We start from the raw sequence: 288,358 nt of genomic DNA, 5'->3' as shown, positions 1-288,358 counted from the left end.
CTGATTACTAACTTCTTTCCTTCTGCCCAATTCTCTTTAACCACCCACTCTCCCAAATGTTTTTCACTGTTTTCAGCAGGTGGGGGACTTCGCTATTGATTCCATGTTCTGGAAAATTTCCTCTCAAGATAGAAAATGTCTAATAAAATAGTCCCATTGCTGGGTTTATGAGGCTTAGGAATACTCTTCTTCCCTCTCCCTAATATTCCTACATAGGCAGTTCTGCCTAAATTCTGAAGGGGAAACTTGACCTTTCATGAGAAGGATTAGGGTACCTTTGCACATACTCTTTAAGTCCTTTCATCTTATGTCCTGGAGAGCATAGGATATGTTCACATCTAGGGTCTCACCAAAGGAGCAAGTAGAGAGGTGCCCACTGAATAATAAGAATTGGGTATTGGATGGACATTTCTTTTTTTCCTACATAGAAAGAAATGCTATCTGACACAAAAGTGTCACAAAGCTTGCACTGACAAGTTTTAAGCAAAATAAACAAGTGGCAGTATTAGATTCCGTCATACTCGGCAAGGTACTGATATTTAAAACCATCTAAATAGAAAGTAGTTTGCAGATTTGCAAATTAAGCATTTAATATTTTACCTTGCCTCTATTCCATCTCCTTCAAAGTTACAGTCTGTCAGCAAGTCAGGCTGGCTGTTGAGTTCTTTCACCTATTCTTTTGGATAAAGAAAATCTGGCTGCTGGTCAGCTCTTTCCAATGGACCCAACACCAATCAAGCTCACAAGGTTACCTCTTAAGACTAGACATATCTAAATCAAGAACTATGCTTGGACAGCTACTCAGGAAACAAAACACCAAATGGAAAAGTTAGTCCAGTGTATAGGTATGAGCTGTACTACTTAAATCCACATTCCACATGGAAGAGGATGGGAGAAAGAGTGCCACCTATTCTCCCATCCCCACAAGTGAATTCTATTGGCAGAACACTATTTGCTTTTTCTTTCCTTGTTTTAAATATCAAAATCATACATTTTTTAAAATCACAAGACAAGTTTGGAAGGATCCCTCATTTTCATGTTTTTGCAAAGAGTTTATGTAACATTTGAATGAACTATTCTTTAAATATTTGATAAAATTCACTAATAAATCTACTAGTCCTGTGTTGTTTTTTTTTCCTTTGGCAATTAATTTATTGCTTATTCAATATCTTTTTTATGGTATTGGGCTATTTAAATATTCTATTTCTTATTCTAGTAATATGGGTATTTGATACTTATCATTTTAACTATTTTTAGCCCCAAAATCAGTCATGAATTTTATTTATCATAGAAATGGAGTTTTTGCTTTCAATTTTAATCTCTTCTTTTTTTGGAATTTTTAATTGGATACTTATTTTTTATTTGATGCTTTACTATTTTAGTTGCATGTTCAATCCATTAACATCTTTTCGTTTTTGTTGATGAAAAATAATAATAGTATTTACAAAGCACTTTACAAGATGTTATATGTAAATCATAATTATTTTTTATTTTTATAGAAACTGTGAGATAGATGCTATTATCTCACTTTTAGCTTAAGTATTTGGATGCTCTCCCATTTAGGCCACAAAATATTGATATTGATTCATTATCTATGATGCCTTTAATCATAATGTAGTTTCTCCATTTGTCTCTTTTTAATCATGACCATTTTTATTGTCATCTTGTTTGATATGGCAACTACTTTGCCTTTTTGCCTTTTTTTGTTAGTTTCCCAAAAATATGATAGATTTTGCTTCAGTCTCCATTTAAAAAAGTAAAGTATTCTTGTTACCAAGATATGGTCAAAATGGGCATATAATTTAAGTATAGAATGATATTGTAAGTAAATTAGAGGAAAGTGTAATAGTTTACTTGTCACATTTGTGAAGAAAGGAAGAATTTTTGATCAAGAGAGAGAGAACATTGCAAGATGTAAAATGAATAATTTTGATTCTATTAAAAAATATTTTGTACAAACAAAACCAATGTAACCAAGATTAGAAGGGAAGCAACAAACTGGGAAAAAATGTTTATAACACATTTCTCTGATAAAGGTCTCATTTCTCAAATATATAAAGAACTAAGTCAAATTTATGACTCCAAGTAATTCCCCAATTGATAAATTGTCAATAGACAGAAATCAAAGCTCTAAATAAGAGTATGAAAAAATGTTCTAAATCTCTTTTGATTAGAGAAATGCAAATTAAAACATCTCTGAGGCATCACCTCACACCTATCAGATTGACCAATATGACAGTAAAGGAAAATGATATATGTTGGAAAGATTGTGGCAAAATTGGGACACTAATGGATTGCTTGTGGAGTTGTGAATTGATTCAACCATTCTTGAGGACAATTTGGAATTATATCCAAAGGGCTTTAAAAGAATGCATAATTTTTGATCCAGCAATACCACTACGAGGTCTGTATCCCAAAGAGATAAAAAAAATGGGAAAGAACCTGTTTGTACAAAAATATTTATAGCGGTACTTTTTGTGGTGGCAAAGAAACTAAAGGGATGTCCTTGAATTGGAGAATGGCTGAACAAAATGTGATATGTGATAGTGATGGAATACTATTGTGCTATAAGGAATGATGAACTGGATGATTTCAGAAAGAGTTGGAAAGACATGAACTGATGAAGAGTGAAATAAGCAGAACCAGGAGAACATTGTACACAGTAACACTAGTATTGTGGAATGATCAAATGTGATAGACTTTTCTACTAACAGTAATACAATGGTCCAGAACAATTCTGAGGGATTTATGAAAAAGAATGCTATCCTCCTCTAGAGAAAGAACCATTGGAGAATAAATGCAGATGAAAACATGATTTATCACTTCTTTATTTGGGTATATGATTTGGGGTTTTGGTTTTATAAAATTATTCATTTACAAAAAAGAATAATATGGAAATAAGTTTTGCATGATAATACATGTACAACCCAGACTGAATTGCTTGATAACTCTGGAAGGGGAGAGGGAAGAAGGGAGACTACATGAATCATACAACTTTGGAAAACATGTGGAAATTTGTTATTAAAATTAAATAAAGATTATATTGTTACAGAAATAATTCTTAGAATTATTAAATTGTTTTTGGAATAAAATGTTAATCTATCCTTCTGTCCTCTTCTGTTTTATAAGTAATTTCTTCTCATTCATGTTCATGGTTATAATGATTAATTTACATATTTTCATCCATCCTATCCTATTATACTTTTTCCTTTCTTTGTTCTCTCTCCCCCTTACAAAGAAGACATTTGGTAACCTCTGATTTAGCGTATTTTTCTCCAGACAAAGACACATTCAACCCAGAGCAGAAAGATTCTATCTGATTTTTCAACATCCTTTAAGAAGAGGAGATTGCACAATCTTTCTCAGTAACCCATTCTAATGTTTAGTAAATCTCCCTGTAATGAAATGTTTTCTTATGGTTAAATTGCATTTTTTTCTGCTGTCAACATGGAATCTAGGAACCCTAAACTTGTAGCCTAGTAAGATCTGATGAACCCCAAGTTTTAGGACTAGCTTGTAAATTGGAGACCCCAAAGCTTGTACTTGTTCCCTTTTCCCATGAGAATCCACCCTGAAGGGGATCCCAAGCCTAACAGTTTCAGACTGAGTGGGGGACCCTCAGGGGAATGACAGTCCTAGTTGGGTGAGACTAAGCATATACTAAGGACCCTTTTTATCTTAGTTAGTCTCCCCTATTGGATCAGAACTTTCCCCAAGAAGATCCACACCTGGGCAGGAACCATCCTTTAGTATCCATTGGAAGCAGTCCCTTCCCTTACACCCTAACCTCTAGCTATGATTCTTTTCCAAGCTTGATTGTGTCCTGTCAATGTAGTTTGAACACTCCCATTTTCTTTGTAGCTATAGTGATGTCAATCATCTTTCCCAGCCCCTGTTTGTTCCCCCAAATGGTATATAGGTTCCCCCAATTCTTTTGTTCCCTGGAGTCATCATCTAGCAGGGGTCAGTGACCAGAGCGGCCAGAGTTCAATCCTTGGACTCTGTGTCGAGGCATACTAGCGCGGAACCCCTTTTGCCCTTGATTAAAGAGTGATTTTGACTAATAGTTCTGTGTTTTTTTCCCAGTCAACACTGCTTAAGCTGGTTTCTTTTTTATTATCTACAGTGGAAAGAAAGAACTACTAGTCAGTCTTCTAGACAAGGAAAACAATATAGCAGAAAGAGGTTTGGATTAAGAGTCAGAAGATCTGGGTGTGAACAAGGGCAAATAATATATCCTCTCCAAGTTTCATCTCATGATAAAAATGGGCTAACAAATCTTGCCTTGGTTATTTAACAAAGTTGTTATGAGGATTAAATGAAAGAAAGTGTGTGAATGTGCTGTGTAAATTGTATACCACCCTAAAAATGCAAGGAATATAATAAGTAACTCCATATACAAATTAGGTTATATTATAAATACTAAAATGAAAGTAGCAATATGAAGACTGACATACATTACTGGTAAAGTGATTCAGAAAATTATTTGAAAATTGTTTTATCTAAGTTTGTTTGAGGCAATGATAGAAGGAAATTAATAATAACAATATATTTACTTGTTACTTATATAAAATTTAAGGTTTAGAAAGCACATTTTTTTTGGAGGCAGGAAAATAGAAATTGTATTACTACCATTTTATACTTGAGGCAACTGAGGCCCATGCATGTGAATTGGCCTGCGCATTGTAAAAAAGGAATTCTTCATTCCTTTTTTAATTTAATGTAGGACCTGGAGGTCCTCTTACCAGAGATGTGTAGGGATTAACCAGCCCACAATGATGGGAAGTAGAAACCATAGAGACAGGAAGTGAGGTAGGAAAAGGGTATAAAAGGAGTTGTGTCAGTTGGTCAGGAAGTCAATCACTGACAGGTGCTGGCAATTGTGTGGAAGTTGGCTGCTGGGAGTGTGTTGGGTTGGTGGTTAGCATTTAGTTGCTGGAATAGAGAAGTTGAGCCTGAGCTTACTGATAGGGCTTTTTGGCTTTAACCTTTAGAAGTCTTTTGTCTTTAAAGGGTTTTTTGGTTTGGGGATTTTTGGCTTTTGGTTTGGGCTGTTAACTGGAAAAAACTCAGAACTATTATATAGTCAAAATCACTCTTTAATCAAGGGCAAAAGGGGTTCAGCACTAGTAGGCCACAACAACAGAGCTGCTCACCACACACACACACACACACACACACACACACACAGTCAGAGGATTGGACTCTGGCCGCTCTGGTCACTGACCCCTGGGAGTGCCACCGCTCAAGATGGACTACAGGGAACAAAAGAATTTGGGGATCCTATATACTATTTGGGGGAAAACCAGGGGCTGGGAAAGATGATTGACATCATTATAGCTACAAAGAAAAGGGAGTGTTCAAACTACACTGACAGGATACAATCAAGCTTGGGAAAGGAATCATAGTTAGAGTCTAGGGTGTAAGAGAGGGGGCTACTAACAATGGATACTAAAGGATGATTCCCAAGAGACTACCTAAAACAAAGAGGATCCTTAGCATATGCTTAGTCTCACCCAACTAGGATTGTCATTCCCCTGAGCTGCTAGTTTGGGATTTCCTTCAGGGTAGATTGCCTTGGGAAAGGGGAACAAGGACAAGCTTTGGGGTCTCCAATCTACAAGCTAGTCCTGAAAATTGGGGTTCGTCAGATCTCACTAGGTAACAAGTTTGGGGTTCCTAGATTCCATGTTGACCCCTCCCCCCATTTTGGTCAAGACCGAATGTTGCTCACCAAACAAATGGACAAATGGGTAATGCTATATGGGATTGGACTCCATCCCTAATGGTGGGAAAGCCGAGGGATACAGGTTCGGGCAGTTGGCATTTGGGGGCATTCCCCAATGCCTCCGGTGCATTGATATTTGAGCCAGAAAGGCAGGCAGTCTGCCTTTGGCAAAAACTAACAATCAAAACACTACCCAATTTTCCCAAAGTCTTAAGTCTTTCAAATCTGGTGGGTCCTGACAATGCCTTCAACCTCCTCTCTTGCCGACTTCTGTCTTCTGTCTTCCTGCAGACTCCTCCTTTTGCAAAGACTGCTTCTTTCTCTTACCCTGTCTCTCCCTCTTACCCTCTTACCCTGGAGCTGATAGCAGTCTCTTTTCAAATGCCATCCTGGTGGCAAAAGTGACATCTCCCGACTCTTTGCCTCCAGCCTGCATTCTCCGAATTGGAATGTCCAGCAAAATAGGGTTCAGTCGATCCTTTCTCCTTCTGCTTCCAGTGTTGTAACTGAAAATTCATGATTTGATTGTTTTTTTTGGTCACCTCTTTTGCTGCCTTTTCTTTCTCCTCAGCTAGTGGTTTGTTGGAGTTTACTGGCTAAATAGACTAGGTTGGAAGTAGGCATTAAATTCCAGTCTACTTTCCCTCTCTTGAGATTAGCAAGGGCCTTATTTAACCCCTCAACTGTAGAGGGTGTTAAAAGTGATTAAGGCATCTGGACTGTCGGGGGAAAGCCCAGAATTCATCCTGAAGGTAATTAAAAATCAAATACAGACTCTCCTACCTTCCACTCCTACCAGAGTGCAAATCTGGATTTTTCCTAATTTACAGATTTTGGAAGAGCCTTGGGGATTGCTTCTAGCAAAGATTCTCCGATCTTCTTTGCCCCCTGGAGGTGAATTTCAGGTCCTTCCTTTCTGGCCATTAACTCATTAAGATATTCTAAACAGTTCTTCCAACTAGCAGTTTTAAACCAGTGATTGGCGTCTCCCGGACCTATTAATAAGTGAGCTAGCTGGTAAAGGTCTGATAGGCCAGGCTAATAAGTAGAAAGAGTCACTCAAATTCCTTGGCAAATTCTATGGGGGTTTTCCCTAGCCTTAGGGAATTCCTTGGCCGTGGCTCTGAGCTCTGTTTTTGTCCAAGGAGATGCCTGCATTGTTTTGGTTCCTTCCCTTAATTTTAAAGGGGAATTGAGGGATGAGTGCCTCAGGTGATCCTAGGGTCTCAGATATGCTGTCTAAAGAGGTTGCTGGATTACTAGAGCTTTACAGAAGTTTCTTAAGGCTCTCTACCTCCTTCTGTAAATTGGCTATTTGCTTTTTAGTGGTCTCCCTGCTCTGTTCCTCAGACTGTTCTCCTGGTTCGCCTTGATTCTCCTCCTCCCTTACCTTTCTCTTCTTACGGGTTTATGGACCGTTCTGACCTGGTTTTTCTTCGGGTGCATTCCTCGAGCCATTGGTTGAAGACTTCTCTTTCTTCTTCTTCAATCTCTCGACCTGCTTCCCTTAAAACAGACTGTAGAAACAATATCTTTTCCTCATTAAATGAACCCCACCTTGGCCAGCTTACTTTAGGATTGGACTTTGCCACTCACTAAGTAACAAGTTTGGGATTTCTAGATTCCATGTTGATAGAGCTGTTAGGTTTTTTTCTTTCTTGAACTTTTTTGGGAGGTGGTTAGTCTTCGTTGTCAGACCTAATTGGAGTTGGATTAAACACTGATAGGGTTGGTTTTGCCTGGGGTGGATTGGGTTGGAACTTTGTGGGGTGGTTATTAAGAGCGGTGGTTATAGGCAGTTATAGGTAGATATAGGTGGTTTTAGGTAGTAATGATAGGTAGTTATAGGATAACTAGTATAGACATTAGGAAATTTTCTTTCTCTACCTCTTTCCTATATTTCCCTTCTTTACTATATTCTTTTACTATCTCTATTTTAATAAAACTAAATTGTTAATTATTAAAAGCTGCCCTTTTATTTTTGTCAAACCCCTTTTTTAACCCTTAAACCATATAACACTTTAGCTAATTTAAAAGAGAGAGTGGGTTCGAATTTGATCCCAGTCTCCCAAAGATTGAGATTCTTTACACTCTTGTTATCCTTGACTATAATAGCTGACAATTATTACTTTATGGTGTTGTCAACATGGAAATCTAGAGACCCTCAATTTATTTAGTTTGAGGGTGGAAACCCCAGGTTTGTCACAGCAGAGATTTCCCCCTGAGGGAAGGTCCCTCTTCACCAGACAATGGATTTCCTGGTAGTTTGGGTGGGAACAGCTAATCCTACCCAATATTAAGCATCCCTTTTGTCCCACTAGTTTCTCCCTCTAGGCTAAGGTCCATTACCTAGGTGACCCAGCCCTGGGTTTGGTCTTTCCCTTTTGTGTCCATTGTAGGGCATCTGCACCTCACTGTTATTCCTGTCTGGAACTCCTCATTTTCCTTTCTTACCATTGTAAAGTCTTTCAACTGTCCCTTTCACTCCAAGCACCCAGGTCATCTAGAGTGGTATATAGGTTCCCCAAATTCTTTTGTTCCTTGGAGTTGTCATCTAGCGTTGTGGTGCTCCCTAGGAATAACATCCCCAGAGTCCAGGGTTTGCACCCTGAAAAAGTTGTGGCGCCTACTGAGTAAAGGGTCAAATTGGACTTATCCCTATCCTGATTAAAGACTTGGTTTTTCTGACTATTTAATAGTTCTGTGTTATTTCCAAGTTAACAGTGTACAAAGTACTTTACATGAATGACAAATTTTTTTATCTCAGAAACTTTGTCTTCCTCTTTCGACTTTTTCAAGCTTCATTTCTAAAGAGAGGAGTAACACACTTACCAGATACAGGCCAATCAAATTTAAATCTTTTCCTGAGTCATTGATTTTCAGATGAACCAGCTCTCTCCTGCAATCCCTTTGCATTTTAGCCAAGTCATCTTGGATATGACTAGCCTGGGTAAATTTAGACTTGAGTAGAGATTAGTTTAAAAAGAGAGGACTTGGGGGATGGGATATGTCAGTAGTGCTGTCCAAAGGAAGAGCAATTAAACTTGAGAGGTAGTGGATTCCCTTTTACTTGTGGTCTTTCAGGAAAGGAAGGAGGAGCCTTTATAATGTATGGTTTTTTTTTTGGGGGGGGGGGGTTCTTGTCCAAATATTGTTTAGATTTGATGACCTCTGAGGTTCCAACTCTGATTCTGTTTCCACTGAATCAGCATGAATAAACAAATCCTTTGGATAGGACTTGTCAAAAGAAAGAAGAAGTTAGTTGGGGAAGCTCTTAAGAAACAGGGAGATAAAAAATACTTGAGTAAACAATTTAGCTGGATTGTCCTTGTCATTGTGCCTGGGTTTTTGATGACAGTGATAATGATTTATGATAACCAACATTTATGAAATGCTTTAAAGTTCAAAAACACTTTTAATACATTAACTCATTTGAGAAAAAACAAATGAAATCACATTATACCTCCATATAATCCCATTATTTGGGAAAGCAGTAAGTAGGATATTCCACTTGTAGGAGATAGGATGGTATTAATGGCTTACTTTACTCACTAGTTAGCAAAATATCTATTGATAAATTAGTTCTTCAAAGGGGCAGATGAATTTTAAAGTTATCTTCTGTAGATTATAGCATCACATTTCTGGTGACCAGAATTCTAGAAGATGATTTCTTCCTATTTTAGCAAAACTTAGCAGATAATTTTTGAAAGTTTTCCTTTAAAATATACATTACTTTTACCAGCTTTAAGAAACTTCTATCCTGACCAAATGCATGAAAAGGGCAATAATCTTCCAGGGTCCTGGCTGAGATTTCATTTGGCACTGAAGGCAAACCTATGGCATGGATGCCAAAGATGGCATGCAGAGCACTCTCTGTAGGCACTTACCCCCCCCCCCCAGTTTGTTACTAGAAAGGCAAAGGGACTCAGATGGAAATGCTCCCCTCCCCCTCTCCCCTGTGCCTGGTGACATTTTTTCACATTACCCACTCCTCTGCCCAGCAGCCCAATGGGAGCTCACAGGGGGTAAAGTGGGGGGCTCACAGGTGTCAGAGCCGTGGGGGAGCTGAGTGCTCAAGCCATTCCCTGCCCCCTCTCTACACTTGATGAGGACATTCCTCACTTCACTATCCCCTCCACCCAGTAGCTGAATGGAAGTGCTTTCTCCCTCCCCTGGGTAGGGTAAGTAGGAGAGGGGCACACCCAGAATGTGGTGGTGGGGTGGGTCAGGCACTCTTTGGTCTGGGGGGGTGGGGTGGTGGAGCCCAGCACTCTGTCTCTAAAAGGTTCATCATCCCTGCCATAGGGCAAAGTACTGTAGATGGAGAATTGTTGACTGGTAATAAGTCAAGGCAGGACCATGGGCTAGAACACATCTAGGGAAAATTAGTTAGCAGTGGTCAAAAGCAACAATCAACCCAGTTTGAAAGAGACAAATGCAAGGAAGCAATCAGAACCATGATATTAGAAAAGAGTCCAAAAAAGAGAAGAAAGGCATGTCTGTAGGATGAAGTAGTTAGTGGGTATCAAGGAGCCGTTTGCTAAGGATCTAAGGTTAGGGATAGAATCAGAATCAAAGACCAAAACAAGAGTCTGCAAAAGAGTCTCTAAAATTAGGTACAAGGATGGTCAAAGAAGGGGTACAAAGAAGGATTTTATAAGCATTGATTTTACAAAATTTTGTTTCTCTTTTAATCCAAGACATTCAGGTCTAGTCCCACCTACTTAGTTAGTGGAAGGCTGCTAAGGGAGTTTAAGTTTCATTTCAATATTTTCTTCTTAGGACTGATGGCATACAGTAGCTTGAGAAATGAAAGAATACTTTTAAAATTGGCATTTAAAAAGTCTAATATCCCTCCCCTTTATGTTTTTCTGTTTATTCTACATACCTTGTGAATAAATTCTTCAATGATCCCACAATTGGTTCACATTTAGAAGTGTAGATATTCTCTATCCACATTTGTTCAAATACATCTGCTTTTACCATCATTATCTTTAGTGCTTCTACCTCCTTGATAATGCTATCTGGGCCCATGATGGTGGAAAGGGTTTGTCATAAAAATCTTAGCAAAGCTTTTTGATTTTTCATCTTTACATCTTCATTCCACTAGTGGGAGGGAGCGAAAGATAATGGCCAATAATATATCTTAATTGGTTAGGACTAATTTTTTAAAAGATTGAATACCATATACTTTCTCATTTTTATTCTTTTTTTCTTATAGCTTTGTACTAAATTTGCTCTTTGCTCTAATAAGTCAGAGCTCTGACTATATCTACAAAAATGATACAGAAATGACTTTAGTAACAATTTTTTTATCTGGTATACATAATTTATTTCAATTTTTGTAATATTTTATATCCTCCATGCTTAACATCTTTTGATTTGTTTCTTGAAGAAAACATTCAAATATCAAAGTATATGTTTATCTATGGGGCAACTAGGTGGCCCAGTGGATAGAGATCAAAGTATATGTTTATGTATGGGGCAACTAGGTGGCCCAGTGGATAGAGATCTAGGCCTAGAGGTCCTGGGTTTGCATTTGATCTCAGATACTTCTTAGTTGTGTTATCCTGGTCAAGTCATTTAACACCAATTGCCTAGATTTTACTGTTCTTTTGTCTTGGAAATGACACAATATCAATTCTAAGATGGAAGGGAAGAGTTTAAAAAAATGTTGATTTAATTTGGAGAGAATTAATTTTCTTCGTAGAATTTCTCCACCTTTTCATCCTTTAATATATAACATGTAATGTAGCATACATAAAAGTTGCAATTATTTTCATGGTGGTCTTTTTGTAACTACTTATTAATATTGCAATATAGAAAACCCAAAAGTTCAGTGAAATGCTATCTCTTATTGCCTTTGAGTACCATTAACTCCTTTATTTGCCTTTGTAAAAAGAAAGGAAGCAATCAGAACCATGAAGGACAAATCTGTGAGCCTCTTTTATGTTTTGAGTCAACTTCTTGCTGGCATTTTTCTTATCTCAATTTTTGTCATCACTTATAAACATACCTTTATTAAATACAGTATTTAATCCCATTTTCTAGTCCAAATAGCCATTGTTAGAAATAAAATTATGTTCGTATCAAATGCTATCATTTGTGTAATTTGCACATGAATAACAACATGGCTTAGTAATGAATTAGAATCATCTAGGTCCCAAAGTCTGGTTTTAACAGATTCTGGCTGTGTGGCTTTAAGCAAATCACTTATTCTCTTTGACATTCAATGTCCCTATCTATAAAGTTGGATGGAGATGCTAATCCTACAGTACTTCTATCACAGATTTGTTGTGACTCTCATATGAGACTGTGTGTATAAAGAATTTTACAAAGCTTAAAGCTCATATAAATACCAGTTGTTATGATATTCAAACCTTGTAGTTTTATATAAATGTCAGTTATCATGATCTTGATATTCCTGAATCATGATCATTAGCATCATTATTTCTTTCTCATCTTATGTTCTATGGATCTCAGGCAAAAACATCTTGGGGCTAGTTGCTTTTTTATTATCCTATTTATTAATCTTTAGCCTTTGGTGTATTATTGGGAAGTGGGTTCTTCTTCACTGAAAATATTTTCAATACTACTCCAATAGCAGACAGGATTGAATAATATAAACTTATTCCCACAGGGTTTTAATATCTTCCAGTAAGGCTCTATATTTTGAAAGCCTTTCTTCCACAGAGTTTAGAGTTTTTGAATGTTCATCATGACAGAATCTATTGAAATATTATTCCCAATTTTTTTCAGGAAAATTTTATATGTGCCAGTCAGTCAGTAAACATTAAGTACCTATTATTTGTCAGGCACTGTGCTAAGAACAGGAATTCTAAAGAAAAGCAAAAGGCAGTCTTTGGTCTCAAGTAGCTAATAGGAGAGACAACTTACAAACAACTATGTACAAGCTATATACAGGATAAGTTGGAGATAATCAGTCAAAGGAAGGAAAGAGAATTAAGAGGGATCGGGAAAAGATCTTCTAAAGAAGGTGGGATTTAATGATGATTATGACTGACACTATGTGAAAATAACTATGTGAATATGTCACTATGTGAATATAATAATAATAGCTAGCTAGCATTTATATAGTATGTTAAAATTTGCAAAGTGCTATGTATAAAATATATCACTTGATTCTCACCACAACCCTGGGAGGTAGTTGTTTTTATTATACCCATTTTACAGATGGGGAAACTGAAAGACAAAGGTAAGTAGCTTGCCCAGGTCATACAACTAGTAGGAATCTAGGGTAGATTTGATGTCAGGTCTTGCCTGACTCGAAACAGAACCCTTAACTATTGTGTTACCTATATGCCAAAGTAGTCTTAACTCCACTAAGTAAAGTCTTACTGGAGTCAATATTCTAAAAACAAAGGAAAAAATATAAAGGTAACTCTAAATTGTGTCAATTCTGGAACTATTTTAAAAGATTCAGATACCTATAATTCAAAGAAATCTTGAGAATTGACAGAATGTAAGTAGCATCTGAATTCATCAGTTTGCCAATTATTACATATATAATTTGCCAGAAATAGCATAAGTACCTTCTTCTTTTTTTTTTCTTATTATTTTTTTTAATATATTTTATTTGATCATTTCCAAGCATTATTCGTTAAAGACATAGATCATTTTCTTTTCCTCCCCCCCACCCCCCATAGCCGACGCGTAAGTCCACTGGGCATTAGATGTTTTCTTGATTTGAACCCATTGCTTTGTTGATAGTATTTGCATTAGAGTGTTCATTTAAAGTCTATCCTCTGTCATGTCCCCTCAACCTCTGTATTCAGGCAGTTGCTTTTTCTCGGTGTTTCCACTCCCATAGTTTATCCTTTGCTTATGAATGGTGTTTTTTTTCTCCTGGATCCCTGAAAGTTGTTCAGGGACATTACACCGCCCCTAATGGAGAAGTCCATTACGTTCGATTATACCACAGTGTATTAGTCTCTGTGTACAATGTTCTCCTGGTTCTGCTCCTCTCGCTCTGCATCACTTCCTGGAGGTTGTTCCAGTCTCCATGGAACTTCTCCACTTTATTATTCCTTTGAGCACAATAGTATTCCATCACCAACATATACCACAGTTTGTTCAGCCATTCCCCAATTGATGGGCATCCCCTCGTTTTCCAGTTTTTGGCCACCACAAAGAGCGCAGCTATAAATATTTTTGTACAAGTCTTTGTGTCCATTATCTCTTTGGGGTACAGACCCAGCAGTGCTATGGCTGGGTCAAAGGGTAGATATTCTTTTGTCGCCCTTTGGGCATAGTTCCAAATTGCCCTCCAGAATGGTTGGATCAGTTCACAACTCCACCAGCAATGAATTAATGTCTCTACTTTGCCACATCCCCTCCAGCATTCATTACTTTCCTTTGCTGTTATGTTAGCCAATCTGCTAGGTGTGAGGTGATACCTCAGAGTTGTTTTGATTTGCATCTCTCTGATTATAAGAGATGTAGAACACTTCTTCATGTGCTTGTTAATAGTTTTGATTTCTTTATCTGAGAACTGCCTATCCATTTCCCTTGCCCATTTATCAATTGGAGAATGGCTTGATTTTTTGTACAATTGATTTAGCTCATTATAAATATGAGTAATTAAACCTTTGTCAGAGGTTTCTATGAAGATTTTTTCCCAATTTGTTGTTTCCCTTCTGATTTTAGTTATATTGGTTTTGTTTGTACAAAAGCTTTTTAGTTTGATGTAGTCAAAATTATTTATTTTACATTTTGTGATTCTTTCTATATCTTGCTTGGTTTTAAAGCCTTTCCCCTCCCAAAGGTCTGACATGTATACTATTCTGTGTTTACCCACATAAGTACCTTCTTGACCAGAAGAAATACCTCATTTCCCCAGCTTTGTAGGATAAATAGGCTGAACCACAAATAGGAATATTTCAGATAACACCAACTTACTTCTTAAGTATACTGAATTTTGAAAAACCCATAGTTGGTGTGTGTGTGTATGTAAATGGAAAACCTTCTGAAAGGTAACTTATGAACTCTTTTGCCTTCTTAAGTTGGGTATCTCAGTGCTTCAAAAGAACTGTGATTTCTTAGGGGTACATCATTATCTACTGATGAAAAATGAAACCTTTCCATATCTGAGGAGATCATAGGATCAAAGGTCTAGAGCTAGGCTTTTGCTGGCATCTAGTCTAACAGCTTCATTTTACAGATGAGGAAATTGAGGCCCAAGGAGGGTAAGTGACTTTCTCACTTCTCATTTCACATAGATAATAGAAGCACTAGAGGCAAGATTTAACCTACTTTTTCTGATTCCAGATCCAGTGCTCTCTGCACTGTACCACACCAGACTGTCTCTAAAAAGACAGGCTTCATGAGTTGATGTGGACAGCAACGTCTATTGAAGTGTATGTGTCAAAACATTAAAAGGTCTTTTTCTGACTTTTCCCCATTTTTGCCTTTTAAAAAATGTTTCCTCCCTTGATTTTTAAGTTGACAGCAGTTATGAGTGGCTCCTTCCAATTTCTTCCTTTCTGAATTACCAACCTCCACTTTTACTGCTTCTAATATGTTGTGGTCTGGGGAAACAAGGTCTCCAAAACATATCAGAAATGTGCCAAAAGAGGAATCAATTGGCCTTGAATAAATGGCCTCCAAGACTTCCCTGTGATCCAAGTAGTGGCTGAACTCAACCTCCAGTGGACTAGTGTACTTTGGTTGCTCTAACACTTTTTCCCCCTTTCTGTGTTTTATTTACATGCCTACCTTCTCTAATTATTGATCAGTGCCACAGAAATATGACAAAGCAAAGAACATGGTAGGGAGTCATTTCCTTAGAAACAATGTTATAAAGATGGCCCTGAATAGTACAACAAAATAGGACTTTAAAAAAATTTGAACCTGTAAGTTTTCTTATAGTGTTGTTCAGTTGTATCTGACTCTTCATGATCCCATTTGGGATCTTCTTTGCAAAGATACTGGAATGGTTTGCCATTTCCTTCTCCAGCTCATTTTAACAAGAGATGAATTTAGGCAAATAAGATGAGGAAGTGAGGAAAATAGAATTAAATTATTTGCCCAGGGCCATACAGCTACTAAGTGTCTGAGGCCAGATTTGAACTCATGGAGATGAGTCTTCCTGATTCCAGGTCTGGTACACTATCCACTGTGCCACATAGTTGCCTCTTTCTTATGGTAATAAGTATTTAATACAAACAATATAGTTTATATGTTTAATATAAATAATATGGTGTAAGTAATATATATGTCTTCTTTCACATGATGAACATGGAAATATTTATTATATGATAATATGACATGTTATGTTATATATGATTGATTTTAGAATTGATACAATGGAGATATTTGGAATCAATCTCCACCCTCATTGTATTAATTCTAAAATCAATCATGACTCAAAGAAATTCCTGTTCTATGCTTAAGCATAGGTCAAAGTCCTTTCCATTGTTCAGCAAAAGGTTTCTGTCCTAAAGTAATCTTAAGAAGGGAGGAGGAGGAACCTCCCATGCCAATGGGCTTCACATTCCAATAGCCAAGACCCACTATCAATAGGAAATTTTTCAAGTATGAAATTTCCCAATGGTGAAATTTCCAACATTTATAAGTCTAAGAAATTTTAAGGTTTACAGAGAGAAAACATAATATAGTGAATAGAATGGTGTTCACAGAATCTAGAAAACCTGGTTCAAATCCCACTTCATTGGGACAGTATCTGTGACCTTGCCCAAGGTTCTAAACTGCTCTGGGCTTCTAACTTTTATTCACTGAAAGGACTGGACTCCAAGACCTGTAAAATATCTCCCACATCTAAATTTACCATCTCATTTAGTGTATGTAAGCATGATCCTTGCAACTTATCAACGATAAGCAAAGGATGCAAGACTCATGCGTTAACATTGATTTTAACCAACTATACAAGATGCAGATAAGATAATCTTATAAGACTGGATTTTGAGATATTGTAATGGGATTTGGTTATAATAATAGCTAATATTTTATATGGTGCCTTAAGGTACCCAAAGTGCTTTATAAATGTTATTATATTTGATCCTAAAAATTAAAGGTAGGCACTGTAAGTATTACCCAAATTTTACAGAGAAAGAAGTTGATGTTTAGAGATAAGGGACATTCTCATGGGCACTAATCTATTAAGTGTTGGTCATAAAACTTGAATATGGATCTGTCTGTGCTCCAAGTGCAACATTCTTTCCATTATATTCCATTTCCTCTTTTGTATGGTAATGATATTCCACAATTATTTTGGCATGGGAGCAAAATAATGTAGGAAGGAAAGGCATACCTGTTCTTCCAGGTTCTTAATTGTGTGCCATATAGTTGAGGTTTCCAGATAAGTGAGATGTTATCATATAGAAATGCAAGTCACCAGTTTGAGGTGCTTTGGTTACTGTCCTAATCAGAAGGGCTAGTTCCTCAAGTGAAGGGGAAATTACCTGATCCTGAGAAGTAGAGACATGACTATAACTTGTATAAAAATAGCTCTTCCAGATGGCCAAGGGGCAATATGACCACTCAGCATTTCATTAAAGCTGAGTACTCAGATTTTAAGAGTAGGAGCAAAGCTCTGTGAATAGTAGCCAGTCTGGGCTAAAGTCCAGTCATAAGTAGAACAGTCTAAGCGGGGGAGATCATTTAACATGCCAAATCACTTGAAGAGATTTACTGTTTTTCCAAGTTTTCAACACCTCTTCACATCCCCTTATTTAGCCTCACCTATAGATTTAGAAATCAAGCCCCAGGGAAAGATAAGCAATGATATAAGTTTTGAAAAAAAAAATAGAACTTTAGAGCCAAGAGCAACTATAAAAGATTTTCTGATCCAAATACCTTATTTTAGAGATGAGGAAATTGAGGCCCAAAACGACTTTCCCCAAAATAGTAAAACTAGGACTAGAATCAGGATATCTTTTTCTACGTTCTTCTCTCTCTCTCTCCATAATACAGCACATTCTCTGTGCAAGAACATGTTTATTCATGTGGGTACTCTTTGTTAAAGACTCCATGTTTTCCAAAGGTTCCGTCCTGGTTTAGTAAAATTAGGTTTTTCTTTTTTCCTAAGCATATCAAATATTTGGAATGTCAAAGGCTATCTAAACTCACATTTGAAAAATAACAAAGAAAAATAAAGTTGAAACCTTTTTGTGGGTGAAAACTGGACTTTTGCCCCAAAGGATCAACATGGAGTCAGAAAGCAACATGGAGAAAGAATATGCTTTCTTTCAGAAGAATTTGGCATGTAGTGCTTAATAAATGCTTTTTAATTCATCCATGTTTGTATAGGTATAGGGGTGTGTGTGTGTATACCATCCCCACACCCATACTCACACCACATGTATTTTTCTACTGGTCTTTTGCAACCTGACATAACCACCTCTCTCTTCTAATCCTGAGAATTCCACCATCATCATGCTCTTGTTTTTGGACCTGTCTTCCTTCACCACCATACCGGTGTGATTGCATCTGTTTAGGATGGACTGCCCAAGTTTCACTGTTAGGCCTCAGGTGTTTATGCAATATGTGACACCTGGCATCAGCGATGGAATCGATAGTGATGGCAGCAACAGCAGCCAACAGCAGCACATGCTATTCTCCCCAGTAGCACCATCTATGTTTCTGTTTCTTCCTATCCTCGACCTTTACCCTTGCCCTGAAGTGAATTTGCTCTAGGAATTAGAATTACTAGATACAACTTTAGTAAAAGAAAATTAAAAAACAAACATTTAAGACAATTATGTTCTCCTCTCTGGAGGATACTAGATTTCTATTAAATATTTATTTTAATACATTAAGTATTAATGGTTTTATTAGTATAACGTGCTCTTTCCTGATATAACTCCTTCCTTTCCATAAAAGAAAGCCTTTATGAGTTCCTGAAATTAAGAAATTTATTACTTGGTACATAATGAATTTTTTCAAATGAGGCTAACATTCCTTAGATGACAGCAAAAATTCAGAATCAATGTATTACTGTTTATAATTCCAAGATTCTGTGATGATGCCTCAACATGCTCTTGGTTTCTCAAAAGCTATATCAACAGAAAGCAGATTCTATAATGTCCTCACAAACTGGGAAGATTTTGAGTATATATCCAGTGAGAATAAATCTAAGTAACTCAGAGAGCCATACCACTAGACTTCCCTCTGAGTAATGTATGTTGGCCATCAAAACTTCTGAAGGCCATCTACTGAATTATTAAGGGATTGTCATGAGTGTTTGGTGAATGGAATATTCACATTAAGGAAATAACAAGGACTTGAAATATTTAAAAATTGTCAAGGTCTTTCCTCACAATGATCCTAGGATATAGGTATTAAGAGGTATAATATCCCCATTTTTCTGATTCAGTATAGTCAGAGATTGGGTATCTTGGTATCCTGCTTGAATTCTCTATTATTGACCACCTCCTGAACATCTATCCTAAGGTTTATTGTCTTGGTAGGACTTACCGTACAGATAGGGGACTACATAGTTTGTATTTCCCTGGTATGACTTTTGAGAACTCAATGGTAAATCCAAGCCATGATGATGGATTGAAACAAAACTTTTTGGAGTGTCTATCTGAGATGAAGCCATTTTTTACTTCTTTAAATTTCTTGTTACTTCACTAGATCCATTGATCTCATCAATATGGCTATTTCTCCATTCGTGGTGCTGATTGCAAACTATCTTTGCCTTCTTATCCTGTATGACTCTTATCTCTGTCTTATAGATACTCTGCAATGAATTCACCTGAGCTAGGGGTCTCTAGACCACTTATTATATGGATCAATGGAACACATGGCTTGCCCTTCTGTTATCCCTCACAGTTACTAAATGACCAAATTATTTCCTTTTCCAGTCATACATATTTCCAATGATATCGTCTATAGTTCTTCTATGAAAATCTTTTTTTTTAATTTGGATATTTTATTTTCCCAATTACATGTAATTATAATTTTTAACACACATTTTCTGAAATTATAAGATCCAAATTGTCCACCTCCTTCTCTTCCCTCCCCTTTTTTGAAGACGGTAAGGAATTTGATCTGAATTATACATGTTTTATCCTGAAAAACACACTTCTATATTGGTCATTGTTGTTGTAAGAGATTACTCATATAAAACCAAAATCTCAACCTAAAACTGTAAATAAACTAATGTGAAAGAGAGTATGCTTTGATCTGCATCTGACTCCAACAGCACTTTCATGGGAGATGGAAAGTATCCTTTGTCATAAGTCTTTCAGAATTGTCTCTGATAGTTGTATTGCTGAGAGTTTTCTGTGCAAATCTTGATTAGTAATATGGTATAGATATCTCACTGTTGCATTGCTCTGTGGTTGATCTGTAATTAAGTTTTCAATGACATTGGAAGAGCAATTCCATGACTCTCAGTCAAACAATATCACCAGAAGAATATATTAGTATTAAAAAGAGGGGCTTTTGTTTCAGGGAGAATCTGGACACAATAAAAGACATTGTAAAAATCCCAAATGAAATTTAGCTCACTCTATATTAAATTGAACCTAATTCATGGTCTCTCTGGGGTCTGTTTGGGTATATGTGTGTGTTTACATGTAATTGCATCTTGCTCTTCCATAGCCATCACTTCCTTATATTTATTATTTCTCCCATTAAAATGTAAGTGTAGCATACCAGGTATATTAGCATTGTGGAAGTATTATTGATGTATTGATATTGTATCTTATGTGTTCATATGCCACACTCATGATCATGTTACTTATTGATTATCGTATTTCCTAATATTCAGTCCAAAGGTCAAAAGAGTTCCTGAGTGGACATTGTTCGCCACAGGATCCTGGCTTACACATTGTTAGACTACATTCCTTACCAAGTCACAAGCTTGATTAGCCTCCTCCTCTTTGATTGTCAATTCAACCAATGTTAAAACCTATGCCATGTCGAATGTTCATTAGTTACCTCCCATTCCACATTTCTAAACTCTCCAATAAAAGTTTGAGAGCATGTGTAGAACTCTCTCTCAATACCATCGGAGGGGCATGGCAAGATGTAGCCCATATTTTTTAACTCCTTGTCTCTGAGTCTTTATTCCTTTGTCTCTCTCTTTCTCTTCTCTATCCATTTTCCCTCAGTTTCCAATCTCCTTCTCAAGTGTCCACCCATGAGAATTTTAAGATGTAACTATAGGAGGTTACATACAGTAAGCTTCTTGAGAAAGGTACTATCTTTGACTTCATATTTTATCCCCATTGCTTAGCACATAGTAAACAATAAATGCCTTTTAATTTTTGTATTAATATATGTATATATTAATGGACTAGCTCTCTGAACTGTCCATCCACTGCATATCATTGTGTTAACAATAAACATTCCTCATCCACTTGATCTTTCTGTGTGTGAATAGTCAGGCCTTTTGAGCCACTGTAGATATCATTTAGGAAGTTTTGCAATATTCTAAGACTTAAAAATCATCACATTATCAAAAAAAGTAAATAACAACTCTTACATAGCAAATCAGAGCAATTCTTGCTTTTGTCACTGCCAAGAAGGACAAGAGAATGAGAGATCAGTAGGTTATCGCTTTTGTATATGAACTAAGTTCTTTTCAGCACCTCCTGAGTCACTGACTGACTCTTCTTGCTCTACCCTTTCATCACTCATGGCTGGAAACCAGCTTCCTAAAGTTCTACATATTGTATTGTATGAAGAGTAAATCAAACTTTCTATCTATCAATCAGCAATTTTTAAATTAATCAGTCAAAAACTTAAAAAGGTCTACTTAACACTAGGTAAGAGATTTGCAAGTCTCTTACTAAAGTGGGTGACAATTCCAGAGGCCACTGCCCTACCCCTGGGCAGTGTTGGGCAAATTAAAAGATTGCAATTGGTATCCCACAAAGTGGAGGAAGGGTCAGGAAGTGATATAGGAAAAGGACTATAAAAAGTCCTGAACTTCCTGTCAAGGGAACCTTCAACCTTAGACTTTGGCTCTTGGATTGCTTCTTAGAGGACTACTCTTGGATCTTCTCCTTTGGACTTTGGTGTTGGAGGACTTCGCCTTGGTATTTAGCCTTTGGTCTTTTTTGGAGTTCATCTTGGGTGGATGAATAACTGACCTTCCTTTCCTGGCTTCTGAAGAGATTGGTTCCAGAGATTCCCGCCTTGGCTTTGGAGGAGGCTGTGTTGGTGGAACTCTAGCTGAAGACACCACCAGACGTGGGGAAGCCCCTATGGGGCTGAGGCTTACTTCACCAGAGAAGGACTAGTAGGCTTGTTAAAACCTAGCTCTTTAGCTACCTTTTCCATTTTTACTCTTTCTACCTCTTTGTAAATAAAGCTACTAAGTCATTTTTGACTTATCTTTAAATCTTTAAATTGGCCACAATATTACTTTAGAATTCTCAAATTTAACATAAAACCTAAATTTAATTTCTTACAATTAGAATCAGGCAAATGATGTCTGCACATTCTCAGTATAACCCACCAGGAAGGGCAATAACCCTCATTTTAAGGACTGAACCCTCATTGACCAGTCCTACTCCCATTATACTACTTTGAAGGAGTCTTACATAATTTTTAATATATGTCTAAGTCATAACTTGAAGATGAGCCTGTAGGGTAGCATTTTGCTTTATCCAACCAATGTTTTTATGCTCAGTAAACCCAGTGGGATCTTGTATTGTCTACATCTTTTAATTACTTGTATGAATGATATGGATCATTTTACAATATAATTTGTAAAAACCTATCTTTTCTCATATGATGTCATAAACCATCCTCTCCAAATGGAAATTCTTATAAATATTTTGTGCCTCATCAACATGACCCTGAAGAATTGAATATGCTTTGGATTCTATTTTTAATATGCTCTAGAATTCTTGTCATGCTTATTGAATCTATTAGAAGACTGACTGTTGGATAGACAAAGTCATATGTGAGTTGTCATTTATTGGCAACATATCCTGATTGCAATCAAAATAGCCAAAGAGAAGAAAAGTATTAATAATTTTTTGAATATTACTTGGCCTGTAATGTCCAATTTATAATAACTCAAGTGATACAACCTTATTTTCTCTGCCATTGCAGGCTTAATGGATAGTCAAAAACAATCAGTTAAAACTCCTTCTTACCTGCCAAGAGTGTCCTTCAAGGGATGTTTTTATTTTTAGAAAATCTAAAAGACATGACAAAATAGACAATGTTATCAAAATAATAAATACAAAAATAGACAAAATAGAAATGTTATCATGTATCTTGTGCTTTTAACTAAGTGAACATTTTGTACATTAGAGTTTTGAATGACTCCTATTTGTGAGACACCATACTAAAAGCATGTAAAGATTAAAATTAATATCTAATACTCCAAGTATTATGTTTAATACTATTTATTAAAATCAACTTAGAGCAAAGGGAAAGTAAAATCCAGAGAAACCAAACCAGCCACTCCCTACCTCCACATGAGTCCAGCCAGTGAGAGCTAGCTCAGGTGAGAGAGCCAACTGGCCAAAACTGAAACTCAATATGAAATTAACCAATGACATGTACATGGAAAAAGATAAGGAAATTGTGGGAAATGTAGTTTAGGGCACACATTCTAAATAATACAAGCATATGGGTAAGATACTATGCTATAGGCCCTATAGCATAGGGCAGCATTGGCACTCATGCACTCCTACAGAGCTGGCAATTGGGAGCTGTTCCACTCCCCCTCTGCCCAGTGCCCCAAGACATTTTTTGCATGCCCCACCCTTATGTCCAGCACTAAAGCAAGCACTTTCTCCCTTAACTCTCTCCCATAATCGTGGGGGTGGGGGTGGGGGAGCCCACAGACAGTTTGAATTTACCCTCTGGGCACTTGAACTCCAAGGGTTCACCAAAGAGGGTAGGGGATGTAGATTGGGATTAAGCACTTAATTCTTTAAAGTTATAGGATAGAATTTAAGCTTCTTGAAGGTAGGGAGTAATCCATTTTTCTATTTTTATCCCTTTTGCCCAATATATCTAGTACATACTAAGTGCTTAATAAATGGTTAATGAATGAATGAACAAATAAATGAATGATTCCTGTCTTTTTTAGTTCTTTCTGTGAGATATGCCTACAAAACTTTGAGCTCATCAGGATTGAAATCAAGGTCAGGGATAGCCTTAAGAGGTTGATTGAATTTTTTCTCCACTCAGAGTTTGATCAGGGAACTCTGATCATATCTTATATATCTCACATGATGCTGCTTTGCATACTTTTCAACCCAGCCAAACTAGCCTATTTGTGTTCCACAAATGAGAACTTCCATTTTCCACATCCATGATTTCACTGGTTTTTCCCCCAAGCCCAGAATGTTCTTCCTCTTGGAATAAAGCTTGGGCTGCCTTAGCCGGCCAGCACAAGTACTACCTTCTTAGAGAGGTATTTCCTGAGCCATCAAATTTCTTCCATTATCTTGATGAAGTTTCATTGTATTTATATTGTCTCTAGTTTGTATTTGTCTTTGTACATATTCCACTCCAGAAGAGTATAAGGAATTGTTTTGTTTCAGTCTTTATGTTTCAGATACTTAGCACAGTGTCTGTGATAAATGCTTGTTGAATTTAATTGAATTATAGCTAGGTTTCTGTGAATGTGTCTAATAATGCCATCAGCTTCTATGGAAGCATTCAAGGCAATAAATGCATAGTGGGTGCAGAACAGACTTTATTTCACCCCACAGAAAATGAGTATACTCATAGGAACCTATAAAACAAATGCAGAAAACACACAGAAGACTCACAATTATTTAAAAGCAATCAATGTAAATCTTTCTCCTTGTGGGTCCCACCTTTCCACAGGATCCTAAAGTCATTCAAACTTCTCACTATTCCCTAACTCCCCTCAGAAGAGAACTGAAGTTGTCCATTGGGCATCCCCCTCAAATGCCCATGATTCTATCCCAAAGGATCCTACAGAGTCTCCTTTGGTTCAACTTGAAGCCACCTTGTGGTGTGGATTCTTCCTCTTCTCCCCCACCCCCTTAATAACCATCTTTTGAAGCTTCGCTTTCTGGTTGGACCTTAATCTATCAGAATAACTTCCTGTAATAGGAACAAAGCCAAGGTTTTCTGTTGACCTGTGTTGTGGATTTAGGTCCTTATTATCTATTGATTATGAGCTCTAGAGGCCATGTGGATGAGTCTCTTCTAAGGAGTTGTGAGGTACTGACCAGTGAGGGGATGACTATATGTTCACTTTCACTGAGCAGGTAGGAGGCAGGGCAGTAGGTAGGCTCTGGAAGATGTGGTCCAGAGAGCTTTTATTTAGCAGTTGGAATGATAATTGGCTTTTTAGGTCTAGATTATATGCCCCCTGAAGCGTAAGTGAATGGATTGGAGCTAAGGCAACTAGTGGCACAGTCATATCTGCCTTACCAAAAGGGTCATTATCCAAATCAAGAGAGCAAATAAGAGTATACTTTCCAATTCCTTTATTAGAAAGATCAAAAGTTGATTACAATTCCATATATAGTTTTACAAAGTTCACATGAGGGAGGAATGTAGTGATGCTATTAATATGCAGGTCTCAACCACAGAGGCAATATAACCAGGACTTCTTAAGGGGCAATATGACAAAATTCAGGTAAACTGGCTTGCAAAAAGCAGAGTTTTGACAATCTCTTAATCCCCACACAGAAGTAGTTGGATTAGATTTTAGTTACTTATAGGAGCCTAGTTATAGAACTAGGCTCTCTCTGAGGTTCCTTCCATTTTGGCCATCTCATTTTACATCTGAGAAAAAAAAAAGGAAAAATGCTATCTATCTGCAAGCCCACTTCCACAAAGCCAAGATACAAATAAGGGACTCTGCCTAGCAAACCACTTTAGTTATTGCTTGTTGTAGTTCATACCTTTCCAAAGAGCCTGCTTTGAAAAATCCCTCCAGAGTCTAAAGCAGCAAGGGGTACATGTTACCAAATTCCACATGGTGAATAAGGTCCAAACACAATTTACAACACTGAATAGAAAGGAAGAAGTCATTCAACTTGGAAACAAGAAACACAACAGTCCACAGAACCACTTAAATACACAACATCTAACTTGCATTTCTGCTTGGCGATCGCCAGAGGCAGTCAATGGTATGACCAAGTACCTTGGGGGCAAGTACATAGATGCAAAATAGAGAAAGGTGTTGTTTTGTCAGGGATGTTGCCTCACGATCTGCAACAAGAGGGGAAGGGGCTTGCATCAGGGGAGGATTATACCTCCAAAAAGTTTGAGACTCATGTGTTACCAGTATCCAATGAGAGAGAGCAGCAGTCAAAGTAGGCCTTAATTAAGGCTTGTGCTGGTTGTGGGTTCAATTTTGTTAAGGTAGATTTCTGAAGAGATTGTCCAGCAATATCAGGCTTATGTTCACAAGAAAGATTCCTTGTTCACCCACATCAAGCTGCGCGTCTCATTGGGCTTGCACTCATACTCAATGACAGAGAAGGGGCTTCCCCACTGGCAATGATCCCGTTTGTGGTAATTGTAAAACTTGACTTGCCACACGGTCTCAAAGGTCCCAATATCATTGAACTGGAGAAAGAGAAAACAGTCAATAAGAAACATATTTTACTGCTACCGGCAAACAGACCAGGAATTTTGTCTTAGAACAACAAGGTTCTGAACCGTAAGACTTATCTTTTGCTCTGCTACTTGTCATCTATTCTGTTTACATCATGTTTGTAAATATTTACATGTTGTTTCTCTCACTAAAGTATGAATTCAGAGCAAAGACAGTACTTTTACGTCCTTTTTAATATCCCCAGTGCTTAGCAAAGTGCCTGGAACATAAGTACTTTATAAAGTACATAAAAAGTACTTAATGAAATTGACTATGTATTTCATACGTACTAGGTCATCATTTTGTGTAAAGATAGGTTTCTGATACATGGTGTCATAAATGCAGAAATGAAAGGGACCCTAGAGAGTCCAAACTCCTTCTTTTATGATTGAGGAAACCAAGCCCAGAATGCAGAAGTGATTTGCTCAAGACTTCATGGGTAGTTCTCTAACTCTCTAACTCTAGCACTTTTCCCATTGTACCTTTCTGATTCCTTATAAATCAAAGTTGTGTAAAATGAAATTATTTTTATTATTCCAACCTAATTATTCTTTCAAAGGATCACATTCAATTCCATTAAAAAGCTAACAATCACCTCTGAATACAATAATTTTTAAGAATTATAAAATTAGTAACAAAAATAATTATGTCAACACATAAAAGAGAAGGGAAAATCTTGCTCCAAATATTTTGCTTTTTAACCAATGGAATTAAACAAGTTAACAAACAAGTGGAAAAGTGTATTTCAAAAGTCATGGCAGTATGTCTTATTTATTTTAATGTCTTATTTTATCTATCTAAATATTATCAATTTTAAAATTCTAAATTAGAATTTTAGAAGTAGAATTGCACATTTAAGACCATTGATTGATTGACTCTTGACTGGAGGAGACAATAAAAATATTACTAAGGAGGAATTAGAGATCCTATTTTAAATTTTGGGCATCTCTGAAATTTTGTAATCTAGGAAGTATATTAGAGTTTTCAAAAATAATGAGATTCATGAAAGTTATACAAACTTATATATAAGTTTCTTGGGAGAAGTTGTAATGGTGGATAACCACATAGAGCAAAATATATTATGCTAAGGTGGTTCTACAGTGTGTATACAGCCGGCGAATATGAAGAACCATTAACATTAGTCAAAATTGTTATTTGTCTGTGGTGTCAAAGACCAAAGACAGGAGTATGGGAGTACCTATCAACTGGGAGTGATAGAGCAAATGATGTTATAAGACTGCAAAGGCATACTATTTTGCTAAGAGAAGTGATGAAAAGAGCCAGGTGTGGTGGTGCATGCCTGTGATTCTTGCTCCTGTGGAGGCTAAGGGTGATGGAGTGCTTGAGCTTGGGAGTGATAAGCTGCAGTAGGCTCAAACTAATTAGATATCTCTACTGTGTGGTATCCTTTGGTTGCCCAAGGTGGGGCTAACTGGTCCAAGTTGGAAATGAAATCTAAGTTTCCATGATGATCAATAGTGGAATTGAGCTTGTGAGTAGCTACTGCTTAGAAAAGATAATGATATCTAGTGTCAAACAAACACAATGAAGGCATTATTCCTAGACAAATTTCTGATAGCAAGTAATCTAAGTGAAGGATTGGTGGATTTTTTAAATTAATAATTTTATATTCTGAACTTAAAAAAACCCCAAAATACACATTATCCTTCTTTTTAAAAAACCCTTATCTTCTGTCTTAGACTTATATAAGTGTTGGTTCCAAAGCAGAAGAAAGGTAATGGCTAGGCAACTGGGCTTAAGTGATTTGCCCAAGGTCACTCAGCTAGGAAGTGTCTGAGGCCAAACTTGAACCCAGGACCCTCCATATCTAGGACTGACTCTATCCCCTGAGCCACCTAGCTGCCCTCAAGTACATAATTTTCATGTATAAAGAACAAAAAAGGATATCATATGTAAAACCATGAATCTGTTTTATAAACTCATTTTAATATATGTATATATAATGCATATATATACAATATAGCATTTTAGTTTCAAAATTGTTACATTTATCTATGTTCTCTTTCTGCATCTCTTTTGGTTGTCTGTTACAGTGGTGGCTAAGGGTGGTGGAGTGCTTGAGCTTGAGACTGATAAGCTGCAGTAGGCTCAAGTCAGTTGGATATCTCTTCTAGGTGTGGCTGCCTAAGGTGGGGCTCTCTGTTCCAAGTTAGAAATGAACTTCTCATGTGATGATCAGTAGTAGGACTGGGCTTCTGAGTAGCTACTGTTTTCTTGATGCTTTTTCTCCAATCCTTTCCTCCATCACTATCACTATGTCCTTCCCTTCTCCAATTCTCCACTGTTCTAATTTTGTGAGATGCAGAATAAAATTATTCTTAAAATATAGCCATACTTTAAAAATTAGCCTTATAGGGGGCAGCTGGGTAGTTCAGTGGATTGAGGGCCAGGCTTAGAGATGGGGGATCCTAGGCTCAAGTCTGGCCTCAGACACTTCCCAGCTGTGTGACCCTGGGCAAGTCACTTAACCCCCATTGCCATGCCCTTACCACTCTTCTGCCTTGGAGCCAATACACAGTATTGATTCCAAGATGGAAGGTAAGGGTTTAAAAGAAAATTAGCCTTTATGTTTTTTGACACACTAATGATTTTAAGCTTTCAGGTGACTTCCAGAACAAAGGAAAGACACAGTGTGGTTATTGGCTAAGAGTATACTGTTAGTAATGGCTTGGTTGTAAGAAGTTGGAGAAGAGATGCATCAAGAATGTATATTACTAGAAAAAGAGCTAAGCTAGCCACATATGGCCTTGGGACTTATATAGGAAAGGAAGGTTCAATAGACTAATTGCCTAACTGTTACATTCATACCCACAAAATTTAAAACTTAAAGAAGAATCTCAGAATTAAAGAATCTCAGAAGAAGGTACATTTGGTGTCTCCTCTCCCTTTATTCCTTTCCTAGCTCTGTTTTTGATTTTCCAAATTTCTCCATACCCAGAAGAATTTTTATGCTGGAAAATGCCATGATGAGGTCCTCTATAAACATCTATTTTGAGGAGGTGCCCAGGCCAGTCCCTTGCTTATTCTTTGGCTCCTCTCTCAGGTCCTGTCTGGACTTCCCCATGCTGATACCACCCCTCTCCCCTTTTCAGCTCCATTTTATGTACTCTCTCTTCCTCTGCTAGAAATGTAACCTTTCTTGAGGCCAGACTTTTTATTTTCTAGCACTTGAAACAGTATCTGACACATGGTGAGCACTTAATAAATATTTGTTTTCTCTGTCAAAGACATAGGCAAAAATCATAGGATTAGAAGGCATAAAGAGACTTTTGTCATAAAGGATGGGGAGTATCCACAGGAAGGAGATCATATATCTACTTAAGTATTTAGGAAAAGTTATTAAAGAGCCTCCTAAAAAATATTCTAAATTAAATAAAATTATTCAATTGAAATCTGGGGAAAAAAAAAGAGCCTCCTAATTTATATAGGCTACTGCAAGGTTTATTTTGCTGAAGATTTGTTAACATGGTCCCACAAGAGCAACCAAGATGAAAAACGTTGTACTATACAATTCACCAAATATTTGAGTGCTTAATGTGTATTCCCTACTGTGCTGAATACAAAACGAACACTAAGATACCATACATGACTCAAGAAGTAAATATCCCTCCATAAAGCAAACCATGAAAACTTCCTAGGCAAGCAGGCAAAGTTGTCCTATGAGGGAGATCCATTGGAGCTCTTTCAGGAGATTAGAAGAGTAGGGAATATCCCACCGTCCACTCAGCAGATGCTCGAGTGCCCGCTGGGTTAGACTGACCCAGATGCAGCCCTCCTTGTGCTATTTCAAGACTTTGACATAAAGCACCAAGATCCCTGTCCTTATTTTATCCTCGACCCTCTCCCAAGGTGGGGGTGGGGAGTAGTAGCTTGGCATCATCCCTAGACTTGTCACCAGCCAAGAGAAAGGCGTGTGGTCAAAGCTCTAAGACTCTGCTGCTGCTGCTGCTAAAGAAGAAGGGAGGTCAGAAGTTCTCCAAACATTTCCCCAGGGTGTCCTAAAACAATATCCTCTACCATAACCCCCACCCTAGTTCTAGCCCTTCTGATCCACTTAGGGATCAAATATTTTTTTTCTTTGTGAAATTTACCTTCCTTATGATTCCTATATTTGATTAGAAACAGTGACTGGAATCTCTTAAGTTCACAAAACCCTAACCATGGGTATGTAAACAGAGCTTTCTTCCCATTATAGTGTCATGTGGAAAAACACTTAATATAGGAATCTTGGAGTTGAGGATGGGAGGGAATGAACACATCTCACCACACTTACGATCTATGTCTGTTCACATACGGAATAATTTACTCCTAAGCAACATTGTTTTTGTTGTAAATTCTGTCTGGACACTTTGCTTTTAGGTCAAAGAAGGGACCCCTTAAATAGATTACTGACTTATGTCTCCAGGGGAGGTATATAGTTAAATTTCATTGGACTAGAGATCAAAATTCTAGTTCTGGTTCTACCTATAACTAGATGAGTTTCTCTAAGCAAATTATTTAACCCCTGAGTCTTAGCTTCCTCATTTGCAAAATGAGTATAATACTTGTCTTATCGATAACCTCACAGGATGGTTGAGAAGATGAAATGAAAAAAAGCAATGTAAAAAGTTCTTGACAAGCAAAAAGGGTATATAATCATGAGGAAGTATTATTTTGTGTGACCCTTTTTTCACTCAGTTAAGGTGCTGCTTGGGAGGTATTTGTCTCCACATTATTCATAGTTTAATCCATTAGAAGGTTTTTTGTTTATTTGCTTGTTTTGGACTGTACATGTGATAACTCCAGGTAAAGAGTTGCCTTGGGCATTCAAAAGGTTGCATGGCCAATATGTCAGACAAGGAACTCATTGTCAGGGCTTGCCGATTCTGAAATCCATTCTCTATCCACTACCTCTCTTAGAGGGACTGTAATACAGGTACCACAGGGCTCAGAATTAAATGGAAGCTTCGAATTTCAGAAAAAGAGCTACAGTTGTTCTCAAGCAATATTTAGTTTTATATCATGTTATTTTCTGATTATGTTCCCCCAACCATGTTTCTCTAATTTATATTCAACTTTTTAATAGTGCAATAGTATCCCATGATATTAATAACCACAGTTTGTTTAGTTGTTCCCCAAAAGACAAGAACCTTTGTGTCCAGTTTTTCTACCACAGAAAATGTTGCTACAAATATTTTGGGGTATACAGTATCTTTCTGTCTTAACCTCTCTGGGTTATATTTTTGTCTGGCCAATCTCTGAGTCAAAGGGTATGGACATTTTAGACATTTAAAAAATCATAATGCCAAATGGCTTTTCAGAATGGTCCTTGTTCCACCCTAAGAATAAATATTTGAATATGACTTAGAATTTATGAACACTTTAGGAGACTTTATATACTTGGCACAAAAAAGGGATCAACACAAAAACCCAAAGCTGCCAAAATGTTGGTGGTAAAATCAACAAGCTATTAACCCACAGTAATTATTGGAGGTTCATGTGATTTTTAGGAGGAAGGGTCTAGGATTTGTATTTTAAAGATTCCAAATTCTGCTTCATATAATACATTTAATTCAAGGTCAGAGTGTCAAGTAGCACTTCCTGCTTAGGGATAAAGTATGTGTATCACACACATGTGATAAGTATATAAATAGATATATATCACACACATATTGATGGGGGAAGGGAAAAGAACTTAATCTATATTATATTATACCAATTAATCTCCTTTAATGATGGATATTGCTCATTATCTACAGCCACTTAACAGACCAGCCTAACATTCTACCCAAGAAAAACAAAGTGGATGAAGAATTCCAGTTTCCTTGGCTATGACCTGTATTTATATGGAAGTCCACTAAGATAGTCTATGAGCATTCTATATTAGAAAAGCACAGAATCTGGATAAAAAATTTGGCCCATAATTGAATAAGAAGAAAAGAGAAGGTTGAATTTTATTTGGGAAACTGCAGAGTAATTACATTTTCCATAAGCTTCTATTTACTTGATTCTGAACTTAACAGAAACCAAATAAAATGGGCATTTTCATGTACTTAGAACAGGAAAAAAGATTTCACATGAAACATATCTTTGATATGTACAGTTTGGCTCTCTTTTAAAGTGTAATAAATTTAATACATAGCTTTTAAAGCTGTCTTGCTCATCTGTTTCTGCCTTTCCATTTATTCTGTTTTGAAAAAGATCTCAATGACCCATTTCCCTCCCCCCATATATGTCCATCCATCCATCTATCTATCTATCTATCTATCTATCTATCTATCTATCTATCTATCTATCCTCACCTCCAAATTGTAGAACACTATTATTTTTGACAAATCAAGACTGTGGGTGACCAAAAGGCAATGAAGACTATTTTGGGGAAGCCTGGAGCTGTGATTTCATTGTTATAGTTAATTCTTAATGAGTTTTACCAATGTAGGTACTTCTACAATTTGTAATCTTAGAGAACTGTTAAAAGGCACTCAGAAATTATGTGAGTCATGAAGGATCACACAGCCAATATTTGAAAGAGGTAGAATTTGATTCCAAACCATTCTATCTCAGAGGCAGCCTCTATCTTCACTGTGACGCTGTTCTTGAGAGATATACACATTGAGTATAATAATTCTTAGGATATTAGCAATGATGTCTTGTGCAAGGAGCTTAATAGTGATATTCGTAATGGTGAATAGTGATTCAGCAATGTGTAAGACTGGGAAAGGAGGGCTATTTTTGAGGTGTCTGCAAAGGATAACAGTTGCTGCAATGACACGAACAAAATATTATGAGGTAGCCATATGATTAGGTCCTTTACAAACTAAGTGGCTTTAAGTGTAAAGCCAGAAAAATCTCAGTTCAAATTTGAACACATTTGGCAGTTCATCTTACCTTGTCTTAGAATTGACAGTAAGTACGGGTTCAAGGTAGAAGCATGGTAAAGGCTAGGCAACTGAAGTAAAGTGACTTGCCAGGGTCACATAGCTAGGAAGTGTCTGAGGCCAAATTTGAACCCAGAACCTCCTTTCTCCAAGCTTGGCTATCTATACACTGAGCCTCCTAATTCCCATTTAAATTACCACATGATGCCCAGAAATTCCTTAGACCTCCTGAAATTCTACTAAAAATTTCAAATATTTCTGTAACAATCAACAGGACATTTTTTGCTTGTAACAAGCACATATCTTATTGGATTTTATGATTCATTTTCTCTATGCAGCAGATGGACTGTTTTTAGTTGTTTTTCTTGGACATTAAAATGAGTACTTTGTAGACTAGTTTGCCTAGAACCACTCTAAGTGGTTGGGAGAAAGAATCCTAAAATATTGCAGAGCTGATTGTAAGTGTTGTTATGAAGATTATTATGGCCACACAGCATTGATTCATCCATTGCCAATCACTTATGTCAATTGTGTACAAAGAAAGATATTCAGCCCTAAGAGTTATAGATGTAATTTAGATAAGAGTCCCTTTCATAGAATTTTAAATCTAGTGGGAGAAGGGACATAACACACACAAACATTATAATACTATGTAATAAATGTAAAACTGCTCTGACTATGAATATTGGAAAGGTTCAAGGTGCTATATGACTAGTGATGTTGAAAAGTGGTGAAAACTAGTGAGGTTGAAAAAGAATCAGGGAGGGCTTCCTGAAAGAGATGTCATTTGACTTTGGCTCTATTAGATTTCAAAAGTTAGGCAGGGGGAGGAGATTATAGACAAAGGGAATAACATAAGTAAAGGCACTCAAGTCAGGAAGTTCCAGACGAATAATGAAGTGGTAGCAAGTTGTTTATCTGGAGCACAACATGTGTTGAAAGGGATTGTATATCAGGTTGGAAAAAATGGGTGGCATCTAGTTATTGAGGGCCTTGAACACTAGGCATTCAAATTTAGAGTTTTGTTTCATAGGGAATAAGGAGCAATTTATTATTAAATTAAATATTACCTATTTTGTAGATAAAAAGAATTTTGAGCAGAAGGGTAACATGACCTGAACTGTGCAAAGGGAAAATGAATCTGGAAACAGTGGAAAAGAGAGGGAAAGAGAATGGAAGGAGAGGAAGCCAGTCAAAAGCTGTTGCCTTAGACTAGGCAGCTAGTAAATAAGGGTCTGTACAAATAAGGGAATGCTGATGATAATAGAAAAGATTTCTGAAAACAAAGTTTACCAAAAAAATAACTTTAAAGCATTGACATTAGGTCAAATTTTGACTTCTCACCAAGCAACTAAATCTAAGAATTATCACGATGACATAAGTGACTAAAATAGAAAGCTGATGACAGTAACACCAACACTTAGAGCTGCAAGATCTAAGAGGTTTTAGGTGTTTCTATTTAAAATTTGGCTCTATTTTACTGAGGCTAGGCTAGATTGAATGTCACTTTGAGAGAGATGATCCCCTTTTTGGAGATTCTTTGCTCCTTATTTTTTTGGTTTTTATTTTCCATTGATCTTCTTCTCTAGTCATTCTTTTGTGGTTTTAATTCCAGGTCTTCTCTAGTCACTAAGAAATCTTATAAATTATATTTTTCTTTCCTAACTCAGTGTTTCCTTTTTTCCAGCCAAATTTAACTTATGAAGAACAGATGGTACCCTAAGAAGCTGCCATTCTTCTCCAAGGAAGCCTGAATATCTTTCATTGCTTCTATCCTGTATATCACATTCTTCAAGCCTATTTATCCTCTCAAAGGGAGTAACCCAGGAATGTGAGGTTTGCTCATCACACACATGTCGTGTAATAGAACGAACATGTGGTCTGGAGTCAGATGACATATTTAAATCTGGGATCTGATATTTACTAGTTCTGTGTGTCTGGGTAAATCACTTAACCTCTGTGGACCTCAGTTTCCTAATTTATAAAATGGACTGAGTGGGCAGTTTTTTACTTCTAGATCTTATTTCAGAATTCTAGGAAAATTTGATGTAAAAAAAACAACTTTTCCCTCTAAAATTATATGTTGTTTCATTTTAGGATCTTTTTTCCTGAATCTCCCATTCATCAAGGTTTCCTGAGTGTGAAGAAGTTTAACATACCTTATATCAAAATGTGAAAGAGAAGGAAGATTAGTTTTTTAGTAATTAGACAAATTATGCCTAACATTAAATGGCTACTGCTAAGTTTCTCATTATAAGTATCTAGACAAATTTTTGTTGTTACTCAGCCATTCAATGATATCTGACTCTTCGTGCCCCCCTCTGGGGTTTTCTTGACAAATATACTGGAGTGGTTTGTCATTTCCTTCTCTAGTGGTTTAAGGCAAATAGAGGTTAAGTGACTTATTCAGGGTCATATAGATAGTAAATGCCCAAGTCTAGATTTGAACTTAGTCCTTCTTGACTCCAGATCCAGCAACTCTATCCACTGAGCTACCTATCAGTAAATGATTACTCCTCAGTACCCACTAACATTAGGAATCAGAAGACCTGAATTCTGATTAGGGTTACAATGGTAACAATAATCAATTAAGCATATAGAATTTCTAGATATTGCACTGACGCTATGTCAATGTTTTTAGACTTTGTGATTTTATCAGTGTTCACAACCTCACTAAGACTTAAGAAAAACGGTTGTTAGTAGTTGCCTGGGCTGAACAATTTTGTCCAGTGCCAATCTGGTGATCAATCTCTCAGGCACTGAGGATACTCTGAAGAGAACCATAGGACAATTTTTTCTGGGTGGAAGAAATAAAGCAAGTATGCAAGTGAATAAAACAAATTAGAACACAGATCAAAGAAATAAATATGAAATAAAAGAAGGCAAGAAGTTGGGAGGGAATTAGTTCTGAGCTGTCACACTGGAAAAATCAGAGAAGGAAACTGAGCTGGGTCTTTAAAAAAAAGGAATCTATTTCAGCCAGTAGAGGTATACAGAGAGTTCATTTCAAGCAAGAAGGGCTGTAAGTATAAATTCAATCTATAGAGTGGAAAAGAGCAAGAGAAAACTGAAGAATGGAAATGTAATGTAATCTTTTGCATGATGGGGAATAATGCAAATTTAAGGCAGAATGACAAGCTGAAACTGAACTTTGGCAGGCTTTGAATTCCAAGCCAAGGAATTTGTACTCATACATTTCTGAGTAGGTAACAGAAAGCCATTGAAGGTTTTTGAGCAGAGGAGTAATACAATTAGACCCATATTAGAAAGCTCACCTAGGAGGGGTATGTATGGGTACATGATAGGCTCGGACTCACACTTTTAAAAAATTACATTGACAGCTAGATGGAGGATGAATCAGAGAGAGGAAAGACTTGAGGCAAAGAAATCAGTAAGAAGGCAATTGCATTACTCCAGTCAAGAGGCAAAAAGAACTTGAACTAGTATTGTGGATATGTAAGTGGAGACAAAGGGTTGCATATGAGAGATGTTGTGAAGTCAGAAACAACAGGATTGTCAACAGATTAGATGTATAATATGAGAATAAGGAGCAGAGGATGACATTTTGGGCAATGAGGTAGGACTCAAGGTTGTTTTAACTGCAGTAAAAAGATCAATTGCTGGCCTGTTCCTGAGGAAGTGAAGGAGAACAGATGGAGCAAAAATAATGAGGATGAATTATAAAGAGGGACTATAAAAATGTGTTCATGTTTTATGCCTAAAATTGATTTAATATCAATAGATACTGAACAAGCATGAATATCAATACGAATGAGGTCACTATGAAATCAGCTTAGCTTAGGGCATAGGGTCCTGGCCATAGAATCAAGAAGACTTGGGTTCAAATCCTGAATTAGTATGCAAGAATGTGACCCTGGGCAAGTCATCTCATCTTTTTAGGCCTTAGTTTCCTCAGCTGTAAAATAAGGAGAATGGATTCAATGGGTTCTTTCCAGTTCTAAATCTTGGATTTTACATTTTCTAATACATACTTAAAGATAGACTTTTTTTGACCAGCTATCAGGGTTAGTCTTGACATGGATGAGTCAAAGCAAGTGAAAAGCAATGTATTTCACTTGTCCCAATGGAGAGAGATACCTTTTGGTTTTACTTTTTATTGTTTCCTTTGGCATCTACAAGGTTCAGGTTTGTACAAGACCAAGTTATCGTTCAGATTTACTCTCCTGCTCAAGTAATGGGGAAGGTAAAGTCCTTAATTCTCTACCTCCCTTCTCTTCCATGACAGTCATTCTCAGAGCATTTGGACTCCATGTTGGCTTCCCAGGAGAAACGTACTAGTGATTTTTTCATTTTCTCTCTTCTCCTTCCCTTTTTCCATATCTTTATTCCCTTTCCATCCCCCACATTCCAGAAAAAAAGCAAACAAGCCATACATACAACTCTACTAGACTTACAGGCATGGTGATCTGGATGGGTTGTCGTTCCCCACTTTTGGTTGGGGTCACGCCTTCAGTGTCATATATCCCTGTGTAAACAATTCGGTCCCCATCAGGCTCTTTGGATTTCAGCTCTAATGGGACAAGTACACCACCAATGGTCATGTCCCTGCAAAAGACAAGATACCGTAACCACATGCAGCAGAATGAAGGCTCAGAATGGGTAATAAAAGAAGATAGTAAAGAAAAAGGAGCGCTGGCCCAGATGCCATGATATCTGGATTCTAGTACAAGATTTACCATTATCACAAGCTGACTCAAGACAATTTACTTATTCTTGACTTAATCTTCCCATCTATAAAATGAAGAGATTGTTTCAGATTAAAATTTTTTTAACTGGGGGCCCATGAGCTGGTTTTAAAATAGTCAATATAATTTGTTCCCTTTGTAATTTTATGCATTTAATTTTATGCAAACAAAATCATTATTCTAAGGGGGCCACAGGATTCACCAGACTGCCTAAGGCAGCAGTTCTCAACCTCCCAATTTGTAGCAATGAGAATACATAATGCATATCAGGTATTTACATTCTGAATCATAACTGTAGCAAAATTACAGTTTTGAAGTAGCTACCAAAATAATTTTTTGGTTTGGGGTCACTGCAACATGAGGAACTGTATTGTGGGGTCACGGCATTAGAAAGGTTGAGAACCACTGGCCTAAGGGATACATACCACACACAGGCATTAAGAACTTTTGGACTAGAGGATCGCTAAAGTGACTTCCAGCTCTTATGGCTTATAATTCATTGATACCAACCGTCCTACTTACCCTCAATTTCTTTTCTTCAGGCCTGTCACAGTAGTAGAAACTCTTAGGAATTGGAGATTTTTATAAAAATAGAAGTTATAAAAACAGTTGGCCAAAAGTGGCCAAAAAAAAAAAGAGAGAGTACATGACAATATAACTCTTCTTCTTTGAGGAGGTGGGACACTAGGTATTAAAAACTGCATAACATATTGGAGGCAGCTAGGTGACTCAGTGGATTAATAACCAGGCCTAGAGATGAGAGGTCCTGGGTTCAAACCTGACCTCAGACACTGTGACCCTGGGCAAGTCACTGAACCCTGCCACTGCCTAGCCCTTACTGCTCTTCTGTCTTGAAACCAATACAGAGTTATTGATTCTAAGATGAAAGATAGGGTTTTTTAAAAAAACAACTACATATGATGCTCAATTTGGTTGACATAGTTAATTTTGTTGAACTATTCCCTTTATTATAAGGAAAGGCTCTCTTAGAAGAAAGGTAGATTGATAAATGTAGATGATGTAAAAAAAATATTTTTAATGAAAGTCTCGACCAGTAGAGCAATATATCATTACTATAGCACCATAAAGGGTCACAAAGCACTTAAAGAATTTAGATTTCAAGACACCTTAGATATCTAGTCTAACTTTATTTTCTAAAGCAGCTAAGTGATATAGTGGATAGAGTACAGGACCCAGAGTTAGGAAGACTTGAGTTCAAATATGGTTTCTGATAATTATTAAGCTGTGTGATCCTGGGAAAATCATTTAACCTATCTACCTCAATTTCCTCAACTTTAAAATGCTTCCTTAACTGTAAAATCTACCTCACAGGAATCAAGTTCCAAGAATCAAATGAGATTAAAGAGCTTTGTAAACCTTAAAGAGCTTTATAAATAAAACTATTATTATTACTGAGGTTTAGAGAAGTGAAAGAGAAGACAATTATAATGGGAGAGGAAGAGGCAGAAGGGAAAAAGAAAGGTCAACAGCAGACTTGCCCAGGGCATTAGATGTTTACAACCATAAGGGTCTGCTGATGATAGAATCAGGGCAACAGAAGCAGCTGCATCAGACAAGCTAGCTCTTTGGTCAGTTCTACAAAAAAATCCTGCCAAAGAAAGGTCCTGGAACCTTTTCCTTATTACTCTACAGCCCAGTTCTTTCCCAGCTGCTTGTACAAAAAACTCTTACCTTCTGCCTTGGAACCAATACCATGTATTGGTTCCAAGGCAGAAGACCAGTAAGGACTAGAAAGTGGGGATTGAGACTTCACCCTTCCTCACCCTTGTGATGCTCCAGGACTCCCTCCTAGGGACAGGGGAACACCACACCTCTCTGCCCAACAGGGTCATCCCAACCAGAAGCCTGTGAAAAGGATTATCATGCAGCTGTGGAGAAAGGATTATGGAGAAACAGGAACACAGGCACAAAACCCATTTCCTCCTGCTGCCAGGCGCCTGGATTGAAGTTGAGTCTTATCAGGATGGCTTTGAGTTTAAGTGATGGATATTACCAGGATGAAAACAAGAACTCAGAAAATAAAGGAGGAAAATGAAGCAAAACAGTAGGTTGAGGCCTAAGCTAGAGGCTGAATTGGAGGAGGGCCCCTTTGGCCTGTTTCCTATCTCCCAGAGTGAGAGCTGCTTCTCAGCTTTAGTCACCATCTTCCTCCATTTCATCCCCACAATGGGGCATGAGATGGCATCCTTCAGGATAAACTGTGGAACCTCAAGTCCACCTCCCAATCTTTCCTTTTAGGCTTGCCTAACCTCATCGGGCATGATAGGACCAGGGGAATTGCTACAGACATCCTTCCCTCAGGTTACCCAGGCAGTGAATTCTCCATCCCGATAATTACTCCTTAGCGTCTCACAATAGCAGAGACACACAGAGACAGAGAAAAGGGTGGTGGGGCTCGTGGGAAAGCAATTTCCTTTTCAGGGTTGCTGCAGATTTAGAGAAACCTGTTTTAGCTACAGCGACAATGGAGAGGGCAGAGTTACTAAAGAAAAGGCAATTAAAGAGCTAAAAAGCAGAGAGGGGGCGCTTAGTCAGCTAATTTCGAGAAAGGGGCAGAGGATAGCTAAGTGGATTCTGGAAAGATATTAGCTGCACTTGGAGTAGCAGCGACCTGAATCATACCCACCCCATTCGCCCAGCTAGTCTTGGGCTTCACTGCCATTGCCCTCCCTTAGGTTTCTGGCCAGCGATATGACTCACTTCACTTGGAGAGTGGTGGGCTTGATCTTCACCTCCACCTTGTAAGAGGAACCAGTGAGCAGTTTGATGGTCCGATTCTGCCCGAAGCGTTGCCCGTCCACTTTGAAGAAGACGGGGCCATCGTTAGGCTGGATCCGGAGGGCGATGGAGAAGCGCACGAGACTCGGGAGGTCCCCCATGGCTGAGCACCAAGGCCTGGGGATGCTGGCGTTGGGGTGGGAGGGGGAGAGAGAGGTGGCTGCGGGCCCAACTGCAAGACCGCGGTGGGCGGAGAGGAAGCGGAGGGAGGGGAAGGAGAAAAGACTGCAAATAGCTAGCTAGGAACCAGCGTTGGTCCCGGCTTTGAAAATTCCCCTCGCCCACAGCAAGGAGGCCAATGCAAGAGACCACTCCCGTGCCAGATGTTTCTCCTCCATTCCCCCAAGCCCCTCAACAGCTGCCGTCAGCGGACTGCAGAGCGGGTCAAATGGCAGCCAGGGCGGAGAGAGTTAAGCCTGATTACCACACCATAATCCCCTTCCTAGGGGGAGGGAGAAAAGGAAAGGCAAACTCCTCCCTCTGCCAAATAGCCTCCCGGGCTTGAGGAGATGGAGCTTTCTTCCTCCCTTTCCTCTTTCCCCTCCCCCTTCTCCCCATCCTCTCCATTCCCCTAAGGAAAGGGAAAGAGATGCTAAGCCTAAAAATGCCTCTAAGGATTGGCACGAATGGGCCCTGGAGAAACCGAAGTCCTTGCTCAGGCACCACGTTCAATACCCAAGATTTGTTTACAGAGAGCCCGCATCCCAATCTGGCACGATTGTCCTCATGAGAAAATATAGAATGGTTCCAAGTGGAGTACTGTTTGTTCCTGTGTGTAGACAGTGAGACAGGAAACAGGAAGGAAACCTCTAGACCCTGATTTTGCTTGAGGAAAGATAAATGACTTCCTAAAGTTTAAGAATGATGGCTGAAGGATGGATCAAGCTGTGAGGCCTTCAACTAACAAAGACTACAACCTAGATGACATTGAGAATTGGACCTGTGCACCCAGAATGCTTAGTTTAGCACATTAACCTAGCATCTGCAAAACCTCAAACACTCATTTGTATGAATTTATGAATTTCATCAAAAGGGGTTTGGGAATTTATTTTTTAATCTAGGTACACATTGACATGGAAGATTTTGGTAAAATCAGTATATATCTGGTGATTACCTCATTTTTTATGTAAATTTAAATGCAAAAGAGAAGTAAATACTATATCTCTATTACCTTTTTTTTTAAACCCTTACCTTCTTGATCAATGACACATGTAAAACCCAGTGGAATTGCAAGGGGAGGGGAAGGACATGAATCTTTTAACCACGGAAAAATATTGTAAATCAACTAATAAAATAAGATAAAATAAATTTAAAAATTTAAATAAAAATTTTAAATTAAACCCTTATCTTCCGTTTTAGAATCAATGCTAGGTATTAGTTCCAAGGCAGAAGAGTGGTAAGGGCTAGGTAATGGGGGTTAAGTGACTTGCCCAGGGTCACACAACCAGGAAGCGTCTAGGTCAGATTTGAACCTAGGACTTCCTGTCTGTAGGCCTGGTTCTCAATCCACTGAGCCACCTAGCTGTCCCCCCATATCTCTATTATTTTAATGCTTTCTTATGTTACAATATCCTGTGACTTGTTGCTGACATTTTAGTTGAAGGTGTGATACATCCAAGAAAGTTCTCAATATTTGCCAAAAAAAAAATATCAAGTAACACTAATTCATGTGTTTTTCCCTTTGATATATATTTACTCTAAGTGACCCCAAAATAATATAACCCCCCATTTTGAGGGTTATCTGCAAACTCTTAAGAAAGTTCTCTAACTTATGCTTGTATCATGTAAAGAAAAAAGGGGTGTGTGTAAAAGATATCACTTGTAGTATCAATTATATGGTGATAATAAAAAGTTTTGCTATAAAATGGATTATTGTTTCTTATCGGTGCATGCCAGTTGAAGACTGACTATTCCAGAAGAAAAAGAAAGTTAATAGTGTTAAGCTACTATTTGGTAATGACTTCAGATGACTAAAAAATAGATACCTGATTCAGCACCACTTAGGTGGACAGTTACTGGAATATGTTATTGCACCTGTGAAATAACATCATTAGTTTAGATATGGAAGTGACAGTAGAGACTAACAAACTCAATTTCCTTATTTCACAGATGAAAACCCCCCCAACAAAAACGAAGCCTGGACTTGTTAAATGACTTGTCCAAGATCATACACACACACACACACACACACACACACACACACACACACACACACACACACACAAATAAACTGGGATTCCCTAAACTGACAGCCAATATTCATTTTCACTCCACCATGGATTTCAGAAAGCTGGTTCTGAGAGTACATGTTGATCATTTTTGTTTAGGTGAATTGCTGCTTGTGGTAGGAACAATGGGTTTACTCTTTCTTACCTCTGTACAAATTAGGATAATTGTTTCCTTAAAAGTTATTGAGACCATTCTTAAAACTTGTGCAGGACTAAAGGTTCAGGCTGTTGCCATAACTACTTGACCACCTGAGTACAAGACAGTCATGAGGATTTCCAGGCACAGGCTTTGTCTGATGCTTCAATGGTGGATCACACTGGACAAGCCAGGCAACTGAGCTTTGTTTAGTTGAACCAAATCAAGGTATCTTTAAACTTCATCCTTGCTGAATATCCTTCTTCTATAGTTAGATAATTTTCCTTTTGTTAATTGTTGAATGCCCTATGAGTGTTTCATTTAGTTCTTGTATTGAGCTTAAATCACGAAGGGACTAGCTTCATCTGGGTTCCACCCCTAACACTGTTGTTTCTTTATTTAGACCCAGGGAAATCTCTATCTCCCTTACATTATTCAATTGTTTGTTTAAAGAATATAATTTCATTCCACAAATAAGATTTAATAAACAAAGTTGAAAAAGGTCCACTTGACATTTATATTCAATTTATATTTAGCAAATCATACTAAAGTAGATTGACCAGTGATTAAGAAAATTTAACCTGAAATGTTCTCTCCTCACTCTACTTATTCAGCTCTTCAATTATCCAAATTGTTTAAGGCTTGTTCAAATTACAACTTCTCTATGAAGACTTGTAAGACTATTCCAGTCCCAATGATCTTTCCAGTCTTTAAATTCTCATAATACTTTCATACAATTTAAACAGCTTTATATCTTTACTTAATATTTGTGCATTACTTTGTGTCCCCAGTCATATTACAACTATCATATATCTCTCACAGAATCCAACCTTGTAGGGGCACATAACAAATATATATTCAACAAATACTTGTTGGCTTATTGATTGATTAGCCACTTTTTAGCAATCATTAACTCATAATGACAAATGGATTTATTAGCTCCCTGATCAAGAAATATATAAGATAGTACCATAAGGATCTATAAGAACAAAGGCAACATTCTAACTTACAATCAGGATATGATGAATGTATGAATAGATTTGGATTATGTATTACAAGCCTTGATTGTACCTAGGCTGCTAGGGCTCTTTGCTATGGAATCTAAAAGTCAGATGAACTTTTTCAATAACCTCTGGATTAGTACTAAGGTTTTTGAAAAGTCTAGGATCTTATGAGTAATAAGGAAAGAAAATAATCTTGCCATGGAAAATCATTATCTGAATGCTACCATTATCTTCCTCTTTCCTTGTGAGTATGCTTATGTATTCTCTCTCTACCTATGTCTCATTCACAGGTTCTTTTCTGACTAGCCAAAGATTCTTTATGGATTTTAAATATCATTTGAATTTTAAGACACAGGAAAATAATATCCCATGACTATGGCTTAACTACATGTTCTCTTAGTAATAATTTTGCATGGCATAATCAAGATTATATTCACATTTTTTTGTTTCTTAGGATTTTCAGAAAATATTACCCTGATAATCATGGGATTTTTAATATTGAAAAAAAAAAGAATGGCTAGATAAAAGACTGGAAAAGGAGAAAAAATTCGGTGCCATGCAGAGAGACAAAGCAGGATCAAATTATCTCACATGCCAAGCATGAGGACTTATAGGGAACACATACATTCCAGTGTTTTGCAAAGGGAAGATGCTTAATAAATATTTATTAAGCTGAATTTATTTAATTGAATCTAGAGAGGTAATAAAAAAGCAATCCAGGAGAATAACTGTGAGAAGAGGGAAGTATTCTTCTTCTTCTTCTTCTTCTTTTTTTTTGGCAAATCTTATACTTACTCATTAACAACAGAAACTCTGACCAATTTTTTTCCTGAAAAACAACACTTGAGGATTTTCCTCCATACTTTGCCCTTTTAATAGTTCCATATGTGAGAAAGAGACATTCTAAAGGCTACAGTGTCTTATAGTTACTGTCATATGTATAGTTTCTATTCACAGAATCATAGTATTTGAGAGGTGGAAAGCATCTGATAGTCCAATGTATATGAGAAAGGAGTTCTTACTTATATCATATACAACAAATGATTGACCAACTTTTGCTTGAAGACCTTCAAGGGAGGCAAACCCATCAACCTCTTGAGATAAGCCATTACACTTTTAGAAAGACTGAATTATTTTTTAAAATGATAAATCTACATGTTCATTAAGACAAAAACTGACAGCTTGATATGAATTTTACATGCAATAAGTTTATACCTAATCAAAAATTTTACAGATGCCTAAAAATGCTTTCAAATGGTTTCAATTATTTTTACAATGTAGTTCTAGCATAGTCCCACCATATATAATGTTGAGAACTGGTAAATGTCCTGATTCAAGGCATGAATATTTCAGATTCCAAGTAATTCTCAGGATTTTTTTTTTTAGAAAATCAATTTTAACTGTGTTTTTAAAAAAGTAAACCACTGCCCAGGGTAAAAGTTCAGTTTTTTTTTCCTGAGTGTTTATCAATCATTAAACCCTAGTGCTGATCTGATTAAATTTGCATTGTCAGTGTTGGACTGGCCACTACCAACAATTTTGGAATTTTGAAAAACAGTGGAGCTCCAAAAGTTATAGAGGTTCTCTCTTTCTCTACCCTCCATATGTCGCTGGTTGGATATATAAGCTGAGATTTAAAACCACTCAGTTGAGAGGAATGGGGTATTTCTTCTTCAAGAATTAGCACCTTTAAATCAGTTGCAATGACCTCTTGGTTTTTTCTTTCCCTCTCCTCCAATTTCAATTCCTAAAATAATGCACTTTTCAATGATCCTGGAATAATTTAAAGGAGTTAACATGAAGCTCAGTGAGGTGATACTTTGGCTTATAAGTGTATAGTAAAACCCCAAATATAAGTGAGGTCCACCTATGGTGAGGGCTGTTGTGTAGCTTGAAGGGGGACAGAATAGACATTTCTACCCTCTTCTTCTCCCACCCTTCTCCAATGGAGATTTTAATTCCTACCAGGAGGAGAAGCACAAAATGGGCGCCAGAGACCACTTTGTTCTCTTCAGAGTGACAAGATTTCAATCTAGAATTATATTTTCCTGCTCCTTCAAATATTATTAATCTAGGGGATCAGATTGTTCAATCTTGTTTCTGATCACTTTTTCTTTATTTTGGAAGGTAAGGAAGTACTCAAGTTTTATAACCATAGTTTGTCCCCTTTCTCACCAAATACTAAGTCCATGATGTGCACACATAGTCAATAGCTAAGGAAACACTTTAATTCAAATTGATAGCCAAACAGAAATCAGAGAATGTATACATAAGGGAATACATAACAGACAATAGAGAATGAAAGAGCTCTGCCATTGAGAGGGAATTAGCTCAGCTCAATCAAGAGAGTTCTAGACTTTAGCTAAGAGGAAATTCCCCTGAAGTCTTTACTGTAGTTAGCCAAGAAGAGGGACATGATGGAGATTTATTTTGAATCTTTTCCTTCAGCAATTTGAAGTGGGATTAGTCTTTTTCATTTTCCATCTCAAAGTTAAATTCCAGAAGTGCTCAAAGTGAGACTTGCTGCTTGAAAAGTTCTTGAAGAAGACTTGAAGCTTGAAGAGTCTCAAAGGGGACTAAAGAAGGCCACCAACTCAGCCCACCCCATAGGGCAAAGAGAGAACTATGTACCAATGGGCTTTTGGATAGGGGTTACATTGTTCATTTTATATACAGCTCTACTCTCTTGTAGTCTTTATGTTGACAATGAGGTTTTAAAATGTTAAGTTTCTGGATATGGAACTAGATTATATCAATTCATCTTCCCTACTCCTGCCCTCATTCCTTTTATTCCTTTTTCCACCTCTCTGAATGATACATCAGTCATATCCAAAAACTACACTCATGCTTCTCCTTTTCCTCTTTCCTCTACAGATTCCTAGTCTGAGGGATATAAAGGCCGTCATATTATAGAATGAATTTTTGTCATCTTTTTTGTGTCCATCTTTAGAAGATCAAGAACGTCACATTAGCCAGAGAGTATCAATAGCTCTGTAACCAGGATAAAAAAAATATTTCAAGTTTATGCCTGAGGAGTAGGCATGTGGTACAGTGGAAAGAAATCTAGGCTTGGAATCAGAAAACTGAGTTTCAAACCTTGGCTCTGCCACCTAATACTTGAGAGACCTTGGACAAATCTCTTAACTTCCCTGAGCCTTCATTTCCCCTTCCATAAAATGAGGAATTTGGGCCAGATGACCTCAAAACTGTCTTCCAACTTTTTTCTCTGATGTTGCATGAACCTCTGAAAGAACTGGGACTATTTAGATTGGAGAAAGAACAATGGTAGATGATATTTGGCAGCTAACAAGTGTTTGAAGGACATTAATTTGTTCTAGTTGGACCCAGAGCACAGAACCTTAGGCAATAGGTAGAAGTTTCAAAGAGTTAAATTTAGGCTTGATGGAACAAAAAAACCCTTAACAATTAAATCTTGTTTAATTGGATTGGAGATCTTTGAACAGAATCTGGATAACTACTTTTCCAAGGTATGTTGTAGAGTATATTATTTTTCAAATATGAGTTATGTCCACTGAGGTTCATTCCAGTTCTGAAATTCTGTGATCCTTTGATTCTCTGGTGGCCTAGAAGCTTGTATGGTCTATGAAGCTTATTTTCAATAAGTTGTTTATTTCTTACCCCCAGGATTGAATATCTGTTACCCTGTTGGACTTTTAAAACCCTCCATTATCTGGTCATTTTCTATCTTTCCAATCCTCTTTCTCCAGTCATTTTGGGCTCTTCTCTTTTCCTCACACAAGATATTTCATCTCCTGACTCTGGATATTTACATTTCTTGTCCTCCATGCCTGGAACTCCTGAGTCTCATCTTTACCTCCTAGTTTCCCTGCCTTTCTTCAAGTTTCAACCAAAATCTAACCTTTGGGAAACCTTTCCCAATCTCCCTTTATGCTTGTGCTGTCCCTCTGTTGATTATCTACAGTTTATCATATTTATGTATGTATCTTGTTTGCACATAGTTGTTTTTTTTTTTGATATGTTGTCTCTCCCATTAGATGGTAAGCTCCTTGACAGCAGGGACTATCTTTTACTTTTCTTTGTATCCTTAACTGTTAGCACAGTGTCCAGCACATAGTAAATACTTGGTGAAATGTTTATTAACTGACTGATTATATCCTCAATTTATGGGTTCCTGGAATTGCTCCTTTTTTACATGCTTACAACTTCTTTTCATTCTCACCCCCCAAAAAGATGGTGCTTTCCCTGCCTTGCTTGAGATGAGCTATATTTTTATAACCCAACTGAATAATAAATTATTATTTTAACTTGTTTAAAACATGAGAGGATGATTTAATTTGACTTGACTCCTCCATTAAAGAAATATGATTGCAAGGCATTCTTATGACTTTCTTTGATTTGTGATAGTAAAAGACTATTTTTTAATGCTAATAGCTGCCTTATTGAGCCCTGAAACTATTTCTAGTAGCACTAGCAGATTTTGCTAACCCACTATATCCCTTTCCCTTTGACAGAGAGTGCATGAACTGTGTATCAAAGTTAGAAGATGATTCCTTGATGATGGCAGATTCTGAACTGAGCTGTGACATTCAATACTCCATTTACTAGCCATCCACTTGAGCATTTAACTACTTTGCTAAAGATGCCTTGCTCTCATCTGAAGCAGGCACTACATTCAGGAATCTTGGGGTCAAAGGAGCCTGTGGGTTAAGTACATGTTTTCCGGTTTGGTATCTCCTTGCTAATAAACAGCCTTAATCAACCAAGTAGTGGGGATGCACTTCCTTCTTGGCTCAAACATAAATCTTGAGCAAAAATTCTCACTGGACTGATGACATAGGTGACATATTTAGCACTTTGCTGTCTCAGTAAGACTAGCACACCCTCTGGGGAAGGTTGACAACCCCCCACCTAAAGTTACTGCTGTTGGCGACTCAGAAGAATTGCAGGCTAAAATTTCCCCCCAGAGAGTAATGAGACAGGTTCTAAATATAACTCAGAGACATAAAAGACCAATACTTCATTTGTACCTGGGTTCATTTGGTCCCTAAATGAGGACATTTCTAAACAAATGACAGAGTTTAAAAATAATTCTTCTAGTGTTCACTTCTTTCTACAACCTTTTGGTCATCCTAAAAATCCAGGAGAAATGGTCTAAGGTTGAGATCATCACCAAGTGATTATTAGGATGAAGAAAGCTGTGTTGCTATTGGGTTATGTCCTCTTCCAAAAGACAGTGCCATATATCTGTTGGCAATCAAGGTCTGACACAAATGTCAAAGGACATGAACAAAGAACCTACAAAACATTGTTTCTGTCCTGGACTCCTATCTTCTAGGAAGTAGTTTGAGTTCTAGAACAAAATATATATATATATATATATATATATATATATATATACACATATATGTATATGTGTATATATATATATGTATACATATACATATATAAACTAAGGTTAAGGAAGAGGCTATTATGGGGTGGCTTTGTGACAACACATAGGAAAAGTATAGGGCATGTTTCATCTGTGCGTTACTGGGGTAAATATATATATATATATATATATATATATATATATATATTCATCATCATCACATTATAACATTTTGGGCTTGCTATGCATAAAAATATAGTAACCACAAAATTTTGAATATTGATTAGTTGGTACTGTTCCTAGTAGTATACATGGCCATTCTTATTGTATTTCAAATTAACAGGTAAATAATGAAACTTATTTATGGTTGGCCATTTATATAATTGTATACCTTAATTAGTCATAATTTTTACTTTTCTTAAAAATACTGAATTATTTAAAATGTAATGAAAGCAAGTAGGCATCAGGAAGCTTTCTATGCCAGCTTAGCCCAGCATTTTGAATTAATCTCAGCATCATAAGGATGGTGTCTACTGGGTCTATACCATCCAAAGGTCTTTTCTTGGTCCATGCCCTTCTTAATTTCTTTGAAACATTTGATTCTGTTCCCTTCTTCATCCTTCATCACAAGGTACTCACTAAGGTTTTCATGAGTCTGTTCTTTCTTGGTTTTTCTAATGGACTATTTCCCAGTCATCTTTGCAAACTCATCATCCATATTCTTTCCTTTATGCATTTCTATGCCCCAGGGCTCTGTTCTGGACCCTCTTTTCTTCTTTCTATTTTCTTTCTTAGTGGCTTGACCAGTTCTCATAGGTTCAACTATTAATCTCTATGCATTTGACTTCTAAATCTATCTATGTATCTAGTTCTCTCTATTTTCTGACCTCTAGGCTATCACTAACTGTTTACAAAACAGTTCTATCTGATTATCCTGTATATATCTCAAGCTCATCATATCAAAAAGGAACTATTAAACTGGGGAAAAAAAACACAGAACTATTAAATAGTCAGAAAAAACACTCTTTAATTAAGGAAAGGGGTTCAGTGCTTTCAAGGCCTCCACACAGAGCTGCACACTACAAACCTACACAGAGTCCCAAGACTCTGGTTGCTCTGGTCACGGAGCCCTGGCAGTGCCACCACATTAGATGACAACTCCCAAGAGTCATGAAAATTGGGAAGCTTTTATACCCTTTTAGGGGATCTGAGGACTGAGGTGGGAAAAGTATAGTTGATTTGCTTTACATGGCTACAAAGAAAATGAGGAGCCCTAGACAGGATTATCAGTGAGAGGCTCAGGCTTTACAAGGGACACAACAGGGAAAGATCTAGTCTAGGTCTGGGCTACCTAGGTAAAGGACTTTGGTCCTAAGGGGAGAAACCATTGGGACAAAAAGAGATACTGAAAACCTGATGGGATTAGCCATGTCCAACTAAACTACTTTAAGGTCTATTATTAGTCTGAGACTCAAGAAGTTGGGCTTTTTCCTCTGGTGGAAATTATGTGACAGGGTCAAACTAGAGGTCTTCACCTTCAAGCTAACTAAACTAGGGGGTTATCAGATTTCACAAGGCTATAAATTTGGGGGTTTCTAGATTCCACATTGACAGAACTCATAATCTTTTCCCTTTCACTCATCCTTCTCCCCAAATTCCCTGTTCTTATCAAGGTCCCACTATCCTTTTAATGACTCAGGTTCACAACCAAGAAATCATTCCCCTTTCCCACCTCTCTGACCAGTTGTTACAAGTTATTGATTTTTAAAGTATTCATTCAATGTTATTTTCAGTTCTAAATTCTCTCCTTCCATCCTCCCCTCTTGCACCAATTGAGAAGGCAAGGAAAGTAAAACTCATTGTAAATAGGTATATTCACATCCTACACCAAATGTCCACCAAAAAAAAAGAAAAAGAAAAGAAAAGAAAAAATTAATCCCATCTGCTACCTGAGTCCACCAGCTCTCTATCTAGAGGTGGAGAGCATGTTTCATCATAAATCCTTTGGAATTGTGTTTGGTCATTGTGTTGATCAAAGTCCCTAAAGCTTTCAAAATTGATCTTTACAATATTATTGTCATTATTTAAACTCTTCTCTTGGTTTTGTTTATCTCACTTTGCATCAATTTATACAAGTTTTCCCAGATTTGTCTCCTTATTTCTAAATCTAAACATTTCTCAGATTCAGACCCTTTTCTCTACTAACATGACATCCTTATCTTGGCCCGCATCACATCTCACCTGAAGATAACCTTCTTTTATTGGCTTTCTGGTCTCTATTATCTTTCTCCTCAGTGATTCTCTCTATTGGCTATAGAATAAACTACAGCCTCCTTTGTTTGTAATTTAAAATCTTTCCCAATCAGGCTCCAACCCATCTTTATAGGCTAAGAACAAATTACTCCTTCCTCTATGCACTACTATGTTTATACTACTCCATTCATTCTATGTTTCAGTCATTCTGGTCTAATTGCCATTCCATTTACATGATATCCCATTTCTTATTTCTTTGATTTTGTCCAGGTTATTCTTTCTCCCTAAAATGTTTTCCTCTATCATCTCTGCCTCTTGAAACCCTTAACTTTTTTTTTTTTTAATGCTTAGCTCAAGTGTCACTTCCTAAAAGAAGCCTTTATGGATTCCTTAGTTATTTTTATTCCTCTTCTTTCCTCCTTGGATTTTACCTTTCATTCATTAGTTATATATTTTGTACTTATTTCTCCTTATACATGTTATTTTCTCCAATAGAATGCAAGTTGCTTGAAGGCAGGGACTACTTCATTTTGATTTTTGTATCCCTACTGCCTAGGATCGTGCCTGAGGCATAATGGACACTTAATCAATACTTGAGTTGATTTGAAATAGGACTTTGAATTTGTGGTTTCACAGAGTCTGGTGGGGGTCAGGAGAAGTATTTAAATTCTTTCATTTTTTTTCTACTCTTTAGCATAAAATGCTTTCTAAGGGGTTGATTTTGTAGGTAAGTCAGTGGTCACACCAGAGAAATAAATAAGACGTAATGTAGGAAGTTTAGGAATCTGGTGGCAAGTTTGTTGTGGGGCATTTGAAATCACAAATTAGTAGATCATGGATAGTGAAACTGAGAATACAGCTTCTTGGGATTTCTTTGTATTTATTCAGATTGTGGGGTTTCTGAATGCTACCACCAACTGTGACCCAGACCAGTGAAGTACAATGTGCAGTTTATAAGATTGTAATAAAATGACCTCCGAGCTTTCCTTAATATTTAGGAAAAAAATCCCATCTTTGAATAGACAATTCTATCATATTTTTTTAAATGTCAAAATCTAAACTCCGTGGGCCTCAGAGGATAGAGATGAAACTTTGACTTGAGGATTCAAAGACAGTGAGATAAAGGAACCACTGGAAAATTTAATAGAACCAAGGAATAAAGAGGATCTCAAACATTTACTTGGAAAAACTTCTAGTGAGGTGGAATCTGCCAGTCTTCTTTTGGGTAAGTCTAAATATTAGGAAATCATATCTTGTCTCTGGCCTATTTAGAGAAAGTTTGGCTGAAGATATGGGTTTTCCTTTTCCTTTTCCTTCCTATATCTTTCTCTTTCTTTTTCATCTTTCTCATTCAGTTTCCTGTACTCTGATTAGGATAAGGTACCTCCTTCTTACTCTGACCACCTTCCTCCCTCTTCCTCTGCTCACTGTTCTTTGAGCCTTGCTGTTACCATAGTGATGTAGGTTAGATTAGTATGATATAGAGATTGGTTTTGGGATTTGTGAAATCTCACAATCTAAAAATAACTTCAGTGAGATTCAGACATTGTACATCCAGCATCAGAAGCATCTGCTAGACATTCAGATATACAATTCCATTTACTTAATTATCATTTTTTACTGCAACCTCTTATCCTTCCATCTTTTCCTATACTCTACCCCCTTCTAACTTTATTCTTTGTCTTCAGTGTAATCTCCAGTCATTTGGAGCATTTAAAGTTTGTCATACTTTGACTCCAATCTATCTTTGCAGACTGGTTTCATATTATAGCCTGATCAAAATACTCTACATTTCAGTCAAAATGACTTATTTTTGTTCTTTCTACAAGACAATCATCTTTTTTCAAATCAATTCTCCATGCCTGAAACACTCGCATCTCTGTCTCTGGGAATACTTTATTTCTACAAGGCTAAACTCAAGTGCTATCTACTACATGAAGACTTTCCTCATCCATATTCCTCTTTCCTTAAATGCTTGACAAAAATTACTTTGTATTTTCTCTGCTTGCATGTAGCTCCATGCTCCTCCCCCACTATGTAAGCTCCTTGAGGGCAGGCACTATTTTCTTTTTTTTCTTGTTATCCCATTATCTAATACAGTGTATAGTAAGTGCTTAATAAATGTTTGTTAAGTTATAATGAACTGTTTTTGTGAATACCTTGATATCTCTCTCTACACATATATAAATAGATGGATATTTATATATCTACATAAATTGATATCTAAAGATGGATCTATATGTTTCTATATAATCCTATAAATCTCTCCTTTTCATCTTCTATAATTGTTGATCCAAGGTAAATTTTAAGTAGTAAGATTTCTAGATTAAAAGTTTATTGACTTTTATCTCATATGATTCTAAATTGTTCTCCAGATTGCTTGAACTAATTTTGGCTTTCCAATCAGTATTTTAGTGTCTTCCTGAACACTCTCTAACACCAACTATTTTTATCTTTTATCATCTTTGCCAATTTCATGGGTGTGAAATAAAACTTCAGAGTTGTTTTGCATGTGCTTTTATAGAATGTCTTTGCTAGGTTGGTAACTCATTAGGGACCGATTTAGGGCATGAACCTTGAGTTTTGCATCACATCTTTACTTTCTATCATAAAGTTCTGGATCCCACAAATATTTGAGTAGTAGATCATATTTATCAGCTGATTCCAAGTCAGCATTCTTTCCAATATACTTCGCTGCCTCTCTTTGTGATTCCATAGGGCTGGCTATGTGTCCAACACTATGTTGTATGTAATGTTTGGATAAATAAGTCAAGATCAGTCAAAAGTAAATTTATGAAATATTTTCCCTTCACCACCCTTTCCTCATTTGAGTTGACTTTATTTCTCACATCAGTGTCTCCATGTTCTCCTTTTCTCCTCTAACAAATAAATTCTCAAGTCCTTTATTTATACTAAAGTATAAATTGTATACTTTAGACATAACACATCATACAGAAGGCATGGACTTTTGCATTAAGTTCCAACCTCATCTCTGCTACTTACTATCTGTGTTATTCTTGAAGTCATAATACTTTCCTGGACCTCAAGTTTTTTCTGAGCTGCCTGAAAATGAGAGACTTGACCCAGATGACTTCTGAGGTCCTTGCTAATCCTGAGGTCTATGGTCCTAATCTACACTATTTTAAAAATAAGAAAACAAGCCTAGTGAAAGGCATTCATTAGTTTGTCTAAGTCATGTACTATTAGCAGTAGAACTAGAATCCAGGTATCTTTGTCTCTTATTTCATCATTCTTTGTAGTCTTTGTAATAAGGGTAAGCTAATACATCTACCCAGTTATTAATTTTATAGAGTTTATTAATAGGAAAGGTAGATCAGCATAGTTTAAAATCTCTTTCTTACTATAAATACTCTGTGATCCTTTGAGAGACTAGTCTCCCCAATGGATCATTTAAACATAATAATCTTATATATCTAAAGATCTTCTAGCTAAAAGTACATACAATATTGTACTTTCTAAGAGGAAGTTATACTAGTTAGAGATGAGAGGGAAGTATGGGAAGAAGAAAACAAAAAATGATTGATAGACACATTGACAAAATGCTAATTTGGGGGGGCAGTCCCCTTGGCATAAGAGTTTACTTTCAGAATAAGTATGTTCAACCCCCTTCAGTTCAGTTACATTATATCCCAAGGTTCATTCTGGATCTTTTGCTGTAGTGTGTGACTTCTTCGGGCATCTTGACATCACCTTCTCCAGAAGGATCTTCTTTCTTGATTTGGGGTGTTGGCAAGTTTCTTTTCCTGAAATATGTCCAAAAATTTTTTAATCTTGAATTTTTGGATAATTACACAATACCCCCTGAGGAGGGTGTTGACCAACACCAGAATCACCCTGAGATACATGGCTGAGTTATGAGGTATAGGAAACATTTGTCAAAAGAAAAGCACCCCTCAAATAAAAACAAAAAATTAAATTATGTATAAAAATAATAAGTACAGAAATTATAAGAAATAAAAATCTTACATGTATAAACTTCTGAGTAAAAAAATAAGCCTGTAACAGGTTCTTGAGTCACAGCAAGGCCCAATTAAAGTGACTTATGTCCAACAAGCCTGTAAGACAATAGCAGCAATACAGCACTTTACCCATTTGCAGCCAGGACTATAGAAAATCACCAAACTATAAGAGAGAAGGGACTAGGTTTTAGCAGCAAATGGGAAAAATCATTCCCTGGTCTGATTTTACCTTAACTGTCAGGGATGGGGGAGCCAGGATGATAGCCAACCTGAGATATTTGACAGAATATTGCACAAGGAGTGTGGTACGAGGAATCCTGCATCCTAACATATGTCAAGTGTGAACCTTAAAAATTCTCAGACCCTACTTCATAAGGTTGGGTTAAGACCATTCCCCATTTTAAACAATGAAGAAACTTAGATCAGGAATGTGAGAACTCTACTTCACCATACTTAAGCATGACTTAGGGGAAGATAAAGTTGTAAACTCTTTGCTGAACAATGAAAGTACTTAAACTCATACTTATAGTAAGACAAAAAGTTCTTAAGCTGGGCCTATTTTTAGGATCAATACAAAAGTGTGCTAAGTACCTATAAAGGTCAGACAACTTGTGAACTTATAAAGAGCAAAGAGGTGAGAACTTACTCAGAGATTCTAGTCTACTCAGGTGTGAATTACTCAAAACTTTAGACTACTTAGGTGTGAACTAAGAATGGTCTGTCCTTTGAAAAATATCTACTGTGATTGGTAGATGGGAGAACTTAGGGGAGGTGACATAGGAGAAAATTCCCTTTATAAGGAGATGAAAACAGTCTCTTAGGATAGTCTCCTAAAGGAGGCTCTGGGAACAGTCTCTTGAGACAGTCTCTTGAAGACAGTCTGAGGAAGGCTGACTCTGGCTGGAATTCCCTCTGAGGAGACTCTGTCCCTCTGAATCCTTGCTTGGACAGATCTTGTGGTGAGTGATTAATGACTGACTGATCTTTCTCTTAAGGCTTAGGCCTGGGTTGGCCAGGGCTGCCCTGGGCCGGCCTATCCTTTTCTCATTATTTCCTTTTTCTCTCTTTCTCTCTTTCTTTAATTCCTCATTGTATTAATTAGTTAAAATCTCTATAAAACCCAGCTGACTTGGGTATGTTGAATAATTGGGAATTTTTCCCTGGCGACCACCTTATATTTGATTTAAAACAAGACACTGTCTTGAAAACACATTTTCTGCGGTCACAATTTACTCATCCACTCTTATATCTACTACAATTTGTGTCTTCCACTATTTTAATTATTACAGTTTATGGCCTCAACTATTTTAACTCTTACACAAGTGCTGTAACCTCGATTCTCACACTAGGTTCAAGTCCTTTCATATTGGCATAGAAGTTCAAAAATCGTCCCTGGATTGGTTTGGTCCTTTTTTTAACCTTGTGCTACTTGGCACTGTATTGTGGCTCTTTTGTTCCCTTCTCCTGGAATCAGACATAATAATTAAACACAGTCCCATGATATTTATCAATAAAGGGCAGGTTTCCATAGTCTAAAGCTTCTGGGTATGCATAGTTACTAGGACCAATAGATACTGTAAACTTAACCTATAAACTTTATCCTTCAAGTAAAAAAAACATTAATACTAATTTCATGTACTTCAAGTTTATTACCAAGAACAGGAAAAAAATAGAAAAAAATAAAATATTCTATTGTGAATATATAGGAAAAAAAATAAAATTATGATTCCTAGTTCACATTTTATGTGAGAATGTGTTAGCCAAGCAGAGGCAGAACACAAAGGTTGATCACTCAAAAATGAGATTTATATACCTCTTAACTTGGCTAGGATCTGCAGTGTGAGTGTACATATTTTTTTTCCACCAGGTAAAAGCCTTTTTAAAAACAGTAGTATAACAACTAATAGTCTAAGAAGTACCAAGATCCCTAAAGTTAAAAGACCCCATTTCTGGATAACTGCAAAGAAACCAATTATCATTAGGGTCCACATGACTTGCTATATGACATTTTAAAAAAATCTTTTAACTCATGAGTATTTGTCACAAATTCTACAGATTTAGCCAATCTTTCAACATTGGCTGAGATATTTCAACAAGGTGTATTTCAACAAAGTATTATTTCACAATGATATGTTCTTCAGTACAATCATAGAGAAGGTACAAATAAATACAATATAACAGAATATTTCAATTTTGGTAGCTTATGAAGTGGTTAAGAGTAAATTACATAAATCTTGTACATAGAATTGTGTTACAGAGACTTCTTTATTCTGGGGAACAAACGGAAACAGTTAACATTCCTAAGGCAATGAGGTCTGAAAAGGCTTAAAATTCTCCTCCAGACTCTTTGAGGTTCCTTTCCCTCCCAAGTATCATGTGAATCTTGAAATTTCTCAGACTTGTGAATGTTAAAAATTTCCCCATTGGGGAATTCTCCATTGGAACAATTCCCTAGTGGGAACATTCTCACCTGTACTTAAGACTGCTTTAGGGGAGAAAACTCCTTGCTGAACAATGAGAAATGCTTACACCCATACTTAAGCCATGCCTATTTTTAGAAAGGGGTATTAAGTACCTATAAAGGTCAGTCAACCTGTGAACTTACAAGGAACAAAGAGGTGAAAACTTACTCAGAGCTTTCCTGATGTGAATTACTCAGAAGTTTTAGTCTACCCAGAAAAGGTGACAGCAAGATGTGAATTAAGAAGGTGATAACAAAATGTGAATTAAGAATGGCCAGTCCTTTGGAAAACGTCTACTGTGATTGGTAGATGTAAGGACTTAGGGGAGGTGACATAGGAGAAATTGCCCTTTAAAAGGAGATGAAAAACTCTCTCTGAAAACAGTCAGCTGGGAAAGGCTGCCTTGAAGGGTCTCTCTCGAGATTCTCTTGGGGACATTTCAGATTCAGGATTGAGCTGGTGAAGTCAGCTGAGATGGAGCTGGCCTGATGTTACTAGAATCCTTGCTTGGATAGATCTTGTGGCGAGTGATTAAGGACTGACTGATCTTTTCTCTTAAGGCTTAGGCCTGGGTTGGCCAAGGCTGCCCTGGGCTGGCCTATCCTTTTCTCATTATTCTCTTTTTCCTCTCTTTCTCTCTTTCTTTCATTCCTCATTGTATAATTAATTAAATTCTCTATAAAACCCAGTTGACTTGGGTATATTCATAATTGGGAATATTTCCCTGGCAACCACCTTATATTTGATTTAAAACAAGACACTGTAGTGAAAACATATTTTCTGCGGTCACAATTTTCTCACCCACTCTTATATCTATCACAATTTAAATCTTCCACTATTTTACTCATCTTACAGTTTACCACACCCAACTCTTTTAATTATTACAATTTATGGCATCCACTCTTTTAAATGCCACAGTTTATGGCAGACAACTACTTTTAAATGTAACAATCATCAGTCATGTCTTAAAAAAAGAAATGAGAGGGAAGTTTTGTACCACTAGGGAAGCTTGGACTTTTGGTATGGAGAGGGGGAAAGACAGGAGAATCCTCTTCTCAAAGCAGGGTACAGGGGACATAGCTGATGTTTAGGGGTTGGCTCAGAGAGAAGAGAGGGGGTTTGAAGATTTCCCCCCTTCTGCCTTCCCTCCTTAGCTAAAGCTGCTCTCCCCAATTCTCTCTTGTCCCTCTTGTCCCCCCTCCACTACTCGAGACCAAAAGGTCTCCCCTTGATCCGTTCACTCACACTCAGCTTGGGGAACAGATAACTTTTAATGTTAAGTCAATCAGATAATACAAAAGGAATAACGGGCAGGGAAAAATGGGAAAAGGAAAGTGGGGAGAAGGGGTCCCTGTCTCTATCTAAACCCTTTTCCCTTCCTCCTTGAGTTTGGGGGAACTCAGGCCTTGGCAGCCTGAGCCCCCTGAGAGAAAGTCAGGTTGACTCACCCCTGGGCTATAGGAGCTGAGGTAAAGTCTGCTCAGGTTTCTCTTCAGAAGGTCCCTTCAATTAAGAAGTGTTGGGGGGAAGGATTTCCAGTCATTAGCAGGAAAAATGGGTAACCCTCAGGAGAAAGTCTTTTCCCACCTTCTCTCTTCGGCTTTTCAAAACCAAGAGGGCCTCACTGCTCTACCAGCCAGAGTCTTCTCTCCTCAGGATTCCACTCCTGGGGCCCTTCCCCCATGGAGGTGATCAATTTCATATATTCTTCAGTCTGGCACTTTTTCTCTAGTGCCAGCCTCTGTCACAGTCATCTAAATTTTTTGGTCTACACCTCTGGGGTCCCCCATACTGAGGGGGGTTCTCACACTGAGTACAGATGTTTTAGTGTGAGTTTTGAATTGCTTCATTTGAATAACTTCCAGCAATATCATTATTACTGAAACGTCTATTCCTATTTTCCCGTTTTCACTTCTTACAATTCAAAATTACATGATCCACTTGTCCACAAAAATAACATGTTAGTGATTGTTTTCTGGATTCTTGTAAGGGAGCTATGATCTCTCCTTGCTTTACCTTTCCAACTGTTTTGGTCAATTCCTTTATTTCCTTCCTTAATGTTTCCACTAAATCAGTGTTTTCCTTCTCTTTTTCCTTATGTCCCTCAAAAGCACAAACTGCCACTCTTTTCATTTCTTCAAGGTCCATAGTAGGCCATTTTGGACAGCTAGTCATAAAATAATTCTTAACTGCCTTACAACTGTTTTTTTTTTTTTTACAAACTGTATTCTGATTTGTCTGCCATCCCTTTCCTTATCAAGATCCAATTCTATATACCTCCCTCCTAGTTCAATAAGCCTATCCATAAACTGAGAGGGGTTTTCATTGTCTTCTTGCCTAAAATTTTTAAATTTAGTCCATGTACCAAGTCTATCAGAACAAGCTCTCATAATTTTTAGCAATGCATTTCTCACCTGGCATAGTTGCAAGTAATCTTGCTCTGAATTTGGGTCCCATTTGGGATCTTCAGTTGGCCAATGAGTTGTTCCCTCTCTCTGGGCCTGGTTAAGAAGAGAAAGAATCTTATTTCTTTCTCCTTCGGTAAGCAAGGCCTAGAGCAAATCTTCCACATCAAGCCATGTGGGATTATATGTGTGAAAAATGCCCTCAACCTTATTTATGTGCAATATAGGCTCACATTTGAAGGAAGGTAATTTTTCTTTGAATCTCTCAATGTCCTGTGGAGAGAAAGGTGTATGATGTCTAATGTTTACTAAATATCCACATCTGTTATAAGTTGGAATATCTCTAGAGGAAAAATACCTTTATTTGTATCATCTATGGTAACTGCTTCTTGGCCTGTGTTCTGGAGTTCAATGGAGTGGATTGTAATGAAGCTAGTAGGGGAAGGGGGTGGAGTGAGTGAATGGAGAGGGAGGGGATGGTCAGCGGATGGGCAGGCAGGGTGAAAAGATCAGAGCTGGGGCTGGGGGAGTGGTGGAGTGGAAGATGGATGGGGTTGGGGAAGAGAGGAGTAGGATGGGTGAGGTCCAGAAGAGTAGTCATAGTAAGGTGGGTGGGATCAATCAAGAGAAGGAGTGTAGGGAAAAGGATTGCCAAGAGAATAAGGTAAGTACAGATGGTACAGGAGGGGATAGGGAAGATGGGAGGGCACTGGGTAAGAAGGAGGGTATGAGTAGTGGTATGGTAATGGAGGGTAGAGAGATAGATTGGGAAGAAAGGTGATGGGAGGAGTAGGGGATGAGCAAGGTCTGACAGGCAGAGGAGCTGAAGGGTTCAGGTCCTCATTTGGGTCAGTATGAGAATAAACCTCCTCACAGGTTAGGTGGGATGAGCTAATCAAGGGCTAAGGAGGAGGAATTGAAGGAGTTAAACCAGAATTGTCTGGTTCCAAAGAAAGAATGGTTTCCTCAGTGAGAGAATGGTTGATTTATCAACATAATATGCCCACAAAAGTCAGTATTTATAATCTTTGGAATCTTTTGTTTTTTAATAGCTAATTTCAAGTCTTTTAAGTTCTTGAAGTCAAAAGAGCCTTATTTTGGCCATGTATACGATATGTCCATCCAGGCCTTGCAAATATCTTTAGCTTTCTTTTTCATCATCCAATTCTCCTTAGATAGATTAGGATCACCCCAACAATTAAAAAGTTTATACAGGGGTAAATCTGGAGGAATATTTCCTGATTTCCCTTGATATGTTGCAGTATTTCCCATAGTGTCAAGTCTGTCTGTCTTAATCTGCCTATTTAAGCTAGTCTGAATATTGCTAAATGGTCAGCTTAAACAATGAAAAGTTCCTAAAACATAAAAAAAAATGGAGACACAAAATTCTTCAATGTTATTGTGGAAGGCAATGAGAGTAGGTTTAAAAAAATAAGATAATATAAGGAACTAAATAATTGTTGCACAGCAATAATACTAATGATGAATGTGTATAACACGGCCATCCAATGCAGCTGAGGAAGTCTCCAGGTGTAACGACTTTTTGTGCCACTGGACCCAGGCTTCCAAAGCCGAGAGAGTGGGACTGTCTCTGTGCATTGACTTTTCCACTTAAATCTCCTTCACGCACAAGTGTCTTTGTGCAATAAACGCACAAAGACAATCGTCATCTTCGGTTACCGAGAGACTACTACTACTACTACTACTACTACTACTATTATTGTTATTAGTAATTAATTACAATATGTATTTATTATAATTATTGTTATTAATAATAGTAAACAATGATAAAGCAGTATACATTATGAAAAATTATTATTATTAACAATTAATAATAGTTGCTAATGACTAATAGTTATTGAAAATTAATAATCATTGTTATTGATAGTATTATTAATACTATTGTGTTTTAAGGGGTGTATGGAGTGCTCAGGGAGGAGTAGTATCTCTGGTATGGAGGGCTTGTCGTGCCCTCCTAGGGAAGCTCTCCAACCTCTGACCCTCACCTGACACCCAGCTCTCACTTGTGGTTCCTAGTAGCTGCTAGCATGCGGCAGTGGCCACACCCCAGACAATGGCTTCGACAGGCCAGCTAAATCTTGTGAGGGTAGCCATTGGGTTGTAGACCCCTGGTGAACTAAGGCTTTGCTCACCCAGCATGTGAAGACTGCTTTGGCCAAACAGACGGAAGAAACCAATAAGAAGTTTCAACGGCTGAGAGGGCGATGCAGCAAAGCATTGTGGAGTGCTTAGGGTGTGTTGGAGCACAAAAGACAACACGACCATCTAATGCAGCTGAGGAAGTCTCCAGGTGTAATGATTTTTTGTTCCAATGGACCCAGGCTTCCAATGTCGAGAGAGTGGGACTGTCTCTGTGCATTGACTTTTCCACTTAAATCTCCTTCACGCACAAGTGTTTTTGTGCACACTCATCTACATCACAGATGAAAGCGCACAAAGACAATTGTCATCCTCGGTTACTGAGAGACTACTACTATTCCTATTCCTATTCCTATTCCTATTCCTATTCCTATTCCTATTCCTATTCCTATTGTGGTTTAAAATTATTTATCAATATTGTGTTTAATGAATTTGAATTAATTTTGACTTTGTTCAATTTTAGAAATTTGGTTTTAATTGTAATTTAATATTATTAATATTTAACTATTAATAATCCTTTTATTTAGAAATAATCAATTTAATGCAATTATTCAGGATTACTATTAGCAGTGGCAAAGGAATTTTCTTATAATTTTCCTGAAGTTTTCATTCTTGCCACAGGGTGGCACTACAACTGTGTGAAGAGGGTAATACACTTGAGGGTTTAGGTTCTATTTCTTTTTTCACAGGGAGATAAAGAAAGAAAAGGAAAAAATATGGTGTGGCTTTTGATATGCTTAAAGGAAGCAGGCAGTCTGAAGGAGCATGCAAATGGGGAAGGGAGAAAGAAAAGGCTCAAAAAAAAGCACTTCCTTTTAGCTCAGTCTTAAGGAATGTTTTAGGTGGGGGAAGGGAGAAAGAAGGGCCTAGTCCTTCCACTCCCCCCAGAGGTAAAAGCCACTTGCTTCTTTTAAAAGTTGGAGGAGCTGGTAACTGCCAGCAACCTGCTCAATCAGTGCCATATTTTTAACCCAGGAACTCCTCTCAGGCTACTGAGCTAGCCTGTTACCCCTAAATTGAATCAGAATTTAAAAGCATGGGATTATATTCTCCAAATATTCAGTTTCTGCTCCTCACTGCCAGATTTTAAAGTTGGGGGTGGGTCTGGGTCTAACACCAATTCCTAGGGGGCCACTGCTGTGCACTGTGCCCCCCCCCCCCCCAGTCCTGCAGGGGCCATGCTGAGCTGAGCTCAGGGGGAGAAGGTAGGGCTTTGCCCCATCTTTGCAAAAGGCTTCCTCCCGTTCTCTACCATCCCAGGGAGCTCTTTACTCTAATCTGCAGTTTTCATGCACCTGGGGAAGTCAGGGGCTGGACTGAGTCCTAAAACCCCCCTGTTTCTGTGCTTGGACCCAGTACTCTACTGACCCACCCTTGGCTAAGGTAAAGGAATGGGGGGGGGAACACATGGGAGGGAATTCTCACACCAATTGATCTGATCTGGGGTGGCAGGGGTGTTAGATTAGAAAAGGAAAAAAACGGAGGCTTCTGTGTCCTGGCCAAGGTGATCAAAGCAGACAAGCAGCTGCTCTAAAAATCTGTTATCCTGACCTAAGCACTACTCAGAACTTCTCTCAGAAGAATTTAAGAATCTGAAATAAACCCATCTAGTGGTTGCCAACTATAATAAGTAAAAAATTAATATATCTACCCAATTATTAATTTTATAAAATTTATTACTAGGAAAAGTAGATCAGCATAGTTTAAAATCTCTTTCTTAGTCTGAGTACTCTGACCACATTTCCCCTATTCTCCACTAATCTTTCTCTCCCTCACCTGTCTCTCCAGCCCCGTGTATATCCAAGAAGCCCAGGTATGCCCCACCTACTTTCTTTTATTGACCTTCAGATGTTCACTGATGCAAACTCTGGGGCAACCCCAGTAGGCAAAGAATCCTGAGGGAGAGGTCAGGAACCCAGGAGGGGGAGGGGATAAGATCTCCTCAGCACACCCTCCAGGGACTGATAATCATGTATTGTATTACTCTTACCTGGGATATTTGCATTATTAACAGAGATCACCTTTATTTTTTTTTAAAGAAGCTTTATTGATATCTTTTTGAAAGTTATATTCTGTTTTTCTCCCATTGCCCACAAAATGTCAAGTAAAATGGAAAATTACATCATTCAATCCCAAAGGCCCATGGTGGCAAACCTATGGAATGTGTGCCAGAAGGGGCACTCAGAGTCCTCTCTGTGGGCATGCACACTGTCACCCAGCACAGAGTTCACCATATTTCATTACTAGAAAGCCAGAGGGAGACAGGCTGCTCCCCTCCCCCCCTCCACAGGTACCTGAGGATATCATCTGTCCCTCTAAAAGGTTCACCATCACTGCCATAGTCAATATTATGAAACCTTAGGCCAACCTGCCTCTAGCTCTGTAGAGAGAGGAGAAATGTGTTTCATCCAGTTCTCTGGATGAACCAATCTCTACAACTGGTCATTGCAACTGGTTGGAAAAAAGTGGCAGGGAAAAGAAAGATTTGAGAGTGACTCTGAGCTTATAAAATTAGTAAATGTAGGAAGTGTATGAGACCAGATTTGAACCTAGGACCTCCCATCTTTAGGCCTGGCTCTCAATTCACTGAGACACGCAGCTGCCCCCTCTCCTTCATTTTCCAGATGAGGAAACTAATGATGGTAAAGTTTTCAACAAATATAGGCACAAGGTTCTGTGAATTTAAAAACTATTCTACCCTAATCAGACCATTCTTTAGAAGATTTGATTTAGTTATTTCCTGATCAGTAACAATGGAGATACTTGGAATAACAGAATCAGGTCTTGGAAACCACATTTCTCCTCCCTTCTTAGTTTAACAAGATTTGGAAGGTCTGCATCAAACTCAAGATTTAATTATCAGAGGAAATGGCCTTCAACAGACATGTGCAGAAAAAAGGACAGATCCCTGGGCTGTCCTAAGTCAAGCTAAGCCATCATTGGTACAGATGAGACGCAGGAAAGTGATGTAAAACTGTCTATATAAGGCACATCACTTCCTCTCTCCTCCTCTGGCTGGCAGGGTGTTAGGCATTCCGACATCTTGGGAGTGGTGGCAGTTATTTTTCTGGGTTTTGGTGGTGATTCAAGTTCAGGTATCTCAGCTGAGCCCCTTTTGGAGTTCAGGTTGATTCCTTCCTCCTTCACACTACAAACCCTTACTTTCTAGATCTTCTAATCTTCCTGCCCGGTACCAGCCAGGTGGGGGGAGAAATCCATCACCCTTTCCTTCTCCCTTCTTCTTAATATTCTCCACTATATCAATTAAATCACTGTAAAATTTCCAGCTGACTTGGGTATTTTCTTATTTGGGATTTCCCCTGGCAATCAATAAAATTTAGATTTTAAGTCACAATGCTAAAATTATCCTCATAGTTTAGAAAGGTAGAGAGAGGAGAAGGGGCAATTGGAGCATAGATAATTCTTTTTTGAACATGTTTAGTTTGAAATGTATATGAGATATCCAATTTGAAATGTCTAATAGGCAGTTATCAATATGGGAATAGAATTTGAGAGAACACTTAGGTTTGTATATCTAGATTTGTATGTATATTCTGTGTATGTGCACGTATAATATTTGCATACATGAATTATAATTGTTTAGTCATTTTTCAGTCATGCCTGACTCTTTGTAACTAACCACATTTGAGGTTTTCTTGGGAGAGATACTGGAATAGTTTGCCACTTCCTTCTCCTTCATTTTCTTTTTTTTTTTAAACCCTTACCTTCCATCTTGGAGTCAATACTATGTATTGGCTCCAAGGCAGAAGAGTGGTAAGGGGTAGGCAATAGGGGTCAAGTGACTTGCTCAGGGTCATACAACTGGGAAGTGTATGAGACCAGATTTGAACCTAGGACCTCCCATCTCTAGGCCTGGCTCTCAATTCACTGAGACACGCAGCTGCCCCCTCTCCTTCATTTTCCAGATGAGGAAACTAAGACAAAATGATATTCCCAGGATCACACACCTGTTTGAACTTGGGTCTTCTTGATTCTAGGGCCAGTGCTCTATCCATTGTGCAACCTTTATATATATATATATATATATATATATATATATACATATATAACATATAAAGAATAGAGGAAGGAGGCAGTAATAATAATAATAATAATAATAATAATAATAATAATGTCAATATCAACAATAGCGATTTGGAAGGAAGTCATCTGTTGGAATTTACCATGAGAGAGGAAAGGGTTCATAGCAGAATCCTATAATATACTCACATATAAAGGGTGGATAGAATATGGATTATGATAACACAAAGAAGACTAAAAAGGAGCATCAAGATGGAAAGGAGGAGAATCAAGAGAGAGTAATACAATGCAAATCCAGGAAGGAGAGAGTGTCTAGGAGGAGGAAACTTTTAATACTGGCAAAAACTATAAAGAGAGAAGAAGGAAAGAACTACAATCAGAGTTGGTAGTTATGAAGACTTCATCTAGTAAAGGGAGATTTCTGTAGTGGGGTGAGAATAGAAACCAAATAGGAAGGAACTGAGAGTTGAGAGGTGTATAAGTGGAAACAAATAGTGCAGATAACTCCCTCTCCCCTCCCAAGAATTAGGTTTTTAATGGTAGGAGAGATACCAGGCACCAGGCTGGTCGTGAGAGCTATAGACTCACAGAGCTGTGGACGCAGAATTCTTACAGATTGAATAAACAAAGGGCTCAGTACCATAGAAACAGAGAGGATAGAAAGAATTAGGGGGACAATACCAGACTGGCTTCTCATTTCACTCAGTTAATTAGATATCAGAAGTTATTGGAGGTACAAAGATCTCTTGGCTTGGAATCCAAAGTCCTGATTCAAGTCCCAAGTGTACCACTGTGAATTTGCTGCACAGGCTTCAGTTTACTCTTGTGTCATTTTCAAAATGTTGGACTAGATAGTTTCCAAGGTTATAGAAGCAGAGATTCAGAGGTGGGAGGGAGCCTCTAGAGATCCCTTTCATAGATGATGCAATTAAAGCTAGATAAGTTAAATGTTTGCCAAAGGTCACAGATGGATGAAGTAGCAGATCCAAGTTCCTAACCTGTATCATTGAAAAAATCCAGTTCTTTTTCCATTTCACAACAATCTTCTATCTCTAATATTCTGTAATTTTATAATTAGTCAGTAGCCTTGGGGAATTCTATATTTATTCAGGACTAACAATGTCCCACCCACTCAAATCCATTCTGAGAACATAACTGCTAGCATGGAATTCCTGGGCCAAAGAGATGAAGTCATAGCTCCTGCATATCTAGACCTTCCTCTCCCCTCCCCCATACTCCAAGACTGGGGCAGACCTTTCCAGTTTTGGGTAATCTTTTCTGTTATCTGTGTTTGTATCTTCTTACCCCTCCTGTTCAAGTTGCTTCATAAAGACAGGGATTATATTCTCTTAGAGCCCAAAACAGTACTCTGCATACAATAGAGTCTTAGAAATATTTGTTGAAAGAATTAATTCTTAACTAAAATGCTCAAATATTATTTTTTTCACACTAATTTGAGGACTGAACAAAAGGTTTTTGGAGTTAACATGTTCTCTAATTAGAACGTTTTATTTTCTGGACTGATTTTTCAGTTGGCCAAAGTTCCTTAGGCGTAATGCCCTAATTCCTAGAGGTGTCACTTTGCAACCAGAAGAGGGAGATCAAGGGCTCCAAGATGGTCAGTTCCTAGAGGGCCATGATGTGGTCTTTATAACTCTTGGAGTGGAATATCTACCATTAAATGCCTTTTCTTCTATTCTTACTGTAAAGAGCAGAATGACTGGTACTAATCTCAGAGTAACAGCATTTTGCTCATGAAGGGTCAGTCTAAGTACTGTTTAAAATAGCCTACTTACAGGACCCCTTTAATGCCCTTGGCTAAGCTTATCACAACTTAGCCCAGCTGGACATGGGCAGGATATGTGAGATGGCTAAGTAACAAGGGGAATTCTAAGAAACCATATCCTAAGAAGTGAGTAGCCAGTATTGGATTAAAAAAAATTGATGTGTCCCATTTTAAGGAAAGGACTTGTTTGGACAAGTTGAAGGCTAAACATATCCATGTTGTCTAGACACAGTGACATCGATATGGATAGATGTAAGGTTAAACATTTTGGCATGTATGTTGAAGATAATTTTTAGATATAAGCAATATTAATTTCTCTTGATTTACCTAGAAAGCATAATATTTGCCAATTTTTTATAGGCATAGCTTCATATAAATTGACTTCTTAAAAATGTTTTAATTATATTTTTTGATAATTAAATTATATTATAAGTGCATTAAAAGAACTCATATAAATTCAGCAAATCCTTTAAACATTCATTTAATGCCTCCTAGAGACAAATCATTGTTTTGGCACTAATTTCTGCCCTTATGTGGCTTAGATCCTAGTAAGGATGATAAGTTAAATACAGAAATAATTATTAGACAAAATACTGAAGAATGTGATAAGTGCATAAGAAAGGTATAAATAAGGTATTGGTTGAGATCCAAGAAAAATAAGATCCCTTCCAACTTAGGTGATTGAGATTTCATGGAGGTTGAATCAAACCATGGAACAATGGGTCTTGAAGAGCAAATAGAGTTCAAACATGTAGAAATGAGGGTAGCGGGGGTGGAGGAGGAGAAGAGAGCATATATAAGGAAAATTGTGAGCAAAGGCATGGTTTGGAAAAAGTGTCGAAGTGTGTGAGATGTATTTATTAAAGTCTAGCTTGGATAGAGTATGTGATAACCATAACCTATTCTTCCAAAGCACATTCTAGCTTACAAAGTATTTCTCTTATAATATACTTTCAAGTTGCTATGATATTTATCATTCTTTTCATTTTATAGGTGAAGAAAATGGGAGTCTGAGAGATTAAATGACTTGCCCAGAGTCATGCAATTAGTCAGTGTCAGACCCTGGACTCAAGTTCTAGGTCCTTCTGATTTCAAATTCAGGATGAAAAGGTTAAGTTGGTAACTGATTTCAGAGGACCTTGTATGCAGGCTTCAGAGTTATGACTACAGTAGTCAGTAGGAAGCCTTTGGAGGAATTTGAACAGTGGGATCACATAATCAGTACATGTTTAATCATGTAGTGGTAGGAAAGATGACCAAGAATACAATTAGGCTAAAGGATCAAGGACAAGAATTCTGGAATGAATTATTTATATAAGTGAATAGAATGCTCCTCCCCCTTAAATTTTTTTTAACCCTAACCTTCCTTCTTAGAATCAGTACTGTGTATTGGTTCCAAGACAAAAGAGCAGTAAGGGCTAGACAATGGGGGTTAAGTGACTTGCCCAGGGTCACACAGCTGGGAAGTGTCTGAGATCAGATTTGAACCTAGGACCTCCCGTCTCTAGGCCTGGCTCTCAATTCACTGAGCTAATTTTAATTTTTAATTTAAAATTAATTAATTTTTAAGAGAAACACAGAATCTCAGAATCAGGAGTTACTGTCTAGTCCAATTTATGTCTGAAGGAACATCCTCTCTAACTCTGAAGCAGCACATATCAAAGTCAATTTCGAGCACCAGGCATAAGATTAAAAAACATCATTCATCATCCCTCTTTGTGGAGAAAGGCAAAGTTTTCCCCTACCCTTGAGTATTGTTCAAGGATAAGATAAATTTACTTCACTACTTCACAAGACCCATTATGGCTGTGGGTACACCCAAATACATCTTAGCCCCCAGACACAGATGATCCCCCAGATTTGAAGTATTCTATAGGTCAGCATGTACTCAAAATGATTCTTGAGCAAGTGACCATCTAGCCTATGTTTGGAGACCTACCTCCAAGGATAGTGAATTTGCGACCTTCTGAATTAACCCATTCCACTTCTGGAAAGCTTTCTTAGAAAGATTTCCTTATATCAAACCTAAATCTATCTCTTTGTAACTAATAACCTTGTTTTACCCTCTGAGGCCAAGCAAAATAAACCAGACCCTTTTTGATGTGACTGCCTTTAAAACACTTCAGAATAGGCATTATATTGCCTTACACATTCACTTTTCCAGACTAAACTTCCCTCTCTTTCTTCAACTGGCCTTCACAAGCTATGATCTTAATCAATAGGCTTAGTGCTTTGTATAGCAGATATTGTTAAAGACAAATGAATTTATATCTTTTGATTGCCCATGTCTGATGCTAATTAGAAGTCCATGGTTTCAGGCAACTCTCTGACTTAGAGTTAGAAAAGTCCTTGTAATTCCTATTTAATCCCTGATGGGGTACCTTGGCATGTAAAATGACTTCCAAGACTTTGCAGAAATAAAAGAGAGCAACAACCCATAGGAGTTATGTAGAAATTGTCTTCCTGTGTATCTATATCTATATCTATGTATCTATTTCTATCTATATCTGTCTGTCCTTCCATTCATCTGGTCTGTCCATCTGTCTATCTATCTATCTATCTATCTATCTATCTATCTATCTATCTATCTATCTATCTATCTATCTATCTTTCTTTCTATCTATCTATCTATCTATCTATCTATCTATCTATCTATCTATCTATCTATCTATCTATCTATCTATCCATCTGTCTGTCTATTTGTCTATCTATCATTCTCTAGTTGTTGTGAGGATACCAGAAAATAATATTTTTAAAGTACTATATAAATACTAGCTACTATTATTAGGACTAAATTTATTTTGGTGACCAGTCAGGAAAACAGTTTTACTTAAAAATCATCCAGTTCTTCCCTTTAGTTGTTCTTCACTACCAATTTCTCTGTTAGCACAGTAAATTAACAAGGGTCAAGTATAAGCTCTGAACGAGTCATCTGCCTCCAGAATTGTCTCACCTTCTGATAACTGTAAATGGATGACTATCTTCAGTTGCTAGTGATGCACTCAGCCAAATAGCTGTCATTCTCACAGTGTCCTCATCAGGATGTGCTCAGTGCTGCCTTTAAGGTGTTCTGGTGGGGGATTATTGCCTTTCCCAAATTGTGCAGGGGATGTGCCCTGGGGCATGTAATACAAAGCCACAGTGCCCCCATGTGTTTTGTCTGAACAGGTATGACTCAGTGAGTCTATTAAAACTAGAAGAAGCTGTAGAGATCTTCAAATCTTCCAGTACACATCATTTGACAGATGGAGAAAATGAGGCTCAGTGAGGTGAAGTGATTTCTTCTGGGTCCTGCAGGTATAGATCTGGGACCAGAACCCAGATACCCTGATTCACAAACCAGTATTCAATCTATTACAGTGATGCTGCCTTTTTCAGTGTCAGCTATTGCTGTTCAGTCGTTTCAGCTGTGTGTGACTTTGTAATTTCAATTGGGGGTCTTCTTGGCAAAGATACTGGAGTATTTTGCAGTTTCATTCTCCATTTTACCGATGAGGAAACTAAGGCAAAACAGGTGAAGTCATATAGCTCATGAGTGTCTGAAGCTTCATAAATAATTGTGGCAAAACAAAACAAAGCAAACCCCTCTCATCTTGTGGTCATCCTTCATTAATGAATCTCTTTAGTTTTATACAGATTGATTCTTGGACCGTATACTACAGAACCATAGAGTTTTTTTTTCTGATATACTAATGTTCCTGTATTCTACTAGGAATACCCCCTTGAGAACTCAGGGTCATTTGTACACCATGACAAAAGGTGTCAAAAAAGATGGGAAAACATTACACACACACACATACAAAATCACAAACTAAGGACATATATCCAAATCCTAAATATTGAAGTGGTTAGAGATGGAATAGGTTCATTAATTGAGGGGAAGCAGTCTATAATAGAGGCAGGACTGAACTTGAAATCTGAGGAGATTTTCATTCAAATTCTGCTATACACACTTATTAGATCTGTAAAAGATCTGTAAACTTGGGGCCATTCTTTTAACTTTTCTAAATCTCAGTCTTTTAGTCTATAAAATGGAGATAATACCCATAATGTCTGCTCTGCAGGAGTGAGAAACAAATGAAATAATTTAAGTAAAGGTACATATACATTTTAGTTATTGTTGTTAATTATTGAAGGCTTCTGTGGAAGAGTTGAATTTTCTGCATGCTTTGCATTCAGAGAGGCAGATGGCACAGCTGAGTAAGGAATTTAGACACAAGGTTGAATTTAGAACCTCTTGACTATCTGGTGTACCAAGGACTAGAAAATGTTATTCTTTAAGACTATCGATAGTGGCTTTATAGAAATATTTAATAAAAATGACTGGCTGATTGAATGCTTTATTTATTTGGTATAAATAAAAAGAATTTATTAACTCAGTTAAAATTAACTTAAAAATAAATAACATTTATTAATTGCTTATGACATTCTAGACATTGTGTTATGCTATGAGGATATAAAAATAAGCAAGCTAGATAGGCTCTGTCATCAAAAAGCTGGTATTCTAATAAGAAAAGACAACAATAAAAGGGATTGATTTATAGCTGAAATATAGGGGTGGAAAGGAAGCAGGTGAATAACAGAGCAACATGGCTTGGGATGTTCAGGAAGTACATAGGAAGTTGGGAACTTAGTCAGATAAGGTGAAAGCTCTTCATTTAGAGGCCAGGGCTCCAGGATTATGATTGAGATATATAATGTGACACTAATTTGGTTTTGCTCTTCTCCCTTTGTTTTATTTTGTGGTATGTCGAAGGTTCAAGGGTGCCTTTTTTAGTCAGGGATCAAGGCTTCTGATGCTTCAAAGACTTCACAGAATGCACCATAACTGATGAAAAAAAGACATAGTCAGGTCCACCCAAGAGCTACTCAGTTAATTAGGATTATATGAGCTTAATGCTGATTTTCCATTTCTAGAGAAGGATCTTAAGGTCATCAATTCAGGACATTTAGAAAACACATACTTACATTTTCCTAAACACTTTAATTCATTATACAATATTCAGAAAATTTCCTTTTTCAAAACTTGAAATTGGTGAATTCTTGGTTAAAAATTGTCATGCTCATTAAAGTGAAGAGCTTCCTTTTCTGCCCCTCACCAATTTCTAAGTTTTTTCTCAAGAACTGACATTTTTTTCTTTTCTTTTTTTTTTAAACTCTTTCCTTCTGCCTTGGAACCAATATTGGTTCCAAGGCAGAAGAGTGGTAAGGGCTAAGCAATGTGACTTCCCCAGGATCACATAGCCAGGAAGAGTCTGGGACCAAATTTGAACCTAGGACTTACTATCTCCAGGTCTAGTTCTCTATCCATTGATTCACCTAGGCTACCCCTAGAGTTGGCATTCTTATAAGGTGAAAGTACTGATGTTATTTTGTGGGTAAGCTAACTGGTAAAAAATCCTATATTTAGGTATTCATCACTTCATTCAGCATTTATTTGCTATGTAGAAAAGCCCACACTACATTGCACTTGTGACATTTTCAGTGGGGTGTGATGGTGCACATACCTGTAACCTCTGCTACTGGGAAGGCTGAGGCTGGTGGATTGCTCAAGTTCAGGAGTTCTGAGCTACAGTAGAGTTAAAGCTAATCTGGTATCTGTATATCTGGTGTCAGCATACTAAACCTCAAGAGAGGGAACCATCAGGCTACCAAGAAGAGTTGAACTGGACCAGCTCAGAGGTCAGAGCTCCCATACTGACCAGCAAGATAAGGAGAAGATGAAAGAGGAGAGGAGGATATAGAAGAAGAAGAGAAGGAGAAAGTAGGAAGAAGAGGAGGAGAAAGCAGAAGAAGGAGGAGGAGCTGATTTTCAAAAGTTTATAAGTCAACTTTTTGGGCCTAGGAATATTTTTCCTTAGAAATAGGTTTCTATGTAGTGGCAAGGAACCCAGGCTAGCCTGCGATAGCCCATTTTTAGTAGAATGAGGCTTAAAAACCATGTCTGCAGGGGAAAAGGAAATGTAGAGTGGAGAACAATATTGTTATATTATTCTTAGGAGGAATGAGTAAATAGCAGAGTTGAAGTTGTCTACTTTCAAAATACTTTGTTTAAGAATAGGAAGAAAAATGTTTTTAAAATATTTCATACTTCAGTTTTATCGAAATAATTTCATTTGTTGTTTTATTTATTGAAATAATTATTGAATTAAATAGTTATAATTATTTCAATTTTATGTTTCAGAAACTATATTCCTCTACCTCTGAAATATCTCTCCTTTCTTCCTCCTCCTCTCAAGCCTTATTCCTACCACCCTAGCAGAGGTTCTCATTACCATCTACCCAGCATATTATTGTAGTCTTCTAATAAGATAAAAAGGAGACAATGAGGGGAAATAACAAGCATTTATTAATTAAGTATGTATTATATGCTAGGCACTGTGTTAAGAACTTTATCAATATGATTTCTTTTCATTCTCACAACTATCCTTCAAGGTAGGTACGATTATCATCCTCGTTTTACATTTGAGGAAACCAAGTTGGACAGAGTTTAAGCAATTCCAGCCAATGTGTGATCTTCTTGACTCCGGGTTTGGGGCTCTATCCACAAAACCATTTAGCTGCCTAGGCAATGGGAGACGAATTCAGATTCAATTCTTTATTCCTGACACAAGGTGGTGCCATTTGGTTCAGAATAGTTTGACAGCTGTCCAGAGAAAGCATAGCAAATGCCTTGCCTTCAACAGCCCTCCATGAATGTGGAATAATCACCAGTTTTATTTTTATAGCTTGGAAAGAACCCTCACATTAAAGGTGTGTGGAGAAAATAAAAATCGTCAGCTCTGTAGCTATTTTACAAAAGGAGAGAAAATAATTTTCAAAAAATCACTTTGCCATTGGAAGAAGACTTTGGTGTTTAAACTCATTAAGATGCACTTGGCCATGTGTTAGTCTGGTCCACAGATTTGAATCCTGGTTCTCAGGATGGACAGTGTCAAATCAACTCCAAGTACAAGTCTTGGTTACTTGTTTAAACAATGACATAGTAAAACAGCTATAAACATTTTGAAAGCATTTTGGTGTGTAGGGCACAGTGGTGGCACAGGGGATGCAAAGACAAAAACAAAATGGCTCTGATGTTCTACTGGGGAAATATAAAATGTAAGAAAACTCAAAATATATTCAAAGGGAGAGAATATGAATAATTTGGGAGATCAAGAAAGACCTTATGTAGGAAGAGTCATTTGAACTATGCTTTAAAGTAAGTTAGGGATTCTTCAAGGAGAGTTAAGGAGAGATTGCATTCTGGATATAAAATTGAGGAAATTGGTTATGTAAGTTATGAAAGCAAGAAGTGGAATATCATTTGGCGACTAGCTTGTTCTTCAGTTTGGCTGAAATGAAAAGTGTATGAAAGGGAGTAGTCTGAAATAAAGAAGATAAGTAGAAAGCAGGTTGGATCGGGGGAAAGGGTTGGATTTAATGTTAGGCTAAGATTTGTATTTTCTCCTAGAGGCAACAGGGAATTATTAAAATTTTTAGCTGTGTGATGGCATTGTGAGGTATATGTTTTAGAAATAGCAATTGGGCAACTGTGTGGAGGATGGATTATAGAGCAGAAAAGACTGGATTCAGGAAGACTATGAGGCTATTGCAATAAATCAGGAGGAAGCTGATAAAGTGTCAAATTGGAGGAGAGGCTGTGTGAAAGAAGAGCCAGGGATGAATCTGAGAAAAGTTTTGGAGGCAGAATTGATAAGACTTGGCAACTGATGGGATAAGAGGAATGAGGAAGAGATGAATTGTGGATGGCTCTATGGTGGCAACTGAAAGGATGACCATCAACAGAAATGAAGAAGTATGAAGTAGGGATGGGTTTTGTGGATCCAATAAAGAATTCCATTTAAGTTATACTGAATTCAAGATTCCCTCTATCCAGAAAGAGATGTGCAACTGGCAGCTGATAATATTGAATTAGAATTCAGGAGAGAGATAAAGGCTAAGAATGTAGATTTGGGAGTCACCTGCTTATGGGTGATAATTCAAACAATGGGTGTTGATGAGATGACTAATTTTAGAGAATATATATAGAAAAAGAGAGAGTCTAGAGCAGAGCCTTGGGGTACATCTATAGGGGTCAGACAGGCAGAAAGAGAATCATGAATGAGAACTGTCACAGAAGCCAGAAAGAAGAGAATATCCAACAGGTGATTGATGGTGGCCCATCTGCTCTGTCTGGCCACATGTAGCAGCCCAAAAAGGAAACTGAAAAACAACTTTCAGGTGAAATGAGACCACTAGCTCTTAAAGCAGCAGCTAGAGAGAAGAATTAGAACCACAGGATTTTAGAGTTGGAAGGACCTCAGCAGTCATCTAGTTCAATTTATATTCCAAAGGAAAGCCTCTGATAACATACTGGTGAAGTCAGTCTCTGCTTGGGAGTGTTTCTAAGGAGGGACAAATCACCACCTCTCAAGATACTCTATTCTACTTTCTCATATCTTTAGTTACTAGGGAGTTTTTCCTGATAACAAACCCTAATTTACCCCTTTTTAGTTTCTACCCATTGCTCCTTTGTTGTGCCCTCTGTGCCCAAATAGATTGTCTACTTTCCTTAGTCCTTTAAGTACCTGAAGACAGTTCCTCTCTTCTCTTCTCTTCTCTTCTCTTCTCTTCTCTTCTCTTCTCTTCTCTTCTCTTCTCTTCTCTTCTCTTCTCTTCTCTTCTCTTCTCTTCTCTTCTCTTCTCTTCTCTTCTCTTCTCTTCTCTTCTCTTCTCTTCTCTTCTCTTCTCTTCTCTTCTCTTCTCTTCTCTTCTCTTCTCTTCTCTTCTCTTCTCTTCTCTTCTCTTCTCTTCTCTTTTCCAGGATAAGCATATCTACTTCTTTCAACCCATCCTTATCTGACATGGAATCAAGGTCTGTCACCTTTCTGCCTGCCCTCCTCTGAACAACCTGTAGAAAATGGGAGCTCCCTGAAGAGAGCCTCTTGGTAGCTAAGGGGCAGAGTGGATAGAGCACCAGCTCTAGAGTAAGGAAGATCTGAATTCAAATCCAGTATATGATAGCTATTAGCTGTATGACCCTGAGCTTAACCTAGTTGTCTCAGTTTCCTCACCTATAAAAGGAGAAGGAGAAGGAAATGGCAAACCTGGAGTTCACCAAGAAAACCCCAAATGAAGTCACAAAGAATTGGACATTATTGAAAGGGCTGAACAGAAACAACAAAAGAGAGGGAATGAAATACTAAATCCAGATCTGTGGCTTGTTCGAATAATTTAATATTAATATTAACAATAGTTAATATTGCTAAGTAAGGTCATCCTTGAAAAAGATAATCTCTAGATAATGTATACTTTCCAGAAAATATAATATTATTTCCTCTTCAATTCACACATGTGGGAAGCTTTTTTGTTTCCTGGAATTTCTATTAAAATTCTGGGTTTTCCACCAATAACTTTCAAACAGCAAAATTTCCACTAAGAGAATCCTTCCTCTTCACTTTGCCCCACTCCTGATTTTTTTTTAACTCTTGCCCCACTGTGGAAACATACCCTTCCCTTTTTCTTGTGATACACAGGCAAATATCTACCAGAAGTTTTCTGTTAATAACACTGGAGTCCTCCGAATTTGCAAAGCAAGAGGGTGGTTTGGCACCCAGTTCCCTATTCTTTTCTTTACCTCACTGAAGAGAAACCGGATGTGCTCATGTGATTGACAGGCAGAGGGGAACTTGTGAAAGTGACTTTGCCATACAAAAAGAAACCCACAGCTGTCTTGGGCTTCCAGATGAGAGGGAGTTGCAGAGACATTTGATTCTGGGAACATCTAGTGATCATGGAGCCAAAGAAAATCAGGGAAGGATACCTTGTGAAAAAGGTAAGTGCCAGTGACTGAAAGAACTTAATGATTCCAGCAGGGGACTGGTCTCCTCATCAAGCTATCTAGAGACCAAACTGGGGAGAGACCTGTGTTGGTTTTTGTATTATTATTATATTTTTTTCATTGCCCTGATCTGGAAATGCATCATTATAGGGGATCTCTTGCCATACAAATTTCCTCCATTGATGCAGATTGTCAATTTATCTATAACTCATAATCTTAGAGAGGCAATTAGGAATGATTGCTTTTAAGAATGTTTAAAGAAAATATCTAATAGTGATGGGTTAGAATATGGGAACGTCATGTAAAATATTGAAGGCAGAGTCATTATTCACATGTAAAGTTACTCAGCCTGCAAGTTCATTCTTGATAGTTAAAAACAATTTGCGGGAGGATGAGGAGATATGAAATGAAAAAGGTGGAGAATGAAATCAAAAGCCTATTTTCTTAGCACCTTCATGATGACACATTTGTATAATAACTTATAATGTTTAAATTCAATTTTTAGAAAGTTGGGTTTGAATCTCATCTCTGCTATTTCATATCTAGGAGAACTTGGGCATGTTACTTATCTCTGAGACTCACTTTTCTCATATGTAAAATAATGGGACTGGACTGATCTATGAGGTTTTTCTGAACATTAATTTGTGATTCTATTATCCTCTAATCAAAAAGATCATCTCTAGATAATATATACTTTCCAGAAATGGAAATATTTCCTCTTCAATTCACACATGTGGGAAGCTTTTGTGCTTGCTGGAATTTCAACCTCCAAAAAATGGGAGTACTCTGAAGAGAACAGAGCCTCTTCCATAACTCTGTTGGTAGCTAAGTGGAAGAATGAATAATTGATTCACCATGTCTGGAGGCTGCAAGAGTTTTATTTTGTAGGTTAGAAAACTGAATTACCGAGAGAAATGACTTTCCTAAATATATGTGAACTAAATGTGATGGAGCTTGGAAAGAGCACCTACCATTGCCCCTTTTTCCCCTTTATTCTGATGGTGGGTTTGTCCCCACAGTCATCCTGAAACTCTCTTACCAAAATGTGGAGTTCACTGGCAGAGCTGTGTTTAGTTTGCATTCTGTGAGAAATGCCTTCATAAATAGGTAGGCAAATCACATCCTTTTAAGCGAGGTCATGATTCCACTGTACTAAAAGAAAAAAAAGGAGAGTTTGTCCCATTGGTTTAATTAGTATTCTGCCTGAAGTGCTTTTGGATGCCCAACTAACCAACTGACTCCCTTTTGAGTAAGACTTTTAGATCTAAAAAGGATCATAGAGATCATTTAGGGGGCAGCTGGGTGGCTCAGTGGATTGAGAGCCAGGCCTAGAGATGGGAGGTGCTAGGTTCAAATCTGGCCTCAGACACTTCCCAGCTGTGTGACCCTGGGCAAGTCACTTAACCCCCATTGCCTAGCCCTTACCACTCTTCTGCCTTGGAGCCAATACACAGTATTGACTCCAAGACAGAAGGTAAGGGTTTAAAAAAAAATAAAAAGGATCATAGAGATCATTTAGATTAACCACTCTATTCTATCAATATGGCCATTGGAGCCTAGAAAAGCCAAGTGACTTATCAAAAGTCCCACAGTAAATTAGTAATGGAGCTAAATTGAGAATCCATCTAGCCCAAGGACAGTTTTTCCACTGCAACACAAGCTTTTTTATTTCATTTTATTTACTTATTTATTAATTTAGAATATTTTTCCATGGTTACAAGATTCATGTCTTACCCTATTCTCCTTCCAGCTTCCTCCTGTAGCCAATGCTCAGTTCCACTGGGTTTTACATGTGTCATTGATCAAGACCTATTTCCATATTATTGATATATGCACTAGGGTGATCGTTTAGAGTCTACATTCCCCAATCATATCCCCATCAACCCATATGATCAAGCAGTTGTTTTTCTTCTGTGTTTCTACTCCCACAGTTCTTTCTCTGAATGTGGATAGTGTTCTTTCTCCTAAATCCCTCAGACTTGTCCTGGATCATTGCATTGCTGCTAGTAGAGAAGTCCATTACATTCTATTATACCACAGTGTATCTGTCTCTGTGTACAATGTTCTCCTGGTTCTGCTCCTCTCACTCTGCATCATTCCAGTTCAAATGGAATTCCTCCAGTTCATTATTCCTTTCAGCACAATAGTATTCCATCACCATCAGATGCCACAATTTGGTCAGCCATTCCCAATCGATGGACCCCCCCCCCACACACAATTTTCCAATTTTTGGCCACCACAAAGAGTGCAGCTATGAATATTCTTGTACAAGTCTTTTTCTTTATTATCTCTTTGGGGGTACAGCCCCAGCAGTGCTATAGCTGGATCAAAGGGTAGACAATTTGTTGCCCTTTGGGCATAGTTCCAAATTGCCCTCCAAAATGGTTGGATCAATTCACAACCCCACCAGCAATGAATTAGTGTCCCTACTTTGCTGCATCCCCTCCAACATTCATTACTTTCCTATTCTGTCATGTTAGCCAATCTGCTAGGTGTGAGGTGTTACTTCAAAGTTGTTTTGATTTGCAATATAAGAGATTTAGAACACTTTTTCATGTGCCTATTGATAGTTTTGATTTCTTTATCTGAAAATTGCACAGGTCTTTTTAAAACATGTATTAACTTAGTTAACTCAGTAGGGTGGCACTGTCCTAGGTCCTACCTAGGTAGGAGTTACCAACCCTGGGTACTGATGAATGAATGGTACTATTGTATAAACAAGATATAACTTGGAACATTCCTAAAGAAAGCTAAATGTTCATGTGCCTTTCCAAAAGGCAGTAAGTCTTTCTAGTAGATGGTGATAATAAATGCATATCTTACTTTTTTTAAATTCTTGTATACTTAATACAAGAAGTAATGGCAGTTAGTGGACTGAAAAGGCTAGTAGACCTGGGTTCCAATCTGATCTCTGGCACCCACTAATTATATAATCTGGGACAATCTGTATGCCTCAGACATCTCCCCAAGTTGGTAGAGAGAGGAGTTCCCCATGCTGATACTGATGAAATCTTCCATTTTCATATAAACAAGCCAAACCTTTCAGAGACTGAGGCTTAGGACCTACCTTCCCACTTTTAAAACTTATTTGTAATAATAAATTATGAAATTGTTGGCATACCCCAAATGTTAGGCTATTACATTAAAAATTTTTTACCTATAGATATAAAATATATAGGATATATGAAAGTGGAAGATTATATTCTTTTAGCTATGCTGCTAGGGAATAATGGTTATAGAACTGGCCATTTAGATAATGAATTTAGAAGAAAAAAATCTGGCCTGAGAAAATTATTTTTATATGTAAGCCAGAAGAGCAGAGCACAGCAGCAGAAGTTTGTTGATTGCAGCATCATTGACATTTGTTTTTATAATTTTACTTCTATTCAAATATTTCCTCCTCATTATGAAGCTTAGGTTCCCATTCCCTTATCTTTGTTTCTTGACTGATATTTTTAAATTAGAATGAGATGGGTAAACATATCATTTTGTCACTTAGAAATTTTGTCTATGAGTAGTGTTTTTTGTACTTTCTTCTCTGTATACTGGAGTTTCATCACTTAAACTTAACCTATCTAATCTAATAAAGTGGAAGATCCAATGAAATTTTTATTAACATTGATAACTATTGCCAGACCTTGGCAAAATTTTGAAGCGGATGAAATTTATTTCTATTCCTTATTGTCTTCCATTTCTGTGTTCTTTTCCTTCATAGTTTCTTCACCTTTCTTCACTACTCACATTTCCTTGTTCTCCCTACCCCCATCTTTATTGTTGTGTCTCCTAGCAGAACTTGTTTTCAAAAGGATTTTATAGCAGTCATTTACATATTAGTTTGAACTTGCCATAGCCTTCCCTTTCCCATTTTAACATTTCAGTTGCCAATGAAGAGGAGGAATTATCTGTAGACTATGGAGTTTTCCAGGGTTACTGAACTTATACCATAAAGAGAGCCATTATTCTCACTATTCCTAAGCCTAGACCTGTTTGTAAGGAGATGAGAAATGGCAGGTAATAAATTACTGTGCAATTACAAAGTCTTGGCCCCAAACTTCTTGTTTATCGATCATTGGGGAATTGGAAGCTGTCAAGAGGAAGAAGAGTTTAAAGTAGAGAGGGAGTTAACTCTCTTTTCATTTTCTGCTACCCAACCCTGGAATTTATGCAACTGCTATGATGTGTGGTCATTTTGTAGGATAATAAAATATAGAAAATATTCTAGAGATCATTAGTGAAATCCTTTAATTTTACAGTCAAGGATACATAGAGACATGAGATTATTCATCCAAAGTGACACAGACAGTTAGTGGCAATGCCAGAACAAAATTTCAGGTCTACTTTCATGCAATACTCAGACTTTCCACTATATATAAACTATTTCATTTAGATTATAATTTACTATTCTAAAGTTATGTTTTTATATGTGATAAATTTCAGTGAAAACACTTGTAATATAAAAGATAGAGCTCAAACTTTAGCTGTATGTACATTTCAAAACACTAAGCATTCTTCTTAAAGTATAAATGGTTGGTGAATTTCAGTCATAAGCTTAGCATGTGAAAGGAGAAGCATTAAGAAAGGGGAAGTTAGAAAAGGCTCCTTATTTTGTGAAGGCATCTGTAAAGAGTTTCTAAACTGATACCTAAAACTCACACCCCAAACTAAATTTCATCTCTTTTGAGGGGCTATTTGCTCTAGTCATCTACTGAAATCTATATTTGCTCATCAATTCACTTGTTCACTCATTGATTCACAGATTCATCACTTCATTTACTAATTATCCAACAGCCATTCAATAAGTGCTTTAATTCTGGATAGCAAAACTAGACACAAGCATAAGGCCACTGGAGATATGGCCAGAAAAGAGACATTTAGCTAAAATACAGTGTTTATAAAAAGCTAGTAACTCCAAATTATCATTTCTCCCCCAAATTTATATACATATGCAAATGAATAATTCTAGCTGAGGCATGCCTGTTTTTTTAGGTTAGGATACATTTGTTTCAAATGTTAATTTGTCCATTTTTCACTTTAAAAGCAAGTGCCTGGATTTGGAAGGGGTGAAATGAAAAATATATGTGGCAGGGGAGAAGGTTATAGACTTTGGGCAAGTGGTTGATAGTTTCAATTGGCTCCCTAATTCTTGGCTTCTCATGAAAATAATTCCCATTGCTTGAAAATATGATTAGTCTCATGATAATGATTTCTCTTCCTTTGGGAAAAGTTAGCCTGACTCAGTACCTAAGACTCATAGACTCACGATGGATGTGCATATAGGATCTGTCCTGAAATAGCAGGAAAATCCCCTCCCCAATCCCTACCCCCCGGCTTCCACATAATTTCTTCAGATGATTCTGAGCTGAAAATTTGACTTAGTCATACATCAGAATGTAGATAGAACCCCAAGGAATGTAGATCTTACTGGATTCTATAAAGCTGAGGAGAAATTGTGGGGTGTTGTAAAGAGTAAATGGGCCTCAGGATCAGGAATTAATTAATCAATCAAGCATGTGTTAAGTATGTATTATTTATCAGTCTCTGGAGATACAAGAACAAAGTTAAATAGTACCTGCACTGTAGGAAGTTACACATTTAAAAATGTATATTCTAATGAAAATAATGCACATACACACATATGTTGCTGTTCAAGAGATATGAAGGTTATATGAATAATATATGCACACATATATGTTTATCTGTCTGTGTATCTATCTATCTATCTATCTATCTATCTATCTATCTATCTATCTATCTATCTGTCTGTCTGTCTGTCGGTCTATCTATCTATCTATCTATCTATCTAATCTTCTCTTTGAGTCTACAAGGTGCAAAGCTTTTGCCAATGTGCATTGGTAGAAGGCATTTTCTCAATCGAAGCTCCTGATTCCAATGAAATCACAGCTCTTCTCTCCTCTCCCTCTCTCCTCCCCACCTCAAAAAAGCTGTGGAAGTAGTTCTTGAGTAAGATTATTCTAGCACCCTAACAACTGGGAGAATCTGTAGCATTAGATATAGAATTTGAGATTTGAATGGGACCTCAGAAGTCATTCCAGAAAAAAACAATCTTATCAACTACTAAGCTTTGATCAAAGACCTTCAGGAAGGGAGAGCTCATTTCTTTCCAAGGTGGACCATTTCAATATTAGCCAGCTCTGATTGTTAGAAAGTTTTTCCTTACCATATTAAGACAGAATACCTCTTTGAAATTTCCACTAATTGCACCTAGTTTTGCCCTCAACAATCAGCAGAACAAGTTGAATCACTCTTCCATGTAACAGTCCATTAAATACTTTACTATTACTACCAGATTCTCTTCCTTCTCCCTCAAGATTTCTCTTCTCCAGACCATAAACTTTTTATGCCTGATCTTAGGGCCCTTGTCCATTATGCTGTTTGCCTTCCCCTAGATCAGGAGATCTAAGTTCGGGTCCATGAATTTGTTAAAAAAATTTAAACTGTATTTCAATAAAATTAATTTCCTTTGTAATCCTATGTTCTTTCTTAATGAATTGAAAATGTTATTCTGAGAAAAGGTCCACAGGCATTACCAGACAATCAAAGGGATCCAATGATATGAACGTCTAAGAACCTCTCTTCTATATGCTTGCATTTTATCAATTTCTTAAAATATGTCATCTAGAACTAAACATAATATACGATATGTGATTTGACTAGGGTGGAATACTATTACTTTCCTAGTCCTGAATGCTTTTTCATATAGTTGACTTGTATGAAAGATTGTAGTCTACTAAAAAGATGGAGGAAATTAGGTGGCTCAGTAGATAGAGCACTAGCCTTACTGAAGACCTGAATTCAAATCCGATCTTAGATATATACTAGCTGTGTTACCCTGAGCAAGTCACTTAACCTCTGCCTTTATCTACTGGAGAAAAAAGGGGCATACTAGTACAGTATCTTTGCCAAGAAAACCTCATGGACAGTTTGGGTATGCTACAGTCCATGGGATCATGAATAATTAGACATGATTGAATAATAACAAAACCGATAGATTGTTTCTCCCCAGCTTTCTAGTCATAACCCCCCTTTCCTCCTTCGTAATCTGGTACTTGTGAATATATTTATGAGCCTTTAATAAGAACTTGTTGAGGATGATGAAACCATGTATGTAAATATTTGCATATTTACATATTTGTACTAGGAATCTGGAAAGATTGCATAACCCAAGACCATATTAATTACAGGCAAATCTCAATTTACTTCTGATATCTTGAAGGAATTAATGCAGCTTCTAAAGGTCCCAAGTTAGGGAAGCTACTTAATTATTAGGCAAATCAGACTCCTATAGCATGAAGGAAGAAACATAGAACTGAGAATTGGGAAACATACCCATAATACTTGCTCTGCTGAAAACTAGCTATATGACCTTCAGCAACTCATTTAACCTGCTTAGGTTTTATTTCTCTTACTAGTAAAATGATAGGGTTGGGTTAGGTATTCTCTAAAATTCTCTGATTCCAGTAGCCAGTCAGAAATTAATCTAAACAAATTATTTTCTCTCACCAATCAACTAACAACAAAAATTTATTAGGGTTCTATCATGTACAGGGACTTGCCAGACACTGGGAATACAAAGACAAATGAAATAGTCCCTGTTTTCAACAAGAAAAGGTTTGATTGTATTTGTCTGTGTATGCATATATATATATTTATACACATACATATATGCATTAAATAGATACAAAATAGGTACAAGGAGATGGAGCAGGAGAATGGGGAAACTAAGAAAGGATTCATGTCAAAGGTGACACCTGCTTATTGTAAGAAATTAGGAGTTTGGAGAAGGTAAAAATGGAATATGTTCCATTCACTGGGGGCAGACAATGTAAATGAAGAGAGACAGGAAATGAAGCCATGCATATGAGGAACAATAAAAGGTCAACTTGACTGAACTGTAACTGTTCAAAGAGAAGTAAACTATAAGACTATAAGAGTAATAAGATGGAACTAGTTGTAAACGGCTTCAAAAGGTAAGCAGGTCAAATATTTCCTCTATCTGGAAGTAGGAGGATGCTCTATGTGGAGGAGACACTGGAGTTCAGAGTAAGAGTAGTGAGATGGTTAGACCTGAGCTTTAGGAAAATCATTTTTGCAGTCAAATGGAGGATGGACTGGAGTGATGAGGCAACAAGAGCAGTTAGGTATCTTAGCAATAGTCTACTGGATAGGTAATGAAAATCTGAATTGTGTTGGTAGTTGTGTGAGTGGAGAGAAAAGGGAATTAACATATGTAAAGTACTTTGCAATTCTTAAAACACTCTATGAATATTACCCATTATTGTAAAAATGACAAGACTTAGCACCTATGGCATGTGTTGGATGAGTAATAGTGAACTTACTATTACACCAGGGTAGCAAGTATAGATGACTAGAAGGATTGTGGTTAATATATCACATAATGCAGTTTCCAAGCTCACAATTAACTCCACCTTCTATCCCTCAGAACAAACAACCTTCTGGCAGTTAAATAAAACTGCATAAATGAATAATGGCAAGTGAACATGAATGTGACTTTATACTTTAATGGTTTATTTTTACTATTTATTAAAAGTTTATTTTTCTTTATTATTTATTAAAAAGTTTGTTTTTATTAAAAGAAGGGAGTAGTGTGAATTTTAACTGATGTATTTTATCATAGTTGATCTGAGCTTTGTGGCCTTTTTACAGTTGCCCACATTTATATAATTATAATTATTTTGTATGTGATTCTTTTTGCTCTATTTTATTCACCATTCATTTATGATCTCATTCGATGGTCATTCTTTATGACATAAAGGCATTTATTTAGTTGAGATTATTTTATGAGTGGATTCCAAGGCAGCTGGCAAAGTGGATTAACTTCAGAGTCAGAGGGAGCTGACTGCCCACAAGAAAGGCATTTATTCTATCAGTGTCCTAGGCAACTCTGTAAGATTATAAGTTGTAATTCTGTACCTCTGGAGGGAATTTCCATACCTGGAAGTTCCTACACTTATGAAGTCACAATAAAAAGTACATCCCTACTTTGTGATCTGATAACCATTTCTGGATACAAACACTATTATTATACACTACATATTTTCACCTGTTTCCTCATCTGTAAAATAAAAATAATGGTTCAGATGGTTTTTTATGATTCCTTTATTTTTCCATTCTAATAATTTAAGGTTCAAATTTGAACTTAACACATATCTATCATTATTTATTAAGGGCAGGGTAAAGACGTCACTGAGGGAGACAGAATATTGAAATTTAGTTAGGATCCCTGCTCTCATTGAATTTGTAATCTAGCAAGGAAATATGACAACTCTGATACAAAATAATGCATGACAGTTGTATAAGAGAGGTGTAAAATGTTATAATAGTTATATTTAATTGTTAGTAATAAACAATAAAATTGAGGGGGAGAAACATAGTTTCTAACTGGGATGAAGATGAAGGAAGACTTCCTGAAGAAGTAACACTTGATTTGGGCACAAAGGACTGATAAATATATTACAGCTGTAATATACACCTCCCTCCCCCCCCCCCCTCTGTCCCAGTGAGATGAACATGTTGGAGACTCTCAGTTTCATATGCAGTCTTATTGTTCTGTTTGCAATGGACAGGGAAATATACATGTTTCTTAATGTTTTTCAAGTTCATCATAATTAAAGTAAAATAAATCATGAATAGATAGGAATTCATAAGATAGGGAGGAGACAGAAAGGAGGCTAATCATTCATTCCTTCAATCATTCATTTAATTAATTTAGGCTGTCACGCCAAAAGAGAAAAGGGAATATTTACTGACATTTTTTCAAGTGGCGAGAAACAATGGAAAGTACTGGAACAGGGATGTCATTGTTGTAAAAAGTATTTGTCTTATTTGCATAAACAAACACCCTATTGTGGAAGTGGCAGCTTTATACTGGCATCCTCTGCTATTCCTAGATAAGTAACAGGAACTAGGAAATCATTGTTATCCAAATTTTGTATTTTCTTTGACATAAGAGAATCATGGATTAATTAATATGTAAAGGTTTCAAGTTCATTTTTTCTTTCTCTCCCCAAAACCTTCCTTAAAATGGAAATGAGAAAGAGGTACTTTCTTGCTTCTAAAATAGCCAACTTATTGCTGAAATAGCAAACAGCATTTAAACAAAAAGTCTTTTCTAGATCTTTGATCTCTACCTCAATTGTCCCTAAACTTATGATGAGGTAAAATAGGATGCTTAATGAGATGACAATTCATTTTGCTATGGTTGGCACATTAATCCATATCTCTCCCCCAATTTGGTCTCTAGATAGCTTGGTGATGGTCACTGGAAATCTTTGTGAGATAACTCACCTGGGAGAACCACTTCAATAAAGACTCCAATGTAATTTTTTTCTCTTTCTTAAAAAAAAAATACTCTTACGTTCTGTCTTAGAATTGATACTAAGTATGAGTTCCTAGGCAGAAGAGTGGTAAGGACCAGGCAACGAAAGCATCTAAGTTCAGATTTGAACTCAAGACCTTTAATCTCTAGGTCTGGCTCTCTATCGCCAAGCCACCTAGCTGCCCTTGTCTAATGTAATATCATAGCAAGTACATTGGATTAAGGATCATCAGCTCACCATTATTATTTAGGTCCATCAGACTGGCATACTGAGAGCAAATTACCAAATGTCACTAAGACTGAATTTCTCTTCTTCAATATGGTATGAACATACCCATTTCCTAAGTTACTTCAAGAGATGGAAAGAAGATGAAAAAAAAGAATTGTTAAGTCTTTGGAATAGTGGCAAGACATTATGTAGGACCTGTATGCTAGATTTTCAGATGGAAATCCTTCTCAAAGTACACAAAGTTCAGCAACCTAACCATCAGTGTGAAGATTCTAAAGTAAATAGGACCATTGTAAATGACTCCTGTGGTACAACCATTTCTGTTTGCTATTTCTGACAGTGGTACCAAGGGATAGTTTGTGGAAAGGCAGTTGAATTTTCTTTCCTTCTGTATACCTCAAAAGGTTAGGTAGGTGTACTTAACTTCCTCAGATAACCCATTCTGTACAAATCTTTAACCTATTTCAACTTGTTAGTTCTGCTGTATTTTTTACTTTTATTTTTAGTTCTTCAATTGCCTCCTGGTTCTCCTCTGCAATTTATCTTTCATGAGCCTGCCAAAATAATCTTCCTAAGTCAATAGTCTGACCATGACATTGCCCTGGTCAAAAATCTTTGGTGACTTCATTTTGCCTTAAAATAAATTACAGAGGCAGCTAGGTAGCTTAGTGAATAGAGAACCTGGGATGGAGACAGGAGGTCCTAGGTTCAAATATGACTTCAGAAACTTCCTAGCCAAGTGAACCTGGGCAAGTCACTTAACCCAAATTGCTTAGCCCTTAACTCTTTTCCCTTGGAAACAATGCTTAGTATTGATTCTAAGACAGAAAGCAGGGTTTTAAAAAGATAAAATGAAATAAAATATCAATGTAGGTCATGTCCTTTGCAATTTATAGTCTTCATTGTTTAGAGCAATGAGAAATTTAAGTAACTTGTTTAAGGTTACACAGCCACTCTATGTCAGTAGAGGGATTTGAAACAGGGTCTTCTTGGTTCCAATGCCAGTTGTTTCCACAATACTAAAAACTGAATGAAAAGGCTTCATTAACTATTAAGAACAATGAAGAACTAGTTAGAAATGGTCTCAGAAGGAAACTGTACATAGTTCCTGAAACACTATGTTTAACACTTCTCAAAAATAACTCTGTAGCAAGAGTGTTAATTATTTGGGTGGGTTCCTTGTGGTTCTTGTTAATGAAAGCACTTTTTGAGTTGAGAAAGGGGGCCCTGTTTAGGGTAAAGAAAATGGAACAATAATGCAAGTGGATAATTACTCAAGAGAGAGAAGAATTTATCACTATTTTCTATGAAGACAGGTAGCATTTGGAATTGTCCAAGAGCTGTCTTCAACAAACAACTCAACAAATTCAACAAATCAACTATTTGTTAATTAGTTACTATGTACAAGGTCTGTGCTAGTAATGCAAAGATAATTACAGAATAGGCCCTCTTTTCAAGGAATTTATAGTCTAAGGGGAAGGGCAAATATACAACTCAGTCCATCAACAAGTATTTATTAAATAACTACTATGTCCTGGTTACTTTTTTAAGCACTAGGGACACAAATATAAAAAACAAAACAGTCCCTGTCCTTAAGAAGTTTATATTCTATTTGAGGAAACATAGATTATATAAATAAATTAGAGATATATACAAAACACATACAAAGCAGATAGATTACTTTGGAGTGGAAGACATTAGCAGCTATATGGATAAAGTCTAATGAAGAAGGTGGGACCTTGAGCTGAGTCTGGAAGGAAATCAAGGGAGGGAGGGAAAAAAATGAGAGTTTTCTAGACATTGGGGAGAGGAGTATCTATAGCAAAGGAATGAAGATGGAAGATGAAATGAGGAACAACATGAAGCTAGTCTGGAATGTATAGGTTATGTTATGCAGGTTATGCAGAGCTTTAAATGCCAAGTAGAGGAGTTTATAGTTTATCTTAGAAGTGTGAACATAGGAGAGTGGGATAATTCTAAATGGGAAACCGAGGCAAAGTGTTATAAAAACTTTGAGGAATGAGAAGAAATTTTAATCTGAGGGTAGTGAAGATGGAGCGAGAGAAAGCTAGCTGGAGGAGATTAGTATCTGAATTGGGCTTTGAAGGATGGGAACGATTATAAGAGATGGAGTTGCCCACCTGAGACTTAGCAGATGGTGTGAGCAAAGACAGAGAAAGGAGAAAGACAGATGAAAATGAGAAATGGAATTGAGTTGTTTTGATCATAACATAAAATATATGAAGGGGAGTGGAATGAGATAAAATGGGATGGATGGGCTGAAGCCAGATTATAGAGAATCTTAAATGCCAGCATCAAGAGTTTTTATTTTATGCATTTATGAGTACTGATGAAATATGTTTGAGTAGAGAAGTAAACATGATTATAGTGCTGTATTAGGAATCTCATTTGGGGAATAACTTCTTTTTTTGAGTATTTTCTGAGTTTTATTTGCTTAGGTAAAACAATAGATTTCATATAGAGCTGAATAAAAATACTGCAATCATGTCAGTTCTAATTCACTATAATAAATTAAGTAGGTATTAACTTAGGAATGGATAGGGAGAATCATGGCTTTTTTGTCAATAACACTGGTAATTCTTACCCCTACTCTTGGTCAGTTAGGCTATCTTTATTCTTTTCTTCCATTAAGGCAAGACTGTTATTGAGACAATCATAGCAGAGTATTGTTGGTCCTTTCCTCCTACAAATGCATTAAAAGAATTTCCTTTTGTTTTTGTTTTTTTTATTTTCTTTTTTTAAACCCTTACCTTCTGTCTTGGGATCAATACTGTGTATTGGTTCCAAGGCAGAATAGTGGTAAGGGCTAGGCAATGGGAGGTTAAGTGACTTTCCCAGGGTCACACAGCTGGGAAATATCTGAGGCCAGATTTGAACCTAGAACCTCCCATCTCTAGGCCTGACTCTCAATCCACTGAGCTACCCAGCTGCTCCCACCATTTTTTTTGTTTTTGTTTTTTATTTCCTGAGGGACTGTTTAATTTTAATTTTTAATTAATTAATTAAGAATATTTTTCCATGGTTACATGATTCATGTTCTTTCCCTCTCCTCTTCACTTCCCCCTCCTGGAGGTCACAAGCAATTCCATTGGGTTATACATGTATCATTGTTCAAAACCCATTTCCATATTATTAATATTTGCAATAAAATGATCATTTAAAGTAAAAAATTTCAATCATATACTCATCAAACCATGTGATCAAGCAAATGTTTTTCTTCGGTGTTTCTACTCCCACAGTTTTTCCTCTGAATGTGGATAGTGTTCTTTCTTATAAGTCCCTTAGGATTGTCCTGGATCATTGCATTGCTGCTAATAGAGAAGTCCATTACGTTTGACTGTACCACAGTGTATCAGTGTCTGTCTGTGTACAATGTTCTCCTGGTTCTGCTCCTTTCACTCTGCATCACTTCCTGGAGGTTGTTTCAGTTCACATGGAATTCCTCTAGTTCATTATTCCTTTGAGCACAATAGTATTCCATCACCATCAGATGCCATAATTTGTTCAGCCATTCTCCAATCAATGGACACCCCCTCATTTTCCAATTTTTTTCCATTACAAAGAATGAGGCTGGGGGAATAACTTCTATGAAATAGCAAGTGCCTACTATACTATACGGAGTTAGACCAGAACTGAGTGTAGTAAGGGAAACAAGAGGATAGGCAGTCACAATTCCTCCCCTTGCCAAACTTGTACCTTCACTGTGGGAAACAAGATTTATGCACCTGAAGCAACCAGAAAACAATAAGATAGCATATGATTAATTGTCCAAATGTTCCATACAAACTTAATTGCTCTAGGAATGTCAGGAAGAAGAGATCAGTGTTGGTCAGAGAAGCCAGGGAAATTTTCATTTTCTGAGATTAGAAGTGAGAGTAGATTTGAGGTATTTTCAGAGCTTAGCAAAAATTTAAACAGATCCAAGTTGGAAAGTAGTGGGAAAGAACTTCATAAAATATCACCAAAATATCTAAGATCCTATTTCCCATATCAATCTTTTCTTATCCTGACTTTCTTATAGCATTTAAAGTATACTTTACACAGGTAGGTAATTTTATATCTTCTGGTATATTAGCAGCTTTTGGTACTAACTGGGTTAGCAATTTCCATATTAGTATTCCAATTTGGTGTTAAGGACATGGAAACTGGAAGAAATAAATGCTATTAGTTGAGAAAGTATAATATATATATGTATATATATATTTTAAAAAAGATGTTTTTTTTCTTTCTATGGTGTTGACACAGGGCAGTGTGTTCAATAGCTGGAAACCCATGTGGGTTGTATTACTGGAAGATGCAATTGAATTCTACAAGAAGAAAAGTGACAACAGTCCCAAGGGAATGATACCTTTAAAAGGAAGTACTCTTACCAGCCCCTGCCAAGACTTTGGTAAAAGAATGGTAAGCTAGGGTTGCTTTTTAATAATTATTATCCAATATAGACATTTATTTATTTATTTTCTCAATTTAATTAAATAAACATTTCCAAAATGTTACCAAAATGAAAGGCATTGTTTTCAAAGGTAGGAGAAAAGATAGGAGATAGGGAGTAGATTTGTGATTTTCTTGGTACTTGGTATAGAGAAGTTCTTGCCAAGGGAACTTTATCTGCCAACGTAGGTGAATGCTTCTCTTCTTGGAAAGTTAGCTATGACACTGAGAAGCTAAATGAATTGTTCAGGGTCATCTAGCCAGTGTATGTCAGAGACAGAATTTGATTCAGTCTTTGTAGCTTAGAGATCTGATCACTAACCACCATGCCCTGCTGGCTTAGGTAGGTGACCCTGGGCCAGTCATCTAATGTCTCAGAACCTTAGTTTCTTCCTCTTGCTCAGAGTAGGCACTTGATAAATGTTGGCTGAACAGAATAGCATCAGAAAGGAAGAGGGACTCAATCAGGCCTCTGGTACCATGATGACTTATGGAGCCCAAGCCTTCTTGGATAAGGGAACTCATGAGTCAGATCTTTACAGGTACTTCTGGGCTGGGCTGATAAGTTTTCCCAAATACAGCTTTATTCAATTCATATTATACAAGAAGCAGAGTTGTTGGCATTCATCCCTACTGTGGGTACCAGTCTTTGTAGATTAGTTAATTTTTAATTTTCTAATGTTCAAGATAAGGCAGCATGGAGAATGGAGATAGAAGGTGGGTCTTTAAGTCAAGAACCTGTAGGTTTAAGGCATGTCTCTGACAAATACTAGTCTTGTGACCCTTCTCAGTGCTGTCAAACAGATGCTTATCTACACTGGTAGGGGGGATTTCCTCACTGGAGTTCCCTACAACAAAACAATCAAATATTAGTCACAAAGGGCTGTAGGATGATGATGATGTTGATAATAATAATAATGCTAAATTTCACTCTTTGACAGCTCAGTCCAATAAATGATGAAATGCAAGGTGAATTCTTTCTGATTATTCCTAATGCATTTAATCATGACTTAATCAGTTCCCACACAGAACAGCAGGAGTTCAGACTTGAGTGTCAATATTGAGACAGACGAAATTTCTTCAAGTAATAAGATAGTCACCTTTCCAAATATATCTTTTATATTTATGGCAAACCAAGCCTTTTTGCCATCTAGGAATCTTCAAGTGTTGTACTCTTATCTACATATTCTGTCCCTCAGCCTACACAGATCCCTAGCCTGAAAATAGAGAGGAGGCTAAAAGCAAAAGGTTGTCATCTCTGTTAACATGACTTTATTCTGTCCCCTCTTCCCCCCATTTGAATGTTCTCTTTTATGCAAATGAAAAAGTCATGCCATAAACTGTTCATAATACTAATCTCTTAATAGCCATTATTAAACCTGAATTTTCTAAACTACAGAGGAAAGATGCTGTTGGGTAGGTTAAACTAGTAATGATATTGAGATAGCTGCTAAAGAGTATATTATTACCAACCTTATAATAATTTAAAAGCAAAAAAAGTGTTTGAGGCAATTGTAGATGGTATCTAGTTCATCCAATAATCATTTATTAAGTGCCTACTATGTTTATATCTATCTCTTTCTTGATTTCTTTTCCTCCCACTTTTGTCTTATATAATCCTAAAGTCTACCAGTAAAACCATCCCCTCCCTCCAACATCCCTCATAGGTCATTCTTATTTCAATTACATCCTATGGATAAGCAGTCCTCTTCTTGGTCTCTCTATCTGGTATCTGGGAATGTGGGAGCTAGTACAAGTAAGTCGTTTACTTAGAGCTATGCAATTAATTATTATCTGGGATGGAGAGAATAATTCCTTTGAATCCTCATAGGATCAGAGCATAGAAGTAAGAATGAGAAGACACTCTGAAGGTCATCCTGTTCAATATCCTTATTTTATAGATTAAAAAGATAGAATTTAGAAAGATGAAGTGATTTGTCCAAAGTCAAACATGTAGTAAGTGGAAGTTGGGATTTGAACCCATGTCTTTCCACCATTCCATATTGCTGCACTTCAGGGATTAAAAAAATTAAATTCTAGAAATGTCTGCTAAGTGCCCATTATTCTGAAATGAACTGGACATTTCTGTATCTAACTTGTTAAATTTAATGTATACATTTTAAAAAACTGCATAAAAGGTCATAATTTTCTATACAAGTCTTTTTATTTGTGTATTTGAATATTTAAGCTTGTTGATGATTAAGTTCATAATAAAAGAAAATGTTTATTTTTTTAAAGTGCTTACTATTTGTGAGTCATCAGGGAAACAAAGACAAAAACATGAATAGTTTCTAACCTCGAGTTTACATTCTATTAGATCTCTGAATACAGAGGCCTCTTAGCCAGGAAAAAAAAAAGGCTAGCTGATTGTCATCAATCAATTGACCAAGAAACATTTATTAAAGTCTTAGTATGTACCAACTACTGTGTTAGGTGCTGAGGATACGAAGACAAAAATGAAACATTCCCTGGCTGCAAGAAGTGCAAGAAGCATCCACACTGGAGGAAATGACATTTGTATAAATAAATATATACACAAATCATAGGAAATAAGTACATGGTAATTAATTTTTTGAGAAAGCACTAGCATCTAGGGGAATCACTAAAAGTTTCATGTAGGAAATAACATTTGAGATGAGCTTTGAAGAAAGCTATAGATGCTAAGAAGAGGTGAGGAGGAAGTGCATTCCAGGCATGGAAGATAGCCAATGCAAAGGTAGAGATAAATGGAGTGTTGGGTGTGAGGAATAGTAAGAAGGCCAATGTCTGGATTATCTGACTTTTAAATAAATGCTATCAGATTATGACTGGGCTTGGACTTCTGCTTTGTAGCAGTTGTCTCTTACTAACATATTATTTTTTTGATTATAGTTCGTGTTTAAACTTGCCACAACCAAGCAGCAAGACCACTTTTTCCAGGCTGCCTACTTGGAGGAGAGAGATGCCTGGGTACGGGATGTTAAAAAGGCAATTAAGTGCATTGAAGGAGGACAGAAATTTGCTAGGAAATCTACCAGGAGGTCTATTCGACTGCCAGAAACCATTGACTTGAGGTGATTTGTTTCCTTTAATTCTTTTTTCTTCCTGGTTTTGAGCTCAGCCAAACCTACCAGTGTTGATACTGCTCCAGGGGGCCACCTATGTTCTTCACTCTTCTAGATCATGAGGTTGTGTCTAGGCTAGTGCATTAAATGGCCCATCAGTTGTCAGAAAGACTAAATTCAGCTTCTTAAAGGGTCCCTAAACCAGCACTGGAACTAGGGCTATCCACCTTAGTGAGCTCAACCTCTCCCAGCATACATTAGATGTTTGGTTCTTTCAAGTCATTGTGGACAATGATTTGTGAATGCCAGCTTCGAAGAGAGGGTTAAACCCTTTTGACCAGAGGAAGTTCACATATTAATTAAATATATGGAACTCTCCCTTTCTACAGCTGCAGAACACTATTTTTTTAATTTGGAAATTTTTATTTAATTATTTTAGAATATTTTTCCATGGTTACAAGATTCTTGTTCTTTCTCTCCCCTCCTCTCAATTCCCTCCTATAGCCAACAAGCAATTCCACTGGGTTTTACATGTGTTATTGATCAAGACGTATTTCCATATTATTGATATTTGCACTAGTGTGATCATTTAGAGTCTACATCTCCAACCATATCCCCCTCGACCCATGTGATCAAGCAATTGTTTTTCTTCTGTGTTTCTATTCCCACAGTTCTTCCTCTGAATGTGGATAGTGTTCTTTCTCACAAGTCCCTCAGAATTGTGCAGAACACTATTTTAAAAAATGTATTTTCTACTCTCCCTCTCTTCTGGCACTAGAGAAAGCATCATTTAAGAGATATGTGTATATGTAAAACTACTTCTTGCTTGTTTCTATTTATCAGTTCTTTCTCTGCTGATAGACATGCACAAGCCATTGTTCAACTAATATTTCTATTGCTGTATACAGAACACTATTTATAGAGAAACATATCCACAAGTACAAGACAATATAGTGAGAAGATTTCAGGTCCTGGAAAAAGCATTGGACCAAGAGGAAGAAGGCATAGACACAAGTCCTGGTTGCCTCTAACTAACTTTGTAACCTTAGGCAAACCCACTAATCTCTTTGAGTTTCAGTTTCCCCATTTACAAAATGGAAATAATACTCCCTGCTCTATCTATGCTATAGGATTGTTATAAGGTTCATATCAGCATGCCCAATGGCTTCGGTGTCAGAGAAGATGCCTCCTTTGAGACTTATAACTTTTACAACTTTGAACAAGTCAGTGAACTATCTTGGGTCTTGGTTTCCGTAGTTTCTTCAACTGTAAAATGGGGATAATAATAAAACTTAACTCACAGGGCTATTGTGAAGACCAAATGAGATAGCATATGTAAAACCCTCTGAGAATTTCAAGCATTGCATAAATGATAACTGTTATTACCTAAAAAATGAATGTGCTGGGAAAGGGGATCACCAAGATCCCTTCCATATCTGGATCTACAGTAATATATTCCTTGAAAAAGTACCTTCATCTCACTGAGCCTCAGTTTCCTCATTTGTGATATGAAGATAATAATACCTGTCCTTCCTATCTTGTAAGGCTTCTGTGTGGTTTCAGATTAGAAATATATAGTAGAAGAATCACTGGCTGATTGAGAGCACATGGTCCAAATTCCATTTCTATGGAATTATGCTTCTGCAACCTCAAGCAAGTTATTTAGTTATTCAGAACCCTTAGTTTCTCCATTTGTAAAATATTTGGACTGTGGACTCTGAGTGCCTTTCTAGCTCTAGATGGATGGACCTACAGCTAGGATAATATATGTGAAAGTACTTTGTAAGTTGTAAGACACTAGAAACATCTAAATGAATATTTATAAGTCAGAGTCTCCCCTAAAAGGATAGAAGTAAATGTCAGCTTCCTTGCCTACTCCAAAGCAATTCTCTTTGTATTTTCCAGCTCCTGCCATGTCATGCTCATTAGGCTTAGTCTAATTTGGAAGATCATTGGTTGGCTATAATCCAAATATGTTCAGTTTTTGCAAAATCATATTTTTAGAAAGTCAGATGAACCAGAGGTCCATAAAGATATATAAAATATATCTTTATGTATCAACTTATATCCAGATATTTGTTGTGGTTAACTGATATTATGAGGAAAAAAGTTGGGAAAAGAATGAAATTCTTCATTCTGATTTGGAAATTCCTTGACTATTCAAAATATATGAGAGAAATTCTTAGCAAGAAAATATGAATTTGAAGTTAAAAATTATTCATATATAGAGTCCAAGGAGGGAGAAGACACTGCTACATCTCCTCTCAAGGAGTTTACCTTTTTTTTAGTTATTATTAAACAGTCAAGTTCACTGTCATAAGAGGAGTATAATTAGTAATGACCTTGCTACCTTGGAGGAAGCAGGACCAGATCAGGAAGTGGAATCAGGAATGTATAATATATATTTAGGATGGTTAGAGGTCTGGCCTCTGGAAATCAGCTAAGACAGGAAAGAAAGAGCAGGGAGGTACTGATGTATGGAGGAATGAAAAGTCTGATGGATTCCCTGAGGCTAGGGAAAATCAGTAAGAGTTACCCAAGAAGCACAATCCCTGGTTCTGGACTCTGAGGACCTGGTCTCAGTCTTCCCTCTATCACTTACTGCCTTTGTGACCTTAGGCAAGTCACAATCTCTTGGCCTTGGTTTTCTTATCTCTACAATGAAGCAACAAATGGGTATCTCCTTTCCAGCCTCTAAATCTATCACCAGCAAATTATCAAAGCCAAAGTCTAGTTCTGAATCCTGGGCCCAGCTGCTTATTCTCTGCCAAACCTACTGAGAGGTTTCCTCTAGCCTGAAGCAGCTCAGTGACTCTTACCTTGGCCTGGAGTCAAAGCAGTGATGTTTGGCTTACCCACCCAGAGGTTTTCACAGCCCTGACCACATTTACTCCATTTGTATGAATTTCACCAAAAGAAAGCCGCCTGTGTTCTTTAGTAGCCCACATTTCTCTGAAAAATACCCTTAGAAACTGGTTTTTGGTGACACTTCCTCACTCCCACACATGATGCTCCCAAGAACTAATGGAGCTGTTTAAAGGGACACACCAGGGTGGATGCTGATAACTTGCCTATCAGACTTTGTCCTACAGAAAAAAAAAAACAAAGGACTTCCTCCAAGGAGATCAAATGAACAAAAAACAGGAGGCACGTTGGGCTTTTGTGGTCCTTCGACTTCTAAAGGAGTCAGAGGGAGCCGCACTGCTGACCACAGCTGTCAGAGAGGATGCACAAAGAATGGTCTGGCAAATATCAAAGGGGGAGCAAGGCAGGAAACTCTCTCTCTTGTTGCTCAGTATTCCTGTGATAGGGCTCCCCACTTAATTTCTAAAATAACAGTAAACCTCCTCCACACTTCCCTCAAAGTCTTTATCTTTCTTCCTTCTCCTTTATTACTCTAATTTCCACTTAGAGAAAATCTAAAATAAATTCTTCATGTGTGGTTGAGAGTTATCATATCTCCCTGTAAAGGGACTAGACCAAATGCTTCCTTCACATTTTGAGTCTGAAATGCTAGATGCCAGCTAGCTACAACCTTTTCTTTTGCATGTTAGGAGTTATTTTTGTTCATCTGTTCAGTTTATTCATTCAGAAAATACTTGAGTGCCTACAATATATCATTGTGCTAGGTGTGATACAGGATATAAAGTTATGCTAGCCCAGTCTGCCCTCAGGGTGCTTCTGATTTAATCAGGAACATGAGGTATATACACAGATATTTAGTAATGGAAACTTCAACTGGTGGGTAGCATAATGGAGAAAGAGTTAAATTGGAGCCAGGAAGTCCTAGACTAAAACCCTGTGTAGAACTTACTGAAGACATGACCACATCATTTGATCTCCCTGAATCTTCATTTTCTCCTCTGCAAAGTGGGAATAACAATATTTATGGAAGCTGCCTCACGGGATTGCTGTATAGCTTAAGTGAGATAATGTATGTAAGGCACTCTTTGCAATTTAAAGGACTCTCTAAACATGAATTATTATTGTGCTTACCCTCTTCAGGGATGAAGGGCAGTTGGAGAACATCATAGATCCATCCTTCTCGTTCATTCCTTTTTTCTGTTTTTTTTTTTGCTCAGTGCCTTATATTTATCCATGAAGGATACTGACAAAGGAATCAAAGAGCTGAAGCTAGAGAAGGACAAGAAGGTGTTCAACCACTGTTTTACAGGTAAAGACCTAGATTTCCCATAACCCTAGTGTTAGGAGATGTAGTCACAACTAAAATGACAATCATTTAAAAATAAGAATGACTTTACCTATAATCCAAAAGATTCTTATTTCTCTCTTCTTTCCAACCCAGAGAAGACGCCAGATTTCTCACCCTGAGATGTTGTCAAGGAAAGCACAATTTTCCTTGGCTGATTTTATTTTTTTAAATGATGGAGGGTTCATCTTTTGGGATGACTTAAATATAGTCTTGGTGAGGAATGGAGATGGATGGTGTGATCTTCTAGGATCCTTTCCTGCCCTTTGATTCTGATTTTGAGTCACTAACTTGATCATTAATTTTTCCTTTCTTAGGAAACTGTGTGATTGACTGGCTGTTATCTAAACAATCTGTCCGGAATCGTCAGGAAGGTCTCATGATAGCATCTTCATTGCTAAATGAAGGTTTCCTACAGCCTGCTGGGGACTTGTCCAAAAATGCAATTGAAGGAACTGCTGAAAACTCCTTCCTTGATAACCCTGATGCTTTCTACTACTTTGTAAGTGGGAAGAGTTACCCATACTTTCTTATAATGGAGGTAGTCCAACCAGATCCCAGAGAAGTTCTTGACTTTTTTTTTGTGTCATGAACTCCTTTAGTAGTCTGGTGAAGCCTAGGGACCCCTTCCTAGAAGACTGTTTTTAAAAGCAGAAAATATACTGAATTACATAGAAAACCAATTATATTAAAATAGAGTTATCAATTTCTTTAAAGTTCACTGACTCCAGGTTAAGATCCTCTATTCCAAACAGATGTCAAATCATATCCATCTGTGGGCCAAAGGTCACAATTCTTCAGAAAGAACCTAGTCCATGGAAAACCCCAGAGCATGATTGAAGATTTCTCTTTCAAAATACATACCCACTTGGAGGCCATGTTATACAGACAAGAAGAGATTTTTTTTTTTCTGGGGATTTTGTCAGTTCTATTTCTTATCTGGGTTAGGGCACAGAAATTTGGTGGCTACATGCAAGAAATACCTTCCTGAAACTGAAGCAAACTTCCCAGACAGAAGGTTTCAGTTCAATTTGGGTGATGTTTCATTGTTGGTCTCATTTTCCTCAAACCATTTCTTCATTCTTCAATGAAATATAGGTCAATATTTCTCTGGGAAATTTTCTTTCTTCAAAGACTACTTTCTCCCAAGCTACTATTTTTTCACTGTTACAAAACCAACAAACATCTAGGACATTTCCCCCCCTCTACCACTTGCTGCTTTCTATATTTCATTGAAGAACCAACTTCAGGAAGGGGGAAAAGTATTTTTAAGAAACAAGGAGAGACAGAATATAAAGGAGGGATATAAGAAGTAACATTCTACGGGAGTGGCTTTAAGGTTAAGATTAGGGTAAAGGTAGCACAGAAGGGCAGAGGGAACATTAAAATGCTAGATATTAGAAAAGTAAAAAAATAATGACAAACCTGTGATATGGCAAAATCTGTGTTGGTTTCCAATTAGGCAGACAGTGGATTCTTCTGTGAAGACAATTCCAGTGATGATGATGTGGTTCTGAAGGAAGAATTCAGAGGAATAATTATTAAGCAAGGGTGTTTACTGAAGCAGGTTAGTGGCCAATATCATTCTCTTAGATCCTTCTCCTACACTGAATGCTCTTTTCTCCTACTTTTTCTTCTTTCCTCTCATTCCTGAAAGTCTATTAGTGGCTATCAGTGGGCAGGAGTCACAATGAGGAGTTCCACTGGAAGTTAGATGCCTACAGAGTGGAAGGTAAGGCAAATGACCAATGATTGACTCTAGTAATCTAAGAGGAATAATAGCAGGAAGGTAAAGTGGGGAAAAAGAGAGACAACTTGAAGTAGGGCAGAAGAAGCCATTACCTTTAAAATATGTGCAAATAGAAATTTGATATACTTGAACTACATTTACCTAGCATCCTTTTAAGTTATGTCCTCACTTTGTGTCCTGACGTTTGGGAGATACCTTTTGTTGCACAAATACTAAGAGAAAAAGAAGGCAAAAAATGAAGATATCATCCCCTTATGTGATGGAGAGGGACAGCCAATGAGATAACACCTTACATAGACTGGCCATTAAATGTTAAATTAATTTTTGGGTAGAGCTATTTAATACTAAATTTATAATTATCTTTATAATAAATAAATAACCAAGGAAGAGGAACATACAGGTGGGAAGGATTTGAAACCAAGTCAGAGAAGTGAAATATTATTTAAATGAACAATCTATTTTCACATCTGTAAGCTAGCAATGATTATTATTGTGAGAATCAAAAGAATTAAAGTGACATTTTTTGGAACATACGAATTGTGGAGAGTTAGTCAATTAATAAATATGTATTAAGGACCTATGAAGTACCAACATTGTGCTAAATGCTGAGGATACAAAGACAAAAATGAGAGAGTCCCTGTGCTCAACAAGCTAACATTTTAATAGGAGAGATTTCTTAGTATTGGAAAATAACCTTTGAAAAGTCTGTATTCATGTCACATTTGAACTGAGAGGGAACATAATGATGTGTTGGATATGAGATTAGATGACTAAAGACTGGATTAGATGATTTCTAATATCCTTTGTCATCACCATTACAACTATCTCCCGTAGAAGAGATCTCCATCAGAAATAAGAAAAGAGGGAAATGTTCATAGATGAATGGGAGAAAAGAAAGAAGGGAAAAAAAACCTGGGACTCTTTGTGGTCACCTAATGTTAGTTGAGGTTTTAGAGTCTTTCATATAATGTTTTGCATATGCAATCTTATTTGATCATAACAACTTTGTAGGGGTATGAAGTACAATTATTATTATTACTGTTTTAAAGATGAGGAAACAGGCTTAGAGAAGCCAAGTAAAATTACATAGCTAGTGAGTTACAAAGTCAGACTTTGAACCAAGATCTGACTGCAATTCTTTTTTCTTTCCACTACAACACTTCCTCAGGAGAAATTTAGTTTCTTCTTCCTTCTAAGGCAAGTACTGATCACAGTTTAAAAGGCAAACAGGAGGAGCAGCTAGGTAGCTTTGTGGATAGACAGCCAGGCCTGGAAATGGAAGGTCCTGAGTCAAATGTGGCCTCAGATATTTCCTAGCTGGGTGATCTTGGGCAAAACACTTAACCCCAATTGCCTAGATCTTACCACTCTTCTCCCTTGGAACCGATACTTAATATGAATTCTGAGACAGAAAGTAAAGGTTTAACTTTTAAAAAGCAATCAGGCTACTGCACTATTGTTGATTATAATCTATAGATGCTTAAAGGAAGTTTCATGTTTTAGTAAATCAGGTTTCTAGTAAAGTGCCATAACCCAGTGCTAGTCCAAAAGGACCAGATATTGGTATACTTGATTTCTTCATCCTTTTTATTTATGCCATTTATCTCATTGTTTTGTTCTGTAATTATTTGTTTGTTTCTCAGATTTTAAGTACTGTCAGGCAGGGGCTGTATCTAATATATATATATATGTGTGTGTGTGTGTGTGTGTGTACAAATATATATATATATATATATATATATATATATATATATATTTGTGATTCACACAAAGTCTTGCACAACCTGGGACACCCAGCTGGTGCTCAATAACACTGATTGGACTGAATGCAATTGAAGATGAATGGATGATGATATTTTAAAATTGAGCATGAATTAATTCTAGGAAATAGTCCAAAGGCCCCAGACACTCATATTACAAATTGCTGGGTCATCCATATCCTACTACCTCATACCAGAAGTGACGACTCAATTGTGTCACACTGTGAAGCAACTGAAAGTACTTAAAAGGAAACTTGGTTGGTACCCATTGCTTCCAAAACCTCCTTGTCATCTTCTTCATAATAATGATTCACCACAAACAGGAGGAATGACCAGCAGTTACACAGGAGCCCACACTAATTGTCTAGAAGGAAAGGAAGAAATGATGACTACAAAAAGTTGTCATGCAGATTCAATCAACCAATTAAACACCGTTTAATTTATTAAGTGCTTACTATATGTCAGGCACTGTACTAGGCACCAGGGATGTAAAGAAAAATTGAAGACAGTTCTTTCCCTCAAGAAGCTTATATTGGGCAAGGAGAGATAAGAAAATGTACACATCTATGGTTTAGAGAAGAGTGAGGGGAAGATACTGGCAGGAAAGTACTACTTCTTATAGACAGAGGCACTTGGGCTGAGCCTTGAATGATGCCAAAGTTTCTAAGGAGAAGTGGGGAAGGAGAACATTCCAGGAATGGAGATGGTAGATAGAGTGTTGTGTGCAAGGAATAGTAAGGAGGCCAGTGTGGATAGGTTGCCGAGTTCATAGAAAGAAGGAGGAGAAGGGGTCAGGTTTTTAAATGATTTAAACATCAGAGGAGTTTATATTTGATCCTAGAGCTAATGAGGAGCCCCTGGAGTTTATTAAGGGTTCACTACATTAAAGGCAATGGGAATAATAGGATCATAGATTTTAAGTCTTTTTGTTGTGGTGGTGGTTCAGTTATTTCAGTCCTGTCTAACTCTTTGTGACCCCATTTGGGGTTTTCTTGGCAAAGATACTAGAATGGTTTGCCATTTCCTTCTCCAGTTCATTTTACAGACGAAGAAACTGAATAAAAACAGAGTTAAGTGACTTGTCAAACACAGCTACTGTCTGAGTCCAGATTTGAACTTGGGGAAAATGAATTTACCTGACTTTAGGCTGGGTACTTTATCCACTGGGCCACCTAACTGCCCACTAGAAGAGATTTAAAGGGCGCCAAGTTAAAACCCTTAATTTGACAAGATAAGGAATCCAAGACACTGGGAAGTGATTTGAATGAAGTTTCTTGTAGGCCTTATCAACTTCCATGTATTCAAGCATCAGCTCTATACAATTGATTCCAAAACATATACATTAAATAATCTTTCTCATAAACTCTAGACATCCATTATTATATAATAATAATAATGATGACTAACATTTATATAGCATCCTGCTCTGTTCCAGACCCTGTGCTAAATGCTTTACAAATATAATCTTAATTGGTCTTCATACCAACCCTGAAAAGTTCATGCCAGTTTTATCCCCATTTTACTGATTAAGAAACCAAGGCAAACAGTTTAAGGCACTTGCCTGGAGTCACACTGTAGTAAATGTCTGAGGCTGAATTTAAACTGAGGTCCCCTTGACTTCATGTCCACTATTCTATCCACTGTACCCTTCCCCTACCCCATGTGGGGTATGCTGCCCCTTTCCTGTAAAGAGGATGTTCAGTAGACAGTTAATAACATCAAAACAACTCATTATCTTCTTCCTTAAACCCATCTCTTCCACAACTCTTGCTGGCACCCATGTTCTCAACTGGTGAGTGATCTTTGACTTCTGCTTTCTCTCACATCCATAGCCAAGCAATTGACAAGTCCATTTCCCCAGTTACCTATCTAGTTGCTGTTCAAGGTTTTGTCTTTGTCATCTCTCACTTTGAATAAATAGTCTCCAAAAGGGTGTATTTGCTTCTAGTTTCTCCCCACTCCCAACCACCTCATCCAAAAACTGCTTCTTACTCCCCTTCTGCCTCATTCCCCCAAGGGGATATAAGTTCCCTGATGACAGAGATTGCTTCCTTTTTAGTTTTTGAGTTCTGCATATGGTATCTTATAGGTGGCAGGTGTGTTCCAAGCATTTATTTGTTGATCAAATGACACCTGTTGCTAATTTCATGTCTTGATCCTGAGTTAGGACCTGGTGATATTGGGCTGAGAATCTTATTATTTCTCTTTGTGTGATGATTCTGGGTGCAGGGCCATCGGAGGAAGAACTGGAAAGTGAGGAAGTTTATTCTGAGGGAGGATCCTGCCTATTTGCACTACTATGATCCTGCTGGGGTGAGTGCCATGGTTGCTGTAAGGTGTTCAAATATCATTCTTAGGAGGTACTCTGTAGGCAGACATTTTTATTCTTCTGATTCCTCTCTACCCTCCCAAATCCTCTTACACACCTTGGAGAGTCCTTCCAACTCGACATGTATGTTCCTCTGATCTTATGGATGCCTCACCCTCATCATAACCTCACAGCTTTCTCCAGCTTCCTACTTTCCTCCAACCCTTACCTCAACCTCCGCAGGAGGAATTTTCCTCCTATTATGGAGCTGCAAGGGTCATTCTTTAAATGAACCTATTACCTGGGGGCAACCAGTTCTCAACTTAAACTTTCATTTTTTCTGAGATCAAAGTTAATTTCTCCATGTCATATGTTTCAATGAGTTCTTTTAATGCAACTTTTCTTTCACTTAAATTTAATTAGTTTTGACAATGGGGGTGGGGAAAGAAATTTAGTCTAACTTTTAGCTTTTGACTAAATTAGTTAACAAGAAATGTGCTCTAGCCAGGTTTAATTAGAGGAGAACATTTTGATTATTTAATTTAAACAGTTTTCTCTATTACTGTTAGGAGGTGTTTGGTCCAAAGTCTTAAGCCTCCCCTAAGGAGATAATTTCTCAGGCTCTGTTCTTGACTGAAGAATAGTATTCTTTGATTATATCCTGTGACCTTTTAGGTAATAGATGGGCCAAGGGGCCCAAGGACTCTGTAGGAAATGTGGTCTAGTCTTAAACTCTCCTACTTCTTCTTCTGGTTTCTCCACTAATTTGAACTTTTTTATTAGGGAAGTGCCCTCTTTTACGCAAGACTTGTTTACATCTTTCAGGACACATGCTCCACTGCCCCTCTAATCTGATCCTGAGCTGTCAGGTTTCTCTTCTGTATTTTTCTTCTGTGTGATTTTTCATTGATTGGACTGAAGTATATTGTATAGATTTTGTAGGCACAATGTTCTCCTTTTTCAGGGAGAAGAGCCACTGGGAGCAATTCACTTGAGAGGTTGTGTGGTCACAGCAGTGGAGAGCACCCCTGATGGTAAGAACAATTTCTCCCTTTAGAAGTATAGAGGGAAGGGGCACTGGATTTGGAGGGGGTAGACCTGGGTTCAGATCCAGACTTTGTTACTCCCTAGTAGTTAGGTGGCCAGGTACATAGGAGTCAGAAAGACTTGAGTTAAATTCTGACCTCAGATACTTACTAGCTCTGTGACCCTGGACAAGTCACTTAATCTCTATATGACTCAGTTTCTTCAACTGTAAAATCAGGATTATAATGGTATTTATCTCCCAGCCTGGTTGTGAAGACCAAATGAGTTAATTATTGCTGGCATATAGGAAATGATTAATAAGTGCTTGTTTCCTCTCACTGCATGTGTGACTCTGGGCCAATCCCTTACCTCTCTGAGCCTTAGTTTTCTATCAAAAAGTAGTGGGGTTGGACTGGATGATCTATGAGTTTTCTTTCTACTCTGAGTATATCATATCTATGCCAAAAGTTGATTATTAGCAAATATGTATTTATGCCTATATAAACATTGTCTCAAAGAGGTCAAAGCTTCCCAATTGTAGCCTTGCCTGTCTAGCCCCAGGAACGTTACAAAGTTTTATATTTATTTTTATATATTTATATTGGTAATTCTGAGGACCTTGCTTAAACTCATGAATGATACTGAACAAAACCTGGAGTCTATATAAGGCAGCCATATTTAGCATTGATGTTACCTAGTTTAGGTTCTTCTTATTTTAAATTCATTTTATTACATGGTCCCTTAACATTCTTCAAGGTTTTGTAAGGAAGTCTTTTGTATTTACTGACTAAGAAATCCTCTACTGGGGAGGCAGCATGATGTAATGACAGGAATATTGGACTGGGGGTAGCTTACCTGGATTCTGGTTCTGTCTCTTTCATGAAGTTGAACAAGCAACACCTCTGGGTCTTATTATCTCATCTACAAAATGAAGGAATTAGATTAGATAATCTCTGAGATCCCTTCCAATTCTAAAATTCTATTATTCTGTGAATAATATAATCATAGACATTTAAATTTAATTTACTAGGTTTACAGTGGTTCCATGGAATCAATGAGGTTCAACAAAAGACCAGTTTCCATTTCACTATCTGGTACTTAGAGACATAAAGTATCTTGATTAAAATATTTATATAAATAGACTTTTGATGTGCCCAACTCCTCTTTGCCTTTCATCACCAACCTTATTTAAATAAGACTCTATTCAGATTCTGGGATCAAATCTTTGACTGGTGAGGGAGTGACTCTGAGACTAGAATTATAGAGTTTACTGCAATATAAGTCTGCTTACTTTGCCTTAGCATTCTAGACACAAGGTAATTAAAATGAGTGCAATGGACAAATGAGTGCACACCCATGGCTCTTCTATGGAAAAAAGTTTCATTCATACAAATGAGAATGTGATTATTATTAACTGAGAAAAGCAGAGATTTCTGATTTGTTAGAAAAACTGATATTGATTAACAGTTAAAAGGATTATGTGCATGTAAGAAGTGACATATCCAAATGGACATTCTTTAACTTCCTTAGTATTTTTATAATAGGACAATCAAAATTGGAGAGTTAGAAAAATCACGTTCTTAAAAATATACTTTTACGTGTTCTTAAAAGAGAAATTGCATGAAAATAGGACAAAACACATTCTAAAATCCATCTCGGTTGTTGTTCAGATATGGGGGATTGGACCAGATGACCTCTTCAAAGGGCCTTCCAATAATTATGATATTCGTTTTCTATTCCCTTTAGCTAAGAAGAGTGGTGATGAAAACCTTTTTGAGATCATCACTGCTACTGAAATTCATTATTTCTTGCAAGCAGCCACTCCTCAGGAGCGCACAGAGTGGATCAAAGCCATTCAGGTGGTCTCCCGGACTGGAAAGTGAAAAAGAACCTTCAGCACTTGCAATTCTCATGGACTTAGTTGTTGAAGTTTCTCCCCAAACCATCCAAATAGGAGGAAAGGAAGACCTGGGCAGAGGGCGTTTGGTGAAATTTATGAATGTAATAAGCTCTCTTTTTGATGATTCCTGTGTTCTAATTCCTACCCAGGCCCTTTTTTGTTCATCTTTCTTTGAGCAGATCCAACTACTTTGTGACCATGGGAAAATATGGGGTCCCATTTCCTCATCTGCAAGAAGATAAGGGGAGCTACATAATCTCTAATGATCATAACCATGATGGCAAAGCATATATTCCTCCTCTGTTAGATGAGAGTACACAGTTCTTCCAAATGTGTTATAGATCTGATGAGAGACTGCTTCCTTTTAAAATATCCCTGAAAAATGAGTTTAAAAAATGGACTAGTCCATCAATAGTTTTTTTTTCCCCTTTGCTTATTCTTCTCTTTCCCTCTTCTTAGGGGAATTTAGGTGAATAAGAATAGGTGAATTTAGTCAGTTTGCCTTATTTACCTTGGGTAGAGGTATTTTTAGGCCTGTATTAAAAAAGGATTTCCCCTCCCAGAGAGATATTGCATAAAATAGAGATTCTTTCTTTCAAGAAAAAGGAGGGAGATAGCTAGGTAATTCAGTGGCTAGAGAGCCAGGCTTGTAGATTGGAGGTCCTTGGTTCAAATCTGGCCTCAGACACTTTCTAACTACGTAACCTTGGGAAAGTCACTTAACCACAATTGCCTGACTCTCACCACTCTTCTGCTCTGCAATTGGTACTTAATATTGATTAAAAGCAGAAAACAAAGGTTTAAAAAAAGAAGAGAAAAATAGTATGTCAGATAGTATTTCCCAAAGAAGTACATATTTTACAAGGGAATTGTACTCTGCTGACCAAGTAAGGACTTATTCTTTCATATTCTCTTCCTAAAAAGAACTGAGACTCTAAGTACCAAAGCTTTTTTTTTTTTATCTTGGTTCTTCCAAATTTATGTATAAAGCAAAGTTTGTCTTTGTTATTCCCAGAGTCTTCTTATACTCCTTCCCATATTAAATGTCAAGCATACTTTGACTTCCTATTTTTTCCTTATTATCAAAACTGAGAGGATCAGATATTAGTTATTTTCACTTTTGTGTGAATTTGAGTCAATTTATTTCTTCTCTCATGTAAATTTACCTTAAATCCTCATCTGTGGTTGTTGAATAAAGACTTTTCACCTGTTAAAGGATTTTTAGGCATTAGTGATAGGTGAGAGGAATTTGGGGCAGGTTTAGATAGTCTGAAATCACACTGAATAAGTTGGTACCTATAATATGAAGCTGGTACTGATCCTAGCTCAGGACATCCTTCTCTTTGTTACATTTAGAGATTATATCTTGGCAACCAGGTGGCTCAGTGGATTGGGAATGAGACTCAGAGACAGGAGATCCTGGGTTCAAATTTGGATTCAGGCATTTCCTAGCTATGTGACCCTGGACAAGTTACTTAACCTCCATTGTCTAGTCTTTACCATTCTTCTGCCTTAGACTCAATATACAGTATTATTTCTAAGATGTAAAGTGAAAGTTAAAAAAAAAAAAGAAAAAAAGATGATTATCTCTTCCTACCCTTCGTGTTATATTTGATTCTTAAAATGAAAGGGAAAATGACCCTAATATGTGACATTATACTTCAGTTGTTTGTTAAGATGTGCAATGGTATGAATTCCACCCACAGACAATAGCCAAGACCCTGGCCACCCTCACTGATATACAACTGTGTCCCAATGGAACATTAACTCTCTAATTGGGTCTTGGCCTATTGGGAAATGGGAAAACCAGAGTTTTAAAACTATTCACAGTGGTGGCAGTGGATGTTGTAGAGAAAATCTTCATTACACTAACTTATTGCACTTAGGTCTTGCATTTATTCTAGGCTTACAGACATCACCTAGCGCCATCTTTCTGATTAACCCTGGAAGACTCCCCATGAATCCTTCTCCCTATTCATGAGTCCAGTCAGGGAGAAGCTGCCACCAAAGCCTTTGTTTGTGGCTTTAACTTCATCCACTAATCTGTGATTCTGCTTCAGCATATCTTACAGTAAAACTGGTAGTTTCAAGGTGGCATTTTCAGAAAGAGAGGGAAGCAAGAAGTCCTCTTTCCTTGTTAACCTTTTTACTGCTCACTTCCCCTTGTCTCCTGCTCCCACTCCATGACCAATCTTATGAAATCCTTGATTCATATGGCCCATCCCATATGTAGGGAGATAAGTCTGTGGTTCACAGCATTTTTCCAGTGGTATTCTTTTCTCAAACATGCACAGTACTTTCTTTTCATTCACAAATGGCCTATTTATTGATATGTAGTCAAAACTTTGTGTTCTATAGAAGTGAAATAAACATGGATGTTTATATATCTCATTATTGGTGTTATGACTAGTTTTTATCTTCTCATTTTGGATTCCTTCCATAAATTCATGATATATTTATTAAGTAGAAAAGTTTATAGTATTTTTATGGGCATATTCCTGAATTCTTTTCTGCATTTTCATGGTGATTCAAATTTGTGAAGGTTATAATTTGAAATGACCTATCAAGTCCCATCTTATCCCCAGGGAGATAAGTTGGTGGCTTATAGCATATTTTCTGTGGTTTTCTCATCCAAAACATACAAAGTGCTTTAAAAAAATTAAAAATGGCCCATTTATTGATATATAGTCAAACTTTGTGTTGTTGATAGTGGAGGTCCATTTATCTCTCAAAAACTGTCAGCTCTGCTTTGTATCTCAGGGAAAATATTACGTAGAAAGTAGCTTGAGGACATGAGATAGAGCTATTTAGACAGTCTTCTGCACAAATTAATATTTAAAATTAGCCCTGATAACTAGTTTCCTGGAAGGAAAAGAGGCCATGAAAATGCATTAACTCTTTCAGAACCAGATAACCTATCAGACCAGAGGAAGATGGAATTTCTTCCCAAATACGGCATGTTTGTTTCCCCCCTTTAAATTGGGAGTTCTTTGGGGACAGGAACTATCTTTGTGTTATATGTAAGTGAAAACACATGAGTGCAGGCACCACATAAATACAAACTATTCTTTTATTTTAAATTAAATTAAATTAAATTAATTTAATATCAATTGATATTAAAATTGCATATAATTGTAGTTATAACACTTATGGTTAACTTGAAACTGTTTCAGTTGATTGAAATGGATTATGTCCAGGGAACATAAAGGACATATTCTTCAGGTTCCTAGCTTCCATATAGTAATAATTTCTGACACATAGTGCTTGTTCAGAGTATCTTATAGACATTATCTCATTCAATCCTCACAATAACTCTGTTGAGATAGGTGTTTTAAAATTCATTGGATGAGTGAAGAAACAGATTCAGAAAAGTTAAAGTATTTGTTACTAGGGTCACACAACTAAAAAGAGTCTTGCTGACTCCAACTTAAGTGCTCTGCCTTCTGTGCCATGTTGCTGCTGCTTCTTTTTACACGTATATACAATTTTTAATAATAATTTTCTGACATATTACCTGACATCTTGGAGTTATGGAGAGGGGTTGGAGGGAAAGAGAGAACTTAGATCACAAAATGTCAGAAAACGATTATTAAAAAGTTGTGATTATATGATTGTAATGGAATACTGTTATGCCATAAGAAATGATGAAAAAGATAATCACAAAAAATCTGGAAAGATTTATATGAAATGATGCAAAGTGAAGCAAGTAGAACCAGAATACCTTTGTATATGGTAAAAGCAATAAAATACAATGATTAACTAAGAATGATTTAACCTCTGTCAACAATGCAAGGGTCCAGGACAACCCCAACAGACTAATGTTGAAAAAGGTTATCTACCACTATAGAAGGAACTGACAGACTCTGAATGCAGATTGAAACCTACCACTGTTCACTCTATTTCCTCCATGAATTTTTCGCTAGTGTAAGCAATATGTGTCTTGTTTACATAATTAACATGGAAATGTGTATCATACAGTCACATATCACAACTTGTCTGCCATTCCCCAACTGATGGACAATCCCTCAGTTTCCAGTTCTTTGCCACTATAAAAAAAGTTGCTATAAATATTTTTGTACAAGTAGGTCCTTTCCCCCTATTTTTGATCTCTTTGGGATATAGACCTAGTAGTAGCATTGCTAGGTCAAAGAGTATGCACAATTTGATGACCCTTTGGGCATGTTTCCAAATTGCTCTACAGAATGGTTGTATCAGTTCACAGCTCTACCAACAGTGTATTAGTGTCCTGATTTTCCCACATCTCCTCCAACATTTATCATTTTCTTTTTCTTTTTTAATTAGCTAGTCTGTTAGGAATGAGGAGGTACTTCAGAGAGGTTTTAATGTGCATTTTGTAATGAATAGTGATTTGGGTCATTTTTTTTTCATATGACAAGACAGTTTTAATTTTTTTATCTGAGAATTTCTTGTTCATGTCCTTTGACCACTTGTCAATATTGAGGTCTTTGTTAGAATCACTTATATAAAATTTTACCCCCAGATTTTTTGTTTCTCTTCTAAGGAACATTTCTTGTCATTTGTAGACAGTGCCAAATCAGAGGAGGAAGAATAGTTAGTTCCTCCAGTATCTAGTTCCAATGAGACCAGGTTTCTGATAGCTAAACTAATGTGTTGCCAACTAAATGGCTGATATTGGCATTTATGGGTACCCTCACTGTCCTTACTATATATAGACCTATGGGAGCATCTAAGCAAGGTGGGATCTTAGAAGACCCTGCCTGTGATTATGATGACATGTTATCACCTTTACATGGAATAGACAAGAAGATATAATTTTTAAAAACCTAGGCTTTGGAGATTCAGGTTAGAATTGTACAAAGTAAAACTCCCTCAACTTTTTATTCTTGATCTCCACTTCCTGGCTTTAAATCTCTGTGGTCAAAAACAGAACAATTAAGTAAGACTTATTTCAAAGAAGGAAAACAAATGGCAGAATTTCAAGATAGGAAATAATTGAGAAGTTATGGGTTTAGAGTCTGCTGATGGAAAATGAGCAATGTGACTTTCTGGTGTAAAAATCTAGTACCTTATTAGAAAGTAAATATAGGAATAAAAGCATGAAGCCAGAGCCATTCTTATATGTAAGTAGAATAGACATCTTCATAGTTTTAGTGTGAAATTATGTTAATGCTATCTAATATGTATATATATACATATATACATCTCAATAGATAATACTATGGTAATAATCATGGCAAAATAGTAAATGTTATATATCTATAATTAGTATCATATTTAAACCAAACTTCTGGTGAGAAGACTAAGTGAGTCAAAATAGTGGTTTTCAAATATGTGAAAAATCTATCATGTTTCCATAGGGACAAAAATATTCTAGGAGCACTTTTTGAGATAGCAAACAATTAGAAACAAAATGTATATTCATAGATTGAGGAACAACTCAACAAATTGTAGTGTATGAACGTATTGGTATATTATGGTGCTGTAAGAAATGATGAATGTGATCAATACCGAGAAGTATGGAAAAACTACATTAATTGATGTAAAGTGAGCAGATCCATGGGAAAAATGTATACACAATGATTGCAACAAGAAAAATATTAGCATAGTATCCAGAACTTAGGAGGCACTTAATGAATGCTTGTTGACTCCAGTTAAATGAAAAGAACCACATACAAACCCCATATAAGTGAATGCTACAAAATTATAAAGAACAAGCCTGGATTAAAAGAAAAGAGAAGAGATGTCTCCATCTGACCCCTTATAGAAGTGGGAGGTCCAGAAGTATAGTATATTTCCTAAGTTTTTAGCCTTTTTAGAAAAAATCCCTTACCTTCCATCTTAGAATCAATACTATGTTCTACATACATAGTATTCCAACACTGGTTCCAAGGTAGAAGAATAGTAAGGGCTATGCAATGGGAGTTAAGTGATTTGCCCCAAGTCACATGGCTAGGAAGTGTTTGAGATCAAATTTGAACCCAAGACTTCCCACCTCTAACCTGGCTCTTAATCCACTGAGCCACCTAGCTTCTCCCTTTAGATTTTTTTGATGTATTCATCAGTTACATTGATTTCTTTCCTATTCATTTTGATTTTTTTTCTTTGAAAATGATATTCGGTATATGGATAACCCTTTGAGAGGGGAAAGAAGAATAATGGAGGAAATTTTGATAATAATGAAAACAGTCAATGAAAACATTTTTAAAAAGTCTATTCTATGAGAGACAATCCATATGGCTCACGAAATAAAACTGGATCAATGATTAAAGGAAGAAAATATGAAGCACCTATTATGTGTCAGGTGCTTTACAAAATATCCTTAACAGCTCTTTGAGGCTGCTACTATTATTTCAGATAGGTTAACTGACTTTCCCAGGGTTTTAGAGCTACTAAATAGCTGAGACTAGAAAAAAAGTCAGGACTTCCTGACTCTAGGTTTAGGGTGAAAAAATTTGTTTCTTATATCTCACCTAAATTTCTCATGGTATAGCACAAATCTGTCTCCTCACTATGCCAACTAATTGTCTAAAAACCACAAGAGATATCAAACAGTTATTCAAATCTGGAAGGGGGTGCCTTATGAACTAGGGAGACCAACTTCATTAGAGGTGGTAAAGCAATGCACAGATGATTACTTTTTATGAAAATTAAAGGGAATATTTGTACCTTAAAAATTAGTCCTTCCTACTTAGATTCTATAACAGTATTTTATGACTTTGTAGAGTACTAGATATGATAGTATGGTGGCTGAGCTGAGTCTAGAATTCAGGTTAGTTCTCTTTCTACATCACACAGCATTGTTCTAGTTTAGCAAGTAGAAGGAAGACCCTTATTAAGATACTGAGTATCAGACTGGGCCCTCCAACTACAGAAGGACATAAAGAGTGTGGAGAGGGTTCATGCAGATTCTAAAAAGAATGATTAAAGATCTGATAAAAAGAACTTATGGGGAAAGGTTAAAGGAACTATGATCATTTAGGTCTGGAGAGGAAGAAGGAAAGATTGACTTGATATAATGGTCTGCAGGCATATAAAAGAAAGAGAAAAGTGACTAGCTGCTCTGTTTCTACAGAAAAAAGAAAGAAGAGAGACATTTATGTTTATGTTGCAGCCTAAAAGATTTATATATAGATATAAGGAACAATTTTTCACCCTGTTGGCCATTAAATGTTAGCAGGTATTTGCCCCCCTACTTTGGAGATGGGTTAAAAATAAGAAAAGAAAAGAAAATTTCCTTGCTGGCATTTAAAGGTAGAGTAGAAAGTAATCTCTATGGAATTAATGTAAAGGCAGCAGGCTGGCCTTGATGATTATTAAAGGTCTCTTCTGCCCTTATGAAGACTGGAATTATTTGAGTATTTGTGAATCCCTCCTAAATAAGGAAGTTCAAAGCTGAACTGGCATTAGGAGAGATAGATAGGAGGAGGAAGGAAGTCATGGGAAAGCTGACAGCTTAGAATAGCCCAACTTTAAAAATATTGTCGGTGTCTAATTTGGCTTAATTTTAGGACAAAGGAAAGGCTGGTTAAAAATGATATCAAAAAGCAGAGGGAAGAGGGGAGAGGCAGTTTTTCAAATTTAATACATTTTCAGTTTCTTTTTATGAATAATAATAGTAAATCATATTTATGCAGTGTTTTGAGGGTTACAAAGTACTTCACGTACATTTTCTCATTCATGCCTCATAACCACCCTATGAGATAGGCCCTCTGAATACGCTGTTCCCATTTACTGATGAATAAACTGAGGTCCAGAGTGACTGTCATACTATAATCACTAATCCCGTGTAATTACAAAGGAAAAGTTCATACACCTGTGGTCTTTCTCAGTCTACTGAGATGCCTGTGGGACTCCAGATAGATTTAGTGAGAACTTATGTAATATTTTCATGCTTATAAAGCAATTAATATCATTTTATAGGAGGCAGCTAGGTGACTCGTGGCTAAAGAGCTGGGCCTTCAATCAGGAAGATTTTGATTTGGTCTCAGATACTTCCCTAGTTGTGTGACTCTGGATAATCATTTAACCTCTCATAAAGGATCCATTGGCAAACCACTCAATTAACTTGTCAAGAAAACTTTATGGATAACTATGGTCCATGGGATCACAAAGAGTCTAACATGACTAGAATGACTGAATGACCAAGTATTTTAGATACATTCTCTCATTTGGTTCTCATAGCAACCTAGGTTCTTATTCATTTGTTGTTCAATTATTTTAGTTACACCTGATTCTCTTTGTGACTCCATTTAGGATTTTCTTGGTAAAGATACTGGAATGGTTTGCCATGTTCTGCTCCACCTCATTTTACAGATGAGGAAACTGAGGCAAACAGGGTGCAGTGATTTGCCTGGGGTGTCTGAGCTAGTGTCTGAAGCTGGATTTGAACTTCTATCTTCCTGACTCTGAGTCTAATATGGCACTACTTAGCTGCCTAGGAAACAAAATAGAATCTTCACTGCTTTCATCCTCTAGTCTTTTCTCCCCCTGTAGCTCATACTTTACCATGACAATTGAAGCCTTCTACAATAATAACTGTATCCTACCTTTCCACCCACATTTCCCATTGGATCCTTCCATGAACTCTTAGCTCTGACTACTGGTTATTCTCCCAGAACAGTCCTTGCATGCATTTCTCCTCTAAGCTTTTGATGATGCCGTTTCCCTTACCCTGAAAGTCCTTTCTTCTACAAGTATCTTTCTCCTCTGATTTTCTAGGGAACATATGGTCTATAGCACTCAGCCTGTATGTTGTGCTGGTATATTGCTAATTTTTTATGAATATTTCAAATTTTCATATTGCTAATTTTTAATGTGTGTTTTATGTCCCTCACAAAGTTATAAATCTTAGAGAGCTAGGATCACGTATTATATTCCTTATATTTGTACTTCTGAGAGTACCCAAGGACTCCCTGGTCTCACGGGCGTCCCATATTGACTTGTACTCTTGGTTGCAGGGGGGAGAAGCCAGAGTGATCAGACTTGCAATTTCATTTGGTATAGGGAACTCCTGGTGAGGAAATGCCCTCTACCAAAGCAGAAGAGCAACTGTGCCTATAGCCCACAGTCTTAGCGAGTTTTCTGAGGCACCAAGAGTTAAATGACTTGCCAAGACAAGGATGACTAGCAATTGTCTGAGTCTGAGTCTGAACGAAATTCTTCCTGACTCTAAGGCAGGCTTCTTCTCCTCATGCATAGAATGTACGAAAAAAAATCATTGGTTGATTAATTTTTCTGGAGGAAAAATGGAATTTACAATCTGAGTTGGGAGAAACTGTAAAGCACATTTAGGTCAAGCTCTGAGAGACTGATATCCCCTCAACAATGCTTGTTCAGCCTTCTTTTGAAGATCTTGACAGAGGTTAAACTCACTCACTACTGTCTGAAGGCAATTCATTCTACTTTTGGTAATGCTAATATCTGAGGTTTCCTCTTGTATTGAATTTAAATCCTCCTCTATGATTTTACCTCTTGCTTTCAGTTTTGCAGTATGGAGACAAGTGAGATAAGGGGCACAGAAGACAGACACTGGACCTAGAGACAGGAAGACCTGAGTTCAAATCCAGGCTCAGACACTTGCTAGCTTTATAACCTTGGGCAAGTCGCCACTGTTTCATCTCTGTAAAATAAAACACTGTTTCATCTCAGTTTCATCTTCTGTAAAAATGGAGAGAATAAAAACATCTGCCTCCTAGGTTGGTTATAAGGATAAAATGAGATAATATTTGTAAAGGCATTTTATAAACTATAGAAATGTTAGCTGTTATTATTAATGAATCTGATCTTTCTTCTGTATGATAGCCCTTTAAGGACTTGAAGCCAGTGATCATGACTCAATTAGTCTTTATTTCATGCTTACTATTAAGACTCAGTTTCTTTATTTCTCCATGTTGGAGTTTGCCTCATTATTCTTGTTAACCTTCCTTGGAATATCCTTTCATTTGTCAATGTCCTTCTGCAAACATGGCACCCAGAACTAAACCCAGAAAAGCCAGATGTTGTCTGATCAGAGCCATCGAGAATATTAGTACCATTGGGTCATTTAGTACCAGAACATTAGAAATCATCCCTCTCACATGGCTTTGAACTTGGATTTAGTATTCGGACGCATTTATCCATTTTGTGTGACTTTAATGCTCCTCCTGGCTGGTTGGTAGCATTGGTATGTTCAATTATTTCAACTATGACTGACTTCACAGTTATCTATTTTGCCGCCGTAGAAAACCTAAGAAAATATGTGGTTGTTTTTCTGGGTGCCTCCTAGCAGGCTCATGGCTAATCAGTATCCCGCAGTACATCCTGTTACTCCTCAGTCCTGGCTGTGGTTCTCTGTTCTGGCCTATTTTGCTGAAAGGGAAGCCTGTGAGGCCAGATATCACTATATAAATAACTCTACTCTACTAATACTGGTTTTTATGGGTTATGAAAAATATCCTCCTGCTGAACAACTTCAGATGTTTTTCTGTTTCAGTAAATGTGTATATATGTTCAGGTATGCACACATCCAAAGGTAATATTTGAAAAGTAACATTATTGGCAGTATATACACATCGATGTATATAGTAACCATGTGCAAATATAAACATATACATAGTATATATTTCATTATTGTTCAGCTGTTTCACTCATGACCTATTTTACATGACTCCATTGGGGTTTTCTTGGCAAAGATATTGGAGTGGTTTGACATTTCCTTCTCTGGATCATTTTATTTTATTTTATAACTCTTACCTTCTGTCTTAGAATCAATAATAAATATTGATTCCAAGGGAGAAGAGCAGTAAGGGGTAGACAATGGGGTGTTAAATGATTTGCCCAGGGTCACACAGCTGGGAAGTATCTGAGATCAGATTTGAACCCAGAACATGCCATCTCTAGGTCTGGCTCTCAATCCACTGAACTACCCAGTTGCCCCCCAGCTCATTTTACAGATGAGGAAATGGGTTAAGTGACTTGTCCAGGGTCACATAGCTAGCAAGTGTCTGAAACTGCATCTCATACCTATTTGCCCATTTTGTGTGTATGTGTGTGTGTGTGCATGAGAATAGTATATGCCTGTAGTATATTAGTATATTGTATATATAGTCTATATGCTATATATAGTTGCTATTTTCATTGTCTGTTTTGGGGATAAGTTGAGAACACAAACAAGTGACAATTTATATAAAAATGAATCTCATTCAATAAGAGAGGGTGATAGAGAAATTATGTTTGGAATTTAGCATCAAACAGGTCATATGGGACACCAAGAAATTCTCATTTGTAGTGACTGTGTCTCTTCCAGATTTAATGCTCTCTAATTTCATGTTTTAGAGACACTAATTGTTGAAACAGAACCTAGTTCAAATAAAAGCTAGAGCTGGGAAAAAGGAATACCAAGGTTAGGCATGCCAAACACCATGAGACTAAATAACTGAAATGTAGGCTGGGGTTTGGACAAACCAACTATCCTCTCCGGGATCTTTGATCCCTTATGCTAGATTTAGAGAGCAAATCAGGACCTACATTTATGATTCATCTAGGCAAAGGGACTGAGTGGAGGAGTTTGTGTCACAGATCACGTGTACTCAGAAATGAGGCAGCATGAATAAAATGCCAACTCAAAACAATTGGTGAACTTACTCTATGTGGGATGCAACTCCATTTAAAATTAGTGCTGAAAATTACAACTTTTCCCTTAAGATTTCAAAGATGGAAGGCTTATTCTCATATGAGATTTGAACAATATGTTTTTTTTTTTAATAAAAAGGATTGCCTCTTATTCAAGAAACTTCAAATACTGAAGCTCTCAAGCATGGTTTCTTAATGTGATTGTGACATTGTTGGTCAGGCATAGGCTGTGTGCGCACTATGGAGCAACTATGGGGTTTGAAATGCAGGGATATCTAAATTAGTTGCTAGCTGTTGCATGAACCAATTTTTTTTTTCCATTGCAAATATATTTGTGGTTTCCTTTCTTCTCTCCTTTCAGAATATAGTGCTCTAAAAAATGGAAGCCTTTAAGCATTTTATGAAGGTTTAAGGATTTAAAAAAAATTTTTTTTTATATAAACCCTTACCTTCCATCTTGGAGTCAATACTGTGTATTGGCTCCAAGGCAGAAGAGTGGTAAGGGCTAGGCAATGGGGGTCAAGTGACTTGCCCAGGGTCACACAGCTAGGAAGTGTCTGAGGCCAGATTTGAACCTAGGACCTCCCATCTCTAGGCCTGGTTCTCAATCCACTGAGCTACCCAGCTGCCCCCCAAATTAAAATATCTTGAATATACCTTAAAAATAAATTCGGATTTTGTGGGCACTAGAATGGAGTTGTGGTATTATTAAAAATGGTAGTGCCACCATATTTGTATTCTTAATGTCAAAATACTCTATATGATTCCCTAGAAAGTAGAACTGTCATTGAAAAAAAAATTGAAGAGCAAATGAACTAAACTAACTATCTGTAGAGGAAGTTTGTGATGTAGGAAATACAACTTCATGGTCAATGAGGGTCCAGTTTTCAAGATATTTGAAAGAGGAATAGACCCCAAAAGCATGGGGGAAAAATCACAAACCTTATTGCTTTTCCCCTTAGGCAACTGAGAGAATGTCTATAATTACTCTTTCATATGATCATTTTCCTATCATTTCTGCCCAAATTTTATAATTTGAATATGATCTTTGATGAGTGTTTAAGAAAAGAACAGGGAGGTTTTTTATAAATGTTATTCTCCAGCACATCACATCTTTATAATAAAACAGTTTAGTTTGTTTAGGTTGTGATTTAGAAGGCCTATTGGGTCTCTCTGGGGATTTGTAAAAAAATGTGGCCAAGAGTCACAGAAGTACTAAAAAGTTACTAAATTGCCTTGGAAGTGAACACATGAGGGAGATCACAGACTGGCTGAAGTGTAGAAGCAGGCAATGAAAACACTTGGGCTCTTTAAAATTATCTTCTTTGGTAATTTGACATTAATCCACTAGATGGTACTCTGAGGTCTCCATTAAGTGAGTAAATTTGACAGTAAACATTGTTACATTTGTGCTTGCATCCCAAGGTTTTTTAAAATCTCTAGGTTTATTTTAAGCAGTTGAGGTAATGCAGATTCCAGTGTGCTGCAAATATTCTGACAAGTTTGTCTTACAGTGAGAATTCTTTAAAAACGAAGTTTTGTTTCTAAAGCACAATTTTGAATTATTAATTTTAAAATGCTTTAAATGCCAATGTATTCAAACTACCCTTTTTTTCTTATTAATTCCTTATAGGCTTTAGAGCATGGTGTAAGGTGATGGTCAGAATCTAATTTCTTTCCTGACTGCTTTCCAGTTTCCTCAGCAGTTCTTTCCAAATAGAGAATTTCATCCTAAGTAGTTTGTTTTCCATTTTATCAAACCCTGGATCATTGAGTTCTGAACCTTCTTGTTTAATCTGTTCCCTTAATTTAACTTTCTATTATCTTACCAGTGTCCAGTGGTATTGATGGCCATCATTTCATAAAAGAGTTTGAAGTCTCAGAAATTCTGTTCCTCCTTTGTCCTTCCTTCTTGTCATCATTTTCCTTGATTTTGTAGATCTTTTGTTTATTTTGCTCCTTTCTTGCTGCTGTTGTCCATACTTGTTCAGCCCTCCTTCCTTTTCTATTGTTTGTGGAGTTTGAGAAGCAAATAATTTTTTCTGTTTGGGTTTTCTTTCTAGAAAATATTTCAGACACCTCTTCATCACCAAACATCTATTTTTTTGTTCCACAGTTAAACTTACATTTCCAGGGTAGATTAGCCTGGGCTACATCTGGCTCCAATGCTCTCTGAGACACATTCTTCCATTCCTTGCTCATTTTTAGTGGGGTTGGAATAATCTTACATTATCCCAATGTCCTTTCCATTGTATTTGAAGGTCTTTCTCCTGTTAGTTTATAAGACTATTAGTGTTATTAAAAAAAGAGTCACAAAGAGGAGGGGGTACTATGTGGGACCACCTTACCCTTTTTTAAAAATCCTTATTCTCTTGAATTGTTCCTGCCTCACATTCCTTGGTGAAATGCTCTTCCTTTCCACATTTAAAGCAAGTATTAAATTCTTTTGAAAGCAGTCCCATTTTTTTTTATGTACTGCTGCTGCAAAGGCTGTACCTTGCAGGTAGGATGGCCCAATGTCAGAGCACGATTTAATATAATCATCCAGGGATGCTTTAGATTTGTGGGGTCTTGTAATATTTTGAAAAGTTTGATTGGCATTTTCACAAGAAAGGGTTTTTACCAAGATATCTCCTGCCTCAGTATCCTGAATAATCCTAGAAACTTCTTGAATCAATATAGACACAAGTCTTGATAAGGTTCTTCTGGCCTTTGTTTGATCTTAGTGAGCTCTTGTGTCTTATTTGTGGCATTTGAGAGTTTGTGCCACACTTGCAAGGCAAGGGCATTAATCTGCAGGTATGTCTGTAAATTAGAAGTCATGTGGGTGACCAGTGTTGCATGAGTCCTTTTCCTTTGAGCATATCATAGTCAATTGCAAGCTGAGCATTTCTATTACTGTCTGCCTGAGTTTGTGCCTTTTCTCTGTATTCAGATTTCCAGAATAGATAAGTCTCTGCTTGAAAGACAGGCTTTTGCTATTTCCTTCCAATCTTCCAGAGGAATCGAATCTTTAGCAATGGTTTCCACCAGAGTGAGTACAAAAGGAGTGCTGCTTTAGTTCTTTCAGAATCTTTGGTGATATAGGTGGGTATACTCCTGTAAGATTTTCTTGTTCATCTCTTTGCTCAAGCATCTGAAAAGAAAAATCTTGTAACATTTCATACTCTGTGTTCTGCATTTTCTATATAGTTTGTTATAATGGAGATTTAACTATCTCCAAGGGAGTTATTTGCAGGTGAATCAGAAAACACAGTCCTTCAATTAGTGGGTGTAAATTTTGAGTAGGAAGTGGGTTTGGAGGGAGAGTGCTTATGGCTAGGTCTGTGACTGAGGGAGAGGGCACCTAAACTGCAGTAGAAGCAGAGGCAGTATTGACTATATTAGTTTATAATCTGACACTTTCCTGAAGAATGTGTAAAGCAGTAACTAAGGGAGGAATTCTATTAAAAGGGGGTTATACTGAGAAGGCTTTGTTGACTTAAATCACCTTTCTCCGGTAGAGAGACTGTTTTGTCCAGGGCTTTTAAATCTCTGTGTAAAGGAGTCTTGTCTAAAGTTAAAGTTGGGAATAGGAAAGATGTTTTTGTTCTGGCAGCTGGTGTAGGGGTAGAAGATTCAGTCTTTAATTTTTTCTTCTACTGTATACTTTTTGTATATGTACCATGTGCTGATGAGAAAAAGGTATATTCCTTCAATTTCCTCCATTGATGTATTAAATCTAACTTTTCTAGAATTTCATTCACTTTTTTTTGGTCAGATTTATCTAGTTCTGAAAGGGAAAAGTTGAGGTCTCCCATTAGTATAGCTTTACTGTCTATTTCCTTCTTGAGCTCCCTTCATTTCTCCTTTAAAGATTTGGAGGTTATAACATTTGGTGCATATGTGTTAAGGATTACTATTACTTCCTTGTCTATAATGCCTTTTATCAAGCTGTCATTTCCTTCCTTACCTCTTTTTATTGTTTTAGTTTTGTCTAAGATCAGAAATTCTATTCCTGGCTTTTTTTTCATCTCAGTTGAAGCCCATGAGATTTTTCTCTATCTCCTTATCTTTACTCTATATGTGTCTACATGCCTCACCTGTGTTTCTTGTAAGTAACATATAGGAATCTGGTTTTTAATCCAGTCAACTATCAGTTTCCAGTTTATGGGTGAATTCATTCCATTTACATTCACAGTTGTGATTACCATCTTCGAATTCCCCTCCATCTTGTTTTCCCCTTTTAATCCTGCACTTTCTCTTTTTACTTTGTCCCTCCACACAAGTTTTTTGCTTTTAATCATCCCCTTCAATTTACCCTCATTTATATTATTCATCTCGCCAGCACCACCCTTCTTATTCACCTCCAACTTCACTATAGGGTAAGATAGGACTCTATACCCCAATGAGCCAGGTTATTATTCTCTTTCTTAGCCAGTTCTGATGAGAGTATGGTTTAAACATTGCCCACCATCACCTTCATTCTTTCTTCCACTGTATTACTTTTTTTTGTGTGCCTTTTTAAGTGATATAATGTACCACATTTTACCTCTCTCTTCCCTTTTCTCTCAATGCAATCATCTTTTTCATCCCTTGATTTTTAAAATATCATTCTAAACAGTTGCTTCCACAACCTCTGTCAATGTATACTGCTTCTAACTACTCTGATAATGATAAAAATTTTAAGAGTTACAAATATCATCTTTTCATGTAGGAATATAAATAATGTGACCTTATTGAGTCCCTTCAATTTTTTCTTTATTACTTGCTGAAGAGGTCCAGACTCTCCAAAAATCCATGCATGGATCCTAGTTACCTTAGAGGGAAGTCAAAGACTGGAAAACAATGGGGAAGGGGCTTTAGGACTAGGGAAGGAGACACATACAGAACATAACACACAAGAGACACAGAGAAATCTGCAGCATGGACTCTGTCAGGAGATAAGTCTGAAAGAGCAAGCTTGTCTTTGACTAATATATTATACTTTTTAAAATATTTGCGGTTTTTGAGGTATCCATTGAACAAAGGAAACACCAACGATTTTTACATAAAATTACAAGTCCAATTACAAAGATAATTAACAGGCAACTCAAGTCAAACCTTCTTCTTCCTGGAAATACTGGTTAAAATTTATTCAGATGTTAAGGTGGAACTATTGCAATCTCTTTCAGTCTACCTGAGCCTTTCACAACTCTAGGTGTAGCTTTTAGAATGCTAAAAGAAATTTTAAGTTTTAGGTCAAACCAATTTTTAACAAATTAGAGGGATATAGTAAAATCAATCATGTGAAAAATTAGAAATATATCCAATTAAGTCTGATCCATAAACACTTTGCTCATTGGCATCAGCTTTTGAATACATCTTTAATGCCTTTATGATTTGTCATTACTGAAATCCTTCATTTGCCTTTTTAAGCTTCTCTTGAATCTTGTATTTGGACATCAGATTTTCTATTTAGGAATGGTCTTTTCATCAGAACAGTTTGGAAATCTTCTATTTTATTAAATTACCATTTCCCCTTGGAAAGAACATAGTAAGTTTTGATGTGTAGGTGAGTTTTGTTTGTAAACCTAGTTCCTTTGCCTTTAGGAATATCATATTCCAAGCCTTCCTATACTTTAATGAAGAAGGTGCTCAATCCTGTGTAAACCTGACTATGGATCCATGATATTTGAGTTGTTTCTTTCTGACTGTTTGAAGTATTTTCTCCTTGACCTGGGAACTCTTAAATTTGGCTATAAAATTCTTGGGAGTTATCATTTGGGGATTTATTTCAGGAGATGATTGGTGGATTCTTTCCATTTCTATTTTATCTTCTTGTTCAAGAACATCAATGCAGTTTCCTTTGATAATTTTTTGTAATATAAGTTTAGGCTTTTTTTTAGATCATGACTTTCAGGTAGTCCAATAATTCTTAGATTATCTCTCCTGCATCTATTTTCCTGGTCAGTTGTTTTTACTGTGAGATACTTCACATTTTCATCTGTTTTTTCATTCTTTTAATTTTGATTGTTTCTTGATTCTAATTTTTAATGAATGATTGTCTCCTTTGACCTTTTGAATTTCCTTTTCCATTTGGTTAGTTCTATTTTCATGGAACTCTTTTCTTCATTGGATGTTTTGTGCCTCTTTTTCCATTTGGCCAATTTTGCTCTTTAAGTTGTTATTTGTTTTTTGCATTACTTCCATTTCTCTTCCCCACTTTTCTTCCACCTCTCTTATTTGATTTTTAAAAATTCCATGAGACTAGTTCCCATTTTTCTTTGAAGTTTTATATGTGGCTGTTTGATCTCATTGTCCCTTTCTCAGTCTGGGTCTTGTTCTTTGTCTTCATAATAATGTTCTCTGGTTAGGTGTTTCTTTTGCTGTTTGCTTATTTCCTAGACTTATATATATATATATATATATATGTATATATATATATATATATATTTTTTTTTTTACTTTTACCTTATAGATGGGCTCTGTTTTCAGCATGGTAGGGAACTCTTAAATTTTAGTTTTTCCCTGCTGCTATCCTCAGCTCTACTTTCACTACTTCCATGGTGGTATGCTGGTCTGTGAGCTGAGAGGTCTGGAGGCTGCTGATTTAGTCTCCTCTAGGAACTGCTAATGGCTACAGGATTCAAAGCCATATGAGCTGCTTTGCCCTGGATCTATGGGCTTCCATACAGGCTTGTGCCAGGGCTTAGAACTTCAAGGAGTGGGTCTGGGATGCTCTGCTGTTGACTCAGGCAGGGTCCCGAGGTCTCAAAGTTGGCTTGTGTCCTGGTTTGGAACCTGGTGCAGTAGGTCCAGGGTGGGTGGCCTTTACTCCTCTGTGCAGTATTACTTCCATTCCTTCTTCACCCCCTCTTCCAACCTTTCCAGTTGTTTTCTGCAGAATTACTTCACTCTGTCCTTTTTTGCTTCTGGGACTCCAATATTCATTCTGTGAGGTGCTCTTTGAAGGTTGGTTTGAAAGGATTCTCAGAGTGGTTCCAGCTTGCTGTGCTGCTGTGCTACCATCTTGGTTCTGACTGTAGTTGGGCCTTTAGAGACATCAGGGAGGTCTGTCTGCAGCCTGATCTGGGGAGAGAAAGGGCATTCTAGCCAGGAGGGATGACCAGAGAAAATTCCTGGGAACCAAGAGATCAAGGTCTCTGTTCTTGGAACATCTAGGCTAGTATTGCCAGCTTCTGGAGTATGTATCAGGGAGGAAGGTGTAAGAGGGCTGCCAGGATAGGAGGGGGATAGGCCATGAGGGGCTTTGGAGGCCAAAGAGCATTTGGTATTTGGAAGGGTAGGGATTAAAATTAGGAACTTGACAAAGATAGAAGAGAAATTTAACAAACTTTTGTTTTAATTGAGAAAAAATAGCAAAGAATGAAATATAGGAAAGAGAGATTTAACTATCTACCCTAGTATTACCTAAAACCTACCTAAATCTTCTTATAGCAACCTATAAACTACCTAAAAACTGTCCTTTGAGAGAGTCTCACTAATAATTCTTCAGCCTAGCTAACCAGGCTAAACCTATACTATAACTGTAACTATAACTATAACTATATAACTATAACTATATGTATTCCTACTAACTTACTAAACAATGGACAGCTACCCACACACACACTCTCCACAGCAGCCAACTGTCATCAGCCACTGCCAGCAGTCCCCTCCCCTCAGGAAACCTTAGAGCAAAAAGTGCCTTCTCACACTTCGTGCTTGCTTTGATCTCTCACTGTCCAACTGTCCTTCTTACATCACTTCTTCTCTGAGAGCAGTTTCTTTTTCCGTTTCCTGTGGGCTGGCCTCCATGGTAACAGAACCTCTTATCTTTGGGCCTGGCTCTCTGACCACTGAGCAAGCTAGCTCTTTCCTCAGTTAAGTTAATGCAAGGGATTAAGAATTCCCTTTTACACCCCTGAGGGTCGCCTGGCCCTTGGTAACTCAGGTGGCCTCTCACCAGCTCTGGGATGAGGGAAAATCTCTGCCCCTCTGGGTCTCTTCTCCTTCTCCAGCTTGGGGTGCAGAGGCCCAGGGCCTGGCCCAAGGAGGGATTGGGCTGATCCAGATCCTGAGCTGGGAGGGAGATCAGGTCAGCTTTTTTCTCAGGTTCAACCAAGAACAATTGGCCCTGAGAATGAGCCCAAAGGCAGTGAGGAAGATGGGCTTTTCTACACTAAGGAAAGAGGGGTGGGACTGCCCTGGGAACTCCAGGCCATCTCCTGCTGCTCAGAAGGGCAGAGAAGTCAGACATTCCCTGGGCCAAGGGAGGCCTGTCAGGAAGAGCTTTGGCTGCAGCTCTTCATTCAGGGAGTCATAAAGTGGGGGGAAGGTTGGGGTGGGGAGGTGAGGGGGCGGAGAAGGGGGCCTTTGACATAAGATGGGCTGGAAAACTCCCTCGTTCCTGCTGGGCCATTTCTGCATCCACATTCAAGGCAGGAGGAACAGTACTCTCAACTCTCTTCTCGGGGTTTACAAGTGATTACTTGGCCATTGGGCAGCTCAGACCCCAACAGCTCCCCCTAGGCACTGCCTCCCATGTTGGATTTCTCCCTCAGCACAAGTGAATGCTGAGGATGACCACTGACTCCTTTTTCTTTGCTGTCTAAGGATTGTTTGTTCTCTCTGCTTGCATGGCAATACACACACTTTCTTGAGTGAGTCTTGTCTGGCCAGGCCTGGAGCAGAGCCTGAGGGTGTCCCCTGGTCTGTGCTGTAGTCCTCAGAGAAGAGATTGTACCCCTGGTGCTGTTCACTGGCTTCTGCCTCAAAGTCCTCCAAGTCTTCCCAGGTCTCTCTGCCTCCTTCCTCTTTTCCACTTCTCAGGCCAAGCCAGGGAGTCTGTTGGAATACCCTAGTCTGTGCCAGGCACTGCTCAGCACAAAGGAAGGGAGAAACCATCAGCTGCCCTCCAGCCCCCCCCCCCCCCCACATAGTCTGATCAAGGAAACTGTCAGCAGCTATGTCCAAACAAGCTCTGTGGGGCCTTGATGGAGGGAGGTGTTCTGGGAGGGAGAGCTCTGGGGACCACAGAAATCATTGCTTCCCAAGGGGAGGATTTAGCTGGGACTCAAGGAAGCTCAGAGGCCAGAGGGAGGAGGGAGAACATTACCTGCAGGGAGACAGACAGCCCCTGGAAAGACCCAGACTCAGACCTTGGAAGGTCTTGGCCAAGGATCAGCCAGGAGCCCAGTGTCCCTGGGTCAGAGAAGGAGGAGGAGGATGAGAAGGAAGTAGTAAGGAGATAGGAAGGGGCTGGAAGGTCATTATATGCCATTGAATCCTGTTGTGGGAATGGTCAGAATTAGGCAGCTGGGGATGCACCCAGAGAGCTCCCCTATAGCTTTTGTATCCATTCTAGAGTGTGACCTACTACTGCCCTTCTGCTGCTGAGCTCCCTGACCCAGAGAAAGTCAAAGGAGTTTGGAGTAAGATCAGGAAGGGCCCTTACACAGAAATGGGACCTTTTCCTCAAATGAGGAGCTTCAAGTGTTCTTGAGCAGAGCTTTTTATACCAGAGCCAGCAGCTGGGTACATTCCTTCTCTGTTCAGCAGAACTCCATAACGGTCCAGTACTTTCCTTGTTTGGACAGGTTGAAGAGAAATGGAAGAGTTTCTGGAAGGCCTGGGGGTTTTTATTTTAAATATGGGGTAGGGAGGTCCTGAAGGAGATATTGAGTATCGAGCATGGATTTTATTCAGCCCTCTCAGATATCCCCTCACCTAGACAGAACTCATCTTGTCTATAGCTGTATCACCCTCATCCCTCAGGATCAAAACTTAGGAGCTACCCATGACTCCTTACTGTCCCTTACCTACATATCCAACATGGTGCCTTCAGTTTCACCTTTGTAACATCTCTCCAATACTCCCCTTTCTGTTCTATGTCACTGCCATCATCCTGGTAGAGGCCCACATCACCTCCCTTATGTACTATAAAGACAACCTGCTGGTGGGTCTGTCTCCCACAGGACTCTCCCCACTCTAAGACCTCCTCCATTCAACCACTAGAGTGATTTTCCTACAGCGCAGTTTTGATTGTGTCATTCCTCTACCCCACACACCCAAGAGGCTCCCTATTGCCTCCAGAATCATATGCAAAACATTCTGTTTGGTGTTCAAAGTCCTTTTTTCCAGCCTTCTGATATGTTAATCTCTAATCTGTATTCTTAGATCCAGGGACAGTGACCTCCTGTGTTCCTTTAGCTGAGACTTTTTTAAAAATCCCTTACCTTCTGTCTTAGAATTGATGCTTAGCTTCTGTTGTAAGGTAGACGATTGATTAGAGGGGATAAGTGGCTTGCTCGAGGTCACATAGGTAGGAAGAATCTGAGGTCACATTTGAATCCAGGACTTCCTGTCTCTAGCTCTAGTTCTCTGTTCACAGAGTCACCTAACTGCCCCCAAATGGAAGTTATTTTTTTAAACCCATATCTTCCACTTAGAATCAATTCTAAGATAGAAGAGGGGCAAGGGCTAGACAATCAGGGTTAAGTTAAGTTAAGATTCTCAGGATCATGCAGCTAGGAAGTGTCTGAGATCACATTTGAACTCAGATCCTCTTTACTCCAGATTTGGTATTCTATCCAGTATGGGACCTGGCTGCCTCTAACTTTAGGCATTTTTTATGGCTTTACAATATACCTGGAATATTTTTCCTCCACAGTTCAGAACATGGACCCCTTTGAACTTCCTGTAAGTCCCAACTAAAAAGATTCTAGAAGAAAACATTCCCTCATTCCTCTTAATCAGAAGGCCTGCATTCTTTTCATTTTCCCCTATTTCTCCTAGACAGAACTTGCTTTGTGTTCATATTTGTCTGTATATTGTCTCCTTCCACCATTTGATTGTAAGTTCCTTGAGGACAATGATTTTTTTTCTTTGCCTTTTGGGGAACCCTCAGAACTTAGCATAGGGCCTGGTGCAGAATAGGTGCTGAATGTAGAGGGAATGGAATTGAACATTTCTGGTCCTTGATATACCCTGGGTATATTGCTGTCTTCTCTTTATACACTTCCTCTTCTCCCCTGTTGTCCTGTAGTCCAACATAAGAACCATTTGCCTGGAGTAGATGGAACATCACCAGATTCTTCCTATGGTCCCCTCTCTCTTCATCTTCACCTCTAGTCCTAAGGGATTTCATTATTCCTTCCTTTCTTCATCTGTAGTTTTTAAAGGAAGCCTCTTTCTGCTCTCTCTGATTTTCCTCTGCTGCCACTGCTGTTTTCAGCTATTCATTTCTGTTTTCTGCTGTTTGGGGTGTTCAAGAAGCAAATGATAGCTTCCCTTCTGGTTTTCTTTCTAAAAATATTTCAGACTCCTGTTCATTAGTGGACATCTATTGTTCTGTCCAATATTGTGAAGCTCACATTTGCAGGTGATTGGGAGTGAAATTTAACCAAAGAATAAACTGAGGTAATTCTCCAAGGAAGATAAGCAGGGTATTGCTGCTTGTCAATAAAAGGGGTCAGGGGTTTGCCTCTATTAATGCACAGAACAAGGAACAGACAGGATAATCTTTATCATAGGATTGAGGGCAACATGATTGGTTATGGGACTGGGATAATCAGGGATATTATGATTGATTGTAATAATCAATAATAAGGGGCCCACAATGACCTACCCCTCCATCTGTCTTCAGATTGTGGAAAGGAAACTAGAAATAAGTTCTGAACTTTCTGTCACTATGTTGGAACAAGCAACATTGGGAATATCAAGAGAGAAGAAATTGTCAAGACTGACGGTTGATGGGGGAAGGGGCAACTGGGAATGGCAGTTGGGTCTTGTGACTAGCATTTCCTTTCTGACAGCTTTACTTCCTTCCTGGTGTTGGAGGAGGGAGGAGCTCATTCAGTCCAGTCTGGAGTGGAGTGCCTCTACTTGGTTCAGCCTGAAGATTCAGGCCTAATCAGCTCTTAAGGTTAGAACTTTCCTTGGTTGCTTGCTGTCTACTGCTAAGATTCTGAATTTGACAAAGCTAGGTCAGATATAGAGGACAGGAGTGGGAGAAACCCTCCACCAACCTGTGAGGCCTGGCCTCAGCTCCAAAGCTGAAGAAGACTCCAACCTTATTTAGGGACATCCCTCTTCCCTTTTCCCTGACACCTCTCCAATCTGAATTGGTTATTAAAATTTCTCTTATTAGAATATAGCAGTCAGATAAGTGGACTATCTTTTCTGGGGCATAGAGAGAGCTGAACATCAGTTCAGTCATTCAAAGACAAATGTTCCTTATCGGACCCCTGCTGCTGCCTCTTGGCAGGGGGCATCTCTCTCCTTTGCCTCACTGGGCAATATTCCCTCTCTCCCTTAAACTCCTCCATTCCTTGCTACAAACCTTCCTTATCCCCTGTTTTTTCCATTTCCTCAATCTTCCTCAATAAATATTACAAGATGAAGAAGTGATTCTTGTATGAGTGCAAGTGCAAGGTCAAGGCCCTGACTTTGGACAACAAATCAGGCATCTTTGAGAGATGGGTCAGGGATGTAAAAATACTAGACCTGACTCCCTGGGGCTCGCTAGAATTTTCCAAGGTCATCTAATACTTTGAAATGAGACTAAAATGGTGATTAATTGTTCAAGAGCTGGATTTTGCACTTCACCTATTACAGGTTGGCAGAATATTGAGCCAAGTCAGGAGACAGAGAACCATGACTTGGGCAGTTACCAGGTAAAAGCAGTTAATGGTAAATAGGATCCATAAGTAAATGATACAAGGTCAGCTGAGCCTTCTCAGAGAATAGGTTACCATGGACTGCATCCTGAGTTCCAATGTTCTCTGGAACATATTCTTTCATTTCATGGATTTGGAATAGTCTGGTATTTTTCCAGTATCCTTTCCATTGCTTTTGAAGGTCTTTCTTCTGAGGGCTTGTAGCACTTTTGTTTTTGACTCTAACTGTTCCATGTAATCATTTTCAATCTTGGAACTGGCAACATTGGGTTGGCTTCTTTCTGAAGGGAATCAGTAAATTCTTTCCATTGCAATTTTATTTTCTATGGTCCTGAAATTCTGGCCAATGCTCTTTTTTTTTTTATTTGATCATTTCCAAGCATTATTCATTAAAGACATAGATCATTTTCTTTTCCTCTCCCCCACCCCGCATAGCCGACGCGTAAATCCACTGGGCATTACATGTTTTCTTGATTTGAATCCATTGCTATGTTGATAATATTTGCATTAGAGTGTTCATTTAGAGTCTCTCCTCTGTCATGTCCCCTCAACCGCTGTATTCAGGCAGTTGCTTTTCCTCGGTGTTTCTACTCCCATAGTTTATCCTTTGCTTATGAATAGTGTTTTTTTCTCCTAGATCCCTGCAGATTGTTCAGGGACATTACACCGCCACTAATGGAGAAGTCCATTATGTTCGATTATACCACAGTGTATTAGTCTCTGTGTACAATGTTCTCCTGGTTCTGCTCCTCTCGCTCTGCATCACTTCCTGGAGGTTGTTCCAGTCTCCATGGAACTCCTCCACTTTATTATTCCTTTTGGCACAATAGTATTCCATTACTAACATATACCACAATTTGCTCAGCCATTCCCCAATTGATGGGCATCCCCTCGTTTTCCAGTTTTTGCTAGCCAATGCTCTTTTATTGTTATTGTCATTATTATGTTCATTTTTTTTTACCAGTTATGTTCTTCTGAGTAGCCTCTGATCTTTAGGTTGGCTGTGTTCCTCCTATCTTTAAGTTCAGGATGTTTGGCTTTGGAAGTGAAAAGATTTTGTTTTACCTTTGTTGACTTCTAGGTTGTCCTTCCCTTCTGTGAATTTCCATTCTAAATCTCTTGTTCTCTGTTTTTTTGTCTCTGGGGAGGCTTGCCACGGGTAGATTCTAGGTTTGTTCTCTTCACCCCAAGGCTGTAACAACCTAACAGAGGAAGAGAATACACAAAAGAGGGATGAAAAGGGTTTTGGGTGGAGAGAAGGTGTCCATATCAGGGGAATGGTGGAGAAATTAGTCAGAGGAGACCCAAAAAAGTAGATAAAGGTGAGAATCAAGATATTTGAGATTCACTTTCTATTTGAAAAGGAAATTTGGAGTTCAATCCCTCACTCCCTGGTCATGATGGATGGATGTGGGCGGTATGAAGAGAGATGTTTGGAATAGCATCTATTGAATATGAGTCAAGGAATCAACTAATCAGTTATCAGTCCCTAAAAGGATTGTCTTTCTTTGCTGAGAACCCACACAGTGAATACTATGCAGTGAAGAAGAATAACTCGAGATCCTAGAGGAAATAAAAGATTTATAAATTCTTGGGGATCTGAAAAAGCATAAGAGAGTCAGAAATTCCTCAATTGTTCAGAAGTCAAATCCTAGAATAAAGGAAGTGAAATGGAAAAACATCTAATTCCAGGAACATTGACCAAACACATGTTATGCATAGAGCAGGTAGGAAATATAAGTGGCCCCTCCATAGTATCAGGATATTTTCAGATCTGGCCAACCTCTCCTTTATATGGCCTGTCAGATGTAGGCCTCTTTAACTTATTATCTTGACTCTTGTTCTTTGAAGTTTCTAGAGTTCTAGGTGTATGCTTAGATCATTTTTCCCTCAATAAGATAGTGGCAACAAACCCACATTAATTATTTATTTTTATTAAACTAAGTAATTCTCCCTTCTCCATCATAGTTATTTTTATTTTTGCATAAGGAAGTATAACTAAGGAATATATGCCATATACAAATGAAAGCAATCATAAAGCAAAGGCTTTGGCTGTGACCCATCCTACCAAGGGGAACCTCAAGCCCTGAATGTCACAACAGACAAGTCTCCTTCACTTGGCTGGAAAGCATCCCAGATCACTCCTTCCAGTCCAGATTGTAATGACCATCTCTTTAGAACACTCTTCATGTTTTCATACAGATCAAACTTGATTTGAGTCATGCAGAAAACAAAGTAGATCTTTTCTTTAGCTTTGCTCTCTTTTAAGGCATCACATAGAATTCTCAGTGTATTCCAGAATACACGGCACTGGACTGATTCTCACAAACTCTTCACAGATTTTGCTTGAGAATATATCACTTCTAAGTTCTGGGAAGGAAGAACTTTCAAGAAGAACTCCTCCATAGAAACACACAGCTCCCAGCTAGCACATAGACCTTTGCCATGATTTCACAAAGAGATGCATTCCACTGTGTAATAATTAAAAATTGATCTGGAGCCTTATTACCAGATTTATAAGGATTTATTAGTAAGGACAGTTTCATAGAAGCAGAAAGAGAGACAGAGACAGAGACAAGGACAGAGAGAGATACAGAGAGAGAGAGAGAGATTGGTGTCAGCCTTTCTAGATTGCTTTCTCCATTCAACTCAAGACAAGCTGGGCTTGCAGGAGATCAAGAGATAAGGAAACCTCAGAGAAACCCCCAGCCCAAAGAGTCAGTTAGTTCCAAAGGAGAGATAAAAAAGCTCCCTCAATTTCCCTCTATTGTCTTTTATATTCCCTAGCTCCTCCCTCCGTGGCTCTGGCACATTGACACTGACTCCTCAGGGCAGGGCAGCAGGGCAGCAGACATATGACTGACACCTTTATCCCATTGCTGGGGCACTTGGGATCAAAGTTGCAATGGAGGTCCCCTATATATTTCCCTTCATACAATAGTTAAAAACTCCTTATCATTATTCCAGAACATCATAGAGTTGCTTTTCTCAAACCTTCATTGGGCTCTTAAAGACTCGGCTTCAAATGCTGACTCTGACACTGACTTTTGGGGGTCTCCCTTCTCTGTGTGTCAGTTTCTTCCTGCAATTGACCAGAGGTGGGCTCTTCATTCTAATGTGGCTTTCAGCCCTCTGTCCTCTGACTTGGGATGCTCTAGGAAGCAGTGACATTCAAGGATGTAGCTGTGGACTTCACCCTGGGGGGAGTGGGGCTTCTTGTCCTCTCCCCAGAAGGAACTGTACAAGAAGGTGATACTGGAGAATGCCCAGAACCTGCTCTTTGTGGGTAAGGAACCCTCTCTCTGCTGCTTGAGTCTGCCATCCAAGGGAATATGGCTCTCAACAGCAGGCAGGTTTGGGAGCAGTTTTTAGTCATGAGGAAGGGATGAGGCCTCCTATGCTGAGTCCCAGAGCCAGGGCCCTCTTGCTGCCTGGTTCTCCCAAACCCATCTGGGAAAACTTTTAGGGTGGGTTTCCCATCCACCCTCTTCCTCTCTAGAGTGGATCTATTCTTTGGGATATTTTTCTCTAGTTCTCTAGTTCATACCTCTTAGGTGTCCCCTGCAGTGCAGGGTTGTCCTTAGTCTTCCCTCCTATTGCCCTAAGCCTCCAGCAGAACTTGATGAGAAAGGGAGAGAAGAGAGGAAGCCTTTATAAATGACCTGCTCTTGGCCAGGGGTTCTGCCAATGGTTTTCTTTGTAATATTATAGTACTTCTTCCTCACCTTCATCTTCCAATTTGGTGACACAATTATCCTCATTTTACAGTTGAGGAAATAGAGCATCGATTAAGTGGCTTGATCTGAGGCACATATATAGAAGCTGTTTGGGGTCAGATTTAAACTGAGGCATTCCTGCCTCTCAGCTCAGGTCCCTCATCCACTCCCCTTCTAGCTCTCATATAATGGGAAAAAAACTACTGTCTGAGTTCAGCCTTCTCTACAAAAAATGCACCAGAACCAATTGTTCTGGTTCCAGACTAGTTCCCTAACCTTCTCCCTCCTCCTCTCTCCGCACTAAATGCTATGGAGACTTACCTTCAGGAGGTTGTATAAGCCTTCCACAGGCCCTGCTTGCACCCCTCTGACATTGTCAGGATGAATGTACTGGCTGAGAGACATCATTGACCTAATGAGGATTGTTGAGTTCCCCAGGAAAAGAGGCAGAGACTCCTGGAGAGAATAGTCCACGAAGCTTATAGAGGTGTTAGGGAGTGAAGAGCAGGCAGGATGACGGGACAAAAGCCAATCCCTTGAGGTCCCTGGGTCTGGGGCTTCAGACTGATACAGAACAATGACCCTTGTATCTAGTTTGGGTGTTTAGGAGTTTCTGGCAGAATAGAACAGAAAAAAGATGGTGGCAGGGGAGCTGTTGCTCTTTCCAGGTCCCTCAGCAGAGTAACAGGCACATCCTACCCTGGGCTCCTGAATTACAGACATTGAGGAGTGAGGGCAGACTCCTGTGGGAACCCCTTGGAGAGTCTCTGACTGGAGTCACTGTACTCCCCCACCTTTCCCTCAAGTTCTCAGCTCAGAAGGTTTGGGCAGGGGGTGGGAGGGAGCCATAAGGGAGAGCTGGAGAACAGAGATTCCAGATTTGGAAGTCTGCTGTGGTGGGTGGCAAAAGGAATCAAGGAGATGTCAAAGGAATGCCTTTCCATGGTGAGGACCCAGATGAGATTAGGGAGCCTAACTGTAGAGTGGAGCCAGGCAGATGGTTTCCTGATTTTCCTTCTCTCCATTGACCTACAGCACATCAGTAGGGGTGAAGACTGCCTTACTTGGACAAGGCTAAGCTTTGCAGAAATCATCAGATCCAGGCCCTGATCTCTGGGGCTCAATCTTTGTCCTGTTCAATCAGGTGACCACATCACTTCAGTTTAGGGAGGTGAGAGCCTAGAGAGAAGCTTCTGGGATCTTCAGGATTGGGTCTGCTCAGGTTCCAGGAGAGTTACTGTTGACTCCTGAGAAATCAGGACCAGAAAGAAAGAGAACAAAATGGCTGAGGCCAGACCATGCATTTTACTTCTAGGAGAGAGACCAGAATGCAAGGATCCTGGTGGAGTCTGAGTCTGACATAAGCCTTGGGCCCAGCCAGTAAACATCAATTAAATATAAAATAGGTTCTAGGAACTGTGTCAAGCCCTGAGGATACAAAGGAAGGACAACCCCAGTCTGGGCTGTCCTGTAGCTCACAATCTAGGATCCCAACAAGGAGATGGTTTAAAAAGAAACAATAGATCCTGAATCTTGCTCTGCGATGATTCAGGGCAAAAATAGTGTTGGGGAATAGAAATGCATTTAATTCAATAATTAATTAGATAATCAAAATTATAATGAATAAAAGCTACCATTTGCACATTGTAAAAATGGAGATTTGAACCCCAGACTTCAATCCCCAAAAGTCCTTGTCACTTCCCAGAATGCTCTATAATCTCACCTGAGATCCCCACCTGGGCAGAGAACAAAATTTGTATTTAAACTGACTGTACTGCCTACTTGATCTCTCTGCTTCTGCTTCTAAGCACACATGTCTCTCAAGATGTAGAGTAAGTGAAATTGAATAGGCTTATCAGCCCTAGAAATGTGGCTTATTGATTTGTATCTTTGATTTCTAATAATCTTTAATAAAACTCTAAAAAGTAATGCTTTTAGTAGAGAAACTAATTTAAATGTTACAACATGGCCCCTACTCATGCTTTAGAAATATTTTCTCATTTGATCCTCATAGGAACCCCATTAGTTAATTGATATTATCTCCATCTTTATAGTTGAGGAGACTGAGACAGAAATCCTATGAATTGCCCAGAGTTAAAAGTACTAGCAAATTTATGAGGTAGAATTAGAATGCACCTATATGGGGATTTTAAAGAAGATCATGAAATGCCAGCATCTATATGAGGTAGAAAATAGAGAATTTCTTGCTGAGAGGTGAAAATTATTTTTTTAGCTCTCTAACCAGCCAACAAAAAGAATTGCTACTTACTGGGCGAAAGATTTGTTTTTCCATTGACTTATGACAAATAGTGTATTAAATGATAAATGTACTTGGAGATTGATGGCTTATATGACTTTTTTTTTTTTAAACAAAATTTATCTGCTGTAAAAATGGACATTTGAACCCCGGACTTCAATCCCCAGAAGTCCTTGGCCACTTCCCAGAATGCTTTGTAACCAACCTCACCTGAATTCCCACCTGGGCTGAGAACAAATTATTATTTAAAGGGTCTCCGCCTACGGCTCGCTCTCTTCCTACTTCTGCTTCCAAGCAGATGCATCTCTCATGATGTAAGTGAAATTGAATGGGCCTTTCGGCCATCCTAGGCACGTGCTTTCTTATTTTTGTATTTAATTTAATTCTAAATCTTAAATAAACCTCTAAAATATATAATACTTCTAGCTAGCAGAGGAAACTAATTTTAACCGCTACACTGCAAAACCACCTTTTAAAATTAAAAAAAAAATTTTAATATTTTTTTCCAAGGTTACATGATTCACTTTTTCTTCATCCCCTCTTCCCTCCCCTCCCCCTGTCCTAGAGCTGACAAGCAATTCCACTGGGTTATACATGTGTTATCACTTGATACCTATTTCCATATTAATTCATTTTTGAAATAGAATACTCTTTTAAACCAAAACCCCAAATCATATTCCCATATAAACAAATGATAAATCATATCCTTTGTAAGGATGAAATTTCATTTATTCTACCACTGACAAATTAGCTACACTCTCGCTGAAACTACTAAATTACTAATCTGTGTTGCCAACCAATGCCTTTAAGAAGCTCCCAATCAGGGTCAAGGCCTGTGCTGGCACCGAGTCTGAGGCTACTGCTACTGGCCTCAGGGGCCAAGGCTTGGGCTTGGCGTTCATGGCAGCTACTGCCACCAAGGCTGCCACACGGAAGAATGGGGCAGCCTGCATTCCCAATATCGCTTCTACTTCAAGAAAATAGCTAGTCACTGCATCTCCCCCCCTTTCATGACATTCCTCTGAAGCCCACATCTAAAGAGGAAAATTGAATTTCTTTTTTTTTATTTTTTTTAAACCCTTACCTTCCATCTTGGAGTCAATACTGTGTATTGGCTCCAAGGCAGAAGAGTGGTAAGGGCTAGGCAATGGGGGTCAAGTGACTTGCCCAGGGTCACACAGCTAGGAAGTGTCTGAGGCCAGATTTGAACCTAGGACCTCCTGTCTCTAGGCCTGGTTCTCAATCCACTGAGCTACCTAGCTGCCCCCAGGAAAATTGAATTTCTACAAAGAAAGTTTGGACTTGTGAGCATGAGGAAGTATTTAATATGGCCATAGAAATACCTTGTTGGACAAATGTTAAAATCGAGATTGACACCAAGGAGCCATTGAATCCCACTAAACAAGATATAAAGAAAGGCAAGCTATGTTATGTGGCAAATATCTTCCCTCACAAGGATCATATATGGAATTATGGGGCCCTTCCTCAGACTTGGGGGGACCCTCATCATGTAGACTTTTGCACCACTTGCCATGGGAGTATGATCCCCTTGACGTTTGTGAAATAGGCTTCAGGGTTCATGCTCCTGGAAACATTATCCAGGTGAAGATCCTTGGGATTTTGGCCCTTATTGATGGGGATGAGACAGATTGGAAGTTAATTGCTATTAGCATGGATGACCCAGAAGCTTCCAGCTTCTATAGTATTGATGATGTGCAGAAGTGTAAATAAAATTATTTATTTTACAAAGTGCTAGATGGGAAGCCAGAAAATGTATTTGCTTTTAATGGAGGATTTAAAGACAAGGATTTCACTCATCAAGTTATTGAATCTACCCACAAATGTTGGAAAACTTTGCTTTATAAAAGAAGTTGATCAAGGAGGTATAAAATGTGTTAATGTGGAGATAAGAGATAGCCCTTTCTGTTGCAGTGAAGAGGAAGCCAGATCCATAGTGCAGAAGGTATCAGCTTCTGTGGGCAAAGATTTTGATTCCAAAGATGAAGATATCAACAAGTGGCATTTTATTAAGAAATGATGAAAGTGTATAGGGCCACAGACAAGTTCTTGCAACAGTTACTGCCTCCATTATGAAGCTTTACTTTTTAAAAATGTCTCATGATAAACCATATACAAATAAACACTGGGCTCCCAATTTCTTCTCTCCTGAGTATTTCCCCAAAATACAGACTCTTCATTGCCATTTTAAGTTCTTAGGGAAAGCTTGGAAGCAACATATTTTGAACACCAACTATTTACTATTCCTGTTCATAAAAGGAAACCCACAGATGTCCTGGCTCAATTTCTCTGCATGAATGTAGAATCCTAAATGTTAACTAGGTGCTTGTAAAGACCATTGTTCTCTTTTTTTTCAGACTGGATTAAAATGGCAGTCCCACAACAGGTGAGGACCTCATTTAGCTCCCATCTCTGTCTCACACTAAATCTGACAGCATCTGAGAACTTTGTAGGTGCCTCAAGTTGTCTACTGATACCTCACACTTATGGCACACAGAATACATACTCATCATCATGTGTTCCTCTGAACAATCTTTAAGAGATATTCTAGCACATATGTTATCGAAGTAAGCACTAAGAGATAGTCTATGAGATGGACATTAACATCATTTTAAAGGTGAGGGAACTGGCTCCATTCAAGTGATTTGCCCAAGGACACAAAGCTAGAGAATAAGAGGACCAAGGTCCAAATTCCAGGTTTTCAAACTCTTGGCTCATTTCTGTTTCGATAACATCTTCAATTCAAAAAACAAATATCAGTTGTGTTAAAAAAAAAAGTTGTTGTTCAGTCATGTCTAATTCTTCCTGACCTCATGGACTACTGCTGTCCAGGAGCTTTCTTGGCAAGGATACTAGAGTGATTTGGCATTTCCTTCTCTAGCAGATTCTTTTCTCATCCAATTGGAGGCTATGTGATTTGCCCAAGATCTAAGAGATGTCTGAGGCTTGATTTGAATTTAGGTCCTGCCTCATTATTTAAAATGGTCAAAAAATGGGGAGACATAAAAAGTTTATATAAGAGAACTCCTGTGAATTGATCCAACCATTCTGCAAGGCAATTTGGAATTATGCCCAAAGAATGCACGCCCTTTGATCCAGCAATACCACTACTAAGTTTGTACCCCAAAGAGATAAAAAAGGTTGCACAACAATATTCATAGCCACATTTTGTAGTGGCAAAAAATTGGAAAATGAGAGGGTATCCCTTGTTAAGAGATGTTAATACAGAGTAGAATGGAACATGGCAAGAGACATGATTGACAGATAGGGAGTTGGAACGTTGGAGAGGGGTCTTCTGGGAAGGGTACCAACTGATGGGGAGGGGGTTTCAGTTCTGTGCCTTGGAGGGTGAACAGCTTTTCCTGAGCTTTGGATTTTGAATCCCATCTGTTTCCCAGAAGTGTCCTCATTTGATTTCAATGCCCTTAGTGTCTATAAACATTTCTAATTCTCATCAAGATCTTAGTGGGCTGCTTATACATTTCAGCTTAGCCCAAGAGGGATTGTTTCCCAGAAGGCAGGCTGTGTGTCAGTCCTGAAGATAAAGCATCTGCCTCTGTGACAACATATCTTAAAGACTCAAGCTACTTAAACAATAGTTCAAGATAGTATAGCATAAGAGAGAAGGAAGAATTAGTTTCCAGACTGGTCCTGGCTGTTGACCAAAGCTGGGGGACTCAAATCCAGTCTGGACATTTAAAATTCTGTTTCCCTCTTTCCCCAATCATTCCCTTGCTAATTGCATATTAAACCATCTTTGAATTAATAATCAAACACAGTCAGATAATACTTATAAGGTTAAGGGGGTTTTGGGAGAAGAAGCTTTAGGAGGTAAGCCTTTCTTTAGCCCCAAGTAAAGTTATATCTTGGGGTGTCTGACACTGGTTTCCCTTGGCAGATCTGTTCAGAGGAAGAGATCATCTAGAGAAGAGCTAGGCAACCTCGAATTTCCTAGCCAACTATATATATATATATATATATATATATATATATATACACATATATAATCTGGAATCATAACAAGAATGAATACCATAAGTGTATGAAGTGCCCCACTATTGCTAAGTAACACATAGTCACTGCTAGTTGATTTACTGTATTTCAAAAAGCCTCTTCCCAGATGAAAAATGTGTTTTTAAGTCTATGCCTTTAAGAGTTTGACCCCCCCGCCCCCCAAGAGCAGAGTGTTCTTATCGGCTGTTGTTGCTGGGCAGAGTAACTCTGTCTAGAATCACTATTTCAAAATGGCTACATCTCACTGTCACACAGGCCTTTAAGTGTGGTGACTAGGTCTTAACCACAAATCGTTTGATTAACATTCTGAGATCATTCTATACACTTATAGTGTAACTATTGATTCTGACAGGATACACAAAGATTTTGCACAAGATAAATGATTTCTTCACAGGTGGCTTAATTTTCTCATTAGCCTGTGAGGAGCATGAGCTTACATACAATTAAGGAAAATCACTTGTTACCTTTAATAAAGATGGATTCTCAATTAGAAATTCTAGAAACAATCAATAATCAAGTAGAGGGATCAAAGGGATACTCATCATTTTTTAAAAATATATTTTATTTGATCATTTCCAAGCATTATTCGTTAAAGACATAGATCATTTTCTTTTCCACCCCCCCACCCCTCATAGCCGATGCGTAAGTCCACTGGGCATTACATGTTTTCTTGATTTGAACCCATTGCTTTGTTGATAATATTTGCATTAGAGTGTTCATGTAGAGTCTCTCCTCTGTCATGTCCCCTCAACCGCTGTATTCAGGCAGTTGCTTTTCCTCCGTGTTTCCACTCCCATAGTTTATCCTTTGCCTATGAATAGTGTTTTTTCTCCTAGATCCCTGCAAGTTGTTCAGGGACATTACACCGCCACTAATGGAGAAGTCCATTACGTTCGATTATACCACAGTGTATTAGTCTCTGTGTACAATGTTCTCCTGGTTCTGCTCCTCTCCCTCTGCATCACTTCCTGGAGGTTGTTCCAGTCTCCATGGAACTTCTCCACTTTATTATTCCTTTTAGCACAATAGTACTCCATCACCAACATATACCACAGTTTGTTCAGCCATTCCCCAATTGATGGGCATCCCCTCGTTTTCCAGTTTTTGGCCACCACAAAGAGCGCAGCTATGAATATTTTTGTACAAGTCTTTTTGTCCATTATCTCTTTGGGGTACAGACCCAGCAGTGTATGGCTGGATCAAAGGGTAGATATTCTTTTGTCGCCCTTTGGGCATAGTTCCAAATTGCCCTCCAGAATGGTTGGATCAGTTCACAACTCCACCAGCAATGAATTAATGTCCCTACTTTGCCACATCCCCTCCAGCATTCATTACTTTCCTTTGCTGTTATGTTAGCCAATCTGCTAGGTGTGAGGTGATACCTCAGAGTTGTTTTGATTTGCATCTCTCTGATTATAAGAGATGTAGAACACTTCTTCATGTGCTTGTTAATAGTTTTGATTTCTTTATCTGAGAACTGCCTATCCATGTCCCTTGCCCATTTATCAATTGGAGAATGGCTTGATTTTTTGTACAATTGATTTAGCTCTTTATAAATATGAGTAATCAAACCTTTGTCAGAGGTTTCTATGAAGATTTTTTCCCAATTTGTTGTTTCCCTTATGATTTTAGTTACATTGGTTTTGTTTGTACAAAAGCTTTTTAGTTTGATGTAGTCAAAATTATTTATTTTACATTTTGTGATTCTTTCTATGTCTTGCTTGGTTTTAAAGCCTTTCCCCTCCCAAAGGTCTGACATGTATACTATTCTGTGTTTACCCAATTTACTTATGGTTTCCTTCTTTATGTTTAAGTCACTCACCCATTTTGAATTTATCTTGTGTAGGGTGTGAGGTGTTGATCTATTCCTAGTCTCTCCCACACTGTCTTCCAATTTTCCCAGCAGTTTTTATCGAATAGTGGATTTTTGTCCCAAAAGCTGGGATCTTTGGGTTTATCGTATACTGTCTTGCTGAGGTCGCTTTCCCCCAGTCTATTCCACTGATCTTCCTTTCTGTTTCTTAGCCAGTAACAAATTGTTTTGATGACTGCTGCTTTGTAATATAGTTTAAGGTCAGGGACTGCAAGGCCCCCATCATATGTGTTTTTTTTTTCATTATTTCCCTGGATATCCTTGATCTTTTGTTCTTCCAAATGAACTTTGTTATGGTTTTTTTCTAAATCAGTGAAGAAGTATTTTGGTAGTTCAATGGGTATGGCACTAAATAGATAAATAAGTTTGGGTAGGATGGTCATTTTTATTATATTGGCTCGTCCTATCCATGAGCAGTTAATGTTTTTCCATTTGTTCAAGTCTAGTTTTAGTTGTGTGGCGAGTGTTTTGTAGTTGTGTTCATATAGTTCCTGTGTTTGTCTTGGGAGGTAGATTCCTAGGTATTTTATTTTGTCTAAGGTGATTTTGAATGGGATTTCTCTTTCTAGTTCTTGCTGCTGAGCTGTGTTGGAGATATATAGAAAAGCTGATGATTTATGTGGGTTTATTTTGTATCCTGCAACTTTGCTAAAGTTGTTGATTATTTCAATTAGCTTTTTGGTTGAATCTCTAGGATTCTTTAAGTAGACCATCATGTCATCCGCAAAGAGTGATAACTTAGTCTCCTCCTTGCCTATTTTGATGCCTTCAATTCCTTTATCTTCTCTAATTGCTACTGCTAGTGTTTCTAGTACAATGTCAAATAGTAGAGGTGATAATGGGCATCCTTGTTTCACTCCTGATCTTATTGGGAATGCATCTAGTTTATCCCCATTGCAGATGATATTAGCTGATGGTTTTAGATATATACTGTTTATTATTTTTAGGAATGACCCTTCTATTCCTATGCTTTCTAGTGTTTTTAATAGGAATGGGTGTTGTATTTTATCAAATGCTTTTTCTGTGTCTATTGAGATAATCATGTGGTTCTTGCTGGTTTGCTTGTTGACGTGGTCAATTATGTGGATGGTTTTCCTAATGTTGAACCAGCCCTGCATCCCTGGTATAAATCCTACTTGATCATGGTGAATGATCCTTCTGATCACTTGCTGGAGTCTTTTTGCTAGTATCCTATTTAAGATTTTTGCATCTATATTCATTAGGGAGATTGGTCTATAGTTTTCTTTCTCTGTTTTTGACCTGCTTGGTTTTGGAATCAGTACCATGTTTGTGTCGTAAAAGGAGTTTGGTAGAACTCCCTCTTTGCTTATTATGTCAAATAGTTTGTATAGTATTGGGATTAACTGTTCTCTGAATGTTTGATAGAATTCACTGGTGAATCCATCAGGCCCTGGGGATTTTTTCTTAGGAAGTTCTTTGATGGCTTGTTGGATTTCATTTTCTGATATGGGATTATTTAAGAATTCTATTTCCTCTTCTGTTAGTCTAGGCAGTTTGTATTTTTGTATATATTCATCCATTTCTCCTAAGTTGGTGTATTTATTGCCATATAATTGGGCAAAGTAATTTCTAATGATTGCCTTAATTTCTTCTTCATCGGAGGTGCTGTCCCCCTTTTCATCTTTAATGCTGTGAATTTGCTTTTCTTCCTTCCTGTTTTTAATTAGATTGACCAGTACTTTGTCTATTTTGTTTGTTTTTTCAAAGTACCAGCTTCTTGTCTTATTTATTATATCAATAGTTCTATCACTTTCGATTTTATTAATTTCTCCCTTAATTTTTAGGATTTCTAGCTTAGTTTTCTGCTGGGGGGGGGTTTAATTTGATTGTTTTCGAGTTTTTTCATTTGCATTTCCAATTGATTGATCTCTGCTCTCCCTTGTTTGTTAATATAAGCATTCAGGGATATGAATTTACCTCTGATTACCGCTTTGGCTGCATCCCAAAAGGTTTGAAAGGATGTCTCGCCATTGTCATTTTCCTCGATGAAATTATTAATTGTTTCTATGATTTCTTCTTTAACTAAACAGTTTTGGAGTATCATATTGTTTAATTTCCAATTGGTTTTAGATTTGGTTTTCCATGTACCATTACTAATCATTATTTTTATTGCCTTGTAATCTGAGAAGGCTGCATTCATTATTTCTGCTTTTCTGCATTTGTGTGCTATGTTTCTGTGACCTAATGTATGGTCAATTTTTGTGAATGTGCCATGTGGTGCTGAGAAGGTGTATTCCTTTTTATCCCTATTTATTTTTCTCCATATGTCTATTAATTCTAATTTTTCTAAGATTTCATTCACTTCTTTTACCTCTTTCTTATTTATTTTTTGATTTGGTTTATCTAAATTTGATAATGGTTGGTTTAAGTCTCCCACTGATATGGTTTTACTGTCTATTTCTTCCTTCAATTCTCCTAGTTTCTCCATTAGAAATTTGGGTGCTATATTATTTGGTGCATACATGTTGATTAATGATATTTCCTCATTGTCTAAAGTCCCTTTTAACAAAATATAATTACCTTCCCTATCCCTTTTGATCAGGTCTATTTTTGCTTTGGCTTTATCAGATATCATGATTACCACTCCTGCCTTCTTTCTATCAGTTGAGGCCCAGAAGGTCTTACTCCATCCTTTAATTCTGACCTTGTGGGTGTCAACCCGCCTCATGTGTGTTTCTTGAAGACAATATATGGTAGAGTTTTGGATTCTAATCCATTCTGCTATTCGTCTACGTTTTATGGGTGAGTTCATCCCATTCACGTTCAAAGTTATGATTGTCATTTGTGGATTCCTTGGCATTTTGATATCCTTCCCTAATTCTAACTTTTTCTTCTTTGGCTCTACCTTTTAGTCCAGTGATTTACTTTGAATCAGTCCCCCTTGTCCCCTCCCTTGATGTTTCCCTTTTTAGTCCCTCCCTTTTTGTTCCCTCCCCCTCCCCCCTCTCTTTCCCTCCCTTTTTGTTCTCCCTCTCCCCCTCCCTCCCTTGGTTTTCCCTTCTCCCTACCCTTGTTGGGTAAGATAGAATTCAAGATCCCAATGGATCTGGATGTTTTTCCCTCTCAGAGTTGATTTCCCTGAGATTAAGGTTTAAGTAAAAAACCCCCTCTCTTCCTCTCCTTCTTATAGGAGTTTTCTTCCCCTCCCCTTCCCATGTGAATCTTTGTGTGAGAAAGATTTTTCTATTTGGTCTTTCTTTACCCCCTATTTATACATTACATTTTCCCCACATATTAGTATACATAGATTGATATAAATGTAGTCCTTATAGAAGAGAGTTTGAGTAAAAGAAGAAGATAACATTTTTCCTCTTTCCTTAATATTTACCTTTTCAGGTATTCCTTGCTCTTTGATTTTCGGTATCAAACTTTCCACAGAGCTCTGGTCTTTTCTTTGCAAAAAGTTGGAAGTCTTCTATTTTGTTGAATGCCCATACTTTCCCTTGGAAGTATATAGTCAGTTTTGCTGGGTAGCTGATTCTTGGTTGAAGACCCAGCTCTCTTGCCTTTCTGAAGATCATGTTCCATGCCTTACGATCATTCAGAGTAGAACTTGCAAGGTCTTGTGTGACCCTGATTGGCATTCCTTTATATCTAAATTGTCTTTTTCTGGCTTCCTGTAGGATTTTTTCTTTTGTTTGATAGCTTTGGAATTTGGCAATTACATTCCTGGGAGTTGCCTTTTGGGGGTTTAGTGTAGAAGGTGTTCTGTGAGCTCTGTCAGTGGCTGTATTGCCCCCTTGTTCTAGAATCTCTGGGCAATTTTCTTTGATTATATCTTGTATCACCATGTCGAGTTTGGTGTTTATTTCTGGCTTTTCTGGAAGTCCAATTATTCTTAAATTATCTCTTCTCCCTCTATTTTCCAGAGATGTCACCTTGTCGGTGAGATATTTTATGTTCTCTTTTAATTTCTTGGTATTTTGGCTTTGCTTTATTAATTCTTGCTCTTTTACACGATTGTTGTCTTCCAGCTGCCTGATTCTGGCCTTTAAAGCCTGGTTTTCCTTTTCAGTTTCATCACACCGGTTTTGTAGATGCGTGAATTTCTTTTGCATTATTTCCCACTTTTCCTCCCAGAAGGCTTCCATCTTTTTGGTCATTTCTGATTCAAATTCTTCATGTGTTTGTGGAGAGTTTCCATTTCCTTTGGAAGGTTTAGGAGCATTTTCTTGTGCATTGTCTTCTATCTCCTCTGTATTTTGTATTTTGGTTCCATAGAATGTGTCCAAAGTCTACCCTTTCTTCTTATTTTTCTTGGGATTTTGGGGCTTCTGTGCTTCTGTGGAATTTGCCATCTCTGAATGTGGAGGATTAGCTTTTCTTATCTCTGTCTGGTGTTCAGAGGCTTTAGTCCTGGGCAGATTGTTGGTTCTATGAGCTTTCCCTGGGTTGCCTTAAGGCAATGACTTTCACTGGAACTGGAATGGAAGGGTTGGACCAGGGGGCCACACTCTCCCCCGGTTCTCTCTGCTTCCCTGCTGCTAAGGTGCCCGCTCGACTGGACTGGGTTGGGTTGCTTTCCGGAAGTTGCCTTCAGAATAGCTGGCCGTGAGGCTGTTTTGTCGGCCCTGAGGGTTGCTGTTGTTTCAGAGGACCCTGCTTTCTGCGGAGGAAGGAGCTGCGGCGAGGGCAGTGACTTTCACTGAGACTCCGATAGAAGGATCCAGCCCGTGAGGCTGTCTTGCCTGCCCTGAGGGTTGCTGTTGTTTTTTCAGATGACCCTGCTCTCTGCGGGGGGAGCTCCGAGGGCAGTGACTTTCACTGGGACTCGGATAGAAGGCCCTGAGGGTTGTTGTTTTTTCAGAGGACCCTGCTCTCTGAGCGGGGCGGGGCTGTGGCTTCTCAGAGCCTTGGACTCTGCACTCCTACCCCTTAGGTCCGAGTGATCTCGGGTTCTGGCTTTTGAGGGGGGCCGTACCTTTTGATCCAGGTCCAGGTCCAGGAGGAGGGTTCCCAGGGTCTGTGCTGTTGATCGTTTTGAATTTCGGCGCCTTAGGAGCTTATAGTTTGAGATCGGTCGGGAAGGGTTTTCCGGAGATCTGAACTTTAGCTTTCTCTAAGCTGCCATCTTGACTGGAAGTCTAGACCTGAGTCTTAAAAGAGAAATCAGTCAGTTATTTAACACTCACCACAAGGTCTGACTAAACAAGGATACTAGTGACACCAGGCCAGTGTCCTTCCTCAAAGAGTCTTCCAGCCAGAGATTGTTTTCAAAGGGCCTCTCTCAAGATCCTCCAGAGCTCCTACCCCAGAGGGACAGAGCCCCTCAGAGGAGCTCCTCAAGGAGCTCTCCTCCAGAATGCGAGTCAGAAATCCAGATCCTCTTTCTTGCTCTTCTCTGAGCTCTTATTTTTAAGGGCAAAATCTCCTCTGTCACCTCTCCTAAGTCCTTACATCTACCAATCACTGTAGATGTTTCTAAAGGACCGCCCATTTTTACAGCTGAGTAGTTTTAATCTCTTTAGTAAGTCAGGAAAAAATGTTGCTGTGTCGACAAATTTCATTAAGAAAAAACCTCTGAATAAGTTATCACCCTTTTAGGTTTAAGTAGTTTACAAGTTGCCCCACCTTTATAGGTACTTAGTATCCCATTGTATCAATTCTAAAACAGTCATGACTCAAAGAACTTCCTGTCCCTTCCATAAGCATGGATCAAAGTACTTTCATTGTTTAGCAAGCCATTTCTGTCCTAAAGCAGTCTTAAGTAGGATGGAGCAGGGACACTCCCATAGCTAGGAGCCCCCACACTCAAGTAGAGTTCTCACCATCTGCTAGGGAATTTTTTTAATTAGAAGATTCCCCAATGGGGGAAACCCCTAACATTCATAAGTCTGAGAAATTTTGAGGTTTACAGGGGCGGGGCTTGAAGTGGTATTATTAAAAATGGTAGTGCCACACCATATTTGTATTTTTAATGTTGAAATACTCAATATGATTCCCTAGAAAGCAGAACTGTCATTGAAAAAAATGAAAAACAAATGGACTAAACCAAGTATCTATAGAGGAAGTTTGTGATGTAGGAAATATAATTTCATGGGCAACTAAGGGGTCAGTTTTCAAGATATTTGAAAGAGGAATAGACCCCAAAAGTATGGGAAAAATCACAAACCTTATTGCTTTTACCCTGAGGCAGTTGAGAGAATGTCTATAATTACTCTTTCATATGGTAATTTTCCTATCATTTTTGCCCAAATTTTATAATAATTTGCACATGATCTTTGATGAGTGTTTGAGAAAAGAACAGGGAGATTTTTATATATGTTATTCTCCAGCACATCACAGCTTTACAATAAAACAGTTTGTTTAGGTTGTGATTTAGAAGGCCTATTGGGTCTTTCTGGGGGATTTGTAAAAAAATGTGGCCAAGAGTCACAGAAGTACTAAAAAGTCACTAAATTGCCTTGGAAGTGAACACATGAGGGAGATCACAGATTGGCTGAAGTGTAGAAGTAGGCAATGAAAACACTTCTGGGCTCTTTAAAATTACTTTCTTTGGTAATTTGACATTAATCCACTAGATGGTGCTCTGAGGTTTCCATTAAGTAAGTAAGTTTGAGTAAACATTGTTACATTTGTGCTTGTATCCCAAGGTTTTTTTTTAAATCTCCAGGTTTATTTTAAGCAGTTGAGGTAATGCAGATTCCAGTTTGCTGCAAATATTCTGACAAGTTTGTCTTACAGTGAGAATTCTTTAAAAACGAAGTTTTGTTTGTGAACCCCAAGTTTGAATTATTAATTTTAAAATGCGAATTTTTTCAAACTCCCCTTCCCCTCTATTAATTCACAGTAATGCATGATATTAAAAAAAAAAAAACAAAACCATAGCCAGATGTGGTGTGATGTGTCCTTCTAATTTCTGCTAACTGGGGAAAGCTGAGATTGTGGATCTCTATTTCTCAGGAGTTCTGAACTTCAGTAGTTCTAGAAACCATTTGATGTCGTCCACACTAATTCTGGTACAAGTATGGTGAGTATAGAGAGTGAGGGGGCATCAGGCTGCCTAATGAGGGTCAAATTAGCCCGAGTTGTTAAGACATAGGTCAGATCTCCCTTGCTGTCTGGTATTGGGCCAATGAGTGGCTACTACATTTCTAGCCTGGGTGAAAGAAAGGCCCAGCCTCCAAACAAATAAATGAGTGAATAAACAAACTAATAGACAAATAAACCAACCAATGTAACACAAACATTGAAACCATAATTCCCTTGTAGGATTTTAAAGAGCTTTATTGGAATTTTCATTCTTACAAAAAAATCTTCAAGAGTGGAATAGGGAGGAATTCAAGTGCATAGTAAAAATAAAGGTTTCCATGTCTTTAAATATTCTTTAAATTTTGTTCCTTTCAGTGTTTACAAATAGACAAATCACAACATAGCATTTCTGTCTTGAGTCAATTTGTTTTAACTTTTGAAAGTTAATATTACTGCATAGCATCAGATCCAGAACTGGAATGGACCTTTTAATTGGAGGCTATCTTATCTAACTAATTCCCTAATTTTGCAGAGAAGGAAGGACTTTTTTTGTGACTTTTTCAATTCATCTTTCAAGTTTGTTTTCTAGAATTTCTCTCTCTATTTACATATAGATAGTACTTTCCCTTGGGTTTTCTAACAGAAAAACAATTTTAAAAAATTAATCTGCTGCTGCTCATTCACTCAATATTCACTTGATTTTTCAGTAGGTTATTAGAAATTACGTAGGATGACAAAACATTTTTCAATACTTTTTTTGCAGGCTAGTCAAAAGAGATCTCATTGACTGAGGATGGAGATGGAATATAATCTTGAATGTGAAACACATATGTATGTTTGCATATATATGTACATCTGATTACATATGGTTAATTGCATCTTTTATATATATTAATTCTATATTTCATTATAAAAGAAACATTAGAATATATCAATATATAAATATCTGATAATAAATGGCAGCAGGATAACCCAACAAATAATCAGAAAGATGAGTTCAAATTCTATTGCCAACATTTACTAGTTGTATGACCCTGGACAGATCACTTAACTTCTCTCAGCCTCAATTTCCTCATCTGCAAAATGGGGACAATAATAGCACCTACTTCAAGGATTGTTGTGAAGATAAAATGATATATTGTATGTGTAAGGGAGAAAGAGTATTAATTGTAAAAGGGTTGGACTGGATTTATTTAAGAGTGTGGTTGCTAGGAATTGTAATAGTTAAAAGAGTGTCATAAACTGTTACAGATAAAAGAGTGGTTGCCTTAAACTGTGACCGCGGAAATATGGTTTCAAATCAAAAATAAAGTGGTCGCCAGGGAAAAATTCCCAAATATGAAATATACCCAAGTCAGCTGGGTTTTTATGGAGATTTTCATTAATACAAATAAGGAATTAATGAAAGAGAGAGAGAGAGGAAACAATGAGAAAAGGGCTAGGCCAGCCTAGGCCTTAAGAGAGAGATCAGTCGGTCTTTAATCCACTCACTACAAGATTTGTCCCAAGCAAGATTCTAGTGTTCAGAGAGACCCACCAGTTCAGCTCTCGAGCTCCACTTAAGGTTCCAAGGCTGAATTTCGCTTTGGCAAGCTGCCCTCCTCAGAGAGAGGTCTCAGAGAGAGAGTCCCTTTTCTCAGCTTCTGACCTCCTTTTAAAGAGAATTTTCTCCTATGTCACCTCCCCTAAGTTTTCACATCTACCAATCACAGTAGACATTTTCCAAAGGACAGACCATTCTTAATTCACACCTGAGTAGACTAACTTTTGAATAATTCACACCCGAGTAGACTAAAACCTCACCCCTCTTTTGTTAAGGCTTGTCTGTTACAAGTTTTCAAGTTGCCTGACCTTCATAGGTACTTAGTACCTTCCTAAAAATAGACTTAGCTTAAGGCTTTTGCTTCACTATAAGTATGAGTTAAGTACTTTTTCATTGTTCAGTAAAGAGTTTACAACATCTTTCTTCCCCTAAAGTATGCTTAAGTATGGGTGGAGTAGAGTTCTCACATTCCTGACTAAGTCCCTTCACTGTTTAAAATGGGGAATGGTCTTAACCAAGTGTTCTGAAGTAGGGTCTGAGAATTTTTAAGATTCACAGAATTTAATTAATTCCAAAGAGATTTTTAATTACAAATTTATTTACAAAATGTAGAAAGAGTGAAGTAAGAAATCAGAGAGAGGACAGGGTAAGAAATCTAGCCTAAGCACTAAGTAATTTATCTTCTGCCCCTCCCTCTCCCTCCACCCCCCCACTCTGGCAGGGAGAGTTAGTTTCAACCGGCCTCGGCAAAGCCGAGGACCTGGGAAGTTTCTCAAGAGGATAGTTCTTTCCTGAGGCTGGTCCCTTCATAGAAAAATCAGCAGTTAAGAGCCAGCCTTTCACTCATCATGTGTCAGTCCAGTCAGCAGATCCCTCTGCCCCTCCACTCTAAGTAGAACTGCCAGTAGAACTCCAGCAGAAGTTGAAGTCCAAGTTGAACTCCCAGAAGAACTGAACTCAGGAAGTTGTCGCTCTCTTTTAAAGACACTTTCTCTTATATCACTTCCTGTGTCTTCACCTAATTTAAGTCTACCAATCACAGTTGATGCTTTGTTTTTTATGACTGCCCAGGCGCAGTCAGTTGATTTTGATTCATCACCCACTATTTCATACATGGGTCATAGACCTCCCACTTAACGTGTGAAATAGGATGTTTACATCTTTGGTGATTAAATCTAAAAATGGGCAGATCTCTATACTTAACTTTTAAGTAGGGTATTTATACTTTTGGTGATTAAAATCTAAAACCAGGCAGGGGTTACAATTTAATCTTCACAATCACAGGAGAGTTAATTAATTTCATTGTTATAATCAGGGGAGAGTTAAATTTAATCTTCACATATGTAAAGTGCTTTGTGAATCTTAAAGTGCAATGGTAAATTCTATCATTGTTATTATAAGTACATTTGCAAGGAGAAATTTAATCAATTGTTGGTTAGATTGGAGTTTAACACTTGGATAAAAATGGCTAAAGGAGGTAGTTTCCTTCAGATCAGTAAAATAAATTTGTATATAAATGATGGTACTTTAAGATGTATTGAAAATAATAGAAAGGGAACTAGTTAGTCAGGAAATATTGAAAAGGGGATAAAGCATAAAACTCCATTTGTATATATTTCCATATATCTACATGTATGGTGATATATCTACAGATAAATGCTTTATTAGAAATTATAATAGAGTTGGGCAGCTAAGGGATGCAGTAGATAGAGTACTGGGTCTGGAATCAGGAAGACTCATCTTTTGGAGTTCAAATCTTACCTTAGACAGACCCTGAGCAGGTCATTTAATCCTCTTTGATTCAGTTTCTCATTTGTAAAATAAGCTAAAGAAGGGAATGGCAAACTATTCCAGGATCTCTGCCAAGAAAACCCCAAATGGGGTCATAAAGAATTGGATATGACTGAAATGATTAAATAATAATAGGTCAGCAATCATATGAAGCAGGCAGCTTAGTACAAGTCGTCCATCACAGTATGAGATACATTAAAATAAAATGCAAGTTCTTTGAGGACAGAGGCTATACATATCAGTCATCTTATATCTTCTAGTAATGACAGAGTGTCTTATATAGAATAGGTGCTCAAAGAACATGTACTAAATCAAATGTAAATAACTACTCAGTTTTCAGATTGATTTGTGCCTCACTCAAAATTTTTAAGGCTTATCAGATGAAAGGATATGAAAATATTTTGTGATAATAATTTACAGTACAAATAGTCTGTACTGGTTCTAATTCATGTTAATCCATTGAGTTCAGCCTCAAGATTGAGATGTTGTGGGACATACTGTAATATTTAGAATTATGAGGCTGGTTGTAGCTTAATAACTTTATTAAATCAAAAGTAGTAGAAAAGAGAGGAAAAAGTAGGAGAGAGATAGAGAGGTATTTAACCTTTATAATCTGCAGCTGCCATTAGGGGCCTCTAGCTACAACCCAGTAGGGGTCCACTCTCCTTAGCTTTTTTCTCTACTCACTAACTGTCCCATGCCACATCTCAGGAACCAACCCTAGTTTCTTTTTTTCTTTTTTAAACCCTTACTTTCCATCTTAGAGTCAACATTGGGTATTGGTTCTAAGGCAGAAGAGTGGTAAGGGCTAGGTAATGGGGATTAAGTGACTTGCCCAGGGGTGCAAAGAAGTGTCTGAGCTCAGATTTGAACCCAAGACCTCTCATTTCTGGGCCTGACTCTCAATCCACTGAGCCACCCAGCTGCTCCCTCCCCTCCCCGGTTCTTAATTTGCCTGGGCTGCCCATGGGACAGAGCCTGTGCATTGTTTCCTGTCTCATTGGTTCTTAACTTCCAGTGATCCCTTTTTCCCAATTCTGCTGATATTTGGCCTCCAGATGACATCATGTGAGTGACATGGGGAAAAGGAGAAATTCAGATAATACGAAAAAAGTTTATCTACTGGTCAGAAGGAGATTCAAGAATATAGCATTGTTTCAAGTGGACATGTCTTTCCTTTGCATCTGCATCTGTCGCTGATGGAGAGCATCCAATAAATTGAAACCAGAATGATGAAGGGCCTTTAGTTCATGTCATGTGGGGACTAGTTGAAGGAACAGTGGCTGTTTAACCTGGAGAAAACTTAGAGAAGATATAATAGATGTACTTGAGTATTCGAAGGACTGTTATGGAGAAGAACTATTAATTAATAACTTAATCCATATAGGACATTAAGGTTTATAAAGTGCTTTATGAATATTCTCATTTATCCTCACAATAACCTTAGAAAGTAGGTGCTATTATCCTCATTTTACAAATGTAGCATCCCATTTACATTATCATCTTGAAAGTATTATTGATGTATTGTTATTGTAACCTAAGTACTCATATACCAGACACATGGTCATGTTACTTATTGATCATTGTATTTCCAAATCTTCAGTCCAGAGGTCCTGGGCAGGGCAGTAGCTGCCACAGGATACTAACCACCTCCTTGTCAGACCACATTCCTTACCAAGTCACATGTTTGATTAACCTCCTCCTGTATGATTATGTGATTGTCAATTGAGACAATGTTAAATTCTATGCCATGTCACATGTTCATTAGCTACCTTCCATGATTATTCAATATAAGTTTGGAAACATGTGCAGCACCCTCTCATCAGAGGAGCAAGCATGATGGAGCCCACATATTTTAATTTCTTGTCTCTAAGTCTTTCTTCCTTTGTTGCCTTCTGCCTCTCTCTCTCCTTCTCCTCTCTCTCTCTCTCTCTCTCTCTCTCTCTCTCTCTCTCTCTCTCTCTCTCTCTCTCTCTGTCTGTCTCTCTCTCTCCCATTTTCCCTCAGTTTCCAATCTCCTTCTCAGGTGTCCAGCCATGAATATATTAATTTGTGGCTGCAGGCAGCTACCACAAATGAGGAAATAGACACAGAGAGGTTAAGGGACTTGCCCAGAGTAACATAGCTAGTAAGTTTCTAGGGTAGGATTTGGATGCAGAACTTCCTAATTTCTAGTCCAATATTCTATCCACTGCACCAACTAGGTGCTTTTTAATTCAATTGCAACAAGGAGAAAGAACTAGGAACAATGGCTGGCTGAGATTCCATTTGGTTTTGAGTTAGACTAGAAGAATGCTGGGATCCTTTTCACTTCCTGGATTCTGTGCACCTGATTCTGTAGGTGGGCACCTACAGACACTGGAAATATTTAACAAAATAAGCAAAATGATGTAACATATACATTTTACATTTAAAAATCAAGTCAACATGGAGCCTGTTGGGATTCTTCTATAGAGTTTAATACCACTGTATGAGACATCGAATAAGGGAAATATCAGATTTCAAAATCCAAGATCAAAACACTAATTAGCCACTTGATCTTGGACAAGTTTCTTCACCTTGAAAGCTTTCCCTTATCTGTAAAACACATCTATAAATCTATGGGACTCTTGTGAGGATAACATGTGAGAATGGACAGAGAGATAGGAAAATACCATAAAAATACTGCAAATATCTGAGATTGTTAAATTACTGGGCTATTATTCAATGTAGTGCATATTAAACAGTAATGAGAGTAGTTAAAACATTTTTTTATGCTATTTAACAACAACAAGAAACATTTATCTAATGCCTGCGATGTACTGGGCATTATGCTGATCACTTTACAAATATCTTATTTGATTCTTCCAAAAAGTCTGGGAGAAAGATGCTATTATTAGGCACATGTTGCAGTTAAGGAAACTGAAGCAGAGGTTAAGTGACTTATCCAGGGTCACACAGCTAGTAAATGACTCAGATTGGATTTGAATTCAGGTTTTACTGATTCCCAGACTGGGGTTCTCACCACCATCACCTCATTCATAGATAGGTCATTCATTTGTTAAACACTTAACAGGAACTACTTTAATATTTAAAAGAATTGTAGGGAATTGAAGAATAGGGGATAAGGAAGGTTTAGGGAGAGAGGGAATATGGCTGCTGGTGAGGTAAAAGGAGAGAGATACCCTTGCTGAGAGGCTATCTTTGAAAATTGGGGTTCCCAAGAAATGGGACACCTATGATAGCCTGAGGGGATGTCTTCTCTATTGATTGATGTTGAAGATAGTCCAGAGCAGGTAAGCACGGATCCCCCTGAGGGACAAGCCTCCCCCCTCCAAGGTCGTCCAGCAGGGGTCTGATAAGGACTATTTATGGTTGAATGACTGTCCTGAGGTTCAGTTTCTTCTATGTCTCCCTGAAATGATTGTCCTCTTATCTGACTGCAGTTATTTAAATAAAGATGAATTTTAATAACAAGTTTGGATTGGGAAATATCAGGGAAGAAGGAATCCAGATTTTCCTAGAATGGGTTTGAATTTCCTCCCAGCTTCTGAGCTGAGGCCAGGCCTCACCAGCTGGTGGAGGGTTTCTTTTATTCCTGTCTATGCTAATCTATGCTAGTTTTCTTAAGTTCAAAATCTTAGCAGTAGACAGCAAGAGGAAGAAAATGTTCTGACTTTCGGAGCTGGTTGAGCCTGTCTCTTCAGGCTGAGGCCCCTAAAGACTGGCCTTAAGTTCAAACCGCTCTCCTTAAATCCTTTTGTTCGATGACATGATCCCAGGAATCTAGGTAGGGCACACAGTTGGGAAAATCGGGAATAGAGGCACTTCTAACCCAAGGCAGGGTGAGAGTGCTCCTTCCTGTCCCAGGTCCAGGAAAGAGAGTCCTGAGACCAACTGTCACTCTCCAAGTTCCCTCCCCCCACCGTCATTCTTGTCAATATCTTCTAACATTCCAATTGCTGTTTGTTCCACCTGAGTGGCAGAAAGTCCAAAACTTGCTTCAGTTTTCCTTTCCACACTACTCAGGATGCTAAATGCTAGGAATACAAATACAAGAGAAAAAAAAAACAGTCATCAATCCACTGGAGTTTATGGGAGAAGAAAGTGTAGGAGGTGGGAGTGGTGGTGGAGATAAGAAGGCATAGTAGAAAAATCCAGAGAATCAAGAGGGAGCTAGAAGAGAAGAAATGTCTTTTTAAAATTATTTCCCTCCTGCCTTTCCTTTGGAATCTCAACCTTGACTTTCTTTACCTGTCAAATTAATCTTGGTCAAACCATTTCACCTCTCTGGATCTTTGTTTCCTCTTATTTGAAATAATTCAGTTTGACTAGATACAATATTGAAATAGTAGGAATGGAAAACAAAGAAACAATACAAATAATAATGGATATAATGTAAGTCAGCCAGCATATAGTGTATATGAGTAAAAAAGTACCCCCAAACAACTTCACATGTGGACACAAACACATTCAAGATACAAAAATGTGATGATGAAAATACCTTATAACTTAATAGTAGTTCTAAGTGCTTTAACACCCTTTATTTGGTCAGATCTGTTTGCTGTTGTTAACAATCTAAAATACATCTAGTTAGAGAAGGAAGTTTGCTTATATGGTTGGGGACATTTTCCCAAACACCTGATTGTTCTTTCAATCTTTTTTTTTTAATTGCTTATCATAGAACACAATTTAAGAGTACACTATTTTAAACAAAGTTTCTTCCTGAAGATATTCAACTTTTAATTTAAAACATTAAGAACCCCAATTTATTCAAATTCCACTGTTTTTCCTATTATTTCACAATAATAGTATTTTATAAAACCGGTATTACACAAATCTTGAAAGCAATCCTTTTAAAAATATCATCACTGGAATTCCATTCTTTCAATAAAAATATCAAATACATTTTTTTAGGGGAAGGTGTAAAGTGCAAAATAAAAATAAAGGTTACATTTCATATAAGATTCCTTTAAAAGTTCAAAATAAAAACAAATGAACAATAAGCAAATAACAGTACATAGTATTTGCACCATAGCAATGTTTGCTTTTGACTCTTGAAAGATGAGATCTCTCCTGGATTTTTCAGTTTATCTTTCAAGTTCTGCTTCTAGAATTTCCCCCCAGGTCTCTGCATCCATAGGGCACATGTTTTTCTCTGGTAGGCTAATGTGAGAGCAAATGTTGCTATATCTGCCACTCAGCCATTCATGCTTTACCTTACTCTTCCAATAGTTCCTCAGCAGTGTTACCTGAAAAAAGTAAGCAATTAGCTTTTAAAAACATGTTGATATTCCTACATTCAAAGAAACTGAAGTAGTCATAGCAGAGTAACCATTACTGTAAAAGGCCTCAGGTTCAAGCCATATGAAAAGTGTTAAGGGAAACATGTAGCTGTCTTCAAAGTCTATAATATGGTTTCCAATTAATTTTAAATTTGCCTTTTCCATGACCCCTTATTGCTTATAATATTTATTGCATTATGATCTCCAAAAGTTGCATTTATTATTTCTGCTTTTCTGCATTTGGTTGTGAAGTTTTTATGTCCTAATACATGGTTAATTTTTGTATATGTATAATGAACAGCTGAAAAGAAGGTAAGGGCTATCATATGGAAGAGGAATTAAACTTGTTCTGGATGGTCCCAAAAGGGTAAAAGTATCAAAGAAGGATATTCAGGGTTGATATAAAGAAAATGGAAACTCTTAATAGGTTCTTGGATCTAAATCAAAAGCACATACAGGCCATATTAAAAGTGAAATGGGATGCTTCTAAAGAAAGTAATGTGTTCTTTCCCACTAGGGTATTTTAGTAAAAGTTAGAGAATTATTTGGTTGGCTTTGCTGTGGAGGAGATTCTTTTTTTCAGGTACTAGTTGAAACTGATGGTTGCCAAGGCCTCTTCTGACTCTGAAATGTTGTTATTCTAAGAGTTACAGCCTCCCTCAAACTCTCTATATTGATTATATTGGCATATGTATGTATACATTATATATATTTATATATATGCCATTATAAGAACATTGATAAGGACATTTTATTGTAAATTAGGATGAAAAAGTCAAAGGAAGTAGTTTTGAGCTATATAATGTATTAATATATGGAATTAGGGAATTTTTAGAATGTTACTTTTTCTGTTATAGGCATTACTTATAACACATCAGTTTTTAGTGTTTAAACTTACCCTCCATGAATATCCATTTCCTCGATCGCCATCTATCTCTTTTTGACATATTGCTCTAACAGTCAAACAGTGGTGTTTCCATAAGTAGTCACAATTCTTGATTGCTTGATTCCAGCTCTTGCATATTGTTGCAGCCCGGCATAAACTCTGAATGTCAAGTTGGCTAAAGATTTTAAAAGTTACTTCTGGAGGTAATATTTCAACAAAATTGTCTTTATTTTCTTTCTTCTTCTTATCAGGACAAACAGGGTTGAGGTCTTTACCAGCAGTAGGTGAATTACTATTTCTCTTGGAGATTTTCTGCATAATTTGATGTTTTAGTAAATCTGTTTCACATATGACCTAAAACAGAGTATTTACAATACATTTATTTTCTTTCTTTAGTCCACACTATAGATGCTGCTCACATTTTATCATTTTATTCTATTCAAGAATCACTTTCTTTTCCTAAATGATAACCCTTGTTTTAAAAGTGTAGGAATAGTAAATGTGTGAACCTTAAAAATTCTCAGACCCTACTTCATAAGGTTGGATTGTGAACCTTATTGTGAACCTCAAAAATTCCCCATTGGGACCATTCCCCATTTGGGCAGTGAAAAGTAACTTAGATCAGGAATGTGAGAACTCTACTTCACCATACTTAAGCATGCCTTAGGGGAAGATAAAGTTGTAAACTCCTTTCTGAACAATGAAAAGTACTTAAACCCATAATTATAGTGGGACAAAAAGTTCTTAGGCCATGACTATTTTAGGACTAATACAAAAGGGGTGCTAAGTACCTATAAAGGTCAAGCAACTTGTGAATTTACAAGGAACAAAGAGGTGAGAAACTTACTCAGATATTTCCTGGTGTGAATTACTCAAAAATTTACAGCTTCTTAGGTGTGAACTAAGAATGGTCTGTCCTTTGAAAACCGTCTACTGTGATTGGTAGATGTAAGAATTTAGGGGAGGTGACATAGGAGAAAATTCCCTATATAAGGATATGACAGTCTCCTAAAGAATAAACAGTCTCTAAGGATGCTGTTGGGAGAGAGCTCTGAAAAGAGTCTCTAAGGAGGCTCTGAAGACAGTCTGAAGGAGGATGACTCTGGCTGGAACTCCCTCTGAGGAGACTCTGTCCCTCTGAATCCTTGCTTGGACAGATCTTATGGTGAGTGATTAAGGACTGACTGATCTCTCTCTTAAGACGCAGGTCTAGGCCATGTTGGCTTAAGGCCCTTTATACTTATTCCTTTCTTATTCTCTCTCTCTTTCTTTAATTACTCATTTTTATGAATTAAATTCTCTATAAAACCCATTTGACTTGGGTATATTCATAATTGGGAATATTTCCCTGGCGACCACCTTATATATTGATTTAAAAACAAGACACTATAGTGAAAACATATTTTCTGTGGTCACAATTTACTCATCCACTCTTTTATCTACTACAATTTATGTCTTCCACTATTTTAATCACTACAATTTATGACAGATCAACCATTTTAATTATTACTAATGTTAAGCATTTGAACCTTATGAGAATATTTCAAAGCAGTCAGTGTAAAAATATTTCTATTTTACAGATGAGGAGACTAGAGTTCATAGAAATTAAATTACTTTTGCCCAAGGTTACATAGCTAATTAGCGGCGAAGTTGGTCTTAAATCTATTGACTCAAAGTCCAGTACTTTTTCTAATATATTACAATACTTTAAAATAATGTAGAAATGTTTTTCCAAATGGCAGAATCCATATTTTAGTTCAAAATGTTTTAACCCAAGTTTGTTGCTCATGTGTTAATAAGTATGTGAAATTAAATTCCCTTAAATTATAAATTCATTTTATTAATTAAAAAATAAGTTATTTAAATTTTAAAAATTAGGATTCTTGATATCTAGCAAAATTGACAATGACCAAAAACATTGTGCAGTTAATCTCTTAGTTGTCAGTTTCTTAATAGGCTATACTGAATAGTCTTAAGCAAAAAAAAAGTTGGCAATTTCAAAAGCCTAATAGTTTTGTTTTTTAAAGAGCTGTGTAGCTTATAAAAGCATTCACAGTAGTAAAAATAACACTGGAGTCAAAGTCACTCTTCAATTTTCTCCTTTTGTGATTTGTATTATTTTATTCATAAATTCTGAACCATATTATCTCACCTGTAAAATGGAGAATTCTTATATTAATTCACAAGACTGTTTAGAGAAAAACCCAAAATGTTAGCTATCACAAAGTAGGTATTCATTTTGGCACTAAAGTAATGATAATAAAATTATAATAATAAAATTTATAAATAGCATTTATAAATGTATCAAACACTGTAAAGTACATTACAATGATCTCATTTAATCCTTACAACCACCTTGGGACATAGGTACTATTATTATCTATAATCTCCATTTTATAGATGAGGACACTGAACCTGATAAGTGACTTGCTTAAGAGTCACACAGTTTAGTAAGTGTCTGAAAATGGACTTGAAATGAGGTCTTTCCTGACTTTAGGCCCAGCACTCTATCTGCTATACTACCTTGTTGCCCCAAACCATCTGAAATTGCTAAGGGATTGAGATTAGAGTCATAAAGGTACCAAATCTAAACTGGATTATTTAGTGGATTTAGTGGTATAATTTGTGCTTTGGAAATAATCGCTGGAGCCAAACAGTCAGCACTATTAGTTGTAAAGATACAAAGAAACACTTAGATACTAAAGTCACATGACTATCTTTTCCCTCAAATAATTACTCTTGCTTTGTAAATTGAACCATTGACTTAATGATGGAATGGATTAATATTTATCTTATTAATATATTATTATGTAACATATTAATATTATTAATACACAATTACTGTGTATTAGTAATAAAACATATGTGCCTGTAATTTTCATTGTAGTATATCTATACTATGTCTGAAATCTTAGGTGCTGTGATTACTAGTGAGACAAGGTAAGAACAGGGATGGAAGATAAGGCTGTTTAAAACTGACCTCTTCTTCCTACAATCATATAAACCAATTCAATGCCTTACAGATACCAATGTGAAGTACCACCTTTTGGTAACCAATGTTTCATATATTTGGTTTTACATCTATATTACAAAAGGTTTCTCTTCATGTTCTTTTTAAAACTATATTAATTTTAGGACAAAACACAAATTGAGTATTAGATCATCTTTTAGATTTACTATTTAAATAATGAAAATTGTAACAAAAATGTAAAAAACACCCAAAAGAGACCAAAAGCTGACAAAAAACAAAGTCTTTTTGTGATTTTGTAAATGTACATGTTATAGTTTATGACAGAAGAACATCCAGTGTCCTCCTGGCACCTAATGTTAGGTGAAATTGAGAGTGGCCCCCAGCATATTTTGTGAACTCCCTATGGTGAAATTATGGAAGAACATGGAAAAGAGATGCACAGAATGAGCAGGTATGAATAATCTGTGATAGGTATCCATGGAAGGAACTCACAAATTGATGAGACGTTAGATCCATTTGAGAATCTGAGTAATAAAGATATTAAATTTTTAAATAACTTAAAACTCATCATTTTATGCATAGTCTCTTTTAAATGTTTGTGTATTTGTTACAAATTACTCTTTTCTTCCAAAATATTGTTCTTCTGAACCAGGTTTCTGTGTTAAGGTTTCCCAAACTACAGTTCCTACCATTCTGTTAATGTACTTTAATAGTTTTGATTCCTTCTTTGGAGTCTATCTCAAGCTGAGGTTATGATGCTGAAAATACAATAGAAACCTTCTTTTGATTGCATATCTGACTGTGGTCCCCTAAAAGGGCAAAGTTGTGAAGGTTTACTTTTCAGTACCAGGAACCCTCAAATATCCTGTAACTGTCTCTCCTCTATCAAAACCTCCTTTCAAAGTTCCTAAATTCGTCATTTACACCTTTATGAGTTTTAAGTCAGTTTACCATTTTAAGGGGGCCTCGGCCTTATATTTCAAAATATTTAAGCCTTTAAGTGTCTTCCACCTCTAATTATGGAAAGATTTGATCTTCAAGTGGTGGAGATATTTCAGGCATCTACTAGTAGCAGGCAGATGAGGATACCTTCACTATGGTCCTAAAACATGACCTTTAAAACCAAATGTGGTTCTTCCCACAAGACATTCCCTGACAACTGCCTCTGCCAGGACAATGCTCATCTCGGAATCCCGGCTTCTGGGAATTTCTTCAAGCCTCAATACTAAAGCCATTCTAGACCTTCTCTGAGACTAAGTCCCATTCACACTGTTTATATATCTTGCTTGTACACAGGCTGTTTGCATGCTCCCTCCCCCCTCCCGGCGCCCATTAGATTGCCTGCTCTTGGAGAGCAGGGACTATTTTTTGCACCCCCAGCGCTGTGCACATAAAAATGATAGTCGACTAATAAAAAATTATCCACAGCAATCCATGATTTCTCCATATACTTCCCCCCCCCCCCCTCCAGGATTGTAAAAGTGACGAATTTCCCTTGTCAAAGTGACCTAGGTTTGTTCTTTCCAAGCTATGGGGACACTGGACAACCCACTTTAACCTCTCTGGGCTTTATTTTAGGTCCTCATCTGTAAAATAGTTTTGATATCTGCACTACCTACCTCACAGTGTGGTGAGAAAAAGTACTTTGTAAACTTTAAAATGCCATTTAAAAAACAAAAGAAAACGAAAGAAAACAAAAGAGCAAAGTTCTTCCACCTCAGAACTTCCAGTTTGTAATCAGGGGATGACAGCTCCGTGAGGGAGAGGGCAGTCCCCAGGCACGAGCTCTGGGAAGGGTCTCACTCTCTGGGAAGGGGCCAGTCATTCGGATTGAAGAGCGGGGACCTATTTCCAGGGCCACCCTATAATTTGTAAGTTTGACAAAGACAAATAAACAACATCTGTGCCGATCATCTGTCACCGAAACCTGGGAGCCGGCGCGTCAGGCTTGCAGCTTTAGCGGGCAATGGGGGCGCGTGGGTTGCCGGGAAATCCGAGTCCCCTACCTGCTGGGGGCTCGGGCGACGGTTACGGGCCCCCTCCCTACCTTTCTAACCGCAATTTAAATTCCTCGGAATTCGAATACAGCCCCATAGTTCCAGCTGGCTCTTCGCCCCGCCCAGGTCATGACAGTCTCCTGTTTTTTTTGCGCAGGCTTACAGAGATCCGCACAGCGCCTGCTGGGAAGAGTAGTTTCTCTAGCTCAGATTCGGCGTAAAGAAGAAGGGAAGGCAGGAGGGTCAAGAACTACAAAATCCAAAGTCTCAGGGAAGCGGCGAGAAGGTGGGACACGCTGGGGGCGTTCAAACCTTTGGACTCGATTAAGAGGGGAATCCCCAATTGCGTCACTGGGGCGGGGTCGGCAAAAGTGAGTCTTCCTAGTTCTGACGTCTTGGTTTTCACCAAGTTCACGGGTACTGGGGCTAGTGGAAGCGGCTCCTCGCACGTTTCTCTGTTCTCCTGCGGGTGAGGCGCGAGGCTCGGCTTCGGCGGAAGCCCTTTTCTCTATGGCCGGGGGCTTTGAGCTCGAGCCGGCGGATGGCGGCCGCCGGGTGGCCTTGTTGCCTGGTGAGACGGTGATTGGACGCGGGCCGCTGCTGGGCGTAAGTGTGTGAATGGCTACCGGGTGCAGCCGGCCAGGAGTGGGGGTCTGCTTACCTAGTAGCCCCTAGGGCCTTTAAATAGCCCACAAACTCTTCGAAAGGTGATCCCTTTGTGAGACTGGCGCTAGCCTCAGAGAGATGCATTGCTTTTATTGTCACTTTTTTCTTCCCGAAAGCCGAGTCACTTTGTGTCCTTGGTGCCAAGATGTGCTGGTAATGCCAAAATGCAAGTTAGACTTTTAATTTTCATCTACATTAACATTTACGTGTCTAGGCAATCAATAGAACAATAAGCCAGTTCCCAGTGGAAACATTCGCCTGATTTCTGAGGTATAAATGCTCAAACCGACACATTAACTATCAGCTTTCTGCTCCAGCAGCACCTGTATTGTGACTGCTATGTTGTTCCAAAAGGTTGCTATTTGGGATGTTACATTTTGAGATTGTAAACAAACTTAACAGTACTTCAAAGTAATATCTACAAACAATCCCGTGTATGTTCTCCCCTCCCCCCACTTGATCCGTCCAACCCAGATAGCTAACCTTACTTCTGTCTTTATGGTACTTGGGTGGCGCTGTGGTGCTCAGAACTTGGGAGTCAGGAAGACCTTGCTGTGGGCAAGGCAATTAGGGTCTCATCCAAAGAACTGACTAACAGCTCAGACTGACTCCCTGGCTGCGAACAAGCTTTATTATAAGATAGTAACAGAGTAGTTTGTAAAGGTAGACGAAATTAGATTAGGTAAGGTAATTGATTAATCACAAAGGAAGAGGTCAGTTGTTTGGGTGGCTATTACGCTGTCATTTCCTAGGACTGATGTCACTTTAGGGTTCACTCTGCCCACAGAGGGGAGCAAAGCGCAGTGTACATAGGAAGCAACTTTCCCTCAATTTTTACTCTTTTCTGGGAAGACTAAGGAAGGCAGTGTGTGAAGGGAGAAATTGATGTTATTTGTAATGTAATGGTTATTAATAATCCAAAATGAATATGCCTAGGACCCCAGTAAAATTGGTCTTTCCTAGGATTGCCTCACCCCATTCAGAATCTAAGGGGTCAGTGAGGCAGAAACAATTTATGTCTTTATTATACTATACAAAGTATTTTTGGAATTGTGGAATGTGTCCTTCAAGTGAGGGAATATGCAAATTAGAACTTCCACCCAAACCCTGATGGGAGTGTTCCAACAGAATCTGTTATGTAAATTATGTATATATGTAAATCATGTAATAAGTTATGTAAATTAGAACCTTTAACTGACAAGAGAGTGTTCTGATTCCTTTGGGAGTTGTAGAGTGAGTTCCAATGGAGTATGCAGCAGGTCAAAGATGTGAGGGACTTTTCCCCAGGTTTTTCTTTCTCTCTCAATAAACAACTGCATTGTCGTTGATGGTTTTCAGGTCTCTTAAATAGTGGCTAGACACTGCACATAGCAGTGATTGTGAAAATTGAGCATCATTTGAATATAGTTCTGTGTGACTGGGAATCTGAACCATCTGTACTTGCTGTTCAGAAATTCCCCAACCAAGATCCTAGATCAGTGATAGCAAATGTTTTAGAGATGGAGTACCAGGCCCTGCCCCATCCCCCCATGTGCTGTGCCCCCTTACCACACACAGGGGAGGTAGGAAGCTCTTCCCTTGGGCTGCTGGGTAGAGGGGTGGGTGAAGTGAGGAATGTTCTCCGTAAGTAAGAAGGGGGTAGAGGAGTGGCCCAAGTGCTTGGCTCCCTTCTGGCTCTGTGAGCCACCCACCTTATTCCTTGGGTGTTCCCATTGGGCTGCTGGGTAGAGGGAGGGATAAGAAAAAAATGTCATCAGGCAGGGTAGAGAGGAGGAGGTGGGGATCAGCTTTGCCCAATTCCCTTTGCCTTTCTATTAATGACTCTGGGTGGGTGGGGGAAGGTGGCTGCTTGCCCACAGAGTGCTTTGCATGCAGTCTTTGGCACCTGTGCCATAGATTTGCCATCACTGACCTAGGTTATGAATGAAGATTCATTCATGTAGAGTTTCTCATAATTTTAAATCTAAATAGCTCATATGCTTTATCTGAAAAGTGATCCCATACAAATCAACTAGTTATTGTTTCTATGTTCTTTTAATTGTTTACAGCTATTTGGCAGGGTTTGTGGGACATTTTGGCCCACATCAACACTAATCAAATCCTGCCTCTTAGCCTTATTAGCTGTGTGACTATTGTTGAGTCATTTAAATCTGTTTGCTTCATTTTCCTCTTCTGTAAAATGAGGATAATAATAACTCACAGGGTTGTTGTGAGCATTAAATGATAACCGTATATAAAACATGTTGTGAACCTTAAAGCTTGTTGTTCAAGCCTGCAAGTCATGCTGGGATATAGAAATGAGCGAATGACACTATTTATTTTATGTTTGATTTACTAGAAATTTACCTTCTTATATATCTACATTTGTGTGGAGGTTATAGAATTTTATAGTCCAGTGCCCTTATTTTACAGATTAGAAAACTGAGATGCAGAGTTAAAGTGAGATAGTGAGTGAATAAGTGGCAAAGGCAAGTGTGAAGGCAATTAATAGTAGCCTTTATATATTGCTTTAAGTTTTGAATGGCAGCCAGGTGGCAACCTCTTCTTAGGTTCTAATCTAGCCTCAGACACTTAGTATCAACATGACCCTCTGCAAGTCTCTTAGCCCTGTTTACCTCATTTTCCTCATCTCTAAAATGAGCTAGAGAAGTAAATGGCAAACCACTCCAGTATTTTTGCTAAGAAAACACCAAATGAGGGTCACAAAGAGTTGGCCATGACTTAAAAAAACTGAACAAATCCCCAGGGCCCAGTATAGTGCCTGACACATACTAGTCACTTAATAAAATCTCATTCATTTATGGGGTATATGCAATAGAACCTCTGGTGAGGACTTTTTTTGCCCTTTTCAGGGCTTTAGTGTCCTTAAGTGTCCACCTGTTACCCAGTTCTCACCTGAGGCTCCAAGAAACTGTAGCATGCCTAACAACTACACCTAGGTAAAACAATCTTGGTAGATAGACTAAACCAGATTAAGGGTTATCTACAGGCTTCAAACTCATCAGTGAGTTAGGGGGATGGCAAGTCTTCTTCCAGTGGAATGGGCCCATGAGAACAATTTGTTCCAACACTTGAATGGGTGCCAAAGATGGCACATGGTGCTCTCTGTGGGCATACAGTCACCTTAACCCCAGAATTCATTACTAGAAAGGCAGAGGGACTAGGGTGGAACTGCTCCTCTCCCCCTCTCCACCAGGCCTGAGGACATTTTTTTCATATCACCCACCCCTCTGCCCAGCAGCCCAATGGATTCTTCCCTCCTCTGTGTGGGGTAAAGGGAGGGGGGCAGGACATGCCTGGCACTCATATGGGGGGAAGGGTTATGACACTTGGTCAGGGATGGAGTGGGGCCTAGCACTCCATCTCTAAAAGGTTTACTGTCACTGACCTAGAACTTGGTCAGACATGAAAAATGACAAGGTCATTCACTGCATTCCAGGCCATTGCCTTGACTTTTGTCTTGACACTGAATTTTGATGACAGAGTGTGAGGCTGAAGACTTTGTACCTCACTTAAATCCAATTCAACACAAGTTAGGACATCACCCTGTGATGGCATTGGCCACTGGTCATATTCGAAAACAAAGGATGAACAACAACAAATCAAAGTAATTAGGAATCAGAAAAGATAAAAGATTTCACATAGGTAGACAAATGAGCTATTCCTTTTCTCCCCATGTCATTAATCTATGTTGATAAATCTGCTTCCAAATCCTAGGTGAGATGTATACATACATATAATAATTAAAAACACTGAATGTTTTAAAATGGGAATTCATTATAATCCTTTGAAATAGAATCATTCTCAATTTTTTAACATGAAATTATTGTTTCAGTATGACTTTGATTTCTTTATCTTATTTAAGCAAAGTGTTTATCCTAAATTTTGTTGATATTGCCCATAGTATAATTTAATAACTATGACCATTTTGCATTTATGTTTTATTAGAGTTGCATCACTTCCAAATAATATTTTATTACCCACAATTCTCTTCTTTATAAAGAACAACAATAAAAATAAAACTTCTAAACAAAACTGTTCAATACAGTAATTATAAAAGACACTTTGAAACATTGTACACCAGTAGTCTGCATCTCTTAGCGAAGAGGAAGAATGCTAGTTCCAATATCAGTCATCTAGAATTGGCATTGGGAATTGTATTTAATCTGAGTTTTCTCATTTTTTAATATTGTCTTATAATGATGACAGTTCTTAAAAGTTACTTTCTTGGGATCTATCAAGGAGATTCTTAGTTCTTGTTTTCCTTTTGGTGGTATTTTCTAGTTATATTGTATACAATAAAATCTTTTCTTTATTAGAACTTCACTTCTGAATTTTTCTGCCATTCTGCCTACTGAAAATCACCATCATACTAACATCTATATAAAGGCCCTCATGCTTTAATAAAAAAAAAAATTGAAGCCTTTTTGTGTTATTACTAGTGATACTGACTCCCCTCTGTTGCTTCTATTTTTAATAGTTTACTTCTGATACATTATGCTTTGATATAAGAAATATTTCCTAGCCAGCCCCACCTTCCCTGCCCCACCCTACCACATTAGCTTCTTTACCAAATTATATTGCCTGGAAACATTGAGCAAAACTGCTTAATATTGACTGATACTTTGTGCCATTTCCTATTTTGTAGTGTATTGATTGGAAACAGGAGCACTAACTGTAGGGTATTAAATTAGCACTTTTCTATATAGTTCCATAGATTTGTTTTTAAGTGGAAAGTGCTAATCAGTCTCTCCTATCTCACATTTGACAGCAAATAGCTCTCTAAGTGATTTTGTGTTAAATCATAGTTCATATTAGGAAAGGAAAAGGAGAGAGACTATGTATAAAAATTGTGTCTGAATGAGATTTGTGGGAGAGTATCTGTTATAGCCTTCTGAGGCCTCTTGAGAGCTTAGAAACATGAAAATTTCTTGAGGTGGGCTTTCATTAGTTATCTTGATGATCTGTGTATCAGTTAAGCTTGTGAGAGAGCAGTAGTGAAAATGTCTTACTAGATTTTTTTTTTTTATAAAATAAGAAAGGTCTCATCCTGACATATTAGTGATTCTCATTTCCCAAGGGGTTCAGGGCAGTGAATGATGGAGATTACAGGTGTTAACTGTTACCTCGGTTCTTTTTTATATCTTTAAAGATTTATGATTTATTAAGAATGTGAAAGAAGAGAAAAGAGAGTTTGATTGGCCCCATGGAAAATTTTTCTCTATCCTAGGGCACCTGACATGAGTTTATAAAGGAGCCACATGACAAAGCAAAGAACAAAAGTGCTAGAATTTGTGATCTGAATATCTAATTTATCTCAACTCTCTGAGTTGTTCTCCAGAACTCTGTGTGTGTGAACACACATATATTAATTGGCCACTATGATTCAGAAACTGTGCTGGATGTTGGGGATACAAAGAAAGGTAAAAACAGCCTTTCTTCTTCTCAATGAGTTTAGTCTAATGGGGGGAAAGAAACATGCCACCACCTGTGCATACTCAAAATATATATTAGGTAAATTGGAGCTAATCTCAGAAGGCACTAAGATTAGGTGAGATGAAGAAAAGCAAAAGGTTGGATTTTAGCTGAGACCAGTGGGATAGACAGAGGGGGCTTTAAAATGCTAGGAACAGGAAACCAGCTGCTGGAGGGGACTGATTACTGTGTAGCCACTTTCTCCTTCTAAGGCTAGACAACCTTAATAGAGTCTGGACCTGACCAAAAGTGTGTCAACCCCTCCCAACTTTCTTCTTTGACTTTGAAATCCTTCCTCCTAATACAAAACTTAGAGACAGTCTTCTGTATACTAAATGGCTAATTTATTTTTTGGGAAAGAAAGATAGGGAGAGAGAGGGGTAGAGAGAAGAGATGAGAGGTCCCTTAATGTCTTTTCCCTATTAACTGTTGAAGGCTTTTGTCACAAAGTCTCTTCAGAGAAATGGTTTGACTTTCCCCAAGAGAAAGTGAGTTTAAATCAGAAGAGGTCTTCAGTGGGCAAGAACTTCTTCTGCTCAGCCTGGTAGAAAGCATATTGGAAAAGCAACTCTCCTCCTTAGCTCTTGTCAGAGTCTCTGGTGAGAGACTTGAGTGAGTGAGTGACCAGACTCAGCTCTGTCCAACAGTTTTCTCTTCCTTTGAATTCCGTGGAATTCCTTTTCCCTGCTGGCTCATTAATGTTCCATCTGTCTCTTCTGGGTCCATCTTCATTAAATCTCATATTTTCCTCTGCTTTTGACCATTTCTCTCGACTACAGTGGAAGCCTGGGAAGTTAGGTGGAGATGAGGAAGGGAGTGTGTACCAGGTATGGGTAGAGAGAGTGATGATGAAAATATTTGTTAGGTAGCATTTTAGGAACATTGAGAACAGTCTTACTGGATGGCAGAGTAGTGTAATATTTATTGGGAAAGGAAATAGGATTGGAAAAATGGGGATAATATGGGAGGTTTGTTGCAGGGTATGGAGAAGAGAGGGGAGAGAGGGAATACTGCTTGATGAGGCAAGGGAGGGAGATGCCCCCTGCTGAGAGGACACAGCAGGGGTCTGATAAGGACTATTTGCCCTGGAATGACTGAATTGAAGATCAGCTCCTCTATGACCAGAAAAGATAGTCCACTTATCTGACTACAAATTCAAATAATATAAAGTTTAATAATTAGTTGGGATTAGAGTTTTTTTTTAACTTCAGACCTGAGGCCAGGCCCCACAGTAGTGACAGGAAAGGTATAAGAGGTAAGAAATATGGAAATGTAGAAAGGGGCCAAGTTATAGAAGGCTTTATAAGTCAAACTGAAGATTTTATATTTGATCCTGGAAGCTATAGGAAGCACTGTATCTGATTTGAATTGGGGATTTGGGAGACTTGTGATGGACACACTTGCACAGTGTCAAAGCTACAAAGACATCTAGATGGGTTAAGGATTGAGAAAATCCATTAATGATGCTGTCAGAAACCAGATAGTAGTTCTCATTGTATATGGTCTTTTCAAGGAGTTTAGCTAGGAAAGGGAGGAGGAATATAGGATGTTAAATATCTTGGATATGAGGATATCCACCTCCCCCCAGCACCTTATCCCACACAGGGGAGGAAGGAAATGCTCCCATTAGCTGTTGGGCAGAGAGGTGGGTCATGTGAGAAATGTCCTCAGACATGTGTGAAGAGGGAGAGGGGAGCAACTCCACCTCTAGTAAGGAATTCTGGAGGGTGACTGTAGCCATACCCACAGAGAAGGCTCTGTGTACTCTTTTTGGCACATGTGCCATAGGTTCACCATCACTTCCCTAGGATATAGAACAATGAGCCTTTTAGAGATTGAGAGCCCAAACTGCACTTCAAACTGTCTATGAGCCCCCCACCCCCAGTCTCCATTACCCCAGACAGTGGAGGGAGAAAGTGCTCAAACTGATCTGCTGGACAGAGGGGCAGGGCATGCAAAAAATGTCTTCAGGTGGAGAGGTGGAACAGAGCAGCCCTCTACAGCAGGTGGAACACTTGCCATATCTTAGCTAACTGGGGAGGGATCACTGGCATAATTGGAGGAGTTAGCATTGGTTAGCATTAGAACCAAGAACAATTAATTGTGGAGGATAATGAATAGGTATTTTGTGGTTTGGAGCAGATTGGAAGAGGAAGTTCAAGGTGTTTGCTTTTAGTAAAGTAGAAGTGAAGGTCTTTTACTGAAAGAGGATAGGGAGGAACTGCTCTCAAAATGACTGTATTTGGAAAAATTACACCTATTTAGGCTTTTAAGTAAAGTCCTAAAAATGTACTAACTTATGTTCACATTTATGATGTTACAAGGATGGTGCATTTGAGAACAGTGGGTATCAATAGTCTGAAGTACACATAAGTATGAAGCTTTCATAGATAACATTTAAATTTTTTATTTCAATTCTTAAGACTTTTTGAATTCTTTTTGGTAGAGCATGATGACTTTGAGGTCCTGGGCCTCACAGATTTTAGTAGTTGTCTTAAGTCTAACTTAACTTTACCTTTATGGATCTAATTCAATACACACTTTATTTCTCAATGCCCATATTGTTTACATTTCTTTTTATAGATAACAGACAAAAGAATATCAAGAAGACATGCCATTCTGGAGGTCTTGGATAATCAACTTAGAATCAAACCGGTAAATCTGTTGTTAATGATTCCTCTTTTACTAATGACTTAATTTTTTTTCTCACCTTTTAACTTAGGAAAGCTGATTTGCACCTTAATGGAAAATATAGAAGTAAAACTAGAAACTCAATGCCAATATCTAATTAGGAGATGTTGGTACAAATTACTTATTTCTTTCTGAAGCAATGCTATCAAACAATGCTATTAAGATTGGAAAAGTTGAATAGGACTAATATTAATTTATAATATTGCCTGAGTTATTTAAAATGAAACCTTATAAGAAAATACATCATAATATGTAATTGTGTGAGAGAATTACAACTGTATTATGTAATTTTTTAAAAGCAAAACTAAAGCAAGCAAAAACTTGTCCAAACCCTAGTTTAGCTTTAATAAACTTCTATTTAGACACTACTCAGTTTTAAGAGAAATTTAATTAAAAACTGTTGCTCGGTGCTAGGATTTAAAAATTCTTCCCCTTTATAGTGTAAATGTTCCTAATTGATACAGATTTCTCTCTCATTTCATAGATTCTGTGGTGTGATCATTTTCTTTCATATTCTAAACCAAGTATGTGAAAGAAATATATGCACAAATCCATGTTCCCTGTTGATTGGCAGCATAGTATGATATAAAACATTAGGTATAACCAAATGCACTAATACAAAGCTTAGTGGAATCTTGTTTATAGGCCTTCGTTTTCTCTCTCTCTGATTCACCAGGTCTTTTTATTTTCTTTTGGTTTTAGACAAGATTTCTAGAGACTTTTTATTCATTCATTCTTAAATGCCTCTTTCAGAGTTTAATTTATAACCACCAGAAATGTGTTTTATATTACTTACCTTAGTTAATATCTTGTTAGTGCAAATTTTCATCTCTGTATCTCCAACACTTTATACAATATTTTGCATATAGTATATACATAATAAATGTTCATGGAGTTGAAAATTGAATTAGTATGACCAGGAAATATTTATTAGTTGATTAATTGAAGTACTTCTCCCAAACCTAATATATTAGTCCATTTGGTAATTTGTAATGAAATGGGTTAGAATTTTTTTTCATACTTGTCATGTTATTTCCATTTAGTGCAGAGTATTTTTTATAATTTAATAAGTGAAAAGCAGTTTTAAAATATTCAGTTAATCAGAATATAGTTTTTGATAACTAAACTGTATTCATACTTTATTTTTTGTTTCTGTTCTAATTTTTACTTCTACATATATATATATATATATTCAAGATAATGACTACTTGTTTTTTGCCACAGAAGTTTAAATTATCACCCTCTTGGATTATAAATTATAAATTACACGAGGGCAGGCATTGTGTCTAATTTAAACTTGATATTTCTTCTTTCACCTAATCATAGTTGTTTAAATATAATAGAAGGGCTTTATAATTTCAAAATTGAATTGTATTGGAAAACAACAACACAGCCCAGGAGAGGACATTGCAAATGAACATGCTGTTGATAAAAAGGTCTTTTGCAGATATTAATTTCCACTATAAAATACTTTTGTAATTTATAGTCTAATTTAAATGTTTCACTTTCTTGTATGTTTAGTATAATTTTGTGTCTTCAAAGAAAGGCTCATATGTAGACATAATAAGAGACTTTAGGTGGCACAAGTCAATGGGGAGTGCTAGATCTGGAATCAGTAAGACTTATTTTCCTAAATTCAAATCTGGCCTCAGTTACTATATGTGTGACCATGGCAAGACACTTAACCCAGTTTGCCTCAGTTTCTCATCTATAAAATGAACTAGAGAAGGAAATGACAAACTATACACATATTTTTGCTACAGAAACTCCAGAAGGGGTCAGGAAGAGGCTGGCATGACTGAAAACAACTAAACAACACCAACAACAGCAGACATATTGTTCTATTTCATTTTCTTTTTTAATTTTAGCTTAAAAGATGTGTTCATTTAGCAGCTGTAACAATTGATTAGATGATAGAAGATATGAATTTCACATAAATCAGACTAGAGGTTCATCTATTACAGTATTTTGTGTTTTGTCTATGACAGCAAGGACCATCTTTTGAGTTAAGCATGATTAACTTTCATTTAACATCAATGTGGAAAACTTAGGAGTAGAATTCATATTATCCTTATTTAACCATTGCTGCAGTTATGAAGATTTAGATAAATTCTTCCACAAATTTTTCAAAACAGTTCTTGAAACTATTTCTATTTTTTAGCCAATACTATGAATATTTAGGATTGAGTTATTTAAGTTCACTAGTTGCTGTAGAAGTGATACTTTTACCGATTCTAAATTTACCTTTTTAAAGTATTACAGATGCCCTTGAGTTACAGTGATATTTTCAGATGAATTTTAAGCTGCTTGAAGGGAGAGATTGCTTTCTGTTTTCTTTTTGTCTCTGTAACACCTAACAATACCTTACAACAAGATTAATAATGAATGTTAAGTAATAAACTTAATAATTACCTGTTGGATTTCATTGGACGGAGCCTCAGAGACCATCTAATTCAGCCTATAAATGAATAACACAAATGGGTGAAGGATAGATGATGGAAAGTATGATGGAAAAGTCAGAGAAATCCCAAAGTAGTGCAGCCTGTTGAGAAATGAAGAAATTTGAACTGAGTTCTCTCTTTCAGTGGAACTTTTGAATTCATGACTTCACCCTCCAGAGGGATGAAGTGAATCAAGTGAAATACCAAGGTAGATATAACCTTTTTTCCCCTCCAGAATTTATTATTTTTTTAACATTAAAAAAATTGAGTTCCAATTTGTTTCCATCACTCCTACACTCTCCCACAACCATTGAGAAGGCAAGCATTATTACATATATGTATATATATATATACATATATATGCATATATACAATTATACATGTAAAGTCATGCAAAATATATTTCCTTATTAGCCAGACTTAACAAAAAAAGCATGAAAATTTTACTTTAATTTGCATTCAGAGTTCATCAGTTCTCTCTCTGGAGAATAAATAACATTTTTCCTCATAAGATTTTGGAATTGTCTTGGATCATTGTATTGATCAGAATAGCCAATTCTTTCACAGTTCATCATCATTAAAGCATTGCTCTTACTGTGCACTTCCTGGTTCCTCTCACTTCAGTTTGTTTCAGTTTATATAGTTCTTGCTGTGCTTTTCTGAAATCACTCCCTTCTGCATTTCTTATTGAACAATAGTATTCCATCACAATCATATGCTACAACTTGTTCAGCTATTTCCCAGTTGATAAACATCACCTCCACTTCCAATTTTTTGCCATCACAAAAAAGAACTGCTATAAATATTTTTGTTGATATAGTTCCTTTTCCTTTTCCTTTGATCTCTTTGGGATATAGAACTAGTAGTGGTTTGGGCATAGCTCCAGATAGTTGTTCAGAATGGTTGAACCAGATCACTACTCTACCCAAAATTTATTAACGTTTCTATTTTCTCTCATCCCTTCCAGCATTTTTCATTTCTCATAGGTGTGAAATTGTACCTCAGAGTTGTTTATTTCTCTAATAAGTAGTGACTTAGACCGTTTTTTTGGCCATTTATCAATTAGGGAATGGCTTGTATTTTATAAATTTGACTCAATTCTCTACTCATTTTGCATTTGAAAAATGAGGCCTTTATTTTTTTTTAAAATATATTTTATTTGATCATTTCCAAGCATTATTCGTTAAAGACATAGATCATTTTCTTTTCCTCCCCCCCACCCCCCATAGCCGACGCATAAGTCCACTGGGCATTAGATGTTTTCTTGATTTGAACCCATTGCTTTGTTGATAGTATTTGCATTAGAGTGTTCATTTAGAGTCCATCCTCTGTCATGTCCCCTCAACCTCTGTATTCAGGCAGTTGCCTTTTCTCGGTGTTTCCACTCCCATAGTTTATCCTTTGCTTATGAATGGTGTTTTTTTCTCCTGGATCCCTGCAAGTTGTTCAGGGACATTACACCGCCACTAATGGAGAAGTCCACTACGTTCGACTATACCACAGTGTATCAGTCTCTGTGTACAATGTTCTCCTGGTTCTGCTCCTCTCCCTCTGCATCACTTCCTGGAGGTTGTTCCAGTCTCCATGGAACTTCTCCACTTTATTATTCCTTTAAGCACAATAGTACTCCATCACCAACATATACCACAGTTTGTTCAGCCATTCCCCAATTGATGGGCATCCCCTCGTTTTCCAGTTTTGGGCCACCACAAAGAGCGCAGCTATGAATATTTTTGTACAAGTCTTTGTGTCCATTATCTCTTTGGGGTACAGACCCAGCAGTGCTATGGCTGGGTCAAAGGGTAGATATTCTTTTGTCGCCCTTTGGGCATAGTTCCAAATTGCCCTCCAGAATGGTTGGATCAGTTCACAACTCCACCAGCAATGAATTAATGTCCCTACTTTGCCACATCCCCTCCAGCATTCATTACTTTCCTTTGCTGTTATGTTAGCCAATCTGCTAGGTGTGAGGTGATACCTCAGAGTTGTTTTGATTTGCATCTCTCTGATTATAAGAGATGTAGAACACTTCTTCATGTGCTTGTTGATAGTTTTGATTTCTTTATCTGAGAACTGCCTATCCATTTCCCTTGCCCATTTATCAATTGGAGAATGGCTTGATTTTTTGTACAATTGATTTAGCTCATTATAAATATGAGTAATTAAACCTTTGTCAGAGGTTTCTATGAAGATTTTTTCCCAATTTGTTGTTTCCCTTCTGATTTTAGTTATATTGGTTTTGTTTGTACAAAAGCTTTTTAGTTTGATGTAGTCAAAATTATTTATTTTACATTTTGTGATTCTTTCTATATCTTGCTTGTTTTTAAAGCCTTTCCCCTCCCAAAGGTCTGACATGTATACTATTCTGTGTTTACCCAATTTACTTATGGTTTCCTTCTTTATGTTTAAGTCACTCACCCATTTTGAATTTATCTTGGTGTAGGGTGTGAGGTGTTGATCTATTCCTAGTCTCTCCCACACTGTCTTCCAATTTTCCCAGCAGTTTTTATCGAATAGTGGATTTTTGTCCCAAAAGCTGGGATCTTTGGGTTTATCGTATACTGTCTTGCTGAGGTTGCTTTCCCCCAGTCTATTCCACTGATCTTCCTTTCTGTTTCTTAGCCAGTAACAAATTGTTTTGATGACTGCTGCTTTGTAATATAGTTTAAGGTCAGGGACTGCAAGGCCCCCATCATATGTGTTTTTTTTCATTATTTCCCTGGATATCCTTGATCTTTTGTTCTTCCAAATGAACTTTGTTATGGTTTTTTCTAAATCAGTGAAGAAGTATTTTGGTAGTTCAATGGGTATGGCACTAAATAGATAAATAAGTTTGGGTAGGATGGTCATTTTTATTATATTGGCTCGTCCTATCCATGAGCAGTTAATGTTTTTCCATTTGTTCAAGTCTAGTTTTAGTTGTGTGGCGAGTGTTTTGTAGTTGTGTTCATATAGTTCCTGTGTTTGTCTTGGGAGGTAGATTCCTAGGTATTTTATTTTGTCTAAGGTGATTTTGAATGGGATTTCTCTTTCTAGTTCTTGCTGCTGAGCTGTGTTGGAGATATATAGAAAAGCTGATGATTTATGTGGGTTTATTTTGTATCCTGCAACTTTGCTAAAGTTGTTGATTATTTCAATTAGCTTTTTGGTTGAATCTCTAGGATTCTTTAAGTAGACCATCATGTCATCCGCAAAGAGTGATAACTTAGTCTCCTCCTTGCCTATTTTGATGCCTTCAATTCCTTTATCTTCTCTAATTGCTACTGCTAGTGTTTCTAGTACAATGTCAAATAGTAGAGGTGATAATGGGCATCCTTGTTTCACTCCTGATCTTATTGGGAATGCATCTAGTTTATCCCCATTGCAGATGATATTAGCTGTTGGTTTTAGATATATACTGTTTATTATTTTTAGGAATGACCCTTCTATTCCTATGCTTTCTAGTGTTTTTAATAGGAATGGGTGTTGTATTTTATCAAAGGCTTTTTCTGCATCTATTGAGATAATCATGTGGTTCTTGCTAGTTTGCTTGTTGATGTGGTCAATTATGTGGATGGTTTTCCTAATGTTGAACCAGCCCTGCATCCCTGGTATAAATCCTATTTGATCATGGTGAATGATCCTTCTGATCACTTGCTGGAGTCTTTTTGCTAGTATACTATTTAAAATTTTTGCATCTATATTCATTAGGGAGATTGGCCTATAGTTTTCTTTCTCTGTTTTTGACCTGCCTGGTTTTGGAATCAGTACCATGTTTGTGTCGTAAAAGGAGTTTGGTAGAACTCCCTCTTTGCTTATTATGTCAAATAGTTTGTATAGTATTGGGATTAACTGTTCTCTGAATGTTTGATAGAATTCACAGGTGAATCCATCAGGCCCTGGGGATTTTTTCTTAGGAAGTTCTTTGATGGCTTGATGGATTTCAATTTCTGATATGGGATTATTTAAGAATTCTATTTCCTCTTCTGTTAGTCTAGGCAGTTTGTATTTTTGTATATATTCATCCATTTCTCCTAAATTGGTGTATTTATTGCCATATAATTGGGCAAAGTAATTTCTAATGATTGCCTTAATTTCCTCCTCATTGGAGGTGCTGTCCCCCTTTTCATCTTTAATGCTGTGAATTTGCTTTTCTTCCTTCCTTTTTTTAATTAGATTGACCAGTACTTTGTCTATTTTGTTTGTTTTTTCAAAGTACCAGCTTCTTGTCTTATTTATTAAATCAATAGTTCTATCACTTTCGATTTTATTAATTTCTCCCTTAATTTTTAGGATTTCTAATTTGGTTTTCTGCTGGGGGTTTTTAATTTGATCGCTTTCGAGTTTTTTCAATTGCATTTCCAATTGATTGATCTCTGCTCTCCCTTGTTTGTTAATATAAGCTTTCAGGGATATGAATTTGCCTCTGATTACCGCTTTGGCTGCATCCCAAAAGGTTTGAAAGGATGTTTCGCCATTGTCATTTTCCTTGATGAAATTATTAATTGTTTCTATGATTTCTTCTTTAACTAAACGGTTTTGGAGTATCATATTGTTTAATTTCCAATTGGTTTTAGATTTGGTTTTCCATGTACCATTACTAATCATTATTTTTATTGCCTTGTGATCTGAGAAGGCTGCATTCATTATTTCTGCTTTTTTGCATTTGTGTGCTATGTTTCTGTGACCTAATGTTTGGTCAATTTTTGTGAATGTGCCATGTGGTGCTGAGAAGAAGGTGTATTCCTTTTTATACCTATTTATTTTTCTCCATATGTCTATTAATTCTAATTTTTCTAAGATTTCATTCACTTCTTTTACCTCTTTCTTATTTATTTTTTGATTTGATTTATCTAAATTTGATAATGGTTGGTTTAAGTCTCCCACTAGTATGGTTTTATTGTCTATTTCTTCCTTCAATTCTCCTAGTTTCTCCATTAGAAATTTGGGTGCTATATTATTTGGTGCATACATGTTGATTAATGATATTTCCTCATTGTCTAGAGTCCCTTTTAACAAAATATAATTACCTTCCCTATCCCTTTTGATCAGGTCTATTTTTGCATTGGCTTTATCAGATATCATGATTACCACTCCTGCCTTCTTTCTATCAGTTGAGGCCCAGAAGGTCTTACTCCATCCTTTAATTCTGACCTTGTGGGTGTCAACCCGCCTCATGTGTGTTTCTTGAAGACAACATATGGTAGGGTTTTGGATTCTAATCCATTCTGCTATTCGTCTACGTTTTATGGGTGAGTTCATCCCATTCACGTTCAAAGTTATGATTGTCATTTGTGGACTCCCTGGCATTTTGATATCCTTCCCTAATTCTAACCTTTTCTTCTTCGGCTCTACCTTTTAGTCCAGTGATTTACTTTGAATCAGTCCCCTTGTCCCCTCCCTTGATGTTTCCCTTTTTAGTCCCTCCCTTTTTGTTCCCTCCCCCTCCCCCCTCTCTTTCCCTCCCTTTTTGTTCTCCCTCTCCCCCTCCCCCCTCGCTTTCCCTCCCTTTTTGTTCTCCCTCTCCCCCTCCCCCCCTCGGTTTTCCCTTCTCCTTACCCTTGTTGGGTAAGATAGAATTCAAGATCCCAATGGATCTGGATGTTTTTCCCTCTCAGAGTTGATTTCCCTGAGATTGAGGTTTAAGTAAAAAAAAAAAACCCTCTCTTCCTCTCCTTCTTATAGGAGTTTTCTTCCCCTCCCCTTCCCATGTGAATCTTTGTGTGAGAACGATTATTCTATTTGGTCTTTCTTTACCCCCTATTTATACATTACATTTTCCCCACATATTAGTATACATAGATTGATATAAATGTAGTCCTTATAGAAGAGAGTTTGAGTAAAAGAAAATAACATTTTTCCCCTTTCCTTAATATTTACCTTTTCAGGTATTCCTTGCTCTTTGATTTTCGGTATCAAACTTTCCACAGAGCTCTGGTCTTTTCTTTGCAAAAAGTTGGAAGTCTTCTATTTTGTTGAATGCCCATACTTTCCCTTGGAAGTATATAGTCAGTTTTGCTGGGTAGCTGATTCTTGGTTGGAGACCCAGCTCTCTTGCCTTTCTGAAGATCATGTTCCATGCCTTACGATCATTCAGAGTAGAACTTGCAAGGTCTTGTGTGACCCTGATTGGCATTCCTTTATATCTAAATTGTCTTTTTCTGGCTTCCTGTAGGATTTTTTCTTTTGTTTGATAGCTTTGGAATTTGGCAATTACATTCCTGGGAGTTGTCTTTTGGGGGTTTAGTGTAGAAGGTGTTCTGTGAGCTCTGTCAGTGGCTGTATTGCCCCCTTGTTCTAGAATCTCTGGGCAATTTTCTTTGATTATATCTTGTATCACCATGTCCAGTTTGGTGTTTATTTCTGGCTTTTCTGGGAGTCCAATTATTCTTAAATTTTCTCTTCTCCCTCTATTTTCCAGATCTATCACCTTGTCGGTGAGATATTTTATGTTCTCTTCTAATTTCTTGGTGTTTTGGCTTTGCTTTATTAGTTCTTGCTTTAAAGCCTGGTTTTCTTTTACAGTTTGGTCAAACTGGTTTTGTAGATGCGTGAATTTCTTTTGCATTATTTCCCACTTTTCCTCCCAGAGGGCTTCCATCTTTTTGGTCATTTCTGATTCAAATTCTTCATGGGTTTGTGGAGAGTTTCTATTTCCTTTGGAAGATTTTGGAGAATTTTCTTGTATATCTTCTTCTATCTGCTCTGTATTTTGTATTTTGGCTCCATAGAATGTGTCCAAAGTCGCCCCTTTCTTCTTATTTTTCTTGGTATTTTGGGGCTTCTGTGCTTCTGTGGAGTTTGCTGCCATCTCTGAATGTGGAGGATTAGCTTTTCTTATCTCTGTCTGGTGTTCAGAGGCTTTAGTCCGGGGCAGATTGTCCCTTCTATGAGCTTTCCCTAGGTTAAACTGAATATGCCTCACTGGAACTGGAATGGAAGGGTCGGACCACGAGGCCACACTCTCCCCCCGGCTCGCTTTCCGGAAGTTGCCTTCAGAATCGCTGGCCATGAGGCTGTTTCCTCGGCCTGCGGGGGGATGGGCTGCAGCTAACCCAAGCTCTGAGGGCAAGGACTTTCACTGAGACTTGGATATCAGGATCCAGCCCGTGAGGCTGTTTTGCCCGCCCTGAGGGTTGCTGTTGTTTCGACCAGCTCTCTTTAGCGGAAGCCCCAGGCAGTAACTTTCACCCGGACTCGGGTAGAAGGCCCTGAGGGTTGTGGTTCGGAGGACTCTGCTCTCTGAGCCCGGCCGGGCTGCGGCTTCCGGGAGCCTTGGACTCTGCGCTCCTACCCCTGAGGTCCGAGTGATCTCGGGTTCTGGCTTTTAAGGGGAGCCGTACCTTTTGAACCGGGTCCAGGTCCAGGAGGAGGGTTCCCAGGGTCTGTGCTGTTGATCGTTTTGAATTTCGGCGCCTTAGGAGCTTATATTTTGAGATTGGTCGGGAAGGGTTTTCCGGAGATCTGAACTTTAGCTTTCTCTAAGCCGCCATCTTAACCGGAAGTCAAATGAGGCCTTTATAAAAGAAACTTCTTATAAAAGTTTTTGATATTATTTCAGTGTTTTTGGTACCTTTTAGCATAATGAAGTTTCCCTGATTATTTCTTTTAATTAGGTCTATTTTTGCTTTTGATTTGTCCCGAGATTGTAATTCCTACCTCTATATTTTTTATGTCAACTGAAGCATATTGGATTCTACTACAGCCCTTTATTTAAACATCACTATTTTTGTTGTATTTTGTTCCTTTTTGTTCTTTGCTTCTGTTTTGTGGGTGAGCTTATCCCATTCATATTCATAGTTTTGATTATTCAATGTGTATTTCTCTCCATTCCATTTTCTTCCCTTCTATTTCTTCTCTCTCTCTCTTTTCTTTTATTCTGTCCTTCTTCAGAAGTCTTATTTTGCTTTTTACCATTGCCTCCCTTTAATCTGTTCTCTCATCATCTCCTGCCTTTCTTTTATCCCATTCCCCTATTTCCTTATTAGGTAAATTACATATCTATTCAGAACTGAGTGTATATGTATATAAAATTTTGTTTATCTTTGAACCAGATACTGTGAAAGTAATGTTCAAGTATTACCCCTACCCCATTTCCCCTTCTATTACAATAGGTATTCTTTGAGAACGTTTTTTATGAGAGAAAATTTTCCCCATTCTAACTATCCCTTCCCACTTCTCCCAGAGCATCCTTCTTTCTTATCCCTTTATATTTTTTGGAGATTATTCCAGCATAATCAATTCACATCCATGCCCAATATAAAGTTCTTAGGAGTTATGTGTATCATCTTCCCAAATAGGAATATAAACAGTTTAATGAAAGTTTACATTTTTATGCTTCCCTTGAATTAGCTACTTAAATGTCAGAATTTCTATTCAGCATTGGGCTTTTCACCAGGAATACTTGAAAATCCTATACTCTATGAAATATCCTTTCCCCCCCTGAAGGATTATGCTCAGTTTTGCAGAACAGGTTATTCTTGCTTGTAATTTTAGCTCTTTTGCCTTCTGGAATATATTAAAAGCTCTCTATTTCTTTCATGTGGAAGCTGCTAAATCTTGTACAGTCCTTACTGTCACTCTGTGATATTTGACTTGGTTTCTTTCTGGCTGTTTGAGGTAGTTTCTCTTTTACTTGGGAGCTCTGGAATTTGGCTGTAATATTGTTAGGATTTTTCATTTTGAGATTTCTTTTAGGAAATGACTGATATTCTTTCCATTCCTATTTTACTCTCTGAATTTAAGATATTAGGACAATTTTAATAATTTTTTGGGATATGGTATCTAGGTTCTTTCTTTGTGCTTTTCAGATAGTCCAATTAATTCTCAAGTTATCTCTCTTTGATCTATTTTTCAAGTCAATTGTTTTTCCAACGAGATTTCACATTTTCTTCTATTTTTTTTCTTCTTTTGACTTTGTTTTACTGTTCCTTGAAGTCTCATGGATTCATTAGATTCCATTACCCCAATTCTAAATTTTAAGAAATTGTTTTCTTCAATGAGCTTTTATACTTCTTTTTCCAATTAGCCATTTTTGTTTGTTGAGCTATTATTTTCTTCCCTTTTTTGTGCCTCTTTTTTCCAAACTGTTAATTCTCTTTTCATGATTTTCTTGCCTTACTTTCATTTATTTTCCCAATTTTTTCTCTACCACTCATTTTTTTTCTTTAAATCTTTCAGGAGTTCTTGTTGGGTTTGGATCCAATTAGTATTTTTCTTTGAGATTTTTTTTTTTTTTGGAGTAGCTGTTTTCACATAGTTGTCTTCTTTTGAGTTTATATCTTGGTCTTCCCTGCCACTATAGTAACTTTTCATGGTCAGATTATTTATTTGTTGTTTGCTCATTTTTCAAGTCTATTTTTGTCTTCGAACACTTTTTTAAAGTTGAACTCTGCTCAACTCTCTCAAGCTTTATGCTGTTCTTTTTAGTGCTAGTTCTGGAGTCCTGCAAATTTTTGATGATGCTAAGGTGGTATGATCCTGGGAGAAATAATGGTTACTACTCTCCTGGCCTGGCTCCAGTCTTTACTCAGTAAGGGCCACTGGTCCTCTGCAGCCACCAGTACTAGTGCTCCTCTTTGCTTTGTAATTATGGCCAGGGCCTTCTGTGCCTTCTTTTTGCTTTGTAGTTGTAACCCAGAACTGTGTATGGACAATAGAATTACCAATAGGCATCAGCTATATCCAGTGCCAGAAAAGGGTACCCTGTGATCTATTTCTGATCAGTTTTCCAACCCCCTAACCATCTCTTGGCTGAGAGCTCTTGAAACTGCTGCTGTATTTGCTGTTGGCTCTATCTGTGGGTTTTAGACAGGCTTCCATTCCAGTGTCAAAGAGGTCTTAGGCCGACTTCTTAAGTTTTCTCAGGTTAGAAAAATGTCTCACCCAGAGCTCTTGTTGGCTCGGTCACTCCAAAATTTGATTTGAAGTGTTATTTTAAAGTAGGTTGGAGGGAAATGTTGAGAGAGTTCAGCTGGGTGGCTGTACCTAATCTACCATTTTGTCTTAATTCTTCACCCCCCAACTGATGGGACCTTGCAGGATGATGAAGTTTTCCTATTATTGAGCTTCCCGGAACATATTGGAGAAGTCAGAGAAATCCCAACTAGGTGAGAAATGAGGAGGACAACTGATCATCCATGATTATGACCTCCATTCTCTATCCCTGCTCTGTCTATATTCTCCTTCTTTCCCAATCTTAATTTCTTGATATATTTAACTTTACCCTATCTTCCACACTTGAATCTTTCTTCCATATCCAATTGATGATCATGCCCTTCCAGACCCTAACCTGATATTATATCCACCATCCATCTTTCACTCATTGTTACATGGTACTGAACAGAATTGAGGAAAATAATGAAACCATATTGGTTGGGTTGACTTTAAACTTATTCTAGCTAATTTAATTTGACCTTCCCTACAGTAAGATTTATTGCAACAAAGAACTGTTGGGGAGTGATGAACAAATTATTGTATGTGAATAGACTAGAATATCATTTAAATGCAAGAAAACACAAAATAGAGTTTCTGACAAAAGTTGGAAAGACTTGCATGAACTGATGTTGCGTAATGAAGTAAGCTAAAGCCAGAGAACAATTTATAAAATGATAACAGCTTATAGAGAAAAAAAAACAACAACTTATAACATCTAAGGAGTGATCAATACAATGATCAATGAATCTCCAGTACTGATGACAGCAAGGTAATAAACTCAAGGCACAGAATGCAACATTTTCAGACATGACCAGTGGAGATTTATTTAACTTAAATATGCATACTAGGGTTTTATTTATCTTTCTTTGATTGTTATGGAGGAGGAATTCAGGGAGACAAAAAGTCCAAGGTTACCAAAATGAAAAAAAAAATGAATACCATTAAAGTACTACAAAAATGAACATAGTCAGTGGAAGAATGATTTGTAGGAAACAGAAATGCGTAAAGATTAAAATTTGGGGAAAGCTGAGGCAGGAAGAATATTTTTAGAGGTTTATTGAAGATTAAGGATTAAAGAAAATACAGGATAAGAAAGCACGTGTCTAGGCCCAGGGGCCTAGACACCCTCACCTACATTATGAAAAGAGCCACATCTGCTTGCAAGCTGAAACAGGAAAGACCTGCAAAAGCCTTTCCAATCAGGTTAAATACCCCTTCTCGATCTCGGCCCAGGTGAGAATTCAGTGATATTGCAAAGCATTCTGGGGAAGTGGAGCAAGGACTTCTGGGGATTGAAGTCCTGGATCAAGTCCATTTTTACATGCCCCCATGACTCTTATTGGGAAAGGTTTCCCCAAAAAGGATCATGAAAACATAATCAACTTAAAGATTACAATAATTTGAGAATGAGGAGAAGAACAAAACCAATAACTGCTGGACACATTGATAAAAAACCAGTTAGGGGCAGTCCCCTTTCTGGCATGAAAGTATACATACAAATAAATGTTCAATCAACCACACCCAAAGTTCATTCTTGTGCAGCTTGTGGTCTGGAGGCTTCTTCATGGTGTCTTCTCCAACAGTTCAGTTTCTGGATTCAGGGAAGTAGCATCTTTCTTTACCTAAAATTCTTCTCAAAAGGAATTTAAACTTTGAAATTTAAATAATGATATTTTTTACATTCCCCCATTAAAAGGATGATTGAAAAATACAGGATCACTTAGGGATGCATGGCTGAGGTATGAGGTATATGAATCAATTGGTAGAAGAAATTGAAAAGACATCAGGAAAATCCCATTAAAAAATACTGGATAAAAATATAGGCTATCAAAGTCTTATGTGTAAAAATTCCAAGTAAAAAGAAAAATAAATCTATAACAGGTCCTTGAGGCAGGGCCCAATCAAAATGATCTAAGCAATGATGCATTTACCCAGTCAGTAGCCGGGACCACAGAAAGTTACCACACTATGAAAGACAGAAAAGGGGACCAGATTATATAAGCCAAGGTTTTGGGGATACTCATCTGTGAGTATTTTCAGAGTGAGTGTGGACACAAGGAAACCCTATATCTAGCATGTTAAACACAGTAACCTCGAGTCTTCACACTAGGTTCAAGACCTTTGTATTGGCCTAGAAGTGCATCAATCCATCCTGGATTGGGTTTTCTCTGGCCCTGTGCCATGGCTCTGTTGTGTATATCTTGTCCTGGAATCAGACAGAATCATTAAGCAAAGTCCCATAATTTTTTAAATAATTAGTGGCATCGTTTTTATAGTCTCTAGCTTTTGGGATATGCATTAGCAAATATATTTTAAACTTATAGTACTGAAAAGTCAAAAAGTTAAAGAAAATCTTAATGCTGGTGATGTGCTTCAAATATAAAAAAAGTAGAGAAAATATATAAAAAACCTGAAAAAGAATATTGTACATTCAAGAAAAATATTATAATAAAAGTCTTAAAAAATTCAAAAATATAGCTTATAATCATTGACACTCTGTGTCAGCTAAGAAAATAAAGAATACAAGGCTTTCTCACCAAAAATGAGATCCATTTCCTCTTCATGACTGGCCATGTTCCACTGTGAGTATAAGGCAAATGAATTGAGCAAGGTAACATTTTTCACTTTTAAAGAACAGTAGTACAAATATGTAGATATCAATATCCCCAAAATTCTCAATAGCCCAATTAATTACAATAGCAAATAAACATATATCAAAACTATGAATTGATGGATATTTGTCACAAGTTTTTACAATCATAGAAAATCTTTCAACCTTGGTAATAAACATATTTTTAAACAAAGTAAAACTCATCTTGGGTTAAGAACAGAATCAAGAAATCTATATATCATTCTGGTGGAAGTAAAATAGTGAGCTGAAGAGTATAAATGAGAGGTGCTCCTTTTTGGAGGCTTTTTTAGGGGTACAAATGCCCTGAGATTAATTGCCCCAACTTCCATTCACATATTTAGAAATGCAGGAAGGTTGGGGGTTATAAAATGTATTTCACTTCAGCTAGAATTGGCCTTACATCTTGTGTTAGGGGCAGGCAAAAATAACCAGAGATTGTTTAAAAAATTCCAAAAATCATATTTAAAAAACCCTTAAAATCAGTTGAGATATTTAGCACATTAAAATTTCCAAAGGTTGTTATAGCAATTGTAACCAGTTCTGATGAAGTCCATATATCCTCTGTGACAATTTACAAAGGCAAAATAGAAAGACTGTTTTTTCATACATGGGCTTAATTACAATGATATTTTTTCAATATATGGTTATAGGGGAAAAGCAACAGAATTTTAAAACTCAGTACATTAAATGAACAGTATAACAGAATAATATTGAATCCAGTAATATATGAATTTAAAATCACAAAGTTATATCTTAAACCAAGCAAACAGTAAAATGCAATAGAATACAGAGATTTTTTTTTTTTAATAAACCATTGGAATCTGAAATGCCTTAGAATATAGCCTCTAGTCCTTAAGTTCCTTAGGTGTGTTTTTTTATTATTAATTATCCATTTAAATGTCTTTTGTTGGAAGGCAGAGTGGTAAGGGCTAAGCAGTGGGGGATAAGGGACCCATCTAGGGCCCACACCACAGCTGGGAAGTATCTGAGGCCAGATTTTAACCCAGGACCAGGATCGCCTGGCTCTCAGTTCGCTGAGCCACCCAGTTGCCTTCCCAAAGTTAGCTGAATCTTCTCCCTGACACACAGGTGAAGTCAATAAAATTACCAGAACAGTCAAAAGGTATCCTTTTAAATAGCCCATTGCTTTTAAGATCCTGTTTGGAAAAGTCTGTTTCTTCTCCTCTCCCTTTTCTCTCTCTCCTCCTATGATCTGCCCACGTGGTCAATATCCCCGTTTTTTACCAGCTGGTTTTTGATCCTGAAGAAACTGGATCTGCTACCAGCAGCCTCGGTTCTGGGGCTGGGGTGATGAGCCATCTGGGTCGGAGGCCAGTTTTGCTGGACTGGGATCGGCTGGGCCAGATGGGAAAGAGACCACTGGGGTGGGCCGGGGCAGGAACGCAGGGCTGTGAGCCAGAGCACAAGGTGAGGATGGAGAGAGGTCAGGAGCAGCAGCAGGAGAAACAGGCATGCAGAATTTAGCAGACAGGAGCGGATGTCTGCAGGCCAGAGATCACAGGCATGCAGGGCCGGGAGCTGGGAGCCTGTGAGCTATCTAATGGCTGGAACGAGCAGCAGCTTTGCGAGGGTAAAAAAACCTTGACCAGAGAAACATGGCTTAAAAAAAAAAAATTCTAGGCTAAAAAATTTGAGAAGTTCTCATCCAATCTAGTGGTCGCCATAATTGTAAAGATTAAAATTTTGGGGAACCTGAGGCAGGAAGAAATTAGTTTCTCTCTGCAAGGAGTATTATATTTTTAGAGGTTTATTGAAGATTAAGGATTAAAGAAAATGCAGGATAAGAAAACACGTATCTAGGCCCAGGGACCTAGACAACCTCACCTACATTGTGAAAAGAGCCATGTCTGCTTGCAGGCGGAAACATGAAAGACCTGCAAAAGCCTTTCCAATCAGGTTAAATACCCCTTCTCGATCTTGGCCCAGGTGAGAATTCAGTGATATTACAAAGCATTCTGGGGAAGTGGAGCAAGGACTTCTGGGGATTGAAGTCCTGGATTCAAGTCCATTTTTATAAATGTGAGTCAACTTTGAAGATAATGTATTAAATTTGTTATATATTTAAAAAGTTAAGCAACCTGTATTTAACAGAGATTCATATTTTTGTGGACAGCACTCTTTTTTGTTCTACTTTGTTTATAGAAATATCTTATTTGATATATGTTAAGCTTAGAATTAAAACATTTTGAAAAAAGATAATAACCAATTTTAGGTATTTAATATATTGGCATATTAAAATGGCAAAGTGACTTTTAACAGGTCTATAAACTATCTGATGAACTTAAATGTATATTAATAGAAGAACTTAGTGGCATAGAAAATGCAAAGTAGTAGATATAGAATTATAAAGTAGTAAGGAACCCCAACTCTAACCATCCATACCATAATCTTCAAGTTACTTATTTAAGACTTCGTAACATTTTTATACTTGCATTTAAAATATAAATATGATCATGTTTTTAGAATTTACTTTTTTAAAAGGTAAGTTATTTCATGACGACCCAATTCAAGATGAACCAGAAAGTTGTCTAGAATTATACCTTTATTCACTGAATCACTCAGGCCTTGATTCTTTAGTTTCTTGAAATTTTTTGTGACAAAGGAATGTGAATCTTAAAATTTCTCAGACTTGTGAATCTTAAAAATTCTCAGACTCTACTTAAGAAGATTTGATTAAGCTAAACCCATTTTTGATCAGGAATGTGGGGACTTCTAACATTACTCCACCCATACTTAGGCATACTTTATGGGAAGATAAAGTTGTAAACTCCTTACTGAACAATGAAAATTACTCAACCCATACTTAAAGTGAAGCAAGAACCCTTGAGCTAGGTCTATTTTTAGATCTAATACAAAGGGGTGCTATGTACCTATGAAGATCAAATTAATCGGGCAACTTGCAAAGGACAAGATTAGTCTACTCAGATGTTAATTACTCAAAAGTTTTAGTCTACTCAGGTGTGAATTAAGAATGCTCAGTCCTGTGAAAACGTCTACTGTGATTGGTAGATGTGAAAACCTAGGGGAGGTGACATAGGAGAAAATTTTCTTTAAAAGAAAGAGGTTTAGGCCTCTGAGGGAATTCAGCTTTGGAGCTGAATTGGAGGCTGGTCTCTCGGTGGCTGAAAAAAATTCAGCTTTGTTAGCTGAGTTGGAGCTCAGATTAGTTGGAGTAGCTGGATCTCTGAACATTAGAGTTTTGTTTGGAAAGATCTTGTGGTGAGTGAATTAAAGACTGACTGGTCTCTCTTAAGGCTTAAGCCTAGGCTGGCCTAGGCCTTGTCCTACTATTCCCTCTTACTTTGTCTCTCTTCTTTTCTTAATTCCTTCATTTGTATTAATTAAAATCTCCATAAAACCCTGCTGACTTGGTTATTTCATATTTGGGAATTTTTCCCATAGCGACCACTTTATTTTTAATATAAAATCAAGACACTAAAAATTATCTTTACAGTTTTGGCAATTCAAAGTCTTGAAACCATATTTTCGCGGTCATAGTTTAAGGCAACCACTGTTTTGTTTGTAACAGGAAGTACTGGAGAACTTGACCATATGATGATATGGTCAATATGATTATATTTGACAGTTTTTTACATTTTTATTTTTTAATTATTAAAATTAATTTTAAATTAAAATAAATTTAAAGTAAGAAATTAATTAAAAATAAAATAATTACAAAAGTTAAATATTTTATATTTAGGACTGGGTTTATAGCTAAATTATACACTGCTTGAGTTGTTATGTTTTTGTTCATATTATTTTAATTTTTTATATTTCTAAGGAGTGATAATTGGGTCTAAGGAAATTATAGCATATAGCATTTTTATTTTATTTTTTCAATTCAATAAACATTTAGTAAATATAAGTATCTCCTATACATCAAGTACAATGCTAGTCACTGGGGATATGTGACAAAAACAAAGCAGTCTCTGACCATAAGGAGCATTTTATTAATGAGAAGTCATGTGTCCACAGGTAAAAATATAAAATATATTTTATAATCAGAGTAATTTTGGAGAGGAAATACTAGCTACTTGTGGGATCAGGAAAATTATCTTTTAGAAGGTAGCATTCAAGTTATTCCTTGAACATAGCTAGTTAATTGGCAAAAACCAGTTACAGCCCTAGTAACCAAGGATGTATGTATTTTGCCACGGTATAGCATACTTTTTATTGTTATTTTTTTTGTTTGACAGACCCATATAAATCCTTGTTTTCATCAGTCTTCTGAAAAGAGCCAGCTATTGCCATTGGAGACAAATAAATGGCATTGGTTGAATCCAGGAGATAGTTTTTCCTTATTAGTTGATAAATACACTTTCCGAGTTTTCTCTACACATCCCGAAATAGAATGCACTTTAAGGTAAGGCCTTCTGTTTTGATGACAGTAAAGAATGTTATTTGCCATACTAAGTTCCATTGTCATACTAAACCATTCTAAGATCAAACTACACAAGAAATCAAGTAACCAAATGACTCTCAGAGATTGTTTTCCTAGAAATCTTTCAACTTTATGAGAAGCTGTTATGCCTGAAAAGTGATCAAGCTTATCTATGGTTTATGCTTACCATATTAAGAGTGTATTTTTAAGAAAACAGAACCAAGTTTGAAGTCAAGAGCCAAAGTCAAATTGATTTCAGTGGAACAAATATTTTTCTCATTTGAACTTTGCCTTTTAAATTTAATAGATGTTCTCTGACTTTGCACAACTGTGGCATGGTTTTTGCCTTTGACCCTTTCTCTTGAAAATAATATAATAGGGAAAGCTGAGAAAGTAAGAAATTACTATCAAGTATTCTCTGTTGTTTTAAACTTATATCCTTTGTATTCTGAAGTTTTATGAAGGAATCTTCACAGAGAAATTCCAACAACAGAAAAGAATCACATAATCTGAATTGAAAGGACTTTGGTGACCATCTTGTCACAGACCGAAAATCATGTCCTCAAGGACTTGGGCATCTGCCTTTCACTTGCAAGATTGCTGATGAGGCTTTACCTCCCTTGGCAGACTTTACCATTTCAAAATTATTTTAACTATTAGGAAGTTTCCCCCCTTCAAATTAATTCACCTTAAAACTTTTACCAATTTCTTTTTCTCCTGAGGAACTGAAAATGATTTTAATATTTCATTCAAATTGTATAACTATTACATAATTTATATATTCATTTTTTAAAATGGCACTAACTCTTCCCTTGGGTCAGCATATCTTTTTTTTTTTTTAAACCCTTACCTTCTGTTTTGGAGTCAGTACTGTATATTGGCTCCGAGACAGAATGGTGGTAAGGGCTAGGCAATGGGGGTCAAGTGACTTGCCCAGGGTTACAGAGCTGGGAAGTTTCTGAGGCCAGATTTGAACCCAGGACTTCCCATCTCTAGGCCTGGCTCTCAATCCACTGAGTTTGGATCAGCATATCTTAATATTTAAAAAGTACAAACTTTCCTACAATTTTTAAACTGAGTATATTTTCCTAACCCAAAATGGAATGAATTGCTGTTTTTAACCAAAGGGCTCAGCTGCTGACATGAAATATTAGGAACCACTTCTTTGCCCTACATAAACTGAACTTCAAAAATTGTATTCTAATAAGTGCTTGGCAGGAAGTTAAAAAAAATAAATATTGGGCCTCCCAATAAAACCAGTTTATGAGTATTCACTGACTAAAGTTATTAAAAATCATTAATTTAAAAATTACACTCTATTAGTCTTTAGTACATCTACACAAATGAATATAGATTCAGAGTCTGAGAGAATAGTATTGGGTCTTGAAGTCTATAAAAATGAAACATTTTCATTAAAATTGAAAGTAGACTCAGCATTAGTGCTGCATTTTATTCATACTGCAGTAGAATCTAGTGCTTTATTGCTGTGATAAAAAGAATGTAGAAAGGAATAGTTAACTTTACAAATATAATTTTAGAACAATAATTTTTGCATGTTATTTGCAAACCTAGTTAAAATAAACCTAAGTTTCTAATTCTGTTTTACTTATTTAGAGGATTTATTATTATCTCTGGATTTCTTCAATTTAGAATGGTAATGAAATAAATTCCTTTTGAAAGAGTAGTTTAAACTATATGACATTTTTTGTTAAGTAATGTGCATAACTTCATGCCCTAAAGAATTTTTATATTTCATTTAAAATTCCTTTGTGTTCTTTGCTTGGAATGATGATCTTGGGGAAAAAAGTTTTTGTCAAATAAATGTGAGCTTTCCATAAATTATGTGTACAAATAATTTATAAAATTCATTTAAATTTTTTTCTTTTTTCCTTTTCTTTCTTTAATTAATTTAGAATATTTTTCCATAGTTACATGATTCATGTTCTTTCCATCCCCTCTTCCCTCCCCACTTCTGGAGCTGACAAGCAATGCCACTGGATTATACATGTATCATTGTTAAAAACCCATTTCCATATTATTAATATTTGCAGTAGTGTGATCATTTAAAGCTAAAATCCTGAATCATATCCCCATTGAACCCTGTAATCAGTCATACGTTTTTCTTCTGGGTTTATACTTCCACAGTTCTTTCTCTGGATGTGGATAACTTTCTTTCTCATGAGTCCCTCAAGATTGTCCTAGATCATTTCATTGCTACTAGTAAAGAAGTTTATTGCATTTGATTGTGCCACCATGTTTCAATTTCTGTACAATGTTCTCCTGGTTCTGTTCATTTCACTCTGTACCAATTCCTGGAGGTCTTCCCAGTTCACATGGAATTCTTTCAGTTCATCATTTCTTTCAGCACAATAGTACTCCATTACCATCAGCTACCCCAATTTGTTCAGCCATTCCCCAATTGAGGGACCCCCCCCCCTTTTTTCCAATTTTTTGCCACTATAAAAGCATGGCTACAATATTTTTGTACAAGTATTTTTCCTTATTACCTCTTTTGGATACAAACCCAGCAGTGGTATGGCAGGACCAAAGGGTATACATTCTTTTAAAGCCCCTTGAGCATAGTTCCAAATTTCCTTCCAGAATGGTTGGATCAGTTCACCACTCCACCAGCAATACATTAGTGTCCCAATTTTGCCACAATTTCTCGAATATTTATTATTTTCCTTTACTGTTATATTGGCCAGTCTGTTAGGTATGAGGTTGTACCTCAGCATTGTTTTGATTTGTATTTCTCTAATTATGGGAAATTTAGAATATTATTTCATGTGCTTATTGATAATTTTGATTTCTTTACCTGAATACTGCCTATTCATGTCCCTTGAACATTTGTCAGTTGGAGAATGGCTTGATTTTTTAGTACAATTGGTTTAGTTCCTTATAAACTTGAGAAATAAAACCTTTGTCAGAAGTTGTAAAATTTTTTTCTCAATTTGTTGCTTCCCTTCTAATTTTGGTTGCATTGGTTTTGTTTGTACAAACCCTTTTTAATTTAATGTAATCAAAATTATTAATTTTATATTTTGTAATATTCTTTTGTAATATATCTGTAATATATCTTTTGCTTGGTCTTAAATTCTTTCCTTTCCCATAGATCTGACAGGTATATAATTTTATGTTCACACAATTTACTTATAATTTCCCTCTTTATATTTAAGTCATTTGCCCATTCTGAATTTATCTTGGTATAGGGTGTGAGATGTTGATCTAAACCTAACCTCTCACATACTGTTTTCCAATTTTCCCATCAGTTTTTGTCAAATATTGGGTTCTTGTCCCCAAAGCTAGGATCTTTGTGTTTATCATACACTGTCTTACTGAGGTCATTTACCCCAAGTCTATTACTTTGATCCATCCTTCTATATCTTAGCCATTATCATTTTATTTTGATGACCACTGCTTTATAGTACAGTTTAAGATCTGGTACAGCTAGGCCCTCATCCTTCACATTTTTTTTTTCATGAGTTCCCTCGATATTTTGTTTTTCCAAATAAACTTTGTTAAAATTTTTTCTAATTCTATAAAAAAGTTTCTTGGTAGTTTGATATGAATGGCACTGAATAAGTAAATTAATTTGGGTAGGATTGTCATTTTTATTACATTAGCTCACCCAACCCATGATGAGCAATTAATATTTCTTCTAATTATTTAGATCTAGTTTTAATTGTATAGTGCTTTATAGTTGTGTTCATATAATTCCTGTGTTTATCTTGGCAAATAGATTCCTAAATATTTTATATTGTCTAGGGTGATTTTAAATAGTGTTTCTCTTTCTTACTCTTTCTGCTGAGATGTTTTGGAAATAAATAGGAATGCTGATGATTTATGCGGGTTTATTTTGTGTCCTACAACTTTGCTAAAGATGTTGATTATTTCCACTAGCTTTATAGTTGATTTTCTCTGATTCTTTAAGTAGACCATCATATCCTCTTCAAAGAGTGTTAGGTTAGTCTCCTCATTGCCTATTTTAATCCCTTCAATTTCTTTTTCTTTTCTAATTACTACTGCTAGCATTTCTAGTATAATATTAAATAATAGAAGTGATAATGGGCATCCTTGCTTCATTCCTGATCTTATTAGGAAGGCTTTGTAAATCTTGAAATCTCTCAGACTTGTGAATGTTAAAATTTTCCCCATCAGGGAATTCTTAATTGGAACAAATTCCCTACTGAGAAACATTTCCCATTTTGATGTGAGAACTCGCCAGGATCAGAAATGGGAGGACCTCTACTCCACCCCTACTTAAGACTGCTTTAGGAAAAAAAACTCCTTGCTAAACAAAGAAAGTACTTGGATCCATGCTTATGATGGGGCAAGTTGAGCTAGGCCTATTTTTAGAATTGATACAATGAGATGCTAGGTACCTAAAAGGGTCGGGCAAGTTTGGTCTTAATGAGATTAGTTGACTCAGCTGTGTTTTCACTAGTTCAGACTTACTGAGGATCTTGGTCGACTTAGCAGGAATTTAGATGGGCAGTCCTTTGGAAAGCGTCTACGGTGATTGGTAGATGTAGGGACTTAGGGGAGGTGACATGGGAGAAAAACCCCTATATAAGAAAAAGCAGAATCTCTTGAGGAGATATATATCCTTTTGGAGAATTCCTTTTGGAGGATCTCTTGGGAAGAATCTCTTGAGAGAGGCTCTGGAGAAGGGAAACTCTTGGAGGACAATCTCTAAGGAGGTCTCCCTGGAGCTCCTCTAAGGGGACTCTGTCCCTCTGGAGGCTCTGGAGAGAGGCCCTTTGGAACAGTCTCTGGCTGGAAGGCTCTCTGGTGAAGCCAGCTGAGATGGAACTGGCCTGGTGTTACTAGAATCCTTGTTTAGTCAGACCTTTGTGGTGAGTGTTAAAAAACTGACTGATTTCTCTTTTAAGACTCAGGTCTAGGCCATATTGGCTTGAGGCCCTTCATACTTATTCCTTTTTTACTCTCTCTCTCTCTTTCTTTGATTACTCATTGTATTGTTAATTAAAATCTCTATAAAACCCAGTTGACTTGGGTATTTGAATAATTGGGAATATTTCCCTGGCGGCCACCTTATATTTGATTTAAAAACCCAAGACACTGTAGTGAAACATATTTCTGCGGTCAAATTTACTCACCCTCTCTTATATCTATCACAGTTTATATCTTCCACTATTTTAAATCACTACAGTTTAAGACCTCAACCATTTTAAATCTCACAGCTTCTAATATATACTGTTTATTATTTTGAGGAAAGGCCCATCTATTCCTATACTTTCTAGTTTTTTCAATAGGAATTGGTGTTACATTTTGTCAAAGGCTTTTTCTGCATCTATTGAGATAATCATGATTTCTGTTGGTTTTGTTATTGATATCATCTATTATGTGGATGGTTTTCCTAATATTAAAACATCCTTGCTTTCCTCATATAAATCCTACCTGGTCATAGTGTATAATCATTGTGATAACTTGCAGTATTCTTTTTGTTTGTATTTTATTTAAGATTTTTGAATATGTTCATTACGGAGATTGGTCTGTAGTATTTATTAATCATTATCATATTTGTGTCATAAAAGAAATTTGGTAAAACTGCTTTGCTTATTTTGTCAAATAGTTTATATTGTATTCAGATTAGTTATTCTTTAAATGTTTCATAGAATTCACTTGTGAATCCATCAGGCCCTGGGGATTTTTTCCTAGGTAGTTTCTTGATGGCTTGTTTTTTTTTTCTGAGATAGAATTATTTAAGTATTCCATTTGCTCTTTTGTTAATCTAGGCAGTTTGTGTTTTGTAAAATATTTTCCTATTTCACCTAGATTGTCACATTTATTGTCATATAAATGGGCAAAATAGTTCTTAATAGTTACCTCAATTTCCTTTTAATTAGAGGTGAGGTCACCCTTTTCATCTTTGATATTTTAAATTTTATTTTCTTCCTTCTTTTTTTTTACTAGATTAACCAGTACTTTATTTTATTTGTTTTTTTTCAAAGTACCAGCTCCTTGTCTTATTTATTAATTCAATAGTTCTTTTACTTTCAGTTTTATTAAATTCTCCTTTGATTTTTAAGGATTTCTAATTTAGTTTTAATCTGGGGATTTTTAATTTGTTCTCTTTCTTATTTTTTAAATTGCATGCCCAATTCATTGATCTTTTCCCTCTCTCATTTGTTGATATATGCACTCAGGGATATAAATTTATCTCTGAGTACTGTTTTGGCTGTCTCCCATAGATTTGGATATATTGTATCCTCATTGTCATTCTCTTCAATGAAATTAGTAATTATTTCTTTGATTTGTTCTTTTTATTTTTAAAACCATGCCTTCCATTTTGGAGTCAATACTGTGTATTGGCTCCAAGGCAGAAGAGTGGTAAGGGCTAGGCAATGGTGGTTAAGTGACTTGCCCAGGGTCACACAACTAGGAAGTGTCTGAGGCTAGTTGAACCTAGGACCTCCAGTCTCTCGACCTGGCTCTCAATCCACTGAGCCACCCAGCTGTCCCACCCTCCAACCAGTTTTGAAGAATTAGATTAGTTTTTAATTAATTTTAAATTTGCCTTTCCATAGGCCATTGTTGATTATGATTTTTATTGCATTATGTTCTGAAAATTGCATTTATTATTTCTGTTTTCCTACATTTGTTTGCAATGTTTTTATGTCCTAGTACATTGTAATCTTTGTATATGTGCAATGTGCTACTGAAATGAAGGTATATTCCTTTTTATCACTATTTTTCTCCAGATATCTATTAGCTCTAATTTTTCTAACATTTCATTCATTTCCCTTAACTTCTTTCCTTTTTATTTTTTGGTTTGATTTATCTAGTTCTGAAAAGGGAAGGTTGAGGTCCCTCACTAGTATGGTTTTACTATTCATTTCCTCAAGCTCCTTTAGTTTCTCCTTTAGAAATCTGCATGCTATGCCATATGGAGCATATATGTTGAGTACTGATATTTCTTCATTATTTAAACTGCCTTTCATCAAAATGTAATTACCTTCATTATCTTTTAATCAAATCTGTTTTTACTTTAGCTTTGTCTGAGATCATAATTTCTATTCCTGTCTTCTTTGTCTCAGTTAAAGCCCAGTAAATTCTGCTCCACCCTTTTACCTTTACCTTGTGTATGTCTACTTGCCTCAAGTTTGTTTCTTGTAGACAGTGTATGATAGGGTTCTGGTTTTTAATTCATTCTGGTATCCGCTTCCTTTTTATGGATGAGTTCATCCCATTCACATGCACAGTTATGCTTACTGTCTGTGTATTACCCTCCATTTAGATTTCTTCCATTAATTCTACCTTTTATTCCTCTTACCCTCCCCTCCAACTTTTTACTTTTAGTCAGTCTCCCCCCTTTCCCCTCCCTAATGTTATTCTCCCTCCCACTCCCTCTCTTCTTATTATTCCCCTCTTACTATAATGCCTTTTAAACAACCCCCAGTCTCTCCTTCCCTTGTATTGCTCCCCTCTCCACCAGCCTGTTTATTACCTTTCTACTTCTCTATAGGGCATGATACAATTTTCTGCCCTAGTTGATCTGACTGTTCTTCCCTCTCTGAGCTGATTCCAATGAGTGTAAGATTTAAGTATTTCCTGTCACCAATCTCTCCCTTCTCTTGTATTTGTATTCCCTTACCCCCAGACCCATGTACTTCTTTATGAAACATATATTTACCCCATTTTATCATTTGTCCTTACTGAATCCCTTTAAATTTTTTTTTCCTTCTTAATCTAACCTTTTTGTGATTCTCTTGAGTTCTCCGTATTTAGGCTATAACTTTCCTGGGCATTGTCAGTTAGGAATTTAATGCAGGAGGTGATCTGTGGATTCTTTCAGTCTTTGCTTTACCTTCTTATTCAGGAATATCATGGCAGTTTTCTTGGATAATTTCCTGTAGAATGATGTTCAGGGTTTTTTTTTTTTTTTGGTCATGATTTTCTGGCAGTCCAATAATTCTTAAATATCTCTTGGATCTATTTTCCAGGTCCATTGTTTTATCCGTGAAGTATTTCATATTTTCCTTAACTTTTTCATTATTTTGATTTTGTCTTCATAGATTCTTGCTGCCTTGTGAAGTCCTTCATTTCTAATTGTTAGATTCAAATTTTTAAAGACAATTTCATCCCTGACTTTTTTGATCCTTCTTTTCCTTTTGATCTATTTTTTTTTTGTAGGTCATATTTTTTATCTTTTACTTTCTTTGCCTCATTTTCGAGCTGGTCAATTCTGACTTTTTAGACTGGATTTTCTTGTTTTAGTTCATGTGCCTCTGTTTTCAGATGACCTGTTTTGCTTTTTAAGTTCTTTTCCCAATTTTCTTCAACCTCTCTTAATTGTTTTTTGAAGCTGATCTCCTGTATTAATGTGCCCTGAGGTAAAATCTTCTCCAGCTGTCCTCAGAGGCTAACGGTGAAGTGAAAATATATAGACTGAAGGTTGTTACCCTCGTTCCTTCTCTCTATTCCTTTCTGCCAGTTGCCTCCCTGCCAGCTGCCATGTTAGAGCCCTGAGCTTCCCGTGGTGGTACCAAGATACTCTGTTGGCATTGCACCCTTGCCTTGGGATCCCCATCAGCTGGATTCCTACTGTGGGTCTTAGTGCAGTAGGTTGGGGAGGGGCTTCCCTTATAACCGAGCATTCTACTTTAGCTATATAATAAATAGTTATTTATTAACTTTATCAGGTTGAATGGTGTAGGAGAGACCTGTGGCTCTGTCTTGTTCTCAAGTTTGACTTTCTGTTTATATTGTACACTTGTTCTTCTGATCATTTGCTAGCTCTGTGAATTTGAGTGTTTCTGTCCTCTAGAAGCTTCTTCTCTGCACTATTGATAAACTGGATTAAGCTAGTTGAGTTGATCTGCAGAACAGAATGTGCCCTGAGGCCTAAGATAGAGGTGTGATGGCTGAAGGCTGTGACCAGTCTGCCCTCTTTTCTGCTTTTCTCCTTGCCAGCTGAGGTCAGAGCCCTGACCTGTGCATAGTGTGGTAGCAAGGCACTCTGTTCTGGTTGGAACCCCTCACCCTGAGATCCCATTGAGAGCCCAGTGGGTGGGGAATGGGCTCTTTTCTTTTCCTTAAACTTGAGAATTCAACCTTCTCTGCATACCTTTTAAGTTGAATTGAACAGGAGGGTCTCACAGCTCTGTCTTATTGTTGGATTTCTCCTTTGAAGATATGTTTTTTATTGGTGTGGATGGGTTTTCACAGAGGAATGGATTTTTGCTGCTTTTAAACTGCCATCTTGACTCCACCTCTCTAGGGAGCCCTATATTGTTGCAAATATCATTCAGAAAATTAGTGAGAATTTTTAATTCATATTTATGCATTATTGATAACAATAGACATCCAAAATTTCCATCCCTTTAAAATAATAAAACCAATCCTCTTAATTCTGTACATTTTCTATATTTGTATTTTCTATAAGTTTTATTTCTCCTTTATCTCTCTGCTGTGTTTTCTGCTTTGATTTTTAATTATACTGTTTAATTTAATGGCTTGTTAACACTATTAGCTGTCCTTCAAAGTATGATTGATTGCATTGTTTTTATTTTGATACTATTTGTCAGTCCTGGATTTCTCATGTTATATGCCTTGATTGTTTTCAAAAATCTTCTTGAAAACTGAATGAAAATTGCATTTTAATAAATCAAATCTTACTATTAATTTATAATTTTGAGAATGTTTTATATTTATTTCTGATTAATTTTAAGTTGCTAACCCTTCCATGTCTTTCTTAGAACTTTAGCTTCAAATTGCTGTTTCCCACCCTCTCAGTGAAATAGTTACTAGAAATTAAACATTTAGAACATAAAAATTCCATTAAATTTTTTTTTTCTTTGGGAGAGAGTATGCTAAGACATTAGAATGATTAAATTTTTTTGTTTTACTAGACTCTTAACATATACTAAAAATAAAAAGTTCCATCAGGAGCCAAACTCCCTCTGCTTACTCCACTTGTCTGTCACTCCTTTTTTCCCTCTTTCTCTGTCTCCTTTTCCCTCGCCCTCTTTCCTCTCTCCCTCCTTCTCTGACTCTTGTCTCTTCCCTTTCCCTTGTAGTCTCTCTATGGAACTGCTGAATCAATTTTTCTAAAGCACAATTCTGACCACATTCCTTCCCTATTTCAAGGGGCTCCATTGAACTGCCTCTAAAAGTAGCTTATGAAAGGTCTTTACAGTCTGGTTTGTGCCTACCTTTCTGGACTTATTGCACGTAGTCCTTTGAGTTACTCTGTGTTATAGCTGACTGTCTTTCTTGTTTCCTATGTAAAGCACAGGCTCTCTCCTACTGTATTTCCATTATACTTTTCTCCATTCAAATCTCTTACAGGAAATCTCTCCATAACAACCATTCCTTCCCTTAGGTACCCTTTACATTATTTTGTATCTGGTTGAATCTATTTATATACACTTTGTTGTGCATATGCCATTTTCCCCCAATAGAATGTAAACTCCTGAAGGCAGGGGCCATTTTTTTGTCTTTGTATCCTTAGTGCCTGGCATCATCTTCACCATCATCAGTTGCAATAGCATTTATATAGTGCTTTAAAGTAGGCAAAGAGTTTTCTAAATATTATCAAATAGTAGATACTTAATACCACACAGTAAACTTGACTTTTGAATGATTAAGTTGGAGAAAATGCTCCATAATGCCTGCCAGTTGATCCAAGAAGAATTCTATTTATGGTGTACTAGTTAAAATTCTTTTTTAATTGTGACATAATTTCTTAGCTCTAAATTCACTAACAAGTACATTTTTATTTTATAGAAACAGTCAGATGCTGGATGAAGATGAACTATTTGATGAATCACCTACATCTCCTGTAAATAACTTCCCTGTTACTATTGAACTTGCTAGCTCTTCAGTGGAACCTGCTCTCTCATTGTATCAAATATATTAATTAAAGCCAGTGCTCCGAGCTGGAGGAAACATTGAAAGTATAGTAACTGGATGAAAACTTATAAAGGTTTGATCAGGTTTTAGACGTTCTTTAAATTGGATTGGAGAAAAGTAGAACTAGGTACAATAGCAAGGCAATGTAGATTTTTGTAATTGACCTGCTTCAATTAATCTTTTAAGTAGTTAATAATGGATTATTTAATGATAGTTCTATATGAAATGATCAGTTCTAAGTTCACAAGTGTAGTGGGATGGAGATGGATAAGTTATTTACATAATAATATTACTAAGAGAGGCAGATGAATATAGGAGGTAGAGTGCCTGATTCAATCAGGAAGACCTGCCTCAAATCCTCTTGTCATAGGGAGGTCCCACTTTGGCCTGTTCCTCACCTTGATGAAATCATACACCTTTGGTCTACACTGTATCATCTAATGTTATTAAATATATGCTTTTTCAGCCTTTTTCTGCAAAATACAGAAATAGTAGTGAGCAGCCAAACTCTGTCCAGAGGAAGCGAATCCTCCCAGCTTGGATGATTGAAGGAGATCTAAATGTTCAAAGCCTTGAAATACCATTTACCCAAGAAGGTATATTTATCTTTCTGCTTCTAATAGATTTTAAGTTAAACATTAAGTACATTACTTAAGTTTTCTGAAGGAATTTAGTTATAATAGTTAAACTAATGTGAGTTATGATGTTCAACCATTACCCAATATCAAAAGAATTTTAGAAGTTCACACAAAGAATAGATTAAAACACAAGTTATAGTTTTGTATTTTATCATCTATTTAGCTGATTATTTTTGAAACAAGGGATTTCTTCCTAGTACTTTTATGATACTAAATTTATCTTACTAATGTAAATCCAAACTTGTTATAACAAGTTGACTCATGCTAAGTGATCACTCCTCCTTTGGTGGCACCCGCCTCAATTGGAATTATATTATGCCAAGGAAATATTCATTCTTCATATAATTGACACTGTGGATTTTAACCTAATAAGAGATGTAAACATTGTAACAGTCTAAACAAATCAGAAGTTTCATTATTTTATTATTGTAATAGCAGAATCGTAGAGTTTTTGAGCTCTCAAAGTCATTGGGGGTGATTTATTCCAAAGCCTTATTTTATAGTTGAAGAAACAGTCTCAGGGAAGTTAAAAGACTGTCCCAGGTCACAGAGCCCTGGCAGAGCAGGGCCTGGGATTCAGGGCTCCAGGGCTCCAGACTTCTAAACTAGTAGTTTTTTTACACCAGAAATGAGTAGTACTGGTTATATAGTCAACTCTTATTAAAAATTACAGCTTAAATTCAGATGGGATTTTATAATATAGACTTAGAGGACATTACATTGGGAGATACCTATATTTAGGTGCTTTGGCTTTTCAACACCTGGTTCCTTCCCATGTTTCCAGTTTTCTCACACATTCTTTTCCTTCATGTACTTTATGACCTATCTGTATTGGCCTACATGTTGGCCTCCATAGAGGCACTACTAGAGCATTTGCTGGCCCATATCTGAAATGTCATTCCCTCACCTCTTCCTCTGGTGTTCTTGATTCAAGATTCATTTCAAAGACCTCCATCTCTGGAAGGTCTTTTTAGCCTTATTGCTCCCCCTCTACACTGAATTGATGGTCTGGTGATAGAAAATCCATTAAATGCAAGCCCCTGTTTTTGAGTCCCTCTGAGTCACTCTTTCCTGAAAACCTAATTGCTTGTATCCTTCCCACAAAAACTACCTTGTAGTTAATTGCTTTATATTTTTATAACTATTTTTTCATTACATATACTTGAAGGGCAGCATAAGATGGTATAAAACACGTCTCATAGACCATATTGTGTCAAATTGTGGCCTCAAAACTTCTGTTTGGGCCTGAGCCATATTAAAATATAATTGGGAAATATTTAACAAAATAAATTACAGCAGAACATACATAATAATAATTTATGATTTTCTAAATCTGTGTGACTGCAAGAATCCTGATGGATAGTTTAGTGGCTTTCATTTCTATTTAAGTTTGACATCACTGATGCAATGCATGGAAAGCTTGGGAACCAGGAAGACCTCACTTCAAGTTCTGACCCTGGCAATGGTTTAGGGAGCTCTGATACCTGAAGTCATAGGGAAGATGTTGATCTTCAATGGAAGAGGAAGTTCCATAGCAGGGCCTCCATACTTAGTGAAATCCCAGGCCATCTATGAATCTGTATAAATTTAGACCTGAGCTCATCCACTTCATCATACAATGAGCTCCTTTGGTCTGGGTTTGTTGCATTCGTAGCATTTGTATACTCAGTGCCTAGCACACAGTGCAGAACATGGGAAGTACTAAATAATGCTCACTGATGCTGGGCTCATAACTGAAGCCCTTTCAGCTTGGTATGGCCTCCCATGTTGAATTTGTATTTGTCTGGGATGGCCTTTGAGAACCCAAGAATCAAAGTAGATATTGAATAGAAAATTTGTCATTGTTTAAGACAGCTTGACAAAAAATTATACTGAAATGGACTGCTTTCTGCCTAGCAATTTGTTTTTTGGTAGAATTTATTCAACAAAATTACTTTTTTGTATTGCCCATATGACATTGTTCCAAATTGGTTATGACATAATTTTCCCACAAATTACCATCAGCTATGGGGTGTTCAGGGAGGGGTAGTATCTCTGGTATGGAGGGCTTGTCGTGCCCTCCTAGGCCAGCCTCTGACCCCCACCTGACACCCAGCTCTCACTTGTGGCTCCCAGTAGCTGCTAGCATGCGGCAGAGGCCACACCCCAGGCAATGGCTTCTACAGGCCGGCTAAACCTTGTGAGGGTAGCCATCGGGTCGTCGTGGACCCCTGGTGAACCAGGGCTTTGCTCACCCAGCATGTGAAGACTGCTTCGGCTGAACAGACAGAAGAAACCAATAAGAAGGTTCAACGACTGAGATGGCGACGCAGCAAAGCACTGTGGAGTGCTCAGGGCGTGTTGGAGCACAAAAGACAACACAGCCATCCAATGCGGCTGAGGAAGTCTCCAGGTGTAACGATTTTTCATGCCACTGGACCCAGGCTTCCAACGCCACGAGAGTGGGACTGTCTCTGTGCATCGACTTTTCCACTTAAATCTCCTTCACACACAAGTGTCTTTGTGTAATAAATACACAAAGACAATCATCATCCTCAGTTACTGAGAGACTACTACTACTACTAGACTATACTATACTATACTACCTTCCACTTGGTAGGATGCTAGATTAAACTTGAAGCCCCTTTTTGCATTCTATGCCTTGGGAAATGAGATCATTTTGCTAATCTCATCACATATATTAATGTAGAACATAATGTACTTAAAATAAAAAGACTTTCAAAATGGCATGAAAAGAAAGGTTTGTGCTCAGTTTCTTAGAAGTTTGTACAGTTAGGATATAGTTCTTCTGACAGCACATCTAGAACAATTAATACTTCTTCTGTTAAATGTTTTATTTTTTTAAAGGCAAGAAAACATTTTTTTTAGTGGCAGGAGAATATTTTTTGGTATAGACTTCCTAATCAATTAATAAGACTGCTGTGTACCAGGCTCTGTGTTAGACATTGAGATACAAAGAATGAAACAATTCCTACCCTCAAGGAGATTATATTTCAATGCAAGTACATTTTTACATATATACAGAATAAGTATGAAAATGATACATATATTCAGAATAAATACTAAGAGGATACATGTGAATAAATATAAACTAGTTAAATACAAAGTTGCTTAGCAGTCGTGGGTATCAGGAAAGGCTTCATGTAGGTGATATTTGAATTTCACCATCAAGGAAGAGAGGACTTTTATGAGGTAGAGTTAAGAAGAGGGTATATTCCAGGCATAAGGGGTGGCAAAGGCATAGAAACAGGAGCTAGAATTCCTTGGTTGAGTAATAGATAATATCAATTTAAGTAAGCAGAGTTTTCTTTATGTTCTAAATTTCAGGGGTTGCTCTAGTTTGGTTCAGATTTGTACTTCATGGAATATGTATATTGTACAATAATAATATTCATATGGATGATCTAAGGCTTTTTAGAGTAAAGTGATGAAATAAGAAATATATTGATATGGTTTTGATAAGGTAAAGAATCTCAGAGTTGCCCCAGAGGATGGATAGTAGCTGAGGCAGGAAGAATTCTGTGCATGAGTTTGGAATTGGAAGGGGGGAAAGGCAGAAGGAGTTCTGTGTTGGTTGGTTGATCCTTGGCTGTGACAGGATCATCTGCTGTTCAGCTTTGCTCTCTCTCTCTCTGACTGCCCTTCTGTGACAGGAAAGAATGGGAAATCTTAAAACATCATAAACATTTTATATACATATGCTACATGTTGATGCTACTATAAATGGAGAAAGCATTACAAAGTGTTCTGAATTGTGATTCTTTATCATACAAAAAGATAATTAATATACCTGAGTGGCAGTGATTAACTAGTATTTAAGCTACCAAAACTTTCTAGTTTGAATTACTCATTAAAATGACAAATATTTTTATTTTTAGACATATTTCAAGTATCCTACTTGAAGATATTTGTGTAGAATGAGATATTTTCCTGATTTATTTTTCTTTTACTCAAAGCCCTAGTCTAGTGCTTCATTATGATATGGTGATAATCCCAAGTTTTTAGTTTTTGAGGGCCAGGCTTATAGAACTTCAGGTTGTTCAGGTCCTACTAAACAAGAAAAGTCAGCTGACAAGACTGTATATCTGTTGCCTGAAAACCATCCCATTTAGTTAGGAGAGGTCTGTAATCAGAACTGGCTGCTTGAGTATTATTATTATTATTATTGTTATAGCAAGAAGATGTCTGAATGCAAGAAATTGGGACCTGTGTTGGTACGGTAGTTCCCTCAACAAAAGCGGCTTTTTGCAATAAGTAGTTGTATTAGATCATTTATTGAATGTAAAATCATCAGCCTCAGCTATCTTTTTGGCTAGAGTGAATATCTTAGAAATGGCTTGGCAAACTCAGTGTGTGTTATCAATAAAATAAAAGTTTTACTGTCGCTCCAAACATTTTGCACTGTGCCTGGCATATAGTAGATGCTCAATGCTTGCCAGCTCAACTCCTTAAAGAAAGTTGCTATTTTTTACCCCATGAGAGGATCATTTACTTAAATTATATTTGACTTTGTATTGTCTACGTTATGCTTTCAGGCCATAGTTTTCTTAATTGATAAAATTTTTAATTAAGCCTATCATTTTTCCTGTGGTGGGACAATCAACATCTACATAAAATGATATATGTATCTTCTTAGTGTCTACACACAAAGTTTAGTAATGTTATTTTTTTTTTAAACCCTTACCTTCTGTTTTGGAGTCAATACCGTGTATTGGCTCCAAGGCAGAAGAGTGGTAAGGGCTAGGCAATGGGGGTCAAGTGACTTGCCCAGGGTCACACAGCTAGGAAGTGGCTGAGGCCGGATTTGAACCTAGGACCTCCCGTCTCTAGGCCTGGTTCTCAATCCACTGAGCTACCCAGCTGCCCCCTAGTAATGTTATTTTTAACAATTTTAAGAAGGGACAAAATGGATCTGCAAAAAAAGCAAGAGGCTTGGAATTTGGTGAAACACCAATCAACTGAGATGGAGACAGAGTTCCAATAGAATCTTGAGGGGAGCAATTAGGAAGTCCAGCTGCATGAACCTCATCTCACTTCTCTGACTTTTGGGAGGAAGCCAGACTCTTGTTCAATGACTATTTATCTGACTGAGTATTGAGAAGATTTTTGGAGCTTAGCTCAGAAGAAACTCTGTCAGCCTTTGCTGTCAATATCTCCCCTTAGAGAAAAATAATTTTATTTCCTGAATTGAACACATTGTGAAATCTCTAATCAACAGGAAATTATAGGAAGTTAGGGAAACCTATTTTCCTCTTTCCTCCTTCCCTTCCTTACCTCCTTTATTTAAAAGAATAAAAGACCTCTTGTTAAAGATTTAAGGGTGAGAGTTAGTTATTAAAAGAAATCTTCAACTTTTCCATTCCTAGGAAGAGCACTTAAATCAGTTGAAAGGGGAACAGGAAGTGGTGAGGGGAGGAGTGTAAGATCCAATCTTTCCCCTACCTTGCTTCCTGGTGTTACTACCATATTTCCATAAATCTCCTAATAGTGGTATCTATTATTATTTGGCACCCCAAGAAAAATCTTACCTATCCCAGGCTGAGTAAACTATATTAAGGGAAAAAGATGATGTTACAGAGAGTATGTGGAGTGTTAGTATTGGCTGCTTTTGCCTGTTATTGGATGTACACCATTTTGTATAGTGCTGTCACTGGTGTAGTTGTGGACACCATAGGGATGACAGCAAATACCACGACTTTCATAACAACCATGCCATTTACTACTGTTGGAACTGCCTGCAGTTCCTACTTAATTTCTTTGTGGGTGGACACCTGAGAAGGAGAATGGAGACTGAGGGAAAATGGATGTAGAGATAGAGTGAGAGAGACAAAGGAATGAAGACTCAGAGACAAAGAGTTAAAACACGAGGGATCCAGCATGCTCTGGTGATGCTTCTCAAAAAAGGGCCATTTTGCATGTGTCTCTGAACTTTTATTGGAAAGTTTAGGAATGTTGAATGGGAGGTAACTAATGAACATATGACATGGCATAGGTTTTAACATTGGTTCAATTGACAATCATGTAATCAAAGAGGAGGAGGTTAATGGAACATGTGACTTTGTATAGAATGTGGTCTAACAAGGTGGAAGCTAGGACCCTGTGGCAAATAATGTCCTGCTCAGGAATTTTTTTGTCTTTTGGACTGAAGATTTGGAAATACAATAATCAAAAAGTAACATGACCACAAGTCTGATATATGCATGCATAAGATAAAATATCAATACACCAATAATACTTTCAAGATGCTAATATACCTGATATGCTACAACTACCAACACAATGGTATGGCAAATTATAACTCAGGCCTATGTATTTGCTATGCCTGCAATCCAGACATTGACATATATTAGAAATTTCATTAAATTCTAAAAAGGCAGCCCAGATTCTTGTAGTAGATACCAACCTCGAACAAATGGTCAGGAAAATGTGGGAGGAATATCTACAAAAACAAGGACAAGGACAGGCTTAGGATGGGAACAGGAAAAAGACCATGGGGCTGGTGGATAAAGAAAAACAAAGACAAGGACAAGAAATCTAAAGATAAGAATAAGAAAGAGGCTGAGGGAAAAGCTAAGGAAGATACAGAGACTGAAAAGATCTTGCCTCTTAGAGATATAACTAAGATTTCTGAATTAGCTGGGATGGTCTATTCCAAAATACACAAACAATTCTCCACCCAGGAATTGGATTCCATAAAAAGGAGGTTCCCAAAAATTTTAAATGAGTCTTACCAAGCTCTAAAGGAACTGAAAAGGACCTTTAAAATCTTTGAGCCAGATTTTCAGGATTCAGATTTTCTTTTGTTTGAATTATTTAGCCCACATGAATACATACAGTTCCTAGGAAGGACAGTTCCCTGACCAGTTGGCCCACAGAGGCAGAAAGGGAAGATTTTGATTTTGCCAATCCCACTAGTTTGGCATATCTGAGAAAGTTCAGGGAGGATCTTCTGCAAGAAATAAAATCCTTTTGTTCCAAGCCAAATGCTTGGAGCAAATTTGACAGGCTAACCCAAGAAAAAGACCAGCAAGCTGAAAGCTGTATAGACAGACTCGCAGAGACATGTTGGATTAAAAGCATCTTCCCATGAGAGAACATTAAGTGAGCAAATTACATGTGTCAACATGGAAATATATAGATCCCCAGTTTACTTAGTTTAAGGGTATAAACCCCAGGTTTTGACCTTGTCACAGGAGAGGTTTCCCCCTGAGGGAAGGTCCCACTTCACCAGAAAATAGACAAACACTTCAGGTGGGAGGCAGACCCCATCCAAAGTCAAGTAGCATTTTTGTCTCCAGAAGCCTTTCCCAGTATATCACACCTTCCTTACCAAGGTTCGAACTTGGGATCTTCAGCTTGCGAGACTGAAGTGCTACCTACCACATCAAAGCTGAAGTGGATGTCTATTTATCTGGTGAAGTGGGACCTTCCCTCAGGGGGAAATCTCTCCTCTGACAAGGCCAAAACTTGGGGTTTTTACCCTTAAACTAAGTAAACTGGGGATCTATATATTTCCACGTTGACACATGGTATAGGGTGATACCCTCTTAGACTAGATTTGCAGGTTCTGAGTTTGAATTTACTTCTTTAGGCTTTCATTTCCACATTTGTGAATGAGGGAGTTGGGCTGATGGTCTTTGAAATCACTTTTCATTTTAAATCTAAGACCTTATTTGCCTATGACTCCACTGGAAAAATCAGGTATTAAAATTTAAATAATAAGTTGCATCAATATAAATGAAAAATTAGTTTAATGTGATTACATTACTTAGTTAAGTACATAGTTTATAATTTATTTTTTAAGATAATGGAGTAACAAAAGAAAGAATTCACATGCATGCAACATCATCAAAAGGGAAAAAAAGATTGTCTTCCTCAGAGAAATCAGAAAATATTGGAGCAGAACAAGATCCAAAAAGAAGGCACAGAGCTGATGACCAGGAAGATTATACTAGTTCATCAAAGGTAATTTTAAAAAATTTTAGTTTTTCTTTTTCTTCCAAAGGTGTTTGATATGGGAAGAGTATGTTGTGGGATGGATATATCAAGTTGAAACCAAAGTGTTTATAGTTTCATTGTTACAGTCACATGTTTACTAAATTGTCTAGATAGTACAAAATCCTATTTTTTTGCTTGTTGACTACAGAAAAAAAAAGTATTTGATTTTGTAGAGCAAAATTCCACCCCAAAGGCTCTCTTCCAACAGGGTGTCTACCAGTCATATATCAAAAATTATAAAAGAGTTCTTTAAAGAATGCATTAATTTTTATTCAATATTTATTCATTTTAAAAGAGATATAAAGTAGGGAGACATACCACAGATATTTGCACTCTAGAAGAAATCTGACACAGGATCCAATTGGAAAAGAGATTCTAGATTCTCAGATCCTTCAAATGCTTCTCTTTGTAGTTTAGGCTCTCTGTGATCATTGCATTGAGGTTCTGCACATAACAGAGCCTCCTAAATTAGACCCCTAACCACTCAGGAAGAGTCCAAACTAACTAGTCACCCGGGAACAACCAAATTGTTAAAGAATGCATGTTTTTTAAATCATGGCCTGCCATTTGTTATAGACATTAGTCAAACATTATAGCTGGGCAGTGAATCTTGCCAAGAATTTAATATGAAAAAGTGCAAGGAGGGTCACATTTAGGAAATTATACAGTGTTTCTAATGATTCATAACTTCTTAAAACAAAGGATGATTTTTTTTAGCATCAGTATTCCTTCAATGCTCTATGACTAAGTCATGTAATACTACAATCTCTGATGAAACAAATTTGTGGGACCCCTAGAGAACAATATCTATGTTCAGGTAGGCCAAAAATAAATTGAATCATGTTATTAAGGAAGAATTTTTCAGTAGAAGCAACAGAAAGGATGATCAGGAAAGGAGACAGGCTATTCATGTAATGAGCGCAGAAGATAATTGACAGACAGATGGCTTGCTTGATTGAAGGAATCCTCCTATTATGTCAGGTGAGACACCCCCTGTGGAATCCCTCCTCATCTCAGACTTTTGAATCCCATGATGCCTGGACTGCCTTCTGCTTCTCTTTGTATTTCTAGAGTTTCTCATTGTGCCTGGCACATAGTAAGTGCTTAATAAATGCTTTTTGACTCTGACAAGGCTCAAACAGAATAAGAAAACATGGATGGCTTTTAATCTTCACTGTTTCAGGGAATGTGTATACCAGTTGGCAAAGTAATAAAATCCCTTGAAGTAGAGAATAAACTGCATTTTTAAAATGACCTTTTGTATTTTGGACAATTTTGGTATTCACAAGGCAACTAATTTGAAATTTCAGCTTCTGAGATCAGGTCTTTTCAGTTCAGGAGAAGCAGTGGGACACAGAGGATAGAGAGCCAGTTGTGGATCCAGAAAAATCTGGGTTTAATTCTTGCTCTTGACACACACACCAGAAATATGATCTTTTACCTAACTGTCTGGTGTTCTACACGTCTCTAAAGATTGGGAAATGTAGCCATAAGGGATCAGTAGAAAGCCAACAAAATAGATGTTGTAATTGTAAGCTTCTGATTGTCAGGATATTTTAAATTTTTTTGATTTGTCTTTTCTAGGAAGCAAATGGATCATCTGATGTCATAAGTGTAACGAAAATAGAGGCCAAGTCTGAAAGATCTGAAATTCCAAGAGATCAAATAGTTGAAGATCTCCATGATCAGGACTGTGAACATAGAATATCTCCTAGAAACAAAATAAATAAGACAGATGAAAATAAAAAAAATGTATCCATAGAATATTCTGAGAATCCCAAAATTCACCAGGACAAATTATTACAGAAGAAGATCCAAGGGCTTGACCCAGAACAGAGCTCTAACCCTGAAGCCTCTAGTTCAACTACAAGCATAGCTGTTGCACAAGATTTTGGGGGAAATCACCCCAGGAGAACGCCTTGCTTTTATGGAGCAAGTTGCTACAGGTAAAAAGGGATTGCATACAACAAAATTTTGTTATTACTGGGCTTAATTATTCTAGGGTTTTGACTATATTAAGAATAAATTATATCCCCTGAAATAGGAGGCCTTGAGAAAGGTATATGATTTAACACATTGATTTCTAAAGTGATTGTTTGATTTTGAAAAACCAGAATCTTGAAAAGGTTTTATTCTACTTTGACAGGTGGTCAGCTCTGATTTTTTAAAAAGTCACTTTTTCTAAGGGTTTTATATTTAGGAGTGGGCAGAATATTTATTCATGGATTTAATACTTACTAATATAATATGTAACCCAACTTCTAAGGAAAAACTGAAAAAAGGCTACAAATAAAATAGAATCAGTTAAAAAAATTAATAAGTTTGATCTGGGTATATGTTACTTTTGACCTTTTAAAATAATAGACTTCTTCAATAATAACTGTTTTTACTCACATGGCAAACAACCTAGCGTACTAGACCCCCATCATGTCTTGCCAGAATTGTGCTGTATATTCCTAGAGGATATCTGTGTTTGATATAGCTGCTAAAGTGAATTTTTTTCCCCATCAAGTAAACTACAATGGCTTTGGAGCTTGTTGCATCTAGAATAAATACAATGGGTTCCAGCTTTTTCTGATTTATTAAATCTACTTGCTTTCATTCATTTTATGGTTCAGCCAAATTGGCTGCCTTACCATTCCTCACATACAACTTTCCATCTCTTCCTGTCTTTGCCCTGACCTTTCCCTGTACCTCAGTTGCAATGCCTCCTCATCTCAGCCTTTTGAATCCCTTATTTCCTTCAAGACTTAGTTCTGGCATCATCTTCTATATGAAGCCTTTCCTGATCCCCCTTGACAGCAATTCTTTGTAACCTTTCTCTAGAAAAAAAAAAAAACAGGCTACTAGAAATATTTCTATTTATATAGGTCTTTTCCCTATGGCTTTGAACTCTTTGGAGTATAGGTCTAGTAGTGAGAGCACTGGGTCAAATTAATGACTTTTTGGTTCTGGTTCCAAATGGCTTTCCAGATTGGTCAGAAATTTTTTTTAACTCTACTAACAGTGCATTAATGTGCCTGTTTTCTACCTGTTCTACCCTTCAGGAATTGTAATTTCCCTTTTTTTTGTGATCTTTACTAGCTTTTGTTTTGAGGTAAAAACTCAGGATTCCTTTAATTTACATTTCTCTAATTTTAAATTATTTGGAGTATTCTTTCATATAGTAACAGATAATTAGTAGTTATTTGTTTGAAAACTTCCTGTTAATATCCCTTGATTATTTATTTATTGAGAAATGGCTTTTGTTCTTATAAATTTGAATTAGTTTTATATATTGCTTGCTCATGAATCCTCTATCAGAGAGACTTATTGCAAATATTTTTCCATAGTTAATTGTTCCTTATATTTTTAATTGCATGGGTTCCAATTTTGTAGAAAACTTTTACATTTTATATAATTTAAATTATCCATTTTCTTCTCTGATTTTCTCTTTCACTCATTTGTACATGAGCCCTTTCCCTAGTCATAGTTGAAAGGTAATTTCTTCCTTGTTTCTCTATTTTGTGATGTCACCCTTTTGGTGTAATTTTTGTATATCCTTTTGAAGCTTATCTTTTTATACAGAGTGAGATATTTACTATTGCATGCTGACTCTTTAAGAAGTTTTTCTCTAAGACATGAAGTCCAGCTCCCTTTTCTCTAAAAGCATTATTTCTGAATAAACAAGATTTATCTATATTTTATATATGGTATGTTATAATTTCTTAGAGCTGAAAAAGTCCTTAGTGATAATTGAATCTAACTGTTCCTTCTGCTTTACAAAGAAAGAAATTTTAACAAGATAAAACTTAAAAAAAATCATACTTCTTCAGTTGAGAAATGAGTGAGCTTGTAGTAATTTCCTTACACATGTACATTTCATTCTTTACAGCAGGGGTCAGCAATAGCACGAGGTATGAAATTAGAAGAAGAGAGAGGAAAAAGAAGATTCTTATTTATGGATTAAAGGATGCTAAAAGAACCAGTTATGTGAGACTATACTAGAATTTGTTCTTCCTTAACAATAGCCTTGAAGAACTCAGGATCAGGGGTAGCTAGATGGCTCAGTAGATAGAGAGTCAGGAAGTACTGGGTAATCCCCATTGCTTAGCCCTTACTGTTTTTCTGCCTTTGAACCAATATGCCATATTGATTCTAAAATTGAAGGCAAGGGTTTAAAAAAGAAAAAGAATAACTCAGGATCACCTCCATTCTATGTTGAAGCATCAACTTTTAATGAAGGTTTATTATTATTCCTGTAGAGACAGAAAAAAAATAAGCATTTACATAATGCCTATTATGTAACAAACACTGTGCCAAGTGTTTTTTATAAATATTATTTTATTTGATCCTCAGATCAACCGTATGAGATGGGTGCTATTATTATCTCCATTTTATAGTGGAGAAAACTGATGTAAATAGAGGTTAGGTGACTTGTCCAGGGTCCCTCTAAAACTATATTTGAACTCAGATCTTTGTGACTCCTGATTTGACTCTCCATCCACTGCCTTACCAGCTGCCTCTGCCAACTCAAACTCCCATCACAACCTTGACCACCAGCCCAGGATCTCAACTTCAAGAGCCTTAGGAATAGCAGTCTTCCATCCCAACCCTTGTACTCATTATCTTGGGAAGCAACCCCTGGAAGATGCAGTCTGGCAGTTGTTCCTTCAGGTGCTATAGACATAGTTGCTAAAGATCCAGAAAAGAAAGTTTCTTGCCCCTAAAGTCCTTGGCACTGTCATATGATACACCATCATAAACTGATATGATTTTATCAGCAAAAATGGCATTAAAGAAATTATCATCTACTTCATTGCTGCCCCCAGAGGACAAGAGACCTTTCCATCTGACTTATACCTGAAACCTTCCATACCTCCCCCATTAGAAAATGAACTCCTTGAGAACTTACTTTTCTATTTGTATCCCCAGAGCTTAGTTCAGTGCTATGCACATAGTAAGCCCTTCATAAATGCTTCATTCTTTTATCACCTGGGTTTCCCTTACATGGATTTCTCTGTCACATTATTGTTAGAATGACAATTAGGGGAAAACTAGCTAGGTTAAGGTATAAATCCATTTTGTGTTGTGCTATCAAATAAGATATTGTTTGTAAAATGCTACGCACAGAGTCTGGAATGCAGTAGATACTATAAAAATGCTTTCTTTTCTTCCCCTTTGAATAGAAATATACTTTTTTTTCACAAAATACTTCATTCTAAGAGATTAAATTGAATTAAAATTTTTTCAGCTTAAAATATTTTTCTGTACAATTCATCTATGTAGAAATATATAAATTTTGGATCATATCCATGTTCTCATTTCAATAGTACACTTTTCTTTAGAACAGATTCAGTCAGTGTAAGGGTTAAATTTAATGGTTAGACAATAATTTTAGGAAATTATATGGTTGCCAATATTTTATCGAGTCAGAAATTTATTTAGGAATATTTACAAAATAGAGAGGAAACAATAAAGTAGAGAAATGTGAAGGGGCCAGGCAGAGATTAATTAGCTCTCAACCAGGAGGCCTACTAGGAAACTAGGAAAGGAGTCAGCCTTTCACTCACTCAGAGAAGTAGTCCAGAAGTCAGAGTCCAAGTTGAAGCCCAGCTCCAAGCCCACGATCAGAGCCATAGTCTCCAGCAAAGCTCCCTTGAAGTCTCTTCCCAGTCAGATGACTATCTCCAGAAGACAATCTCTTCAAACTATTTTCTAAAAGACAATCTACTCTGAGGGAGTTCAGGGCTTTTGCTTTTATGGTTTTTCTTGTCCCTTCCCATTTTCACAGGGGCCAATCATGGTTTCCAAATTGTCTAGCACTGCCCAGGGGCAGTGTCTGTGGGATTGACTTCTCACCTTCTGGAGGTGTGAATTCTCATCAAAAGGGTTTACATTTTCCCGACTGATTGCATTTCTGAGGGTGTGAACTCTCATTTTCTGACAGATTGAGTTAAAAGGGTGGAGCTCTCTAAGAGCTCCTCCACCTAGTGATAAGTAGGATGTTTAAGCTTTTGTTGATTCAATTCAAGAGTAGACAAAGGAGAGTTAATCCTATCCAGTCTAGTGAGCTACTAAGTAGGGGTACTTAAGTGTTAACTCAGTATAGACAACAGAGTAAAGAATTCCCTTTCACAATAGTCAAGGTAGAGGCTTCAAGTACCCTGTATTTTCTCATCTTGACCTTTAACTTTAAGATTTAACTGAAAGTAGGTAATTCTAGCCATTCTATTTCTGAACTCTCAGTTTTAAGAAATGAAATTTTGTTTATTCCAAAAGTATTGAGAATCCATTGTTACCATAAATTCATATATATATTTTAAAACTTTTCTTCTTAAAACAGGAAAACCATTCAACCTTACTTTTGCCTTTTGTATAATAATGTATTTGATCCCCCTAAACAACATATTTAATGTTATCAACAAAAAAACTATTTTGGAAATATCATGGTCTTTTCTTATGCACTTAAATTTTATCAGCAAATGTTTGTCATCTTGAATTAATACCAGAATACTTTTGACTTTTATGCTTTTGATTTTATTGATAGGTTTTTTTCCTTTCAGTGATCATTTAAAAAGAGGCTCCAAAAATTTACAAAGATTTTGTTATTTGTATACTTACTAATTTTCGGTGAAATTAGTTTTAAAGATGTGAGAATGTAAATTTTATCCCTTTATTTGAACTGCTGTGATTTCTACAGATGACTAAGCCAAAGTCACCTAACTTTTAATGCATTGTTTCTTACTGTTGTAGATGACTTTCCTTTTCAATTAAGCAAACATTTATTAACTTATAATTGACGGCTAGGCAGTGGGAATACAAAGATAAAACAGACAAGCCTCTTCCCTAAAGAAGATTATGTGGGGGCAAGAGCTTGGTGTGAGAAGATAGAACATAGGAAGTGTTCTGACTTAAACTATTAAAAATTATTTTAAGCTATTAAAGATTAAAACTGCACTCAGAGTTTTGGGACACTGTATCTATAACATCTACATAGAAAAAGGCATGATCTTAAAGTTTTTTTTTAGTAGAACTTGGAAATTATCAGTGATTTCAGTGATACAAATCACAATTCCCTCCACATCTTAATACATGGTTTCATAAATTGTTATTGAGCTAGTTGGCTGATTCTGTCATAAAATAGTATTTTACCACTGTCTATACTTACAGTATTCTATTTTTTAAAATCTTCTCAGTTTAGGACCTGACATAGATTGGGTTCTGTTGACATAGCCTTAAGAACCCAGTGTCAGAAATATTAACTATAATTGAAGCTTTTTATCTTTATAAGGAAATTTATCTACTGAAGAACATAAATTTATAAAAAAAATCAGTAAAAAGTAGATTGATATTCCTTACTCACTGTGATGATCCACAATATTCTGCACTAACCAAGTGTTACAAAATAGAAGCTTCTTTTAAAAATGAATTACCCTTGAAGTTGTGTTTGCCCCACATTTGAATAAAAAATGTTTCATATTCTGCTAGTTCTTATTGCTTATGGTGTATTTATTGGATTCATAGGAAGAACCCTATCCATTTTCAACAATTTAGTCATCCCAGTGATGGGGATTACAGAGATACACAAGTTATGAATCAAGATGAGGTTGACAACAGACCTGAATGTCCATATGGAACTTCTTGTTATAGGTATGTAAATCTGTAAATATCTGATAGTATTCTTCATTTCTGTAAAGACTTCTATAGACTAACCAAACATCTTTATAGATTTTAGCTGTTTTGTTGTACTCATATACTTAGCATATGAAAAATTTTATATAAGGAAATAATAGTATATATATATAATTTCTCAGAACAAGTTTAGTATTTTATTATTGCTATTATTTGGATATTTGTATCGATTGGTTAGATCTCTATATTGCTTTCTTTTGGCTAATATATATATATATTAAAATCAATGACTTTTCTTATTAAGGCAATTTGAGTCTTATCAGAAAAGGATATTTAATCTCTTTCCATCAAGTTCTTTCAAAATAGGGTACATAGCATCATAGATTTAGAGCTGAAAGGGACCTTGGAAGTCATCTCATTCAACCCCTTAATTTTACAGATAAGGAAACTGACTTCCAGAAAGGTTGAGGGTTTTGCCCTATGTCACAAAGACCATAAATAGTAGCACTGGGCTTTGAATTTAAATCCCATGATTCCAAGTTCAGTACTCCAACTTTAGCTCCCATTTCTGCTATGCTATGCTGCCCCCAACAAGCCTTTTTAGGTGGTGTGATCTAGGATTGTTAGTGACCCTGTTATAAATATTCTTGGCAGAAAATGTAAGAAATAGAAATAGCTAAGAATGTAAATGACTGTAACATTACAATAGTGTGGAAAGGAAACTAGAACAAGTTCTGGACTTTCTGCTACTGTGTTGGAACAGGCAACAATGGGAATATTAGAGAGAGAAGAAATTGTCAAGACTGACAGTTGGTGGGGGAAGGGGCAACTGGGAGTGGCAGTGGGTCTTGTGACTTGCACTTCCTTCCTGGTGTGGGTAGTGGGAGGAACTTTGGCTTCTCAGTCCGGATAGGAGTGTCTCGATTTCTTCAACCTGAAGAGACAGGCCCAACCAGCTTTGAAGGTCAGAACTTTTCTTGTTGCTTGCTGTCTACTGCTAAGATTTTGAAATTAAGAAAACTAGCACAGATATAGCATAGACAGGAATAAGAGAAACCTTCCACCAGCCTGTGAGGCCTGGCCTCAGCTCCAAAGCTGAGAAAGACTCCAACCTTATTTAGGGACATCCCTCTTCCCTTTTCCCTGATACCTCTCCAATCTGAATTGGTTATTAAAATTTATCTTATTTGAATATCGCAGTTAGATAAGTGGACTATCTTTCCTGGGGCATAGAGAGACCTGAACCTCAGTTCAGTTATCCACTTACAAACGTTCCTTCCATCATTATTTCAGATAATGTTAAGTTTCCAAGGGCCCTGCTGGGTGACCAAATTTTGGGGAAAGGCTTGTTCCTCAGGAGGGTCTGTGTTTACCTGTTCTGGGGCAACTTCGGCAGCAATCCAGTGAGAAAACATCCCTGCAGGCTATCATAAGTGGCTCATTTCTTGCACACCCCATTTGGTTCAAAAATAGCCTCTTGGCAGGGAGCATCTCTCTTCTTTACCTCACCGGAAGCCATATTCCTTCTCCCCCTTCAATTCCTCCATTCCCTGCTACAAACCTTCAGTATTCCCTGTTCTTCATATCCACCACATCTTTCCCAATAAATATAGTTTTTGGCAGAGCCAGCTAGGTTTTCCAACCTATTTTGTCAAGAATTTGGGAAAAAGAAGGCAGTTGGAAGTGTCAGAGAAGTTTTAGAGAAATTGGGCCTACATACATTTCAAAAGTCTGTGTGACTGTGGAAAGCAGCCATTTTGAGAGCAGTGTTGAGTGCAACTAATCTGCCTAGTAACACCACAGCTAAAAAAAAACCACTCCTTCTGAAGGGAGGAGGCAACTCTTAAAGGGCCAGACTTAAAAACAATTTTTCTGTTGCAAAAGGCTTTTCCAGATACAAGATGACAAAGAAACTATTCATTGCCATGGGTTATCTAGCCTGTATTGGACATTTCTTTTATATGTTTTACAACTTATTTTTTTTGTCAAGATTCCAGATTATATTTATTTTCTGCTTAAGATCTATGTTTACCAATAAATATTACAATAGGAATATATAGGAATATTAAAGGGGGAAATTGGGATACAGTATCTATCTCCTTTAGTGCTTGTAATAGATTGGGCAGGTACTCAAGGATAACTGCTAGAGACAGATATAAAAAAATCTCTATTTAATAACTATTAAAGGTTAAGGAAAGGTAAGGAAAGATAATAAATATTTTTGAAGATTAGGATTCCCTAATCTAAAAGATCTAAATTTATCCCAGTTCCCACTGGTCTTCATGGACCTGCTTCTTGCACAGGGTTTCCCTTGAACCTCCTTAAACTCCTTATCTATCACAAAACCCCCTGAAACTATACTAAATAACCTTATGCTATTTACTAACCCTCTAATTATATATTTACTGTCTCAGTAAATCTCCTTCAGCTTTGAAACAGTCTCTCTGCCAACTCCCAACTCTTCCAGGCCTAGCTAGACTTTTCTGCCTAAGCAGGCTTCTGAGCCTACACAGACCTCAAAAATGGCTGACTCTATCTCCAGCCACACAGGAAAAACACAGTCTCTTTCTCTTTATATCTCTTTCAGCTTTAAATCAATTCAGTTATTCACTCTCTCTGCCCACTGCCAGCCCTTTTGAGCCTAGCTAAGCTTCTAGGCCTGCTTAGGCCTCAAAATGGCTTGGCCCTCTCAGCAGCCACACAAAGGAAAAACCACTTTTCTCTTTTCTGTTGATTTCCTCTACAAACTTATTACAGATACTCTAACTTGTTCTCCTCCTTCTCCTGACACTGGATTTTTTCAGTGTTTCAGGGAACAGAAAAACCAGACTTCTCCTAGTCCAAAAACCACCAGGAGCCCTTTGGCAGTTGGAAAATACCAACTGACCCTGGTTACCCAGAATTCCAACCACCACACTTCCCAAGATTCCATCTGATCTTAAAGAAACCTTATCCACTATTCTTTACCTTGTCCTTAGCTGCTAATTAATCCTAATAACCCCTTGATGTGCTTGCTAATACTAACACCGTAAAATACTATAATTTTCAATAGGAATATGATAATAATATTAAAATGTTAGCCAAAAAAGCTGACAGGCTAATGTCTTACTTTTCTAGTGTGTGTCCCCTTACTTGACTGTTTGAAATGTGTCTTTAATTTTATTTTGGGGCCCTTGGAAACTTAACATCATCTGAAATAATGTTGGAAGTTTTTTTTTATCAGTTTGTACTGACTAAAATTTCAGTGCCTGTGATTCCTTTACTCAGTGTACTTTAAATTGATTTTTTACCACTTGGAAAATATTTTTAGTACTCAGAACCTTATGTGTTTACACAGAATCCTTGAGGGTTTTAAGATATAATTGATAGTATATTGATAGTATATAGAAATTTTAATTTTTAAAAGAAATCATTTTGACCTACTAATTCTCTTCACATTTTTATATCCCAGTATTTGGAGAACAGAATAAAATCAAGACTTAGCCTTCCAACCACAAACATTTTTGTAGACTCTTCAGTACACTAAGTACAGCATTGATAATAATACATGGTAATACATAGAGAACTGAGTATTTTTCTTCCTTTTTTTGGTTTTGTTAAATGACAGTTTTCTTATTATAACAAAGGAATCATATCATTTTAATGATCTTAGTGTTTCCTTTTTTGCCTTTATAGAGGGCCAGAAGAGAAACATTTGCCACTTTTATAGTGATTCCAGGAATATCACCAAGAACATGATGTTTCCAATCAAATCTAAGCATTCTAAACCTTGTTGTTTTTCTGAATAAAGTTCAAGAAGCCATTATTAATTTTTTAAGTTTATTTAATTAATTAATTTAGAATATTTTCCCATGGTTACATGATTCATGTTCTTTCCCTCCCCTCATTCCACCCTGTTCCCATAGTCAATGAGCAATTCCACTGGGTTTTACATGTGTCATTGATCAAGACCTATTTCCATATTATTAATATTTCCACTAGGGTGATCATTTAGAGTCTATATCCATGATCATATCCCCATTGACCCATGTGATCAAGCAGTTGTTTTTCTTCTATGTTTCTACTCCCACAGTTTTTCCTCTGAATGTGGATAGTGTTCTTTCTCATAAGTCCCTTTGAATTGTTCTGGATCATTGCATTGCTGTTAGTAGAGAAGTCCATTACATTCAATTGTACCACAGTATATCAGTCTCTGTGTACAATGTTCTCCTGGTTCTACTCTTTTCACTCTGCATGTTAGGGGTAAACTTATGGTTGAATATATGGTGAATATAGTGAATATAACTTTAGTTGGTCGCCAGGGATTTAAATTTTAAATCCCAATGAAATACTCATCAGAATGGAATTTTATGTTGGTTTATTTACAATAGAGTGAAGATATTAAGGAAGAAAGAAAGAGAGGAAAAGGAGAGAGATACCAGGCAGGAGTTCAGATATCCCAGCCAAGGGAGGGGGCAGAGGATTAAATCTAACATGGCTTCTAGTCACAAGACCTCCTCCAAGATGAGGGGCCTCCTCAGAGGCTGGTGCCCTCAGAAAAGCCAAGGAAAAGGGAGTAAGCCTTGCATTCACCATGTGACAATCTTAAGGGAAGCAGTCTGAGGTCTCATGCTCAAGCTCCTCCATGGTCAAGTTCCACCGCCAACTCCCTCTCACAGGAATTGATGCAAAATATAAAGGCAGTTCTTTACATCACTTCCTGTGTCTCACATGTACCAATGGTGGCTTAAACTTGACTTTTGGATAGCCCAGGGGGTCAGTCAATTGTTTCTGATTTGTCACTTGCTAGCACACGCGGGTCATAGACCTTCCTCCCCCACACTTAATCCTTAAGTGGGGGTGTATACATTCCGGGTTGCTAAAATTCTAAAGACTAAGCAGGGTGGAGTAAATCTAAAATTCACATGCATCAGTTCTGGAGGTCTTTCCAGTTCACATGGAATTCCTCCAGTTCATTATTCCTTTCAGCACAATAGTATTCCATCATCAACAGATACTACAATTTGTTCAGCCGTTTCCCAATTGGAGGGCATCCCCTCATTTTCCAATTTTTTGCCACCACAAAGAGTGAGGCTATGAATATTCTTATACATGTGTTTTTCCTTATTATCTCTTTGGGGTATACACCCAGCAGTGCTATGGCTCGATCAGAGGGCAGAAAGTTTTTTAGCACCCTTTGGGCATAGTTCCAAATTGCCTTCCAGAATGGTTGGATCAATTCACAACTTCACCAGCAGGGCATTAATGTCCCAATTTTGCCACATCCCCTCCAACATTTATTACTGTCCTTTGCTGTCATGTTAGCCAATCTGCTAGATATAGATTGTTTTGGTTTGTATTTTTCTGATAAGAGATTTAGAACACTTTTTCATGTTGTGAAGACTGGATTTAGCTATCTTCTGATTGTAACAACGAAGATACTTAGCTCTTTTTTTATTGTGAAGATTAAATTGTTATCCCTGATTGTAACAATGAAGGTACTTAGTTCTTCCTTTATTGGGAAAATTGAATTGTAATCCACAGTCTATTTTTAGATTTTAATCTACAAAAAAGTGATAACTCAGTATTTGAAGTATATCTACCCATTTTAACTACAAAAAGGTGTTAACTAACTACAAAAGGTGTTAAGTAACCAAAAAAGGTATAATCTAACCAAAGAAGGTGTGAACTAGAGTGGGCAGTCCTGGAGAGGAGTGTCTGCTGTGATTGGTAGATGTGAAATTTAGGGGAGGTGACACAAGAGAAAAAGATCTTTAAAAAGAGTACCAGAGGCCAGAAGAAGAGATATTCGATTCGAGATTCTAGTTAGATGGAAGAACTCTGATTCAGAATTGGACTGGAGAACAGACACTTGAGGAGAAACTGGAAGAGGAACTCAACCCTGGAGGAGCTTGTGGAGGAGACCTCAGACTGTTTTCCTTTTAGATGGTCACCGTTGGTGAGTGAAGGGCTGACTTAGTAACCCTGCCTTTCTTGGAGGTGTAAACCTTATAAATTTGAGTAGTTAGACCTTTGTCAGAAGTTTTTGTTATAAAGATTTTTTCCCAATTTTTTTCTTCCCTTCTAATTTTGGTTGCATTGGTTTTATTTGTACAAAAGCCTTTTAATTTAATGTAATCAAAGTTATTCATTTTACATTTTGTAATTTTTTCCTAACTCTTGCTTGGTCTTAAAATCTTTCCTTTCCCAAAGATCTGACAAGTATACTATTCTGTGTCCACCTAATTTACTTATAATTTCCTTCTCTATATTTAAATCATTCACCCATTCCTAATTTATCTTGGTGTAGGGTGTGAGATGTTGATCTAAACCTAATCTCTCTCATATGGTTTTCCAGTTTTCCCAGCAGTTTTTGCCAAATAGTGAGTTTTTGCATTTCCCCCAAGTCTATTCCACTGATCCTCCTTTCTGTCTCTTAGCCAGTTCCATATTATTTTGATAACCTCTGCTTTTTAGTACAGTTTAAGATCTGGTACTGCTAGTCCCCATCCTTCACATTTTTTCCCATTATTTCCCTTGATATTCTTGATCTTTTCTTTTCCCAAATGAACTTTGTTATAATCTTTTCTAATTCAGTAAAAAAGCTTATTGGTAGTTTGAATAAGTAAATTAATTTGGGTAGCATTGTCATTTTTATTATATTAGCTTTTCCTACACACAAGCAATTAATGTTTTTCCAACTGTTTAGATCTAGTTTTAATTGTGTGGAAAGTGACCCAGTTTGTCAAGTTAAAGTGGAACAAGGATCCTTGGCATTTAAAATTTTACCGGGCTTAGAGCAAATTCTTAAGGCAAGTAGGCATTTCTTGGGATGTTTGCACTAGAAAAACTTCCTTTCCTTGGAATTAATATTTTAAATAAATTAAAGTTTCAAAGATATAGGTCTTATCAGAAACGAGAATTAACTATAATATAAGAAGATTAAAAAATAGTAAAAAAGTTCAGTGTTAACAATGCTGCTCTTTTACTAGAGCAAGAAAATTAATTTGCTTCAGTTTGCACAGAAAATTTTTCCTTCAAGTTAATTTCAATAAGAATTATTTAAAATACAGAAAATATATAAATACAGAAAATACAATTTAATTTCATTCTTAAGAATGGGAAATATCCTTAGTTCTTTAAAAATAAATGAAAGAAACTCTTAGGTATTGTAAAGGATGGAAATGAGAAGACAAAATATTTAGATAAAAAAAGAAAACATGATGTGATAAGTGCTAACTATTCTTAACAAAAAATATTAGAGAAATTAAAAGAAAAGGGAGAAACTCTACTTTGGAGATGGTCTGGGAGATATTTTAGTTGGATACTTGAAAGATTAGATAATCTAGGCAGAGAGATGGTAAAGGAGGACCTTTTTCTTCAGAAATGGGGTGAGGGCTGGGGTCCAAACAATGGCAGGCATTGAATGATAGGGAACAATGTAATAATTAATAATTTTTATTGTCTGGCTTCCCTGTTTGGTCTTATAATTCTTTATTTTCAGGCATATCTGTTGTCATTTAGTTCTTTTAGGGTTATGATTTCTTCTCTTTGGGTTAAATTGGTTCTTGATGTTCTAAAGCACTTTAGTATACACACAATTGCTAAATCATTGCTTTATGGTTAATCCATGAGCTGATAGTCACTTATAAATTTAAATTAGATCCTTGTAAAACAAATATAGTCATCCTTATTTGAAACCTTTTTCATACTGATATAGAACTGATAGAAAAGCTAACATTTCACTGCCATAGCTTTTAAGAACCCAATCTTATCTCCACATTATATAAGTACCATAGGTAGACTAAGCAAAGAATGTCAAATCTTTAAAATAAATTTGTTTTTAATTCATTCATTCAAAAACTGTTTTGATGACATTTTATTTTTCAAGAATACAAATTATCTTATTAAAATGCAGGCACTCTGTCATAAACAGGGAAAGAATAAAATGTCATTAATATTTTTAAAAGTAGGAAACTACTGAACAGGATGTACCATTTTTCATTATCAGTGGAATTAAAGTATCAAAAATATAATTGGCATTTTCATTTTTTAAGCTCTTAAGTGAAATATGGGAAATTCCCAACTCAGCTGTATTTTAGACTTTTGTGAAATTAGCAAACTCCATAGGTTAATGTAATAATTAAAATAGTTGAGGTCATAAACTATAAGAGTTAAAATGGTTGGGTGTCATAAACTGTAGTGATTAAATAGTGGAAGAATATAAATTGTAGTAGATATAAGAGTGAGTGAATAAATGTGACTGCAGAAAATATGTTTTTACTACAGTGTCTTGTTTTTAAATCAATATATAAGGTGGTCGCCAGGGAAATATTCCCAATTATGAATATGCCCAAGTCATAAAACCCAAATATGGGTTTTATAGAGGCTTTAATTAATTAATACAATGAGGAATTAAAGAAAGGATAGAAAGAGAGAAAAAAAGGAAATAATGAGAAAAGGATAGGCCAGCCCAGGGCAGCCCTGGCCAATCCAGGCCTAAGCCCTTAAGAGAAAGATCAGTCAATCCTTAATCACTCACCACAAGATTTGTCCAAGCAAGGATTCTAGTGACACCAGGCCATCATCATCTCAGCTGCCTTCACTAGCTCAATCCTCAATCTGAATCTGAATGTCCCGAGAGAGACCCGGGAGAGACAGAGTCTCCTTAAAGGGAGTTCCAGCCAGAGTCCTCCTCAAAGGGAGTTCCAGCCAGAGACTATCCCAAGAGCCTGTTTCCAGAGCTCTCTCCCAACAGCCTCCTTAGAGCCTGCTTTTCAACAGCCTCCTTAGAGACTTTTTTTTTTTCAAGAGACTGGTTCTGTCCTTATATAGGGAATTTTCTCCTATGTCATCTCCCCTAAGTTCTCCCATCTACCAATCACAGTAGACATTTTTCAAAGGACTGACCATTCTTAGTCCACACCTAAGAAGGTGTAAATTTTTGAGTAATTCACACCAGGAAAGCTCTGAGTAAGTTTCTCAGCTCTTTGTTCCTTGTAAATTCACAAGTTGCTTGACCTTTATAGGTATTTATCTTAAGAACTTTTTGCCTTATTATAAGTATGGGTTTAAGTATTTTTCATTGTTCAGAAAGGAGTTTACAACTTTATCTTCCCCTAGGGCAGACTTAAGTAGTTGAAGTAGAGGTCTCACATTTCTGATCTAAGTAGAGTTCATTGTCCAAATGGGGAATGGTCTTAATCCAATCTTATGAAGTAGGGTCTGGGAATTTTTAAGGTTCACATTAAGGAAGGATAAGTACCAGCCCAGTCCAGAATTAATTAGAATTTTGGGACCCATTTGTATCCTCAGTGACTATAATTTACTGTTTTTTGGAACCATCAGTAAGAAATTGTACTATCCTCATTGGTCCATGAGTAAATATAAATATACATGGCTTGTTTTATTTAGTCAGTCCCAGACTATACTTCAACTCTTGTCCAGCTGTATGCTATTTCCTTGCCATCATCACTATTGATCCCTTCCATCCACCTTCTTTGGTACTTCTTGCTCTAAGAATAATAACCAAATCAATACTATCATTCCTTCAGGAAAGGGCATGCCATTTGACACATTATTCCAGTGACTTCAGAAATATGCGTAGTCTCTTTCTACTAGAAAATAATTTCCTTGAGGGCACTAGCTATCTTTTGCATTTGAGTCCTTAGCACTTAGGGCTTAGCACAGTATTTGGCACAAAATAGAATGATAAATGCTATTCATTCATTCCTGGGATGGGTATCTAATGTAAGACAAAGGAGCTCTCTGGACTTGGCAAGAAGATATTTAAATCACTGTTACCTATGGAAGGAAGATTTCAGAAAGTAGACTTATTTAGGAAATTAAGAACTTGTAATGAAAGTGGTACCAAACACTTGGATTTCTGGATCATGTTACACAGGAATTTAGGAGTTTAGGAGGAACAAAAGAGAAAGGTAGGAAGAAAAATAAAGAGAAGAATTTGAAAAGAAAAAGAAGAAAAGACAATTGAAAAACCCAGGGTAGGTAAGAGGTTACTAAGAAAGTAAACATTAAGTATTGTGAGAAACTGATTACCACAACAGAGAGATTTACAAATAGATGTAAGAAATGGAAGCATGAAGATCTGTCAATCAAAGAGAGAAAGAAGGATTCCAAAGAAGAATCTGGTCAGGAGGGAGGCAGTTAAATAAGCTAGGACGTAAAACTGGTCATTCACTCTTTCCTTTTGAACTCTGAGGAAGGAGCTGGCAGATAGACTGCTCTGGATTCCTGGCTATTGACTTCACATTGAAAGACTGGAGTATAGCTCTGAAGATCCTTTTGTAAAATTTAAATTATATCTCTAATAATAAAAATATTATATTTTATGAGGTTTATTAAAAATCATTAGAAATCAAGAGGATACAAAATACAAACCATATGCCCATGGCTGATTAGCCCATTTAACATCCCCACACTTAGCTTACCACTGTACTTGCTACATTATTGCAAAGGAAGAGAAGAGAACATGGGAGGTGTTACTGTCAGTTAAATACCAATTGTGATCTCGCCAATGTGGAGACTCAGGAGAGATTATAGGGAATTCTGGGAAATACAAAGGATTTCTAGGGAATGAAGTCTATGGTTCAAAAATCTCCATTTATACATACCCCTCTGTGATCCTATTGGGAAACCAGTTTCCCCAAAAGGATCATGGAAACATAATCAATTTAAAGATTGTAATAATTTGTGGATAAAAGGGAAAGAAAGTTCATCAATAATATCCTCTTAAAGACAAATACTTTACTTTCCTATATTGAACTTATAGAAAATTAGGGAGATCCTAATTTGTTAGATTTATTGGTTGGACTTAATATTTGATTGGTGGTTGCCAGGGATTTAATTTCTAAATCCCAAAATGAATTACTAAAATAAATGAAATTATGGTAGTTTATTTTTATACTAAGGAAGAGAGAAAAGGGGATATATATATATATAGAAAGCTCCAGCTTCCTCTGAGCCAGTTAGAAATTTTAAGGCACCAGTCAAGAGAAAGGAGTCTCAAGATAATGGGCCTTTCTCGGAGGTTCACACCTCCAGAAAGGGCAAGGAACGAAGTCAGCCTTTTCACTCACCACGGTGACAGTCTAAAAGGGAAGCAGTCTGAGGTCTCCTGCACAAGTTTCCTCCAGGGGTCCAGTTCCACAGCCAAGTGTCTTCACTCCAAGTCTGAGTGTCTGTCTTCCCTCCAGCCCCGAGAGACTCTCTTCCAGTCCAACTCTGAGTGACTGAATCTTGATTGACCTCCATGTGCCTTTGTTTTCTCTATTTAAAGATCTTTTTCTCTTGTGTCACCTCCCCTAAATTTTACATCTACCAATCACAGCAGACACTCCTCTCCAGGACTGCCTACTCAATGTATGAAACGGGCGTTCACACCTTTTGTAGTTAGTCAACGCCTTTTTTTTTTGGTGAGTTCACACCTTTTTGTGGTTAAAATGGGTAGATCTACTTTAAATACGGAGTTAACACTTTGGGGATTAAAATCTAAAAATAGATAGGGGATTACAATTTAATCTTCTCAATAAAGGAAGAGCTAAGTACCTTCATTGTTACAATCAGGAGAGAGCCAAATCTAATCTTCACAAATTTCTCTTCCCTCTCCCAATTCCTTAACCTTCCTTCTTTAAAATAAATCCCTTTTAGATGGTACTATAGTGTGTAATTAGTCTTTTAAAAGCTGCTGCTAATTTACCATCTGAGAAGAGATGTTAAGATCAACTGAGAGAGAGGTACAGGATGTGGGGTGGGGTGATTCAGGATTACCTTGGGAGTAATTCTCCACTGGTCTTCTGAGGATCTGTGGTTGGCCTTATGCTGTTTAACATTTTTGGATAAAGCTATCCCAAGTAAGATATTACAATTTAGCTAACAATGGAGCTTTAAGAGATAACTAACATGTTGGATTCTAGTCATGACTTAAAGCCTTTTTGCAGGCTAGTTCATTGTGCCAAACTATTTAATTTGAATTTAATTGAGATGAAATTTAATCACACAAATAAGCAAGTATTTATTAAGCTACTATTAAGTGCCTGACACTTTTCTAAACACTGTCAATACAAAGACAAAAGTGAAAAAATTCTTACCTTTAAGGAGTTTACATTTTAATTAAATGTCTTCATTGTTTTTCAGTTGAATTTGACTTTTCATGACTGTAGACCCTATGATCTGGAGTTTTCTTAGCAAAGGCAAGCAGATTAAGTGACTTGCTCAGGGTCATATAGCTAGTAAGTAAGTGCTTAAGGCTGGATTTGAACTCAGGTTTTACTCCAGGTGCCATTACTCTGTCTACTGAACTATCTAGTTGCTAGGGTTTTTTTTGTGTGGACAAAATGAAGGGAGATCTTAATAGCTTTCTTCAAGCATTTGTAGGATCATCACATCCAATAGGACCTCACTTGCTCAGTTTGTTCCCAGAGGACAGGATGGATGGAATGCTTTGAAAGATTTAAGGCTCCTCTTCATTGGACTTTATTAAGCAATGGTTGAATAACTACTTTAGAGAATATTATAGAGGGGATTCATGTTTAGGTATGAGTCGACCTGTTTAGCTTCCAGTGTTCTTGCCAATTCTGATGTTTTTTGTTTCTATGTCATAATCTAGTTTCTAAATAATTATTAATTGGAAAACCCAATTTTTTTCTCTACACAGGAAAAATCCTCAACACAAGATAGAATATAAGCACAGTAAACCAACAGGTAAATCTTTTTATTTTATAAAACTGAAAATCATAGAAGTAGTACTCTATTGAGATTTTGCAAATTTATGATTACATTATGCTTTAATGTTTAGCTATATTTATCTACATTAAGATATCCTTGATTTTTAACATTTTAAATAATGAGATACAACTCAACTGACAAAACAACTGAAAATTCAAGAGTAGTTAAAGCACAGGAGAATACTCATTAATTCAGTATAATCCAATAGGCATTTATCATTAATTTTCAAGCATTTATTATTAAAACCTTCTACTATGTACCAGATATTGTGGGATGTACTTGGGCTACTAAGACAAAAATGAGTTTGCATTTCATTGGAGGAGACAATGTATACATAAATAAGGCTATAGAGAACATATTTAAATGAAATGTCAAGTTTGTGGGCACTCACAACTAGGGAGATAGAAAAACTTGAGCAGACTTGTGAAGGGATTCTTAGAGGCCAAAGTGAAAGTGTAGTATATTGTAGTAATAGGGGGACAGATGGTACAATCTTAGGTGAGGAGTTAGAGATGAAGTATTATATGCGAGGAACAGCAAGCAGGCCAATTTGCCTTGGACCACAGAAAATGGGAAGGGGTTGTGACCAGCTTGTGGAGGCATTTAAAAGCTAAACAGAGTTTATACTTGAATAGTGAGACTTCCAGAGCTGCAGGAGACACTAAGGATATAAAGACCAAATAAAAAAGTGGTGCTTTCTCTTGAGAAGCTTTCGGTTTTTAATGGGTTAGAGGGAAGGATGAAAGGGTACAACATTTACACAGATTAGTAAGTAAAAAAATAATTTGAAGGAAAGAGAATTAACAATAGTTATCATTTCTATGCAAATAATTTTGTGGTCTAAAGATCCAGTTCCTGTCTTTCTCCTAAGCATCAGTTTCACATCACACATTTCAAATCTAATATGTCCAAACAGAGTTCATTGTCTTTCCTTCTGCTCTCCTACCCCTCTTTATTCTTTCCCATCCTTCCATGCTCCCCAGGTTATAACATCAGAATCAGATTCTACAACTCTTTCCTGTTCCACATAGCCAATCAGCTCACAAGTCTTGTATGTTCTATCTCTTTCAACATCTGTACACTTTTCTCCACTCCCATTAGCACCATTGTAGTTGAGGCCCTTCACGCTTCTCATTGAGGTCATCACAGTATCTTCTGATTGATCTCCCTGTCTCCGGTCTTTCCTGTCTCTATTCTATCCTTCAAACACCTACCAAAGAAATATTCCTGAAGTGCAGGTCTGGCTATACCCTGTGCTCAGTAAGCTCCAGTGAGGCTTTGTTATATCCAGAACCAAACATTGACTCCTTCATTTGAAATTTAGTGTACTTCATGATCTGGATCTTGCTGACCTTTTCAGCTTTATTATTATTTTTTGTTATCTTTAACCAGTCTGAGATCCAACCAAAGTGGTCTGCTTCCTCTTCCTCAAAAGTGGCCCTTCCTCCTCTATCAGTCTGCCTTTGCATAGGCTCTCTCCCATGCCAGGAATGCATTCCCTTCTTACTCCAGACTCCTGAAAATGCCAGTTTTCTTGAAAGCTCAGCCTTGTTCCTCCTTGTATCACTCAATAAGCATTTATTAAGCATTTGTGGGGTTTCACGGAGACAAAAATGAAGTGTACCTTAATCATATCTTATCAAGGGAGACCACATCAATTTACAAATGGACTATCTGGGGTTGGGGACACAACAAAAGATGAACAATCAGATACTAATTGTGTTAATCATACCTTTACCAAGATTTTCAAAACATATAAGAACATTAGCAGTTAATGACATGTGATGAAAAGTCATACCAAGAAAGCAGTTATAATCCAATGTGGTATAAGCACACTGGCACCTTATACATCTTTTGCTCTCCTTCAGAGCTTTCCATGGGCCTTATTGCAGTATAGGCATAGACAAAATAAACACAAGTTAATTGTAGGGATTCTCTGCAGCTTTCAGGTCTATTATTCCTAAAAGACTTTGTATTCTTTGTATACAGTTTGTATATATGCATTCATGTTAACCCCTTTAGTAGAATATAAGTAATTTATGGGCAAAGACTATTGTTTTTTTTTTAATTTTATCCCTAGTACCTTGCACAATATCAGGCAGGTTGGATTTAATTTTAAATTAATTTTAAAAAGGAACATATTGACTATATAAAAGAAAACTTTTAAGTATAAATATAGGGAAATGTGTGCATAAAAATAGAGAAAAACAAGAATCTAAAGGTATACTGAAGAAATAAATTATATATATTTGAGAAGATATCTGTCCACACTCCTTTGCAGAGGTGAGAGGAACATGGGTCTAGAACCTTAAGTATAATATTAGATTTTTGATGATAATAATTGATTTTCTTTTTTTCTTTTTTTCCCCTTTAAGTTCTTTGTTATAAAGGATAGTTTTCTTTGGGAGGAGAGAGGCAGGGACATTTAGGTAATGTAAAAACAAAAGTTATCAAAAATTTATTTAAAAATAAATAATTGTTAAATGTCTGTTCATTTGGTTTGGCTTAAAGTGTAAAACAAATTACATTAAAAAGAAAAGGCCTTTGTTAGTAGAAGAATATGTATTAGAGAAGTCAAGGGTCTATAATTTCCTAAGTTTTGACTCTCCTGCCCCTAATTCTTCTGTGATGTTTTAGCTATGTCTTAGAAAGTTATCAGATGCTGCTAGACGTTAATTGACTTACCTTGAAGATTTTGGTTTAAGTTTTCCTGATGCTGTGTCTAACACATTATCCATTGGTCATGCTATCTCTTTTGACAAAAGAGTATATGAGTTTATAAGTTCTCAGTTTTACCTTGGCAAAAATGAGTTTAAAGAAATTCCCAAAGTGTATTCATCTTTTATGTTGATCCCTTGTTAAAATGTCATATCGACTTGGTATTTATTAACTTTGTAACTTGTTAAAATTAGTATCAGAGCTTGAATTTTAAAAATTCAATTCTACTTAAATCTCTCTCTGCTACTATTAAAATATCTACATGTGTTTCTACAGAAATGAAAATCAGGAGATCCAGACACAAAGCTAATAAGAAAGGTGAGTAATGTGGTTTAAAGTCAAGTTTTAAAAGGCGCTGTTCAATGTGGGAAAGATTAAAAGGAGAAAAAACACAAGATGAAAATCTGTATAAAATCTCATATACTATACATAAAAGTAATTCAGTTCAAGAAACATCAAGTGTTCTCTCTGGGCATTACAGTGTGGTAGGACTTAGATGGGATGCAAAGTTAGATGAAATACCTCCTGACCTTAGTAAGGAGAAAACCAAGAACTATATTTCAATGAGGCTAAAACCTCATTTATGTGGTTACTCCTTCCAAGGACACAAGTGACAATCCATCCACAACTCTTAACAGGATCCTTTTTTGGTATCATTTCACAGATCTTCCACTGGGAATCTATATAATGGTCTGGAAGGATTTCTCTTTAATATTTCTTGGATTATTAATGCAAACTTCAGATCATTTTCTATTCTTACCTTGTTCTCATGGCTAGTTATAGAGAACTGACCTGCGGTTCCTATATAGTTTTTACCTGTGGGTTATAACCTGAGACGGAGAAGGGAGACTGAAGAAAATAGGTGAATAATAAAGACTCAGAAACAACAAGTTAAAAGATATATGGGGAGAGGCACGTTCTCCTTAATGTTTCCCCTGGATAATTAATTAAAGGGAAACATGAGGAATAAGAAAACATGTGGGGAGAAGGAACTCCCTAATGCCTCCTATGGACTAGAGTGTCCAAGGATTAATAGGAAGCATAGGGGTGACAGCATCACTAGGAAAGAGAGATCAGCAGGAAAAAGTTGGAACAGAGCACTCCGAAGATATAGGGAAGTAAGAGTGTAAGAGAAGAGGAGGGCAGAGAGATTCGCGCCTGTTCCCCAGTATTTATTGGAGGTTTTAGGAATGTCGATTGGGAGGAGATCAACGGATATGTAACATGGCATAGGTCTTAACATTGGTTGAATTGACAATGACAAGATCAAAAAGGTGGAGATTAATCCAACCCATCCTTTGCAAATGAATGTACTCTGAGCCAGGGCAGCATAGCTGTCAAGGCCCAACCCATGAATTTGCCCGTCCTTTGCTAGTCCTTTGGACTGCCCCTTTCCATACAATGAACATCAAGTGATCTGACCAGGCGTTTGGTAAATGAATATACAGGATACAATATCAATACATCAATCATACTTTCCAGATGCTAACATGCCTGGCATGCTATACTAGTCCACCTCCATTTCTGATATTTCCTCAATAATACTTCTTACTCCACTCCTTGCACACATTATTGTTAGTAATAAGCTACAGCTTTTATGGACTGAATATTTAATTGGTGGCCAGGGACTTAATTTCTAAATCCCAAAAATGAATTACTAAAGTTAAATGGAATTTATGGTAGTTTATTTTATAATAGAGGGAAGATATTAAGGAAGAAAGAAAGAGAGAGAGAGGGGGAGAGAGACACAGAGAGAGAGAGAGAGAGAGAGGGAGAGACAGAGAGAGGGAGAGAAAGAAAGACAGAGAGAGAAGGAGAGAGAGAGAGACAGAGAGAGAGAGACACACACAGAGACAGAGAGAGGGGGGGGGTAGAGAGAGAGAGAAGGAGAGAGAGAGAGGGAGGGAGAGAGAGCTCCAGTTTCCTCTGAACCATTTAGAAATTCTAAGGCCCCAGCCAGGGGAAAGGAGTCTCAAGACGATGGCCTTTCCTGGAGGCTCAAGCCTCCAGAAAGGGTAAAGAAGAAAGCCAGGCTTTACACTCACCATGGTGTCAGTTCAATCAGCAGATTCTTTTATCAGGCTCAACTCCCACGGCTCCACTCCAAGTGTGTCTCTTTCAAACTCAGTGTCCCTCATCACTCCAAGTGTCTTCACTCCAAGTGAGTCCCTTTAAGTCTCTCCCTTCACTCTAAGTCCCAGGGTCTATCCTCTCTGTGTCTCTGTTTCCACTTTTAGAGACTTTTTTTTCTCTTGTGTCACTTCCCCTAAATTTTACATCTACCAATCACAGCTGACGCTCCACTCCAGGACTGCCCATTCTTTCACATGTGGCTCACAGACCTCCCACTCAGTGTATGAAATGAGTATTCACACTTTTTTTGTGGTTAAAATCCAAATGGGTTGATCTCCATAGTCAACTAAGTACTGTGTTTACACTTTGGGGATTAAAATCTAAAAATAGGGGATTACAATTTAATTTTCACAATCAAGGAAGAGCTAAGTACCTTCATTATTACAATGAGGAGAGAGCCAAATCCAATCTAGATTGTGGTATTACATGATCTGTAATGTCCACTATCACTGGAAAACGATTACTTTTAAATGGAAGGTTTTTTTTGTTTTGTTTTGGGTTGGGGTAAGAATGAGGGAGGGTGGGTCAGTAAGTGTCATGGGTGAGCTATCATATAGAATAACTTGTGGTAAATTCATTAGGGAGATCCAGAATAAAATACTTCTCTGATTTTAGAGGGGAATCTGAATGAGAGTAGTTAAGAAAAATCCAAAGAGGTTTCATGAAAGAATTGACTTTTGACTGAGCTTTAAAAGAGAGGGAGGATTTCAACAGGCAGAGTGGGAGAGGGACATTTTTCACATTATCTCCATGTACATCAATGATAAGAAGTGTTAAAATGGGAGTTTATATTACTGACATTTGAAAATTAAATTTGGAACTTTGGAACACGAAAGGGAGTTGCATTTATCTAAGTAAAATTGTGTATTTTTAAAAGCAATTATATTCTATGTTATAGTTTCCTTTTCAGTGAAACTGAAAACATTCATGACCTAGAATAATGCATTTCTTATCAAATCCCACACATCTTTTTTTTCTTTTAAAGGAGAAAAAAAATTGCCTCTTATGTAATATGAACAGTTAAAAAAACAATAAAGATTTTTTTTGGTAAAACTACTTGATAATAAAAAGAAGAAAATATTGAAGCATTAGCTATCAGCTGTTGATCTTAGTTGAAATAGTTATTGTTTGAAATCTCAATACAGAAAACCGTTATGGAAAATTAGCAATTTCAGAAAATCTCTGTGCCTATAATTGTAAATGATCTGATTTTAAAAAGCTATCTAACATAAAGACTTATTTAGCAATTCTGAAAATATAACATCTACTAGATGTGGAGAGATTTAAATTATAAAGGAAAGGTATATTAAAATTTGAAAATTTCTTCATGTAGAACTTTGAGTATACATAAACAGAAAAGAGAGAAATGGTTTTATGTTGGAATTGCATGATGTGCAGTACAACTACTTGAAAAATAATAAACAAATCTGTAATGTTTCTTTTCCTAAAAGCTAATCTTATTTTCAGGGATTTTGTTTTGGGGAAGGAAATTAGAATGGATTGCCATTGCATCTATAATATCTTTATTTGCTCATTGTAATCTATCACTTAAAATATATCTAACAACTTTAATTCTGCTTTGCTGCTTATAAAAGCAACCACATTCTCAATGAATTTACATTTCATTCTGCCATATTTTTTTCTAGATAAAGTAAATGAAGGCATTGAATTTAGACAAATTTACAGGATTTAGGAGCCTAAAAAAAACCTTTGAGAACACTCAGTTCAAACCCCGCATTTCAAAGATTCTTTGCTTTCTGTAATATATTTTAAATCCTCCACTTTTTTAATAGTGGTAGCTGCTAAATCTTGAGCAATTCTGACTATGGCTTCACAGTATTTGGATTCTTTTTAGCCCTTTGATCTGGAAACTCTGGAATTTGGCTATGATTTTGTCTTTATGCAGAAGCTTAGCTCTGTTCCTAGGTTGGAGGGAGTATTGTCCCAGCTTATATTGTGCTTGGGACCAGCTCAACTGTCTTAATTCCCAATTAACATTCTTCAGAGGTTGACCTGCTGAATGTAAGTTTGAAGCTGTTCAATTCTGCTAGGTTGAGTTGGGTTTTGCCTATCCCATTTAGGCTATACCTTGTTGAACTGCTCTCCACTGCTAACTTCACTGGGTTGCACCTTCCCTCTTTTCTCCCACTGCTGCCTGTTCTAAATTACTCTGGTTTCCACTCTTCCCCTGCTGAGGCTAGACTCAACTGGCTGGGGTCTTTCCCCTGATGCTTGTTGCTGTATCACATCTGAGCTACCTTGAAGCTTGTGAGATGAATCCTCTTCCCTGTCTCTCTATGTTGTCCTAGGCTGGAGCACTGCTTCACCATTTCTTCTGTTTTTACTCTTCTGAGGTTGTTTGGAGGGTGGTTGCTGGACTCTGAGTGTTTCTTACTCCACCATCTTGGCAGCTGGAAGATCTCCTTAGGTTTTTTTCATTCTTCTTTTTTCTATTAAATTTTTTATTTTAAAAAATTTCCCATGATTACATGATTTATGTTTTCTCCCTCCCTTTATCCCTCTTCCCTCCCAGAGTTTCTAGACTTTTTTCAAAATGGCTTTCAGAGAGAATGATAATTCTTTTTTTTAATTGAAAATTTTAATTTAATTAGTTTAGAATATTTTTCCATTGTTACATGATTCATGTTCTTTACCTCCTCTCTTATCTCCTCCTTCCCCCCCCCCCCCCCCCCCCCATATAGAGGCAGAAGGTACAGTAGTATAGTGGAATGAAAACTAGCCTTGGAATCAGAAAGGCCTCTGTTCAAATACTTCCTCTGATGAATAGAATTAAAAGTTGTGTGCCCCTGGGCAAGTCCCTTTCCCTCATACATACATATGAGTTACCAGTTTAGCACATTATAATATATAGTGTTATTACCACTTATGATATCTATAGAGACTTAATTTTATTTTTACCATTCTGTCTTACGGGGATCAGAACCAGTGGCAGTGGGTAAGTAGTTAGGTTGAAAACTTTATGATAATAACCTCTACTTATACAAGATTATTCAGGTTTACAAAATGCTTTCTTGCAATAACTCTGTGAGGTGAATAATGGAATTTTTAAATTAACATGTCAGGTGAGAAAACTGAGATTAGGACATTAAGAGATTTATTATCTAAGGTTACAAAGCTAGTGTCAGAGCCAATATTCAAAGTCAGACTTTCTGACTTTATTACCTTTTCCACTGTTATACTGCCTGATTATGTGAATAAATAATCCTCAAATTATAGTTTTAATTTGCTTTCTAGTACTCGAGGTGACTGATAATCTTACTTTTGATTTTTTCTTTCACTCCTGCATCAAAGTTTTTGAAATTAGCTTTCAATAGACCAAGAGATAGTAATGCTTTAGAAGAAATCAAATTGTTAAGTATTCCAATCTTCTGTTTGTGTAGGTGCAAGTGTTTTGGATAATAGTGATAATGATGGCCCACCAAATGAGTATGATTTGAGTGATAGCTTTTTGGATGATGATGAAGAAGAAGAGTCTGAACCAACAGATGAGGATTCTGACTGGGAACCAACAAATGAAGACCAAGAAGGTGAAGAAGATGTTGAAGAGCTTTTGAAGGAAGCGAAAAAGTTCATGAAGAGAAACAAATAATTCCTCCTCCAGTAAAATGCAATATTATAAAAGACATTTAAGGGTTGAGGCACCTGGCAGTCATTGTTTTACTACCTTTAATAGTTGTATTTTTAATCTTTTCCTTTTGACTATGAGATATAAAAGTTTAAGCCCTCAAGATCATGGAATAAATACTGAGAAATCATGTTTTTGTACTTTAAAAAATAAATTTCACTTAATTGCCTTGTTTTAAAAAAATTTATTCCTAAATAGAGAGAATTCAGTTAAGTAGCAACTTATTTTTCTCATGTACTTTTTCTCTGATAATTAAAAGTAAAACATTATAATAGACTTATAGATTATGCTTTCTAATAGACTAATTTTTCTTTAAAGAGAAAAAAATATTATGCAAGTACACTGAGAAAAATTCAGTGATTAGTAAGGAAGTTTAAATATTTCTTGGTTATCTTAGTTCATTTAAATTGAAATAGTTTTTAAACAATGATAGCCTTTACATAATGATTGTACTTTTAAAAAGTAGTCTAATGTGATCACTGCCTTTTTTGGACTATTTTCATCCTTAGAAACTTGGAAAAATTAGTCAAAATGGATTCTGATAATGAAGAATATGAATATTGACTATATGCAGGGAATGTTTTCTGCATGTTATTGTAATTTCTGGCTTTTCTTAGTTTAAGTGTGGAAAAATTTTATAGCTTTATGTGAAACTATAGTCTCAGGGGATCATTTTTAATTCTGAAGAAGCTCTCTTAACATTAAGAATAAGAAAGTAATTGGGATGATTACCCATAATCTTCTTGTCCCCGACTCTAGAAGAAAATCATGTGTTGGTCCCTTTTTAGCTGGTGAAAATAATCAATTTCCTAGTAATTTAATAGGGACAGTCATCAAATTTGATAACTACTCACAAAATTATGATGTTTATGTAAAAATTAAAATTAAATCTCAATAATAAAAATATTATATTTTAGGAGATTCATTAATGATCATTAGAAATCAAGGAATAAAAGAGGATACAAAACAAAGACAACATGCCCATGACTGATCAGCCAGTTCAAAACCCTCACCTTACTGCCACAAACCAAAGCAGAACCCTCCATGTCCTTGCCTAATATCCCCTGTCTACAGGAAGTACTTAATGACAGGAAGTCAGTGGACTCCCAGGAAATGTAGTTCTTTTGTAGGGTAACAGATTTTCAATTACACATTTCCTCCTGAGATCCAGTGGAAGACTAGTCTCTCCAATGGACCTTGTAAACATAACCAGCTTTTAAATTATAATTATTTGAGGATAAGAGGAAAAGAGAACAAAACCAATGATTGCTAGGCACATTGACTAAAATCCAGTTAGGGGGCAGTCTCCTTTGGCATAAGAGTATACATACAAAACAAATGCATTCAACCCCACATAGTTCAAAGCATCACATCCCAAAGTTCATTCTGGATCTTCTGGTGTAGTGTGTGGTCTATGGAGGCATCTTCATGGTGCCTTCTCCAAACAGTTCACTTTCTGGATTCTGTGAGGTAGCATGTTTCTTAACCTAAAATTACTCTCAAAAAGAAATTAAACTTTGCAATTTAGAATAATAAAAATAAAACATTCCCCTCTGAAGAGGGTGTTGAAAAACAGGAATCACTTAGGGATGCATGGCTGAGTTATGAGGTATATGAATCAGTTGACAAGAGAAATCAACATTTAAAAAATCCAAATAAAAAAGAATTTCTAGATGAAATATATCAATGTCTTATGTGTAAAAATCTTAATAAAGGAAAATAAACCTATAACAGATCCTTGAATCAGGGCCCAATTAAAGTGATTTAAGCAATTATGCATTTACCCAATCAGCAGCCAGGACTATAGAAAGTTTTGCCACACAATGAAAGACAGAATAGGGACTAGATTATAGGAGATAGGAGCCAAATTTGAGATACTTGGTAGAATGTGGAACAAGGAAGACCTGCTATTGACATATGTCAAAACAACCACTACCTCGAACCCCAAACAAATTTAAGTCATCTTTGGTCAAAATTTCATCAATCCCTTTGGGTTTGGTTGGTATCGTTGACGTTGTGCTTGATTGGAACTATGCAGTTTAGCTTTGTACTTCTTTGGCACTGTGCAATGGCTCTTTTTGTATTCCCTTATCCTGGAATCAGACAAAATCATTAAGCAAAGTCCCATCATTTTTCTAAAAAATGGCATCATTTTAATAATCTAAAGCTTTTTTGGGTAGGCATTGACATTAGAGCAAATGTATTTTAAACATATTACTGTAAAATAAAAAAATTAAAGAAAAATCTCAATACTAGTGACATGTTTCAAATACAAAAAGGAGAGAAAAAATAAAATTTAGATACTATTTTGAACATGCAAGGAAAAACAATAATAAAAAAGTTTAAAAAATAAAAATATATAGCTTACAATCAGTGACACACTGTGTCAGCCAAGGAGAGGAAGGATACAAAAGTTTCTCACCAAAAATAAGAGATCCATTTCCTTTTTAACTTAACCACTGTGTGAGTACAAACAATTTTCAGAATAAAACAGTAATACAGTAGATAATGCACATTCAAAGAAATACCAAAGTACCCCAAATTCACAAAAGCCCAGTTAATTACAATAGCAAACAAACCCACTATAATATTTCATATAAGTTACTATTGGACAAAAAAAAATCTATGAACTATGAATCTTAAAATTCCTCAGACTCTACCTTAGAACATTTGGTTAGGACCATTCCCCATTTTAAAACAATGAAGGGACTTTGGTCAGGAATATGGGGACTTTTAAAATTACTCCACCCATACTTAGACATACTTTAGGGGAAGATAAAGTTGTAAAACTCCTTACTGAACATTGAAAAAGTACTTAACCCATACTTATAGTGAGGCCAAGCCCTTAAGCTAGGTCTATTTTTAGATCTAATACAAAAGGGTGCTAAGTACCTATGAAGGTCAAATTAATCACTAAAAGGTCAGGCAACTTGCAAACTTACAAGGGACAAGCTTAACAAAAGAGGTGTGAAGTTTTAGTCTACCCAGAGAAGTTGAGAACTAAAGAAGATGTGAATTAAGAATTGTCAGTCCTGTGAAAATGTCTACTGTGATTGGTAGATGTGAAAACTTAGGGGAGGTGACATAGGAGAAAATTCTCTTTAACAGGAGGTCAGAAGGCCTCTGAAGAGTATTCAGCTTGGCAAAGCTGAACTGGAGGTCAGGAGTCAGAGGAGGCTCTCTCTCGGTGGCTGAAGTAGTTGAGCTGAGGAGCTGAATTGGAGGGTCTCTCTGAAACACTTGAGTTTTGCTTGGGACAATCTTGTGGTGAGTAATTAAAGACTGACTTAGTTTTCTCTCTTAAAAGAAAGGCCTAGGCCAATGGCCTAGGCCCTAGCCTTCCTATTATTTCCTCTTACTCTGTCTCCCTTTCCTTAATTTCTTAATTTGTATTAATTAAAATCTCCATAAAATCCAGCTGACTTGGGGATTTCATATTTGGGAATTTTCCCCATGGTGACCACTTTATTTTTAATATAAAATTAAGACACTAAAAATTTATCTTTGCAGTTTTGGCAATTCAAAGTCTTAAACCCATATTTTCACGGTTACAGTTTATGAAAATCACTCCTGTCTGTAATAGAACTGATGGATATTTGTCACAATTTTTACATATGTAGTAAGCCTTTCAACCTTGGCAAGTATAATTTTAAACAAAATAAAACTTATTTGGCTCTAGAACATCACTGAGAAATCTATATTGTTCTGGTAGAAGTAAATTAAACTGAAGAGTTTTTGCAGGAGCTCTTTTCTGTTTCCTGCTTCATAGAAACACCTTGGTAGGAACATTTCTTTGTTTCTCTACCTTTAATACAACATTCTTTATAATATAAATATTTTAAAAATCATCCATTCAAAAACCACTAGTTAATTAAAATTATTTCTGTAGACCCCTTAGAATTACCATTTAAATTCTTAGCTCATTAAATTCTCCAATGGTTGTTAGCCAGGTTGAGTTCATCATCCATCATCTATGTGACACTTAACAAATGCAAAGTGGAAAAAAAAACTGTTTATGAGCTTTTACAATATTTGACTATATTTTGTTTTTTGTTCAGTAGTCATAGGGGATAGGTAACAGAATATATCTAATAGTTAAAATACAGTAGGTTAAACTGACAAAGCACAACAGAATAGTATTGAATACATTAATGAATGAACTTAAAACAACAAAATTAAATCTTAAAGCAATCAGCAAAATACAATAAAATATAGAGACTTTTATAAAAAAATGGAGTATGAAAAGGTTTAAAATCTTCACCTCCAGTCTCTTTAAAGTTCCTTTATACATTCAGATTCCTTTTGTCATGTTTCTGGGTTCTCCCATAGTGAGGGAGAACATGGTTTTGAGGAATCCCAAACTGGATGAATCTTAGAGACAGACCCAAATGGTAGAGTTATAGGGAGATTAATTTCTCCTCTGAATCTCAGGCAAGATAAGTAAAAGAAACAGTGCACTCATGAAAAAACATAAAACTAGAAGCTGTTTGAAATAGGTAACACACTGCTCTTTCAAAGAGTGAGCCATGTTTGTAATTTACTTCCTTTTTGGAAGAGTTACTTCCTTTCCTTTCCCCCTGAGGTAAAATGTTAGAGCAGTTTGTTTCCCCAGCTATATGGAGAAGGAGTTAGGAGGCTAATTGTTGCCTAAGGAAAATACACCCCAGTTTTTACCAGCTAGTTGGTGATTCTGAAGACACAGTGGTAGCTACCAGAAGTCTGGGACCGGGGCTTGGGCTAGAGCAGGAGGAGGATCAATCGGGATCAAAAAGGTCAGGAGCAGGATGGCTGGGACAACCCAGGAAGCTGGATCAGCAGCAGTAGTGGAATCAGGGGCAGCAATGCCAGAGGCAGCAGCAAGGAACTGAGGAACATGAGCTCAAGGAAATGGGTGAGAGAAACAACTTATCTCTTCTTTGTCAAGAGTCCATAGGCTAAAATATCTCGGCTGGTAGGAAGAGCAGGGAGAGCAACCAGGCAAAAAGTAGGGAAAAGAAAAGGCAGCAGCTCCAAAAAAAGTTTGGAGTTCTCTCAGAGTTTGCAAGGGTGGGTGTGTGGGTGGGCAAAAAGCCTTGGCAGAAGAAACATGGCTTAAAAATTTATTTGGGCTATCTTAAAAAATACTTGAGAGTTTTTTCCTCATTCCTTTGTGGTTGCCATCAATGTAAAAATTAAAATTAAATCTCAATAATAAAAATATTATATTTTAGGAGATTTATTAATGATCATTAGAAATCAAGGAATAAAGAAGATACAAAATAAAGACCATGTGCCCATGGCTGATCAGCCAGTTCAAAACCCCCACCTTACCACTGCAAGCCAAAGAGGATGGGACCCTCCATGTCCCCACCTAATATCCCCTGTCTGCAGGAAGTACTTAATGACAGGAAGTCAGTGGGCTCCCAGGAAATGTAGTTGTTTTTCAGGGTAACATTTTCAATTACACATTTACATGTCAGCTTAGTTTATCAAAAAAAGTCTTAGGAAAACACTATAAAATATTATATATGTGAAAAGAAGAGGTCTATTTTTATTCATACCCCTCCATAACAATCGAATGTGTGTTAGAGGGACAGGATGTACATCATGGAAATAAACCATACTACTATTTATATAGTATTTCATTTTTTTAAGGTTTTTTTTTGGTTAAAATTCCATACTCAAGGCCAGTATTGAACTAATATTTTTATAAATTCTATCCAGGTAACTGTGCAATACCCAACACTTATGGTTATGAAAACCAAACCTATTTTCCCAAGACATAAGAAGTTAATTATTCTTATTCTGTTTTTTTTTTTAAACACGGCCACACCTGTTATTTGATCAATATAAAGGATTCATGATGCGGAAATTCCTTCTGCAGAAAAATATAGGCAAATCCTCAGTAATAAAGATCCTAGAGATTGCCTGCTTCTGGATCTGAGGCAGCAGGGCTTGAGCCTAGATCTTTATTAGAGCAAGGCCACCCCTCCCTCATTTATGCCATGTTGGTTCTGACTTGTAAATCTCTTCTCCTTTTTCCTGTGATCTTGCCAGTTTTGTTTAAGAATTAAATGTTCATGTTTAAACACATCTTTGCATTTACCTAATTTTTTATCATGTTTTTCATTTAATAAATATCCAAGAAATACAGAAGAGGCAATGCTCTTCTTAGCAAATGACCCACTTTCAAAACTTGGTTAAGGTAATAATTGGAAGTGTAATAGATCGTCTACATCTAAAGATATGATTTTTTTCATTTCCTGGAGTCTTACCAGACAATTATCCTACCAGTGTAGTTTAATTTGGTGCCAGCATACTGGATAACCTCCACAACTTGTGGGGCCAGATTTGTAGAAAAGATAACTCACAATATAATCCATCTGTTGGTTCTTATTGTGTCTCTCACCAGCTATATGACCAGGTATTATGAGTTTGGTTTGTGCCTACTGGTACTTCCTGAATAGTGTCAGATCATAGTGCAATTAAAGTTGGCACCACTCAATGAAGTTGTAGAGGTGAAATCCATATTACAAGAGGTTAATTAAAAGGTGAGTAGTGGAAAAAGTAGGTAATGAAAGGACATCATTACTTCCAGAAATTTAATGGTGAGAGGAAGAAACTGGATTAGGCATAGTAACAGAGACAAGAATATGAAACTTTGGGATAAGAGAGATTTAAATATGTTTATAGTCAAAAGGGTAGAACCATTGGAGAGAGAGATTATAGGATATTAGAACTACAAGGAATTTAAGAAATCATTTCGCTTATAAATTTTGTAGCTAGTGTGAAGATTGGATTTAGCTATCTCTTGATTATAACAATGAAGTTACTTAACTCTTCCTTTATTGGGAAGATTGAATTGTAATCCACAATCTATTTTTAGATTTTAATCCCCCAAAGGTGGTAACTCAATATTTGAAGTAGATCTACCCATTTTAACTACAAAAGGTGAACTAACCAAAAAAGGTTTTCAGTAACTCAAAAAGGTATAATCTAATCAAAGAAGGTATGAACTAAAGAGTGGGCAGTCCTGGAGAAGAGCATCTACTGTGATTGGTAGACATGAAATTTAGGGGAGGTGACACAAGAGAAAAGGATCTTTAAAAAGAGAACCATGGATCCATTTGAGATATATTCGAGATTTGAGATAGATGGAAGAACTCTGACTCAGAGTTGGGCTGGAAGACAGACACGTGAAGAGAGACTGGAAGACAGACACTTGAACTTGGTTGTGGAACTCGGCCCTGGACGAACTTGTGCAGGAGACCTTAGACTAATTTTCTTTTAGATGGTCACCGTTGGTGAGTGAAAGGCTGACTTAGTGATCCCACCTTTCTGGAGGTGTGAACCTCCAAGAAAGGCCCATTGTCTTGAGACTTCCCTGATTAAGTCCTTAGAATTTCTACCTGGCTCAGAGGAAGCCAGAGTTTTCTCTCCATCTCTCATTCCTTAAATCTTCCTCTATTGTAAATACACTACCATAAATTCCATCTCCTTTAGTAATTCATTTTGAGACTTAGAAATTAAGTCCCTGGAGACCACCTATTAAATATATTTCTGTCTCAACCACAATTAAATTTAACACTAGGAAAACTGAATCCCCAGGTGGAGGGTTTTAAATCTGGGTCTTCTGACGCTGGAGCCAGTTTCCTTTCCATTATATCATACTGCCTCACAGAAGACATAAAGATGCTGTAGATATGCATGGAAGGATACCTTGTATTTATTTGGCAAATAAAGTGGTTGATGAGGTGATTTCATTGTACACAGATGCAAGAAGAAACTTTTTTTCCTGGGATAGGGATTTGTGGTCATTCATCCTGTTCTATAGTACATTTGAGTGTAAGCAAAAAGACGGCCATGAAGATAATTTCAGCTTATGTGCCAACATTTGTTACAAAAGATGAAGTGAAGAATTATTATGAAGGTTCTCAAAACCGATATGTTTTGACATTCAATAAATTCGTTTCTAAGTTATGCACAAGAGTGTAGAACAAGGCATTCATGTTTAAGAAGTTGAAGCTAAAAGCTTGTGGACTACTAAAAAAGCCACTGTCTGTATATCATGAAGGATTTTTTGTTTGTTTGTTTGTTTTTACTGTTCAGTTTCATTCATGTCCAATCTTCATGACCCCATTTGGGATTTTTTTTACAAGGATCCTGAAGTAATTTATAGCATTAAGGAATTTTCCTAGGGTCGCACAGATAAGAAATACCTGAGGCCAGATTTGAACTCAATTAGATGTGCGTTCCTGCCTCCAAGTCCAGCACTCTATCCATTATAACACCTAGATACTCATCTCTCTGAATAATTCCCTCCTACAAAGGCTCAATATCATTAAGTTAATTTTTAAAAATCCTTCTAAAACACTGCTTTTATTACTGTCATAAATTGTTATTAGACTATAATCACTGCAGTGTTCTTTTCATTAAATAAATGAACAGTTATTCAATTTACTTTATGCCTTTATTCTTTTTGTTTCATCCTCCCTTCTCCCAATAATGTAAATTTCTCTGGAGGTAAAGTGGAAATGCTGAAAGGACAATTGTTGTCCTTGTAAAATGGATATTTCAAGGTCATTTTGATTTTCTGTATTGTTATAAACATTTCCTCTGGCATTTTTTCCAAGTAATAATTTTCTAGGAGTTACTCTTCATTCATCAGTAAGTGCTACTCTCAGTTAATGTAATTGATGGTGATTCCATGTATTACTCAGGTAAGTAACTCCTCAGAGCACTGCATGTGGTTAGTAATGGCAAGGAAGGTTTCAGGGAGCAGTGTCCTGGTGAATTAGCAAAAAAAGAAGAAGAAGAAAAAGAGATAAATGCCTTCAATGTTTATTTTAGTTTTAGAAAATTGGCTTCTCTTAAAGGCTTCCTTGACAGTTGTCATGTCCATTTCATCCTTTTTTTAGGTCAAAGAAATAAAAAGTCTGAGGCAGAGGAGTTTCAGTGCCCAGCCATAGTCCAGCTGGGCCAACCCTTGTGGAGGGGGAGAGGTTTGGGGCTACTTATAGATGAAATAAAATTAAAATGAATATCAAGCATAACCTGGAGGAGTGGATAGAGTGCTGTTCCTAGAGTCAGAGAGATCTCAGTTCAAATCTAGATACAGATATTTATTGTATGATACTGGGTGTCACTGTGATAGTGAAATCACTTTTAAAGACTAGTATATATATTAATTTAAGGTCGCCAAGGAATTCAGCTATGTAATTCCTAAATGAAACACTCAAGACAGCTGCCAACTTTTTTTATGATGTTTTAATTACAAACAGGAGGAAGAAAGTATTAGAGAGGGAGAGAGAGAAGGAAAGGGGAGAGAAGGAAAGAGGTTTAAATACCCACTCTGCTCAGGCTGAGCCAAAGTGGGCTTTAAGGCCCTGGATAGCCAAGGCAAGGGAAGAGATCAGTCCTTATCATCACTCACGTGACCACCCTGGAGAAAAACAGTCCGTGGGCTCCTCCAACTCCAAGCACCAGCCTTCCACTCCCTCTAGCCCTCCTCACAGGAAGTCATGAGAACTCCAGAGGCTGTTCTCTACCTCACTTCCTGGGTCTCACATGTGCCAATCGTGGCTCTAGCTTGACCTAGGACCATCCAGAGGTCTGTTCTTTTTGCACATGTCTGTTGAAGGCCATATTCTCAAATAATTGAATCTTGAGTTTGCTGCAGCCCTTCCTAATCTTGTTATATTGAGTAGGGTGGAGATTGTAGTTTCCAAGACCTGATCCTATTATTCCAAGTATCTCTATTGTTATTGATCAGGAAATAGCTAAATCTCATCTTTTAAAGAATGGTCTGAATAGGGTGGAGTAGTTTTGTAACTCACATCACTTAACCTCTACCTACCTCAGTTGCCTTATCTGTATAATAGCACCAATCTCCTAGGATGGTTGTGAGGATAAAATGAGATAATATGGAGTTCTTTTCAAATAATTCAGCACCATATAAATGCCAGCTATTATAATAATAATAGCAGCCAATATAGTGCTTACTATGTGCCGGGCACTGTTCTAAGCACTTTATAATTATCTTATTTGATGATTATCTCATAATTATTAAGCATCTTGTGGTAGATAAGGCAGATTTAAGAGGAAGTGGCCATGCCCACTTTGCTAGTGATTATAAGGGTTTTAAGTGTTCATCGTGTGAGGTCAATATTTTGGAGCACTATATTCACAGTCACCTTTTTGCCTACACTAATCATTACTCAGTCCTTAGTCACCAAGGAAGATAAACAGAGCCAAGGGCACTGAACTAAGTTCATTGTAGCCTGGCCTTCTGCCTGACCAGGGTCCAACTCATTTCAATTTAGTTCAAGAAGCATTTATTAAATGTCTGCTATGAGCAAGGCACTGGAGACACAAACCCTTTCAAAATCAAGCAGTGCATGTCTTTGAATAATTCAGGGTTCCTATGCCCAAAGGGTGCTAAAAGACTATCTGCCCTTTGATCCAGCCATAGCACTGCTGGGTTCATACCCCAAAGAGATAAGGAAAAAGACTTGTATAAGAATATTCATAGTTGTGCTCTTTGTGGTGGCAAAAAACTGGAAAATGAAGTGATGCCATTCAATTGGGAAATGGCTGAACAAATTGTTGTATATGCTGGTGATGGAATACTATTGTGCTCAAAGAAATAATAAACTGGAGGAATTCCATGTGAATTGGAACAACCTCCAGGAATTGATGCAGAGTGAAAGGAGCAGAACCAGAAGAACATTGTACAGAGACTGATATACTGTGGTACAATCTTCTCTACTAGTAGCAATGCAATGATCCAGAACTATTGGAGGGATACATGAGAAAGAATGCTATCCACATCCAGAGGAAGAACTGTGGGAACAGAAACACAGAAAAAACAACAACTGCTTGATCACATTGGTTGATGGGGCTATGACTGGGAAAGTAGACTCTAAACAATCAGCCTAATGCAAATATTAATAATATGGAAATGGGTCTTGATCAATGACACGTTTTAAACCCAGTGGAATTGTGCATCAGAAATGGGAAGGGGGTGAGGGGAGGGGAGGGAAAGAACATGAGTCTTGTAACCATAGAAAAATATTCTAAATAATCTAATTAAATAAAATTTAAAAAAAAAAGAATTCACTGGTTTTTTGTCCTGAGCTTTTCAATTTAAGACCTGAAAACTGAAAACTAAGCCTGAAGAGGGAGCTGCTACCAGACCTACATGCAACTGTGCATGATGTCATCTCTTTTTTTTATTTTTTTGAAAATTTTGTTTACTCAATTTAGAATATTTTTCCTTGGTTACAAGAGTCATGTTCTTTTCCTCCCTCCCCCCTACCTCCTCCTGTAGCCAACATGCAATTCCACTGAGTTTTACTTGTGTCCTTGATCAAAACCTATTTCCATATTATTGTTATTTGCACTAGGCTGGTTATTTAGAATCTACATCTTCAGTTATATCCCCATTGACCCATGTGATCAAGCAGTTGTTTTTCTTCTGTGTTTCTATTCCCACAGTTTTTCCTCTGGATGGGGATAGTGTTCTTTCTAATAAGACCCGCAGAAGTTTCCTGGATCATTGCATTGCTTCTACTAGAGAAGTCTGTTAACATTTGATTGTACCACAGTGTATCACTCTGTGTACAATGTTCTTCTGGTTCTGCTCCTTTCACTCTGCATCAATTCCTGGAGGTTATTCCAGTTCACATGGAATTCCACCAATTCATTATTCCCTTTAGCGCAGTAGTATTCCATCACCAACATATACGACAGTTTGTTCAGCCATTCCCCAATTGAATTCCCCTCATCTTTCAATTTTTTGCCACCACAAAGAGCATGGCTATAAATATTTTTGTACAAGTCTTTTTCCTTATGATCTCTTTGGGGTATAAACCCAGAGTGTTTAATGTACTACAGATCTTAATTCTTTTGATGCAGAAAACACTGTTTCCTTGTAAGTGACATGCTGGGTTCTAACAATTAACTCATACACCCTGTAATTCCTCTTTCACAACCCCCATAACTCAACCATGCATCCTGAGCTAAACTGGGTGTTTCTCAACACCCACTTCAGGGGGGGGGGATTGTATTTTAATAAAAATCCAAGATTTAAAATTTTTGTTCGAGAAAGATCTTCAAGGAAAGAAGCTTGCTAACTCCTAAAATCCAGAGAATGAACTGTTTGCAGAAAGATGCCTGAAAAACCTATTCTACATCAAGAAGATCCAGAATGAACTTTGGGTATGATTGATTGAACTGAAAGTTGATTGAACATTTAATTTGAATGTATAGTCTTATGCCAAAAAAGGGATTTCCCCCTAATTGTTTTTTGTTAATGTGCCAAGCAAAACATTGTTTTTGATTTCTCTCTTCTATTCCCCTCTTATCTCTAACTATTGTAGTTTCCTCTTAGAAGGGAAAATTTTGTATGCACCTGTAGTTAGAAGATTTAGAGGTACAAGATGATTATGATTAGTGATCAATTGGGGAGACTAGTCCCCCAATATCATCAGGGGGGATTGTAAATTTTAGATTTACTCCACCCTGCTTAGTCTTTAGAATTCTAGCAACCAAGGAATACATATACCCCCACTTAAGGATTAACTGTAGGTGAGGATGGCCTATGACCGGCATGTGCTATCAAGTGACTAATCAGAAACAACTGACTGACCCCCTGAGCTGGCCTAAGCCAAGCTTAAGCCACCATTGGTACATGTAAGACACAGGAAGTGATGTAAAGAACTGCCTATATATTTTGTGTCACTTCCTGTGATTGCTCTCTTGGCGGCTTTAGGAGCTCTTGGCACCATATGGTGGGCTTGTGGTTTTGGCAGACTTTGGCAGTGGAGGTCACTGGGAGGAGCTCTGTAGTGTGGTCTAGGTGAGGTGATTTCCCTGAATCGGCCTTGGTGAGTGATAAGGCTGACTCCCCCTTTTCTTGACCTCCTGAAGGCACTATACTCCAAGGAGGCCCCTCATCTTGGAGGAGGCCTTGTGGCTGGAAGCTGAGCTAATTTTAAACTTCTGAGAAGGCCCCTTGGCTTAGGCCAGGCCAGAGAAAATCTTAAACCCGTTCCTTCTTTTCCTTTTTCTTAATTTCTTCCTTCTATTGTAATTAAACCACCATAAAATCCCAAACTGACTTGAGTATTTCATTGGGATTGAATTTTAATCCCTGGTGACCACTAATATAATATATTCAGTCAACAACCCTAAATTTTGCTCTTAATACCAATTAAAGTTATTTATGTAATTTTACACTTATCCAATCAGTAGCCAGGATTACAGAAAGTTTGCCACACTATGAAAGACAGAAAAAGGGACTAGATTTATGAGAGCTAGGTAGGAGCCAAATTTGAGATACTTGGTAGAGTGGGACAAGGAAGGCCTGCCTTTGACATATGTCAGAACAGCTGCAACCTCAAACCCCAAACAAGTTCAAGTCCTTTTGCTTTGGCTCGAAATTTTCATCAATCCCATTGGGATTGTTTGGTCTCTTTGATCTTGTGCTTGATTGGCACTATGCAAGTAGCTTTGTGCTTCTTTGGCACTGTGCAATGGCTCTTTTTGCATTCCCTTTTGGAATCTGACAGAATCATTAAGCAAAGGCCCATAATTAAAAAAAAACAATCAATGGCATCATTTTAATAATCTAAAACTTTTTGGGTATGCATCGACATTAGGGCAAATGCATTTTAAACTTATATTACTGCAAAATCAAAAAAGTTAAATAAAATCTCAATACTGGTGATGTGTGCTTCAAATATGAAAAGGAGAGAAGAAAAGAAAACTGAAATAATATATTGCATATGCGAGCAAAAACAAAAATAAAATTTTTTAAATAAAAAATATATAGCTTACAATTAGTGACACACTGTTTCAGTCTAGGAGAGGTAGAATACAAAGGTTTATCACCCCAAAATGAGATCCATTTTCTTTTCAAACTTGGCCATGATCCACTGTGTGAGTATAAATGATTTTTTACAAAGTAACAGGTTTTTTAAAAAAATAAAGAATAATAGTACAATAGGTAATGTGCATTCAAGAAGTATCAAAATCTCCAAAGTTATAATAGCTCATTTAATGACAATAGCAAACAAACCCACTATAATTAGGGTTCACATGAGTCTGCTGTATGAAATTAAAAAAAAAAACTTTAAAAGCTAATGGATACTTGTCACAAGTTTTTCAGGTGTATCAACCTTTCAACCTTGACTGAGATATTTTTAAAAAATCGTTTACTGCCATAATTACAAAAATGTGCCATCATTACAAAAAAGTGGTTGGGGAGTCTAGAAAAAACCAAACCTCTGTACTGTTGATGTTGGGTCTAAAAAATGTTACCAAATCATTCTGGTGGAAGGGTAGAGTAAACTGAAGAGTTACAAATGGGAGATGCTCCCTATTGGGAGCCATCCAGGGGTACCGTGCCCTAGGAACAACTTCCCAGCTCCTCTGGTATGAGACTGTTATGTCTCATCCATTTGGAGGTGGGGATTGTAATAGTGCTATTGTTCTTCACTTCAGCTACTAAATGAACCCTTTACCTCTTGTTACAAATAACTCAGAGGCAGGCAAAATTATCAGTCAGAGCTATTGAAAAAAAAATCTAAAAATCATGTCTAAAGACCCCTTAAAATCAACTTGAGATATTTAGCTGATTAAATTCTCCAAAGGTTGTTTATGAGATGATATTTTTGTTCAATAAAGTTATTGGGGAAAGGTAACAAAATAAATCCAATAGCCAAAACACAGCAGATTAAAATGATTCAGTGTAACAATAGTTTTGAATACATTAATATATGAATTTAAAACAACAAAATTAAATCTTAAAGCAGATCATCAATAAAATACAACAAGATACAGAGACATTTATGAAACAATGGAGTCTGAAAAGGTTTTAAAAATTTCACCTCCAGACTCTTTAAAGTTCCTTCCCTGGGATTCCCAAAGTGAGAGAGAATTCTTTGCTGAACATTGTTTGGAGGAATCCCAAATTGGATGTATCTTGGAAATTGGGCAGGCCCAAATGGCAAGGGGTTGTAGGGAGATGAATTTCTCCCCTGAATCTCAGGCAATAAAGTTAAAAGGACCAATGCACCCAGCAATGGTAGGAAGAAAAAAAAATCCTATAATTGAAAGCTGTTTGAAATATGCAAGGTACTGCTCTTTCATAGAGCATGCCATGCTTGCAATTTTGCTTCCTGTTTGGAAGAGTAAACTTCCTTTCTCTCCCCTTCCCCTAGAGGTAAAATATTAGGGAACAGCTTTCTTCCTCTGTCATGTGGACAGGGAGTTAAAAGGCTAATTATTGCCTAAGAAAAGCATACCCCAGTTTTTACCAGTTGCTTGGAGACCAGCTTCAAGGACTCCCAGTTTGTGAGTTCCAAAGACACAACTGCAGCTACCAGCAACTCAACAGGATTAGCAATAGCAGTTGGGGCTGGGGCTGGGGCCAGGGCTGGGGCTTGAGTAAGCCATATTAGGAACAGAAGCAGGCTGCTGGGAGTTAGCAGCAGGAGCAAGCAGAATCAGGAGCAAGCAGGATCAGGAAGATCAGGAGCCGATGGCTGGAACAACCCAGCATACTGGATTGGCAGCAGTAATGCCAGAAATAGCAGCAAAGAATGCTACTCAAACATGTGTAGAAGAAAAGCAGTTTATCTCCTCTCTGTCAAGAGTCCTGGGCTAAGTCCCTCAAACTAGAGCAGCTGGGTCAGTGGGGCAGGTGACGACAAAAAATGGGGAACGAAAGGGCAGAAGTAGGGTAGCAGCTCCTGAAGAGTGTTTGGAGTTCTCTCACAGTTCAAGAGGGGTGGGGGTGAGGGGGTTGGAGGGCAAAAAGCCATGGCAGGAGAAACATGGTTTAAAAATTTTTTCTAGGCTATCTTAAAAAGATTAAGAATTCCTTCTCTAACTTCTGGTCACCATCATTGTAAAAATTAAAATTAATGTGTAATAATAAAAATATTATATTTTAGGAGATTTATTAATGATTGTTATAAGTAAAGGAAATAAAGGGTAACAAATAAAAAAACCAACCACGTGCCCATGGCTAATAACCCTGTTCAAAATCCCCGCACTTATCCCCCCATTCTTGCCAACAGGAAGCCAAAGAGCCAGAGCCAGAATGCACACTGAATTTATCCCCTGTCTACAGGAAGTACATAATGACAGGAAGTCAGTGGGCTCCTGGGAAATGTAGGTTTTTTTTTTTTTTTAGGGTAACATATTTTCAATTATACAGTCTGAGGTGGAGCTTGGAAGTTAGTTTCATTTCTTTTCCTGGAGTGAGATCTAAACAGCTACTATTTGCTTCTGAGCTTGTTCACAGTTCAGCACAATCTAGAGCCCATGGTCATAGCTAGGGCCCATAATAGAATACCACCCTTTATCAGTTTCTCACCTCAGTCTGCTCAGCATCTATGACCTTATAATATATAGTGAGCAACAGATTTGTCAATTGGCAGCTCTTTCTATACCTTCTGTAAGAATTGAAATAATATTTCTACCCAGTTATATATTTTATGAAGTTTATTAGAAAGGGTAGACAATCATTCCTATAAGTAACCTGACCATGTGTTCCCTAGCCTGCCAGTCTCTTCCTCCTTCCCTCTCACCTACCTCCTCTGTTCCTGACTTCTTAGTTCTCCTCTCAATTTTCCTTCTTCAAGCCCCCAAACCTTGACCTATATTGATGTACAGCACGTTCACTGACACAAAACCTGGCGTAACTGTGATATGTCTAGAATGTTTGATGGACAGGTCAAGCTACTCAGGAGGGGGAGGGGATGAACTTCCTTGACACACTTCCACAAGGTTTTCAGTATAGACAAAGGATCTTTTCAGTACTTTTATGCTGGAATACTGTTGCTGTACCCTCGGCCAGACTCCCATTCCTGTGTCTGCAGATCCTTCTATTTCCTTATTCTAACCTGTACTAGAAAAATGACTTACCGTGAATTTTCTCAGAATCCAATCAGCACTCATGACATATTTTCTAGAAATTTTTTTTGGAGGAGGTTTTGGGGAGAGTCTGCTATTATTCATCCTGCATGATCTTCCTAATGGTCTCTATAGAAACTCAGATCTTTCCTCTCTCATCTATCGTGGCTCTTGGTCAGTTATCCCAGGGATGTTGCTAGGACACCAATAATAAAAGTGGAAGTCCAACATCCTTTCTACCCTTCAAAGCTCATGATGGTTTCTTTCAACTAATGTGAAAGGAGAAGGAAGCCAAGATTGAGTTGTAGGAACTCCCCTTTTATACCTCACCTCCCTAAGTATTTTTTTCTCAAGGTTTGGCTAGAATATTTATTTTCTTTTTGATTTACTACTCTCTCAATTTTTCCTGGGTTCTTAACTAACTTTTGGTTTTATACAGGCCCCTCATGGATGTGATAAAGTTCTTCATTTTGTCACAACAGACTTCTGTTAATGTCATAATAGTTCATCCAATGACTTTCAGGGACTTTTCACACTTAGAATAAAATCTTTGATTGATGGAGACATGTTCTCACTGGATTAAAGTTTGTGACTTGGTATTTATCACTTATTTTAAGTGAGGGTGGAGTAATATCAAGGTTCATCCTCACCCTTACAGTACTTTTAAAAGTCCTGTCAAAGCTTGTGAACATTTGCTTAAAATTAAGGTATTAGACCAAATCATCTCAATCATTCCTTTTAATTCTCAGGTCCCATATCACCAAATTCCATCTGGACATCTGCTTTATTAATAATTTTTTGTTAATTGAATTTGTTTTCCCCAAATTGCATGTAAAAAGTTTCCAACATTTTTCAAAGAATATTGAGTTTTGAATTCTCTCCCTCCCTCTTTCCCCCTTATTCCCCTTGAGATGGTAAGCAAACTCATAGATTTTACATGTACAATCATGCAAAACATTTTCCCATATCCATCTGGATATCTGAAGACATTTTGTACTCCACATGTACAAAACAGAACTTATCATTCCCCACAAACTCTCCCCTCCTCCAAGATTCTCTATTAATGCCAAGATCAGCACCATCCTTCCAGTCACTCAGTTTCCTGATCTCACTGTTGTCCTCAGTTTTACACAGGCTACCCTGTATTCTTACTTTAGGCATTTTCACTAGCTGCCTTCTAAGCCTAGAATGCTCTCCTTCTTATTTTCTACCTCCTGGCTTTACTGGCTGCCTTCAAGTCCCTGCCAATATTCCACCTTCTGTAGGAAAGGCTTTCCAGATCTATCTAGATGGCTTTTCTCTGAGATTATTTCCAATAGATTTTTTATACATATTAATTTATTTGTATGCTCTCCTGTTAGACTGTGAGCTTCTTCAGAGAAGGGACTATCTTTACCTTTCCTTGTAACCCCATTGTTGAGTGCAGTACCTGGCATACAGGTGCTTAATAAATGCTTATTTACTGACTGAGTGACCTTTACTCACCTCATATATCCAATCTGTTGACAGGCAGGTTTTACCTTCACAATATCTAATATATTTCAATTTCTTTCTACTCACCAAAGGCAGCTAGGTGGTACAATGTGATTGAAGTCAGGAGGACTCATAATCCTAAATTCAACTCTAGTCTCAGACATTGACTTATCTATGTGAACCTGGGCAAATCACTTAACCCTATTTGCCTCGGTTCTTCATCTGTAAAATAAGCTGGAGAAGGAAATGACAAACTATTCCAATATCTCTGCCAAGAAAACCCCAAATAGGGACAGAAAGAATTAGAAATGACTAAAATAACTGAAAAAACAACAATCACTTATCATTCCACTACCCTGGTTTAGATCTCTAAAGCAGTAGCCTTTTTATGAATCTCCCTGGGTCAAATATCTTCTTTCTCCAATACGTTGTCCATCCAGATGCCAAAATGATTTTCCTAAAGTTTATTTTTGACTATATAATTCCCCTTCCCTGTCTAGATATCCTCCCTCCCATACCAAACTCTGACTTAGTAAACTCCAGTAGATTCCTTTTACTTTCTGGGTCAACTATAGTCTTTTCTTTCACATTTAAAGTTCTTTATAACCAAATCCTTTCCTATATTCCCATTAAAATTAAACAATTTTTATTTTCTCTTAATTATATATTTATATTAATTAAAAATATTTTTTGAGTTTCAAATGTCTCCCTCCTTTTATCCTCATTTTCATTATTTTTCTACTTTGCTCTATTTTATATTCCTTACAATCTAGTTAAACTGATGTACTTGTTATTCTTCACATACAATATCCTATTTTCCAAATTTTAGGCTTTTCCATTTATTATCCACACATCCCCCAACCCCAGTATTTCCTTTTTCAGCATGCCTTCTGCCTATTCTGTATCTTGTATGTACCTGCTTATTTACATGTTGTCTCCCTCATTTGAATGTAAACCACTCGAGGATGTGGATTGTTTTTGCCTCATCCCTCCTCTTTTTGGTATCTTCACAGTGCCTGACATGTCAGAGGTGTTTAATAAATTCTTATTAATTGACTATTGATTCTACCAGTAATCTGAAATGTGGACCTAGCAATTTCTACCCCATGGGAAAAATTGTCACAGTGCAACCTGTAGGTAGAATAAAGTGAGGCAAGAATATATGATGGATGGTGGCAATTAAGGTAGCTTAATATCTCAATTTTTGCTTTTGTATGGTAGCTAATTAAAGCTACCATAACCTTCTTATTGGTGAGAGAACTACATCATCTTAGTGAAATGAGGTCTTGTTTGTCAGTTTTGCCATTTTAAAGAATGAGACACATCAGTAATAAAATACAAAAGAAGTCAGTTTGACCTTATCTTTCAAGTGATAACTTTTAGTGTTTCTGAAAGAAGTGGTCAGGATTCAAATGTACAAGGCATATGACAAGCTGGTTTCAGCCTTGAATTATCTTCCTGGCACTGTTCCTTCCAGTGAATGACAGCTGGTTTGGTAATTAAATTCAAGCAATATTTGTTTTCTTCTCTGACCTTTACTGAGAAATGCATTTTCATCTAGATGTGAATGGAACTTTTAAATTCTCTGGCCATGTTGAGATTTAATTGTCCCCAGGGACCCACAAATCTGATTATCTTTTTTATTTCTGAATTTCCACTTCAAATAGGATTTCTGATGGATTATGCTATTGAGCAGTTGAAGCCACTCATTGGTCAACTTCTAACTTTTGTATTGTACACACTGATCACCAAAAGTAGAGTACTATTATTACAATTAGATGCCTACATTAAAACTATTTTCCATTATCTCCAGAATTAAGAATTCGTTGATGACAGATTCAGAGCTGGAGAGGATCTCAGAAACCATATAGAGTCCAACTTCTTCACTTTAAGGATGAGAAAAACTGTTGCCTGGAGAAGTCAGGTGATGACCAAGGTTACCACGCTATTAAAATCAGACATAAAATTTGAACCAAGGTCTTCTGTTTCCATTGTTGTTATTTTTTTCTGCTGTACCATTATACGCCTTTAATATATGGTCAACAATTTGTTTCACTATGTCATAAGATATTCCCTTATTCTTGACTGCCTAAGAGGAATGCTATTCCTTCTTTTCTTTCCCCTTCACCCTTTTCACAATAAATACTCAACATTTTTTCCCCAAACCTGTGATTTTGTTTGCATAAGGGATTTCTAGTAAGGAAAAAACCCCGTCAACCACTATAGATCAGCAACAGATCTAGTTTCCGGGATCCCAGAGAGGCTAAGTAAGATAGTTGCCCATTAGCACAGGAGTCACTGTGTGTTAGAGGTGGGTTCTGAACTTAGATCTTCCCAACTATGAGACCAGATCTTCAACCGCAATACCATGTTGCCTCTTGTAGTTAGTGTATTTCTTTTCAACCTTTCTGTATTCTGCAGGATTCAGAAACTGTCCTATTTTTTTAATTGCAAATATCTTTCCTAACACCTGCAAGGAGAAAATAGTACTTCCCTCAGACAATTTGTTCTCCTCCAGAAGAACAGGACAGCTATTCCAAGAACACAGGGACTGAACAACTTGGAGTATTTTATTCTGCCATTTACCTCTTCCCCCAGAGCTGTTTTAATTTCCTCATTGCCAGTGATTGTAGGGTTCTAAGAATTCAGCTGGGTGTTTGAGGAAGTGATATGACTGCTTCATGAGCCATGAAGGAGTTGGCAGACAGCCTGGGAAGAAATTTCAGGCAATAAAAGTTCAGGCACATAGGCTAGGACCTGAAAGAATTTAGTTGTGGCCCCAAAGAATTCAGGCTACGGTTAAGTAAAAACTGGCCCTCCTTTAATACTTCTCTAAGCTATTATGTATATTCATCAAACATTTACTGATTGATTATGCAATATATTATGGTAGGGGAGATATAAAAATAAGTGAGACAGTATCTCTGCCCTTAGTTATAACATGGGATGTACAGACAGAGGCAAATTGATATAATATAATAATAATATGATATGGGCAAGAAGAAGCAAGAATGTTAAGAAATCAGCTCTTCTAGTTAGCAGATGACTTGTGACTTTGATAAAAGAGGAGGCAGCAGGCAGAGATGGGGTAGTAGGGGCACAAGCAAAGACTAAATTGGTGAGAGCACAAGAAAGATTCCATCAATAAGAAATAATGACATGGTTTGCCTGGAACATGAGTGTGTGAGGAGAGGGAGGGAGAAATAAATCTAGGGAGATGGAGTGGATCCAGGTTGTAGGAATCCTCAAACAAATAAAACAAAGGGTTTTGGACTTTATTTGGGCAAGCAATGAGAGCCATTAGAGATTTTGGATCAGTGGATTTCTGTGATTAGACATGTGTTTAGGAAAATTAATCTGGTAATGGTGAGTGCATGTGTGTATGGTGTGTGTATATGTGTGTTATGAGTTGGACAGGAGAGATATTGTTAAGGAGATTAATTAGTAGATATAATAATAATATCTAACATTTATATAGTACTTTAAGATTTGCTAGATGCTTTACATAAATCATTTTATTTGATCCTCACAATAATCCTGTAAGGCATATACTGTTATTGTGCCCATTTTACAGATGAGAAATTTGAGACTGAAAGAGCTTATGTCATTTGTTCAGGATCACATCTTGCCTTTTTGCTCCTGTTCCTTTAAATTGACAAGCTGTTGATGTTCCCATTCCTCTCAAAAAGACTTTGGGGAATAGAGAAGAGAACATGGACAAGTATCCTCAACAGTTTCTTTGTAAATGCTAACAATGGATCTCTTTTTTTTAATTGGAAAATTAAATTAAATTAATTAATTAAGAATATTTTTCCATGGTTACATGATTCATATTCTTTCCCCCTCTCCCATAGCCGTCATGCAATTCCACTGGGTTTTACATGTGTCATTGATCAAGACCTATTTCCCTATTATTGATATTTGCACTAGAGTGATCATTTAGAGTCTACATCCCTGATCATATCCCATCAACCCATGTGATCAAGTAGTTATTTTTCTTCTGTGTTTCTATTCCCACAGTTCTTTCTCTGGATGTGGAAAGTGTTCTTTCTCAGAAGTCCCTCAGAATTGTCCTGGATCACTGATTTGCTACTACTAGAAGTCCATTACATTGGATTGTACCACAGTGTATCAGTCTCTGTATACAATGTTTTCCTGGTTCTGCTCCTCTCACTCTGCATCACTTCCTGGAGGTTGTTCCAGTTCACATGGAATTCCTCCAGTTCATCATTCCTTTGGGCACAATGGTATTCCATCACCAACAGGTACCACAATTAACAAAGGATCTCTTAAGGTGACCCTCCCTACAGTAAAGAAATATTTATAACACATTAATAAATATGAAAGAATAATACAAATAAGTGTCTGAAGTAGTATTCAGACTAAGTTTTTCATAATTTTAAAATAGGCACCCTATCCATTAGCTGCCTCCAGATTATTGCAATGATTCAGGCAGGTAGTAATTAGAATTGGAGATAATAGTGGTCACAATGGGAATGGTAAGGAGGCGATAGATGGCAAAATTCTATACAGATAATATATACAAGGAGGAAGAAGGGAGGAAGAAATATTTATGACCAAGGGGAAGAGGGTCCCATTATCAAACCTTTGGACCTGAGAAAATAAGGAGTTTTAGGGCAAAGGCAATGAGTTAAGAGTAGGTCAGATTACGGTATTAATATGTCAAAGAAGAATTAATAAAAATATTTCTGAGTTAAAGATAAAAACAAATTAACAGCTAGACAAGTACATATAATCTGTTATTGGCTAGATGGATCAGCCTCTGACTACTTAAAAGGGATCCCCAAATATTTTATGGACACAGTTGTACATACATGAGATTTTGAGGTGAGCTCTGTTGAGACTCCTAAATATTGGCTTTAAAATACAGGTTTCATTTGTAATTTTTCTGCCTGTTTTTGGAGGGTTCTCATGAGCATTTAGGGGAGTAGAGAATATCTGTTTAGTATTGCTGTAAAGGAAAAAAAAGTTCCCAATAACTAGCTAGTCAAGTGTGGAATGAGACTACCTTGAGAGAATTGGGGTTCCCCATTACAGGAGGTATCCAAACAAACATAAGATGACCATTTGTCTGGTTTGTTTTAGAGGGATTCCTGTTCAGGTACAGGATGGAATAGAAGGCTACTAACATGTCAAAGAGTGTGCTGGAGCTGGCTCAAATTGGGTCTCAAGAGATTGTTAAATTTTCAGTGTGAGTATTTACAACTAGGAAATTGGCAAATACTGCAGAACAGGACTTGATTTATTTTTTTGTTTATTGTCTAGGTTTAAGAAAGTGATGGGAAAATATTAATAATTCAGATTAAATTTAAAAGTGTGTGGTGTATACATTTTTTTAAGAGCCAACTATTAAACATTTATAAGCAAACCCCTACCTGTAACCCAGTGACTCTGAAGATCTGTGGTGCCTTTTTCTTTATCATTATAATCATAGAATCATAGATGTAGATCTGGAAGGTATATTAGAGCCCATCTAGTTCACTCTCCTTATTTTGCAAATGAAGAAATTGAGACAAAGAGAGGGGTCTTGAGTTGCCCAAAGTTACACAAGTTCCAGGGTCATCACTCTCTCCATTGCACCCCAAAATTGTGAAATCCTAGAGATCAGGGATTCATTCTGCCTCTTTTGTGTATACCTCGAACTTAGTATAATGCTTGGCAAATAGTAAGCATTTAATAAATGTCTGCTGATTGACTATGCCCCACGTCCTATAAACTGTTTTTCCTTGCTTCATGCTTCATACACTTCCAGATTTTTTAGCTTTGTACACTGGACAGCTTGAGCTGGACCCAGAGAATAGAGTGAGGAAATCTTCTCATGTCAAAGACTAGTCTTGTGCCTTATAAGAATAAACAGAGTTTGGTAGAGACTGTGGTTTGGGGCTAATTGATCCCTGGCCTACTTCTAGTCATGCTATAGAAATTAAAAGTCTTTCTACAATCTTAAAATAGCTAAAGGTGAAAACATACATTTATTTTCTTATTTTTATTCTACCTTTAATCTTTAGCATGAGAAAGTCACTAAGCCTGTCTAACCATGTTTCTTCATCTGCAAAATGGGGAGAATGATTTCTAAGGTATGTGAAAGGGTAGTTGTGATGATTAAATGGGAAAATATAGATGAGAAGCATTAAAGTGCTTTGTAAATGTCAGCTACCATTACTCTTAGCATGAGCATCATCATCATCATTTTGTCCTTGGTATTGGTTCATGTATTTGAAGGCTAAGCTAGACTTAGGACTTTTTTTTTTTTAATCGGGGAAGGATAAATTCATTCTTTCATCCAACACATTTCACTGAGTCTCTACCACATAGAAGGCAAGAGGCAGGTAGGTGGCTCAGTGGATAGAGCATTGGATCTGGAGTCTGGAAGACCCAACAGTGTGATCTGGCCTCAGACACTTATTAGCTGTGTGATCCCAGGATAAGTCACTTACACGCTGTTTGCTTTAATATGCCCCACAGAAGGAAATGGTGAATCACTCTAGTATCTTTGCCAAGAAAACTCACGGACAGTATGGTTCAAGGGGTAACAAAAATTGAGATGTGACTGAACTACTGAACAACAACAACAATTACATAAAAAGTACCATGCTAGGTGCTATGGGAAATGCAAAAACAAACAAACCCCAAAACAAAACAAAACAAAAAAATAAGATAGTCTCTACCCTCTGAGAGATTTCAGTAATATTAGAAGATGATAATAGTAGCTCATGTTTATACAACATTTTAAGGTTTGTAAATTGTTTTATAAATGTTGTCTCATTTACTCTCTTAAAAATGAATAATATGGAAATGTTTTAAGAGATAGTACATGCATAACTCAATGGAATTGCTTGTCAACTCTGGGAGGGAGGAGAAAAGAAGGGAGAGAGACAATATGAATCATGTAACCTTGGAAAAGTAAAGATGTTATTGGAATGAAATAAATTTCATTTGCTTCCCATGATGACTCTCAGAAAGAGGTACTATTATTATTCCCATTATTCAGATGAGGAAACTAAGGCTGAGGGAGGTTAAGTGATTTTTCTAAGGTCACATACATGGTGTCTGAAGTTGGATTTGATTTCGGGTTTCTTGACTTCATGACCAGCACTCTGTGCCATTTTACTACCTTAGACATATTCACCAATGACTACTATATAAAGAAGTATAAGTTGAATGTCATAGAAGGGTGCTATCAGAGGTTAGAAGAAAGTGATTAATTCCAGTTCAATTAATCAGGGAAATTTTCATGAAGGAGATTTTTTTCAAATTTCAACTTCAACTGAGTTGAGATTTGAAGAATGTATAGAGGAGATAAGAAGAACATTTTAGGTGAATGGATGGACAGGCACAAAATGTAGGAGAATGACAAGAATATAGGTTTGGTTGAAGCATGAGGTTCATTTAGGAGAGTAATAGAAAAAATTCCATGCTGTTTGGACTTTATTCAGTAGCCCCAGGGAACCTTTGAAGTTTCTGAAGAGAGTGACATCATCAACTCAGTGCTTAATGAAAATCAATCTGGCCACAACATGCAGAATGGTTTGCTAGTGGGGAGACTATAGCCAAAGAAACAAATTAAAGGAGTGTTGCACTCCGGATATGAGGTTAGAAGGACTTGAAACTGAGTCATGAAATTGGAATTAGGAAGGAAAGCATAAATGTACAAGAGCTTACAAAAGATCCACGAAAAAGAAGCAGATGTCAAAAATGAACAAATGAATGGATAGATGAATGAATCAATGAAAAAAAGAGTATTAAGCATTTATAATGCAATAAAAGCTGGGGGTACAAATAGAAAAGGGGAGACAGTTGTCCTTTTCAATGAGCTCACATTAAGAAAAATTTTATTGAAGTATATTATTGTCTTTTATATTACATTTACAGATTACTCTCACTCTATAAATAGAGGCAAAAAGTCCCCTGTAAGATAGATATAAAGGTCCCATTGGTCCTTCAAAGCAATTGGGAATATATTAAACATGAATAAGGTTAGGTAACTAGAAAAATCTAGGAATTATTAGATCCATTTTTTATTACAAGAGGCAACCTAATATAGTAGGAAGAAAGCTGACCTAGAGTCTGGCAGAACTGAGTTCAAGTCCTGAGACTGGTGCTTATGAGCTCCATGACCACAGGCAACATCATTTAACCTCTCAATATCTCCAGACTACTCTAAGATGATAAGCTGTAAATGGCTTGCTGATCTACATCTATGGGATATTCTCTACTGGAATGAAATCATGTCTGAGCAAAATAATTATTCTTGGAAAAATAGATATACCATTAATAGAAACAAAGAATGAGAAGGTTCATGAGGAAGAACCATGTTGGGAGAGAGGTGTAAGTGAGGACATCAATTTTAGACATGCTGAATTTAAGATGCCAGTTAAATGTCTAGTTGTTAATGTCCACCATGCAGATAGAAATTCAGGTTTGGCATGCCTGACTGGTGGCACTAGAGAAATGTATTTAGAGTCTTCTACACAGAGGTGATGGACAATGTGGTAATGCTGGATGAGATCATGGAGGGAGAGGATAGAGGGCAGAGAAGAGACCTGAGCACAGAATATTAGAGAATGTCCATGTTTTAGAGAACAAAATGAAGAAGAGGGAGAAGTAAAGGAGATAGAAGAATGATCAGGAAAGCAGAAAGAACTACTAGGGTGGTGTCAATGTCTGCACTATCAACATTCCACTTTCTTTTTTCAGTTCAGAACATCTTTCCAAACCACATAAATAAGCCATCTGTTTTTCTCTTCCTGGCATATGGTTATACGAAGAGAATTTTTTAATTGGGTAGTTTCCTAATCCTTCTTTCTTCTTACAAATGTGTCAAAGGGAGTTGGGTGAACTCAAGGGTAGAGAGCACAGGCCACTCTGGAAGCTCGAGTCTTTTCTATTCCCCATCAGCATTTGGAAAATGGTAGAAAAGCTGGCATAGCTGGTCAGAGCCTGACTCTATATTGTCTGACCAACTAAGAAGTGGAGTGATGGCAGATTGCCATTCTGTAAGACAGAGCCATTAGCAAAGGACATCAGGCAAGGAGAGGGTAGTAATGAGCCAAGGTGGGGACCAATCTCTAGTAAAAGAGGGTGCATTGGGCTGGCCAAAGACTGCTATGAGTCAGTCAGACTGAAGCAGCAAGAATGTGGTTGATGAAATGCCTGAAGAAGTCTATTTGCTTCCCTTTCTTACCAGGAGCTTATCCTGCTGAAACAGTCACTCATTTTCCATTTGCTTATCTGACCACTTTCTCTTCATTACTCTAATGAAAATAAAAGGGTGGGGAAAGGAAGGGAGAATAAAAGGAACCTCAGGACCTCTCCAGGCTACAGGATTATTACTTTCTGCAACTGAAAACTCATTATGTTTAGATGTTCATTCATGTTTGTTACTAATTCTACTTTGAAACAATGGCCACTGAATAAGATAACTTCTCTCTCTCTCTCTCTCTCCCTCTCTCTCTCTCTCTCTCTCTCTCTCTCTCTCTCTCTCTCTCTCAATCTCTCTCTCTCTCTCTCTCTCTCTCTCTCTCTCTCTCTCTCTCTCTGTCTCTGTCTCTGTTTCTGTGTCTCCCTCTGTGTCTCTCTCTGCTTCTATCTCTGTTTCTTTCTTTTTCTCTCTTTCTCTTTCTTCTTTCCTTGCCCTTATCTTTGATCTTAGAATTAATACCATGTATTGGCTCCAAGGCAGAAGAGCAGTAAGGGCTAGGCAATGGGGGGCTAAGTAACTTGCCCAGGGTCACACAGTTGGGCAGTGTCTGAGGTCAAATTTTATCTCAGCACCCCCCCCCCCCCCAATCTCTAGGTTTGGCTCTCAATCCCCTGAATCTAGCTTTCCCTGAATATGATTTATTTCTGTTTGTGTGTGTGAGGAAAAGGAAGTTTGCCTTAAGGGGAAAGAAGTTTGTTCTTTCTCTTCTCTGTCCCCCTCAATATTGGGCTGAGAGGTGGGGGACATAGAGAGACACAGTTGGAGACAGAGACAGGGAGAGAGAGAGTGTGCTATATTATACAATTTTTTAGAATGCATACATGCTTAGATCTTACCTCATAGAGAACATCAGAAATCAGTATGAAAAAAGTTATTAAGGAAATAATTCATAGTACCTGAGTAATAGTGATGTAGAGAACTAGTGCCATTATTTTTTTTGGATTGAGGTTCTCTTTGGTCCTGAACTGGAAAAGGTTAACCCTTCCATCCCTGACTTTGATACTAGACTTCTAGCATATAACATTTGGGACAAGTTGGTAATAAAGTGGAGAGAACACTGAGCTTGGAATCAGGAAGATTCATTTTCATGAGTTCAGATTTGGACTCAGACACTTACTGTGTGACCCTACGCAAGTCATTTAAGCCTCACATGTTTGCTTTTGTTTCCCATCTGTAAATTTAGCTAGATAGTAAACTACTCCAGCATCTTTGCCAAGAAAACCCCCAATGGGGTCATGAAGAATCAGACCTGACTGAAACAATACAACAACAATAAAAATATATTGTTTATCCTCAAAGTTCTTTCAGTGAAAGAAACCCAAGCAAAGACTCACTATGGCTTTATAGAAAGACTCTCTCACATATATTTTTCTACATTTACTTGGCCTAAGGCTTTTGGGATGCAGTTTGAGAAGGCTATTGGATTTGTGCTTGGTTTAGATGAACGTTCTCTCTATCTTGGAGATATTCTGAAAGAAATGTCTGCTCAAAATGTTTGCTCAAATCATCATGTTTGTTATTGTGGTAGGGGGTTGGGGGAAAAAACCAAATTAGAATCATAGCAGTGGACAATTGGAAGGGTTAACAGAAGTTTTTCTAATCAAATCCATATCTGAACCAAAATTTATTCTATAGGACCCCTGTCAAGTGGTTGTTTTAAGATCATAGTTTAGTTTTAGAGTTGTGTAAAAAATAGACTCAAATACAGGACTATAATCCCCACGAGCCTTTGCTCCACTTCCCCAGAATGCCTTGTAATCTCACCTGGGCCGAGATCGAGAAGGTATTTAAGCTGATTCAAAGGCTTTTGAGGCGCTCTCTGGGCTCTTTTTGGACTTCCGTTTTGGAGCAGGCGGTCTCTTGCGTGATATGAGGTTATTTTGTCTAGGCCTCTGGCCTAGGCACATGTTTCTTGCTTGTATATTCTTTAATCTTTAACCTTTAACAAACCTCTAAAAAATATAATACTTCTTGTAGAGAGAAACTAATTTCTACCTACCTCAGTCTCCCCATATTCCTAAATTTTAATCTTTACAGTTGGCGTACCGTAACCACTTCGGGAAAACGAAATATCTCAATCTTCTGATTTCTTTTCTGATCTTTAGTTCAACTTTTAATAGCTAGTACCTAGAAAAAAAATTTTTTTTGAGCCATATCTCTCTGGCCAAGGTTTTCTACCCTCGCAAAGCTGCTACAGGCTCTGGACCTGCTGCCCACCCCACCTGGCTCAGCCCCGCCGCTTCCTGCCTGCAGCCTGCAGCCCCAATCATCCTCACCCGGTACCTGGTCCCGGCCTTGCCCACCCCTGCAGCCGCTCCAGCTCCTGCTCCTGGCCTCTCACCCCTGCAGCCGCTCCAGCTCCTGCTCCTGGCCTCTCACCGGCCCGCTGCCTGCCTAATTCTGCGCCCCAGATCCTTGAGCACAACCCCAGACGGCTCATCACCCAGATCCTTGGAGCAGATCGCTCAGGACTCATTGCGACCAGCTGGTAACAGTATTGGCCACGTGGGGGGAGGAGAGAGACAAGAGGGAAATTTTCCCTTAGGCTAAGCCTCCACGTGGATGGGGGTATTGACCACAGGGGAATCAGAGCAGGGGAGAGAGAAAAGGGAGAGGAGAAGAAACAGATTTTTTCAAACAGAAACCTAAAAAGCAATGGGCTGTGATTTTTGACTGTTCTGGCAATTTCATTGATTTTACCTGCCTGTCAGGAAGCAGACTCAGCCCAAAGATTCAACTTTAACTTTGGGGAGGAAAAAGGGTGGCCCAGCGAACTGGAAGCCAGGCCCAGAGACGGGAGGTCTCTAGTTAAAATCTGGCCTCCGATGCTTCCCAGCTATGGGGCCCTGGACGGATCCCTTGAACCCCATAGCCTAGCCTTTACTACTCTACCTTCGGACAATAGACATTTAAATGGATAATTAAAAACAAACAAACAAACAAAAAAACCCCAAGGAACTTTGAAGAGACTAAAGGTTATATTCCAAGGCATTTCAAACTCCAATGGTTTATAAAAATTTCTGTATTCTTTTGCATTTTTTGTTATGGTTTAACTTTGTGATTTTAAGTTCATATATTACTGGATTGAATATTATTATGTTACACTGAAGGTTGATTGAATTTATTTTGAATGTACTGAGTTTTAAAATTCTGTTGTTTTTCCCCTATAACTGTGTTGAACAAATATTATTGTGAATAAGCCCATATATGAAAAAAAACAGCTTTTTTCTATTTTGCTGAGGATAGATGGACTTCAGAACTGGTTATAATTGTATTAACAACCTTTGGAATTTTAATGTGCTAAATACCTCAAATGATTTGATTTTAAGGGTTTTTTAAATATGATTTTTGGAATTTTTTTTAACAATCTGGTTATTTTTGCCTGCCCCTACCACGAGGTAAGGCCAATAGTAGCTGAAGTGAAATACATTTTATAAACCCCAACCTTCTCACATGTGAATGGAAGTTGGGCAGTTAATCTCAGGGCATTTGTATCCCTATAAGCCTCCAAGAAAAAGGAGCACTCCTTTATTTATGCTCTTCAGCTCACTATTTTACTTCAACCAGAATGATATATAGATTTCTTGATTATGTTCTAAACCCAAGATGAGTTTTACTTTGTTTTAAAAAATATGTTTAAATACCAAGGTTGAAGGATTGCTATGTTTGTAAAAATTGTGACAAATGTCCATCAATTCATAGGTTTTTTAAATGTCATACAGCAACTTATGTGAAATATGAAAGTGTGTTTGTTTGCTATTATAATTAATTGGGCTATTGAGAATTTTGGGGATTTTGATATCTACATATTTGTACTACTGTATTTTTAAAGATGAAAAAATTGTTAACCTTGTTCAATTCATTTGCCTTCTATTCACAGTGATCATGGCCAGATACAAAGAGGAAATGGATCTCATTTTTTGGTGAGAAAGCCTTGTATTTTATATTTTCTTAACTGACACAGAGTGTCAATGGTTATAAACTATATTTTTGAATTTTTTAAAGCTCTTTTATTATTATATTTTTCTTGCATGTGCAATATACTTTTTTCAGTTTTTTTATTATTTTTCTCTCCTTTTTATATTTGAAGCACATGTCACCAGTATTAAGATTTTCTTTAACCTTTTGATTTTTAAGTTTAAGATACATTTGCTAATACATGCCCTAAAAGGCTTGTGACTAAAAAAATGATGCCACGAATTATTTAAATAAATTATGGGACTTTGCTTAATGATTCTGTCTGATTCCAGGACAAGAGATACACACAAGAGCCATTTCATAGGGCCAAAGAAAGGCCAATCTAGGATGGATTGATGCACTTCTAGGCCAATACAAAGGTCTTGAACCTAGTGTGAAGACTCGAGGTTACTATGTTTAACATGTGTTAAGACATAGGCTTTCCTTGTATCCACACTCACCCTGAAGATACTCACAGACGAGTATCCCCGAAACCTTGGCTCCTATAATCTGGTCCCCTTTTCTGCCTCTCATAGTGTGGTACCTTTCTGTAGTCCTGGCACTGACTGGGTAAATGCATCATTACTTAGATCATTTTGATTGGGCCCTGATTGAAGGACCTGTTATAGATTTATTTTTCTTCTACTTGGAATTTTTACACATAAGACTTTGATAGTCTATATTTTCATCCAGAAATTTTTCTTTTCTTTTGGATTTTCTGATGTCTTTTTAATATCTCTTGCCAATTGATTCATATACCTCATATCTCAGCCATGCATCCCTAACTGATTCTGAATCTTTCAATCACCCACAACACGGGGGAATGTAAAAAAATATCATTATTTAAATTGCAAAGTTTAAATTCCTTTTGAGAAGAATTTTAGGTGAAGAAGATGCTACCTCTCTGAATCCAGAACTGAACTGTTGGAGAAGCCACCATGAAGAAGCCTCCAGACCACAAGCTGCACAAGAATGAACTTTGGGTGTGGTTGATTGAACATTTATTTGTATGTATACTTTTATGCCAAAGGGGACTGCCCCCTAATGGCTTTTTGTCAATGTGTTCAGCAATTATTGGTTTTATTCTTTTTTCTCTTATCCTCACACTATTGTAATCTTTTAAGTTTATTATGTTTTTATGATCCTTTTGGGGGAAAATTAATTTTTCCAAAAATGATCACACTGGGAATGTAAAAAATAGACTCGAATATAGGACTACAATCCCCATGAGCCTTTGCTCCACTTCCCCAGAATGCCTTGTAATCTCACCTGGGCCGAGATCGAGAAGGTATTTAAGCTGATTCAAAGGCTTTTGAGGCGCTCTCTGGGCTCTTTTTGGACTTCCGTTTTGGAGCAGGCGGTCTCTTGCGTGATATGAGGTTATTTTGTCTAGGCCTCTGGCCTAGGCACATGTTTCTTGCTTGTATATTCTTTAATCTTTAACCTTTAATAAACCTCTAAAAAATATTATACTCCTTGCAGAGAGAAACTAATTTCTACCTACCTCAGTCTCCCCATATTCCTAAATTTTAATGTTTACAGTTGTAAGGGACTTCAGGAGACATCTAATTCATCTCTTTCATTTTATGGGTATGGCCCAGAGAAGTAAATGACTTATTTAAGACCACACAAAGGCAGGCAATTAGTATCAGAGGATAGATTAGAATTCAGGTCTTTCAACTCCAGAGCCAGTGTTCTTTTCAGTATGCCATGTTGGTTCCAGCTTCCCCTTTGAAGATCTTCAGTAATGGGAATTACTTTCCTGGGATAGCCCATTTTACTTTTGGAAGGAAGTTAAGGTAGGTTGGTGGTATAATTGATTTAGAATGCCATGTTATGAGGTAGGAACACTCAAGTTTGAATTCTGCCTCAGTAAGTTAAAGCTATGTGACTCTGGAAGTCATTGAAGTTTTCTCAATATCAGCATCCTCATCTAAAAAATAAGAATAAAAATAGTACCAATTCTCAGGATTGTGATGAGGATCAAAGTGAGACAATAAATACATTTTGGTTTGTGAATCCCAAAGCACCATATAAATATAATTGCATTTGGAAATTCTTTCTCATATTAATCAGATATCTGCTGCCCTGCAACTTCTATCCATTCATTGCTGTGCATCCTGGGACCATTCACATTTAAAAAAAATTTTAAATATTAAGAGACAGTTACATTCCTTTTCTCTGTCTTTTTTTTTTGGTTAAACATTTGGATACTTTGCTCTTGATGGCAGCTCCTCTGGGGCTTCCATTTTTGTGTCCTTCCTTTTACTGAGGAGTGGAACAAAACTCCAAAGCTTCCTTGTTTTGTCAAGTTACAGTTCTTTCTGCAACATAGGTCCTACCCACTGATTCACTGACTTCTGTCTGAAGTTTGTCTCTTGAACTACTACTATTCCTTATAGACATTTTTCCCAGAGATCAAGAACACACATAATGTAGTAGGGTCAAGCTGAACTTGGGGTCTGAAAAACCTGAGTTCAAATCCTGATTCATATACAGTGTGACTTGGGGCAAGTCATAGAACCTTCTTAGCCTCAGTTTCCTTTTCAATAAAATGAGAATAATAACACCACCTACCTCTTAGGGTTGTTGTGGGGGAAAGAGAAATAAAGAATGTAAAGTACTTTACAAGTCTTGAAGTGATATATAAATGATATTATTATTATCTGTGAAATGGGAATAATACCTAGAGTCCCTACTTTAAAAAATTATTTTGAGTCTTACATGAGATAATGAATGTAAACGAGAAGCATGCTACCATAGAAGATCGTGAGCTGACTTTGGAATCAGGGTTTTAAATTCTACCTCTGCTACATACTGATTGTGTGGCCCTGAGGAAGTCACTTGACTTTTTTGTCCATCTAGGCAACTATGACTATATGTATGACAACTAAAATAACTATTAACTTAAGTGAAAGTATGGGCTTTTATGGGTAGAAATGAATTTCTTCAACTGAGAATTCCCCAAGCCAATAAATCCCTGGTCTAGTGTCTATCCCTCTATAAGAGGACAATTCAAAATACCAAATAAATCTTAGCATACTTAGCTTGAGGAAATACCCACTTGGACTTTGGGGAATGCATAGGTATTTTGTTGCTGAGAGTGGAGAGGTGATTTCCCTGGAATGCATATAAAACACTGTGGAGAGTCATTCAACACTTTTCCTTCCATGATGGTGAGTAAGGAGGGCTAACCTTCTTTAGGTCTGAAAAGAATTTCAGGTCTTTTCCTGTCTGAAACCTGGAACATATTTCTTTTTCTTTCTTTTTTTTTCATAACCCTTACCTTTTGTCTCAGAACCAGCCCTAAGTATTGATAACAAGGCAGAAGAGGGGTAAGGGCTAGGCAATGGGGGTTAAGTGACTTGGTCCAGGGGTCACACAGCTAGAAGAGTCTGAGGTGAGATTTGAACCCATGACCTCCCATCTCCAGGTTTGGCTCTCTATCCACTGAGCCACCTAGGTACTAGTTTACAAGAAAATTCTTGAACTCCTGCCCTTGTTCCTAAAATCGAAGGCAATGGAGAACTCAAGAGGAGTCATGAAATTGCCAGTTCAGGCATAGAGACAAGAAGGACCAACCCTAAAACTGTTAATAATTAGATAGGGGTTGGGGGGTGGGGTGGGCACAGTGCACACTGGATGTCAGTAGTCTTTTTATTTATTCATTTATTTATCTGCTTATTTATTTATTCATTTATTTATTTGTTTGTCTATCTATCTATCTATCTATCTATCTATCTATCTATCTATCTATCTATCTATCTATCTATCTATCTATCTGTTTATTTAAACCCTTACCTTCCATCTTGGAATCAATACTGTGTATTGGTTCCAAGGCAGAAGAGTGGTAAGGGCTAGGCAATGGGGGTCAAGTGACTTGCCCAGGGTCACACAGCTGGGAAGTGTCTGAGGCTAGATTTGAACCTAGGACCTCCTGTCTATAGTCCTGGCTATCAATTTGCTGAGCTACACAACTGCCACCAGTAGTCTTTTTAAGTGTAAATATTGGCTTTATAAACCTTAAAACCTAAATGTCAATGATAATGATAATCAATAATGCATTTAGGCATATGGGAGAAAAAAAACCGCTTATTTCTGGAGCCTCAAATTTAAGAATGTGGCCATGAGAATAGGTTTTCTGGAGAGCAGGATTTGGAACATTTCTAGGGTTTAGGGTTCAAACACATTTCTTTGGATTTATTATATGTCAATTTAAGAAACACTAACATATAAATTGCAAGTATTGAGGGTATTAATACCTTATCTCCCCACTCGCCACCCCGAATCCTTGATGAATGGCTTTTCTTGAGGACATGTTTGCAGGAAGATTTCAAGAGTCAAAGCTCCCCTAAATTTTCCCTCTCCTTTCTTCATAATGAGGGTGAGGGGAGTGGGGGTGATTAGCTTGGTTTGATCTATGAGGGATACTTTGTTGGCCCTTCAAAAGTAGGGACTGTTCCCTTGGGGGAAAGGCCTCCTTTCTGAAGGTAGGAAGGAAGAAAGGAAAAATTATTTCAAGGTTTATGGTCATTACATGTGAAGTTGGACTGCAAGAGTGGGTTCTGAAGATGGCGCAACAAGGACCCTGCTTCCCAAGCCAGCCTTCACATGACCTTTTGCTAGCAGGAACAGCAGCAAAGTCCAGGAAAATAGTGCCAAACCTAGTAATCTCTAGTGATATGTGCTGCCATTTTTTTTTACTTAAAAGTTTTTATTTAATTAATTAATTTAGAATATTTTTCCATGGTTACATGATTCATGTTCTTTCTTTCCTCTCCTCCCACCCCTCTCCCATAGCCAACGACAATTCCACTGGGTTTTATGTGTGTCATTGATCACAACCTATTTCCATATTATTAGGGTGATCATTTAGAGTCTATATCACTAATCATATCCCCACTGAATTATGTGATCAAGCAATTGTTTTTCTTCTGTGTTTCTGCTCCCACAGTTCTTTCTCTGGTTTTGGATAGCATATTTGCTGCCATTTACCTGGAAATGGAGGCATCTTTATGGAGAGCTCTGAATGGCAATCTATTAAGAAAACTAGGAACTATAGGAGACCCACATGTATAGGGTTACCCTTTTCCTCCATTCCTAAATTTCTTAAAAGCTTCATTTTAAGCACTATTTTCTACATGAAGTTGTTTTTAGTGGTATTACCTCCTCACACACTCCCATTAGTACTTTCTACCTTCCACTGCTCCATCTCTCTATTTGTATATTTTTGTTGTAGTTCAATCATTTGACTCTTTGTGACCCCCTTTGAGGTTTTCTTGGGGAAGATACTGGAGTGGTTTGCCATTTGCTTTTCCAACTCATTTTACCAATGAGGAAACTGAGGCAAATGGGGTTAAGTGCCTTGCCTAAAACTTTCTAGATTTATAAACTCTTTAAGGGTACTTTTGTTTCACTTTTTTCTTTGTACCCAAGCTCTTAGCACAATATGCATGGAATATAGTAAGCCTATAACAGATATGAATGGATTCATTTGTCTTCTTTCTGTGTGTGTGTTTTTCAAATATGACCTCAGGAACTCCCTAGCTTTGTGATCCTTGGCAAGTTATTTAACCTCCCATTGCCTAGCTCTAACTACTCTTCTGCCTTAGAACCAACATATAGTATTGATTCTAACACAGAAGGTAAAGGTTTTTGTTTTTTTTTAAAGTTCATTTATTTAATTAATTAATTTAGAATATTTTTCCATGGTTGCAAGATTCATATTCTTTCTCTCCCCTCTCCCCCTCCCATAGCTGATACCCAATTCCAATGGATTTTACATGTGTCATTGATCAAGACCTATTTCCATATTATTGATATTTACACTAGTGTAATTTCCTAGAGTCTACTAATCATATCCCCATTGACCCATGTGATCAAGTAGTTGTTTTTCTTCTGTTTCTATTCCCTCGATTCTTCCTCTGAATGTGGATAGCATTCTTTCTCATGAGTCCCTCAGAATTGTCCTGGATCATTGCATTGCTGCTAGTAGAAAAGTCCATTACATTCGATTGTGCCACAGTGTATCAGTCTCTGTGTACAATGTTGTCCTGGTTCTGCTCCTCTCACTCTGCATCAGTTCCTGGAGGTCGTTTCAGTTCACATGGAATTCCTCCAGTTCATCATTCCTTTTAGCACAATAGTCTTCCATCACAAACAAGAAGGTAAAGATTTTTAAAAAAAGAAAAGAATACATAAAGGGTTAGCTACAGAAATGGAAGACCTGATTTTAATTCCCATCTATGTAGACTTAAACAAGTCACATAATTTCTCAGCTTCCCAGGCAATTCTCTCAACAACAAAAAAAAGTAAGCTGTAGGGCAAATACCAATTTACATTGGTAGAGGAATATTTTTTTCCTCATTGGCAGTTTCTTACACTGACAAAACTCACCAATATTGTACAAAAACAAAAATTTTGAATTGCATGCTTGCAAATGGAGACTGTGTAGTGACATGCTTAGAGGCAGGGGATATTACTAGGCATACACTTTCCTATATTTGCTGAGTGGGGGGCCAGGAGTCAAGAAAATCCTCCAAAATGTTTGCAGGCCCTCCTTATCATGAAGGTTTTTGACATACAGGTTATTTATACAACAGAGAAGAGAAATAAGCCTGGGTGAACCAGCATCAAGGGCACACATCCTTAATGGCATTGAAATAATATTTGTTAGCTGTGATCCTTTTCATTTGGGATCACAGGGAGAAAAACTCATCCAACTGGTGGGCCAGAATAAGCACATGGATCTTAAAGTAATTATACTGAGAATCTGCTTTAGGAGTTTTTTCATATGATTTTCAAGATCACAGTTCATAAGGCAAATAGTATTGCAAACCCAACCAAGCATACTTTCAGATATTGGAATTCATTTTTCAAGCTCCAAAGGGGAGCTAATAAGCAAACATGGAAATAGCCTTGTGAACCATTCCTCTGTGCTGCCAGCATTGGACTGGAGCCAGGTCACAGTGGGGCTTTTTCTCCCATCAGTTTGAAATGAAAAGATAATTCAATCTTAATAAACATTTCAGAATATCGTTAAAATCTGCTTGCAAACTGGATCATGGGAGATTCTTTGATATACCCAACAAAAGCTCAGCCAAGTACTAGGCAGAGAACAAGGACATAATTGTTTTAGAGGACATAGTGTAGTAGAGTTCAAAGAGATCTTAGAGATCATCTGTCCCAACCTCTTAATTTTTCCTTTGAGGAAACTATTGCCCAAGATTATACAGATAGTAAATAGCCAAAATAAGAATGGAACCAAGGCTCTCTGACATTTAATCCATTGATCTTTTTATTATAACAGTAATGTGTGACCTTGGGCAAAAAGGAGAGCTGGCTGGGGAGTCAGATGACCTGGGTTCAAATTCTACTTCTAATGCTAACTTTCAATGTGTGTGATCTTGGGTAAGTCACTTGATTTAGTCTGTTTCCTCATCTGTAAAATAAGGGTTTGGGTTTAGGATACATTTTTCCTGAGAACTTTTCCATGAGGTCTATGATTGTATGAATTATGAGTTTTCTCTCTTTGTTACTATAATTATAAAATACAGAGAATGGAATAACTGATTTCTAAGACCCTTCCTAGGTCTATATTCCATGAATCTATGATGTTTCCCTCCCCTTTGATTTCTTAGGACTGATTACTGATGAATAATACCACCGAGTTGCCAATCTTTTGATGATTTTACTTTGTGTTTTTCAAGACAGAGGAGAAAGGAAAATGAAGAGGTGAATTGCAAATAAGGCTGTCTTAATGCTGCTTTACACAGGAGTAAGCAATCTTTGGGAGGGAGCAGTCTTCATTAGTTTATTCCTTTGTGGGGTAGGGGTAGAGGATCCATGGGTTCCTGGGGATATGTGATTACTTAATTGCATCATAGACTGGTGAGTCAGATTTTGCATACTTCAGAATTTCAACTGTGACTCATCCTGGCATATAGACACATCTCTCCATAGTTTCTCATCCTATTCCTGGATGCTGTGTATTTCTTTGAGTTAGTGGCATATAAAAAGAATGAAGCTGAGGCTAGTGGAAGAATTGGACTGCTTTAATGGATTTCAGGAATCCTTTCTGTATACTCTGTCTTTTTTTCAGAGTGGGTGATATGTTGTTAATTACTACTAGTCTAACTCATAGATGCTTCACCTTTTTTGTGTACACCTTTGGCAATCTGAAATAGCCTATGAATCCATTTGCAGAATAATATTTTAAATGCATAAAATAAAATAAATGACACTGAAAAGGAAACCAATTATTAAAATACAATTACCAAAATATATCTAAAGATATTCATGAACCACAGGTTAAGAAACCCTGGGACTCTAACCCATAGAAGTCCTTCCTTGGGTTTTGAAAGCTAACTCAGTGGTCCTTAGATCTAATCTTGGTGGGAAGTCATGTCCTTGAGGTGAAGAAATTTTTTTTTGGTTTTCTATCTCCAGCATGTAACACATTGCCTTGTACATAGTAGGTGCTTAATAAGTTGTTTTTTACTTGAATTGGACTACTCTGAGGTACATAGACATTTTTTTTTTTCATTTTCTCTCCCAAGAGAAGTTCTGCACTCTGGTCTGAAGAAGTACTTTTCATCACAGTGTGGTTAATTCAGAAATGAGAGGGGAACAATTCTCTTAAATGTGTGTTTAGAAGAAGGCAGTTTATTCATGCAGATAACAAGCTGAGAGGAATGGAAATCTTGTTTACATATTTAGCTAATGAAAAACTACAGGAGGTCTTCCTTAAGGCATACTTTTCTGCCATAGCTGAAAGGAAGGCATCTTGGGATCTTAGGGGTTCAGGAAGAATTGTCAGAGCACAGACTTGAGCTATTATTTATCCCAAAGATTTGCAAGTATTATTTTTACAATCTTGTGAATAATGATTTTACAGATGAAGAAATTGAGGATTAAGGAGGTTAGGCATAAGTAGAATAAGGTGCCTGGAGCTATGTTCCAAGGTATAAAATGTAGAGGGTATCTATAACATCAACTGGGACTTTTTGGGAGGAGGGGGCTCCTTTCCATCTGGCATCAATGGTGACCTATAGCAGTGGGCATATGTGCTACTTAGTTCAATCTGAGATCTCAGCCTATAGATATGTCTTTTTCTTCTTACTTTGATTTCCTTGGTAGTAGTATCATTTAGATCACTTAGCTTTTATTAAGTATCTACCATGTGCCAGGCACTGGTTCAAAAGGCTTTTTCAATATTCATCCTTCACCAAGAGGACCACTGACAACATGGTGCTCCATAATTCTTGCTTCTGCCACCTTCATGGCTGTTGGAATAAAATGTTCTCATTTGCCCATTCTGTCTGGGGAAGTCTTCTCAGGCTTGGGGAAGTCAGTCCCTAACTCACTGATGGGTCTGAAGCCTATCGGCTGCATTCAACCTGGTTTAGTCCATCTGCAAAGATGGTTTTATTGGGATGTGACTGCTAGGCATTCTACAGCTTCTTAGTCACAGGTAAGAGTTTGGTGATGGATACCCAAGGTGGATGAGCAGCCCTGAAAAGGACTCATCAAGCCCTCACACCAGAAGTGCTAGTCCTCTTGAACACACTATAAACCTTTATAGTCTAGTGACTTTGGGACCATAAAATTACTTTCCAGATGGATGACCCAAATCATAGTTCTACCAATTAAAATTTAGTGTTCCTATTTTTCCTTAAACCCCTTCAAATTTATTAGTTCCTTTTTAAAATCATCTTTGCCAGTTTGGTAGGCATGAGATGGAACTTTTATTTGTACTTCTCTAATTATAAATACTTTTTAGCATTTCATTTGTTTATTAACAACCTGGATTTCTCTCTTTAAAAATTACCTGTTTGTATTCTTTAATAATAATAGCTAATATATGTATTTTTCCTACTAGGTGCCAAGTGCTATGTCAAATGTTTTATAATTATTATCTCATTTTAACTTCACAGCAACCCTGGGAGGTAAGTACAATTATTATATCCATTTTACAGATGAAGAAACTATGACAGACAGAGGTAAATTGACTTGCCCTTTGTTATACAACTAGTAAGTGTCTAAGTTCAGATTTGAACTCGGGTTTCCCTGATTCGAGGGCCAGTGCTCTACCCACTACTACCTACCCTTTGACCATTAATTTATTGTTGAATGGTTCTCACACATAAATTTGAATAATTACCTTACCAATCTCGGAAATAAGACTTTTATATGAGAAACTTGCTGTAAAAATTTCCCTAATTCCCCATTTCTCTTGTTTTTAATTATATTGTCAGCACTAATCCAGTGCAAAACTATTTAAAATTTAATCAGAATTGTTCATTGAATCTTTTGTGATCCCTTATTTCTTCACAGACTCTTCCCCTATTCGTCATTATGAAAGGTATTTTCTTCTTTGATGCTTTAATTTGTTTTTGATATAAACTATTATATCTAAGATGTGTATCTTATCTTGGAGTGGTTAATGGTTAATGGTTAATGGTGTGAGATGTTGGTTTATTACACAACTGCTGCCAAAATTTTTCCATTTCCCCAGGCAATTGAATAGTGAGCCCTTCCCTGGGTAGTTGGAATCTTTTAGTTTATTGAACTTTATGCTACACTATTTATTTCTCTATGTTGTATACTTAATCTGTTTCATTGATACCTTTATTCTTTTAAGCTGGATTAAATGATTTTGATGATTAGTTTTGTGTTACAATTTGAGATCTGGGTCAACTGACCTCTATTCATTTTACAGATTTGAAAACAGAGTTACAGAAAGGTTAAATGATTTGCTTGGTGTCTCACAGCTAGTAGGCATCTGAGGCGGGCTTTGAACCCAAGTTTTCCTAATGTGGTCCAACACTAACTACTACGCCACCTTTAACTGTCAAGTCATTATTCCTACTAAGGATGTGGGCGTAAGTTTCAGTTTTCTTTTCTGTTAAATACAAGAATTGAATTAGATTTCCACAGTCTCTTTTTGGCATAAATCTTATGAATTTCTTGTCCTTTCTAGCACATGGAAGACGCTGGGGCTGGTTTGCTGGCTCCAACTTCTCCACATTTGGGTTCTGGCCTCTGTTACCCTGTCAGTTTCTCTTTGCCTCAGTCTCTGGGTCCATATTCCCATGGAGTCCATGCACTGTCCATAATATGCAACTTTCCCCTACTCCCAATTGTTATAAATGACATAAAAATTTAAGTAAGTAAAGGAGAGAATAACCTTTCAGCTGGTTCTTAGCATGTTTTCTAAGGTCGATTATCCCTAATCAAGAATGACCTGATTCCATCACTACCAACCCACCAAAGACAGAAAAAAATTAAAAAAATTTCTTATTTTCTCTTCCAATAGGTTGAATCTGCTATGTAGATTAAAAGTGCTTCCCATAACTCAAAATGAGTACCATTAAGAAAATCAGTTTGCAAATAGTTGATTTTGTTCAGTTTTTCTTAGTCACCCTCCAGCCTTCAGGCATCTATCTAGTGCCATAGCTCTAATAAATTGTTTCCTGCTTCCTGGAAGAGACTCTTAGTTTTTGTGGAATGGGAGGTTTATGGTTGGGTCTTCAGGGATAGGGAAAGATTGTCAGCATCATTTATTTTTTCTGATTTTTGCAACAACAGGAAAGGAGCGCATCCAATCACTATAATGGTTTATGATTTTTTATTTAATTTTTTTTTGCCATTCAGAGATCAAATGCCTTCATTGAGATAAGAACAAACATGTAGATAGAGATAGCTAGAAAATAATTTGACCAATCCTCATGTTAAATCTAATTCAACTACTCAAGGTAGTTACTTTTACAAGTAGCTTCAGTGCCTTTTGCCTCAGAATAAAATCATTGAGCTTCTAACATCTAGCACTGTAGGTTTTCTTTGCTCCTAACATCTTATAGTTGGTATCAGTGAAAGAAGACTGCTTGGGTCTATATCTATTTTTTACATATTGGTGAGTATTTTTAATAAACCAGTTAAGTTTAAGTAAAGCTTTATCTCAGTTGCTGGAAATCCTAGACTTGATTTCCTCAGTATCCCAGGTAGGGATGAGGTAGTTTATAAAGTTCACTAATTTATCTAGTGTCCTCCTCTCATTGCCCCCAATCTAGCTGTAGAGGGAGTTTATTTCAAATCACTGACACATACCAGCATCCATTGTGAGTCACAGAAATTATGTAGTCCAACCCCCTTATTTTACAAATGATGGAACAGTTCCAGAAAGCTAAAATGATTTGCCTTTGGTGAAAAAGTGACATAAAGTAGGGAATTAGGTCCTCACTTCCTGAATCTGTTTTTGTTGTTGTTATTTTTTTGTCTCCTAAAAATTCTGTTGCCTTCCTTTACCTCTCCCATAACACACATGGTAATGCCAGCTTGGAGATTGACAAGGCATTGTTTATGGCATGTTATTTATAAATATTTTTTAGGGGAAGTCATGGTGATCAGTTAGGAATGAGCAGATGGATTTAGAAATAGGAAGGGTGTGGGGAGAGGAGGCTATAGGAGTGTTCCAGCTTGATTCTGAGAGTTGTGGGAAAAAAGTCAAAATTAGCAGTACCAAGCAGCCATCATGTTGCTGAATGAATCCTTCATAAGTGTCTTTAGTACCATTCTTTCCCCCCATTCCTTAGGGGGGGAGTAATTTTCCTGTTTTCAACTTCTTTAGCAAAAACAAAAACATGAAAAGAGAACTAAACCAAACCAAAACAAAACCTAGGAAATATCAATCAGAATCTTTTTAAACATGTAAGTGATTCCCCACTTGGAGAGAAGCACCAGTTCATGTGGAGATGAGGCAAGTGTCTTAAAAGAAATTTGTAATCTACCTGTATTTTGAAAACTTCAATAGGCTGCCATGAAATTTCCCAAACCTGTGAATTACTAATAGAGTCTGACATCTAATGTAGCATTTTAAAGTTTGAAATAAGTTTACATATATTTATCAGTTCCTCAGTACATTTACATACATTATCAATGGCTTAAAGGTCCACAGGATAGAGCCATGGACCTAGATTCAGGAACTATCTTCCTTAGTTTAAATCTGCCCTCAGACACTAGCTGTGTGTCCCTGGCCAAGTCACTCAAGCTTGATTGCCTCAGTTTCTTCATTTGTAAAATGAGTTGAAGAATGCCAAACCACTCCTTTGCCAAGGAAACACCAAATGGGGTCATGAAGAATCAAACATAATTGAACAATACTGGTTTGTTGAAGAGGCTAGCAGGTCACCAGTATGAGCACTGTCTCTTCTTTTCTTATCTCTGTCCCCCCCCCCTGCCCCCCACTAGCTTTTCTAGTTGGTACTGTAAGCCAAGAGATGAAACAGGCATTAGAGAAGTGCCTGACTTTTAGGTATGAGAATTACAAAACTTCCCAGATAACAGTGTTACTTCC

The 288,358-nt window shown here is 37.2% G+C and overlaps 4 protein-coding genes and 1 pseudogene across 12 annotated transcripts; 3 read left to right on the top strand and 2 right to left on the bottom strand.

Moving 5' to 3' along the window:
- Window positions 1-25,137: 25,137 nt before the first annotated feature.
- CNRIP1 (cannabinoid receptor interacting protein 1) lies at window positions 25,138-41,449 on the bottom strand. Its single transcript, XM_001374502.4, has 3 exons — window positions 40,576-41,449; window positions 37,564-37,714; window positions 25,138-26,242 (listed from the first exon to the last, which is right to left on the bottom strand). The coding sequence occupies exons 1-3, from the start codon at window positions 40,752-40,754 to the stop codon at window positions 26,078-26,080; spliced, it is 495 nt and encodes a 164-aa protein (XP_001374539.1). The 5' UTR covers window positions 40,755-41,449; the 3' UTR covers window positions 25,138-26,077.
- A 36,620-nt stretch (window positions 41,450-78,069) lies between these two features.
- On the top strand, window positions 78,070-111,711 carry PLEK (pleckstrin). The gene is made up of 9 exons (XM_001382104.5): window positions 78,070-78,278; window positions 93,137-93,292; window positions 96,194-96,375; window positions 100,449-100,540; window positions 100,894-101,078; window positions 102,039-102,143; window positions 106,316-106,399; window positions 107,359-107,428; window positions 109,167-111,711. Exons 1-9 carry the CDS (start codon window positions 78,237-78,239, stop codon window positions 109,301-109,303), a joined length of 1,053 nt encoding a protein of 350 aa, XP_001382141.2. The 5' UTR covers window positions 78,070-78,236; the 3' UTR covers window positions 109,304-111,711.
- A 7,862-nt stretch (window positions 111,712-119,573) lies between these two features.
- On the top strand, window positions 119,574-141,564 carry LOC100033299 (inorganic pyrophosphatase 2, mitochondrial-like; annotated as a pseudogene).
- A 16,634-nt stretch (window positions 141,565-158,198) lies between these two features.
- FBXO48 (F-box protein 48) lies at window positions 158,199-167,062 on the bottom strand. 4 transcript variants are annotated; one of them, XM_007476718.3, is made up of 3 exons: window positions 166,927-167,062; window positions 161,921-162,262; window positions 158,199-160,989 (listed from the first exon to the last, which is right to left on the bottom strand). In XM_007476718.3, the coding sequence occupies exons 2-3, from the start codon at window positions 162,224-162,226 to the stop codon at window positions 160,828-160,830; spliced, it is 468 nt and encodes a 155-aa protein (XP_007476780.2). In that variant the 5' UTR covers window positions 162,227-162,262; window positions 166,927-167,062; the 3' UTR covers window positions 158,199-160,827. The 4 variants fall into 4 exon arrangements, with proteins under 4 accessions (XP_007476780.2, XP_001374518.2, XP_007476782.2 ...); XM_001374481.5 differs by having other exon boundaries at window positions 166,886-166,995; XM_007476720.2 differs by lacking the exon at window positions 166,927-167,062 and adding an exon at window positions 166,499-166,868.
- On the top strand, window positions 167,031-244,365 carry APLF (aprataxin and PNKP like factor). Of its 6 annotated transcripts, none has more exons than XM_007476722.3 (11): window positions 167,325-167,447; window positions 175,601-175,672; window positions 194,914-195,080; window positions 205,851-205,905; window positions 206,443-206,572; window positions 214,419-214,579; window positions 216,197-216,558; window positions 222,119-222,244; window positions 234,882-234,928; window positions 237,947-237,988; window positions 243,205-244,365. In XM_007476722.3, exons 1-11 carry the CDS (start codon window positions 167,418-167,420, stop codon window positions 243,411-243,413), a joined length of 1,401 nt encoding a protein of 466 aa, XP_007476784.1. In that variant the 5' UTR covers window positions 167,325-167,417; the 3' UTR covers window positions 243,414-244,365. The 6 variants fall into 6 exon arrangements, with proteins under 6 accessions (XP_007476787.1, XP_016283408.1, XP_007476784.1 ...); XM_007476721.3 differs by having other exon boundaries at window positions 167,353-167,482; XM_007476725.3 differs by lacking the exons at window positions 167,325-167,447; window positions 194,914-195,080 and adding an exon at window positions 167,031-167,162.
- The last annotated feature ends 43,993 nt before the right edge of the window (window positions 244,366-288,358 follow it).

The sequence above is a fragment of the Monodelphis domestica genome, chromosome 1 (assembly GCF_027887165.1).
Source record: "Monodelphis domestica isolate mMonDom1 chromosome 1, mMonDom1.pri, whole genome shotgun sequence".
Taxonomy (NCBI): Eukaryota; Metazoa; Chordata; class Mammalia; order Didelphimorphia; family Didelphidae; genus Monodelphis; species Monodelphis domestica.
The sequence above is the reverse complement of the archived record's forward strand: the minus strand, read 5'-3'. Positions and strand labels throughout refer to the sequence as shown.

Coding starts and splice junctions, on each gene's coding strand:
- APLF (XM_007476721.3), top strand. CDS start 167,387: ATGGCCGGGGGCTTTGAGCTCGAGCCGGCGGATGGCGGCCGCCGGGTG. Junction 195,081..205,850: donor GAAATAGAATGCACTTTAAG/GTAAGGCCTTCT, acceptor TTTATTTTATAG/AAACAGTCAGATGCTGGATG. Junction 237,989..243,204: donor ACACAAAGCTAATAAGAAAG/GTGAGTAATGTG, acceptor CTGTTTGTGTAG/GTGCAAGTGTTTTGGATAAT.
- PLEK (XM_001382104.5), top strand. CDS start 78,237: ATGGAGCCAAAGAAAATCAGGGAAGGATACCTTGTGAAAAAG. Junction 100,541..100,893: donor GTTCAACCACTGTTTTACAG/GTAAAGACCTAG, acceptor TTCCTTTCTTAG/GAAACTGTGTGATTGACTGG. Junction 102,144..106,315: donor AAGGGTGTTTACTGAAGCAG/GTTAGTGGCCAA, acceptor TTCTGGGTGCAG/GGCCATCGGAGGAAGAACTG.
- FBXO48 (XM_007476718.3), bottom strand. CDS start 162,226: ATGCAGAAAATCTCCAAGAGAAATAGTAATTCACCTACTGCTGGTAAA. Junction 160,990..161,920: donor GAAATGGATATTCATGGAGG/GTAAGTTTAAAC, acceptor TACTTTTTTCAG/GTAACACTGCTGAGGAACTA.
- CNRIP1 (XM_001374502.4), bottom strand. CDS start 40,754: ATGGGGGACCTCCCGAGTCTCGTGCGCTTCTCCATCGCCCTCCGGATC. Junction 37,715..40,575: donor CCCACCACTCTCCAAGTGAA/GTGAGTCATATC, acceptor TGTCTTTTGCAG/GGACATGACCATTGGTGGTG. Junction 26,243..37,563: donor CCATCCAGATCACCATGCCT/GTAAGTCTAGTA, acceptor CTCTTTCTCCAG/TTCAATGATATTGGGACCTT.